This window comes from Erinaceus europaeus, chromosome 17 (assembly GCF_950295315.1).
Source record: "Erinaceus europaeus chromosome 17, mEriEur2.1, whole genome shotgun sequence".
In the NCBI taxonomy this organism is placed as follows: Eukaryota; Metazoa; Chordata; class Mammalia; order Eulipotyphla; family Erinaceidae; genus Erinaceus; species Erinaceus europaeus.
The window spans coordinates 28915613-29126759 of record NC_080178.1 but is presented as its reverse complement, the minus strand read 5'-3'; the positions used below and the strand labels follow the sequence as shown (position 1 = coordinate 29126759).

At 41.2% G+C, this 211147-nt stretch overlaps 3 protein-coding genes and 1 pseudogene across 4 annotated transcripts; all 4 read left to right on the top strand.

The window, feature by feature from the left end:
• Positions 1-3934: 3934 nt before the first annotated feature.
• Positions 3935-76432, top strand: QSER1 (glutamine and serine rich 1). Its single transcript, XM_016191290.2, has 13 exons — positions 3935-4144; positions 24349-24461; positions 26434-26595; positions 30918-34583; positions 51538-51860; positions 53808-53924; positions 57637-57770; positions 58864-59081; positions 61002-61139; positions 63644-63741; positions 68657-68809; positions 71255-71350; positions 72756-76432. The coding sequence occupies exons 1-13, from the start codon at positions 3975-3977 to the stop codon at positions 72894-72896; spliced, it is 5529 nt and encodes a 1842-aa protein (XP_016046776.2). The 5' UTR covers positions 3935-3974; the 3' UTR covers positions 72897-76432.
• Positions 15538-17865, top strand: LOC132534044 (BTB/POZ domain-containing protein 10-like; annotated as a pseudogene).
• Positions 76433-84642: 8210 nt separating the features above from the next.
• On the top strand, positions 84643-124417 carry DEPDC7 (DEP domain containing 7). Its single transcript, XM_007530094.2, has 9 exons — positions 84643-84787; positions 106556-106946; positions 109486-109613; positions 110413-110602; positions 118346-118557; positions 121028-121170; positions 121601-121726; positions 121827-121905; positions 124095-124417. The coding sequence occupies exons 1-9, from the start codon at positions 84709-84711 to the stop codon at positions 124307-124309; spliced, it is 1563 nt and encodes a 520-aa protein (XP_007530156.1). The 5' UTR covers positions 84643-84708; the 3' UTR covers positions 124310-124417.
• Positions 124418-131067: 6650 nt separating this feature from the next.
• Positions 131068-199849, top strand: TCP11L1 (t-complex 11 like 1). Of its 2 annotated transcripts, XM_007530103.3 has the most exons (10): positions 131068-131205; positions 135943-136122; positions 155119-155251; positions 158064-158184; positions 160605-160825; positions 166115-166251; positions 171757-171953; positions 188421-188602; positions 195927-196099; positions 196700-199849. In XM_007530103.3, exons 2-10 carry the CDS (start codon positions 135960-135962, stop codon positions 196900-196902), a joined length of 1530 nt encoding a protein of 509 aa, XP_007530165.3. In that variant the 5' UTR covers positions 131068-131205; positions 135943-135959; the 3' UTR covers positions 196903-199849. The 2 variants fall into 2 exon arrangements, with proteins under 2 accessions (XP_007530165.3, XP_060032614.1); XM_060176631.1 differs by lacking the exon at positions 195927-196099.
• The last annotated feature ends 11298 nt before the right edge of the window (positions 199850-211147 follow it).

The following is a 211147-nucleotide window of genomic DNA, read 5'->3' as shown; positions in this document are numbered from 1 at the left end:
GGATAGAGAGAAATGGAAAGAGGAGAAGACAGAAAGGGGGAGAGAAAGATAAGACACCTGCAGACCTGCTTCACCACCAGTGAAGCTACCCCCCTGCTGGTGGGGAGCCGGGGCTCAAACCGGTATCCTTACACCCTTGCGCCTTCGCACCATGTGCACTTAACCCGCAGCACTAGTGCCCGACCCCCAGTATAACAATAATTGCTGGATGGATTTTTTAAAAAAATATTTATTTATTCCCTTTCATTGCCCTTGTTGGTTTTTTTTTTTTATATATATTTATTTTTTTATTCCCTTTTGTTGCCCTTGTTGTTTTATTGTTGTAGTTACTGTTGTTGTCGTCATTGTTGGATAGGACAGAGAGAAATGGAGAGAGGAGGGGAAGACAGAGAGGAGGAGAGAAAGATAGACACCTGCAGACCTGCTTCACCGCCTGTGAAGCGACTCCCCTGCAGGTAGGGAGCCGGGGTTTGAACCGGGATCCTTATGCCGGTCCTTGTGCTTTGCGCCACCTGCGCTTAACCCACTGCGCTACAGCCCGACTCCCACCCTTGTTGGTTTTTATTGTTGTAGTTATTAATGTTGTCGTTGTTGTTGGATAGGACAGAGAAAAATGGAGCGAGGAGGGGAAAACAGGGGGAGAGACAGATAGACACCTGTAGACCTGCTTCACTACTTGTGAAGTGACTTCCCTACAGGTGGGGAGCCGGGGCTCGAACCGGGATCCTTAAGCCGGTCCTTGTGCTTTGCTTAACCTTGCTTGTCCTCTGCTTAACCTTCTGCGCTACCACCCGACTCCTGGTTGGCTGGATTAAAAAGTTTCTGCCTGGCAGTGGTACTAGATCACACATGTTATCATGCACTAGGACTCTGGTTCAAGCCCCTGTGCCGCCTGCAGGAAGGATGGCTTCACAAGCAATGAACCAGTGATGTAGGTATTCTCTCCATCCCCCTTCCCTCTTAACTTTTCTGTTTCTATCCAAAAAGAAAAAGAGGGAAAGAGAAAGGAAGGAAAGAAGGAAGGAGGGAAAGAAGGGGGAAATGGCTATCAGAAGTGGATTCATTGTGTAGGTACCATGCCGCAGCAATATCCCTGGTGGCAATAAAAATAAAAGAATGAAAGAAACTCATAATCTGTGAGGGAAAAAAGTAGATATGGAGCTAATTGTAATGAAACATGATAGTGTTAAGGGCCCTTGAGATAGCTCCCTTGAATAGTGTGCTGCTTTGTCTTGGGCACAACCCAGGGCAGCCTGGAGCAGTGAAGGCCCAGTGACAACCAATCGACAAAACAAACAAAACACTAAATAAAAATAAAAGACCTTAACATAAAAGGGTGGAAGACATGATAGTGTTAAATATAATAAAGGTAATATGCACTATAGGGCAATTGCAAGGAAGCAGTTAGTTTTGCCTGGGGAAGTAGGAAAATGCCATGGAACATAATGCTTTATCTGTATCTTAAAAGATGGTAAATTCCACAGGGGAAGAATGGAATGAACATTTTTATTTAAAACAAGAGCAAAACTCACTGTGGACTTTTGACAGTGTCTGGATCAGATTTAAAGCATGTTGCTTGAGAGGTATTTGTAAAAAGCTTTCAGTGACGGGAGTCTATTTTCTGAATGGAAGAAAATATTTTCCAGATAATAATTTTACCAAAAAGATTTAGTGACATTATTTGTAGGCATGTTGGAACATTGGAAATATACTTGGATTGAGTTAGGGTAAATGAAGAAGGAAATTCCACTTAATGGGCAAGTGACTATTACATACGGTGACAGAGTAATATTACTTTAAAATACTCACTAAAATTTTCCTGTAATATCTTTTCTCTGAGTTATGTGGCATAAACAAACTACACAATGGTGTCAAGAACTATAAAGGGTTATTGCCATTTGTTTGGTATTGCCTGCATAACTCACTCTGAGTACCAGTGTATCACAAAGTAGGCGCCATAAAACATTTATAGCACATCACTCCACTTCCTACACTTTCCATAACACCAAAAATTAATGCTTACCAAAATAACTTTAAAACTTAATAGCTAGTAGTGAAAACTCTGATTTATTTAGATTAAAAAGTAGTCCAGTCCAGTAAGAAAAATAAAAGCTGTAGTGAAGATTTGCTACTTGCCTGCAGGAACTCAGAATATCTGGCAAATTCCTTCCCCGAGGAAAACCACTTTTCAAAGATATCTACAGTAAATGCATACTGGAATTAACATAAAATTGCCGATGCCACTTGTGTCTACACGTTTGAATTCATTTGTAAATAACAACTACTTACTTCCTTACTTCCCCACCCCGGGACAAGACTCTAAGCTTCACAGGTGCTGAAAGACTTACAAAAAGGAATGAATAGGAACAAAAGGATGTAGGCGCCAGGAGGAAAACAAAATCACCCAGAACAAAATTAATCTCAAGAGAGAAGTTGCAAATTCAAAACTAGATATGATGGTAGTCCAAATTGCTTTTAAAAATGGTGATCAGAATTAGTGTTAGCAACTAAATTAAGTCTTTTACTATACCTACGAGATTTGCTTAAACATTTATTTTAGACTTATCTTGAGGAATAGGGTACTGTGCTAATAAGCGCCAAATAGGTGTTAAACCAGTAGTGATTTCCTAATGGTGGTGGTCAATAAATTTGACTATTATTAACTTTTTGATCGGTCTTAAAGACCAAACAACGACTTCTGTGATGTCCAACTTTCACTACTCATTAGCTATTAAAAGAAATATTAACTGACACGCAATAGAAGAACCATAATTATTTAACGACCTCCTTCTCCAGAAAGCTTGTAGGTCAGATATGAAATGTTAAGAGATAGGATCCTTGATTCTAAGTCTCAAACAAAAAACTTCAACACAAAGTGTGCATGGTAAGTTTACATGTATTCTAATTAAAACCATCCAGATGGTAGTAGTTGGAGTAATCAATGAAGAGGAGGCTGTATTTATCTTGGGACAGAAGATTCTGAAATCCAGAATGTGGGGAGAAAAAAAAAAAATCCCCCTAGTGGGGGAGGGGGGCAGTTAATAAGTGCCCCTGGGAATGGTCTTTTCAATGAGGATTGGAAAATAATACGTTTGCATTTGAATCTCTTTGAATATAAATCTCCCCTAACAGCAGGAAAAGGGTCCTCTAGCCCAGCAAGCTTTGTGCAGGAAGAGAGCAAACGGAACTGAGAAACAGCCGGCTCAGCTGTTTCTGGTTTGGGACTAGGCATAGAGGAAAAGAAAGCTCGATGTGGGCACTGAGTGCTTGAGTCACACAAAATAACCCGGAGAGTCAAATAACGAGCTCCAGGCAAAGTGCTGACTAGCCTCCCGGTGGGCAGCTCTCTGCCCCGGGTTTCCGCTCCATTTTCCCTTCCCCGCGCAGGCGAGCGGCCGGCGCGGCCCCTTCCCACGGGGCGCGGACAGCTGCCCAGGAGCGGCGGAGGGCGTGAAGCCCGCGGTTGACGGGCTTGAGACTGACCAGTCCCCTTTGGGTCTCCGGAGCCGACTGGGCCGGGTGGTTGCTTCCTGCTCCCCGTCTGGCCCCGGAGAAGCGCTTGGCCGCTAGCGGTCGGCCGGCCCGGGAGCCGCGAGCGCGGGGCGCGGAGGGGAGGCGGGGCGAGACCGCGGGGCGGAGGGGGGCGGGAGGTGCATCCTGGGAAATCCACCAACATGGGGCGCAGCGGCCGCAACCGCCGCTGCCGCGGTGACTCCTGGCTGAGGCTGCCGCCGCTCCCCTGACACCCGCCGGGACCTCGCCGCGCCCGGCCGCGGCCCGGCTTTCCCCGGCACAGACAGGCCTGGCGCACACCCTCCGCCTGTCCGCCAGCCGGGGCCATGTGAGGGGGCAGCTCCCTCGGTCGCCGCCTCCTCCTCTTCCTCCCCCGCCCCCTCCCTCTCCCTCCCGCCCCCCTCACACTGGGCCCTAGAGGAGCCCCCACTGCCGCCCGCCCTCCCTGCGCTACCCCCACGATGGACAGGAACTACACGACCTCGGGCTTCGCCGACCCGCCGCCGCCGCCCGCGCCCCCTGTCGCCGCCAGCGCCGCCGCCGCACCAACCCCCGCCCCCGCCTGGGCCTACGAACCCGGAGCGGCGGTGGCCGCCGCTAGCAGCGGCAGCAGCCCCATCCTCAAGGCCAGGTAGGGAGGGTGGGCGGCGGAGTCGTGGTGGGCCGAGAAAGGCCGGGGATGCGTTTGGGGCCTTCGCCCCGCTGCAGCGCCGCGCAGGGTCGGGGCCGAGCGGGGAGCCCGCCACACGTCTGCCTGCCTGCCCGCGCCCGCCGCGCCGCGGAGGAGGCTGAGGATTCCAGGGGGGTGGCCTCGGGGTGGGTGGGGGCGCCCGGTGCGGGCTTCGCTCCTGCGGCTTGGCTGGTGGGGGGCGGCTGCTCAGAGCAGGGCTGAGCGGGAGTTGCGGGTTTCCGTCCCCCCCTGGGTCCTAGGCTTTCACCCAGTGAAGTTTGGGTTCGTGGCTGAACTCGGCGATCGGGGAGACCCGGGAATCGCTCCCGGGGGCCGAGCGGGACGCGCAGAGTTGGGAGCACTGACATTCCATTGTATCGGGACTGTACTGGCTGACGATGTGGTCTTGGGGGGCCCCGGGGCTGTGAGGATGGGGCGAGCGGGAGAGGAAGGGGCGCTGAGCGGCATCTTTTGACACGGGCACCGTGCCACCGGCACGGGCTGCTGCGGGAGAATCCCCGCGCTCGCGGCCCGGGAGGGGGCTTGGCAGGGCGCGAACGCTGCGCCGGGCTGGGTGACATATGTTTGCAGTGGTGGCCAAGACTGAGCTATTTCTCTTCCACGCGTTCAAAGTTACTCTTGGGTTTCCTCCCCTTTTAACAACAGCAGGAAGTAAGGAATCTCTTTGACTCTGTGTCTTGGGGCGACTTAAGAGTTGGAAGAAATTGGAAGGGTGGGGTGGGGGTGAGGTCAGCGAAGGCCATAAAGGTTGAAGAACCAAGCGTGCTTCTCCACCGCGGCTTCTGAAGCCCTGGTTTATGATGTAGCGCGGGGTTCAAGAGTTCATCTTTGCTCCAGCATGACCTAGGGAATCTGAAATGTTGACTCCTACTGATGCTTAAGCTCGCGGGAAATGTGTAGTAGTGCGGCACAGTGAAACGGTTCATTTGAATGATAACTGGAAGGCGTGGCCTGGTTAGGACGATGTGAAAGAGGGGTGTTTTAAAGCCACTTCTGCGGAACAATGCAGAATCTGGTAGGTGCAGCCTCTGATTACTAGGGGACCAGGGAATCCTGGGTTGCTAATGACTTCATCTTCAGCCTCCAACAGGAAGCTTCCTAGCTTTATGATCTCATCAGATTTCTTCCTTATTATCACGATAGAAGTGAACTTAAAAAAACAGAATTCACATATTACAGTGCACTGGGTTGTCTTTGTTTTTATGAAAGTTCAAGAGTAGCTGTCTTTGTCTTAGACAGTACCTGGGATGATTGTGAAAGAACAAGAAGACTTTGATTCAGAAAAAAAAGGAAATAAGCGTTCTTTGAAGGTCCCTTTGTTTAAAAGAGGATAAGTTTAATAGTGTGACATGCAGTTTGGGCTAAATAACTAAATGCTGAAACCTTTTAGACATTGTTCTATAATTAAGACATTTTAAGGAATTTTAAGAAAGACTTGACATTTCTCACATTATTTTTGTTGACAATTTAACATTTTTTTCAACTACATTTTTGTATTGAATATGATAGTTTACAAATTAAAATTGCTTTCTCTTCAGTGAACAGTAAAGATAGGTATTCTCTTTGTGCAGCTTTTTACGTTTAAAATGAAAACTATTAGTTTTTAAGCCAGAGTACTAGTTATTCCTATTATTTCTTTTAGCAGAGTACTTCTGAGGCAAGAAACTAAAATCAACTTGTCATATTTTCCAAATGTTATTTATCAAAGTAACAAAGAATGACTTCCCAAACACATTTGAAAGCAGTAAGTAGATTTATTTAGAACATGAACTAAAAGAGGTTTATTTATTTATTCATTTTTTTCTTATTACTGATTCTTAAATGTTTATCTTTACCTCCCACTCCTTCTCAAAACCATGTATTTTGGGAGTGGGCTCAGCCAAATTATTCCATAGAAAATGCAGGCTTCCCCCTCCCCCACCAACTTGCTTTGTTAACATTTTGTGTTAGGATCAGGCCATCTGTACCAGGCTATACACATTTCTTAATTGTCCCTCATTTTACTCCCCAAATTATGCAGTGTTTTGATTTCAATTACATACAAAATACTGAATCTGAAATAAGACCTGTTTTAGTATCCTACATTTTCAGAAGCTTACTCATGTTTTCATAACAAAAAAAAACAACCTTTTTCATAATATATCAGCTGAATGTTGTTGCTCCCCATGTGGCAAATATTTCCTTAAGGTGCAAATGAATAAGTTTGGTGATGTAAAAATGGATACTTATCCTTAAAGCTTTAGCCTGTCTTTCACCTTGCAACCTATTCAGAAGCTTATAGATGATAATGATCAGTTGTTACTAACATATTATCTAACATCCCACTTGGTATTTGCTTGATCCTGAAATGTAACATTTTCATCAGTTGATGGGAAAGAGCATCTTAAGTATTTATTTATTTATTTAACCAGAGCACTGTTCAACTCTGGTTTATAATGGTATAGGGGATTGAACCTGGGACTTTGGAGCCACAGGCCTGAGAATCTCTTTGCATAACCACAATATTATAAGCCTTCTCCCTCTCACTTCTCATGAAATTTTTTCTAATTTCTTTTGGTTTATTACGAGAGCACTACTCATCTCTAGTCTATGGTGGTGTAGGAGATTGAACCCTCAGAGCCTCAGGCATTATAATCTTTTTTGCATAACTATTATGGTATGTACCTCACTCACATGAAAATTTTGTGCTATCTAACCCCCACTGGGGTTAGAAACAATATTTTTTGATACAACGGCTCTATCAGATATTAAGTATTTGCATTATTTCAATAATTGAAACATGGAAAATGGAAAACTCTAGCATTTCATTCTTATTAGATTTTACAGAGATATTTCTGGGTATAGTATAGGGCTTGCTAAGCTCATGGGAAATTCAGGAATCAAGAATTTCATATTTGTGCTCTTCTGATTATGTACTAAATGAATATTGCTTTTCTTATGACCAAGCAGCTGGAAATACCTCCTGTGGGGCTGTTTTAAATACTGTAAATACCTCTGCATGCTTTTGGAAATAAGGCCATCACCAGGAGGAGCCTCCAGGAGCAGTGGATTTAGAGCCCCAGCAATAACCCTGGAGGCAAAATAAATGAATAAATAAATAAATAAGTAAAATTTTTTAAAAAGGTCGTTCTGCATTTATTGGCCCATTTTGGATTCCTTGGATCATGTACTGTAAAACTTTCATATATGCTGTTACCTCTGCCTGGATATGTCGCATCTTGTTCCAGTTTCTGACTTTAAGTCTATCATGATAGACTCTCACTACCTTTCAACCTTTGCCTTCCAGAATATCTGGTTTTTATGTTTGTTTTGCCACCAGGGTTATTGCTGGGACTTGGTTCCTAGCAGCATTTTTCTTTTTCTTTCTTTTTCCTTTCTTCTTTTTTTCTTTTTATTAAGGGTGAGAAGCAGGGAGAGGGAAAGAGTGGGAGAAAAATTGAGACACACCTATAGCAGTGTTCTTCCTCTTATGAAGCTTCTTCCTGCAGGTGTGCAGGTAGGGTCCCAGAGGCTTGAACCCAGGTCCTTGCACATGGTAATGTGTGGGCTCTACCGGGTGACCCACCACCCAGCCAACCTTCTGTTATCTTGTATATTTCACAATCCTTTCACATAATTCACAGAAATATAATTAGATACTTTTCATATATATATATATATGTATATATATGTGTGTGTATTTATATTCCTCTTCAGAAAAAAATTCTTATAGGGGCCAGGTGGTAGTGCACCTGGTTGACTGCACATGTTACAATGTGTAAGCACCCAGGTTCAAGCCCCCAGTCCCACCTGCAGGGGGAAAGCTTCACAAGTGGTGAGGCAGTGTTGCAGGTGTCTCTGTCTCTCTCCATATCACTCCCTTCTCGATTTCTGACTGTCTCTATCCAATAAATAAATAAAGATAATTAAAAAAAAAGCCTACATGGCAAGAAAAAAAATTTCTCTAAAAAAATAACTTCTTGTGGTCCGGGAGGTGGCGTAATAGATAGAACATTGGACTCTCAAGCATGAGGTCCTGAGTTTGATCCCTGGCAGCACATGTGCCAGAGTGATGTCTGGTTCTTTATCTCTCCTCCTATCTTTCTCACAAATAAATAAAGTCTTTAAAAAGATAATTTCTTCAAGGGATACTTTCTGTTTGCTTACTGCTATATACTTGGCACTTTATCAACTGGTATATAGTTGGTCCTTATTACATAAAAGCAAGAACAGTTTTAGTATGGAAACTGCCTTTTTCCTCCTGTTGTAACCTCTAGTGCTATTCCCACATAATAGGAATCAGAAACTGCTAGACCAGTTAAGGGCTGGTCTCTGAACAGTAAGTATTATAGTCTCTATAATAGTCTATTGGTCAAAGCAGTGTCAGACTCAATGCAGAGTTACATGAGAAAATCTGTTCTGTGAAGGTGTGTTTTACTGGGGATAGAGAACTCACCAGAATAGCACACTTTAGAGTGTTAGTAATCCCTCCTACTCAACCTTACTAGTTCAGTAAAGTATTTATTAAGTAGTCAGTAAATTATTGGAAATGGGAACCTTAACTAAAATAGTACACATTAAAGTAAGTTCTCTAATAATGTCTTCTTGTGAAGGATTGTTTTCTCATCAATATTATAAAGAGCCTGTTGCCCTAGATTGATTTTAAAAATATTTATTTATTTATTTCCTTTTGTTGCCTTTGTTGTTTTATTGTTGTTATTATTGTTGTCGATATTGGATAGGACAGAGAAATGGAGAGAGGAGGGGAAGACAGCGAGGGGGAGAGAAAGATAGACACCTGCAGACCTGCTTCACCGCTTGTGAAGCGACGCCCCTGCAGGTGGGGAGCTGGGCTCGAACCCAGATCCTTACGCAGGTCTTTGGTGCGCTTAACCCACTGAGCTACCTCCAGACTCCCAATAGATTTTTTTTTTTTTTAACCAGAGCACTGCTCAGCTCTGGCTTTTGGTGGTATAGGGGGTCAAACTGGGGACTTTGGAACCTCAGGAATGAGTCTTTTTGCATAGCCATTATGCTATCTATCCCTGCCCCCTAGAATCTTTTCTTTTTAACACTTAAAAAATGTATTTATATATCGGCGGTAGCACAGCGGGTTAAGCACATGTGGCGGAAAGTGCAAGAACTGGTGGAAGGATCCCGGGTTCGAGCCCCCGGCTCTCCACCTGTAGGAAAGTTGCTTCACAGGTGAAATAGGTCTGGAGGTGTCTGTCTTTTTCTCCCCTTCTCCGTCTTCCCCATCTCTCTCCATTTCTCTCTGTCCTATCCAACAACAAGGACATCAGTAACAACAACAATAATAACTACAACAATAAAACAACAAGGGCAACAAAAGGGAATAAATAAATACAAAAAAATTTTTTTTTATGTATTTATTGGGAAGGTTCAGGTCCTGGAACATGATGGCAGAGAAGGACCTAGTAGGGGTTGTATTGTTATGTAGAAATATTATGCATGTACAAACCACTGTGTTTTGCTGTCGATTATCAACTGTTAATTCCCCAATAAAGAAATTTTTAAAAATGTATTTATTTATTTTTTGGTAGAGACAGAGAAATTGAGAGGGGAGGAAGAGGTAGAGAGGGAGAAAGAGACACCTGCAGCCTTGCTTCACCACTTGTGAAGCTTTCCTCTTACAGGTGGGGACCAGGGCCTTGAACCTGGGTCCCTGAGCACTGTAATATGTGCACTTAACCAGGTGCACCACCACCCAGCCCCTGCCCTAGATTCTAAAAACACAACATGGAGGTTAGTTTATAGCTAGAGGGCTTTGCAAGGTCTTTGAGAATAATGATGATGATATGAACAACAACAAAAAAGTTTTTTGATAAGATTAATTTGGCAGTCAACTACGGAACAGATGAGAATTGGCAGAGCTAGAAAAAAAAAAAAAAAAACAGGGTACCAAATGAGAAGCAATTCATCAGACCAGGTAGGAAGAAGGCTGCATTTAGGGTTCACTAGAGAAAGAGAACCAGTAAGGAGGAGATGGATGAATAGGAATATAATAAGATGGTGCAATTGAGGAGACTAATTTCTACGGTCTGCCATATGTTATTTGGAGAGTCAAGGAAACTGGTTGTATAACTCAGTCTGGGCCTAAGGCCTAAAAAAACCAGGGCAATCACAAGATTATAAGTTCAAGTTCCACAGCAGAAGATGGAATGTCCTGTTCCACAGTGAAACAGGAAAAAGAGTGAAATAATGCCTCCACCTTTTTTTTTTTTTTTTTTTTTTAATTTATGAGAAAGAAGAGAGAACCAGACATCACTCCGGTACACGTGCTACTGGGGATTGAACTCGGGACCTCATGGTTGAGAATCCAATTCTTTATCCATTGTGTCACTGCCCGGACCACATCTCTACCTTTAATTCTATACAGACCCTCAGTAGATAAGCTTTTGCCAACCCACAGGTGGGGAGAGCATCTTCATCACTGAGTCTGCTTACTAAAATGCTTATCCTGAACATCCTCACACACACACCCAGAAACCAAGGTGGATTTGGGTAGCCCTTAGCCTCTCAGTTGATACAATGAACCCTAACAAATGCATCCTTGTCAACTTTGTTTTGCATCCATCTCCTTAGACTCTATTTAAGCAAGGGGAGTATTCATGATATTATATTCCTTCTTTCTTTTTTTCTTTCTTTAGTATTTTATTTACTTATTAGAAAGGTAGGGAGAGAGAGAAGGAACCAGACAGTACTCTGGTTACATGTGCTGCTGGGGGTTGAACTCAGGACCTCATGCTTTAGTGTTTTATCCATTGTACCACCTCCTAGGCCACCAGGAGGTGTTTCTATAGCTGGTTTTGTGCCCATAACTGAAGTAACCACCTCTTCAAACTTCCAGAATACTCATTTCATATTTTCAGTTGCTTGTGGCTCTTTGCCTTGTGGTATGACCCCAAGCCTTTATTCCTGAAGGGTCTGAGCCCATGTTAGACCTTCATGGAGTGAGAAATTGTTCTCTGTTGACCTTATTCACAAGGCATGTTAGTTAAGAAATGTCCTAATGGACTTTGCTGCATTCTAGATATATTCTTGATTACTTTTTTTTTTTTTTCCTTCAGGGTTATTGCTGGGCTCGATGCCTATACCATGAATCCACCGCTCCTGGAGGCCATTTTTTCCCCTTTTGTTGCCCTTGTTGTTGTAGCCTCGTTGTGGTTTATTCTTGATGACTTTTATTGTGGACTAACTCAGTTTCTTCTTGGTAGTAAGGATCATTCACCACAGCCAGCACTGTGACTTTCTTCTTTGCCTATTCAGTTATATGGAGTCCACAGTGGCCAGTTTGTAGTCTTTTTTTTTTTTTTTTTTAATTTTGGATAGAGAGAAATTGAGAGGGGAGAGAGAGACCTGCAGCACTGATTCACCATGTGTGAAGCTTCCCCTCCAGCAGGTGGGAACCAGGGCCTTAAACCTGGGTCTTTGCACACTGTAATTAATGTATGTGCTCAACCCAGGTACACCACCACCCGATCCCCTTGGGTTGCTGGGTTTTTTTGTTTTAATATTTATTTACTTTTCCCTTTTATTACTCTTGTTTTTATTGTTGTCATTATTATTGTTGTCGTTATTATTGTTGTAGTTATTGTTGTTGTTGTTGATGTCATTGTTGGATAGGACAGAGAGAAATGGAGAGAGGAGGGGAAAACAGAGAGGGGGAGAGAAAGATAAACACCTGCAGACCTGCTTCATTGCTTGTGAAGCAACTCTCCTACAGGTGGGGAGCCTGTCTTTATCCAATAAATAAAAATTTATTTATTGGATAAAGACAGCCAGAAAGCTAGAGGGAAGGGGTAAGATAGGAAGAGAGACAGAGAAATACCTGCAGCACTGCTTACCACTTGCAAAGCTTCCCCCTCCCTGCAGGTGTGGACTGGGGGCTTGAACCAGGGTCCTTGCGCATTGTAGCCCATATGCTCAGCTAGGTGCGCCAGTGGTGTCTTTTCTCATTCCACTCCTTGATACCTGCAACTGTGAATCTTTACTGTCAGAAACAGCGCTAGGCAGTGGGGCATATAAAGCTTTCTGGAGAACCTTACTCCATCTCCCCACTCTCTTTCCCCTCCCAATAAGGTATTAGCACCTTGAAGGTACTGTTGAGTTTTTTTTTTAATTTCATTATCTTTATTTATTTATTGGATAGAGATAGAGAGGGAAGGGGGGGGGAATAGAGAGGCAGAGAGACACCTGTAGCACTGCTTCACCACTTGCAAAGTAAGTAGGGAACAGGGGCTCAAACCTGGGTCCTTGTGCATTTAACATGTGCACTCAACCAGGTGCACCACCACCAGACTCCTTACTTGAATATTCAAAAGACCATTTTACCATTTTGTCTAGTTAGCTGCTTAAGGATGGTGGCAAACCTGGTAAGAACAGTGAATTCCATGCACATAAGCCCACTGCTACATTTCTTTTGATATACCCTGATCAGAAGCAGTGCTGTGTAAAATAAAATGAAGGTGTGTAAGACATTGGTATTCTGTATGTCAGCAGAGATAGTTTGGGTAGTTGGTGTTAAATCTGTATTCAACATACTCAAAATATTACTACTTCCATGTTGGAATCTTTCCAGTATCATCTGCATGTCACAAGGTAGCTAACTGATATAATGGTACCATACCAGGAGCTCAGTATTGGTCTCTTTTACTGGCATATTGGGCAGGCAGTAGTGGTCATAATCAGATCAGCCTTGGTGAATAGAAGTCCATGTGGCTGAGCCTATCTATAACCCTCATCCCTACCACCAGAGCTATTTATTTAGTTCTTGAACTCTGGTGACTGGGAAGACAAAGATTGACTGGGCTGGGTGAATCTGGTAGCCCCAGCTACTGAAGTGTCTGCCTCCATTGACACATTCTGGATGGATCCATTTGAGGCGGGGAGTGTGGTTGTCTAACTTATTTATTTATTTATTTATTTATTTATTTATTTAAAGACTTTATATTTATTTATGAGAAAGACAGGAGGAGAGAGAGAAAGAACCAGACATCACTCTGGTACATGTGCTGCCAGGAATTGAAATCAGGACCTCATGTGGTCCGGGAGGTGGTGCAGTGAATAAGCCGTTGGACTCTCAAGCATGAGGTCCTGAGTTCAGTCCCTGGCAGCACATGTACCAGAGTGATGCCTGGTTCTTTCTCTCTCTCCTTCTATATTTCTCATTAATTAATAAATAAAATCATTTAAAAATATTTATTTTCCCTTTTGTTGCCCTTGTTGTTTTATTGTAGTTATTATTGTTGTTGTTATTGATGTCGTCTTTGTTAGATAGGACAGAGAGAAATGGAAAGAGGAAGGGAAGACAGAGAGGGTGAGAGAAAGATAGACACCTACAGACCTGTTTCACTGCCTGTGAAGCGATTCCCCTGCAGGTGGGGAGCTGGGGGCTCTAACCGGGATCCTTACGCTGGTCCTTGCACTTTGTGCCACATGCCCTTAACCCGCTGCATACTGCCGGACTCCCAATAAATAAAATCCTTAAAAAAAAAAATCAGGACCTCATACTTGAGAGTCTAATTCTTTATCCACTGTGCCACCTCCCAGACCACCCTATAACTTACTATTTTATTTTATTTTTGCCTCCAGGTTATCACTGAGACTTGCTGCCAATCCACTGTGCCTGGAGGCCATTTTTTGTTGTTGTCATTATTGTTGCTGGATAGGACAGAAAGAAATCAAGAGAGGGAGAGAAAGATAGACATCTGCACACCTGCTTCACCACTTGCAGATCCCTGCAGGTGGAAAGCTGAGGGGCTCGAACCGGATCCTTACACCAGTCCTTGTGTTTCACGCCATGTGTGCTTAACCCAGTGCACCTCCACCCGGCCCCTATTTTAGTTTTTTAATTGCTACCAGGATTATTGTTGGAGCTCTGTGCCAGCACCACAAATCTACTGGTCCTGGGGGCCATTTTTTTTAAGTCAGAGAAACTGGGGGTGGGGGAGGTTGGAGAGAATGAGAGATACTTTCCTGTTCATGAAGCCTTCTCCATGCAGGTGGGAGAGCCAGGGCTTGAACCCTGTTTTTTGCGCATAATAGTGAGTGCTTCAACTGAGTGCACCACTGCCTAGCCCCCCTATCCTTGCCTATATCTTGTGTGTACTTAAGGGGACTGTTGGTTATGGTTGGTTTCTGAGCAGTTGTGTAAGAAAGCTTGAAGGGAATGGCAGGCCAGTCTCATGCTATGACAATAACTCCACTGATCCAAAGAATTAGGCTCAGACAGTGCACATTAGGGCTCGAACCGGTCCTTAGGCTTGCCACCTCCTGTGCTTAACCCACTGTGCTACCGCTCCACCCCCTCCTAATTTTTTTTATTAGTGATTTAATAATGATCAATGAGATTGTGGGCTAAGAGGGGTACAATTCCATACAGTTCCCGCCACCAGAGTTCCATATCCCACCCCCTCCATTGGAAGGTTCCCTATTCTTTATCCCTCTAGGAGTATAAACCAAAGATCTTTATTGGGTGTAGAAGGTGGGAGGTCTGGCTCCTGTAATTGCTTGTTCACTGGACGTGGATCTTGACAGGTCCTGCCAATGCCCATGTCCAGTAGAGAAACAATTACAGAAGCCAGACCTTCACCTTCTGCACCCCACAATGACCCTGGGTCCATACTCTCAAAGGGATAAAGAATAGGAAAGGTTCCAAAGGAGAGGGTGGGATGTGGAATTCCGGAGGTGGGAATTGTATGGAATTGAACCCCTCTTATCCTATGGCCTTGTCAGTCATTATTAAATCAATTAATTGTTTCTCTACTGGACATGGGCATTGGCACATTGATTCATACCCCCAGCCTGTTTCTGTCTTTTCCTAGTGGGGTGGGACTCTGGGAAGGTGGGGTTCCAGAGTACATTGGTGAAGTTGTCTGCCCGGGAAGTCAAGTAGGCGTAGTGGTAGTATCTGCAACTTGGTGGCTGGAAAAGCATTAAGATATAAAGCAGAACAAATTGTTTAATAATCAAGGACCTAAAGGTAACAATATCACAGGTGAGATTTGGAGTCTTCATGTTGGAAGGAGCTAGGTAGTCTATTTAGATATATTCCATGGGGCCCATGACTTTACTAATTCTTGCCTAACCCAACAGCTAACATGCAGGTGGGCCAAAGGTATTGTCTGGGGAGATGGTGTCAGAGTTGGGAATAGGACTAGAAAGCTGCATCAGGGCAGAGAGTAGCTCCTGAATATGGGGAAAGTATATTCTGTAAACCCCATTGATCTGACCTACGGCCCATATGTACTCATATTTACACAGGAGCCTGTGTAACCTCTGTATCCCTGTAGGTCTGAGCTCACATTCTGTGGTCACAGCCAGGAACATTCTTGGCTGCACTCATTTCAGGACCAGTCTTCCTCAAGTGGCAGATAATGTTGACCCTCCATCCCTACCATTGTCCCACATTGAGAGCAAGGCCCACAAGAGGGTTTATGATGTTCCTGATTGAGATGACCAGTGATGGTGGAGAGAGGGATCTGTTAGAGGTCTAGGTCCACCATATCTATGTGGGAGTCCCAGGATTCCCTGACTAGAGTCCCACATGATGGAGTTAGGCCTTATAAATTTTTAAAAATATTTATTTATTTTCCCTTTTGTTGCCCCTGTTGTTTTTTATTGTTGTTACTGATGTCATCGTTGTTAGGTAGGACAGAGAGAAATGGAGAGAGATGGGGAAGACAGAGGGGGAAGAAAGATAGACACCTGCAGACTTAGACCTGCTTTGCCGCCTATGAAGTGACTCCCCTACAGGTGGGGAGCTGGGGGCTCAAACCGGGATCCTTATGCTGGTCCTTGCGCTTAACCCGTTGCACTACTGCCTGACTCCTTTATAAATTCTATGAACATTCACATACTCTCTCATGTGTTGCTAAAGGAATTAATTGTCTACCATACTAAAGTGATTCTGTCTGGTGCTAGTGAGGGGCATGAGAAGTCAAAAGATGGATGATGGTCAAGTGACAGATCACAGGATTAATCTCATGAATGAACAGAATCTCAACTCAGTCCTTGTATTAGAAATGCTACTCCTATAACACAACACTGTTATGTTGAGAAAGAAAAACATCATAGTTACTCTCGTCCAAGTAGTCCATCTCCAAATGTTTCCAGTTAGAATGCTGGGAATAGTAGAAACAGTAGTCAGTCAAATTCAGACTATATTTGTAAGACTTCTGGGGAGACAGATGGTGTTTATTTGTGAAAATTCAAAAGAAGGTGCTCGGAATGAAAGAACAGCAGCACTAATTGTGGGTAGCACTAAATGTTGTCAACCCATCATTTTTACCGCACAGAGAAACAGTATATTGGGTTTGGTGGAAAACATAGTTTTACACGTCCCAATGAAAATGGAGAGCATAAAGCCACAAAAGGAATGGGCTCCATTGTTGTTTGAGCTATTCTGGGTTACTCTAAAGCAGAGATAACTCATTGTCCTGATGGCATCTCTATTCCTGATGCATGTGGCTACCTTCCTATCTCATCTCTTTTGAATGTAGTGCTATTAAATGTGCAGATCTCAAGTGATGGTACCCATAGACAGTCTGACTTTTATCTGGAAGAAATGATCCTGCCACTTAATGTAGCCAGGGGAAACTGACAATCCTTCCTAGCTGACTGAATCCACATGGATCCCAGTCACTTTCAAAGCCAGCAACAAGTAGCTCCTGACAGCTTTCAACCTGACGCTGTTGACTGGCTATAGAAGAAGGGCAAACGCTAGAAGAAGAAGAATGTAGCCAGTGTTCAGAGTGGAGAAAAAGAATGACACATAGTGGTGCTTACAGAAGATGATGTAGTTATTGTGATGAAGAATATCCACCACAAATGGGAGAGAGTATTCACATTATTTATAGCACAAAATTACATAGATTTTTTTTTTTTTTTTTTGTACACTGAAAACAGAGATGTGACCTAATCAGTTTTGAAGAAGTGTTTTTTTTTTTTTTTTTCCTGATGTGTGGGGGATTGAACTTGGGACTTGAGACCCTCAGGCATGAGACTCTAACAAGAGGGATTTTTAAGAGGCAGAGTGCGAAATAGACCACAGCACCAAAGCTTCCTTCAATGTAGTGGAGGCCAGGCTCAAGCCTGCATAGCACACATGGCAAAAAGTGTGTGTTTAGAGGTGAACTATCTCTTGACTATTAAATAAGTCCTCTCTTGGCTCTAGACTACACTGAAAACAATTACCTTCCAGGGCAGAGGGTAGATAGCATAATGATTATGCAAACAGACTCTTATGCCTGAGGTTTCAAAGCCCCAGGTTCGATCCCCACACCACCATAAATAAACCAGAGCTGAACAGTGCTCTGATTTAAAAAAAAATTACCTTCCCAGGGCCAGGTGGTGGCACACCTGGGTGAACACATGTTACAGTGCACGAGGACCCAGGTTCGAGCTCCCAGTCCCCACCTGCACAGGAAAGCTTCTCAGGTGGTGAAGCAGTGTTACAGGTGTCTCTCTGTCTCACCTTCTCTATCACCACTTTCTCGGTTTCTTGCTGTCTCTATACAATAAATAAATAAATATAATTTTAAAAATTACCTCCCCCTTTGCTAAACTTGCTGGGCAAGGAAGGGAGCAAAGATGAAGCCTGTCTATGTTGCTATTATTGCCGCCTTTAATTGTAGCACTATGAAAGATGATTTCCTGTTACTGAGCTGCTAGTCACACAGCTTTTTTTTTTAAATTTTTTAAAAAATATTTTATTTTATTTATTTATTCATTCCCTTTTGTTGCCCTTGTTGTTTATTGTTGTAGTTATTATTGTTGTTGTCGTAGTTGTTGGATAGGACAGAGAGAAATGGAGAGAGGAGGGGAAGACAGAGAGGGGGAGAGAAAGATAGACACCTGCAGACCTGCTTCACTCCCCTGCAGGTGGGGAGCCGGGGTTTGAACCGGAATCCTTATGTCAGTCCTTGTGCTTTGCGCCACCTGCGCTTAACCTGCTGTGCTACAGCCCGACTCCCATCACACAGCTTCTTAATGTTTTTCTTCTCTCTTTTTTTTTTAACCAGAGCAGTGATCAGCTCTGGTTTATGATGATGCCAGGTTGTTGAACCTGGGACTTTGCAGCCTCAGGCATGAGAGTCTTTTTGCTTAATTGCCTCCAGGCTTATCACTGGGGCTTGGTATCTCCACTACTACTGGCAGTTTTTAATTTTTATTTATTTTCCCTTTTGTTGCCCTTGTTGTTTTGTGGTTGTTGTTGTAATTGACGTTATCGTTGATAGATAGGACAGAGAGAAATGGAGAGAGGAGGGGAAGCCGGGGAAAGAAAGACACCTGAGAATCTGCTTCACCACTTGTGAAGTGACTCCCCTGCAGGTGGGGAGCTGGGGGCTTGAACCGGGATCTTTACTCCCGTCCTTGCGCCTTGCACCACATGCGCTTAACCCTCTGCGCTACCACCCGACTCTCTCTCTCTCTCTCTCTTTTTAAGATTTTATTAATGAGAAAGGTAGGAGGAGAGAGAAAGAGCCAGATATCTTAAGTGCAGGTGGCACAAAGCACAAGAACCAGCATAAGGATCCCAGTTTGAGCCCCCAGCTACCCACCAGCAGGTGAATGCTTCACAGGCAGTGAAGCAGGTCTGCAGTTGTCTATCTCTCCCCCGTCTTCCCCATCTCTCTCCATTTCTCTGTCCTATCCAACAGCGATGACATCATCAACAACAACAATAACTACAGCAACAATAAAACAAGGGCAACAAAAGAGAATAAATAAATAAATAAGTAAATAAATAAATAAAAACAAAACCCAGACATCACTCTGGTACATATGCTGCTGATGATTGAACTCAGGACCTCATGCTTGAGAGTCCAGTGCTTTATCCACTACGCCATCTCCTGGACCACTGTGTTGTGGGGTTTTTGTTGTTGTTTGTTTGTTTTTGTTTTGTTTTTTGAGAGAGAGAGAGAGAAATTGAGTGGGAAGGAGGAGATAGAGAAAGGAGAGGAAAGGCTATCTGTAGTTTAACTGCTTGTGAAGTTTCCCTAAGTTTCATCTAAACCAGTCTAGCTAGGTCTCGCAAACCTAGGCTGTTTTGCCATCAGTTCTCCCAAAAGTACTAGCTAAGCCTGACCCTGTTGAGCTTCTGAAATCAGATTAGATCACACATGTTCAGGGTTGGTATATGGTCATAGTCAGTTACCATCACCCCCCCCTTCTGTGGTTAGCAGTTGATAGTCAATCAGCTGTATATGAATATGGGGTAGATAATGTATAATATGAAGAAGTATTGGTAAAGAATTTGCTTAGGGCTAGAGTATATTCTAATTTGATTTATCTATTATCTCAGACTTTAAATTTGACCTCTCTTAGTTTAAGATGCTTTAGGCATCCTGACCCATGTTACTTGTCCTATGTTGTTAGGCCAGTAGATGTTTATGCAGTATAACTAAACATAAAGTAATAAAACTTTTTCATATGACTTAATACCCTCACTCTCATTACTGTGTGATCACTAATCCTATTTAAATAACTTGACCAGATTTGTCTGACTCAGTGAAGCATGACAAACACAAAAATGTGGATAAGCTAAAATAGTTTTGCTTGGATTTGCTTAAATTAGATGGCTTAACTTTTTTTTTTTTTTTTTAACCAGAGCACTGTTCAGCCCTGGCTTATGGTAGTGCAGGGGATTGAACCTGGGACTTTGGAGCCTCAGACATGAGAGTCTGTTTGCATAACCATTATGCTATCTACCCTCCACCTGATGGCTTAAAATTTTAAACAATTTCTTTCTCCCCCCTCCCCCACCTCTCATCCTCAGATAATTTCTTACTGATCGAATTCTGTATCATTTAGATGAAGCAACTGGTGCTGTCCTAACTTAATAGACACTCAGCTAAGTCGGGGGTGGTGAAATGGCTGACGTGGATGGTAGGCTGCTTTTGTGGCCAGGTGATGGTGTATGTACCTAGTTAAGCAGACACATTACAGTGTGCAAGGATCCGGGTTCAAGACCCTGGTCCCACCTTCAGGGGAAAAGCTTCACAAGCAGGGCTGCAGGTATCTCTGTCTTTCCCTGTCTTTTTTTTTTTTTAGCCCCCCCCCCCCACTGCCACCTTCACTCGGTGCTTTGCCCCTCTCTTTACCTCCCTATCTCTTCTTTCCTTTCAGCTTCTCTCTGTCTCTAGCCAGTAAATAAATAAATAAATATTTAAAAAATAAGATAGTGGGCTGCTTTTTCAGGTGCATGACTCAGGCTCAGGCTGAATCTCAGCCCCCACTGCACTGAAGGAAGTTTTGTGCTGTGGTATCTCTCCATTTATCTAAAAAGCAAACAAACAACAACAACAAAAACTTTTAAGTCAAAATTTGATTTGGCTAGAACTACAAAGGGTCTAGTAGAATGATGCCAAAATAGAAAAGTATCAACCACTTGGAAGGATGGGACTTAAGTAGAACTGTGCTTATACAAAAACTAAAAGTTTTTTTTTTTTCTTTAATTAATAAGAAAGATAGGAGGGAAAGAATCAGACACCATTCTGGTACATGTGCTGCTGGAGATTGAACTCAGGACCTCATCCTTGAGAGTCCAGTGTTTTATCTACTGCACTACCTCCTGGACCACAAAAGGTCTTTTAAGTTTTTTTTAAATATTTATTTTCCCTTTTGTTGCCCTTGTTTTTTATTGTTGTTGTTATTGGTGGTTGTTGTTATTATTGGTGGTTGTTGTTAAATAGGACAGAGAGAAATGGAGAGAGAGATGGGAAAGACAGAGGGAAAAAGATAAACACCTGCAGATCTGCTTCACCACCTGTGAAGTGACTCCCCTGTAGGTAGGAGGGCAGCGGGGGCTCGAACCGGATCCTTATGCCAGTCCTTGCACTTGGTGCCATGTGCACTTAACCAGCTTTGCTACCACAGGACTCCCACAAAAGGTCTTTTTTTGCTACTGGTTAGTATTTTTGCGATTGATCGGTAAAGAACATAGTGATAGAGCACAGGAATTGTGTCCACTGAGCCTCCTTAGTTTGGACCTCGACACTACATCCGCCAGAGTGACTCTTTTGGCTCTCTTTCTCACTAAATGAATAGATTTTGGAGTTAGCTCAGCAGTTGAGTATCAGACTTGCCTCAGGGGTGGATGGTGGAGGGTGGATAGATTAACGGTTATGCAAAGAGACTCTCATGCCTAAGGCCCCCAAATCTCAGGTTCAGCAAGCCCCTGCACCACCATAAGCCAGAGCTGAGCAGTGCTCTGGTGTTTAACAAAAAGAAGAAAGAAAAGACTTGCATGCCCAAGTTCCCAGGTTCAACCCCATGTGCCACATAATAGTACCGCTCTAGTCTTTCTTGCTCTCAAAACTAAAACTAAAAATGAGTAACCAAGTCTTTACGTGGGGGCAGTGCAGAGCATAATGGTTATGAGAAAAGATTTTCATTCCTAAAGCTGCCTAGTCCCAGGTTCTATGCCTTGCACCATCAGAGTTGAGCAGTGCTGTGGAAAAAAAGAAAGAGTGAGATTAGACTGGAATCTAATGTTCTTTAATGTGCTGTTGACTAGAGTACTAAATTCTAGTAAGTTATGCTTTTGTATGACATAGAAGATGGTAGTTTAAAATTTGATTTTATTTTTAACTGCCACCAGGGTTGTTGCTGAGGCTTGGTGCCATCATCATGAATACATTGCTCCAGTCAGCCATTCCCCCCACACCTTTTATTTTTCTTTCTATTTTATTTGATAGGACAGAGAAATTGAGAGGGAGAGGGAGAGAGAGAGAGAGAGAGAGTCCTGTAGATCTCTTTCACCATTTGTGAAGCATCCCCCTGCAGATGGGGTTCAGGGACTTGAACCTGGTTCCCCATGCATGATAATGTGTGCATTCAACTGGGTATACCACTGCCTGCTGGCGCCCCCCCCCCCATTTGCTACTAAAAGCTAATCTAGGGGGATCAGGTGGTGACACATTTGGTTGAGCACATGTGTTACAATGTGCAAGGACCTGGGTTCGAGCCCCAGTCCCCACCTGTAGGGAGAAAGATTTGTGAGTGTTGAAGCAGTGTTGCAGGTGGCTCTCCTCTCTATCTCCCCCTTCCCTCTTGATTTCTGGTTATCTCTATCCAATAAATAAAGAATAAAAAATTAAAAATGTATATGCTAATCTAGGACTGGGGAAGTAGTACAACTATAGTGAACTAGAGGCCCCAGAGATAGGCCTGAGACCCTAGAGATCCCAAGTTCCATGTGCCAAAGTAAAAGTAGTATTTTCTTTAATTTATTTATTTTCCCTTTTGTTGTCCATGTTTTTATTGTTGTAGTTATTATTGTTGTTGGATAAGACAGAGAAATGGAGAGAGGAGGGGAAGGGGGGGGGCTCCTGCAGACCTACTTCACCGCCTCCCCTGCAGGTGGGGAGGAGGGGGTGCATCTCCAACAGGAATCCTTATGCTGGTCCTTGAGCTTTGCTCCATGTGCGCTTAACACACTGCACTAACGCCTGACTCCCCCAAAATAGTTTTTTCAAAGATTGAGAATAATTCTTTTATTAATTAGAATTTTTTTCCAGTGACAAATTATTTAATGTAGAAAAGAAAGTGATAACTGCTTAAGGCAAAGTCATCCATCAAGTGCTTAAGTAACTTACTACTATGCAAGTACTGGCTTGTTGGGATTTAACAAATTTCACAGAACTTTTGCTAATTGAATTTTAAACTTGGAATGTGTTTTACCTCTTAAGTATATTGAATATAAGTGTAAGCCACTCAAGGAATAGATTTTTACATATTAGTAGTATCTAGACATAAACCATACAATTTATTTGGCAAAGGTAGAAGCAGAGGAAATTATTCATTTAGCACAGAATTATAAGAAACAAAACAAAACCCAAACAATAGGGCCTCCCCCATATTTACAAATTATTTTAACCATTATTCTGTGAAACATTTGACAGGGTTTACAGGTTTTTGTTTTGTTTTGTTTTCAAGGTCCAACACCCATTTTATTTTTTCCCTTTTTTTTTTATTGATTTAATTATGAATGACAAGTCTGGATAAGAGGGGTACAAATCCACACACTGCCCACCACCAAAGTTCCATATCCTATCCCCTCCACTGGAAGCTTCCATATTCTTTATCCCTTTGGGAGTATGGTCCCAGAATCATTATGGGGTGCAGAAGAAGGGAGGTCTGATTTCTGTAGTTGCTTCTCTGCCTGGACATGGGCGTTAGCAGGTTGATCTATATTCCCAAACTGTTTCTTTTCTTTTCTTTTCTTTTCTCTCTTTCTTTCAAGATTTTTTATTTATTTATTTTTAAATATTTATTTTATTTATTACCTTTTGTTGCCCTTGTTTTTTTTTTTTGTTGTTGTAGTTATTATTGATGTCGTCGATGTTGGATAGGACAGAGAGAAATGGAGACAGGAGGGGAAGACAGAGAGGGGGAGAGAAAGATAGACACCTGCAGACCTGCTTCACCGTCTGTTAAGCGACGCCCCTGCAGGTGGGGAGCCAGGGGTTTGAACCAGGGTCCTTCTGCCGGTCCTTGAGCTTTGCGCCACCTGCGCTTAAATTGCTGCGCTACCGCCCGACTCCTGATTTTTTATTTATTTATGAGAAAGATAGGAGGAGAGAGAGAAGAACCAGACATCACTGTGGTACATGTGCTGCCAGGGATCAAACTCAAGTCCTCAAGCTTGAGAGTCCAATCCTTTATCCACTGCGCCACCTCCCGGACCACCCCAGACTGTTACTGTCTTTCCCTAGTGGGGCAGGGCTTCAGAGAGGTGGGGTTCCAGGATACATTGGTGAGTCTTTTTTTTTTTTTTTAATTCCCTTTTTTTGCCCTTGTTGTTTTATTGTTGTAATTATTATTGTCGTTGGATAGATCAGAGAGAAATGGAGAGACGAGGGGAAGACAGAGATGGGGAGAGAAAGATAGACACCTGTAGACCTGCTTCACAGCTTGTGAAGGGACTCCCCTGCAGGTGGGGAGCCCGGGGCTCGAACCGGGGGTTTGTTTTGTTTTTATGTAGACTGTATTCTTGAATAAATTTTTAGGTTTACAGAAAAACTAAGAGATATTACAGGGTACCCATATAACCCCTAATTTCAAAGGAGGAAAAAAAATAACTATATGGAAATATCTGATCTGTGTGATTTTGGTCACTGATTTTTATTATCCTCTAGCTTAACCTATGAAGAAGGACATTCCTCACATTCTGAATCAGATCTCCTTCAGAGACAGACTTTTGCAGCCCCACATCAGCTTCCAGGATATGCTACCACACCTCAGCCAACAGGTAAAATTTTTTTGGTAAAATATACCACAAATTTGAAAACATTTAGTGACTATAAGAAAACAAATCTTCAGGGATCGGGGAGGTGGTGTAGTGGGTAAAGCATTGGACTCAAAAGCAAGAAAACAAATCTTCATATATTGGCTAGTAAATGTTGAATGCATGACATAGCAATGCTGTGGGAAATGTTAACATGGAGTGAGATAAAAATTTTTGTTTTTTTAGGGGCTGGGCAATGATGCACCTGGTTGAGCATACATATATACTATGCACAAGGTTCCAGGATCAAGTCCTTGGTCTCCTCCTGTAGGGGGGAAAGTTTCACAAGTGGTGAAGCACTACTGCAGATGTCTTCTTTCTCTCTCCCTCTCTATGTCCCTCCCCCCCCCTTAATTTCTCTGCGCTATAAAAATAAATATTTTTAAAACATTTTACTGACAGTGTATATATAATTAATTGGGAAAGTATATATATATATATATATATATATATATATATATATACACACACACACACACACACATATATATATATACATATATATATATATATGTATACATATATATCTTATTTATGCCACCAAGTTGCAGATGCTACCATTATGCCAACCTGACTTCTCTGGGCAGATGACCTCACCAGTGTACCCTGGAATCCCACCTCTCCAAGGCTTTGCCCCACTATGGAAAAATAGAAACAGACTGGAAGTATGGACCCACCTGCCAACACCCATGTTCAGCGGAGAAGCAGTTACAGAAACCAGACCTTCCATCTTCTGCTCCCCATAATGATCCTGGGTCCATGCTCCCAAAGGGATACAAACTAGGAGAGCTTCCAGTGGAGGGGATGGGATACGGAACACTGGTGGTGGAAACTGTGCCCCTCTTGTCCTATGGTCTTGTTGATTATTTACTTTTTAAAAATCTTATTATTATTATTTTGGATAGAGTCAGAGTGGGGGTAGATAGTATAATGATTATGCAAAGAGACTCTCATGCCTGAGACTCTTAAGTACCAGGTTTAATCTCTTCACCACTATAAGCCAGAGCTGAGCAGTGCTCTGTTAAAAAAAAAAAAAAAGAGTTAGATGGCAACTGAGAAGGAAGGGAAGATAGAGATAGAAAAAGAGAGACAGGGAGTCGGGCGGTGGCGCAGCGGGTTAAGCGCACTTGGCACAAATTGCCAGGACCTGCGTAAGGATCCCAGTTCGAGCCCCCGGCTCCCCACCTGCAGGGGAGTCGCTTCACAAGCGGTGAAGCAGGTCTGCAGGTGTCTGTCTTTCTCTCCCCCTCTCTGTCTTCCCCTCCTCTCTCCATTTCTCTCTGTCCTATCCAACAACAACGACATTAATAACCACAATAATGTTAAACAACAAGGGCAACAAAAAGGAAAATAAATAAATAAATCTTTAAAAAATAAAAAAAATAAAATAAAGAAAAAAAAAAGAAAAAGAGAGACACCTACAATACTACTTCACCACTTGTGAAACTTTTCCCCCTGCAGAACTGGGGGCAGAACTCAGTTATGCATTGAGCCTCAACCAAGTGAGCCATCGCCCATCCCTAGGAAGTCTTTCCACTCATGTTTGTAGATTTTAAATTATAAATATGCCTGCTTAAATTAACATTTGCTATTTTGAGATAACAGTTATAGGACATTTGACTTTAGTTTTCGGATAACTTTTTTTTATAAGTAGGATCAGAATATAATTTGAAAATACATGTTTACTAGGGGAGTTGGGTTGCAGCGGGTTAAGTGCGCGTGGTACAAAGCACAAGGACCAGTTAGGATCCCGGTTCAAGTTCCCGGCTCCCCACCTGCAGGAGGGTCGCTTCACAGGTGGTGAAGCAGGTCTGCAGGTGTCTCTCTGTCTCTCTATCTCCCCTTCTCTCTCAATTTCTCTCTGTCTCTATCCAATAACAAAAAAAGAAAAGAAAATACATGTTTACTTTGGGATATGTTTTATTTTCAACAACAGGTCTTTCCGGACTCTTTGATCCTAGTGTGAACAGTGCCAGCACTAACACTAAAGAATCTTCAGTGATGAATTTTCTGTCTGCTGTTGAATCTCGAACTGCACAAGCTGCTTCATCAGGAACTACTCTTTTACCACAATTCAGGGCTCCATCCTGGCAGACAGGTAACGCTTCATCTAAGATCCATAGCAGTACTAATAAAGATACTTTTTATTGTTTTGTCATTGTTATAGTTTGACTGGAAACTGGTAACTCACCTGGTAGAGCGCATACCTTACTGTACATGAGGACCCAGGCTTGAGTGTCTATACCACTTGAGAGTATCATGGATAGTTTGGGGTTTGGGGAGGGTGTGAGAGAGGACACCACAGTGGTAGAGTGGGGTTGTGGTGTCACCTCAAGAAATTGTCACTGGTAGAGATTCAGTTTTTGTAGTCTTGTAAAACTTATCAAGTTAAAATTGAAGAAGGTAAAGATAAACTCTAGATGTATTTTTAATCTGGTAATTTAAATTAGCAATTAGTAAGTTAAAGTAGCACAGCAGGTTAAAGGTTAAAGGCAGGAGCAAAGTGCAAGGACTGGAGTAAAGATCCCGGTTTGAGCCCCTGGCTCCTCACCTGCAGGGGAATCGCTTCACAAGCAGTGAAGCTGGTCTGCAGGTGTCTTTCTCTTCCCCTGACTGTCTTCCATTCCCCTCTCCATTTCTCTCTGTCCTATCCAACAACAATGTTCATCAATAACAACAACAGTAACTACAACAGTAAAACAAGGGCAACAAAAGGGAATAAATAAATATTTAAAAATAAAAATTGGATGTGCCCTAAAGGTGGATGTTTAGATCATTTTTGCTAATTGTACAAAATAATTAATAAATATCTTATACAAATAAATTTTAATGTATATTTCCATGGGGCATATTTTTTTCCATTTTTACTATGTGTGCTTAACTGATACGCCACTACCCCGTGCACCAGGGAGACATTTTTAGAAGTAGAACTTTTGGGTCACAAAGATGCACATTTTTACTTTCGATATATGTGGCTAGAATGCTGTCTCTTACCAGTACTTTATTAATTTCTGATCCTTTTTTTTTTAAAAAATATTTATTATTTATTTATTCCCTTTTGTTGCCCTTGTTTTATTGTTGTAGTTATTGTTGTTATCGTTGTTGGATAGGACAGAGAGAAATGGAGAGAGGAGGGGAAGACAGAGAGGAGGAGAGAAAGATAGACACCTGCAGACCTGCTTCACCGCCTGTGAAGCGACTCCCCTGCAGGTGGGGAGCCGGGGTTTGAACCGGGATCCTTATGCTGGTCCTTGTGCTTTGCGCCACCTGCGCTTAACCCGCTGCGCTACAGCCCGACTCCCTCTGATCCTTTTTTTAATAAACATTTTATTTATTTATTTTCCCTTTTGTCTCCTTTTTTTTTTTTTATTGTTATTGTTATTGATGTCGTTGTCCTTAGATAGGACAGAGAGAAATGGAAAGAGTAAGGGAAGACGGGGAGAGAAAGATAGACACCTACAGACCTGCTTCACCACTTGTGAAGTGACTCCCCTACAGGTGGGGAGCCCGGGGCTCGACCCAGAATCCTTACGCTGTTCCTTCCTTTTTTGCACCATGTGTGTTTAACCCACTGCACTACTGCCCGACTCCAGATCCTTTTTTTTTTTTTTAACTTATTTTTTTTGGCACACTGTGCCTTCATGTTTCTGTAGTTCTACAACTGCTTTTCTTTTGCTTGTTTGTTTTTATTGTATTGAGACAGAGAAACTGAGAGGAAAGGGGGAGATAGAAAAGAGGAGGAAAATCAACAACACTACTTTACCACTCATGAAGCTTCCCTTCTGTACGTGTGGCCAGGGGCCTGAACTCAGGTCCTTGTACATTGTAGAGTGTGTAATCAACCAGGTGTGCAACCACCCGGCCCCCTTTTACTTTTAAATTTTAAGATTCAGAGATAAAACAGAGTACCTGCTATGCATGATGCTTCCATGTGGTGCCAGAGGTAAATTACTAGACTATATATTATATATTCTTTTTTTATTATCTTTATTTATTTATTGAACAGATACAGCCAGAAATTGAGAGAAAAGGGGGTAATAGAGAGGGGGGTAATAGAGAGGATGAGAGACAGAGAGACACCTGCAACACTGCTTCCCCACTTGTGAAGCTTTCCCCCTACATTTGGGGGCTGGGGGTTTGAAACCGGGTCCTTCCTTTTACATTGTAGGTGGGATTTAAAAAAAATATTTATTTATTTATTCCTTTTGTTGTCCTTGTTGTTATTGTTGTTGATGTCATTGTTGGATAGGACAGAGAGAAATGGAGAGAAGAGGGGAAGACAGAGGGGGGAGAGAAAGATAGACACCTGGAGACCTGCTTCACCGCTTGTGAAGCGACTCCCCTACAGGCGTGGGGGGGCTCGAACCGGGATCCTTCTGCCCGTCCTTGTACTTTGCGCCACCTGCGCTTAACCCACTGTGCTACCTCCTGACTCCCTCCTTGTACATTGTGCTCTCAACCAGGTGCGCCACCACCTGGCCCCATTGTATTATATATCCTTCTTGATTATTAATTTTTAAAATATTTTATTTAATAAGAAAGGGGGGGCAGAGACCCCAGAACACTGCTTAGTTCTGGCTTATAGTGGTCTGAGGATTGAACTTTGGACCTCAGAGCCTTGGACTTGAAAAATTTCTATATAATTAATCAGTGTGCTATCCCCCATGATTTTTTAAAAAATATTTTTTATTATTAATTAATGAGAGAGACAGGAGGAGCGAGAAAGAACCCGATATCACTCTTACACATGTGCTGCCGGGGACTGAACTTGGGACCTCATGCTTCAGAGTCCAGCGCCTCCTGGACCACCCATGATTTTAAAATTTTCTTTCTTTTTTTTTTTTATTTGTTATTAACAGTTTGTTATAAGATTGTAAGATTCCATACCACACCCACCACCAAAGTTAGGTATCTCTACTATTTTATTAATTAATTTTTATTTATTTATTGCCTCTGGCATTATTGCAGGGGTTTGGTGCCTGTACTATGAATCCACTGCTCTTGGAAGCACTTTTTCCCTTTTGTTTCCCTTGTTCTTTATCGTTGTTGTTGTTAGTATTGTTGTTATTATTGCTGTCGTTGTTGGACAGGACAGAGAGAAATCAAGAGAGAGGGAAAGAATGACAGACACCTATATGCCTGCTTCACCGCTGGTGAAGCGACCCCCATTCAGGTGGGGAGCCGCAGGCTTGAAACGGGATCCATACACTGGTGCTTGTGCTTTGCACCAAGTGGTCTTAACCCCTGCGCTACCACCCAGCCCCCTTACAATTTTATTTTTATTACTTATTACCAGAGCATTGCTCAGCTCTGGCTTATGGTGGTGTAGGGGATTGAATCTGGGACTTGGAAGCGTCAGGCGTGGGAGTCTCTTGTTTGTTTGTTTATTTATTTATTTTTACTATTCCCTTTTGTTGCCTTTGTTTTTATTATTGTTGTTGATGTCGTTGTTGGATAGGACAGAGAGAAATGGAGAGAGGAGGGGAAGACAGGGAGAGAAAGGCACCTACAGTCCTGCTTCATCACCTGTGAAGCGACTCCCCTTCTGCTTCTAGCGTTTGCCCTTCTTCCGTAGCCAGTCAACAGCATCAGGTTGAGCCTGATGTAAAGTTTCGAGACCTCCTTTGAATCTGGAGAGGTGGCAGTCGTTGACTATGTGGGTCATAGTGACTCCCCTGCAGGTGGGGAACCGGGATCCTTACTCTGGTCCTTGCACTTTGCGTCCCCTGCGCTTAACCCCTTGCGCTACCGAAGTACTCCGGAGTCTTTACATAGCTATTATGCTGTCTACCTCCACCCTCTCTCCTCTTCTTTATGTCCCTCTTCCTTCTCGATTTATCTATCTCTGTTTACTAAACAAACAAACAAACAAATAACAAAGGGAATGCAGACTACTTTGAAATGTTTGAAAATTCGCATACAAAAAATTTTAGTCTTACAGATTTTGAGTTATAATCTTCAACCTATTAAAATCTCTAGAAAGACATGGCGCAAAGCGCAAGGACCTGCATAAGGATCCCAGTTCAAGCCCCTGGCTCCCCACCTGCAGGGGAGTTGCTTCACAAGAAGTGAAGCAGGTTTGCAGGTGTCTTTCTCTCCCCCCTCTGTCTTCCCTTCTTCTCTCCATTTCTCTCTTTCCTATCCAACAACAATGATATCAATAACAACAACAATAATAACTAAGACAATAAAACAGCAAGGGCAGCAAAAGAGAATAAACAAATAATTAAATATTTTTAAAAAATCTCTAGAAGGCCTGATTAACTTTATAGAAGCTTTAAATTATATACCATTTCACCTGTTAATGTTTATAAGTCTGAATATCCTGGAAAATGTATAACAAATGTATTTCTGTGAAAACACAGATACAAGAATCTGTGCTATAATTGCATAGAAATCACTTATATTTTATCTTCACAGGTATGCATTCCTCAACAGCATCAGAGCTATTTGTTACTGGACCTTTGCCAACCACTGGAACGCTTCCACCCTCTGCTCTCTCTGCCCTCTCTGCTTATCAACATCCTACCACCTTCAGCAATAGAAACTTTGCTACCACCTCACCTTTGGTGCTTCAAGATTCAGTTTTTAACACTACATCAAATGGAATTCTAAACCCTCATGACCCTTTACTACAAATCAAGACTTGCCAGGGAACCGTTCCATCTGCTTTGGCCTTTGAACGCCTGGGCAATTCTGCACTAAGTAACAGTGTACCACCTCAGTCTTCAACTTACCGCTCCGCTCAAGAGTCTGCACCCCATCTTTTACAACCTCAGTTTAGTTTGTTGCCTTCAGCACTTGGGGGAACCCAGCAAACTCCTCAAGCCTACAGCTCAACTCTCTTTACTAATTCTACTGCTTCCATTGAAAGAGCTCTTCTCAGAGAATGTAGTGTTATTAAACACCATCAGCGGCCTTCAGGTACTAGTTCACAACTGACTGGTTCACAGCATTCCTTACAGAGTTATCTATCAAATGCAAGTGTAGTTAATTTTCAGGAAACAACCAGGCAGTCATCTTTATCCTGTAGCCCAACTGGAGATTCTACTCAGGTGAGCAATGGAGAATTGCAACAGAAGACTTCCCAGGTTTCAGTGGAACTTGCTCAGTCTTATTCATCTGCAATTCCATCATCAGGTTATCTTCCTTCTACTACAGAAGTAAAAAACTGTTCTACAAAACAACCACTATCATCAACTAAGAACCCCAAACCTCAGAACATAATTCCTCCTGTGCAAACACTAAGCTATTCCAAACCCTTACATAACCAGAGTTCTGTAATATCAGGCCAAGCACAAATTTATTCTACAGCGCAGCTACCAAGCCTTTTATCAGTTAGTCAGTCCCAAAATTATGGTTTAGTACAGCCACATAATGTACCATCTATTGTTCATTCACAGGTTTATAGGTCCAACAAAGTTGAAAAGTTACCATCCTTATATAAAACATTGACTTTTTCTGGACCATCACAGTCTTTAACTTCTGAAAATCAGACACTAAATTATTCATCTAGTCAGCAAGAGGTATTAGCTTCAGTTACAAGTGCAAATTACCCTGCTCAAACAAGAGATCTGTCATCCGTTAGCCAGTCTCAAAATTATTCATCTGGTCATTCTCAGGGTTTGTCTCCAGTTAGTCAGACTACAGTTAGTTATTCATCTCAATCACAAGTATTGTCTGTTGTTAGTCCTTCAGAAAGCTATGCTTCTGGGCAGTCCCTGACATTAGCAGCTCCTTCTCTTTCTTACACCTCTGCCTCTCGGGCTCAGAGTTTGCCAAATTCTAGCCCAAACCAGAATTACATTTCTATGCATTCTTCTCAGAATGTTCAGACTCAAGACTCATCATCTCCCCAGGCTCAAAAGTTTTTGCCTTCTGTCCAGCCATCATCTTTTGCATCCTCTACTCATTGTCAGACATTACAGAATAATATACCTTCTCCTGATCCAAAGACATATGCTGAAAGAAAACTCGATTCAACGGTATATACAACTTCAAAGCAAGAAAATGATTTTCCAGTGCAAGAGATACAGGTACTACAACCACAAGTTTCTCTTGAGTCATCAACCCAGAGGGTATCTGATGGAGAAATGAATGCTCAAGAATCAGCCTATAAGGTGTCAAAGGCAGATGATAGATACTCTCAGAGTGTAATCAGAAATAATTCCCATCTAGATGATCAAGTTATTGGGGCTGCTTTACAGGGGTCAAAAAAAGAAGAAAGTGTGATTGACTCAGTGACACAACGTAACCAACAAATAGGCAAACTCAATAACGCAACAGCCCTTGACATTAAGAAAACAACTAATTTAATGCAAACATCACAAGTAATGTTGAATACTAAAGACCTAAACCAGCAACATTCCCTTATACATAAGGTACATGAAACCAAGGCTCCAGAGCAGCATGATCAAATGATTACTGCTTCATCTCAGATTCAGATTCCAAATCATGCTTTTGGGCATGGCCATCAGGCATCTCTTCCTAACACACAAGTCCTTTTAGATTCTACCTGTGATTTACAAATTCTTCAACAGTCAATATTGCAGGCAGGTTTAGATCAGGCAAAAGTATCTGTACAAGTACAGCGTGTTCAGAGTCCTCAACAAATAGTACATCCATTCCTTCAAATGGATGGTCATATTATTCAGAGTAATGGTGACCAGCAGCAGCAGCAGCAGCTCCATCCTCAAAATTCTGAAATTCTGAAAATGGACCTTTCTGAGTCTTCAAAACCATTACAACACCTAGCAACAAAGGATCATTTTAGTACAAGTCAACATGACTCAAAGAATCAGTTTGTTTCTCTTGGATCAATATGTTTCCCAGAGGCAATGCTTCTTGGTGATGAAAGAAATATTTTATCAAATGTAGATGATATTTTAGCTGCTACAGCAGCAGCTTGTGGGGTTACTTCTGATTTTTCCAAGTCAACTTCAAATGAGACCATTCCAACTGTGGAAACTGGTGATTCAAAATCTCATTTTCAGCGATCACTAGGTGGTGGTCCTGTGACTTCAGATTTTAACACAGTTACAACTACTGTAGGAAAGTCACAGAATATGAATGACATTTCTTTAAATGGAAATCAAGTTACTGTAAACCTCTCACCAGTACTTAGCCTGCAGTCAAAAGTGACACTTGACCAACACATTGAAACACCTGGTCAGAAAAAAGCAACTTCGTTAGTCATTGGACCAAGCCATGAAATTCAGGAACAAAATCCCGGCTCATTCAAAAAGCAGTCTGCTACCAATCATGAATCTGAAGAAGACAATGAGGCTCCTATTGATAGTGCATTAAATAATAGAAACCAAGAATTTGTTTCTAGTAGTAGAAGTATAAGTGGAGAGAGTGCTACATCAGAGAGTGAATTCATCTTAGCGGGTGATGACAGTGTTTCTATGAATGCTACCAGGAGTACATTTTCACTGTTGACGATGGCCCAGCCTGGGGATGCAATCAGTGTCAAAACTGAAGAAGAAAACCAAGATTTAATGCATTTTAATGTCCAGAAGAAAAAAAATAAGGGGAAAGGGCAAACTAAAGATGAAGGCAACAATAATCTGAAACAGCTGAAAAGGCCTGTTCCAGGTAAACGCCAAACACCAAGGGGAACAGATATGTATTTGCCATATACTCCTGAAAGTTGTCAGGAAGGTGATCAGCATCAAGAGAAAATGAGACAGAAGATCAAAGAAGTAGAGGAAAAACAGCCAGAAGTCAAAACAGGATTTATTGCCTCTTTCTTAGATTTTCTGAAATCTGGGCCCAAGCAGCAATTTTCTACTCTTGCTATGCGAATGCCCAACAAAAGTAGACGACCAGGGACCCAGATTGTTCGTACATTTTGTCCCCCTCCATTTCCAAAGACTTCATCTCTAACACCTACATCGCTAGTGTCTGAAACGGGGGAAAACAGTTTATCAGAAAAGGTTGATAATGAACTTAAAAACTTGGAACATTTATCTTCATTTTCCTCTGATGAAGATGATTCTGGAGTATGCAGTCAGGATATTTATAAAGGCACCTCTACTTCCTTACTGACTTGGGATGCTACTTCTGATAAAAAAAAGAAAACAGGTAAAAGCTTTAAAATTTACATACATAAATAGAACTTTCCACTATTTTTCTGGATAATTTTTTTTTTTTAGTAATAGTTTGTATTTGCTTTTGAGGTGACCTTGATTTACAAGCCTATAAAGGCTTTAGAAGTCACAAAATTTTCACCTCCTCAAGTTCCACCAATGCACCAATATCTCTACATCAAAGTCCTTTGGACCCCCTTCTGCAGCAGCTCACCCCCCATTACAGATTGGGATTTAACTTTAGTAGTTTTAAAAAGGTCTACAGATAAAATTTGAGGACAGAATGATGGATATGTATGTAAAACTATCCTAGGTTTTTTCCTCGGCTTCTTGTCACATAAAGTGTAATATAGATAGTATGCTCTACAAACTTATATACTCTGAGACATCTTGAGGTGATTTATGAATATGTGGAATTGTATTGGGAGTGCTGTGATAGTATAAATTGATGTGAATTGATCTGTTTTCTTGGTATGCCAATTTAACCTGAAGATTAACATTTTATTATTAAATATGGTTATAGTGTACAGTATGCAAAATTGATATAATTGAGATAAAACTTAAACGTCTGTGCTGGCTCTAGACTCTAATGCCCAAGTTATGTATGGTTACGGTTCAAGAAACTTAAAAAAAAAGATTTATTAGTGAGAGAGAGAGGGAGAAAGGATCACTCTAGATCAGTGTATCATATTGAGACTTGAACTCAGGACCTCATGCTTGAGAATCCAATTCTTTATACACTGTGGTACCTCCCAAGCCACAGAGAAATACCATTTTAAGAAATATGGAATTAAACAGTTGACAGGTATGTGTAAAATTACTATTTTAAGGAACATGGTAAGAAAGCAAAAAGCTGCCATCTCAGTACTAGAACCTAGTAGCAGTGTTAGGAGATACACGTTATTTCCAGTATACAAGTTATTTAAACTGAAGTAATTGTCTTGAGTCCATACAGTTAGTTAGTTAAGTGACAGCTGGTTAATTCAGTTCTGAAACCTGTATTCCTGCCTAGCTACAAACTGGTTCTTACTAGCATTTCTCTGAACTTGAAACTACTTATAACAATTAAAGTCATATGAAAAAACTGGTATATTATTAGTACAAGTGCTAAAGAAATTTCGTTTTCAGGGGCAGGTAGTGGTGCACCTGGTTGAGCGCACATATTTCAATACACAAGGACCCAGGTTCGAGCCCCTAGTCCCCACCTGCAGGGGGAAAGCTTCACAAGTGGTGAAGGAGGTTGCAGGTGTCTTTCTGTCTCTCTCCTTCTCCACCCTCCTCATCTCAATTTCTGGCTGTCTCTCTCCAATAATAAATGAAGATAGTAAAAAAAAAATGTGAAAAATTTTTAGTGAGATTTTATACTCCCCTTCCTGAACTTAGAGTGTTTTTAAATTACTTTCATGGCCCCTCTGACACTCTTAAAATATATCCTTAGTAGTATCTTTGCTTAAACATGAAACAAAAATTAGTTTCCAAACAAATGTCATTATCTCATTTTTAGTTAAAATCATCACCATCAACTCAGTCCTTACTGTTCGGTCTTTGAATTCTTTTCTTTACCATCCAGTTTGCTTCCCTGTCTGCAGGATATCACTCTTGCAGGGACTATTGCAACATTCTTCTTGAAATCCTTCCCACCAGTTTCTGCACTAGTCTATCTTCCATATGGTCATCAATTTGACTTTATTTGAAAAACAGAAAAATGATTTTTTTACTTCTCTGCTTTGAAATGCTTCTTGGTGCTTCATGGAACACATCTTTAGTGTGTAAAAATTCTCTTTCCATAATTTACTCTTCATTTTCCCTCTTCTGACAACTGAATTTGACATTGTCCTGTGGACCTTTCACAATTATGAGCCTTTGAGCATTCCTTACATGACATGTCCTATTTTATATTATAACCCAGCAGACATGAGACTATAATTTCTGTTCTAAAATGTGCATCTAAAACTTGGTTCATCCAGACAACTGTATTATCTCATTCTTCATTAAAACCATCACCCATCAACCTAATCTTTACTAATAGATTTGTTGTAATCCAGAGGTTACTGGAAACTTTCAAATTCTAATTATTAATGGATAGATTATAAAAATAATACTTTTTAACATTAAAAGATTTTTTTTTTAAAGTTGAGCAGTAGTGCAGCGTTAAGCGCAGGTGGCGCAAAGCACAAGGACCAGAATAAGGATTCCGGTCCAAGCACCCGACTCCCCACCTTCAGGAAGAGTCGCTTCACAGGCAGTGAAGCAGGTCTACAGGTGTCTGTCTTTCTCTTCCCCTCTCTGTTTTCCCCATCTCTCTCCATTTCTCTCTGTCCTATCCAATAATGACAACAACAATAATAACTACAACAATAAAACAATAAGGGCAACAAAAGGAAATAAAATAAATATTTTTAAAAATTTAACTTTTTTTCTTTTATTAGGGGATTAATGTTTTACATTCAACAATGAATACAATAGTTTGTACATGCATAACATTTCTCAGTTTTCCACACAGCAATACAACCCCCACTAGGTCCTCTGTCATCCTTTTCTAGGACCTGTGCCCTCCGGCCCCCACCCCCCACCCCAGAGGCTTTTACTTCGGTGTAGTGCACCAGCTCCAGTCTGCATTCTGCTTAGTGTTTTCTCTTAAAAATAATACTTTTTCTCTTTCTTTTCTTTTTTTGGATGGAGACAAATAGAAATCAACAGGGAAAGGGGAGATAGAAACATTTGCAGTACTGCTTCACCACTTGTGAAACTCTCCCCAGTAAGTGGGGACCAGGGTCTTAAACCTGGGTCTTTGCACCCTGTAATGTGTATGCTTAACTGGGTGCACCACCACCCAAACCCTTGAATAGCCCCCTATATATGTGTGTGTATATATATATATTATTAATTTTCCCACCTGCAGGGGGAAAGCTTCACAGGTGGTGAAGCAGTACTACAAATGTCTCTTCTTCTCTATCCCCCTACCTTCTCAGTTTCTCTTTGTCCTATCAAATTAAATAAAGTTAAAAATATTTTTAAAAATAAAAAAAATGATTTAGTTACAGAAAAGAGAGAAAGGGAGAGAACCAAAAATTATTCTTGCATATATAAGCCTGGGATCAAACTCATGATCTCATAATTGAGGGTCCATCACTTTACCCATTGTGGGTTTTGTTTTTGTTTTTTTTTCTTTTAATTTTTTCTTTTGTATTTTACAAGAGCATGGAAAAAGCCAGAGCATCACTCTGACATAGGTGGTGCTACTTATCAGGCTACTGTGCCACCTCTAGGACCACACACCTGATGAGACACAAATGCCACAATACAAAAAAACTTTTTGGTACCATTCCTAAAGTTGCTGAGATTTCTGTTCAGTCTTTTAAATCTTTTGTCCCCTCTGATCTTCGGATACTTTCTTTATTGGGGAATTAATGTTTTACATTCAACAGTAAATACAATAGTTTGTACATGCATAACATTCCCCAGTTTCCCATTCTTCTTCTAGCGTTTGCCCTTCTTCCGTAGCCAGTCAACAGCGTCAGGTTGAGCCTGATGTAAAGTTTCGAGACCTCCTTTGAATCTGGAGAGGTGGCAGTCGTTGACTATGTGGGTCATAGTCTGTCTGGAGCCGCAGGGGCAGTTCGGGTCGTCTCTGGCTCCCCAACGATGGAACATAGCGGCGCACCGGCCATGGCCTGTTCGATAGCGATTGAGGAGGGCCCAATCATAAAGTGCTAGGTCAAAGCCGGGTTGACGCTTGCAGGGGTCTGTGATGAGGTGTTTGTTCTTTACCTCAGCTGACTGCCAACTCTGTTTCCAAGAGACTGGAACAGAGAAGTTCAGTGTAGGTGTAGGGGACCAGATTGGGTGACGAGACGTCCAGCGTTGGACAGGGTGGGCGAAGATATCCGCGTATATTGGCAGGTCCGGTCGAGCGTAGACATGGGAAATGAACTTAGATGATGCCGCATCCCGACGAATATCTGGCGGGGTGATGTTGCTAAGAACTGGCAGCCATGGAACCGGGGTGGAACGGATGGTTCCAGAAATTATCCCATATAACAATACAACCCCCCCTAGGTCCTCTGTCATCCTTCTTGGACCTGTGTTCTGCCCACCCCCACCCCAGAGTCTTTTACTTTGGTGCGATACGCCAATTCCATTTCAGGGTCTACTTGTGTGTTTGTTTGTTTGTTTGTTTTCTTCTTCTGTTGATCTGAATTTAATTAACTCTCAGCCTTCTCAATTCTACTGTTGAGTCCATGTAGTGAGTTTTAAGCTTTCAGACATTTTTTTCAGTTCTAAGGTTTGCATCCCCCCCATTTCTTCCTTTCTTCCTTCTTCTTCTTTTTTTTCCTTTCCTATTTTATTTTTTTCCTTTTCTGTTTTATTCTATTCTTTTTTATTTTATTTTCTATTTCTATTTTTTTCCTTTTCTATTTTATGTGGGGGGTATCAGTTTATAGTACAGTTGACACATGGGTAGTTTCTTGTCTCCCTGTGTTAGATGTCTGTGGGATACTTTCATGTGACCCCCACCTTAGGTCCTTTTCTAATTTGTATTTCTCTGAGGATAACTTAGATTTCAGTTGTTACCATGTCATGCATAGGTACAATTGTAGCTTTCAAATTCTGTCTGATCCTTTCAACATCAGAATCAGCCTATCTGTTGAATTTATTTATTTATTTGCTTCTTTATATGTTGAGTAATTTTAGATTTTATTCTAGACATTTTGATTCCTGTCCTATAAGATTCTGGGTTCTGTTAAACTCTTCTGGAGAGCGTTGATTTGTTTTAGCAAGAAGTCAGACCACAAATTCTATCTTATTTTTGAGTGGTGATTCTTTTGGTGCAGTTTTCAAAACCTTTGCAGTCTGGATCATTCTTAGTGGTTAGTCTGGAACTTGGGTTGATGATAGACATTGTTGTAATTTAGCTCTTTTTTTTTTTTTTTTTTTTAATTTTTTATTTGTAATTTAGCTCTTAAAGCCTGTGTTTCAGTTTAGTTTTATTCTGCATTTGTGATTTAGTTCTATTCTGCATTTGTGGAGGTTAGGCATGAAATTGTTATTGTTATTAAAATAAATTTTGGCATACTTTGGCTGTGGTTTGATCGAACAGGTTTATTACATGAGGGTTATTTAGGTACAGCGGACTAGGCAAAGGGGCAAGGATTAGCTAGCTAGTCATGATGGCAGGGAAAGCCTCAGAGTCTTTAAGCTAAGTTTACCAGAGTGCTCTGCTACACATGTTCAGGTCCCCTGGGGAGGCGGCATGGCAGGTAGGGGGAGGTGGGAGGAGAGCACACAGGAACCAAGCACAAGAACTGGGAGAGCTCAGGAACCAGGGAACAGAGTAATTACCAACTCTAGGCTACACGTGTTCTGTCTCAGGAGAAGCACTTGGCGGTCCTGGGGAAGAGAGCAGGAACTGGAACAGAGAGTCATCTCTGGCAGACACACTTCAAAAGCTTCTCACACACCCAGAATTGCTTGTGGGGTTGTGTAAGTCCTTAGTATGCTCATAGGCTGACAGCAGCCATATGCTAATTGCGTCCCAAAGTCCATTATTCACTCCGTGAACTGTTCACAACAGATTGTGGTTAGTTACACACAGAGAATTAGAGAATACCATTCTGGGAATTTCCACAAACTACACAACTCCCTGCGTCAGTTTTTCTAACCATTTTGGCTGGGAAGCTGGAATTTTTCTTGGAAATTTAGTTGCTTCTGCTTTGAGACAATTTAAGGAGTTTCTCTTTGAAATTATATTGCCCATTTCCTGTGTACTTCTGCATATGGGCCACCTGTGGTTAATGCCAGATGATTAGAGAAGAAAGAACTGAGGATAAATCACTATTGAGAAAGAGAGAGAGAGAGAGAAGGGAATAAAAGGGTGAACTAAGGAAATATCTCCATATAAAGATTGTTTAGGTTTGTGCTTCTCTCCAGTTTTGATTTCTAAAGCTGAGCTTTTCTTATTTTCTACTATATTGCTGCTTATTTAGTCATGATGAATTAATTTAATCTACGAGATTTAAGTTGCTTGTGTTGAGACTTTACACCTAGATTCATGAATGAGATTGACTTTTTCTTCTTTATTGTGTTCATTGTTTAATCCAAGGCCTGATACACATGTGATACTGTTGAGCTTCCTGACCAATTCTGTGTCTGTCTGTCTGTCTGTCTGTCTGTCTATCTATACATGGGAGATAAACATTGTGGCACTGCTCCACCATCTAACTTTTCTTTTTGTAGACAGAGGTAGAGAGAGACCCCACAGTAGTACCAAAGCTTCTTCAGTACAGTGGTATCAAGGCTCAAAATTGGATTGTGCACTCAGCAAAGCAGAACACTATCTAAGTAAGCTATTTTACCAGGGCCCATCTACTTAATTTCTGCTTTATCAGTTCTTTTTTCCAGACTTATTGAGGTTTAATGTAATACCCTCTTACAGGCTTCTTGAATTTAATACTTGGTTTTTGTATTTGCTTACTTTCTAACAAATATTATTAAAGTTTTCAATTTCACACTCTTTCTATCTACCCCTCTGGTTTCCATTTTTAGTACTTTTACTGTCCTATCTGAATGATTAGTTACTTCACTTTTCATTTCCTTTATACCTGAGGAGTTATCTGGAATGGTGGATTTTTAACTGTTTTCTGATAGGTATGGGGGAGTTTTGTTGTTACTGTTTATATTCCTACTACTAATTTGTGGTTTATTATGGTCAAGGGAATAGGAATTACATAATGTCAGCATTTTGAAATTTGCAGAAGCTTGTTAATGGCTTTTATTTATTTAATTTTTTAATGGCTTTTAAATAAATGCTTCTTTCCAAGTATTCCATGAGTATCAAATACTAAGGAGGCTATATTATAGTATCAAATGCTAGAAGAAAATATGTGTGTGTGTGTTGGAGGTCAATGGTTTATCTAGGCATTGTTTTAATCTATCCCAGTAAATCTGTAAGGAGTGACAGATAGATGGAAGAAGTATACTAAAATATTTAGAGTTGTTATATTACATGAGAATTTGTATTCTCTACTTTCTTATGTTTAAAATTTTTAGTAAGTTTTTTTTTAAATCCTCCCTATCCTTGCTTTTAGATTGCTTGATCTATTGATTCCTGAAAAGGGTTTGTTAAAGTTTTATTGTTTTTCTAATATCATATCCTTAGTATATTTTGAACCCACATAATTGGATACATACAATTTCAGTTAAGTCTTCTTTTGTCATAATATCACTTCTGGGGCTTGGGGGGTAGCACTGTGGTTGAGTGTACACATTACAGTTCGGAAGGACCCTAGACCCCACCTGCAGGGGGAAAGCTTCATGAGTGGAGAAGCGGGATTGCAGGTGTCTGTCTCACTTCCTTTCTGTCTACTCCCTCTTTATTTCTGGCTGTCTCTATCCAATAATAAATAAAGATGATAAAAAACAACTTGCATTTAAAGATAAATATCACTTCCCATTAATTTCCCAATTATGTTTTAATATTGTACTAATTTTAGTACATTTTCTATGTTTTCCTTTTTTTTTTTTTTTTTTGCCTCCAGGGTTATCACTGGGGCTGGCTCAGTGCCAGCACTACGAATCCACTGCTCCTGGAGGCCATTTTTTCCATTTTGTTGCCCTTGTTGTGGTTGTTATTGTTATCTTTTTTTTTTTTTACTTTTAAAAATATTTATTTCCTTTTGTTGCCCTTGTTTTATTGTTGTAGTTATTTTTGTTATTGATGTCGTTGTTGGATAGGACAAAGAGAAATGGAGAGAGGAGAGAAAGACAGACACCAGCAGACCTGCTTCACCTGTGAAGCTACTCCCCTGCAGGATGGGAACTGGGGGCTCAAACTGGGATCCTTATGCTGGTCCTTGCTTTGTACCACCTGTGCTTAACCCACTGCCCTACGGCCCTACTCCCTTTAATTTTTTTATATATTTATTTTCTCTTTTGTTGCCCTTGTTTTCATTTTTAAAATTTTTTTAAAAATATCTTTATTGGGGGGAAGCAATTACAGAAGCCAGACCTTCTACCTTCTGCAACCCTCAATGACCCTGGGTCCATGCTCCCAGAGGGATAGAGAATGGGAAAGCTATCAGGGGAGGGGTGGGATATATGGAGATTGGGTGGTGGGAACTGTGTGGAGTTGTTCTCTCCTACCTTATGGTTTTGTTCATTAATCCTTTCTTAAATAAAAAATTAAAAAATATATCTTTATTGGATAGAGACAGGTAGAAATCGAGAGGGAAGGAGGTGATAGGGAGGGAGAGAGACAGAGAGACACTTGCAACCCTGCTTCACTTGTGAAGCTTTCCCCCTGCAGGTGAGAACCAGGGAATCAAACCTGTCCTTGCTCTTTGTAACATGTGCGCTCAACCAGGTGGCCCCTGTTGTTGTTTTTATTGTTGTTGTTGATGTTGGATAGGACAGAGAGAAATTGAGAGAGGAGAGGAAGACAAGAGAGGGGCAGAGACAGACTGATACCTGCAGACCTGCTTCACCGCTTGCGAAGCGACCCACCCCCCTGTAGGTGGGGAGCTGGGGTCTCAAACCGGGATCCTTGCACCAGTCCTTGCGCTTTGCACCATGTGCACTTAACCCACTGCTCTACTATGCAGCCCGCCTGTTTTCTTTCATTCAGAACATTTTTCCTCTAGACAAGAACCAACACCTGAAAATATAGCACACTTAAAAATTACTATAAACTTGAAAGTATACACATTATTTTAGATGTATTTTTTTTTTAATTTTTTTTTCTTTGCTTGCAGGGTTATTGCTGGGGCCCTGTGCCTGAACAGCAATAACCTTGTCCTTGTTGTTATTATTGTTGTTGTTGTTGTTATTGCTGCTGTTGTTGGATAGGACAGAGAAATTGAGAAAGGAGGGGAAGACAGGGAGAGAATGATAAGACACCTGCAGACCTGCTTCACTGGTTATGAAGTGACCTCCACGCAGGTGGGGAGCAGGGGGCTCAAACTGGGAGCCTAATGCTGGTCCTTGCACTTCTTGCTATGTGCACTTAACCCACTGCACTACCATCCAGCCCCCCTATCTGTTTTCTTTCTTTCAGAACATTTTCCCTCTAGACAAGAACCAACATCTGGAAATAAAACACACATTAAAATTACTGTAAACCTGAAAGTATACACATTATTTTAGATGTATTTCTTTTATATATATATTTTTTTTCTTTGCTTAAAGGGTTATTGCTGGGGCTCTGTGCCTGCACTATGAATCTATTGCTCCTGGAGGCCATTTTTTCTCATTTTGCCCCTGTTGTTATTATTGTTGTTGTTGTTCTTGCTGCTGCTGCTGTTGTTGGATAAGACAAAGAGAAATTGAGAAAGGAGGGGAAAACGGGAAGAGAATAATAAGACAGATGGGGAGCAGGGAGCTTGAACTGGGAGCCTAATGCCAGTCCTTGCACTTCTTGCTATGTGCTCTTAACCCAGTGTGCTACCTACCGCCTATCCCCCTTTTAGACATATTTCATAGTCCATAATATAGAAAGTTCATAAAAGAATAGCAGAAAGAAGAGATTTGGGAGGGAGAGCAATAGTGCAACAGACTTTTGTGCATCAGGTAGTAGATGTCTCAGGTTCAATTTCCAGCATTACAAAAAAGCAGAGCTTACAGAACAAAAAGAATGGGGCCAAGAGGATAGCACAACATAGTAAAACATAGTACTTGTATGCCTGAGGGTCCAGTTTCCATCCCCAGCCAAGCCTGTACCAGACCTGAACAGTGCTCAGATCTCATTTAAATAAATAGTTTTAAATAAAAACAAAATGTTGGAATGACTTCATCTAAATGACTCATGATTTACAAAGGAAGCCAAAACTTTCAGTTTCATGACAAACCGTTCAGAATGGATAAGAAAGCACCATATTTTGAAACCAATGGAATATCCCAAGAGTGTGGGCAAAAGGTTAGGGCTGGGTGTTGGCACACCTGGTTGAGTGTACACATTACCATGTACAGTGACCCAGGTTCAGGTGCTCAGACCTCACCTGCAGGGGGTAGAGCTTCACAGTATTGAAGCAGTCCTGCAGGTGTCTAGATTTCTCGCATTCTCCTCTCTGCTTCTCCCTCCCTTCTCTATTTCTGTCTTATAAGAAATAAATAAAATACAAGTAAGAGAATTCCTGGGGTTGTTGAGTCCTGTTTATAAAAAAGCAAGAAAGTACAAAAATAAGAGTATTCAGCCCAACTTCTTTTTTTTTTTTTTTTAAAAGTTCTACAGAGAATAGATAAGGTCTTTATTTGAATTAGGTGACAGTGGAGTCTTCATTATGTCATTCTATTCACATTGGTGTATGCTTAAAACTTCTTTTTTTTTTTTTTTATTTAAGAAAGGATTAATTAACAAAACCATAGGGTAGGAGGGGTACAACTCCACACAATTCCCACCGCCCAATCTCCATATCCCACCCCCTCCCCTGATAGCTTTCCTATTCTCTATCCCTCTGGGAGCATGGACCCAGGGTCATTGAGGGTTGCAGAAGGTGGAAGGTCTGGCTTCTGTAATTGCTTCCCCGCTGAACATGTCAGCCCAACTTCTAAACTGAGTTGTTAAACATTTCCTTGCTTTTGTAATTCTAATTCCTGTTTTCACATCCTTAAACCCCATTTTTGTTTGACTAGTCTTAAAATTTCATATAAACAGCAAAATAATGTACTGATACAGTTTTCCTCTACTAATCTGACAGTTATACATTCTTCTATAAAATATATTCACTTGCTTTTTTTTTTGCTTTTTTATTGTTATTTATAAAATAAGAAAGCTTTCTTTAGACTTTATTTCTTAAATATAACTTTCTTTTTATTTTTTAAATATTTTATTTATCCCTTTTGTTGCCCTTGTTTTATTGTTTTAGTTATTATTGATGTCGTTGTTGGATAGGACAGAGAGAAATGGAGAGAGGAGGGGAAGACAGAGAGGGAGAGAGAAAGACAGACACCTGCAGACCAGCTTCACCGCTTGTAAAGCAACTCCCCTGCAAGTGGGGAGCCGGGGGCTCAAACCGGGATCCTTACACCGGTCCTTGTGCTTTGTGCCACATGTGCTTAACCCGCTGCACTACCGCCTGACTCCCAATCTTTATTTATTAATTAGACAGAGACAGCCAGAAATCAAGAGGGAAGTGGGGGTAGAGAGGGAACACAGAAAGACACCTGCTTTACCACTTGCAAAACTTTCTTCCTACAGGTGGAGACTGGGGCCTTGAACCTGGGGCCTTGCACGTTGTAACGTGCGCTCAACCAGGTGCGTCACCACCCAGCCCCTAGCTTTTTTTATTATTATTATTATTGCCACCAGGGTTATCACTGGGGCTTAGTATAGGCACTACAAGTCCACTACTCCTAACAGCCATTTTTTCTGTTTTTTTTTCTTTTGTTTTATTGTAGTTATTATTGATGTCGTCGTTGTTGGAAAGGACAGAGAGAAATGGAGAGGGAGGAGAAGACAGAGAGGGGGAGAGAAAGACACCTGCAGACCTGCTTCACCACCTGTGAAGCGACTCCACTGCAGGTGGGGTTGCCGGGGGCTCAAATAGGGATCCTTAAGTTTTGTGCCACATGTGCTTATTTTATTTTATTTATTTATTTTTGCCTCCAGGGTTATCCCTGGGGCTCAGTGCCAGCATTATGAATCACTACTCCAGGAGGCCATTTTATTTCCCATTGTGTTGCTCTTGTTGTTGTATTTATTGTTACTGTTGTCATTGCTGTTGTTGTTAGATAGGACAGAGAGAAATCAGGAGAGGAGGGGAAGACAGAAGGGGAGAGAAAAACACCTGCAAACCTGCTTCACTGCTTGTGAAGCAACCCCCCTGCAGTTGGGGAGCTGGGGGCTCAAACCAGGATCCATACACTGGTCTTTGCGCTTTATTATCATGAGTGTGTTTAAATTTGTGATATTTTTGCCAAGTGGTTTTTCTGCTTCTGTTAAGATGACCCTGTATTTTTTTTTTAAGATGACCCTGTAATCTTGTTCTTTTTATATATTAGTATGTTGATTCAATGATTTTCAGATGTTAAACTAACCATGCATTCCTAGCAGAGAGTACACTTGGTAACCATGTATGATTCTTTTCACATATTGGTGGACTTGCTTGTAGTCTTTTGAAGAAAGATATTTGTGTGTGTGTGTGTGTGTGTGGTCACAAAGGATAGTGGTCTGTAGTTTTTGTTCCTCCAGTTTCCTGTTTTTGATGTTTAACATTGCCCAGGTGTGACAATTTTTCTGCTGTGATTTCTTTGAATATGTTCTGTGCTCTTTTCTCCCTCTCTTCTTCCTCAGAGATTCCAGTATTGCTCACATTCTTTTCTTTTTTTAAAAAATTTTTTTTTTATTATTTATTTATTCCCTTTTGTTGCCCTTGTTTTATTGTTGTAGTCACCATTGATGTCATTGTTGTTGGATAGGACAGAGAGAAATGGAGAGAGGAGGGGAAGACAGAGAGGGGAAGAGAAAGATAGACACACCTGCAGACCTGCTTCACCGCTTGTGATGCGACTCCCCTGCAGGTGGGGAGCTGGGGGCTTGAACCGGGATCCTTACACCGGTCCTTGCGCTTTGCGCCACCTGCACTTAACCTGCTACGCTACAGCCCGACTCCCCACATTCGTCTTTCTGATGGAGTCTATCACGCAGAGAAGTGCTTCATTTTTTCCTAAACCTTTTTCTCTCCAACAATTTTAAATTCATAGTGTGGTGATTATGCCTTCTAGCATGTAATATACACTTCCTTGGCTGCTACGTGAGCCTGAACTGCATTCAACTGTCCTGCACACCCTGCAGCTCTGTTTGGAGGTTTCTTTCTTTCTTTCTTTCTTTCTTTCTTTCTTTCTTTCTTTCTTTCTTCCTTTCTTTTTCTTTTTTTCCTATGTTTTGTAATTCTTTGGTAAAATGATTCCTGAGTTTTTTTAATTTGTGTCTTTTAAGTTTAGTTTCTTGAACTGATTTCATAATGATGTTTCTAAACTTTTCTGTCATTTTTTCCAGACCTGTGTCTTTCTAGTTGTATTATTTGGTATGACAGGTGGCCATTTCTCACCTTCTACATTGCTGTGGCTTCCAGTATTGTGCCAGTAGGAGGCACTGCAGCTATGGTGTTGGATTTCCTTGCTTTTATATTGTGGTGGGAAAAGGGAGAGTCTTATCACTTTCATGAGACCAGTTTAGTGTCTAATGTTAATATAAGTTCTCCCCGCTGAATTTCAAGCCTCTGGGAGGTAACAGCATGGGAGAATTGCTTTTTCCTGAGTACTCAAAGAACAAGCAAAATTTCCTAGCCACGTACCAGGGCCTGAATAGCCCACACAGGTTTTTGGGTCAGGTTTTTGCCTTAAATCATGGCGATCCTTGTAGATAGTTCAATTTCCTGATGCCTCTGAGTTATAGGTTAAAGCCCCATAAACTTCCCCTCTTCCTTCCACTGACCATGTGTTCTGCTGCGTAACTACCAAGTGGCACCAGCTGCCACAAAGCAGCACTTCTTGAATCCTGAGAGTTTATTTGTCACTCTTTCCATCCACTAAACACACATGCCTATACCCACTTGTGTGTAAGTGAGCTACTTTAAAATTCACAGTAACGCAGCGGGTTAAGTGCACAAAGCACAGGGACGGGCGTAAGGGTCCCAGTTTGAGCCCCGGGTTCCCCCTCTGTCTTATCCAACGACAAGGGCAACAAAATGGAAAAAAATGTCCTCCAGGAGCAGTGGATTCATAGTGTAGGCACAGAGGCCCAGGGATAACCTTGGAGGGAAAAAAATAATTCAGAGTTGCAAATCGGTGAGTTTTCTGGTAATTGTTGCTGTTACTTTAACTAGTGGAGGAGCAAGGTGCTACAGCTGCTAATCTCTTACCATGCATATGGAAACTGACCAGGATTTATTTTTGTAGCCAGCTTTGGGAGCCTGAGCCAACCACAGGGCTTTAGATCTCAGCCAGACTTTTTTCCCTTAAACACCGGTGAGTCCCTATGGGAAAGTTCAATATCCTATTGCCCTTGAACTCACAGGCTAAGCACCAGACTTACTTTCCTGCCACCAGCAATGTGCTCTGCTGTGCAACTCCCAAAATAGTACCAGTTGTCACTGAGCACAGCTTCTCAAGTCCAGAGAATCTCTCCTTCAAGTCCTCCCACCCCCTTTTCTATCCACTGACTTCACATGTCTGCTGCAACCTGTGGCTTAGTTTGTTTCTAAAGAATTCAAAGTTGGGGGTCTGGGCTTGGCGCACCAGGTTTTGTACATAGCGTGAAGCACAGGTACCAGCACAAGGATCCCTGTTTGAGCCCTCTGCTCCCCACCTATCTTCTCCTCCTCTCTCAATTTCTCGCGGTGCTAACAACCACAAAATGGAAAAAAATGGTCACCAGGAATAGTGGATTCATAGTGCAGGTACTGAGCCCCAGTGATAACCCTGAAGGCAATTTAAAAAAAATCTCAGTTGTATTTTATTGAATTTTCAGGTGATTTTTCATAGCTTTAGTTGATAGGGAGTGACATGCAGCTGCTACTCCATAGCCATACCTCTGGAAGTCTCTCTCTCTCCTTTTTTCCTGGTTTAGTTATTGAAATAAAACTGGCCTCAGAATGAATTAGGATGTGTTTTCAAAGTTGATAATGGACTGGTATTAATTGTTATTTAACTCATGGTAGAATCTACCCATAAACCTATTTGGACTTGTGTTTATCTTTTTTATGTATTTTTTAATTTAAAATTTTTTACATTATTACTGGATAGAGACAGATAAAAATTGAGAGGGGGGCAGGGAGATAGAGAGCAAGAGAGACAAGACACCTGCAGCCCTACCTTACCACTCGTGAAGCTTTTCCCTTTCAGGTTTTAGGTTTTGACCAGGGGCTCGAACCTGGGTCCTTGCGCACTGCAGTGTGTGTACTTAACCATGTCCTCCAACATCTTGGCCCCGACCTGTGTTTACTTTTGTGGACTAAGTTTTAATTTCTTTTTCGTCTTTGTTCAGATGTCCTGTTTCTTTTAATATTATTTTATTAGTGATTTAATAATGGTTTTTAAGATTACAGCACCCAGCATAAAAGTTCTTGCCTCTCTTATAGCCAACATAGTTCTCACAAAGTCTGAGATACAGCTTGGTTAATATTATCTGTGTTCCACCTATGAGCAAAACCACCTACAGTTGCCTTTCATCACTTATTTCACTGATCTTAACAGTTCTTTTTCTTGAGTTCTTTTCAATAGTTTACACCGAAGTTATTTGTTAGCATATGCTTTCTCCTATTATTGCATTATAATTGTTTTTTCTGAAGCTTCTAGTGACTTCAAAGTATTTTCCTTTCCCATTTTTAAAAAATATTTATTCCCTTTTGTTGCCCTTGTTGTTTTATTGTTGTAGTTATTATTGTTGTTGTTGTTGTTGGATAGGACAGAGAGAAATGGAGAGAGGAGGGGAAGACAGAGAGAGGAGGAGAGAAAGACAGACACCTGCAGACCTGCTTCACCGCTTGTGAAATGACTCACCTGCAGGTGGGGATCTGGGAGCTCAAACCGGGATCCTTACGCTGGTCCTTGCACTTTGTACCACCTGCACTTAACCCACTGTGCTACCGCCCGACTCCCTCCCTTTCCCATTTTTTTTTTAAATTTCCTTATTGGGGAATTAATGTTTTACATTCAGTAGTAAATACAATAGTTTGTACATGCATAACATTTCCCAGTTTTCCATATAACAATACAACCCCCACTAGGTCCTCTGTCATCCTTCTTGGATCTGTATTCTCCCTACCCACCCACCCCAGAATCTTTTATTTTGGTGCAATACGCTAATTCCATTTCAGGTTCTACTTGTGTTTTCTTTTCTGATCTTGTTTTTCAACATCTGCCTGAGAGTGAGATCATCCCATATTTCCCTTTCCCATTTTTAATCAGTTTTTTCCCTAGAAATTCCTCATATTCTTATCTTGCACTACTTTTTTTTGTCTCTTTTTATCATTTTATTGGGGTTTAATGGTTTACAGTACAGTTGACACATGGGTACAATTTCTCATCTCCCCATGATAGGTGTCCACTCTTGTCCTCAAGTTAGGCCCTTTTCCACCATCATGCACCAGGACACCAAACACTACCACCACACTTCCCTGCCCTCATTCCCCAGAGTCCTTTGCTTTGGTACAATACATCAAGCCCAATCCAAGTTTTACTTTGTGTTTTCCCTTTCTATTCTTTTTTCCCCCTTTTGTTGCCCTTGTTGTCTTTGTTGTTGTTGTTGTTGTTATTGTTGTTATTGATGTCATTGTTGTTGGATAGGACAGAGAGAAATGGAGAGAGAAGGGGAAGACAGAGGGGGGAGAGAAAGATAGACACCTGCGGACCTGCTTCCCCTGCAGGTGGGGAGCCAGTGGCTCGAACCTGGATCCTTATGCCAGTCCTTGTGCTTTGTGCCACATGTGCTTAACCCGCTACTCTACTGCCCAACTCCCTTTTTTCTTTATTTTTTTTAACCAGAGCACTGCTCGTTTCTAGATTATGGTGGTGCAGGGGATTAAACCTAAGACTTTGGAGCCTCAGGCATATGACTCTCTTTGCATAACCATTATGCATGCTATCTACCCTCCTCCCCCAAATTCTTGTTTCTTAAATTCCACCTATAAGTGAAATCAGCCAGTATTCGTCCTTCTCTTTTTAGACTTAGTCTAGTCTCTCTCCTTTTTAAAATATTTTTGTACTAGCAGAGTAAACATAGGGGTGAATTTAAGTCACTGGAAGCTGTCAGTTCAATTATCCAGATGTAATTCTCACTACTTTGATTTCATGGAAATTAATAACTATTCTTTAACTTCTTACTGTGGTTTTCATCATTTCAAACCATTTGGTTACAGAAACAGTCCTGTCATCTTTTAAACTACAGATTTTACTCAAAACAAATAAAATAATTATTTATATTATTGATTTGCATTTGCTTGCTCTTGCTTCAGAAGCCTTACAGGTGACAACCACTACCACAACTGCCAGTACTACTGGTAATGTTACTACTTCCTCCACCACTGTGGGAGCAGCTAAACAAGAACCTCTCCACTCTACTTCATCTGTGGCAAATATCCTGGAAAACATAAACTCTGCAGAACCCCCAAAGCCCACTGAACTTGATGGTCTTCCTTCAGAACAGTTTGCAAAAGGACAAGACAATGTTGCCATAGAAGGTTTTACAGATGAGGAGAACATAGAAAGTGGAGGAGAAGGCCAATATAGAGAACGGGATGAATTTGTGGTAAAGATAGAAGACATAGAGACTTTTAAGGTGATGTGAATGTTCTTAGGTGTAAATGTCTTAGTTAGGTGGAGTGTACTCTGTGATAGTCTTCACAGTGTTAGCAATACTATGCACGTAACTTGAATTGCAGTGTAGTAATTTTAAGTTGTCCAAAGTTGTCGTGTATGTTAAACTAGCAAATGTCAGATATGTTGATTTTATTTATTTATTTTACCAAAACACCGCTCAGCTCTAGCTTATTATAATGGTGCTGGTGATTGGACCTGGGACTTCAGAGCCTCGGGCACGACAGTGCTTTTGCATAATCATTATGCTATCTCCCTAGCCCAAAGTCAGATATTTTGACAATTAAAATAATTTTATACTTATCTATTTTATTTATTTATTCTCTTATGTTGCCCTTGTTTTATTGTTGTAGTTATTGTTGTTGTTATTGATGTTCTAGTTGTTAGAACAGAGAGAAATGGAGAGAGGGAGAGAGAAAGATAGACACCTGCAGACCTGCTTCACCGCCTGTGAAGTGACTCCCTTGCAGGTGGGGAGCTGGGGGCTCGAACCAGGATCCTTAGGCCGGTCCATTAACGCTTTGTGCCACGTGCGCTTAACCCGCTGTGCTACCACCCGACTCTCCCTTTATCTAAATTTTATCCATTTTTGACCAACATGTTACATTTAGGTGTAAGTAATAAGTTAACTATAATAAAAAAGTAGAGTTGTTCTTGATTTCATACAAGAAAAAATTAGCTATATTTAAAAATCTATTTCTAGTTTTTTGCTTATTTTCTTTTGATAATTTAATAAGAATGGCGAGTGGTATCTTACAGTACAACGAAGAAAATAATGTTCAGGGAACTGGGCAGTAGCACGGTGGGTTAAGCACACATGACACAAAGCGCAAGGACCAGCGTAAGGATCCCAGTTTGAGCCCCCAGCTCTCTACCTGCAGGGGGGTTGCTTCACAGGTGGTGAAGCAGTCTTTCCCCCTCTCTGTCTTCCCCTCCTCTCTTGATTTCTCTCTGTCTATCCAACAACAACAACTATAACAACAATAACAGCCACAACAAGGGCAACAAAAATGGGAAAAACAGCCACCAGGAGCAGTGGATTCATAGTGCTAAACCCCAGTGATAACCCTGGAGACAAAAGGAAAAAAGAAAGAGAAAGAAAATATCGTTCAAATCACTGATTTTCTTTCCATTCATAATTAACTACTATTAATATTTTTAAAATTTTTCCCCTTTTGTTGCCCTTGTTTATCGTCATTGTTGTTATCATTATTGTTGTTCTTGCTGTTATTGTTGGATAGGACAGAGAGAAATGGAGAGAGATGAGGAAGACATAGAGGGAGAGAGAAAGATAGACACCTGCAGACCTGCTTCACCACTTGTGAAGCGACTTCCCTGCAGGTGGGGAGCCGGGGTTCGAACCGGGATCCTTATGCCAGTCCTTGCACTTTACTCCATGTGCGCTTATCCTGCTGCGCCACTGCCTGGCTCCTACTATTAATGTTTTAACATTTGTTTCTGACTTTTTTTTTTTTTAATGGGAGCATACTTTTATAAAATTACAGAAATTCTAGTAGCTACATACAGACTAATGGGATATTATTTATAGTGGTGTGCTCTATAGTTCTTGAAGAATTTAAATGGAGGGAGCCAGGCAGTGGCACACCTGGTTAAGTGCATACACTACAGTTTGCAAGGTTCAAGCCCCTCCTCCCCACCTGCAGGGGGAAAACGTCACAAGTGGTGAAGTAGAGCTGCAGGTGTCTCTCTCTCTCTACTTCCCTCCCCTCTCAATTTCTCTCTGTCTTTATCCAATAATAAATAAACTTTAAAAAAAAATTTTAATAGAGACTGACTAGCAAGCTTATAAGAATTGCTGTAGTAGTTCAATTAGGTAAGAGATAAAAGGTTGAGCTTGCTCTAAATTCTCTAACATTTGTATAAATGTAATCAATCTTCCTAATTACAGGAAGCCTTGAAAATAGGAAAAGAACCCCCAGCTATTTGGAAAGTACAAAAAGCTTTATTACAAAAGTTTGTTCCTGAAATTCGAGATGGGCAAAGAGAATTTGCTGCTACAAATAGTGTAAGTAAAATGTTTGTTTACATTTGCCTTCCTTTTATTTCTTTTTGGTCATTGTCAAGGCTTCACAATTCAGGCCAACTTATTCACATAGTAACAGAGACTCAAACATGGGTTATGTGCTGGGCAAAACAATTTTTTTTTACAGTAATTCTGGGAAAGTTAAAATGCTTTCAGTTTGATGTATTTTAATATTGCACATTTCTGATACAAAGTAGCATAAATTTTAAATCATAGAATATGCAGTACTCATACTCCTCCGACTTAAGAAAAAAAACTATTGTGTAAATACATACCAATTAATTTATGTCATACTGTCGTTTAACTTAATCGTTTTTATATAATTTTTAAAAATATTCCCTTTTGTTGCCCTTTTTGTTTTATTATTATAGTTATTATTGTTGTTGATGCCGCCGTTGTTGGATAGCACAGAGAGAAATGGAGAGAGGAGGGGGAGACAGAGAGGGGAAGAGAAAGACACCTGCAGGCCTGGCTTGCAAAGTGACTTCCCTACAGGTGGGGAGCTGGAGGCTGGAACCGGGATCCTTATGCCGGTCTTTGTGCTTTGCGCCACCTGTTCTTAACCCATTGTGCTACCTCCCAACTCCCTATCTATCTATCTATCTATCTATTTATTTATTTATTCCCTTTTGTTGCCCTTGTTGTAATTATTGTTGCTGTTATTGATATCGTCGTTATTGGATAGGACAGAGAAATGGAGAGAGATGGAAACAATAGGGGAAGAGAAAGACAGACACCTGCAGACCTGCTTCACCGCTTGTGAAGCGACTCCCCTGCAGCTGGGGCTCATACCAGGATCCTTACACCAGTCCTTGCGCTTAATCCACTGTGCTACTGCCCAACTCCGTATATAGATCTTTTAAATATTTATTTTGGATAGAGAAATTACAAGGGAAAGGGGAGACGGAGAGAAGGGGGGGGGAGAGAGAGAGAGACTGCAAGCACTGTTTCACCACCTATGAAGTTTCCTCCCTGTGAGGACCAGGGGCTTGAACCTGGTTCTTTGAACAGTGATGTATGTCACCCAGTGCACTGTAGCCTAGCCACATGTTCAGTTTATTCTTTTTTTTTTTTTGCCTCCAGGGTTATTGCTGGGACTCAGTGCTTGCGCTACGAATCCACTACTCTTAGGGGCTGTTTTTTCCCTTTTGTTGCTCTGGTTGTTTTATCATTGTTGTTGTTGTTGTTGTTATTGATGTCATTGTTGTTGGATAGCATGGAGAGGAGGGGGATAGAAAGATAGACACCTGGACGTTTTCAGCCGATCTTGGATGGACCTTGAAAAAATCATGTTGAGTGAAATAAGTCAGAAACAGAAGGATGAATATGGGATGATCTCACTCTCAGGCCGAAGTTGAAAAACAAGATTAGAAAAGAAAACACAAGTCGAACCTGAAATGGAATTGGAGTATTACACCAAAGTAAAAGACTCTGGGGTGGGTGGGTGGGTGGGGAGAATACAGGTCCATGAAAGATGATGAATGACATAGTGGGGGTTGTATTGTTAAATGGGAATCTGGGGAATGTTATGCATGTACAAACTATTGTGTTTACTGTTGAATGTAAAACATTAATTCCCCAATAAAGAAATAAATTATAAAAAAGAAAGAAAGAAAGAAAGAAAGAAAGACACCTGGAGACCTGCTTCACTGCCTGTGAAGAGATACCCCCCACCCCCCCACCCCCCCGCAGGTGGGGAGCCAGGGGCTGGAACCGGCATCCTTATTCTGGTCCTTGCACTTAGTGCCATGTGCCCTTAACCTGCTGTGCTACCACCGGGCCCCCAGTTTATTCTTAAAGGAAAAGAATTATTGTTACCTGCAAAGAGTTTAGATGGACTCAAAGTCCTTTAATATTAATCCTTCTTGATTTATCACAAAACTGACAGGACATATATATATGTTTGTATGTATGTATTTGTTTATATTTACCAGAGCACTACTAAGCTCTGGCTTAGGTGGTGTGGAGGGTTGCACCTGGGACATACGAACCTCAGGCATGAGAGACTCTTTGCATAACCATTATGCTGTTTCCTCCATCCATGGAACTTATTTTATACCCAGTAACATTGTTAAGTAGGCATTTGAGAGTTAGCCAAGAAAGGTTTATTTTTATTTTACTATAGCACTGCTCAGCTCTGGCTTATGGTGGTGCAGGGGATTGAACCTGGGACTTTGGAGACTCAGGCATAAGAATCTCTTTGCATAACCATTATGCTACCTCCCTGCCCTCTTTTTTTTTTTTAATTATTTATAAAATGGAAATATTGACAAGACTATGGGATAAGAGAGGTACATTTCCATACACTTTCCACCACCAAAACTCCTTATGCCATATCCCACCCCCCTGCCTCCCACCCTTGAAAGCTTTCCTATTCTTTACCCCTCTGGGAGCATGGTCCCAGCATCATTGTGGGCTACAGAAGGTGGAAGATCTGGCTTCTGTAATTCCTTCTCCACTGAACCTGGGCATTGGCAGGTCAATCCATACTCCCAGCCTGTCTCTCTCTTTCCCTTGTGAGGCAGAGCTCTGGGGAAGGAGGGCTCCAGGACACATTGGTGAGGTACTCTGCCCAGGGAAGTCAGGTGGACGTAGTGGTAGCATCTGCAACTTGGTGGCTGAAAAAGCATAAAGATTTAAAGCAGAACAAATTGTTAAATAATCAGGAACCTAAAGGCAAGGATATAGCCGATGAGATTTGGGGTCTCCATTTTGGAAAATGCTAGTAGGTCTATTTTAGGTATAGTCCAGGGGCTCATGACTTTACTAGTGTTTGCCTGAGCCTGACAGCTAACATAGAGGTGGACCAAAGGTGTTGTCTGGAGATATATTGTCAGAGTTGGAAATGGGACTACAAAGCTGGATCAGGGCAGAGATTAACTCTCAGATATGAGAAAAGTATATAAATATTGTTAAACTGTCAACTCCTTCGATTTGATCTGGGGCCCATATTCATCTCAGGAACCTGTGTAACCTGAATCCCTGTAGGTCTGAGCTCACAGTTCTGTGGTCATGACTAGGAACAGTCCAGGCTGCACTAATTTCAGGACCTGTCTTCCTCGAGTGGTAGAATGTGTTAGCCCAACCTCCGTTCCGAGAATGATGCAGCTCCTACCACATTGTTGATCCACATTGAGGGCAAGGTCCTGTAGGGGCCCACAGAGGAGTCCATTATGTTGTTCCTGATGGACATGACCAATGACAGTGAAGAAAGAGCATATATATATATATATATATATATATATATATATTTTTTTTTTTTTTCCCCAGAGCACTGCTCAGCTCTGGGTTATGGTGGTACTGAGGATTGAACCTGGGACTTTGGAGCCTCAGGTGTGAAAATATTTTTACATAGCCATTATGCTATCTCCACCTAATTTTTATATATATATATATATATATATATATATATATATATATATATATATATATAACTCAACTGGTAGAGCATCAGACAACATGCCTGAATTTCCTGGTTCAATTTCTGGCCCTGCATGTAATAGAGAACTGATGATCTGAGTTTTCTCTCTCTGTCTCTGTCTTTCTCTCTCTCCCACATGAAACTCTCTCATATGTAATAAATAAATCTTTAAACAAAATAAGTCCTCGAAGGATTTTTCAGCTAGTCAGACAAAAAGTAGTATCTCATATGCAGAATATAAAATTACTTAATTCCAAATATTTCTTTCCTCAGTACCTTGGATATTTTGGAGATGCAAAGAATAAATACAAAAGGATATATGTGAAGTTCATTGAAAACTCAAACAAAAAGGAGTATGTTAGAGTATGTTCCAAAAAGCCGAGAAGTAAGCCTTCACAGCCTATCAGGTAATTGTTTTCTTTGTTTGTAATTGTGTAACTGTAATTGTGATTACTAGTATGCTAACCACTGACTGTATCTCACACAAGTAGTGACACCAATTAAAAAGACTTTCTTTTGTTGTTATATACAGTACCTGATGTAATAAATTGTTTCTTTGAAAGTAATGAGATAAGCCCTGTAAAACCGTACTGGGATGGATCTCCTTCTCTTTCCTTAAATCCTTTCGGTGTGACCTTAGTGTAATGTGGGACGGGAAGGGAGTTTCAAGTCAGAGCGTAAATATTACAGTGTTTTGTGTTATAAACTGGGTATTTCTGAAATTCTTTTTCTTTCAGATGCAAATAGTAATGAAATGTCAAATTTATATGAAATAAAACTTGAGGAGAAAATCAGAGCCCTCTACATTTGTAGACAAGGTCACAGTAGAATTATCATAAGTTAACTTGATCTGGGTTATCTAGTGCATAAGTCTTAGAAGATAACTGACCTGGCCATCTGTATAGAAAAGGTAGTTTAATCCAAAATGGTCTTAACTGAGTAGTAAAGAGGTCTGGATTCATTAAGAGTTCAAACTTATTAGAAATAGCAGATTTTACTATTGTGGTAGAATTTTATCCACTCAGATCTCTAGGACTTGCATACTGCAGATCTTCATGAGAGACATTAGAATAAAAGCAATTGGGCTTCTACATTAAAGCCTGGCGCCACCTGTAGCTGTGAGACGTTCTGAACATCGGAGCTAGATATGTCTACTAGGGGTCATTCCTTTCTCAAGTGTAGCCTTATGCTTTGGAAAATAAGTTCATAAAAGAAGGAAAGTAAGCGGGGGAGAGAGCATAATAGTTATGCAAAGAGACTATCATTCCTGAGGCTTCAAAGTCCCAGGTTCAATTCCCCGCACCACCATAAGCAAGAGCAGTGATTTGGTTAAGGGGGGGAGGCATGAAAAGAGAAATAAGCATTGAATTAGTAATCCCTTAATATATAATGGTAATAGTTAAAAAGTGTATTCTAAGAGAATTTGGGGGACCATTGTGTGAGACAGGAATTTTATTTGGTCTGATATATTTTAATTTGACAAGATTTGTAACATTGCAGGCCTGTTTCATCAAAGCCAAGTAGTAGCAATAAAACTTCTGATCCTCCACCACCAAAACCTACAACCACTAAAGCCCCTTCCATAAAACCCAAAGTTAAACAGCCAAAAGTGAAGGCTGAACCGCCACCAAAGAAGCGGAAGAAATGGAAAGAAGAATTTTCATCATCTCAGTCTGACTCATCACCTGAAATCCATTCTAGCAGTAGTGAGGATGAGGGTGAGTTTTCCATGAAATGAATACCTTAATAACATTAGATTATCTGCATAAACGGAGGGCACTTGTGATTCTGACAGTCATTCAGGGAATCAAAATACCTTCTTAAGTCCTTATTAGACTTCTTTAAAGTAAATAAATAAATTGGGGTTGGGCAGTAGCACAGTGGGTTAAGAGCACATGGTACAAAGTGCAAGGATCAGTGTGAGGATTCAGTTCAAGCCCCCAGCTCCCCACCTGCAGGGGGTAGGAGGTCGGGGGTCGCTTCACAAGCAGTGAAGTAGGTCTGCTGGGTATCTATCTTTCTCTTCCCCTCCTCCCTTGATTTCTCTCTGACCTATTCAGCAATAACAACAACAATGGGAAACAAAATGGAAAAAATGGCCTCCAGAAGCAGTGGATTCGTAGTGTAGGCATGGAGCTCCAGTGATAACCCTGGAGCCAAAAAATAAAATAAATAAATAAGGTAAAATTAAAATAATAATAATTAATTAATTTAAGGGGCTGATGAAAAAGCTCACTTAGACAATGCATTTTAGTGTGACCCACATTTGAGCCAAGCCTGCATTGCACTACAGGAAGCTTTGGTGCTGCAGTTTCTTTCACACGCTCTGCTTATCTCTTAAAAAAAAAGAAATCTACTTTATAAATTGAAAAGTCTGAGGCTATGTCATGGCTGAAAGCTTGGAGGAAATAAGACACATTTGGAGACCCTAGTCTTGAAAATTTGAATAATGAGTGGATATTGAAGTACTATTGAGATTGATTTTTTTCTTTGGTTGGTAGCTGATCTTAGAGATTATTTGCATAGAAATCAACTCATCCCAGTCCCCCCACCTGCAGGGCAAAAGCTTCACAAGTGAAGCAGTGCTGCAGGTGTTTCTCGGTCTCTCTATCTCCTCCTACCCTCTCGATTTCTGGCTGTTTCTGTCCAATAAGTAAAGATAATTTTTTTAATATTTATTTTATTTATGTATTCCCTTTTGTTGCCCTTGCTGTTTTATTGTTGTAGTTATTGTTGTTGTTGTCGTTGTTGTTGTATAGGACAGAGAGAAATGGAGAGAGGAGGGGAAGACAGAGAGAAGGAGAGAAAGATAGACACCTGCAGACCTGTTTCACCGCCTGTGAAGCTACTCCCCTGCAGGTGGGGAGCCGGGGTTCGAACCGGGAACTTTATGCCAGTCCTTGTGCTTTGCGCCACCTGCGCTTTAACCTGCTGCGCTACAGCCCGACTCCCAAGTAAAGATAATTTTTAAAAAAAGAAATGAAATCATAAATTTTCAGTGTAGAAGTCTATAAATGTATTCTTTTAAACAGCTACTTTGGAATGGTTATTTAGAAGTATACACACTTGAATTTATAAACTTAATGTTTTCAGCATGTATGGAGGGCATTACCCATACTTTTTGCAGTAGGATCCCTACCTTTTCTTTAGAATGCCTGCTAGAGTTTTGAATTTGCCGTTATACAGCTTCCTCAAGTTACAATCAAAATACATTTTTCTTTCATTGGTAACTTGAGTTACCACTAGGTGTCAGTAATAGTTAATGGCCGTTTTTGTTGCCTTTTAAAAAAGAAAGTAGTCCTGACACTATTATGTAGATGTATATGCTGGTGGTACTCATTGTTTATAGACTTAAGTTTTGTTTATGATCTTTTTTTATTCTGAAATTCTTTAGAAAGTTCTCCAGTGATTGTGACACTCAAAGGATCTTTGAGAATCTCTCAACAGAGTGGGATTGTTGTGTTTCATTTGTTTGTTTGGTGACTGGGATCATACACATGGCTTCATATATGTGAAACTTATACTCTACCACTGGCTGCAAAGGTGTTTTTTTTTTTTTTAAAGCAAAGTGAGAGAAATGTGAATGTCAAGATTTATCTACAACCTGGCACCAGTTAACTCATTTTTCTGCCTTTCAGAATTTGATCCTCCAGCTCCCTTTGTCACTCGTTTTTTGAATACAAGAGCAATGAAAGAGACCTTTAAGAGCTACATGGAATTGCTTGTTAGCATTGCTTTGGATCCTGACACAATGCAAGCCCTGGAGAAGAGCAATGGTACAGTCTCCTAAGTAGTAATTTCTAAATTTTATATATATATATATGATATACCCAGAGTCAGATAGTCGTCAATACTTAGAAAAGAAAGAACTAGTATGTGCCAGTGACTTTGTATAGTTTATGTCACATAAATTCAAAAAATAAAGTATTCTTCACTAAGGATGTAAGTCTTTCATACTTCACTGTACTTGTACAGTATTCCATATATATTCATCTTTAGTTATGAAATGATTCAGATTTTTAAAAAATATTTATTTAATTTATTTATTCCCTTTTGTTGCCCTTGTTGTTTTATTGTTGTTGTCGTTGTTGGATAGGACAGAGAGAAATGAAGAGAGGAGGGGAAGACAGAGAGGAGGAGAGAAAGATACACACCTGCAGACCTGCTTCACCGCCTGTGAAGCGACTCCCCTGCAGGTGGGGAGCCGGGGTTCAAACCGGGATCTTTATGTCGGTCCTTGTGCTTTGCGCCACCTGCGCTTAACCCACTGTGCTACAGCCCAACTCCCATGATTCAGATTATTAAGATTATATGTACATTTGCAGAAAGGTCATTAAAATAATTAGTATTATAAAATATGTTATGCTGGCAAATTAAGAAGTAATCTGGGAAAAAAAGAAAATTAAATAAAATAAAATAAAAAAGAAGTAATCTGGGGCCAGATTGTGGCACAGCTGGTTAAGCGCACACATTACAGACCCAGGTTCAAGCCCCCAGCCCCCACCTGCAGGAGGAAAGCTTCACGAATGGTGAAGCAGAGCTGCAGGTGTGTATCTCCTCCTTATCTCCTCCTTATCTCCTCCTTCCCTCTCAATTTCTCTGTCTCTACCCAATAATAAATAAATAAATAATATTTTTTAAAAATCTAGTAACCTGAAAAAATTTAATACAGCACCAAAAGTAATTAATTCATACTTTGAAAGTACTTCATTTGAAAGAGTTTAACATTTAGAGGGGTCAAAAAGGCAGAAAGTTTTGGGTACAAATCTTTGTCATATCACATGTATGCTGGGGCCAGAGTATGAATTCAGGACCTTGCATGTGTACAAATACCGATTTTTCTATTCTCAGAGAGAGAGAGAGAGAGAAGGAGAGAGAGAGAGAGAGAGAGAGGGAGTCTTAAGTGCACTACTTCACTATGCATGGAACTACCCCAATACTGTTCATGATGTTCCAATGTGGTGCTGGGGCTCAAACTCAGGAACTTGCTCATGGTGAGGTATGTACTCTATTATGTGAGCTATCTCCTGGTCCCTACACTCACCCCTTTGCTAAAATAACTATTTTGATTCCTCCCTTATGTTGTTGGCACTTTTGTTTTTCGTAGAGTTGGAAGCTTGCACATGTGCAGTTTCACCACTCTGGGGTGCTTATTCAGGTACAGAGAAAGAGACACCACCGCAGTTGAGCCTCCTCTGCTTTCGCTTTTTGCAGAGGAAGGGCCTTATTGTTTCACTTCTCCAGGACTGACTTTTTCATTTAGATAGGGAGTAAGAGAGAAAGAGAGAGAGAGAACGAACATGATACCAGAGCTTTTCCCTGTTCCATGATACTCTAGCTGTCAGGGCTGGAACTTGGGTTGCGCAAATGGCAAAGCAGAGACCCTACCCAGTAAGATATCTCTCCAGCAAAACATTAGAATTCTATAGATTTTCTTTACCTGATTTCTCCCCCTTTCTTTTTTTTAAGTGATTTAATATTGATTTGCAAAATTAGAAGATATCAGGGGTATAATTCCACACCTTTCTGTGTCCCCATTCCCTCCATTGGAAACTACGTTAGTTCACCCAACATCACAGAGTTGACTATCATTTCTATAACTATATATATATATGCCCCCCCCCCCCCGATCCTGCCTTCTCTTCCTTTCTAAGTCACCCTACTACTTCTGAGAGTCCTTCCTTCCCCCCTGCCCTTCTCTTCTCTCTCTGGGTCCTGATAGAATTGTAGTTCAGAGCCCTCTGGTCATCTTTCCCTAACATTTATCCCTCTGGGACTATGGACTAAAATTCTTTATGAGGTGCAGAAGGTGGAAGAACTGGCTTCTATAATTGCTTCTCTGCTGGATACAGGTGTTGGCAAATCAGTTCATATTCCCAGCCTGTTTCTGTCTTTCCCCAGTGATATTCACCTGGTTTTTCTTTGTTGCAAAATAGTGAATTAATATCATAATATTTCACCTTTTAACACTATTCATATGATAAATTGAGTGTGGAAATTAGGCATTTTAACTATCGACTTGCAGTCAGTCAATTCCAGTGACAACAACAGGATTTAAAATAATAACTTTTGATCCTATTGTAATATCTAACTGCTTCCTTCCCACTTGTTACAGAAGATCTATGTTTCAAGTTTGTGTAGAAAGTTTCATATCTATTGTATTAAAATTAGAATTTTAAGTCCATTTATTGCCTAACATTAATGTTTTGAGGAAAAGCTGGACTTTAACAAATTTGTGTTGATAGTTTACCCTGTTACATCAAATTTTATCTTGTTTTAGATGAGCTACTTTTGCCTCATATGAAAAAAATAGATAGCATGCTGAATGATAATCGAAAGAGACTTCTTTTGAATCTTCATTTGGATCAGTCATTCAAGGTATTTCCTTCAGCTGGTTTATTAGCAAGACGCACTGGTAATCATAGTCTTAAGTATAAAACTTTTTACCCAACACTAATTTGATTTGTATTCATTTAGAGTCTGGTTAAGATCATCTTTGTTAATTGGCATACATCTTTATTAATTGGTATCATTCTATGTAGTTACCAAATGTTTTCTAAAAGATCTTCTTTTACACTATTCCTATATTGTTTTCAAAATACTCATATTTTAGCTATAATTAGAACGGGTCTGGGGCAGGGTAGATAGCATAATGGTTATGCAAAGAGACTTTCATGCCTGGGGCTCTGAGGTGCCAGGTTCAATCCCCTGTACCACCATTAGCCAGAGCTGAGCAGTGTTCTGGTAAATAAATACATAAAGGAAGAAAGAGAGAAAGAACTGGTCTTTTCTTAGACATTTTATCAAAATTCCCTTTACTGCCTGCTTCACTTACTCTTTGAGGGAAAACTGATACATGTTAGTAGGAGATATAGCTATATCTGTTCATTTATCTTGGCATTAAATTGATCTTGTTATATTTGTATAGCTTTTTAGACGTTATTATTATTAGACCTTTTGTAAGAACAGTTTTAGGAACATAGCATACATAGTTAAAATAGAAAGTATATATCCATTCCGCCCATGTGAACAGCCTCTCCCACTATCAACAGTCTTCAAAAGTATGATATTATTATATTGCCACCGTTTTAGTGAATCTACCTTTATTTACTTACAGCCCAAATGCCATCATTTATAGTTCATTCTTAATGTTGTACCCGCTATGAGTTGGACAAATAGGACATATATTTGTTATCAGAGTATTCTACTGCCCTAAAAAATACTTTGTAATCTACCTTTTCATCTCTCCCATCCTCTTATTAGTCACTGATTTTTTTCTCTACTTTTTCATAGCTTTTTACCTTTTTCCAAATGTCAAAGATAAAATCATACAGTGTATAAAAGGCTTTTTCTGATTTAAAAAAAATTTTTATTATTATTATCTTTATTTATTGCATAGAAGACAGCCAGAAATCAAGAGGAAAGGGGTTGATAGAGAGACAGAGAGACACCTGCAGCCCTGCTTCACCCCTCATGAAGCTTTCCCTCTGCAGGTGGGGACCAGGGGCTTGAACCCGGGTCCTTGCGCATTGTAATACATGTGCTCAACCAGGTGCACCACCACCCGGCCCCTTGCTTTTTTTAAAAATTATTTATTCATTTATTCCCTTTTGTTGCCCTTGTTGTTGTACTTATTGTTGTTGTTGGATAGGACAGAGAGAAATGGAGAGAGATGGGGAGAGAAAGAGAGACACCTGCAGACCTGCTTCACCGCTTGTGAAGCTACTCCCCTGCAGGTGGGGAGCCGGGGCTTGATCCTTACACCGGTCTTTGCACTTTGCGCCAGCTGCGCTTAACCCTCTGCACTACCACCCGACTCCCAGCTTTTTCTGATTTTTGTTGTTGTTAGTAACATATTTTGAAAGTTCAGCTATGACTTTTTTCAAGACTTGCTGCCTTTTTTTTTTTTAATTTCCACCAGGGTTATCATTAGGGCTGTGTATCTGCATTATGAATCTGCTGCCCCAGTGAGTGGCCTTTACTTATTTTTTTAGAGAGCAGAGAGAAATTAAGGGGAGGGGAAGATGGAGAGGAAGAGAAACAGAGAGACACCTGCAGTACTTGCTTCACCACTCGTGAAGCTCCCCCACTCCAGGAGGGAAATGGGGGTTGCTTTCAAACCCTGGTCCTTGCGCATGGTAATATGCACCTAGGAGGATGCCTACTGCATAAGATAACATTGTCAGTTGTACTACAGTTTATTTATCCATTTACCTACTAGGGACCTACTAGATTGCTTCCTAATCCTAGCAGTTATGCTGTAAACATTGTATATAGACTTTTGTTTTATTTTATTTTATTTTTTGCCAGAGCACTACTCAGCTCGTGCAGGGGATTCAACCTGGGATTTTTGGAACTTCAGGCATGAGTCACTCTTTGCATAACATTATGCTATTTTATACCCCTCCCACCCCCACTCCCTCACCCAGTGTGTACAGATTTTTTTGTGTGTAGACATAAAATTTCACTTCCTGAGTAATTTGTGTGGCTTTTAAACATTCTATTGTTATCTGAATCTGACAAGTGAGAATTGATTTCCCTAAGGTTCTGAGATCGAGTTCAAAATTCAGTGAGTGAGTGAACCCTCCCAGTAGTCCTGGCTTGAACCAGGATCCTTACACTGGTCCTTGTGCTTTGCGCCACCTACTCTACCACCCGACTCCCCCAATTCAACTTTTTGATCTTTAATTTTAAGTTGTCATGGGAACCAGAAATTATCTCATTGAATAGAGTATGCCCCCAACCTTTCAAGAAGCTCTAAGTTAGAATCCCAACACTACACTATGCAAGAGTATTATGGCACTAAGGGAGGTGCCACAGTTGGTAGGTCAGAAATGTGATCTCTCCCCCTTTCTCTTTATTATATAAAGTAGAAAGAATGGGGAAAAATTGGGCGGGGGTAGATAGCATAGTGGTTATGCAAAGAGACTCTCATGCCTGAGGCTCCAAAGTCTCAGGTTCAATCCCCTGCACCACCATAAACCAGAGCTGAGCAGTGCTCTGGTAATACGAAAAGAAGAGGGAGAAAAAAAATCCAGCTTCCTACACCCCTGCCCTCAGTGATGGAATTAGAATTGCCCATGCACAAGACCCCAGAACTACCAAAAATATTTTAATGTTGTAAATTCTAATCCAAAAATTTCCAAGCTTGAGCATGTTTTATGTGGAAAGGACCAAGCATATTATAAAAGCACATAATCTAAGAAAGAGAATGAAGCTAGTAACTGATAATTGGTCATTCTGGTAGGAAATGCCAAAAACTTTAGTTTATTAAATGAAACAGTTCCTTCCTATCTTAAACAAAACAAAAAAAAAATTAGGTTATCTGTTGTTGTTGTTCAGTGATTTAATAGTGGTTTACAAGATCCTAAGATTCCAGGAGTGTAGTTCCACACCACCACAGTTCTGTGCCCTCCCCTCTGCCCCCAAGGATAATGACCATATTTTTCAGTCTTAGCGACTATTTGACTGCTTTTTTCTTTTTAAAAAATCTCATTTGTGTCAGTTCTTTATATTGTACATATGAGCCAAACCACCCAGTATTTGTCTTTCAGAGAAACGCAGGTCATTTGCAACATATAAAGGTAAAGCAACAAGAGTCCTGAACACAAACACCACATTAAAGAACTTCAGTGTATTATGTGTGATGAGAAGAATGACAAAAAAAAAAAAAAAAAAGATTTGAGAATGATTAAAAAGTAATAAATGGGGACTCGGGCGGGCGGTATGGGCACGTGGTGCAAAGACCAGCATAAGGATCGTGGTTTGAACCCCAGGCTCCCCACCTGCAGGGGAGTAGCTTCACAGGTGATGAAGCAAGTCTGCAGGTACCTGTCTTTCCCCTTTCCTGTCTTCCCTTCCTCTCTCCGTTTCTCTGTCCTATCCAACAATGACAACATCAATAACAACAATAATAACTACAACAATAAAAAACAGCAAGGGCAACAAAAGGGAAAATAAATATTTTAAAAAGTAATAAATGACACTTTAAAAAACAACTGACACATGTAAATATGTTTTATATATATAAAAGTTATATATATATTGTATATATAAATGCACCTAAGAGAGTCTTTTTAAAAACTGTTCTTGGGAGTCGGGCAGTAGTGCAGAGGGTTAAGCGCACGTGGCACAAAGCGCAAGCACTGTAAGGATCCGGTTCGAGCCCCTGGCTCCCCGCCTACAGGGGAGTCGCTTCACAGGCAGTGAAGCAGGTCTGCGGGTGTCTGTCTTTCTTCTCTTCCTTTCTCTGTCTTTCCCTTCTCTCTCCATTTCTCTCTGTCCTATACAACAATGACGACAACAACAATAACTACAACAACAATAAAAAACAACAAGAGCAACAAAAAGGAAAATAAATGAATATAAGAAAATTTTTTTAAAAAACTGTTCTTGTCTTACCTTCTTTGCTTAAACATCATCTACCTATTCTTCCCTCTCAATTTTAAAGTCATCTCATTTCTGTGGCTTGTGTTTCTGGGTCTGTTTTACTGTATATCACCTTACTGAGAGTTGAATGTTCCTTGTTTCTTTCACTAACTCTCACAAGGTAGATACAGTAATGGCAAACTCCTTTAGTTTTTGTATATCTAGTACTGTTTTGATTGCTCCACATTTGAATGACTGTCTTGCAAGATAAAGTATGCATGGCTGGCAATTGTTGTCTTTTAGATTTTATTTTATTTTAATAAGAGAGAAGATACAGAGAGATACCAGTGTACTCTATAGACCATTTTATATAATAGCAATATAAAGGACCTAAACATAAGAGGTCCTAGGTTCACTCCCCAAAACCACCAATCAAGAGATCTGAGTACTCTTGTTGAAAAGCAAACAGTGATTTAAATAGGTGGTTTAGAATAAATTTACATATATTTCCACTTCCTTGAAACCAGGGAGACAGGATTAGGAAAGAATCCTTATTCAGGAGCCCCTCAGTGTTCTTTGCTATTGCTTAAAGCAAATCAAAAGTTTATCCCAGACCAAACAGATTCCACATCTCAGTGGTGGCCGTGCTGAACATCCTACATAAGTACTTAACCACACCTCATCTGGATCCTCCACATGGATTTCTGTGTATATTTGTCTGTATTTTTTTTTCCCAGAGCACTGATCAGTACTGGTTTATGGTGGGATGGGGGATTGAACCTGGACTTCAGAGCCTCAGGCATGAGAGTCTCTTTGTATAATCACTATGCTATCCACTCCCACCCTTTTTGTCTGTATTTTCTAAATAAATTCTAATAGATGAAATCAATTTAGACTATGTCAATTATTTTTCTTTATTTTAAAGAATGCTTTGGAAAGTTTTCCTGAACTAACAATAATTACTCGAGACTCTAAAGCAAAAAGTGGGGGATCTGCTATTTCTAAAATCAAAATGAATGGCAAAACTTATAATAAGAAAACTCTAAGGACTTCTAAAGCAACCACTAAATCTACACAAGTAAGTATATGTGAATTGGCTGGTTATACATACTGTAGAATTACATGACCATCATGTATATTAAATATTAACATAATTCCTGCTTGAAACAGGGCTAACAAAATAGGTCACCTGGATAGTGTGCCTACTTTACCATGTATACAGCCTAGGTTCAGGTCCAGATCCCATTGCATTGGAGGAAACTTTAGTACTGGGGTATCTCTTCATCATGCTCTCACTCGCTCTCTCTTTTACCTTCTTCCAGGGTTATCACTGGGGCTCAGAGCTAGCACTATGGTACTTAGCTACTGGCGGCCATTTTTTCTTTTCTTTCTTTTTTTTTTTTGGGGGGGGGGATAGGACAGAGAGCAATTGAGAGAAGGGGGGAACAGGGAGTGAGAAAGATACCTGCAGACCTGCTTTACTGCCTGTGAACTATCCCTGCTGCAGGTGGGGAGCCGGGAGCTGGAACCCAGATCCTTGCACTTAGTATGACATGCACTTTACCAGGGGCGCCACCACCAGACCCCCTTGCTCCCTTTCTCTTTACATCTGAAAAAGTCAGCACGATGTGGTAAAGCCTCAGTAACAACAATAGCAAAAAAAAAAAAAAAAAAAAAAAACAAGGGGAGCCTAAAGGTAGCACAGCGTGTTAAGTGCACATGGCGCAAAGACCAGCGTAAGGATCCTGGTTTGAGCCCCCAGCTCCACCTGCAGGGGAGTCACTTCACAGGCGGTGAAGCAGGTCTGCAGGTGTCTATATTCTCTCCTCCTTTCTGTCTTCCCCTCCTCTCTCAATTGCTCTCTGTCCTATCCAACAACAGTAACAGCAATAATAACTACAACAATGGTAAACATAAAGGGCAACAAAAGGGAAAAAATAGCCTCCAGAACAGTGGATTCAAGCCCCAGCGATAGCCCTGGAGGAAAAAAAAAAAGCTGAAACAAGTATTTTCCTATAGTGTCACTAAGTGTGTGAAGAGGTCTTTTTAAGTAATAATGAGCAGCTCTGGATTAAGAAAGTTTTAACAATATATCAATCCCACATCAAAAGTTTTCTAAGAGGGGCCAGGAGGTGGCGCACCTGGTTAAGCACTCACATCACAGTGCGCAAGGACACAGGTTCGAGCCCCTGGTCCCCACTTGCAGGGGGAAAGCTTCAGGAGAGGTGAAGCAGAGCTGCAGGTGTCTTTTCTGTCTCTCGCCCTCTCTATCTCCCCTCCCCTCTCAGTTTCTCTCTGTCTCTAATGATAAATAAATAAAAAATATTCAAAAAAAGTTTTCTAAGAATCAGAAAGATAACTTACCAGGTTGGGTGCATGTCTTACCATACTTGAGAGCCAGGGTCAGACCCTAGCACTGCATGAGAATCCATGGCCTGAGGAAAGCTTCAGTACTATTGTGTCTCTGAATTAAAAAGCAGGCTAAGTATAGTGGGATCATATACAGCCGAGGACCTGACTCTGCAGCAACACAAGTAACACAAGTAACACAGAGAATAAACTAATGGACTTTCAAGCATGAGACCCTGAGTTGGACCACTGGTGTAAAACGTACTAGTTTAAAAAAAAAAAATTTTAACGCAGTACAAAAAAAGCAGTGTGTGTGGTTTGAAAAAGTTATATCATTAATTGTATTTTTCTTACTACTACATAGAGACAGTCAGGGTGACCAGGTGGTGGTGCACCTGGTTGAGTGCACATGTTCAGTGTGCAAGGACCTCTGGTCCCCACCTGCTGGGGGAAAGCTTTGCAAGTGGTGAAGCAGGTCTGCAGGTGTCTCTCTGTCTCCTTTTATCACCTCCTTCCCTCTTGATTTCTGGCTGTCACTATCCAATAAATAAAGATAATTAAAAGAAAAAATTTTAATATATTTTATTTATTTACTAATGAGAGATAGGAGGAGAGAGAGAAAGAACCAGACATCACTCTGGTACATGTGCTGCCGGGGATTGAACTCAGGACCTCATGCTTGAGAGTCCAACACTTTATCCACTGAACCACTTCCCGGACCACAAAATTTTTTTTTTAATATTGAGGGCAGGGGTAGATAGGTTATGCAAGGAGACTGTCATGCCTGAGGCTCCAAAAATCCCAGGTTCAATCCCCTGTACCACCATAAGCCAGAGCTGATCAGTGTTCTGGTTAAAAAAAAGGAAATAGACATCCAGAAGTCAAGAGGAAGGGGGAGATAGAAAGAAACAGACACCTGTAGCACTGCTTCACCACTTGTGAAGTTTTCCCCCTGCAGAGGGGGTGTACATTTTAAAATTTTAATAGTATTTGTTCATATCTAAATTTTAGTGAAAGTTTTTAAATATTCAGAATTTTATTTTGTGCATAAACCTTATCTATGCTAATAATACAAGTCATTTATTTAAAGATTTCTGTTAAGACTTAGGAAAGTATTCTTCATTTTGGAACTTTCAGGGGGAAAATGTATCTATAAACTTTTTTCTTTTAATAGGAGTTTGCTGTTGATCCAGAGAAGATACAGTTATATTGTTTATATCATTCACTCCATCATTATAAGTATCATGTTTATCTTATTTGTAAAAATGAGGTAAAATCTTTTTTTTTCATTTATTTAAAGAGGAAATGCATGCTTTTCCAATCTTTAAGTACTTAGACTGTAGCTATCATTTTATAATTTAAAGACGATTGGCCTATAAATGGTGCCTATATTGTGTAAATAATGAGTAGATTTATTGTTGCATCTCCTGTGTGTTATTTTTATATTAATGAGGCTTCCCACCTCTTGGAGTTAAAAGTGTTACTGTTGTTACCATTAGTGCTTACTTTACATTGCCATAATAAATGGCACCTTGGGGCCAGGTATTGGCGCACCTGGTTAAGTGCACACATTACAGTACACAAGGACCTGGGTTCAAGCCCCTAGTCCCCACCTGCAGGTAGAAAGCTTCAGGTGTCGTGAAGCAGGGCTGCAGGTGTCTCTCTGTCTCTCTCCCTCTCTGTCTCCCTCTACCCTCTTGATTTCTGGCTGTTTCTATCTAATAAATAAAGATAATTTAAAAATTTTAAATAAATAAAATAAATGGCACCTTATTGTATTTTCTTCTTATAATGTTCAGTGATCCTGCTTTAATACTTCTGTCATTGCTTTTGCTACCTCACTTATCACCAGAATAGCTTTATCATACTTAATTGCAGGGAGATGGGTTTGTGTGCTTATTTAACTGGGGAAGAAATTATAATTAAGTGTTAATTGTAACTTTTCATTATAAAGGGTTAAGTTGGCTCTAGGCTGTACATGTTGTATTTGGTAATAATATGGTAATGAAAGATAATTATAGGGGAGTCAGGTGGTAGCACAGCGGGTTAAGCGCATGTGGCTCAAAGCGCAAGGACTGGAGTAAGAATCCCGGTTCGAGCCCCCGGCTCCCCACCTGCAGGGGAATTACTTCACAGGTGGTGAAGCAGGTCTGCAGATGTCTATCTCCCCCTCCCCCCCGTCTTCCTCTCCTCTCTCCATTTCTCTCTGCCCTATCCAACAACAACGACATCAATAACAACAACAGTAATAACTACAACAATAAAACAAGGGCAACAAAAGGGAACAAATAAATAAAAAAAATTTAAAAAGAAAAGATAATTATAAAATCCTACTATTGGGGCCAGGTGGTGGGGCACCTAGCTGAGCACACATTACAATGCACAAGGACCCAGGTTCGAGCCCTGGTCCCCACCTGCAGAAGGAAAGCTTTATGAGTGGTGAAGCAGTGCTGCAGGTGTTTCTCTGTCTTCCTTCCTCATTATCATTACCATTATGCTATCTACCTCACTCTGTCTCTTTTCATCTCTATTTCTCCCTCTCTTCTTGATTTCTGTCTCTATCCAATAAATAAATAAGTGAATATTTAAAATAAAGTGAAAACAGTACACCTTTGTGGAGAGTTTATATATAAAGGGGCAAGTATAAGCTAATGTGACAATTCTCTTTATTCTAGATCTCCTCCGTGCAGAAAAAAAATGAAGATTTAGGACAGGAGGAAATTGTTCAACTTTGTATGAAAAATGTAAAATGGGTGGAAGACCTATTTGAAAAATTTGGAGAACTTCTAAATCATGTACAGCAGAAATGTTCCTAACGTCCACAAGCATCCCATCAATTGTAAAGCACTAATAAAACGGCAGAGAGCAAGTGGTCAAAAGGGCATAAGGCTACACTTAACCTGTGTCAAGCAGCGGTCTCCTGCTGGCACCCCTACTTTGTGGAATTTGTCTCATGACCTCTGCTACAGAATAGTGAGAATAGTGGTGCTGCCAAGGAAGTGTCCAGTCCTTCAGAAATGGACCTGAATTCCACCACATTTGTATCTGAATGATTTTTCTATTTTGTAAATCATTGAGCAATTGAACTTTATTTTCAGAAATGTTTTTTGACAAATGAAGCATGCACTAAATATAATTATTTTTTATTATTATTATTTTATTATTGTTTTTTTTACTGCTAGAGAGATAAGACTTTACTTGATTTTTCTTCCTGACTCTGACTAAACACCAGAATGAGAGAGGGGTGGAAAAAAAGCGTGTTTATATTCATGTCTGGCTGAAGAACTGAAAGTATTGTATATTGTGTAAACAGCTCTGTGCTAAGTGACATTCTGTATGAGATTTTCATCAATTTAAAATATAAAATTCAGAAACTGCATTCTGCTTTATGAACTCTTTTTACTCTTAACATGTTCAGGAAACTGGATGTGGAATTGGTGCAATTATATGACTGCTTTTTGTGTCAAATTATATTATGATGAAACAAAATGGCATACTATTTTCCCTAAGTCAAAGAAAAATATTTTTTCCTTTATACTGTTTTTCTTTGGGAAAATTTCCAGTTGTATGTTTTATTTCACTAATAGTTGTATATTTTACAAGAAAAATATCTTGGTTATAATTACGTTCGTGTATCTGTACTACACTTTCATTATTTTCAGTAAATCTTATTTAGTTACATATTGAATTTGTATTTTGAATTCTATCTTTAGGTACAGACTTCTGCTTATACAGATTTGCTTCAGTGTTACCCAGAATATGCATTCAGTGCTAGAATTAGTTTAGCTTTATAAATGGAGTTTTGTTAGACACTGCAGTGATTTTCTAATTCACGAACATGAGTTTCTCACTAAACTAGTCTTTCATGAACTGATTTATTGGAATGAAAGTCTGACTACCTTATACATTTCTGCAGAATAAATTTCATAATCAGATTACATGCAGTGTTATACACAGTTTAGGTAATTCTTAGAACTGGAAGCAGCAGAGTTCTCTTTTGGTGCCTTTCCAATCCTTACCAGTTACTGTGCTTTCTTTAGTTGGATCTGTAACTATGTTTCAAGTAGATTAGCTGAGACTGAATGTATTAGGTTCAACATGACCTTGTGTTTTATTTGTTTGCCAACAGGATGCCTTATTTGCTGGAGAAAAATATCTACTAGTGTCCTAGATGATCTCCTTTTTTAGGATCCTGAAGAAGTTGTTAATCATCATATGTTTATTTCACCACCACTTAGTGCCTTAAATCATATCAAGAAAGCAGTGTTACTGCTCAATGCCCAGAAAGGATGTGCTTATATGGATTTTGCTGTTGTCTTGGCTCCAAGTTAAAAGTCCAGTTATATTAAAACTTAAGTAAATAGGCAAAAAAGTAACTCATGACTTAATTGGAGAATGAAAGATTGTAGCTTTGAGCAAAACATATGTGAGTTAAACTTACATTTTTATTTCTGGTGGTTATTTTATTAAAAGCAATAATCCTTAATCCAATAATCCTTATACATGCCATCAGACAAGATACTCAATAATAGAATTTTCTCTCAAGGATAAATGACACATTTCAGAAAGTTTTCTTAAAAAAAAAAAAAAAAACCTGTTGAGTCAGTTTGTTGGAAACAAAAGTAACTAGATTCATGTTGCCTAACACAGATGAGAGACTATCAGCAGTGAGAGTATCATAAAATTAATTTTGCCAAGTGAGGAAGAATAAATAGGAATCAGCCATATTTCTTTCTGATACTTACTCTGGACAGAATTGATTTCTTTCCAAATTGAAGAGCAGATAACTACTTTTCCTAATGAAGAAGTGTTAGTACACATCTGTACATTAGTACATATTAGTAGACACCCCCAGTTAATTTTCCTGAATCGTTGATGGGGATATCATCTTGCATTTAGATAACACTTTTAAAGTACATGCTTGTTGAACTCGATACAGTTTCTTCATAATTTCCCTGAAAAACGAACATTACCTTAAAGCTAACCTTATGTTTTCTGTAAAAAAAAAAAAAAAGCCGTGCCCTTTTCAACTATTGTTGCCCTCAACAGTTTAGTAAAACAAGTGTTTTATAATATCAGAAGCCAAGTCTATGGCCTACTTTGGAGGAGACCCAGTTGTTTTACACCATCTTTTCTCATCTGATTGATATAGGCAAAGACATGAAACTTAGGCCTTAGGAAAAAGTGACACCTTTATGACAACCATACCTGCGTCCTTTCATTGTGTGAAGGCGAATACTTAGCTGGCTAGTATTCACATTACTTGTCAGGGCTTTGCAAGTTATAATATAGGAGTAACTTTAAGTTGTAGATAAGAGTTTTAAGAGGTAAAGCACATATTGCTACAATGTAGGAAATGATTTTTAAGATACTGGATTTTCTACCTACAGATATCTGGAACTAATATAAAAAAATCATTTTGTGTTGGAATTTATTTCTTCTCCAGCATAGGATTTTGAGAAGAGGCTCCTGTTCTCATTTCATGATAGCCCAGTCTTCACTTACATGGTCCTCTAGGGAAGTCATAAATTTATAATGATTTATTTATGAGCTGTTATAGAAAAATGGAAATTGCCAGTTTTCTATTGTTCTATCAATTAAAAAGCATTGGGAAATTAAAATTAGAACATTAGAAAATGTTTTAAAAAATCAATTAAAAAGCATTGGGAAGTTAAAATTAACATTAGAAAATGTTCAGAATGTTCTAACTTTCTAAAACTTAAAAAAAGAGAATAGATGTCTCATTATCATTTAAAAGTTTTAGGAAACTTTGAAAACTGCTAATGTGTGAGACATCCAACACATAACACGAAAAGTCTCACATTCCTTTTAATATATTTATTTTCATTAAAGCAGCTGTTTTCCAACTAACGACTTTGGAATTATGCCCATAAATCTATCATAGTGAATTACTCAATCAGTTTGGGGTCACAAAGTTTACTTCATATGTGCAGGTTGTGAATGTTATTGTATTTGTAGGATACAGTTTTTGTTTTAAACTGTAGTTCCATTTGTCTCTCAAAAATGCTTTTCAAATAGTGTGAAATACCCCAGGAAAACTGCTTCTGTGTCAGTTGCTCTTTACACAAAACTGCACAGTGAACAATGTATACTATTGGTTGTGCATTAACTTATATGTACAACGTTTGGCATCTGTATTCACAAATGCATGTTTTTACAAATCACATTTATTTATGGCTGGCAATTGTTGAAATTAAGGACACAAATCTACATTTGTAGTCCAGAGTTTTAAGTTACCATAATACAATGTATGGAAATGTGAAAGACAATTTTGTATATTTGTTTGTTACTAACAGATCATTAAAATGGAAAAAAAAATTAAAGAACAAAATCTGAATGTTTTGGGTTTTTTTTTTTTTAAAAAAAAGGAAAATTGGGGTATTATAAAATAGGTTATACAAAACACACCATGTTATTTAGTCCTGTGTTATTAATAACACATTGTGTAGGCCCACCTATTTTCTCATCAGAAAGTACTTAAGAGTTTCTGTGTTAAGATATAGTCTCTTTAGTCCTTTCCTACTGTAAAGAAACTCTTTTACTCAGCTTTATAATTTTATTTTTAAATGGTGCATAAGTAGCAACCTGGGAGATGGCACAGTGGATAAAGTATTGAGTGCTCAAATGTGAAGTTCTAAGTGATTCCCAGCATCAAATGTGCCAGATTGGTACTCTGGTTCTCTTTCTCCATCTGTCTTGCTCACAAATTAAAAATTAATTAAGTGATGCATAGCTATGTTATTGGTAACAACATATTTTTGTTATCTATATAAACTTTTTGAATATGTAAAAAAATAATTTTATCTTCACCGCTCCTTTAATTTTCAGGTAATGGTTCTGCCTTAACCCTCATATACTCTTGCAATATTACTTGAAGTAAAAAAATATTATGAACATATTTGCTGCTTTAAATAGTTTTTATTGTAAAAGCACTTTTCATTCTGATTTACAGTTTGAAAATAAATATAATGTAACAAACAATGTAGCCAAAAATTGTTTTAAAATTCTGTAACATCCCTGACTTGTTCCTCATTGGTTGCTGAATTTGCTGTGCATTTTAGTACTTCCCACAAAAAACAATCTCAGACAGTGTCACTATTCAAATTATCTGTATTGCAAACCTCGGTGATAAGCACTTAGAATACAATGCTTTGTCAATGTTTCACTGCTAATATCTGTTAGTCTATTTTAATACTTTGTATCTCAGAGAGGCTCTCTAAGCTCCATTTTTTTTAAACTGAACCTCACAGAAGTTATAAATAAGAATATACCATTTTTCTCTTTTTTAAATAATGAGAGAGCAGAGCGCTGCTCAGCTCTGCTTTATGGTGGTGCCAGGGACTGAATGAACCTGGGACTTGAACCTCAGGCATGGTAATCTTTGCATAACCATATTTTTTAATTTGTTTTTTTATTGGGTAGAGAAAGCCAGAAACCGAGGGATGGGCAAGGTAGAGCGAAAGACACCTGCAGTACTGCTGCACCACTTGCAAAGCTTTCCCCGGGCAGGTGGGGGCCAAGGGCTCAAATCCAGGTCCGTGTACATGGTAACATGAGCTCATCCAGGCATGCTACCACCCAGCCCCCGATTACCTGTTTTTCAAGTGAAATATCACTCCAGCAATGACATCCTGGGGATTGAACCCACAGTTTCACACATAAAAGTTCTACATTTTTGTGGTGTGAAGCACAAGGACCGGTGTAAGGATCCCGGTTTGAGCCCCTGCCTCCTCACCTGCAGGGGAGTCGCTTCACAAGCGGTGAAGCAGGTCTGCAGGTGTCTTATATTTCTCCCTCTCTGTCTTCCCCTCCTCTCTTCACTTTTATCTGTCCTATCTAACAATGACAATAACAACAAAAACAGTAAAAAACAAGATGGCAACAAAAGGGAAAATAAATTTTTTTTAATTCTATATTTTACCCGCTGAGCCTATTCTCTAGACACAGAATGTTTTCATTTCCAGAAAAATGCTACTCAGTCTTGGTATTATAAAAAACAGTTAAGGATTGCTTTATGCATTGCCTTATGTGTATGTTAACAGGAAACCCTGAGACAGGGTAAGACTCTTGCCCATAGACTCAAAAGGATTACACAGCAGGGCTGGGACATAAGAACAGGTTTTGTTTCTCCAAACCAAGAAGATACATACTCTCCAGCGGGGTAATGTGGAAGCCGAAGCAGGACTATTAGAGTTCAAATTTTGTTCTTTTTCACCCTGATGTCTGGCTGATGCAACCTCTGTCCCACATTTAAAAGGTCTTGAAAAGCCACCTAAATTGGAAGCCATCAGGGCAAGCACACCCACACCCACATCAAACATGAGTCAGGTGATGTGCTAGTTCCTGCCCAGGAAGATGTGGAAGGAAAGACACTGAATACAGTTATTGAAGTTGGATCAAATGAAAAACTGGAACACCAGCCCAGCATCCAGTGGTTTCACCAGACACAAAAGTGAAACACTCAGGATACTGGAGCTTTCCACTTAGAAGATGGGAAGATAGCTGGCAAGATAGCTCAGCTAGGATGGCACCTGCTTTGTCATGCATGTGACCCATGTATGAGCCCTTGGTACACCACAAGGGAGAACTTTGGCATTCAGTAAGACTTCAGTGTTGTGGCTTCTCTCTCTCTCTCTCTCTGTGTGTGTGTGTGTGTGTGTGTGTGTCTCTGAAGGTGATTTGGAGGAGTGGGTGAAGCCCTGGTGACAACCAAAAAAAGTTTCAAAAAGGTACTCGTTTTCCTGTTTATTAGGTAATTTGAATACCTCTACTCTCAGAACGAAGGGGAAAAAAAAAAAAAAAAAACCTCAAACTGGAACCCAGTAGCAAGGAGAAAGAGAGTCTACACTATGCATTTTTTTTTTCCATTGTTATTGGGTAGGACAGAAATTGACAGGAAGGGGAAGGAAATAAAGACAGACCCCTGCAGACCTGCTTCACCACTTGTGAAGCAACCCTCACCCTCAAATGGGGAGCCCTGGGCTTGAATTGGGATCCTTGCACTGGTCCTTGTGCTTTGCACTATGTGCACTTATTGCAGTGCACTACTGCCCGGCCCTTTTTTTTTTTTTTTTGCCTGCAGGGTTATTGCTGGGGCTCAGTGCCTGCACCATGAATCCACTGCTCCTGGAGGCCTTTTTTTTTTTTGCCCTTCTTGTTGTAGCCTTGTTGTGGTTACTATTGTTGTTGTTGATGTCGTTCGTTGTTGGACAGGACAGAGAAATGGAGAGAGGGGAATACAGAGAGGGAGAGAGAAAGACACCTGCAGACCTGCTTCACCGCCTGTGAAGCGACTTCCCTGCAGGTGGGGATCCTGGGGTTCGAACCGGGATCCTTCCGCTGGTCCTTGCACTTTGCGCCACATGCGCTTAACCCACTGTGCTACCGCCCGACCCCCTTCTTTGTTTTGTTTTGTTTTAATAATTTTATTTACTACTGATAGACAAGTGAAAGCAGCAGAACTTCACTCTTGTTACATGAGGTGCTAGAGACTGATCTTGGGACCTCAAGCTTGCAAACTCAGTACTTTATCCACTACGTACCTCCTAGGCTGTTACATTTCATTACCTTTTCCTTTTTTTAAAAAAATATTTATTCCCTTTTGTTGCCCATGTCATTTTGTTGTTGTAGTTACTGATGTTATCGTTGTTGGATACGACAGAGCGAAATGGAGAGAGGAGGGAAAAAGACAGACACCTGCAGACCTGCTTCACCTCTTGGGAAGCGACTCTCCTGCAGGTGGGGAGCTGGGGGCTCAAACCGGGATCCTTGCGCTTTGCGCCACCTGCGCTTAACCTGCTGCGATACCGTCCGACTCCCACTTTTTCCTCTTTCATACCATTTCATTTTTTTAATTCCTGAGAGCCTTCTATGTTGTAGGCACTTCTATGTTGTTCTAGATAGGGATAGGGAACTTCCAGCCTACAGGTCCTATTTTTACCAGAGCACTGCTCACCTATAGCTTGTGATGGTGCTAGGGATTGAACGTTGGTCCTTTAGCGCCTCTGGCATGAAAAGTCTTTTTGCATAAGCAGTATGCTATCTGCTCTGCCCCTAGAGATTTGTTTTGTTTTGTTTTTGGAATGTTAAGAGGTAATGTTTATTTATTTTGTTTGTTTATTAGACAGAGACTTAAATCGACAGGGAGATAGAGATATCTGTAGCATTGCATTACCGGTTCTGAAGCTTCCCCCCTCAGGTGGTGGGCCAGGGGCTTGAACCAAGGTCCTCATACATTGTAACATGTGTGCTACCACGTGTATCATCACTGACCTTCTAACTGCTTATTAAAAAATATTATCTGGGAGTCGGCTGTAGCACAGAGGGTTAAGCGCACGTGGCGCAAAGCGCAAGGACCGGCATAAGGATCCCGGTTAGAGCCCTCGGCTCCCCACCTGCAGGGGAGTCGCTTCACAAGTGCTGAAGCAGGAGTCGCTTCACAAGTGTCTTTCTCTCCCCCTCTCTGTCTTCCCTTCTTCTCTCCATTTCTCTCTATCCTATCCAACAACAACAATAATAACTACAACAATAAAATAAGGGCAACAAAAGGGAATAAATAAATATTTTTAAAATATATATTATCTATGGGGCTAGGTGGTGGTGCATTTGATTGAGTGCACATGTTACTATGCACAAGGACCTGGGTTTGAGCCCCCAGGCCCCACCTGCAGGGGGGACTTTGCAAGTGATAAAGCAGGTCTGCAGGTTTCTCTCTCCTTATCGATCCCCCCTTCCTTCGCAATTTCGCTGTCTCTATACAATAAGTAAATAAATACAATTAAAAATTTTAAAAAATATGTTATTTACTTTTTTAGGATAAAGAGAAACTGAGAGGGAAGGGGAAATACAGAGGGTTATTGCTGGGGCTTGGTGCCTACACAACAAATTGCTCCTGCTGGACATTTTTACATTTTTGGTGTCATTATTTGATAGGATAGAAGTTGAAGAGACGGAGAAAAACAGAAACCTGCAGCCTTGCTTCACCGATCATGAAGCTTTCCTCCTGCAAGTGGGTGCAGGGGCTTGAACAGGAGTTCTTGCATATTGTAGCAGGTGCACTCAACCACCTGTGCCACCACCCAACCTCCAATATTGCATTTTTTTTTTAATGCAATCAAGATGTGGGTATAGATACAATTAGGATAAAGGGGTGGGAAGGAGTGTGTCAATAGTAATGTGCTAAGCAATTGTTATCAGTGATCAGAAAGAATGTATCAGACATATGGAGAAAAATATTGGCCACTGACAAAGGTGAAATTTGTTAGTCCTCCAGGGTGCACTGAATGTGGACAGGTAGAGAAGAGGAAATATACAACATTTTAGATGAGGTAGAGAAATATAGCACAAGCTAGTAAAAGTTATTTGAACTGTTTGTTATATAAAGTGTCAAAGTGATCAGTGACATTTGCCAGGATTTGTTTACAGAAATGAATTGAGTTGTGGCCAGGGAAATAGCACAGCTGAAAGAGTGTAGGCCTAGCATGCTTGAGGCTCCCTCTTTGATTTCCTAGTACAACATGGTGCACTGGTTCTCTCTCTCATCTCTCTATTTTTAAAAAACATTTATTTATTTATTCCCTTTTGTTGCCCTTGTGGTTTTATTGATATAGTTATTATTGTTGTCGTCATTGTTATATAGGACAGAGAGAAATGGAGAGAGGAGGGGAGGACAGAGAGGAGGAGAGAAAGATAGACACCTGCAGACCTGCTTCACTGCCTGTGAAGTGACTCCCCTGCAGGTGGGGAGCCGGGGGCTCCAACTGGGATGCTTACGCAGGTCCTTGGGCTTTGTGCCATGTGTGCTTAACCTGCTGCACTACCACCTGACTCCCATCTCTATTTTTTTTTTAAAGATTTTATTTATTAATGAGAAAGATAGGAGGAGAGAGAGAAAGAACCAGACATTACTTTGGTATACATGCTGCTGGCAATTGAATTCAGGACCTCATGCTTGAGAGTCCAATGCTTTTTTACACTGTGCCACCTCCCAGACCACTCAGTTTTTGATCCTAGGTGGTAATTGTTCTGGAGTGGTGTTCTGGCTTCTCTGTCTCATATGAAATTAAAAAATACATATGCATGTGCCATACAGCAGACAAAAGTCTAATAAACAAAATGTATAAAGAACTCACCAGAGTGGTCCAGGAGGTGGTGCAGTGGATAAAGCATTGAACTCTCAGGTGTGAGGTCTTGATTTCAATCCCCGGCAGTAAATGTACCAGAGAGATGTATTTGGTTCTTTGTCTCTCTCCTATCTTTCTCGTTAATAAATAGATAAAATCGTTAAAAAAATAAAAATAAAAACCTTGGGGGCCAGGTGGTGGCGCACTTGGTTAAGTGCACACACTACAGTGCGCAAGGACCTGGGTTCAAGTCCCTGGTCCCCACCTGCAGGGGGAAAGCTTCATGAGTGGTGAAGCGGGACTACAGGTGTCTCTCTCCATCTCTGTCTCCCCTTCCCCTCAATTTCTCTCTGTCTCTATCTAATAAAAATAAATAAATAAAATATTTAAAAAAATAAAAACCTCACCAGGCTCAGCAAAAAAGAAAACAAATGACCCTATTAAAAAATGGGGAGAGTTTATGAGCAGAATACTCACCAAAGAAGAGATCCAAAAGGCCAACAAATGAAAAAATGCTCCAAGTCACTGACTGTCAGAGAAATGCAAATAAAAGCAATGAGATATCACTTCACTCCTGTGAGAATGTCATACATCGAAAAGGTAGCAACAACAAATGCTGGAGAGGTTGTGGGAACAAAGGAACCCTTCTGCACTGCTGGTTGGAATATCCAACCCTTGTGGAGAGCAGTCTTAAGAACCCTCAGAAGGCTAGAAGTGGACCTCCCCTATGACCCTGCAATTCCTTTCCTGGGGATATATCCTAAGGAACCAAACAGACCTATCCAAAAAGATCTGTGTTATAGCAGCACAATTTGTAATAGCCAAAACCTGGAAGCAATTGAGGTGTCCAACAGCAGATGAGTGGCTGAGCAAGTTGTGGTATATATACACAACAGAATACTACTTAGCTATTAAGAATAATGAATTCTGGGAGTCCGGAGGTAGCAAAGCGGGTAAAGTGCATGTGGCGCAAAGCGCAAGGACTGGCTCCCCACCTGCAGGGGAGTTGCTTCACAGGCGGTGAAGTAGGTCTGCAGGTGCCTTTCTCTCCCCCACTCTGTCTTCCACTCCTCCATTTCTCTCTGTCCTATCAGTAACAACAATAATAACTACAACAACAATAAAAAAACAAGGGCAATAAAAGGGAAAATAAATTTTTAAAAAATTTAAAAAAGAATAATGAATTCACTTCCTTCACTTTATCTTGGATGGAGCTTGAAGGCATCATGTTAAAAGACGGTGAATATGGGATGATGCCACTCATACACAAAAGCTGAGAAATAAGAGCAGAAGGGAAAACACAACACAGGACGTGGACTGGATTTGGTGTATTGTACCAAAGCAAAGAACTCCGGGGATGGTGTGTATGTGTGTGTAGGGGGGAAGAATGTTCAGGTCCTGGAACATGGTGGAGGAAGAGGACCTACCTAGGTGAGGGGTTAGAGTGTTATGCAGAAAATGGAGAAACGTTACACATGTACCAGCTACTGTATTTTACTGTCTATTGTACAACATTAAAATATATATGTGTGTATATATGTATGTATGTATATTGCTGAGGCGCCAGACGAATCCACTACTCCCAGTGGCCATTCCTCCCACCTTTTTAAAAAAGTATTTTCCTTTATTTGATAGATTAGAGAGAAGTTGAGAGTTAAGCGGGAAATTTTAACTTTTCAGACATCCCACCCCAATACTGGACCTCTTCCTATATTTCCTGGTTTCAACTGCCCATTAGTAGCCCCTCTCTCGAAGTTTCCTCACCTTCATTGCTTTTCTCTATCAAACCCTGTCTCTACCCACCTGGTCCATTTACTTTGGGGATAGCACCAATTTCCTTGGCACCCAGCCTTATGGGTTTTTATTGCTCCAATCCGGTGACCCCTATACACTGCTCTCCAGACCAGGGGGAAGAAAATGTTCCTTTATAGGGAGGAGAGATGCTCGAGAAAGGATGTATTTGTCGCCTCACATTCTTCTTAAAGCACTTATTCCCGAGACCTTACCACTAAGAAGGTGAACGAGAAAGAGTTTACGCAACTTTCATTAAACAAACAAACACACAAGCCAAAAACCTCACCGATACCAATACTAACCCACATTACAGGTGAGGACCCGGGGCCCAAACTAACCTGGGCACCCAGGTGATCTGAGCCTGGAGGGCATTTTTCCAGGTTGCGTTTAGGTGGTGCTGATCGACCGCCGCCGCGAGAGGGCGACTGCGGGCTCGCAGACCCTAGCACTGAACTACCTTATACCTGGTAATCATTCGCTCTGAGAGTGGGAGGCGCACTTTTCTGGTTGCGTGGGAAGGTAGGTTACACTCTTCAGAGGCATGTGACTAGTAAGAGTGCCGCGCGAGATCAATCTGGGGGCGGAGCCTAGAGAAGCCCCGGCCCTCCCCCCGGGCTACTTAAAGGAGGCAGCCGCTAAGCGCCCCACCACTTTGCCAAGCAGCGGCTTGAGGCGGTGGCACCTGGCAGTTATGGCCACGGCCAGCGTGCGGGACAAGGCGGCTGCGCTGAATCTCTCGGCTATGCACAGCCCCGCGCAGAAGCCTCCGGGTAGGTGCTAAGAACCTTGTCGCGGGGTGTGTGCGGCGGAGGGAGGGGGGTGCTCAGAGTTCTTTTTTCGCCGCGGGGCTGGAATCCGGCAGGCGGCAGCCTCCGCGAGCCCCGCGCAGCTGCGGCCACTCGGGCCGGCGCCCCGCGGTGTGTGGGGTCCCCCCGCCCCCGGCTGATGGGCTGCAGCCCGCGGCGACCTCAGCGCTCGTTGCCCAGCTTCGTACTGCAGCCCCGGAGCTTTGCGGGCGCCCGCCGTGTGCCGGCGACTTCAGGTGAGTTTCCACATTAGCACTTGAGGCGAGCTGACCGGAGGGTGAGTGAGTGGCCCTTTGCCCTCTGTCTCAGCCGTACACCTTGACTCCATCAGCCGGGCCAGTGACCCAGCACCTCTTGCCCTGTTTGCTCTCCAGACTCGTCCTGGGAGTGACGAGAGGTTTCTACTGTATTGGATTCTGACGACAGCGACTTGGCATGCAAGGTCCTTACATCTTTTAGAAGGCTGTATTTTAGTGAAGTGTGTGTGTGTGTGAGTGTGTGTGTTGTTGTTGTTGTTGTTGCTGTCGTTTACTTTTCTCTAAATGGTTATATGACATTTAAGAGAGACGCTGGTACCTTCTGCCACCAGACTAGCGTCTCGGTTACTTTAAATGTCCAAACAAGTAAGCAGAGCTGCACGATCAGTTCTGAAATTCTGATGCCAGCATATCTGCTAATTAACTGATAGGTAAAATACACCAAGACAGTAATCCAGCCTTCTCCCACCCCCTCAGATAGGATACAACTGCCATCCCCCCACACACACACCTTTCTGTAGCTGTAGTGCAAGGGTGTTTGTTCCCCGTCTTTCATTTGTAAAATACAAGCCCGTAAAACTGACTTCTTCCTCAAGGTGACAGTCGTCAGTGAATTAACTGAAGTGGACATATCTCGGTGGCTCCGGTCCTGTATGCGACTTAGTAAATACTTATAATGTTCAATTATTCTAATGATAACCACCCTATCTAGTGATAGAGAACCACTTTTCTAAGAACTGTCATGATGTTGACTATATTTCGCTCCAGTTTAGAGGATTGAGATAAACATATAATAGTTGCATTCAGAATTCCTCATTCCTTTTATACTTGTGGAAGTAAAAAATCAAATGATATTGGCAACTAGAAAAGTCTTACACTCACTTTCTGAATGAAGGAAATCCCTTCATTTTTCATGTCACCTTCTGACATGGCTTCTCTGGCAGCTGAAATCCTCATTCTGAGCTTTGAGAATGTGTGAGCAGGTTCTTAGGTGTTATCAGGAAATATGTATTCAAAATTAAGTAAATGAGCCTCAGAGAGAAATGGCGGTCAGCAGCTTTGACACCAAGGAAGACACCACTGTCTTCCTTTGCCAGGTGCAGAGCAGAGAGGAGCCGACTGCTTTCCTCAGTATTTTTCTTTACTCGACTTGGAACCTTCCGTGTTAGCATTTGCTAATCCTTCTTTCTTCCTTTAGTTGCCCTATCATAGTGCTAGTGAGCGAGGTAATGGAAACCTCTAGTTCTTGATTCCTTGCCCTTCTCCTGTGTACTCTGGCAAGCAACTTTATACTTTTCTATTAGTAACTCTCCCATACCCTAAGGGGCATAGCAGAGACCTGATTCATGTAAAAGAAATACGGTCTAGGTGCTAACCTTCAATTTGTACCTGGAAATAGTTTTTTTTGGATAGACAAGAAAGTGGGATGCTACCCTTTATACTGTAACCTAATTCTTTGCATTCGCCCAGTATCACTTTTCCAGGGAGCTCAAAATACTTCCCTATGCTATCTCATTAGTCTGTATGAATTAAAAAGCAGGAGCCTTCCAATGTCTAATTCTGTTCATAGTTCTCTAAATTCATTTTTAAAGACTTAGGATTGAAAGACAGAATTAGTGCTGCTCTGCTTCGGCATATGTAGTGCTGGTATCAAACACAGGGCCCCATGGACATAAAGCCTGCACTCCACCTACTGAGCCACTTGTGCAGGCTGTTTAACGTATTTTTACATTGTCCCTACTGGTAGATATTTATTTTATAAACTTACCTGCCTGTAATCATCTTTTCAGTGGCAATTTCAGTTTTCATCCCTAAAGGCGAATAAGAATCTGAAATATAAACAAACAAAAAAATTGTGTGCAGTAAAAGCATTGTAGTATTGTCATTAGGACATTTTCCCCACTTTAAATGGATTTCTGTTTGCCTAAGTCTTGATTTCTGTTTTTGTTTGTTTTTACCAGAGCACTACTCAGCTCAGGTTTATGGTGGTGCTGAACATTGAACCTAGGACTTAGGAGCAACAGCACAAAAGGCTTTTTTTTTTTTTTTTTTTTAATAGGGTAGAGAGAAATGGAGAGAGGAGGGGAAGACAGAGATGGGAAGAGAAAGACAGACACCTACAGACCTGCTTCACCGCCTGTGAAACGACTCCCATGCAGGTGGGGAGTCAGGGGCTCGAACCGGGATCCTTCTGCCAGTCCTTCCGCCGGTCCTTGCACTTAGCACCACGTGTGCTTAACCCGCTGCGCTACCACCCGACCCCCACTAAAGGCTTTTTGAATAACCATTATGCTATCTCCCAGCCCGAAAACTTCTCAAACATTTATTTTATTATTATTATTATTTATTTTTTAACCAGAGCACTGTTCAGCTCTGACTTATGGTAGTGTGGAGGATTGGATTGAACCTGGGACTTTGGAGCCTCAGGCATGAGAGGCTGTCTGCATAACCATTATGCTATCTACCCTCCACCCTCAAACATTTCTTAAATAGGATTCTCTTAATTCTAACTGATTTAGGATTTTATATACTATTTCCTAATGTGGAGTTATGGGTCATGTGTTATCTTTCTATCTGTTAAGAGTCTTTATTTGATTCAGACTTGACATCATTATTCAGGAGATATGAATAGGTTACTGGTAAACTCTTTGAGGGTGGAGTCTATATATCCTCATAGTTCAGAGGAAGGAAGGGGAAGATACCCTCCCTTTTTGCTTTTAGATAAACTTAAAATGTTAGACTAGATCTAGATTTACTAAAGAGTCAGAGTATTGGGAGTTGGGCGGTAGCACAGCGGATTAAGTATCCCGGTTCGATCCCCGGGCTCCGCGCCTGCAGGGGAGTCGCTTCACAGGTAGTGAAGCAGGTCTGCAGGTATCTATCTTTCTGTCTCCCTCTCTGTCTTCCCCTCCTCTTTCCATTTCTCTCTGTCCTAGCTAACAACAACAACATCAATAACAACATCGATAAAAAGGGCAACAAAAGGGAAAATAAGTAAATATAAAAAAGAGTCAGAATACTGAGTCTCATATATCCTTTAGTTCATTTCCTTTGTTAGTAACATCTTACATTAGTATACTTCATTTATAGCAATTAATCATACTTATTCACATTTTGTTAGTTTTGTTTCTAGTGTCCTTTTTCTATCCTAGGAGCTCATGTGGGCAATTACTCGGAATCTAAGTGTTCCATTAAGATCTTCTAGATTGCAACAGTTTCCCCGTTGTTTCTATTTACACAACTGTTAGTTGCTGGATACTGTGCCTACAATATGTATATGTTTATATGCTCATATATCCACACATGTGTAGTCTCATCTCTTTTAACAGTACCTGTGAGAAGTGAGATTATCTCTGCTGTGTGACCTAAATGTTAGGCAACTTATTTGACTGCATGATTAAATGATGGAGTCAAGAATGGAACCCAGGACTCTAAAACTTGGACTCTTGTTTTAATCTTTTTATCCACAGAGCCTAACTGCATTGACACAGTTCTCCTTTCTAACCGATATTCAGTAAACTCAAGGTTCTGATCGTTAGCACTGTTGACACTTTCTGTGCTGTAGGAGCTGGTTTGTGTACTGTGGGATGTTTAGCAGTGACCCTTGTCCTCTCTTCCATGGGATGTCTGTAGTACATCTTCAGCTTGTAACCATCAAAAATGTCTCCAGACACTGCCAGATACCCAGTGGGGAGCAACATTGTTTACTGAGAACCACTGAAGGTACTAGGAAGATATTGCAAGAGGTAGCACATCAGACTTTTCCTGTTAGAGACCCAGAGAACACAGGGCCAATCGTTGGCACCATCATATGCCAGAGCTGAGCAGTGCATTGCTTGCTACTTCACGCTGTCTCTAATAAAAATAAATATTTTAGGAAGAAACATTGACAAGTAAGATCTACAACTAGCTAGTATTAAATAACTGGTGATATTATGTGAAGCAATTAAATAATTTCAACTTCTGTAAACTAAGGAAATTTGAAAGAAATACCAGGCCAGCTACCATTTTGTCTAGGTTTGTGAACACCTGCCTAACTTGAATTAATTGAACTATTTATTTATTTATTTACTTTCCCTTTTGTTGCCCTTATTTTCTTGTAGTTATTATTGTTGTTATTGATGTCTTGTTGTTGGATAGCACAGAGAGAAATGGAGAGCGGAGGGGAAGACAGACATGGGGAGAGGAAGATCGACACCTGCAGACCTGCTTCACTGCCTGTGAAGCGACTCTTCTGCGGGTGGGGAGCAGGGGGCTCGAACCGGGATTTTTCAGCCGGTCCTTGCACTTTGCGCCTTTTTTTCCCCTTTTGTTGCCCTTGTTGTAACCTTTTTGTGGTTATTGTTGTCGTCGTTCGTTGTTGGATAGGACAGAGAGAAATCGAGAGAGGAGGGGAAGACAGAGAAGGGGAGGGAAAGATACCTACAGAACTGCTTCACAGCTTGTGAAGCGACTTCCCTGCAGGTGGGGAGCAGGGGGCTCGAACCCGGGTCTTTACGCTGGTCCTTGCGCTTTGCGCCATGTGCGCTTAACCCTCTGCGCTACCGCCCGACTCCCGGTCCCTTTGTTTCTTAAGTTTAATTTCTTTTTTCTTTTTCTTCCTTCCTTTTTTTTTTTTTAAGTTTTTATTATTGTTGTTTATTTATTTGTTGGATAGAGACAGCCAGAAATCTGGAGGGAAGGAGGAAAGAGACGGAAACCTGCAGTACTGCTTCACCACTCGCAAAGCTTCCCCCCTGTGGGTGGGGACCAGGGATTCAAACCTGGGTCCTCCTGCACTATAATGTGTGCTTTCAACCAGGTGCACCACCACACACCCCTAAGTTTAATTTCTTGTTATGTCTGCTTATGACTTGAGCTTTGGTTAATTGTTATTGCAATAGCTTTATTATTTCCTTTGCATTCTTAGAACTGAAAGTGACTATTATATTATAAAATATTAAAATACTATTTCATTATTAATAGAAATTTGACTTTTTTTTTGTAGACTCTTTTTTTCTTTTCTTTCTTTTTTTTTTTTTTTAACCAGAGCACTGCTCAGCTCTGGTTTATGGTGGTGCTGGGTACTAAACCTGGGATCTCAGAGCCTCAGGCATAAAAGTCCTTTGCATGACTCTTATGCTGTCTCCTCAGCCTTGGTAGATTTCAAATACATGCAAAAGTGTGTCTTGAAAAATAGCTACTGTTTTCAAGCAAGTAAGGATAAAACATGGAAGGTGTTGGTAAAATACTCTCAAGCATGAGGTTGAGGGTGATTCTTGGCACTACATGTGTCAGACTGATACCCTAGTATGTGCACTTTCTGTCTCCTATTAATTAATGCATCTTCTTTAAAAAGAGGTTAAAAAGGGTTGAAACTGCTTGGAAAAAAATATTAACTAGGGAGTCAAGCGGTAGTGCAGCAGGTTAAGCGCACATGGCACGAAGCGCAAGGAATGGTGTAAGGGTCCAAGTTGGAGCCCCCGGCTCCCCACCTGCAGGGGAGTCGTTTCACAAGCAGTGAAGTAGATCTGCAGGTGTCTATCTTTCTCCCTCTCTGCCTTCCCCTTCTCCACTTCTCTCTGTCCTATCCAACAACAATGACATCAGTAACAACAACAATAATAACTAGAACAATAAAACAAGGGCAACAAAAGGGAATAAATAAGTATTTTTTATAAAGAAAAATAGAATATTAACTAGTCTAGTACATAATGCTTAAGAATACTATAATGTGTTACAGATAGAGTTTAAAACTATTTCTGAACATCTTGATAGGCCAGCCTTCAGACAGCTTTTTAATCTATGTGATAGGGTCAATTTTGTTGCTATTCCTCTAAAAACAAAAACAAATATAGTGTTCAATGCACATATCTGAGAGACTTAATCTCAATTTCTAAAAATCTCTGTTTATACCTGAAATCAACTTTAAGCATAGTGTTAAACTATTTTCCTTTTTTTTTTTTTTTTTTTTTACCAGAGCACTGTTCAAATTTATGGTAGTTCAGGGGATTGAACCTGGGACCTTGAAGCCTCAAACCAAAAAAGTCTTTTTGCATAACCATCATGCTATCTCCCCCACCCTGTGTATAAGATATAAGAATTTATACATGGGTGAGGGGGATAGCATAATGATTATCCTGTCTGTAGAAGTTAAATCTCTTCTCTTTAATATCATAGCTGGTCTAGATATTTTGACTAAGACCAGCTGTGATAGCTGCCTTTAGAACACCCGTTAACAGGGAGTTGGGTGGTAGCACAGCAGGTTAAGCGCATGTGGCATAAAGCTCAAGGACCAGTATAAATATCCCAGTTCGAGCCCCTGGCTCCCCACCTGCAGGGGGAGTCGCTTCACAAGTGGTGAAGCAGGTCTGCAGGTGTCTATCTTTCTCTCCCCCTCTCTGTCTTCCCCTCCTCCATTTCTCTCTGTCCTATCCAACAATGACATCAATAACAACAATAATAACTACAACAATAAAAACAACAAGGGCGCTAGACTTCCGGAGGCGGAGCTACGAGCAGCAGATCGCTTTCTCTCCTCTCCTCTCCTCTCCCGGATCAACTAGGAATACCAAAGGAGACCACCCGGACCGAAACAAGACAGGACTAGAATGACCACAGAAACCCAGTAAATCACCCGTGAGTACAAACACGCGTGGCTGGTGACAGAGAGGAGAGAGGGGCCTAAGGAGAGATTAAGTGACTGCTAACAGTTCAGCAGTTTATCAGTTGAGACACCACCTCCAGTCTGCTCCACCAACAAGGGGACAGCTGAAGGGAGGAAAGGACTCCCCAGAGACTCACCAAGTACAACTCTGAGTCTCCATTGCTACTACCCTCAGAATCTGGAGCAGCAACAGGGAGGGACACCAGGGCACAGAGATCTAACCGGGAAACTCAGGAGAAGACCTATACCTCGGTGGCATAGCTGAAGGGCTGTGAAAGTCTCTTTGCATAACCACTGGATTATCTCTGCCACACCCTGCTTTATCTCTTGGTCAGGAGTCAGTGATTAAGCCAAGAAGCCTATTGATAGTTTAAAAGCCCTCAGGCTACCATAGCCTACAGGGGAAAAAAAAAAGGCTTTTACACCACTGAACTCCAACTCAGGGATTGAAAAACCTCTTAACTTATATAAAATGGTTAAAACAACAAGAAAAAATAATGGAGACTCGAACCAGGACAAGAGTCCAGCTAAAAGTCCTCCAGAGGGCAAAGCACAAAACAACGAGTTCAACATCCAAACATTAGCTAAGGAAATAATAACAGGAGTGAGTAAAGAATTTGAAAAAATTGTAATCAGAACTGCAGGAACAACAAATGAGAATATGGAAGAAAATTCTAATAATCTCATGGTTATTAGAGAGCTGAAAGCTGAAATTGCTGAGCTAAGAAGGCAACTAGCTGAACAAGCTAAAACAGTATCAGAGCAGGGCAACAAAATAGATGAACTCCAGAAAGCAGTAGAGGGCAGAGAGAATAGAATCTATGAGGCTGAAGACAGAATTAGCAAGATTGAGGATGAATTAGAGACAACTAAAGAAGAAGTAAGAGATCTCAAAAAGAGATTAAGAGATGCTGAAAACAACAACAGAGTCCTATGGGATGACTTCAAAAGAAACAATATACGCATTATTGGCTTACCAGAGGAAGAAAGAGAAGGGGAGGAAGAAAGCGTTCTCCAGGCCATAATAGCTGAAAATTTCTCTAGTCTAGACAACACCAAAGACATAAAGATTCAAGAAGCCCAGAGGGTCCCAAACAGAATTAACCCAGACCTAAAGACACCAAGACATGTCATACTTAGATTGGAAAGGAATAAGGATAAAGAAAGGATCCTCAAGGCTGCAAGAGAAAAACAAAGAGTCACCTACAAAGGAAAACCCATAAGATTAGCAGCAGACTTCTCCATACAAACACTACAGGCCAGAAGAGAATGGCAAGATATCTATCGAGTGCTCAATGAGAAAGGCTTTCAGCCAAGAATACTATATCCTGCTAGACTGTCATTCAGACTAGATGGAAGCATCAAAACCTTCTCAGACAAGCAACAGTTGAAGGAAGCAACCATCACCAAGCCTGCCTTGAAAGAAGTTCTGAAAGGTTTCCTATAAACAACCAGACCACCACAAATAGAACATATATCAAAACACTCTAAAACTCTACAAGAATGGCGTTAAAATATCTTCAATCTTTGATATCAATAAATGTGAATGGCCTGAATTCACCTATTAAAAGACACAGAGTAGGAAGATGGATCAGAAAACACAACCCAACAATATGTTGTCTACAGGAAACTCACCTAACGCAACAAGACAAACACAGACTTAAAGTGAAAGGATGGAAAACTATCATTCAAGCCAATGGCCCACAAAAAAGGGCAGGAACAGCTATTCTCATATCTGACATGATAGACTTTAAAATACATAAGATTAAAAAAGATAGGAATGGACACTACTTAATGCTCAGAAGATCAGTCAATCAAGAGGACTTAACAATTATTAATATCTATGCACCCAATGAGAAGCCATCTAAATACATCAAACTTCTACTGAAAGAGCTACAGCAATATATTAACAGTAACACAATCATAGTAGGGGACTTCAACACCCCACTATCTCAACTTGACAGATCATCCAGGAAGAAAATCAGTAAAGACATAAGGGAGCTAAATGAAGAGATAGATAACCTAGAACTATTGGACATTTTCAGAGTCATTCAGAGCAAGTTGTGGTATATATACACAATGGAATACTACTCAGCTGTAAAAAATGGTGACTTCACCGTTTTCAGCCCATCTTGGATGGACCTTGAAAAAATCATGTTGAGTGAAATAAGTCAGAAACAGAAGGATGAATATGGGATGATCTCACTCTCAGGCCGAAGTTGAAAAACAAGATTAGAAAAGAAAACACAAGTCGAACCTGAAATGGAATTGGAGTATTACACCAAAGTAAAAGACTGTGGGGTGGGTGGGTGGGTGGGGAGAATACAGGTCCATGAAAAATGATGAATGAAATAGTGGGGGTTGTATTGCTAAATGGGAATCTGGGGAATGTTATGCATGTAAAAAAAAAAAAAGAAGTAGAAACGCAAAGCAGAAATTGACTGAGTTTGGAGTATGGCACCAAAGTAAGAAAGCAGAAGTATACTAGAGTTTGCAGTGAGTACCTCCCTAATACTTCCTCTCCACTTTTCCAAGCTTTGGGTCCATGATTGCTCAACAATTTGTTTGGCTTTGTATGTTAACTCTCTTTTCAGTCACCAGGTTCCAGGTATCATCAGGATGCCGGCCAGACTTCCCTGGATTGAAGACACCACCAATGTGTCCTGGAGCTCAGCTTCCCCAGAGACCCATCCTACTAGGGAAAGAGAGAGGCAGACTGGGAGTATGGACTGACCAGTCAACGCCCATGTTCAGCGAGGAAGCAATTACAGAAGCCAGACCTTCTACCTTCTGCAACCCTCAATGACACTGGGTCCATGCTCCCAGAGGGATAGAGAATGGGAAAGCTATTGGGGGAGGGGGTGGGATATGGAGATTGGGCGGTGGGAATTGTGTGGAGTTGTACCCCTCCTACCCTATAGTTTTGTTAATTAATCCTTTCTTAAATAAAAAAAAAAAAAAAAAAAAAACAAGGGCAACAAAAGGGAATAAATAAATATTAAAAAGAAAAGAACACCGTTAACCAAATATAAAGAAGGATGCACCAAAATGTAGAAAATGATGACTTTTAAAGAATTCTCCAGCTCATATATGAGTGAGGCTTAAGGACAAGTTAAAGTTTAATTTCTGAATGTTAGGCTTACAAAGTATTATTGTCTACAACTGCTCTTTTGAATCCTCTCTATAAATCACAATAATTTGACTTACTGGACCATGGTTTGCTAAACCAATGTTTGTTTCAGCTCATAGATGATGATAAACACGTTTCAAACTAACATGTGAGGCATCTGTACTGAATTAGTGAGGTCAGCATTTAAAAAACAGGTTATCCGGGTGTGGGCTCTGGCAAATTTACTTGTCAGGTCTAGGGTATGCTACATATTAAAGTATCTGTATGGACATGAGTTAGTTTGGGTCTGTGGGTGGTGATGCTTGAGGGAAAATATCCCAGTATGCCATGGTTGGGAATTAATGGCCAGTGAGAACAGAGGGGACCTGAAAAGGCTAAATTGTATCATGCCTGGGGGATTCTGAAAATATTGTGTGGCTCACAGGTGTGTACTATCCTGCTCTAACCTGTTTTTTAATCTTTTATACCATGTTATCCAACCTGCAAGACTTCCGGATTTCCCATATTTAAGTAGCAAGTTAATATGGGAAATTTTGTCTGTATTTCTTAACTCCCATGTAAAGATTAGCCTTCTCTGGTCATTGAGGCTGTAAATCTCCCTCTTACCCTCTTATTAAGTGACTCAGCCTTATCTTTTAGGATTAACCATTTGTAGCTTAATTGTCATGAGTAAAGTGTTTCATCTTTAATATTGTCACTAGCCCAGAAATCCGTCTTATTTGCACATAAAGGCAATCTGATCTCAGTGTGAGGATTACTTGTTTTCCTTTCCTGTTTTTAAACATTCTTTGAGTTTATTATTTTTGTTTTGTTCCTTTATTTTGATAGGACAGAGAAATTGAGAGGGGGGAGAGAGATGGAGAGGGAAAGAGAGAGACAACTGCAGTGTTGCTTCGCTGTTTGTGAATTCTCCCCACCCCTTGAAGGTGGGGACCAGGGGCTTGAACCCAGGTCTTTTCTTGCTCATAGTAACATGCACACTTAACCAGATGCATCACCACCCATGCCCCTTTCCTGTCTTAAGCTTGTATGCTAGGGGTAGTATATGTTTTAGAATTTAGATGTATTGTCTTATTTTAAAAGTACTGACTACAACAACAGCAATAACAACAATAATAACAACGATAAACAAGGGCAACAAAAGGGGAGACAAAGCCTCCAGGAGGAGTGGATTTGTAGTGCAGGCACTGAGTCCCAGTGATAACCTTAGAGGAGAAAAAAAAAAGAGTAATGACTACAGAGTTGTAAATATTCATATTATTTCTGTGCAGCCCTGTCCTCATACATGCACAATTTTTTTATTTGCTATTGGATAGAGACAGAAAGAAATTGAGAGAGAAGGGGGACATAGAGAGGAAGAGAGACAGAGAGCCGCCAGCAGATCTGCTTCACTACCTATGAGGTGACTCCCTTGCAGGTAGGGAGCCAGGGGCTCGAACTGAGATCCTAATTGGTCCTTGTGCTTTGTGCCATGTACACTTAACCCGCTGCACTACTTCCTGACTCCCATACATGCACAATTTCATCACTCTGAGTCACTTTTTTTATTTAGAAACAGCGAGAAAGCAATCACAGCTTCCTCTAGTACCATAGTACCTCCCATCTGGTGATAAAACTTGACTCCATGCATGACAAAGCAAGCTCCTCACCCAGTGAGCTCTCTTTCTGGCCTGATGGGTTACAAATCAAAGCTGTTCTTCTTTTTTTTTTTTTTTTTTTAAGTATTTTTTTTTTGAGAGAGAGAGCTGCAGAGAGAGAAAGACACAGAGAAAAACACCAGAGCGTTGCACAGCTCTGGCTTATTGTGATGTGGGGGATTGAACCTGGGACTTTGGTGCCCCAGGCATAAGAGTCTCTTTGCATGACCATTATGCTATCTACCCCCGCCCCCAAATTGTTTTTCTTTTGCTTCTTTTAATCATACTTCATTTCGTTCAGTAAACAAGCTCTTTTTCTTAATTCAATAAAAGATTAACACTAATGTGCAAACTATTGTATTTACTGTTGAATGTAAAACATTAATTCCTCAATAAAGAAATAAATTTTAAAAAAAGATTAACACTAAAACTGTATGCTAGCTGACTTTTAATGTATTTACATTTCAATACTAGAGAAATCCAATATATATGTCCTACCTGTGTAACTGACACCAAGTTTGTTTAGTTTACTGTCTCGATTTTCTCAGATAGGATTATTGATAATTATCTCAGAGGCTTATAGGATTAAATGAGAGAAGGTAAAATGTGTCATATAGTAAATACTTAGAAAGTTATTTATTAATAATAATATGAAGACTTGGAGAAAAAAACTAAGGAAGGAAGCATTACTTCTATGTAAATTTCATCCATAATTTCTTGTATATCAGGAAGAGAATTTTTAATTATATTTATTTATTTTCCCTTTTGTTGCCCTTGTTTTTATTGTTGTTGTTGATGTCATGTCATTGTTGGATAGGACAGAGAGAAATGGAGAGAGGAGGGGAAGACAGAGGGGGAGAGAAAGACAGACACCTGCAGACCTGCTTCACCGCCTGTGAAGCGACTCCCCTGGAGGTGGGGAAGGAAGAAAATTAAAAAAAAATATTTATTTATTCCCTTTTGTTGCCCTTGTTTTATTGTTCTAGTTATTATTGTTGTTACTGATATCGCCGTTGTTGGACAGGACAGAGAGAAATGGAGGGAGGAGGGGAAGACAGGGGGAGAGAAAGATAGACACCTGCAGATCTGCCTCACTGCTTGTGAAACGACTCCCCTGCAGGTGGGGAGCCGGGGGCTCCAACTTGGACCCTTACACCATTCCTTGCGCTTCGTGCCATGTGCGCTTAACCTGCTGCACTATCGCTTGACTCCCTAGTTAATATTTTTTTCCAAGCAGTTTCAACCCTTTTTAACCTCTTTTTAAAGAAGATGCATTAATTAATAGGAGACAGAAAGTGCACATACTAGGGTATCAGTCTGACACATGTAGTGCCAAGAATCACCCTCAACCTCATGCTTGAGAGTATTTTACCAACACCTTCCATGTTTTATCCTTACTTGCTTGAAAACAGTAGCTATTTTTCAAGACACACTTTTGCATGTATTTGAAATCTACCAAGGCTGAGGAGACAGCATAAGAGTCATGCAAAGGACTTTTATGCCTGAGGCTCTGAGATCCCAGGTTTAGTACCCAGCACCACCATAAACCAGAGCTGAGCAGTGCTCTGGTTAAAAAAAAGAAAGAAAGAAAAGAAAAAAAGAGTCTACAAAAAAAAGTCAAACTTCTATTGATAATGAAATAGTATTTTAATATTTTATAATATAATAGTCACTTTCAGTTCTCCCAGAAGAGAATATTTTTGTCTTTTTTATTTTTCAAATCTTAATGGTTTATAGTACAGTTTTAAACACACAGGCATAATCTCTCATCTCCCCTTGATTAGTGTCTAGAGACACACCAGGATGCCAGTGTCCCTTCATCTTGTCCCTTTCCCTCTTTTCCTGGAGCCCTTTGCTTTGGTGAAATAGACTACACCGAGTCTAAGTTCCACCTTAGGTCCTTCCTTAGCATCCTTTATCTGTAAGTTCCAGCTCTTAAGTGAGGTCATTTGGTACTGGTTTTTCTTTTTCTGGCTTGTCTTACTCAGTATGATGCCATTAAATTCTGATCAGGATGTTGCAAAGGAGATGACTTAATCATTTTAACAGCTTCATAGTACTCCATTATATATGTGTGTGTGTGTCTGTGTGTGTGTGTGTGTGTCTGTGTGTGTACCGCAACTTTCTTAGCCATTCATCTGTCTCATCTGTCCTTTGGTATCTGGATTGCTTCCAAGTTTGAGCTGTTAAAAACTATGCTGCTGTTATGCAAAGAGATTGTCATGCCAGAAGCTCCAAAAACCCTAAGTTTAGTCCCCCGCACCACCATAAGCCAGAGTTGAACAATGCTCTGGTAAAATCATAATAATTAAAAATTAATTAATTTAAAAAACTATGCTGCTATGAACACTGGTGTGCATAGCTCTATTTGGATAGGTGTTTTGTTTTACCTGGGTAAATCCCTAGGAGAGGGATGCTGGGTCATAAGAAAAGCCCATTTCTCTCTCTCAACTATTTTTCTTTTTCATTTTATTTATTTGATAGGACAGAGAGAATTTGAGAGGGGAGGAGAGGAGATATAGACAGGAAGAGAGAGAGAGAGAGAGAGAGACACTTGCAGCACTGCTTCATAGCTAGTGAAGCTTCTTCTAGCAGCAGGGGAATGGAGGCTTGAACCCTGGTCCTTGCATGTTGTAATATGTGCATTCAGTCAGGTGTGTCACTGGCCAGCTCCTAAGCTAAGTTATTTTTTAGAGTTCTCATGAACCTCCAGACTATTTTCCATAGGGGTTGGGCCAATTTACATTCTCACCAATAACATAAGAGTGTCCCTTTCCCCCTATAGCTTCTCCAACAGTTGGTGATTCTATCTTTTCTAATGCATAATATTCTCACAGGTGTCAAGTGGTATCTCCTCGTCATTTTTATTGCATTCCCCTGGTATCAGTGATGTTAAGCATTTTTTCATATGTCTGTTGGTGCTTTGGATTTCTTCCTTGCAGAAGGAAGAATATTAACTGAGGGAGTCGGGCGGTAGCACAGCGGGTCAGGCACAGGTGGCGTAAACCACAAAGACTGGTTCGAGCCCCTGGCTCCTCACCTGCAGGGAGTCGCTTCACAGGTCTGCAGGTGTCTATCTTTCTCTTCCCCTCTTTGTCTTTCCCTCCCCTCTCTATTTCTCTCTGTCCTACCCAACAATGATATCAATAATAACTATAACAATAAAACAACAAAGGCAACAAGGGGAATAAATAAATAAATATTTAAAAAAACAATATTAACTGCTCCTCTGGTGGGATTTGTGTGGAATCATACCCCTCTTAGCCAATGGAATTGTCATTTATAAATAAACAAGTAGAAGAATATTAACTACTCACCGTCACTGTTGTTGTTGGAAACAGTATAACTGCTTTTGAAGTCTGGATACCAGGGATAACATGGATGTATAATGAGATTCCGTTAAGTGCCTGATTTCCAGACAACCAGCTGATTCTGGTTCTATCCAGTAGAAAGTAAATATGGTATAATTAATAAATCTTGTCCCAACTTGATTTATTTAGTTGATTCTCAATAATTGAATTCCTACAGTTGCTCACATGACATTTCGAAAACTGGCATTAATTTTTTGGCACATGAAGTAGCTTTAATTTTAAATTATGATTTCTTTTTATTTTCACCGGCACTTCACTACTTAAGGTCAACTTTCTTTTTCTTTTCTTTCTTTTTTTTTTTTTTATTAAAAAGACAGATATCTACCTGCAGGGGAAAAGCTTCATGAGTGGTGAAGCAGGACTGCAGGTGTCTAGGTGTCTGTCTGTCTTTCTCCCTCTCTGCCTCCCTCTCCCCTCTCAATTTCTCGCTGTCTCTATCCAATAATAAATAAATAAAGTATTAAAAAAAATAAAAAGACAGAGAGGAGACCAAAGCACCGAAGCTTCATTTCCTGTAGTGGGGGCTCAGCTCACACCTGGGCTATATGAATAAAAAGGAAGTCCACTATCCAAATTAGTTATCTTGCTGACCCAAAATGTTTTTTTTTCTCTTTTAAGATTAAAAAAAATTTTTTTTATAGATTTTATTTATTTATGAGAAAGATAGGAAGAGAGAGAAAGGACCAGACATCACTCTGGCACATGTGCTGCCGGGGATCAAACTCAGGACCTCATGCTTGAGAGTCCAAAGCTTTTTCACTGTGCCACCTCCCGGACCACTTCTTGTATGATAGTTTTCCATCCTTTCACTTTAAGTCTGTGTTTGTCTTGTTGAGTTAGGTGAGTTTCCTGTAGACAACATATTGTTGGGTTGTGTTTTCTGATCCATCTTCCTACTCTGTGTCTTTTAATAGGTGAATTCAGGCCATTCACATTTATTGATATCAAAGATTGAAGATATTTTAACGCCATTCTTGTAGAGTTTTAGAGTGTTTTGATATATGTCCTATTTGTGGTGGTCTGGTTGTTTATAGAAGACCTTTCAGAACTTCTTTCAGGGCAGGCTTGGTGATGGTTGCTTCCTTCAACTGTTGCTTGTCTGAGAAGGTTTTGATGCTTCCATCTAGTCTGAATGACAGTCTAGCAGGATATAGTATTCTTGGCTGAAAGCCTTTCTCATTGAGCACTCGATAGATATCTTGCCATTCTCTTCTGGCCTGTAGTGTTTGTATGGAGAAGTCTGCTGCTAATCTTATGGGTTTTCCTTTGTAGGTGACTCTTTGTTTTTCTCTTGCAGCCTTGAGGATCCTTTCTTTATCCTAATTCCTTTCCATTCTAAGTATGACATGTCTTGGTGTCTTTAGGTCTGTGTTAATTCTGTTTGGGACCCTCTGGGCTTCTTGAATCTTTATGTCTTTGGTGTTGTCTAGACTAGAGAAATTTTCAGCTATTATGGCCTGGAGAATGCTTTCTTCCTCTCCTTCTCTTTCTTCCTCTGGTAAGCCAATAATGCCTATATTGTTTCTTTTGAAGTCATCCCATAGGACTCTGTTGTTATTTTCAGCATCTCTTAATCTCTTTTTGAGATCTCTTACTTCTTTTTTAGTTGTCTCTAATTCATCCTCAGTCTTGCTAATTCTGTCTTCAGCCTCATAGATTCTATTCTCTCTGCCCTCTACTGTTTTCTGGAGTTCATCTATTTTGTTGCCCTGCTCTGATACTGTTTTAGCTTGTTCAGCTAGTTGCCTTCTTAGCTCAGCGATTTCAGCTTTCAGCTCTCTAATAACCATGAGATAATTAGAATTTTCTTCCATATTCTCATTTGTTGTTCCTGCATTTCTGATTACAATTTTTTCAAATTCTTTACTCACTCCTGTTATTATTTCCTTAGCTAATGTTTGGATGTTGAACTCGTTGTTTTGTGCTTTGCCCTCTGGAGGACTTTTAGCTGGACTCTTGTCCTGGTTCGAGTCTCCAATATTTTTTCTTGTTGTTTTAACCATTTTATATATTATGTTATGAGTTCCCTTTATCAGTACTTTTCAAATTATTGATCACTATTGCCTGGATTGACTTGTGTCTAAGTAATTTAATTATAGGGTTTACCGTGGTGGAAGTTAACAGTTTTTTCAATCCCTGAGTTGGAGCTCAGTGATGTAAAAGCCTCTTTTTTTTTTTTCTTCCCTGTAGGCTATGGGAGCCTGAGGGCTTTTAAACTATCAATAGGCTTCTTAGCTTCATCACTGACTCCTGACCAAGAGATAAAGCAGGGTGTGGCAGAGATAATTCAGTGGTTATGCAAAGAGACATTCACAGCCCCTCAGCTATGCCACGGAGGTATAGGTCTTCTCCTGAGTTTCCCGGTTAGATCTCTGTCCCCTGGTGTCCCTCCCTGCCACTGCTCAGATTCTGAGGGTAGTAGCAATGGAGACTCAGAGTTGCACTTGGTGAGTCTCTGGGGAGTCCTCTCCTCCCTTAAGCTTTCCCCTTGTTGGTGGAGCAGACTGGAGATGGTGTCTCAACTGATAAACTGCTGAACTGTTAGCAGTCACTTAATCTCTCCTTAGGCCCCTCTCTCCTCTCTGTCACCAGCCACGCGTGTTTGTACTCATGTGTGATTTACTGGGTTCCTGTGGTCATTCTAGTCCTGTCTTGTTTCGGTCTGGGTGGTCTCCTTTGGTGTTCCTAGTTGATCCGGGAGAGGAGAGGAGAGGAGAGGAGAGGAGAGGAGAGGAGAGGAGAGGAGAGGAGAGGGGAGAAGAGGAGAGAAAGCGATCTGCTGCTCGTAGCTCCGCCTCCGGAAGTCGAATCCCCTGGACCATCTCTTTTAAGATTTTTTTATTATTATTTATTAATGAGAAAGTAGGAGGAGAGAGAGAAAGAACCAGACATCACTCTGGCACATGTGCTGCCAGGAATTGAACTGAGGACCTCATGCTTGAGAATCCAGTGGTTTATCTACTGTGCCACCTCCTGAACCACCTGAAATGTATTTTTAAAAAAGAGTTATGTATTCATGATAAAGAGAAGAGAGAACTGGCGGTCTGGGAGGTGATGCAGTGGATAAAGCACTGGACTCTCAAGCATGAGGTCCTCAGTTCAATCCCACCGGCAGCGCATGTACATAAAGGAGAGAGAAAGAGGAGAGAACTGGAACATCATGCTGGCATAGTGATGCTGGGGATTACCTTGAGAGCCCATTCTTGTAATTCTTTTTTTTTAAATATTTATTTTATTTATTTATTCCCTTTTGTTGCCCTTGCTGTTTTATTGTTGTAGTTATTATTGTTGTTGTCGTTGTTGGATAGGACAGAGAGAAATGGAGAGAGGAGGGGAAGACAGAGAGAAGGAGAGAAAGATAGACACCTGCAGACCTGCTTCACCGCCTGTGAAGTGACTCCCCTGCAGGTGGGGAGCCGGGGTTCGAACCGGGATCCTTACGCCGGTCCTTGTGCTTTGCGCCACCTGCGCTTAACCCGCTGCGCTACAACCCGACTCCCCCATTCTTGTAATTCTAACACTCTAATCACTGTGTCACCTCTCAGGACACTAGAATATAATTTTATTTATTCATTTACCATAGCAGTGCTCAATTTTGGCTTATGGCGATGTGAAAAATTGAACCTTTGGTGCCTCAAGCATGAAAATCTTCTTTTATAACCATTATGCTCTCTCCTCTGCCCTAAAATATAATTTTTGTAATTAAAAAAATCTTGCTGATGATTTTAAACTAGCATCCTAATCATGGGTAGATAGTAAATTACCCATCTACTTTTGGTATTTGGGATATATAAGTAAACAGTAAAGGATGAGTATATGAGAAAGATGTTAAACTTCTTAGCAGCTACAAAATTGTACTATAAGTGAGCAGTGTTCAATTTTCTCCTTTAAAAGTGTTTTATTCGGGAGTTGGGCGGTATAGCAAGTTAAGCGCACATGGCGCAAAGCGCAAGGACCGGTGTAAGGGTCCTGGTTCAAACCCCTGGCTCCCCACTTGCAGGGGAGTTGCTTCACAGGTGGTGAAGTAGGTCTGCAGGTGTCTTTCTTTCCCTCTCTCTGTCTTCCCCTCTTCTCTCCATTTCAGTCCTATATAACAACAATGACATCAATAACAACAACGATAATAACTACAACAACAATAAAAAGACAACAAGGGCAACAAAATGGAAAATAAATAAAATTTTAAAACATATTTTATTCATTTTGGTTAGACAGAAATGGAAAAAGGGATATGGAGGAGTGTGGCAAGAGGGGAGAGAGACAGAGACAGGTGCATACATGCATATGTATACACACAACTACACACCTACCTGCAGGGGCTTGAACCTGGGTCCTTGTGCACTATAACTATAATGTATGCACCCTACTAGATGTGCCACTGTTTAGCCCCTCAATATACTCCTTATATTTATTGCATCACTAAAGATGAATTCCAAATGACCCACTTAAAATTATGATTCTAGTGGATTAAGTGAAATTTTATTGTCCTTTAGGAACAATCTTTAAGGATTATCTTTACTTTCCTCTTAAATTTCCCATTATTTGAAACAAGCAGGACCATAGCAAATAGCTGCTTTCTCTATAAAGAAACTTTTTCCTTACTACTCAATTTTATACTATTATGTGTTGTTTTCCTTTTTTTAGACTACCTGAAGGCAAGTAAAAATGTTTTCAACTTTTCTGCCAAGATATATATATATGTATATATATATATATATATATATATATATATATATATATATATATAAAATAATAATAGGGCAGGGATAGATAGCATAATGATTATGCAAAGAGACTCTTGTGCCTGAGACTCTGAAGTCCCAGGTTCAATCCCCTGCACTACCATAAACCAGAGCTTAGCAGTGCTCTGGCAAAAAATAAAAAATAAAAAGAAAGTTATAGACAGCAAAATAATAATAATAAAGTTATAGACAGCAAAATAATAATAATAAAGTTATAGACAGAAAAATAATAATAATAAAGTTATAGACAGCAAAAAAAAAGGGGGGGGGGCTTAAAAATGAGAACCCACCAAAGCAAAAAAGATTGTGGGAAAGGAAGGAACAGAAATAAAGGCAGTGGAGTAGGCATTAGGGTCCTGGTGCTTGATGGTGGAAAAGGACCTAAGTTGAGCATGGAAGTGCTTTTGAATTTTAACACCTATCACAGGGAGATGAGAAACTCTGTCCATATGTCAACGATTGTTCTGTGAGCTATTAAAAGAAATAAAGAATCATTGGGACCAGATAGCTGAGCTGGTAGGTTGCTTGCCTTGACATGCACATCATATGGGAATACTAGCATGTGGCAGAAGCTCTGGTGCTGTGGTGTTTCTCTGTCTCTCTTTCTGCACCTGAAAAAGTCAGCCCAGTGCAGTGAAATCACGTGTGTGAGTGAGACTGGGTGATGGGGTGGTGTTGGTGTTGGTGGTGGCAGGCCACTGCATATTAAGAAGGTCACTGAAAAATGTAGAACCATTAAATATTCAGAGAGCCATTGAAAAGTAGAGCCCATGACAGGACATAATCAGTATTTATGTAAAAAGAGCTAGTCAGCTGCCAAGCTGAATAGTTAGATTCAGTTCCATCAGCTTACTAAAACCAGATTCATTTTCTTTTTCCTCTTGGTTGTTTCTCCTTTTCTACTTGTAGTCTTATCAAGTACCATTTTGTTACAATGAGGGAAAATATGATAAGCTACCTTTGAAAGGATGTTTTCTGGCTTTGACAAGGCCTTGATTTCTTTCTAAAGTGCTTTTCCTGTCTTTGCAATGGGTCTTAAGCTACTTTTGGTCAGGAGCTAAACTGTTTGCTTACAAAGTTATTTAAACCACAAGCCTCCACAATAGGAAGCTTTAAGAACTTTGATTTATTTCCAGCAACCATTGCGTGTGTTTCCCTATGTAGGTGGGCTTTCTTTCTAGGGAAATTATATAGACCATGAACCAGATCCCAGGACCACCTCTTAAAATGTAATGTTTGGAAGTTACACTTTTGTGTATGTGTATTCCACCTCAGATAGAGATATTGACCTTATAGGAGTTGGCTGTGAAGAATAAATGATCTATGGCAGGTGAGATTAGATAATTTCTCTAAGATACTTAGTACAGTTCTTGCACATAAGTAAGTGCCTCTAGACCCTACTTGATTTTCACTCCCCCCTCCCAGCCCCCCATGTCTTCTCCTTTCTGATCTCACTTCTCTCTACATCTCTCTCCCTTTGTCACCCACTATACCTGTGCTGATCTCCTTTCTGTCCTAGCAGAGCACACTTCCCTCTCTCTGTCCTGGCTCTAAATATCTGTCTGTACAGCTTGCTTCCTGATTTTACTCAGGTTTCTGTTCAGATAATCATCTTGTCAGAAATTCTGACACCATGTCTAAAATAGAATTTTCTTCCCTTCTGCAGTTTTTCTTAGCATTGATCTGACATATATTTATCTATTCTGTATTTTCTCATAAAAATATAAACTCAAGAGAATAGGGTCTTAATCTTGCTCACTGTTATCCTAGCACATAGCATATGATAGGCATTACATTTTTAATGACTTGCTATTAATAATTTAATATTTTGATAACAATCTTTCCTTATAACTGTTCTAAGTAACTTTGGAAACTGCCACTTTTGCTTAAGAGTTACTTAGGCCTTATTGCAAGCGAACAAGATCACTTTACTTTTTTTTCCACTCTAGGTTTCAGTGTGGCCCAGAAGCCATTTGGAGCTACATACATATGGAGCAGCATTGTCAACACTCTTCAAACCCAAGTTGAAGTGAAAAGACGAAGGCACCATTTAAAGAGACACAATGATTGCTTTGTTGGTTCAGAAGCTGTGGATGTCATTTTTTCTCACCTAGTTCAGAATAAATATTTTGGTGACGTAGATATTCCTCGGGCCAAAGTGGTGAGAGTGTGTCAAGCCCTTATGGACCACAAAGTATTTGAAGCAGTTCCAACCAAAGTCTTTGGAAAGGACAAAAAGCCTACATTTGAAGATAGTAGTTGCAGTCTTTATAGATTCACAACGATACCCAACCAAGATAGTCAGTTAGGCAAAGAAAACAAATTACATTCACCTTCCAGGTTAGTAGCTATTGTTAGATTGTCGTGGTGCTTTTGGTAGGGTGTTGTATACATCTTACTGAAATTCTGTTGCTGGTTTTGTGTTACTTCTGTGGGTAAATTTGGTATAGTTTACTTTAGAAGTTTACTTGGAATTTTACTTATTCACATTTTATATTCAAAAGAAACAACCTACAAACTTCGATTTTTTTTTTTTCTGTTTCAAGTTGCAATTGTAGTGCAAAAAAAGTTTATATTCAGAGTGGTAACAAAATCAGAGATGAAGGCAGGCAGGTAGTATATCACTAGAATCCAGAAAGCAGTAGATGTATGGGAAGCATGTGGGAGTGAGAATGCAGAGGGCTTTCTGACATTTTAAGGAGTTTAGATTTGATTGTGTAAGTGTTGGAATAGGCCATGGGAAGAGTTCATGATATGATTGTCTTTTAGAAGTGCCTTCCTGACAGCTGGGTGTAGACACCTTGTGAAGAGAGCTAGTTAGGAATGTATTGCAGTGGTGTAGGCTACACATGAAGGCTGCCATAGTGGTGGTGGTGAAGAGGGAATCAGTTAGAAGGGCCCTGGGGCACAGAATTATTGCTCCTAGTGATGAACTCAGTTACCTTGACATAAACCAACTTTTCCATTATATTCCACTCAGCTCAACTGTGTAGCAGTGATGCCCTTACAGTTCAAATATGACCCAAGAACTTTTTTGTTTTGTTCTGTTGCCACTAGGGCTTCACTGGGGTTTTGTATTTGCTGGACTACTGCTCCTAGTGGACTTCGCTTAGTCCCCTTTTACCAGAATATCTTGAGAGACAAAAAGAGAGATAACCACAGTACCATTTCACTACTTGTGAAGCTTCCCCTTTTGTATGGTGTTCTCATGTGGTGGCCAGGGGCTTGAACTTGGGTTCTTTGGCATGATAAAGTATACACTTTACTACATGAACTATCTCCCAGTCCCCCCCAGGATCAGTTTTAGTGTATTTCCTTTCAAATATATTTTACCTGCATTTAAAACATAATAGAACACTGTATGTAGGGAGTCGGGGCAGTAGCGCAGTGGGTTAAGTGCAGGTGGTGGCAAAGCATGAGGACTGGCATAAGGATCTAGGTTCCAGCCCCACCTGCAGGGGGAGTCGCTTCACAGGCGGTGAAGCAGGTCTGCAGGTATCTATCTTTCTCTCCCCCTCTCTGTCTTCCCCTCCTCTCTCCATTTCTCTCTGTCCTATCCAACGTCAACAGTAATAACTACAACAATAAAAAACAAAACAAAACAAAACACTGTATGTAGGAAGGAAATAAGATAGAACACAGTACTTCCAGATGCAGTTGCCACGTGCTTTCTCTGAAACTCTTGGGGCCAGGTGTAACTAGAATCTGGGGACTTTGAAGATTTTAGAAAGGTAATAAGGTGTTTCTTTTACTTATTTATTATTGGATAGAGACAGGGAAATTGAGAGGGGGAAGGGAAAGGGGGAGAGACAGAGAGCCACCTGCAGCCCTGCTTCACTACTCATGAAGTTTTCCCCTGCACGTGGGAACCAGGGACTTGACCCTGGGTCCTTGCACACAATAATGTGAGCGCTTAACCAGGTGCACCACTGCCTGGCCCCAATAGGTACTTTTTAGATAACACCATTTCTGGGTATAGAAGTTTTTTTTGTTTTTTTTAATCAGAAACTAAAAAACTCTTGCCATTGATTTACTTAACTATAATTGTTCAAAGGAGAATTTACTTGGTATGCTTCAGAAGTACGTAAAATGGTTATGTATTTTACTCTTTAATTTCTACTTGTTCCCCCCCCCTCCGGGGTTATTGCTGGGGCTCAGTGCCTGCACCATGAATCCACTGCTCCTGGAGGCCATTCCGCCTCCCTTTTTTTTTGTCCTTGTTGTTGCCTTGTTGTTGTCCCTATTGTTATTTTTGCCATTGATGTTGTTGTTGGATAGGACAAAGAGAAGTCGAGAGAGGAGGGGAAACAGAGAGGGAGAGAGAAAAAGAGACACCTGCAGACCTGCTTCACCGCTTGCAAAGTGACCCCCCCCCCGCAGGTAGGGAGCCAGGTGCTCAAACTGGGACCCCTATGCCGGTCCCTGCGCTTTGAGCCATGTGCGCTTAACCCGCTGCGCTACCGCCTGACCCCCCATACTTGTTTTTTTATTATTATTATCTTTATTTATTGGATAGAGACAGCCAGAAATCAAGAGGGATGGGGTGATAGGGAGAGAGACAGAGAGACACCTGCAGCCCTGCTTCACCATTCGTAAAGCTTTCCCCCTGCAGGTGGGGACCGGGGGCTCAAACCCAGCCCATACTTGTTTTTTTAACTCTAAAATATATATTTTTAGAAGCTCTTTAAAATACAAAAATATTTTGGTGAGCTTGCTAATAAACATTAATTTATTATTATTAATAATTAATTATTTTTATTGGAGCATTGCTCAGCTCTGGCTTATGGTGTTACTGGGGACTGACCTTGGGTGCCTCAGACATGAGAATGACTTTGCATAACTATTAGAAGCATTAATTTATTAAATAACTTTACTTTAGGTGTGCAGATACTTTATGTAAGTCACCTGATATCAAGTCAACAAGCTTAGAGGATCTTTGGGAAAACCTGAGTTTAAAACCCACTAACTCCCCTCGAGTAAATATCTCCACAACCCTGTCTCCACAAGGTAAGCTAAAGATACAAATAAGAAATGGAAGGCTTAACTTTATAAAAAGCTTGAAAAGACTTTCAATCTGAATCTTTATTAGAATTAAAATATTGGAACACAAAGAGCACACTGTGCATTAAGGCTGTTTATATTAAGTTTTAACAGAGGTCTATTATCTTCAACAAATAGATCAGTGTTGCAATACTTGAACACTGACTTTTGTCTTATCAGCTGGCAGAGGTTCAAATCTGAAGTCTTTTGCCATGTATATTTTTTATTTATGTAACGTGCTTTCTGATGTTTCTTATCCTAAGATTTTATTGGGGCTAAGTAAAAAATTGAAAAACATACTAAAACATTAACAGAACTCTCATGTTCTTCCTTGTCTGTGGCAGTGGAATGTAGTTTAATGACTGATTTCCACAGTCCCTCCCCCATTCCATTTGTGGAAGCCCTGAGTGGAATAATCTGCAGCCAGTAATTTCAAACCAGTTTTCAGATTGAATGGATCATTCTTTCTTCCAAAGTCCTTATTAACATGTTATATGACTTGATCTCTTATCTCTGACATACTGCTTTTTATAGTACAAAGAATGAAAAGAATTCCTGTTGTCCAAAGTCTATTCTCCTACACATTAAAACAAATCTGGAATTGTTTAACTTTGTTCTAAGAAACCACTTTATAAGATTCTCTCTCTCCCTCTCTCTCTCTTTCTCCTCACAGATTTATGAGCTTAGACCTGCCTAGACAAATATAGTGATGAGCATCAAGTAACTATTAATTGTTACTTTTCACCTTGTCATTTTCCCTATATAGTTATTAATGAAGTATGGCAAGAAGAAACAATTGGGCGTCTACTACAATTGATAGATCTTCCACTTCTTGACTCCTTACTCAAACAGCAAGAAGCTGTGCATAAAGTTCCTCAACCTCAGAGGCAGCCTGACCTGATCAACAGCAGTAACTATCTGGATCGAGGGATTCTGAAGGCTTATAGTGACTCTCAGTATGTAAAATAAAATATATGTAACTTCTGTTTGTGTAAAGATAATAGATAATGGTTTTAAGATAATCTTTTAGTGCTTCATGTCCACAGGATGAGATAGTACATTGTTAGCTGATATTGTCAGCATTTGGGAAAGTAAACTACGTTACTGAAGTTAAAATTAGAAAAGGATTTTAGTTTCATTATTTTTCAAGTTCCTTGCAACATTTCCTTGCACATCAAATATTTATGCAAAAACTCATGAAGAAAATGGTTATGTGAAGAAACATACAAAGTGGAAAAAATTATTATTATGCTCTGTCCTTTATTAAAATGTACAGCTGCTTCAGTCCCTTCAGGTTGTCTGACCATAAGAGGGACCTGGAACCAAATAAACACATTTGGCAAATTCTTTTTTTTTTTAATTTTTAATCTTTATTTATTGGATAGGGACAGCCAGAAATTGAGAGGGCAAGGGGAAAGATAGAGGGAGAGAGACGGACAGATACCTGCAGCATTGCTTCACCCCTCAAAAAGCCTTCCCCCTGTAGGTGGAGACCAGGAGATTGAACCTGTGTCCTTGCCCACTGCCACCCCCAGGCCCAGGAAATTCTTTCAATTCTTTGAATACACATGCTTTTATATGCCCCTTGAATGCCTTTTTAAAAAAAATATTTATTTATTCCTTTTTTTTTTTTTGGTTGTAGTTATTAGTATTGATGTCGTTGTTGTTGGATAGGACAGAGAAAAATGGAGGAGGGGAAGACAGAGAGGGGGAAGAGAAAGATAGACACCTGCAGACATGCTTCACCGCCTGTGAAGTGACTCCCCTGCAGGTGGAGAGCCAGAGGCTTGAACCAGGATCCTTATACCTGTCCTTGTTCTTTGCACACCATGTGCGCTTAAACCGCTGCGCTTCCACCCGACTCCCGAATGCCTTTTGATTACATGTATTATTATAATCTTTTATTATTCCTCTTAACTATGTTATGTTGTAGCTAACTAGTTTCATTAAAAAAATATAACAAAAGTAGTCTTATTCTCACACTGGCTACATTCCTGAATATAAATGTTCAGCTCTAGTTTATGGTGGTGTGGGGGCATTGAACCTGGGACTTTTTTGGAGCCTCGGGTATGAGAGGCTGTTTGCATAACCATTATGCTATCTAACCCCTGAAAGCTTTTATTTTCAAGTGCTAAAGGAATTCTTATTGAAACTCCTCCCTGTCTCTATCATAAATAAATCTTTAAGAGAAAAAAAAATCCTAGGAAGTATTGCAGAGGAAAACTGAAACTCAACTAAGTACTTTTTTTTTTAAATTAACCAGAGCACTGCTCAGCTCTGGCTTATGGTGGTGTGGGGGTGATGGTGGTGGGGGATTGAACCTGGGACTTCTGGAGCCTCAGGCATGACAGTTTGTTTGCATAACCATTATGCCATCTACCCCCGCAGTACTTTTTTTTAGATAGTAAAATTGACCACAGCACCAAAGATCCCTTCAGTTCAGTGGGGTAGGGCTATAAATTCTTATATTTCCGATATTAGTAACATTTTACTATATCGCCTTAGCAGAAATAATATTTCAGTCTAGTTAGGTGTTAGGTGTTAGAAGTATTTGAAAGAGGCTGGGAGGTTGTACAGTGGATGGAACTCTGGTTGCTCAATCATGAGGTCCCAAGTGTGAGCGCCAGCCAACATTGAATGTAGCAGAGTGATTCTTTGGCTCTCTATTTGCTCCCATAAATAAATATATCATGGGAGTTGGGTGGTCGTGCACGTGGCATGAAGCATAAGGACCAGCTTAAGGATCCTGGTTCGAGCCCCCAGCTCCCCACCTGCAGGGGAGTTGCTTCACAGGTGGTGAAGCAGGTCTGCAAATGTCTATCTTTCTCTCCCCCTCTCTGTCTTCCCCTCCTCTCTCCATTTCTCTCTGTCCTATCTAACAACAGTGACATCAATAACAACAATAATAACTACTACAACAACAAAAAATGAATATATCATTTTCTTTTAAAAAGATTTGTGATGGGCGGTGGGGGGCAAGAGAACCATAGCATCTCTCTGGCATGTGTAATTCTGGGTATTGAACTTGAGACCTCATGCTTGAGGATCTAATGCTTGTTTCAGAATGTCATGTCCCAGTTCCAGTGGTTTCTTAAATCTATTTAAGAAAGATATACAACAGGGGTCAGGTGGAAGCGCAGCGGTTTAAGCGTACATGGTGCAAAGAGCAAGGACAGGTGTAAGGATCCTAGTTCAAACCCCTGGCTCCTCACCTGCAGGGGGTTCACTTCACAGGTGGTGAAGCAGGTCTGCAGGTGTCTGTATTTCTCTCCCCCCCCCTCTCAATTTCTCTGTCCTATCCAACAACAACAACAGCAATAACAACGATAATAGCGGCAACAAAATGGGAAAAATAGCCTCCAGGAGCAGTGGGTTTGTAGTGCAGGCACTGAGCCCCAGCAATAACCCTGGAGGCAAAAAAAAAAAAAAAAAAAGAAGAAGATATCCAACTTACATTTTCAGCACATTGCCAATTCCCTTATCCCAGTGAACTAAAACAGTTCAGGGACTGGCAAGATAGCTCATCTGGCAGGTACCCACTTTCCCATGTGTGTGACCCAGGTTCAAGCCCAGTTCTGACTTGGGATAGGCTTCAGTGTTGTGGTGTTTTTCCATCTCTTCCTCTGTCTCTCTAAATCTCTTTTAAATATTAAATTATCTTTGGGGGTCGGGCAGTGGCGCAGTGGGTTAAGCACACGTGGCGCAAAGCCCAGGGACCGGCTTAAGGATCCTGGTTCGGGCCCCCGGCTCCCCACCTGCAGGGGAGTCGCTTCATGGGCGGTGAAGCAGGTCTGCAGGTGTGTATCTTTCTCTCCCCCTCTCTCTGTCTTCCCCTCCTCTCTCCATTTCTCTCTGTCCTATCCAACAACAAAAGCAACGTCAACAATGGTAATAATAACCGCAACGAGGCTGCAACAACTAGGGCAACAAAAAGGGGGGGAAAATGGCCTCCAGGAGTGGTGGATTCATGGTGCAGGCACCGAGCCCAGCAATAACCCTGGAGGAAAAAAATATTATCTTTATGTATTTATTGGATAGAGATAGCCAGGGGGACGGGCTGTTGAGTGCACAGAGTGCAAAGCCCAAGGACCCACGCAGGGATCTCTGGGTCCAAGCCCCCAGTTCTCCACCTGCAAGGTGGCTGCCTCACAAGCAGTGAATTGGATCTGCAGGTGTCTGTCTTTCTCATTCCCTCTCTATCTTCCCCTTTCCTCTCAATTTCTCTGTTCTATTCAATAAAATGGAAAAACGGTCTTCAGGAGCAGTGGATTTGTAGTGCAGGCACTGAGCCCCAGCTATAACCCTGGAGGCAAAAAAAAAAAAGACAATTTGAGAGGGAAGAGGGGAAGGAGAGAGAGAGAGAGAGAGAGAGAAACCTGCAGTACTGCTCGCAAAGATTTTCCCGTGCAGATAAAGATGGGGGCTTGAACTTAGGTCCTTGCGTATTATAACGTGCTCAACCAGGTGTGCCACCACCTGACTCAATAACAAACGTTTTTTACTTTCTTCTTCTTCTTTTTTTTTCCCAGAGCACTGGTCAGCTCAGGCTTATGGTGGTGCTGGAAAGGATCTCAGAGCCTCAGGCATTAGAGTCTGTTTGGGGAGCTATTATGCTATCTCCCCCATTCCCTCTGTCTCTCTATCTGAAAAAGTTGGCCCAGTAATGACCAAAAAAAAAAAGAAAAAAAAAAGTTGGATATTAAAAAAGATAACTTAAGCAAAAGGACTGGCGTAAGGATCCCGGTTCAAGTCCCTGCCTCCCCACCTGCAGGGGAGCCGCTTCACAGTCGGTGAAGCAGGTCTGCAGGTGTCTGTCTTTCTCTCCCCATCTCTGTCTTCCCCTCCTGTCTCCATTTCTCTCTGTCCTATCCAATAACGACGACATCAGTAAACAACAGCAATAATAACTACAACAATAAAAAAGGGGAACAAAAGGGAAAATAAATAAAATTAATTAAAAAAAATTTTTTTTATATTTATTTACTCTCTTTTGTTGCCCTTGTTGTTTTATTGTTGTAGATATTATTGTTGTTAGTGAGGTCGTCATTGTTGGATAGGACAGAGAGAAATGCAGAGAGGAGGGGAAGACAGAGAGGGAGAGAGAAAGACAGACACCTGCAGACCTGCTTCACCACCTATGAAGCGACTCCCCTGCAGGTGGGGAGCCAGGGGCTCGAAGCTTGAACCGGGATCCTTAAGCTGGTCCTTGTGCTTTGTGCCAACTGCGCTTTAAGCCGCTGCGCTACCACCTGACTCCGTAATAAAAATATATTAAAACAAACAAAAAGATGTATGAAAAAGTTAATTCCAACATATTAGTTATTGAATGTTACATATGTACTAGAAAACTTATTCTACAAAAATGACAGTTATATTTATGTGAAGTAAGATAAAAATATGTTATAATTCTTAAATTTCAAATACAGCAATTATACTGAAAGTTACCTGAAACATATCTTCTTAAAAATGTGATAACAAGGGAGTCAGGCGGTAGCGCAGTGGGTTAAGCGCAGGTGGCGCAAAGCACAAGGACCGATGTGTAAGGATCCAGGTTCAAGCACCTACCTGTCTGTCCACCTGCAGGGGAGTTGCTTCACAAGCGGTGAAGCAGATCTGCAGGTGTCTTTCTCTCCCCCTCTCTGTCTTCCCCACCTCTCTCCATTTCTCTCTGTCCTATATAACAACAACAACAATAGCTACAACAATAAAACAACAAGGGCAACAAAAGGGAATAAATAAATAAATAAATGTGATAAGGGAGTCAGACGGTAGTGTGGAATAAACAAACAAACAAACAAATAAATGTGATAAGCGAGTCAGACGGTAGTGCAGCAAGTTAAGCATAGGTGGCACAAAGTGCAAGAACTGGTGTAAGGATCCCAGTTCAAGCCCCTGGCTCCCCACCTGCAGGGGGAGTCGCTTCACAGGCGGTGAAGCAGGTCTGCAGGTGTCTATCTTTCTCTCCCCCTCTCTGTCTTCCCCTCCTCTCTCCATTTCTCTCTGTCCTATCCAACAACGACAACATCAATAACAACAATAACTACAACAATAAAACAAGGGCAACAAAAAGGAATAAACAAACAAACAAATAAATAAATTTTTTTAATGTGATAATATCAATACCCCGAGAAGTAAAGTGACCTGCCCAAGATAATGCTTCTGGGTGTGGTAGACTTAGTTGTCCTGAATTTATAGGATTTTATTTTATTTTGCTGGATACAGACAGAAATTGAGAGGGAGAGAGAAATAGGAAGAGAGACATCAGAAGCACTACTTTGCCACTCATGTAGTTTCCCCTCCCTTCCGGTGGGGACCAGAGCTTGAACCTGGGTCCTTGAGCATTGTAATTTGTGCCTTCAGCCAGGTGCACCACCACTTGGCTTTCCAGTACTGAAGGGTTTTTTTTTTCTTTTTTTTTCCTGAAGGGTTTATTTTTATTATTATAATTTTTTTCCTGAAGGGTTTTTAATTAAGTTTTTTTTTTTTTCCCAGGCTGGGGAGACAGCATAATGGTTCTGCAAAAGACTTTTTTTTTTTTTTTTTTTAGAATTTATTTATTCATGAGAAAGGTAGGAGGAGAGAAAGAACCAGCCATCACTCTGGTACATGTGCTGCTGGGGATCAAACCCAGGACCTCATGCTTGAGAGTCTAGTGCTTTAGCCACTGCGCCACCTCCTGGACCACAAGAATTAAAAAAAAAAATTATTTATTCATGAGAGAGATAGGAGAGAAAGAACCGGACATCACTCTGTTAAATGTGCTGCTGGGGATAGAACTTGGGACCTCATAGTTAAGAATCCAATGCTTTATCCACTGTGCCACCTCCCAGACCACTGCAAAAGACTTTCATGCCAGGAGTCAGGCGGTAGCGCAGCGGGTTAAGCACACATAGCACAAAGCACAAGGACCAGCATGAGGATCCCAGTTCGAGCCCCCGGCTCCCCATCTGCAGTGGAGTCGTTTCACAGGCAGTGAAGTAGGTCTGCAGGTGTCTATCTTTCTCTTCCCCTCTCTGTCTTCCCCTCCTCTCTCCATTTCTCTCTGTCCTAACAACGACAACATCAATAACTGCAGCAACAATAAAAAAAGAACAAGGGAAACAAAAGGGAAAATAAATGAAAAAAATTAAAAAGACTTTCATGTCTGAGGCTCTGAGGTCCCAGGTTCAGTCTCCAGCACCACCATAAGCCATAGCTCAGCATTGTTCTGGTCCCTCTCTGTATCTTGGTCATTAACATAAATAAAATATCAAACTAAATTTTTTCTATATGTATGAGCAAATTGAATATTAAAAGCTAGCCATTTTATTTCTTGAAATGTAGCTTTTAAAAAATATTTCTTTTTGTTGTCCTTGTTTTATTGTTGTAGTTATTATTGTTGTTATTTTATGTCGTTGTTGTTAGGACAGAGAGAAATGGAGAGAGGAGGGGAGGATGGGGGGAGAGAAAGACACCTGCAGACCTGCTTCACAGCCTGTGACCTCTCTTGTAGGTGAGGAGCCAGGGTGGGGGGGCTCGAACCAGGATCCTTATGCTGGTCCTTGCACTTCGTGCCACCTATGCTTAACCCCGTTGTGCTACCACACGACTCCCTGAAATGTAGCTTTTTTCTGATGTTACACAACTGGTATTTCACAAAAAATGGCAATAGTTATATTTAACTATTTTAAAAAGATTTTATTTATTTATTTATGAGAAAGATAGGAGAGAGAGAAAGAACCAGACATCACTCTGGTATATGTGCTGCTAGGGATTGAACTCAGGACCTCATGCTTGAGAATCTAGTGCCTTAGCCACTGCGCCACCTCCTGGACCACTGTACTTAACTATTTTGAAATTTTATCCTATTCTAGCCACTGTAAGAAATATATTGTACACAGAACTCTGAAAAAAGTAACATTTTATTAGGAAAATGCTGGTCTAGAAATTATATTAGGGATCCAGATTATTCTAGAATCATGAATAAGTACTTTAGAGTTTCTGGGCATCCATTTAAAAATTTTAAGTGTAGGGAGTCGGGTGGTAGCACAATAGGTTAAGAGCAAGTGACGTGAAGCGCAAGGACAGACATAAGGATCCCGGTTTGAGCCCCTGGCTCCCCACCTGCAGGGGAGTCACCTCACAGGTGGTGAAGCATGTCTGCAGGTGTCTATCTTTCTCTCCCCCTCTCTGTCTTCCCCTCCTCTCTCCATTTCTCTCTGTCTTATCCAACAATGATGACAGCAATAACAACAATAATAACCACAACAATAAAACAGCAGAGGGAACAAAAGGGAAAATAAATATTTAAAAATATTTAAGTGTAAAGCTTGAATTTTGATTTATCTTTCAGGTCTGTATTAATATAGCATCTGTTTTTGCAAAAAAAAAAAAAGGCAAGCCAGTAAAATAGCTTACTTGGATCATGCACTGTGTTGCTATGTTCACAAACAAGTTCCAAACCAGCCCCCTAACACATTGAAAGAAACTTTGGTGCTATGATGTCTTTTATTCCCTATCCTTCTCTCTCTGCCTTTCTGCCTATCTGTCTCTATAGATAAATAAATAATAGTGTTAGACCAGACTTTCTACTACAGACTAACGACAAATCTTACGAAGTGTTTAGAAATGTATCCTAGTAATAAATTTGAAATGCCTAATATGTTAGACACTGTGTATATATTTGCTATCTTTTAAGTAAAATTTTTTCCCTCCCACAGGGAAGATGAGTGGCTTTCTGCAGCAATTGACTGCTTGGAATATCTTCCAGATCAGATGGTCGTGGACATAAGCAGAAACTTTCCTGAGCAACCAGACAGAACAGACTTACTGAAAGAACTCCTGTTTGATGCCATTGGCAAATATTACAGTAGTAGGGAACCTCTGTTAAATCACTTATCTGATGTTCATAATGGAATTGCAGAGCTCTTAGGTAAATCACTTCTTACACTAGAATTTTTCTTAGTTGTCCTCAAGATGAAACAAAATGGAGTGTGGCATCCTGGGAGGTGGCACAGTAGTGAAGCTGGGGACTGTCGAGATGAGGACCTGTGTTTCTGGGGACTGTCGAGATGAGGACCTGTGTTTGATCCCTGATGTGTGTGCTCCTATATTCTGTCTGCCTGCCTATTTACCTTCTTGTGAAATAAATACAAGCAAATCTTAAAAAACAGGACTGGAGAGACAGCATAATATTTATGCAAAAAGACTTATGCTTGAAGGTCCTAGGCCTCAGGTTCAGTCTCTAGCACCACATAAAGAAGAGCAGAGGGAGTCGGGCTGTAGCGCAGCGGGTTAAGCGCAGGTGGTGCTAAGCTCAAGGACTGGCATCAGGATCCCGGTTCGAGCCCCCGGCTCCCCACCTGCAGGCAGGTCCCTTCACAGGCGGTGAAGCAGGTCTGCAGGTGTCTGTCTTTCTCTCCCCCTGGCTGTCTCCCCCTCCTCTCTCCATTTCTCTCTGTCCTATCCAACAACAACGACATCAATAATAACTACAACAATAAAACAACAAGGGCAACAAAAGGGAATAAATAAATAAAATAAAAGAGCAGAGCTCTTGTCTTCCTCTGTGTGTCTCTCTCTGTATCTCTCTCACATTAAAATAAATAAAGGAGTCGCTTCACTGGAAGTGAAGCAGGTGTCTGTCTTTCTCTCCCCCCTCTTTTCTTCCCTCCTCTCTCCATTTCTCTCTGTCCTTTCTAACAACATCAGTAACAACAACAATAATAACTACAACTACAATAAAAAACAACAAGGGCAACAAAAGGGAAAATAAATTTAAAAAAATTTTTTAAATAATAATGAATAAATAAAATAGGGCAGGGGTAGATAGCATAATGGTTATGGAAAGAGACTCTTATGCCTGAGGCTCCAAAGTCCCAGGTTCAATCCCCTGCACCAACATAAGTCAGAGCTAACCAGTGCTCTGGTATAAAATAAATAAATAAATAAATAATACTTTTTAATGGCACTGTTTGGAGGTTATCAGGTGGATCACCTGGTAGAGCATATGCTTTACCATGTACAAGGACTCAGGTTCAAGCCCTGGGCTGCTACATGGGAGTGCCTCCATGTAAGTAATTGGAGTAGGAGTGGAGGTGGATGGGGGAGGTGAGCTCCACAAATGTTAGAGCAGTGCTGTGGCATTTCTTCTTTTGTCTCTTGTCTCTCTGACTTCTGTCTACAGGAAAGAAAAAAAAAATGTCTTCCAAGAGTTGGGCAAGCACCTGGTCCCAGTGATAACCCTGGTGGCCAAAATAAAGATAGAAAGAAAAGACTTGAGTGGTCCGGGAAGTGGCGAAGTGGATGAAGGGTTGGACTCTCAAGCATGGGGTCCTGAGTTCAATCCCTGGAAGTCATTTGTCATAATTCCTATACTAACTTTGACTCTGGAAATACATCTTTTTTATTATTATTATTATTATTTTGGCCTTCAGGGTTATTGCTGGGGCTCAATGCCTGTACTACAAATCCACTACTCCTGAAGGCCATTTTTGTTGCTCTTGTTGCTATTATTGTTGGATAGTACAGAGAGAAATCAAGAGAGGAGGGTAAGATGGAAAGGGGGAGAGAAAGATAGACACCTGCAGACCTGTTTCACTGCTTGTAAAGCGACCCCCCTGCAGGTGGGGAGTTGGGGGCTTGAACCAGGCAGGATCCTTAAACCAGTCTTTGCACTGGAAATAATTTTTTATAAGCTTAATGTTTATCTTAAACTTTCATTTTTGTTCCATTTATTTATTTATTTTCATTTATTGATGAGCAAGACAGGTGAACCAGACGTCACTCTGGCACGCATATTGCTGGGGATTGAACTCAAGACTTTATGACAGTCTAATGCTTTATCCACTGTGTCACCTCCTGGACCACCCTTTTATTTATTTATTTTTGATAACTTTTTAAAAAATATTCCCTTTTGGTGCCCTTGTTTTATTGTTGTAGTTATTATTAATGTCGTCGTTTTTGGACAGGACAGAGTGAAATGGAGAGAAGTGGGGAAGATAGAGGGGGGAGAGAAAGACAGACACCTGTAGACCTGCTTCACTGCCTGTGAAACGACTCCCTTGCAGGTGGGGAGCCGGGGGCTCGAACTGGGATCCTTATACCAGTCCTTGCGCTTTGCACCACGTGTGCTTAACCCACCGCGCTACTGCCCGACTCCCGACCCTTTTATTTTTAAAAAAAAAAAAACTTTCACAAGAGATAGGTAGACAGGAGAGAGAGAGAGGGGCAAGAGCAGTGGTCTGGCATAAGCAGTGCTGGAGACTAAACTTGGGACATCTTGCTTGCAGGTCCAGAGCTCTACTGCTGTGCAACCTTCCAAGTCACTGAATTTTGTTCTGTTTACATTTAGATTTACCCCAAATTAAGAGCTTTTTTTTTTTTTTTCCTTTTGGGTAAAGTGAATGGGAAGACTGAAATTGCACTAGAAGCGACTCAGCTCTTTCTAAAGCTTTTAGATTCCCCAAAGAGAGAAGAATTTAGAAGACTACTGTATTTCATGGCTGTTGCAGCACATCCTTCTGAATTTAAGTTGCAGAAAGAAGTAAGTCTTTTGTCTGTTTAATTGTAGTTCATATCCTTAGTACTTAAATGACTCTTATCAGATCATTTCCTCTTCAGAATCAAGTGTGTGGAATAATCTATATTATATTCAACATTGCCCTTTATGCTAAAATTCAGTTGTTTTGGATAGAGACAGAGAAATTGCAAGGGAATGAGAATATAGAGAGGAAAGAGAGAAGACATACCTGCAGCACAGTTTCCTCACTCATGAAGCTTCCCCCCTGCAGATAGGGACCAGAGGCTTGAACCCAGGTTCTTGTGCACTGTACTATGTGTACTCAACTAGGTGTGCCACCACCCAACCTCACTAAATTTATTTATTTTTAAAAATATTTATTTATTTATTATTTATTCCCTTTTGTTGCCCTTGTTGACTAGATTTATTTTTAAAATGTGTTTGATTTTTGTAGAGTGACAATCGAATGGTTGTGAAAAGGATATTCTCAAAAGCTATTGTTGACAATAAAAACTTATCCAAAGGCAAAACTGATCTTCTGGTACTTTTTTTAGTGGATCACCAAAAAGATGTCTTTAAGGTAATATTCTGTAAATTGCTAAGTTGTATCAGTGTACTGGATCATTAGACTAAACTGCACTTGAATAATGTTACTCCCATGTTACTCCTTTTTTCTTAAGATTCCTGGAACTCTGCATAAAATTGTCAGTGTTAAGCTCATGGCTATTCAGAAGGGAAGAGACCCAAATCAAGATGCAGGTAACCTGAGAAATATTTTCTTTTAATGGCTTGTTTATTGCATATAAGAGTGTTTTACATAAGGCAGACGGAGGAGAGACATACACGGATAGGGACGCACACGCACACATGCTGCACATGCTACACACCACCCCCTAGAGCCCCATTTAGGTACACGTGGTGCTGGGGATGGAACAAAGAACCTCAGACATGAAAATCTAATGCTTTATGCCCAGTCACAGAATATTTTAGTGATTTTCCAAAGAGAATATGTTTTTTAACTTGGTGCTTACATTATGAATCCACTGTTCTTGGCGACCATTTTTTCCATTTTTATTGGATTAGACAGAGAGAAATTGAGAGGAAAGGGGAAGAGAGAGAGAGGGAAAGAGACAGACACCTGCAGATCGGCTTCACCACTTGTGAAGTAAATCCCCCCCCCCCACACACACACACACTGCAGGAGGGGAGCCAGGGACTTGAACCTGGATCCTTGTATGGGCTTCGTACTGTGTGTGCTTAACCCAGTGTGCCACCACCTGGTCCCCTCAAAGAGAAACTCTTATGGTTTACTTGGAGGTGTTTTGCTATAAATAGTTATACTTCCATTTCAGCTGATCTTTTTTTTTAATTATTTTTTAAAATATTTATTCCCTTTTGTTGCCCTCATTTCAGCTGATCTCTAAGAAATCTATTTAGTTAATCCCAATTTAGCAGATTCTTGATGTCAAAATGCAACTTGACCATGGTTAGAAAGTCAGTGACTGGTCAGTGGCACACCCGACTGAGCACATGTCATACTCAAGGACCTGGGGTCAAGCCCCCAGTCCCTACCTATAGGGGGATAACTTCACAAGTGATGAAGCAGGGCTGCAGGAGTCTCTCTCTCTCTCTCTCTCTCTCTCTCTCTTTAGCTCTCTATTGCTCCCTTCCCACTCAATTTCTCTGTCTTGCCAAATGAGAAACCAAACAAACAAAAAGAAAGCAAACTATTGGGGGCTGTGCGGTAGCCCAGTGGGTTAAGTGCAGGTGGCGCAAAGCGCAAGGACCAGCAGAAGGATCCCTGCTCCAGCTGCCAGCTCTCCACCTGCAGGGGTCGCTTCACAAGCGTGAATATGTCTACAGGTGTCTTATCTTCCTCTCCCCCTCTGTTTTCCCCTCTTCTCTCAATTTCTCTCTGTCCTATCCAACAACAGCTATAACAACCACAACAAAAGGGCAACGAAATGGGGAAAATAGCCTCCAGGAGCAGTGGATTCAAGCCCCAGCGATAACCCTGGAGGCAAAAAAAAAAAAGGAGACAAACTATTTCTAGGACTTGTGAGAACTATAGTGGTTTATCTTTGGGAGGTGGGAGAATGGGGACACAGAACTTTGGTGGGTGTGGTGTGGAACTATACACTTTAATCTTACAATCTTGCAACCAACTATCAATCACAAATGAAAAAAAAATGGCTGACGGGAGCAGTGGATCCATTGTGCAGGCACAGAGCCCCAGTGATAACCCTGGTGGCAATCAGAAATGGAAAGTAAAGAAAGAAAAAAAATAATAATAATGGTACCAAGCACCACTATAGGTCAGAATTGAGCACTGCTTTAACAATAAAAAAATTTAAAGTAAGCAAAGCTTAGAATCATTATTGTGGGAGTTGGGCAGTAGTGCAGCAGATTAAGCGCAGGTAGGGCAAAGTGCAAGGACCAGCCTAAGGATACTGGTTCAAGCCCCTGGCTCCCCACCTGCAGGGGAGTTGCTTTACAAGCAGTGAAGCTAATCTGCAGGAGTCTTTCTCTCCCCCCCCCCTCTCCATTTCTCTCTGTCCTATCCAACAACAATGACGTCAACAACAATAATAATAACTACAAAAATAAAACAAGGGCAACAAAAGGGAATAAATAAATAATTTAAACTATTTATTCCTTTTTGTTGTCCTTGTTGTTTTATTGTTGTAGTTATTATTGATGTCATCATTGTTGGATAGAACAGAGAGAAATGGAGAGAGGAGGGGGAGACAGCCAGGGGGAGAGAAAGACAGACACCTGAAGATCTGCTTCACTGACTCCCAATAAATAAATATTTTTTAAAAAAGAATCATTATTGTATTTTATAAAATTAGGAAAAGCAACACAAATATTTAAAATATTGCTTGATTTTTCTACTTTAATCTGAAGAATTTATTTATTAACTGAGATTTTTATTTTTAAACTTGAAGGCTATATCTATTGCCAGAGAATTACTCCCAGTGACTATTCTGAAAATAAAGAGAAGGCAACCAAGGATGAGCTGTTGAATTTACTAAAAACTATTGATGAGAATTCAAAACTGTCTGCCAAAGAGAAGAAGAAATTGCTAAGTCAGTTCTATAAGTCTCACCCAAATACCTTTATTGAATATTTTGGAGATTGTATTACTAATGTTTGTATATAACTTGTGTATTTTAAAAAACTAATTATGTATTTTAAAGACAATCACATCTGTAAGGCTGAAAATTCTTCCAAATATGAAACTATACTTAATAAAATTTATTTTGTGTAATCTGTATGTCTAAAACAATAACAGTCAGGTGGTGTGTTGCTGTTAAGTGTTGACCTCTCCTGGGTGATTTTGATTTGTAATAAATACAGTACTTCACAGAAAATCATAGGACTTAAAATAATAATAACATTTCAGTGTTTACATAAGAAAGTATTAAACATTAAGGCAGTCTGTAACTACATGTTAATAGGAGTGTGATTTGTACCCTGAAAGGTACTCATTAATACTAGAGAGGCTTAGGTTTTGATATCATAGATTTGCTAATTACATAAACTTTAGACAAGTCAGAAATTGAACTGTCTTAATGCTTTTGAAAATTTCAACATCCTTTTTTTTTGTGTGTGTGGAAAATTCCAAACATTTAAAAATGGGTTGAATGATAATAATAATAATAATAATAATTAATTGATACTTCCCATCATCAATTTCAACAATTATTTTTTATTCTTTTTTTAAATTTTTTTTATTTTTTATTTTATTTATTTATTCCCTTTTTGTTGCCCTTGTTGTTTTATTGTTGTAGTTATTATTATTGTTGTTCTCGTCATTGTTGGATAGGACAGAGAGAAACGGAGAGAGGAGGGGAAGACAGAGATGGGGAGAGAAAGACAGACACCTGCAGACCTGCTTCACCGCCTGTGAAGCGACTCCCCTGCAGGTGGGGAGCCGGGGTTCGAACCGGGATCCCCATTGCCGGTCCTTGTGCTTTGCGCCACCTGCGCTTAACCCGCTGCGCTACAGCCCGACTCCCAGTTTCAACAATTATTAACTCATGGCCAATCTTGCTTCATCTGTACACACACATTCTTTTTTTCCAGACCTGCAAATTTCAGACATCTCAATTCTTTTGTAACATTTTAGTATGTATGGCTATAAAATAAGGACATTAAAAAGACAGTCAAAAGGGGGAGGTGTGCCTGGTAGCACAGCGGGTTAAGTGCACATGGGGGGAAGCGCAAGGACCAGCATAAGGATCCTGGCTGGAGCCCCCCGGCTCCCCACCCACAGGGGAGTCGCTTCACAAGTGGTGAAGCAGGTCTGCAAATGTCTGTCTTTCCCCATCCTCTGTCTTCCCTACCTCTCTCAATCTCTCTGTCCTATCCAACAGCAAAGACAGCAATAACAATAATAAAAACAATAATGATAAATAAAAGGGGGCAATTCATTCAAATAAGATTCACAAACTAAAATTGATTACTATGCTTAAGTTTCTTTTTAATTCTATAGGTTCTTCTTTCACTGTTTAAAGAAGTATTTATTAATTGTGGGGAGAGAACTATAGCATTATTCTAGCATATGTGCTGCTGGGAATCAAATGTAGGATCAAATGTAGGATCCATTACACCACCTCTCAGTCCACTATAGGCGCTTCTCTTTTTTACTCTGTTCTTTATTTCTCTCTTTTTTTCAATATTTTATTTATTAATGAGAAAGACAGGAGAGGAAGAACCAGACCACTCTGGTACATGTGCTGGGTGGGTATTGAACCCGGAACCTCATGCTTGAGAGTCAAATGACCCATCTACTGCGCCACCTCCCGGACTACTATCTTATTTTTTTACTTCCAGGGTTATTGCTGGGGCTTGGTGCCTATACTACAAACCCACTGCTCCTAGAGGCCAGTTTTTTCTCCTATTTTTGTTGCCTTTGTTGTTGTTGTTGTTGCTGCCGTTGTTGGATAGGACAGAAAGAAATTGAGAGAGGAGAGGGAGAGAAAGACAGTTGTAGACCTGCTTCACCACTTATGAAGTGACGCCCCTGAAGGAGGCGAGCTGGGGGTTCAAACCAGGATCCTTACACCAGTCCTTGTGTTTCGTGCCATGTGCACTTACGTCAGTTGAGCTACTGCTCGACCCGGACCACTGTCCTTTTCTATTGAATAAAGCACATCATTTCTTACACGTCAAATAGTTTGAGTTTTGCTGATACTAAGACTGTGCTCTTGAGGCTAGGCAGTGGCACACCTGGTTGAGTGCACACACATTACAGTGCTCAAGGACCCAGGTTCAAGCCCCTGTCCCCATTTGCAGGGGAAAGCTTCATGAATGGTGGAGTAAGGCTGCAGGTGTCTCTGTCTTTTTCCCTCTCTATATCTCCTTCCCTCTCAATTTCTCTGTCTCTATCCAATAATAAATAATTTTTTTAAAAACCTGTGCTATCTACCCAAACAGTGCTCTAGTTAAAACAAAACTGTAGAACCATTTTTGGGGGGGCTGCTGTAGGCCCTGTATTGCTTGTAAATTGCCCATTGAACTAAATAATTTTGCTTCTTTTCCCTAAGCTAATGATTATTTTAGACATGCTTAACTGTCAAGCTCTACTTAGTTTTTTTTTTTTTCTCATGCCTATTAATGAGAGAGAGAGGAGAAAAGAATTAGAGCTTCGGGGGTCAGGCGGTGGCACAGTGGGTAAAGCGCATGTGGCGCAAAGCGCAGGGACCAGCGTAAGGACCCGGTTCGAGCCCCCAGCTCCCTACCTGCAGGGGAGTCGCTTCACAGGCGGTGAAGCAGGTCTGCAGGTGTCTATCTTTCTCTCCCCCTCTCTGTCTTGCCCTCCTCTCTCCATTTCTCTCTGTCCTATCCAACAACGAATAACGTCAACGATGGCAATAATAATAATCACAACAAGGCTACAACAACAAGGGCAACAAAAGGGGGAAAAATGGCCTCCAGGAGCAGTAGATTCATGGTGCAGGCACCAAGCCCAGCAATAACCCTGGAGGAAAAAAAAAAAAAAAAAAGAATTAGAGCTTCACTCTGATGCATATGATATCAAGGATTGAATTCAGGACCTCATGCTTTAGAGTCCAACACTTTATTCACTGCACCACTTCCAGGGCCACTATCTTTTTTTTTTCTCAAATTGTTAAAAGGGTACTTAATGTATGCTATGTATTTTAAATCGTGGTGCCGTCAATATTTATTAGCTTCAGGTTATGCAAAACAAACAAAAAAAACCCCCTCATACTTGAGGTTCCAAGTTCCCAGGTTCAATCCCTTGCATCATCATTAGCCAGAGCAGAGCAGTACCCTAGGAAGGAATGAAGGAAGGAAGAGGATGAAAGACAACAGAGCTGCTATACCACTCTAGAAGCTTCTCTGTGAAGGTGCTCCCAAGTGGTGACTAGTGGTCTAAACCCAGGTCCTTGGGCATGGTGTGATTTGCTAGCCAGTCCTTTGTAAGAGATCGCTAAGCAGATACCACCAGCTTCCTCTTTGCAAAAGCTATGCAGTTTTGCAGGGAACTCCCTTTATTTTGGTGTGATTTTACATTTCCATATAACCAAAAATGAAACAAATATGACAATCTTTTTTTAAGTTTCTTTCTTAATATTTATTCCCTTTAGTTGTCGTTTTGTTGTTGTTATTGATGTCGTTGTTGGATAGAACAGAGAGGAATGGATATAGGAGGGGACGAAAGAGAGGGGGAAAGAGACAGACACCTGCAGACCTGCTTCACTGCCTGTGAAGCCATCCCCCTATAGGTGGGGTGCCGGGGGCTCCAACCGGGATCCTAACGCCAGTCCTTGTGCTTTGTGCCAAGTGCGCTTAACCCAATGCGCTATAGCCCGACTCCTGACAATCTTTTGAATACTTAAAAGGAAACAAACATATTGCAAAAGATTATATACGAAGTCAAATTACTGATTTTAGTATTGTCATAGGGCCCTTTTACAAGTTTAAACTCTCTGGGCTGGCAAGATTGTCCACATGGATAGTGTACTTAATTTGTCATGTAGTCACCTACATTCTAGCCGGGCTCTTACCGGGATCCTTACGCCGGCCCTTGCGCTTTGCGCCACGTGCGCTTAACCCACTGCGCTACCGTCCGACTCCCCCAGTTTACTATTTCCCTCCTAAAGCAAATTCTTAATTAAAGACTTCTCTGTATCTAAGGAAAAATATTTCCCCCTATTTTTAGTGACTTAACTGTCTCACAGAATTCTTCATCAGATTTCAGGGGTATAATTTCACATACACAAATGGTATGTATGAAAACACACCCTACTGGGAGTCGGGCGGTAGCGTAAGCGGGTTAAGCTCGGGTGGCACAAAGCTCAAGGACTGGCAGAAGGATCCCAGTTCGAGCCCCGGCTCCCCACCTACCGGGGAGTCGCTTCACAGGCGGTGAAACAGATCTGAAGGTGTCTATCTTTCTCTCCCCCTCTCTGTCTTCCCCTCTGCTCTCCATTTCTCTTTGTCCTAATAACGACGACATCAATAACAACAACAATAATAACTACGACAACAATAAAAAAGAAACAAGGGCAATAAAAGGGAAAATAAATAAATATAAAAAATTTAAAAAAGACTAAGGGCAACAAAAAGGGAAATAAATAAATATAAAAAAAAACCCTCCACCAAAATCTGCAAGCCCCCCCCCAAATTAAAAATCAGTTCTCACAGAGCCCAAGAGATCATTTGGTTACTTTTTTTTCTGGCAAATATTTTAATAATTTGTATGCACATAGGAGGGAAACCATCTATCTGCTAGTGTCCTTTACCTCTTATTTCACTTAGCATATTCACCTCTGTTTAAGGAAAAAAATATTTTAGTGTGCTACTTAGTGAATAGTTTGAAGGTATTCTGCATTCAGCCTTCAATATTTCAGGAATAAGTCTATTTACATGTGATCTAGCTAGAATATTTCTTTTTTTTTTAAATATTTTATTTATTTATTCCCTTTTGTTGCCCTTGTTGTTTTATTGTTGTAGTTATTATTGTTGTTGTTGTTGGATAGGACAGAGAGAAATGGAGAGAGAAGGGGAAGACAGAGAGGAGGAGAGAAAGATAGACACCTGCAGACCTGCTTCACCGTCTGTGAAGGGACTCCCCTGCAGGTGGGGAGCCGGGGTTCGAACCGGGATCCTTATGCCGGTCCTTGTGCTTTGCGCCACCTGCGCTTAACCCACTGCGCTACAGCCCGACTCCCCAGAATATTTCTTTTTAAAAATATTCCCTTTTGTTGATCTTGTTTTATTGTTGTAGTTATTGATGTCGTTGTTGTTGGATAGGACAGAGAAATAGAGAGAGGAGGGGAAGACAGAGAGGAGAGAAAGACACCTGCAGACCTGCTTCACCGCTTGTGAAGCGACTCCCCTACAGTTGGGGAGCTGGGGGCTCTTACACGGGTCCTTGTGCTTTGAGCCACCTGCGCTTAGCCCGCTGCGCTACCGCCCGACTCCCAGAATATTTCTTGAAAGCCCTAATTCCACTCTCTTGTTCTGGTAGTTAAATGGGCTTTATAGGTTACAGGTAGAAGACTTGATTATTACCTTAATTTGTCTAAAGCAGTAGTGATTTATTTATTTTAAAGGTATGTTTTAGAAATGCTTAGTGTAGGGGGGCGGCCGGTGGCACAGCAGGTTAAGCGCACATGGTGCGAAGCGCAAGGACCGGCTTGTAAGTACCCGGGTTGGAGCCCCGGGTTCGGCTCCCCAACCGCAGAGGGGTTCGCTTCACAAGCCGTGAAGCAGGTCTGCAGGTGTCTATCCTTCTCTCCCCCCTCTGCATTTCTCTCTGTCCTATCCAACAACAACAGCAATGACAACAATAGCAATAACTATAGCAACAACAACAAGGACAACAAAATAGGAAAAATAGCCTCCAGGAGCAGTGGATTGTAGTGCAGGCACTGAGCCCTGGAGGCAAAAAAAAAAAAAAAAAAAAGAAGAAAGAAATGCGCAGTGTTTAAGAATCATGAACCACTTTTTTTTTTTTTTTTAAAGATTAGACACAAAACAGTGTCCGTGTAGTTTGCTAACTTAACTGCTACAGATGAGAAAAAAAAATATGGTTTTCCTGGAGCAGTAAATAGTTGGGCGAGTTAGAAGCAGCCCACACTACCGGTGGCAGAATGGAATAGGTTCCTAAACAGGCTTAACATGATGTTTTCCCTTCTAGGACACCAAAGGAACGTCAGACTCCGAATGACGCTGGCTTTATGAAGTACTTATTACAAGTTGAACACTTATAAGAATCATTTGTCCCCTTGCCTTTTCAGGGCTTAAGCCCCGTTCTTTCTATTGACCCTAAAATTAAACCGAAGTCTGAATCATTATGAAGTGAGCGGCTTTGTAGGTGGTGGGCATGGCTTTTTTTTTTTTTTTTTTTTTAACGGCCACAATAAAAGTAAGGAATAAATGACGTGCAGCTACAAAACACGATGCAATATTTAAATTTTAAAATTCGGGCGGGGCAGCTTAATGCAGCCTTTCCTTTTCCTTTCCTTGACAAACTGGGCGCGGACTGTCAGAGGGGATGGCACCCTTTTCCCGCGCCGCGCGCAGTACCGGGCACCCGCGTCGCCTCCCGCGCTGCCGTACGGGAACATGGCGCCGCCCAGAGTGGGACGAGCGCTGGCGCCATGAGAACCACAGACCACTGAGTCCCCACCTCGGCAGCCCCAGAGTCTCCTTTCGCGCTTCTCCCTAAGAAACCGCGCCTCTCCGCTCCGAGTCTCTCTGCCGGCCGCAGCACCACTTCCGTGGGCACTCGGCCCCGCTTACGCCATTCCGTACAAAGACATGGCGGCGCCCTGAGTGGGGCGGGCGTCTCCCGGCTGAGCGATGCCTCCCCTTTCCCGACAGTGAGGAGCGGCCGCGCTGGCCGCTGCCCATCCGAGCTGGGCCGGGAGGACTATCCGGAGCGCGACGGGGGATGCAGCCTCAGAGGAGCCGAGGCTGAAGTGTCTGCGTCCGCCGCGCGCCGCTCCCGCCGCCGCCGCGGTGCCAGCCCGCGCGAATCCGCGTGGGAGCAGCAGGAGGGAGACGCCAAGTCCGCGGCAGGTGAGGCGAAGCGACGCGGAGACCTGCTGCCTGGCGGCGCTCAGGCGGGAAGCAGGAGGCCGAGACCCCAGGCTTTTCTTAGGCTCTTCCCTTCGGATTGTGGGCCGGGTGCTGTGGGGTGGAGGCGAGGCAGGTTGGGGGGCGCCACCTGCCCTTGTCGCCCCCGCCCCATCCAGGCGCCCGCCGCTGCAGCGCTGGATCCCAGCTGGGCCACTCCCTCGCCGGCCCAGAGAGTTGTTTACAACAGGACCTGGACCCTGGCGGGCCGCGGCGCAGGGTGCCAGGGAAGGTGTCCCCCGGCGTCGCTGGACAGAGCCCTTTCCTCTTACTGACAGACCTTTTCTGCTGGGGAGTCTCATGTGTCCAGTCTGGGCCGGGCCGGGCGCGCAGCTCGGGTAGCCGGTGTCTCTGGCCCCGCGGAGCATCCTCCCACCCGGTTCCCTTTTAGGCACATTGAATGAATGAGCACTCTGAGCAGTTCCGTGTCTCTTCGCTGACTCGTATGGTCCCTGTAAGTATGGTTACCATAGTGGGAAGTCCTGGTGTGCCAGCTGCTGATATGCTTTCTGTTATTTAATCTTCTAAAACCAAGAAGTAACTGGGTTGCTGCATTTTACAGGTGAAGACAGTGAAGTTTACACAGCTAGTAAAGAGGCAGAATTGAATTCCAGGTTCCTCTGAGACCAACGCCCGTCCCTCGCACATGTAATGAATGACATCAGAGAGATGACACAGCTATCAAGAGATACTTAGTGGGTGTGGCGGGGGGGGGGAGGGAGTGCATTTGTATGTATGGAGCATTCATGGGGACTATGGTACGTCTTGGCCCTTAAGTCAAAAATCTAGGTGACTAGTTTTATTTATTTATTTCATGGGAGAGAGACGAGAGAAATGTTCTCTGACATCTGTGGTGTGGGGGGATACTACCAGGCCCCCCCCCAGGCATGCGCTCTACCTGCTGAGCCATTTTCTTGTTAAAGAGGCAAAACAGGGCGGGGTAGATAGTGTACCGGTTATGCAAAGCGACTCTCATGCCTCTGGCTCCAAAGTGCCAGGTTCAATCCCCCGCACCACCATAGGCCAGAGCTAAGCAGTGCTCTGGTGTTTCTCTCTGTGTCTCTCTGCATCTCTCTCAAAATAAATAAACACTAAAAAAAAGGCAAAACAAAAAACTAGTTATCTTACAAAATAGTCACAACCCATCTTATCATCTTTATCACCTGCCATTTCTGAGTGCTCTGTCACAGGCATATTCTGTGTGACTTGCCCCTGTCCCCTTCTCACCTCCTCTAAGCAATATTATTTTAATTGAGTAAACATTATTATTATTTTTATTGATTTTATTTGTTTTCCCTTTTGTTGCCTTTGTTTTTTATTGTTGTTGTAGGTATTATTGTTGTTTTTGTTGTCATTGTTGTTGGATAGGACAGAGAGAAATAGAAAGAGGAGGGGAAGACGTGGCGGGGGAGAAAGACAGACACCTGCAGACCTGCTTCACCGCCTGTGAAGGGACTCCCCTGCAGGTGGGGAGCCGGGGCTCGAACTGGGATGATTAAGGCAGTCCTTGGCTGCGCGCCATGTGCACTTAACCTGCTGCGCTACCGCTAGACTCCCGGGTAAACCTTATTTTATAACAAATCTATTTAAATCTATTGAAATACCGCCTTCTGGGAAGAATATTCTGTTTGTTTATTTGTTATTGGCTAGAGACAGAGAAATTGAGAGAGAAGGGGGAGACAGAGAGGAAGAGAGACAGATGCCTGCAGAGCTGTTTCACAGCTTGTGAGGCAACTCCACTGCAGGTGGGGAGCCGGGGTCTCGAACCGGGATTCTAACCAGTCCCTTGCGCTTTGCGCCACGTGTGCTTAAGCCTCTGTGCTACCGCTGACTCCCTCTTGGGAAGAATATTCATTCTAACCTCTTTCCAGACAGAATTAATTTATTCTATTATACTCTCTTAGTAATTTCATAATGTGAGTAAGGCTTAAGTTTTACTGTGGTTCCTTTAAGTGTGTCATTCTCCTCTAGATAATGTCTTTCATCTTCCTATTCTTATTTAAATAAGCGTGTTTTGAATTGAAGTTAAGACGGTGATTAGTGTTCTATGTCTAGTAACCAACCCACAGCAGTTCAGAGAAAGGTGCAACACTGTTGAGGTTATGGAAATGTTAATGGGAGGAGGTAGCAGTTGAGTGGAATCTTTAAAGGTTGGGCTTAGTTTTTTTAACTGAGTACTATATTAAAGACCTGGAAATTATTCCTCTTCACTGTGGAGAATGAGTTACTTCCTTTTTTAAATCTTCTTCTGAGCATGTAAACAGGATACAATTACAAGTGTTATTATTGGAAGTCGGGCGGTAGCGCAGCAGGTTAAGTGCAAGGATCCGGGTTCCAGCCCCTGGTTCCCTACCTGCAGGGACGTCGCTTCACAGGCAGCAAAGCAGATCAGCAGGTGTCTATCTTTCTCTCCCCCTCTCTGTCTTCTCCTTCTGTCTCCATTTCTCTCTGTCCTAACAACGATGACATCAGTAACAACAACAATAACAATAACAACAACAATGAAAAACAAGGGCAACAAAAGGGAAAATAAGTAAATAAATATGAAAAAAATTAAAAAAAGAAATGTTATTATTTATTCTTTTTCATAGAATATACTGGTAGTGCTATCTTTTAGATCTTGGGACATTTCCAGCACATAATAAGATTTAGGACATTGAGGGGAGGGGTTTCTGGGGTGGGGGTGTTGGAAAGTAAATTGGGACTAGAGCAGGAAACTACATTAAAACAACCTTCACAATAATAATACAGATCTGAAAAATGTCAGTTCCAATAACTTCATTCTCTTTAATGGAAGTCTCTGAAATTTCAGATAATTATATCAAGTGATTCTTCTCTCTAACATGCAGAAGAGAGTCTGCCAAGCCTCCTGAAAGCAATTCATTGTTTCCTTTGATCTCTTGAGTACCTTCCAGGTGTGTAGTAAAGTCTAATTAGTATTTACAAAAAGTTTTTGTGTTATTCAGATGCTAATAATACCAATGCTAATTGTTTTCAGTATTGTAAATGCAGAGACATTGCATCTTCTCCCTTAAGTAAAATATTTTAGGAGTAGAAGATTCAAGGGAAGAAAAATTGGGGGAGGGGAAACGTTGACAGTTCCAGGCCTTTAACACTGGCTAAAACCTAAATTTACCCATATTCTAATCAGCAACTAAAAAAAAAAAATAGAGCCACACCCAGTTTGCAACTTCATGCTTTACTCATCATTTTTTCCTGCTGACAAGTACTTCATAAAAATACTTGCCCTACACATTCTTTTTAAATGCTTCATAAGCCTCTATTTTAATCTGTCACCCCCAGGTATCTTTTCTTTCCCACATAATATGAGTAGGAAACCAACTTCTTAGTTCCTTGTGTTTTCTTGGAAAACTGAGTAAAAGAATTATTTTCTACTTCTCATAAATGAAAAACATTGGTAGTTAAAACACACATTCATTAAAATAGAAGCTGAGAGACCAGGCGGTGGCACACCTGGTTAAACACACACATTACAATGCTCAAGGACCCAGGTTCAAGCCCCTGGTCCCTACCTGCAGGGAGAAGCTTCACAGGTGGTGAAGCAGGGCTGCAGGTTTCTCTTTGTATCTCTCCCTCTCTATATCTTCCCCCTCCCGTCTCAATTTCTCTTTGTCTCTATCCAATAAAAAATAAATAAAAATGGATGTTAGAAGATTAAAAAAAGAAGAAGAAGCTGTTTGGAGCTGGATGGTGGCACACCTGGTTAAGCACACATGTTACAATGTGCAAGGACATGGGTTCAAGCCCCCAATCCCCATCTACAGGAGGGGGAAAGCTTCATGAGTGGTGAAGCAGGGCTGCAGGTGTCTCTCTCTCTCTCACGCTTGATTTCTGGCTGTTTCTATCTAACAAATAAACATTTAAAAGGAAGAAAGAAAGAAAGAAAGAAAGAAAGAAAGAGAAAAAGAAAGGAAGAAAGGGAGAGAATCTGGGTGGAGGGTAGATAGCATAATGGTTATGCAAAGAGACTCTCCTGCCTGAGGCTCCAAAGTCCCAGGTTCAATTCCCGCCCCCCCCACCACCACCCCATAAGCCAGAGCTGAGCAGTGCTCTGGTTAAAAAAAAAAAAAGAGAGAGAGAGAGAGACAATCTGTCTGTTATTCATGGTGCTATCTTTAACAATTTAAGGCCCTGTGTTTTTCTAACATGATACTTAGGTGGGATGAAATTATTCAACTTTGTGACTCTTGGGGACAAGTTTACAAATTTGATAGATCGCAAGTATCATTTTCAGGTGTCTGTCAGTTACTAAAATAGAATATTACAGGGGGCTGGGCAGTGGTGCACCAGGTTGAGGGAGCGTACATGTTACCATGCATAAAGATTGGGGCTTGAGCCCCCACTCTCCACTGGCACGAGGGAAGCATCACAAGCAGTGAAGCCGGCCTGCAGATGGCTCTCTCCCTCTCTGTCTCCCCTGCCCCTCTCAATATCTCCCTGTCCTCTCAAATGAAATAGAAAGAAGAAAAAAATGGCTACTAGGAGCAATGGAGTCATCATTTCCAAAAGAAAATGGAATGTTACAGATGGATAAGGTCTTAGGAAGCTCTTTTATGCTATGGACAATAAAATTGAAACTCAAGGAAATAAATGATTTGCCCAGAATAGCACTGCTAGTTAGTGACAACTGAAATGTATATATATTTTTCTCTTTCTCAGGAAAGTGAATCATTTGAATGAAAATGTCTGAGAACAAGTCCAGTATAAATGAAGCAGGAAAATCAAAGCCAAAGGATTCCAAGCAAGACCTTGAAGATGCTGTGGAAGGTTCTGATGCAGCTTTACAGAAGAAGATAAAACCAGGTTCTCCCAGCACTCAGAGAGGGCAAAGACCTCATTGTAAGCAAATTTGACTATGATTCACAGCAGATCTGTGTTTTCAGGAGATTTTTTTTAATGTTTTTTATTTTATTTATTTATTTTCCCTTTTGTTGCCCTTGTCTTTTTGTTGTTGTTGTTGTTGTAATTATTGTTGTTGTTATTGATGTCATTATTGTTAGATAGGACAGAGAGAAATGGAGAGAGGAGGGGAAGACAGAGAGGGGGAGAGAAAGACACCTGCAGACCTGCTTCACCACCTGTGAAACGACTCCCCTGTAGGTGGGGAGCTGGGGGCTCGAACCAGGATCCTTACACAGGTCCTTGTGCTTTGTGCCACTTGCGCTTGACCCACTACGCTACCGCCTGAACATTATGGACTTTAAATTTCAACTTCTTTTTCTTCTTTTTAAAAATATTTATTTGGGGAGTCAGGCTGTAGCGCAGAGGGTTAAGCGCAGGTGGCGCAAAGCACAAGGAACATCAATAACAACAATAACCACAGTAATAAAACAACAAGGGCAGCATAAGGATCCCGGTACGAGCCCCGACTCCCCACCTTCAGGGGAGTCACTTCACAAGCGGTGAAGCAGGTCTGCAGGTGTCTATCTTTCTCTCCCCCTCTTTGTCTTCCCCTCCTCTCTCCATTTCTCTGTCCTATCCAACAACAACGACAGCAGTGATAACTACAACAATAAAACAACAAGGGCAACAAAAGGGAAAAAATAAATAAAATAAAACACTGGGGAGGTGACTGTACTTTAAAAAAAATTTTTAAAAATTTATTTGTGGGAGTCAGGCAATAGCACAGTGGGTTAAGCGCAGGTGGCGCAAAGTACAAGGGACATCAATAACAACAATAACCACAATAATAAAACAACAAGGGCAACATGCGGTGTAAAGCACAAGGACTGCGTAAGGATCCCGGTTCGAGCCCCCTGCTCCCCACCTGTAGGGGGGTCGATTCACAGGTGGTGAAGCAGGTCTGCAGGTGTCTATCTTTCTCTCCCCCTCCATTTCTCTCTGTCCTATCCAACAACAATAATAACTACAACAATAAAACAAGGGCAACAAAAAGGAATGAATAAATAAGTAAATAAATAAATTTATTTATTTATTTGTGTGGTCTGATAAATCATTGGACTCTCAAGTCTGAGCTCCAGAGTTCGATCCCTGGCTGTAAATGCATCAGAGTGATGTCTGGTTCTTTCTCTCTCTTCTCCTATCCTTCTCATTGATAAATAAATAAAATATTTCCTTCAGGAGATATTTTTATTAAGCTTCCTCATACACATGACCTAGAGAAAGGTTCTTTTTTTAAAAATTTTAAATATTTATTTATTTATTTTCCCTTCTGTTGCCCTTGTTTTTTTTTTTTTTTAAATTTATTTCTTTATTGGGGAATGGGGAATTAACGTTTTACATTCAACAGTAAATACAATAGTTTGTTCATGCATAACATTCCCCAGTTTCCCATTTAACAATACAACCCCCACTATGTCATTTATCATCCTTCATGGACCTGTATTCTCCCCACCCACCCACCCCAGAGTCTTTTACTTTGGTGCGATATGCCAGTTACATTTCAGGTTCTACTTGTGTTTTCGTTTCTGATCTTGTTTTTCAACTACTGCCTGAGAATGAGATCATCCATATTCATCCTTCTGTTTCTGACTTATTTCACATAACATGAATTTTTCAAGGTCCATCCAAGATCGGCTGAAAACGGTGAAGTCACCATTTTTTACAGCTGAGTAGTATTCCATTGTGTATATATACCACAACTTGCTCAGCCACTCATCTGTTGTTGGACACCTGGGTTGCTTCCAGGTTGAGAAAGGTTCTAATAACAATAACTTAATAGCTTTTAAGAATAAGAGTTTCAGTTGGTGTCCTACTTACTTGTGTATTTTCAGTTACAGGATAAATTAAAATCAAGAGGGGCCAGGGACATACAAACTATTGTATTTACTGTTGAATGTAAAACATTAATTCCCCAATAAATTTAAAAAAGGAGGGGCCAGGGAATGCACACATTACAGTGAGCAAGGATTCCAGTTCAAGTCCTTGGTACCCTCTTGTAAGGGGAAGCTCTGTAAGAGTTGATAAAGTGCTACAGGTCTCTCTCTCTTTTTCTCTCTTTGTCTCTCTCCCTCCCTCTTTCTCTTTATCCCCCTCTACTTTGTCTTCCCTCTCTATATCCAAACTAAATCGATAAACAAATATATATTTTTAAATATTTTATTTATCAATGAGAAGCTGGGGACTCGAACCGGGATCCTTATGCCAGTCCTTGTGCCCTTGTTGTTTTATTATTGTAGTTATTGTTGTCATTGATGTTCCTTGTGCTTTGTGCCACCTGCGCTTAACCCACTGTGCTATTGCCTGACTCCCACAAATAATTTTTTTTTTAAAGATTTTATTTATTTGTTAATGAGAAACATAGGTGGAGAGAGAAAGAACCAGGCATCATCCTGGTACATGTGCTGCCGGGGATTGAACTCAGGACCACATGCTTGAGAGTCTGATGCTTTATCCATTGCGCCACCTCCCGGACCACCCACAAATAAATATTTTTAAAAAGAAGAAAAAGAAGTTGAAATTTGAAGTCCATAATGTTCATGTTTTCCTCCAGCCACAGCAATAGTTCAATTTCTCTGAAGTGTTATGAGAAATGGGAGGGCGGAGTACATATTGTAGCTTTAATTAACAAAGGGGTAAAATCTGAGACAGGTTCTAGCCCAGACTGTACTTGTGCAGGTTTGAAATTAAAAAAAAAAACAAAAAAATGTTTGAATGTGAGTGAGTTCACCACACCCTAATTTCATTGCCTGGAGGTTTAGTTCCCAGGAGGCTGAGTGGACTCAGTTTGCTGAATGTGTGTGGTGAAATCATTTCAGAGTCTTGGCAGAGAGCAGACCTAGATGAAAGCCTGGCAATTTCTATACAACAGTAGGTCCAACTCTTGTCTTTTATTAAGGAGACTTAACTTTTTGAAGTGATTCCAAAAATGAAAGTTTTAAGAGGAAGAGTCATAGTCTAAGAATGTCAAGTGTTGATGTTATCATCTTAAAAATGATTGTGATCACAGGCCCGGAGATAGCTCACTTTACCTTGTGTGAGAATCTGGGTTTGAGCTCCTAACCACACACTGGTCATCATGCATACATGTGGTGCTGTGGTGTCTCTTCTTGTCTGTCTGTCTGTCTGTCTCTCATCTTCCACTGGAAAAACAGTCAACTGGGAGCAAAGCCCCAGTGGCAAAAAGTGAAATAAAATAAAGTGTGTGATCAGTAATTTTAATATTTTGAGTGGGTCTGGTTGGTAGTGCACTGGGTTAAGTGCAAGGACCTGCATAAGGATCCCAGTTTGAGTCCCCAGCTTCCCACCTGCAGGCAGGGTCACTTTACAAGCAAGCAGTGAAGCAGGTTTGTAAATGTCTGTCTTTCTCTCCCCCTCCCTGTCTTCCCCTCCTCTCTCAGTTTCTCTCTGTCTTATCCAATAAAAATGGAAAAAATGGCCTCCAGGAGCAGTGGATTTGTGGTGCAGGCACCAAGCCCCATTGATAACCCTGGAGGCAATATATATATATACATATATATATATATATATATATATATATATATATATATATATATATATATATATGTATTTTTTTTTAATTTTATTTTATTTTATTTTATTTTTTTTCCTTTTTTTTTATTTAAGAAAGGATTAATTAACAAAACCATAGGGTAGGAGGGGTACAACTCCACACAATTCCCACCGCCCAATCTCCATATCCCACCCCCTCCCCCAATAGCTTTACCATTCTCTATCCCTCTGGGAGCATGGACCCAGTGTCATTGAGGGTTGCAGAAGGTAGAAGGTCTGGCTTCTGTAATTGCTTCCTCGCTGAACATGGGCGTTGACTGGTCAGTCCATACTCCCAGTCTGCCTCTCTCTTTCCCTAGTAGGATGGGTCTCTGGGGAAGCTGAGCTCCAGGACACATTGGTGGTGTCTTCAATCCAGGGAAGTCTGGCCGGCATCCTGATGATACCTGGATCCTGGTGACTGAAAAGAGAGTTAACATACAAAGCCAAACAAATTGTTGAGCAATCATGGACCCAAAGCTTGGAAAAGTGGAGAGGAAGTATTAGGGAGGTACTCACTGCAAACTCTAGTATACTTCTGCTTTCTCACTTTGGTGCCATACTCCAAACTCAGTCAATTTCTGCTTTGCGTTTCTACTTCTTTTTTTTTTTTTACATGCATAACATTCCCCAGATTCCCATTTAGCAATAAAACCCCCACTATTTCATTCATCATTTTTCATGGACCTGTATTCTCCCCACCCACCCACCCACCCCAGAGTCTTTTACTTTGGTGTAATACTCCAATTCCATTTCAGGTTCGACTTGTGTTTTCTTTTCTAATCTTGTTTCTCAACTTCGGCCTGAGAGTGAGATCATCCCATATTCATCCTTCTGTTTCTGACTTATTTCACTCAACATGATTTTTTCAAGGTCCATCCAAGATGGGCTGAAAACGGTGAAGTCACCATTTTTTACAGCTGAGTAGTATTCCATTGTGTATATATACCACAACTTGCTCTGAATGACTCTGAAAATGTCCAATAGTTCTAGGTTATCTATCTCTTCATTTAGCTCCCTTATGTCTTTACTGATTTTCTTCCTGGATGATCTGTCAAGTTGAGATAGTGGGGTGTTGAAGTCCCCTACTATGATTGTGTTACTGTTAATATATTGCTGTAGCTCTTTCAGTAGAAGTTTGATGTATTTAGATGGCTTCTCATTGGGTGCATAGATATTAATAATTGTTAAGTCCTCTTGATTGACTGATCTTCTGAGCATTAAGTAGTGTCCATTCCTATCTTTTTTAATCTTATGTATTTTAAAGTCTATCATGTCAGATATGAGAATAGCTGTTCCTGCCCTTTTTTGTGGGCCATTGGCTTGAATGATAGTTTTCCATCCTTTCACTTTAAGTCTGTGTTTGTCTTGTTGCGTTAGGTGAGTTTCCTGTAGACAACATATTGTTGGGTTGTGTTTTCTGATCCATCTTCCTACTCTGTGTCTTTTAATAGGTGAATTCAGGCCATTCACATTTATTGATATCAAAGATTGAAGATATTTTAACGCCATTCTTGTAGAGTTTTAGAGTGTTTTGATATATGTTCTATTTGTGGTGGTCTGGTTGTTTATAGGAAACCTTTCAGAACTTCTTTCAAGGCAGGCTTGGTGATGGTTGCTTCCTTCAACTGTTGCTTGTCTGAGAAGGTTTTGATGCTTCCATCTAGTCTGAATGACAATCTAGCAGGATATAGTATTCTTGGCTGAAAGCCTTTCTCTTTGAGCACTCGATAGATATCTTGCCATTCTCTTCTGGCTTGTAGTGTTTGTATGGAGAAGTCTGCTGCTAATCTTATGGGTTTTCCTTTGTAGGTGACTCTTTGTTTTTCTCTTGCAGCCTTGAGGATCCTTTCTTTATCCTTATTCCTTTCCAATCTAAGTATGACATGTCTTAGTGTCTTTAGGTCTGGGTTAATTCTGTTTGGGACCCTCTGGGCTTCTTGAATCTTTATGTCTTTGGTGTTGTCTAGACTAGAGAAATTTTCAGCTATTATGGCCTGGAGAACGCTTTCTTCCTCCCCTTCTCTTTCTTCCTCTGGTAAGCCAATAATGCGTATATTGTTTCTTTTGAAGTCATCCCATACGACTCTGTTGTTGTTTTCAGCATCTCTTAATCTCTTTTTGAGATCTCTTACTTCTTCTTTAGTTGTCTCTAATTCATCCTCAATCTTGCTAATTCTGTCTTCAGCCTCATTGATTCTATTCTCTCTGCCCTCTACTGCTTTCTGGAGTTCATCTATTTTGTTGCCCTGCTCTGATACTGTTTTAGCTTGTTCAGCTAGTTGCCTTCTTAGCTCAGCAATTTCAGCTTTCAGCTCTCTAATAACCATGAGATTATTAGAATTTTCTTCCATATTCTCATTTGTTGTTCCTGCAGTTCTGATTACAATTTTTTCAAATTCTTTACTCACTCCTGTTATTATTTCCTTAGCTAATGTTTGGATGTTGAACTCGTTGTTTTGTGCTTCACCCTCTGGAGGACTTTTAGCTGGACTCTTGTCCTGGTTCGAGTCTCCATTATTTTTTCTTGTTGTTTTAACCATTTTATATAAGTTAAGAGGTTTTTCAATCCCTGAGTTGGAGTTCAGTGGTGTAAAAGCCTTTTTTTTTTCCCCTGTAGGCTATGGTAGCCTGAGGGCTTTTAAACTATCAATAGGCTTCTTGGCTTAATCAATGACTCCTGACCAAGAGATAAAGCAGGGTGTGGCAGAGATAATCCAGTGGTTATGCAAAGAGACTTTCACAGCCCTTCAGCTATGCCACCGAGGTATAGGTCTTCTCCTGAGTTTCCCGGTTAGATCTCTGTGCCCTGGTGTCCCTCCCTGTTGCTGCTCCAGATTCTGAGGGTAGTAGCAATGGAGACTCAGAGTTGTACTTGGTGAGTCTCTGGGGAGTCCTTTCCTCCCTTCAGCTGTCCCCTTGTTGGTGGAGCAGACTGGAGGTGGTGTCTCCACTGACAAACTGTCGAACTCTTAGCAGTCACTTAATCTCTCCTTAGGCCCCTCTCTCCTCTCTGTCACCAGCCACGCGTGTTTGTACTCACGGGTGATTTACTGGGTTTCTGTGGTCATTCTAGTCCTGTCTTGTTTCGGTCCGGGTGGTCTCCTTTGGTATTCCTAGTTGATCCGGGAGAGGAGAGGAGAGGAGAGAAAGCGATCTGCTGCTCGTAGCTCCGCCTCCGGAAGTCTATATATATATATATATATAATCTCACACACACATATATATTACAAACGTTTTTGGCTTTGAGATGTATATAAATTTAAATATATATAAATATAAATTTGAGATGTATATATTAATATAAAGTTCTTGGAATAGTGCCAAATACATAATAGACACTCAGTGAACATTTGTTGTTATATTGCTTTTTTTTAATACTTCATTTTATTTTAATGAGAGAGAGAGAGAGAAAGAGGCACAGAGAGAAAAACCAGAGCATTGCTCAGCTCTGGCTTATGGTGTTACTGGAAATTGAACTTGGGAGTTCAGAGCCTCAGCCATGAAAGACCATTATGCTGTCTCCCCAGCCCATTAATACTACTTATAACTGCATGTAATTTTTTTTTTTTTTGCCTCCAGTCACTGGGACTTGGTGCTGGCACCACAAATCCACCACTCCTGGCAACCATTTTTTCTTTTTCTTTTCCCCTCCATTTTATTTGATGGGACAGAGAGAAACTGAGAGGGGAGAGGGAGACAGAGAGGGAGGAAGGGAGATAGACACTTGTAGACCTGCTTCACTGCTTATGAAGCATCATCCCCTGCAGGTGGGGAGCCGGGGCTCAAACCCAGGTCCTTGTGTGGGGCCCTGTCCATAGTATTATGTGTGCTTAACTTGGTATGCCACTGCCCAGCTCCCTGCATGTCATTTGTTGCATAAGTGATAGTTTTATCACTTACAGTTTCTGATAAAGGAGGATTTTTGACTTAAGAGATTTAGTAATGCTTTGGTTAATGACTTTGCTTTTGGCATATTGTTAATCTGATTAATGACTCCAAATGAATGAGAACATTAGCACATTATCTAAAATTGTATATAGTTTTTTTTTCTTTTTTGCCTCCAGTGTTATCACTGGGGCTCGGTGCCTACACTATGAATCCACTGCTCCTGTAGGCCATGTTTTTCATTTTGTTGCCCTGATTGTTATTGTTGTGTTGTTGCTGTTGTTGTTTGCCAGGCTAGCGTGGGGGTGCCTCTTCCCCGGGCGTGTACTCTCTGGGTTGGAGAGAACGGGACTGGGACTAGCCTGGGCTGCTACTCACTCAGCGACGCTAGGGAGATGACTCAGGAACCAAGCTCATAGCATGAGGCAATTCAATATCTTTATTGATCAGAGAGCCAAGACTTTTAAAGGGCAGACCTGGAAGTGGCAAGTCGGAAATGGAAATGGCTAGGAAAGGGGCAGAGAAAGGCAACAGGTGGCTGGGAAGGTAGAAACTTCCTTAGCAACTATTGCGAGGGTTTTAACTGGTAGGATTAATAATACTCTACAAGCAGGGAGGGTCTTGAGGGTAGAAAGAAGATAGATCAAAGGAATGGAATGGGTGGGGATCTTTCAGGCCAAACAATGATTATGTAGATAGGCCATAGTATCAGGAATGCAGAGTACTTTGTGAGCCCTGCAGAGCTCAACCACATCCTCACAATTTCCTGACATCTCCCCCTTTCTTTTTATCTAATGGCCATAGTATCAGGAATTCAGGGTGCTTTGTGAGGGATGGAGTCTGATAAGATGGGGCACACCTTTGGGGTTACTCCTGTTCCTCCTTGCTCAACCTCTTGGTAGAGAGAGAGACTGACAGGATAGATGCACTCCTCAGGTAAAGCCCTGCACCAAGTTCAACCACATTCTTACAATTTCCCTACAGTTGTTATTGGATAGAACAGAGAGAAATGGAGAGAGGAGGGAAAGATGGAGAGGGAGAGAGAAAGATAAACAACTGCAGACCTGCTTCACCGCTTGTGAAGCGACCCCCCCTGCAGGTGGGGAGCCGGGGTCTACAACCGGGATCCTTATGCAGTTCCTTGCACTTTGCGCCATGAGTGCTTAATTTGCTGTGCTACTGCCCAGCCCCCTGTATATAGTAATTTTTTAAGAAAAAATAATTTTCAGGAATTTTAAATTTAATTCAGGAAAAATGAGAGCACACATACCAGACTACACATAGGCAGTAAGAGAGTGAGAAAACAGCTTATATCTTGATAGGCAGAGAGCAAGAAAAAAAGAATTATTGGGGAGTCAGGCAGTAGCGCAGCGGGTTAAGCACAGGTGGCGCGAAGTGCAGGGACTGGCGTGAGGATCCCAGTTTGAACCCTGGGCTCCCCACCTGCAGGGGAGTCGCTTCACAGGCAGTGAAGCAGGTCTGCAGGTGTCTGTCTTTCTCTCCCCCTCTCTGTCTTCCCCTCCTCTCTCCATTTCTCTCTGTCCTATCCAACAACGACGATGACGTCAATAACAACAGCAATAACTACAACAATAAGAAATAACAAGGGCAACAAAAGGGGAAAATAAATAAATAAATATTTTTTAAAAAAGAAAGAAAAACAAGTAACAACATTAATAACTAACAACATTAATAACAACAACAATAATAACTACAACAATAAAACAAGGGCAACAAAAGGGAATAAATACTTGAATATTTTTAAAGATCTTTAAAAAAGAAATGTTTTTAAAAAATTATTTATTAGATAGAGATAGAAACTGAGAGGGAAGAGGAAGATAGAAAGGGAGAGAAAAAGAAACTAGCAGCACTGCTTCATCGATAGTGAAGCTTCCCCCCTGCTGGTGGGGATCCAGGACTTGAACTCTGGTCCTTACACACTGAATGTGTGCACTAACTAGGTGCATTACCACCTGATCCCCAAATTGTATGTAGTTAGTGACTTTAAGGCAAGAATATTTATCCTGGAATCTGTGTTCAGCTTTTAGGGGATCCAGAAAAAACCAAAGCAATGTATCAGCCTTTATCTGTATATGCGTTTTTCTAGGAGGAAGATTGTGAAAGCTTTCATTAAGTTCTCACAGAGATCCATGACAAAGTGAAGTTAAAAACATTGTCATGAAAGTAGTAGCCAAAACCTGGAAGTGAACTAGGTATCCAACAATAGATGAGTGGCTGAGAAAGTTGTGGTATATACACAATGGAATACTACTCAGCTATTAAAAATGATGAATTCACCTTTTCACCTCATCTTGGATGGAACTTGAAGGAATCATGTTAAGTGAGATAAGCCAGAAAGAGAAGGATGAATATGGGATGAATGCACTCATAAGTAGAAGTTGAGAAATAAAAACAGAAAGGGGAGACAGAAGTAGAACTTGGACTGGGCTTGGTGTATTGCATCAAAATAAAGGACCTGGAGGTGTGGGGGTGAGGTGGGAGAATTTCAGGTCCTGGTGCGTGATGGTGAAGGAAGACCTCGGCTGGGGGAGAGAGTGTTTTGTATAAAAGTGAAAAATTTTATAAATGTACCAACTGTATTTACTGTAAACCATTAACACCCATCCCCCACAAAATAATAATGATAAACAAACACAGAGTAAGGAGAAATAAACTAACTTGCCAAATGTTTTTTCTCCAAGATCCTTTTCTTCCATATATTCTTTTTTCTTAAGTTTTTTTTTTAATAAATTAAGTTTTTATTTATTTATTTATTTTCCTTTTTGTTGCCCTTGTTGTTTAACATTGTTGTGGTTATTAATGTCGTTGTTGTTGGATAGGACAGAGAGAAATGGAGAGAAGAGGGGAAGACAGAGAGGAGGAGAGAAAGACATCTGCAGACCTGCTTCACCGCTTGTGAAGCGACTCCGCTGCAGGTGGGGAGCCGAGGGCTCGAACTGGGATCCTTACGCAGGTCCTGGCGCCACATGCGCTTAACCTGCTGCGCCACCGCCCGACTCCCCTTAAGTTTTTTAAAAAAATATTTATTTATTCCCTTTAGTTGCTCTTTTTGTTGTTGTTGTTGTTGTTTTAGTTATTATTGTTGTCGTCATTGTTGTATAGGACAGAGAGAAATGGAGAGGAGGGGAAGACAGAGAGGGAGAGAGAAAATATAGACACCTGCAGACCTGCTTCACTGCCTGTGAATCGACTCCCCTGCAGGTGGGGTGCCAGGGGCTCGAACTGGGATCCTTACGCCAGTCCTTGTACTTTGTGCCACCTGCGCTTAACCCACTGTGCTACTGCCTGACTCCCAGTTTTTTTTAAATTAATTATCTCCTTTTTTGTTGCCCTTTGTTTTTATTGTTGTTGTTGTTGTTACTGATGTTGTCTTTGTTGGACAGGATAGAGAGAAATAGAGAGAGGAGGGGAAGAGAGAGAGGAGGAGACAAAGACACCTGCAGACCTGCTTCACTGCCTGTGAAGTGACTCCCCTTCAGGTGGGGATGCGAGAGGCTCGAACTGGGATCCTCACGCAGGGTTTTGAATCATGGTCTCTGTGTTCAATCAAATGATACTTCAGTGCTTATTGTGTACCAGGGGTCCAGAGTGAATCAGGGTATCAGCAAATATGGTCTCTGTCATGGAACTTGTAGTTTATAAGTAACAAGCAATTTCCACACAGTGTAACATGGACAAACTTTACTCTTTTTTTTTTTTAAAGAATTTATTTATTCATGAGAAAGATAGGAGAGAGAGAAAGAACCAGACATCACTCTGGTACATGTGCAGGGGGATTGAACCCAGGACCTCATGGTTGAGAATCCAATGCCTTATCCAGTGTGCCACCTCCTGGAACACAAATTTACTCTCTTCATTGTGCTCATTCAGATGGCTGTCTGAGTGACATTTGTCATCTGCCTTCCATAAATGTATATCCATTTATGTGATTAGAAGTATCTCTTGGGGGGCTGGCAGTAGTGCAGTGGGTTAAGCGTACATGGTGCAAAACGCAAGGACCGGTGTAAGGATCCCGGTTCAAGCCCCCAGCTCCCCACCTGCAGGGGGGTCACTTCACAAGCGGTGAAGCAGATCTGTAGGTGTCTATTTTTCTCTCCCCATCTCTGTCTTCACCTCCTCTCTCAATTTCTGTCTGTCCTATCCACAACAGCAGCAATAACAACAATGACAATAACAACAAAAAAAAAAAAGGGAAAAACAGCCTCCAGGAGTGATAAGCCTGAGACAAAAAAAAAAAAAAAAAGTATAAAGTATCTCTTTAGAGTGTCTAGACTTTGTAGATCTCAGCATAAGTATTCTAAATTAGACTTTTATTTTATTTTGGGTTCTGTTCACCAGCCCCCTAAAAAGATCAGGCTTAACTTAGTGTGGTTTTTCATTTCTCTTATATGGCATCAGTGCATAAAAGCACTGGAACAGAATTCAGCAGCATCTCTAGCTTTATATCACATAGCAAAATGAATGGCAGGATAAGCTAAATCTGACTTGACCCTTTTCATGCCTCTTATTCCTCAGGTATAATTTTCTTTACAAGTTGAGGTGAACCAGTGTTACCCACTTAATTGCATCCTTTTAATTTCTGAATTTCTTTTTGAGAGATATAAACTGTGGGACCTGGAAATAACACACACAGTAGAGCTCACACTTACCATGTGTGAGAACCTGGGTTTGAGATCCTAACCATAATGGGAGCATCTGCATAGGAGAAACTTCCCAAGTTGTGGAGTAGTACTGTGGTGTCTCTACCTCCTCTTTTTCCATCTGTGTCTCTCACCCTTTACCTGAGATAAGTAGGCGTTCACCAGAAGTGGGAGATAGTGTAGGTGCGCAGCCCCAGTGATAACACTATTACAGTGAACAAACTGAAAAATAAGATGATAAGCAGATAGTAAGAAGAAGTAAGAGATACTGTATTTTGTTTATCAGTTTATATATTCACTCATGCTATAATAATAGAAGTTCAGTTTTATAAGTGGTAACAGAAAATACTAGCTTGAGGAATATATATGTAAATATATGTAAAAATTAAACATTTTTTAAACTTTTTTTTTTTTTTTTTTTTTTACCAGAGCACCAGCTCTGGCTTATGGTGGTGCAGGGGATTGAACCTGGGACTTTGGAGCCTCAGGCATGAGAGTCTCTTTGCATAACCATATGCTTTCTACCCCTGCCCAGCATAAGAGTTTCTTTGCAAAACCATTATGCTATCTACCCTCATCCAAAAAATTTTTTTTATTATCTTTATTTGTAGAATAAAAACAGCCAGAAATTGAGAGGGTAGAGGGAGATAGAGAGGAAGAGAGACAGAGAGACACCTGCAGTGCTGCTTGTGAAGCTTTCCCTGCAGGTGCAGACTCAGGGCTCAAACCTGGGTCCTTGTGCAAAGTAACATGTGCGCTCAACCAGGTGCACCATCATATGGCCCCTTTTTTTTTTTAACCAGGATATTGCTCAGTTCTTGCTTTTGGTGTTGTGAGGGATTGAACACAAACACACAAACACACACACACACACACACACACACACACACACTAAGCTTTCTGATAGAGGAAAAGCTTTAAATGTTATAAGATTAAATTTTTATAAACATTTTCTTAAGTCTTCAAGATTTTTGTGTCCTAAGAAATTTTACTTTTTCCATTTCACAAAAATTTTTCTTTTGGAATTTTTTTTTTTCTTTCCCCACCACGGTAATGGCTGGGGCTCAGTGCCTGCACCAGAAATCTACAATTTCTAGCAGCCTTTATTTATTTATTTATTTATTTAAATTTAAAAAATTAAAAATTAATTTATTTATTCCCTTTTGTTATCCTTGTTGTTTTATTGTTGTAGTTATTATTGATATCGTTGTTGTTGGATAGGACAGAGGGAAATGGAGAGAGGAGGGGAAGACAGAGAGGGGGAGAAAAAGACACCTGCAGACCTGCTTCACTGCCTGTGAAACGACTCCCTTGCAGGTGGGGAGCCGGGGGCTTGAACCGGGATCCTTATGCCGGTCCTTGGGCTTTGCGCCACGTGCTCTTAACCCGCTGCACTACCGCCCGACTCCCTATTTATCTTATTTAAACATTTTATTTATTTTATTTTATTTTAATATGAGGGGGAGGGAGGGAGCGAGACACACACAGAGAGAGAGAGAGAGAGAGAGAGAGATCGATCTCAGCTCTGGCTTGTGGTAATTGGGGATTAAACCTCAGGCATGAAAGTCATCTTGCATAACCGTTATGCTATTTCTCCAGCCCCCTTCCTTCCTTCCTTCCTTCCTTCCTTCCTCTCTCTCCATCTTCTTTCTTCCTTCCTCCTGCCTTTCTGTCTTTCTCTCTCTTTCTTTCTTTCTTTCTTTCTTTCTTTCTTTCTTTCTTTCTTTCTTCCTTTCTTTTCCCCTTTTATGAGAGAGAAATAGACTGAGGGGGAGAAAGAGTGAGATCTGCAGCCAGCTTCACCACTAATGAAGCTTCCCCTCTGCAGGTGGGGACCCAGATTTGAGCCCTGGGTCCTTACAGTTTACCTAGTATGCTTTATGAGTTGTGCCAGCATCCGGCCCCTTAATTTTTATATTTAGATCAGCAGTTCATTTAGAATTAGATTTTGTTTAGCATAAGAATTAAGATTCGGGGAGTCGGGCTGTAGCGCAGCGGGTTAAGCGCAGGTGGCGCTAAAGCACAAGGACCGGCATAAGGATCCCAGTTCGAACCCCGGCTCCCCACCTGCAGGGGAGTCGCTTCACAGGCGGTGAAGCAGGTCTGCAGGTGTCTGTCTTTCTCTCCTCCTCTCTGTCTTCCCCTTCTCTCTCCATTTCTCTCTGTCCTATCCAACAACAACAACAACAATAATAACTACAACAATAAAACAAGGGCAACAAAAAGGGAATAAATAAATAAAATAAATTAAAAAAAAAAAAAGAATTAAGATTCGGGGGGGCTGGGTGGTGGCGCACTTGGTTGAGCGCATGTATTACAGTGTGCAAGGACCAGGGTTCAAGTTCCCGGTCCCTACCTGCAGAAGGAAAGCTTTGCGAGTTGTGAAGCAGTGCTGCAGGTGTCTCTCTGTCTCTCTCCCTCTCTATCACCCCCTTCCCTCTTGATTTCTGGCTGTCTCTATCCAATAAATAAAGATTAAAAAAATTAAAAGAAGAATTAAGATTCAAGAATCATTCTTTTTAAAAAATATTTTATTTATTCCCTTTTGTTGCCCTTGTTGTTTTATTGTTGTAGTTATTATTGTTGTTGTTGTTGTTGGATAGGACAGAGAGAAATGGAGAGAGGAGGGGAAGACAGAGAGGAGGAGAGAAAGATAGACACCTGCAGACCTGCTTCACCGCCTGTGAAGCGACTCCCCTGCAGGTGGGGAGCCGGGGTTCGAACCGGGATCCTTATGCCGGTCCTTGTGCTTTGCGCCACCTGCGCTTAACCCGCTGCGCTACAGCCCGACTCCCTCAAGGGTCATTCTTTTACATCCAGATGGGGAACCTATATTCTGCCAATGACTGTATATTTACAACATTATTCATAGACCATAGAAAAGTATCAACTTAAAGATTAGCACTTAGTGGTCCAGGAAGTGGTGCAGTAGATAAAACATTAGACTCTCAAGTCCCTGGTAGCACATGTATCAAAGTGATGTCTGGTTCTTTCTCTTTCCTCCTATCTTTCTCATTAACAAATAAATAATTTTTTTAAAAAGTTAGCATTTAATAAAAAAAGCCTCTCAATTTGTTGAATTTGAATTCTGCCTGCCTTTCACTTTGGCAGGGTCAGACAGAATGATTTTATGGGCTAGACAATTTCCCAGCACAACCTGATATAAAAACAATCTTACCTTATTGGTTACATGTGGTATAATCAGCCTTTTCTGAATTCTTAAACTGGTTCTTCATTTGATCTCTATATCTTTCTAGACAAAAATATGCCATCTTAGCTATTATAGCTTTTTAAAATTTTTTTAATTTTTTTATATTTATTTATCCCCTTTTGTTGCCCTTGTTTTATTGTTGTTGTTATTATTGTTGTCGTCATTGTTGCATAGGACAGAGAGAAATGGAGAAGGAGAAAGGAGGGAAAGACAGAGAGGGGGAGGAAAAGACACCTGCAGACCTGCTTCACTGCATGTGAAGCGACTCTCCTGCAGGTGGGGAGCCAGGGCCTCTAACTGGGATCCTTACGCTGGTCCTTGCGCTTTGCGCCACCTGCGCTTAACATGCTACGCTACAACCCGACTCCCTAGCTATTATAGCTTTATAATGACTTTTGGAGGCAGTTACTCATAAGTCCCTCACTGTTTTTCTTCTTTTCAAAACTACCAGTAGTTTTGACTTTCTTGGGTCCTTTTTATTGCCATAAATTTTAAAATCAGCTTGGAAGTTTCAACAGTAGGTTTGATGGGATTTTGGCTGAGATTGTGTTTTATCAGTAAATCAATTCTGGGGGCCCAGTGGTAGCACACTAAGTTAAGTGCATATAATATAAAATGCAAGGGCCTGAGCAAAGATCCTGGAGTTAGAGACCCTCCCCACCTCACAAGTGGTGAAGCAGCTCTGCAGGTGTCTATCTTTCTCTCTCCCTCTCTGCCTTGTCCCCTCCTCAATTTCTCTCCATCCTGTCCAACAACAACAACAGAAATGGAAAAAGTTGGCCACCAGGAGCAGTGGGTTCATGGTGCAGGCACTGAGCCCTAGCTGTAACCCTGTAGGCAAAAAAAAAAAAAAAAAAAAAAAAAATCAATTCTGTGAAAATTGACATCTTAGTAGTACTGAGAATTGGAAAGGTATATCTAGACTTTGACTTTTATTGTTATATTTTACCTATACTCATGAAGTAATTTTATTTAGTTTATGAATATTCTCCAGAAATGCTGAGAAGAATTTTGTGAATTTTCCCAACTTCCTCCTTATGTCCTTATTTCCCCACATAGACAGGATATGACCAGCTCGGCCAGCTCATAGCTTTGGTTCTTTTTTTTTTTTCAAGCAAAAAAAAAGGAAAAGAAATTTTCACTAGCTTAAGAAAAATTTTATTAAATTCTGTATAAACGGTTGACCTGGTTCATCTCATTTTAAGTTTGAATGTTATCACCATCAAATACAATTGACATAGTCTATCTCCTTAGTGCTTTCCAGTATCTGATTTCTGGGACCATCTGTATCAGCTGTAGACTTGTGAGAAATGGGGATTCTCTGCCTCCATCTCAGACCTTCAAAACTAGAAACTCTGACAGAAGGCCTAGCGATTTGTTTTCAAGAGCCTGTCCACCCTCTGATATTTTTCAGTATTTATTTATTTATTTGTATAGAAACAGAGAAATTGAGAGAGAAGGGAAAGATAGAGAAGGATAGGGAAAGATAGACACCTGCAGTACTGCTTCACCTCTCATGAAGCTTTTCTCTTGCAGGTGGGAACCATGGGTTTGAACCTGAGTCCTTACAAATGCATAATATATAATGTTATAATGTAACATGTGCATTTGACCAGGTGTGCCACTGCTGGGCCCTTCCCTCTGGTACTTTTGAAAGAAATTTATTTATGGGCTGGAGAGATAACATATGTTTTCATTGATCTTAAATAGAGACAGAGAAATTGAGAGGGGAGGAGGGACAAAGAGAGAGAGAGAGAGAATGAGAAATACCTCAGTGCTTCTTCACAGCTCATGAAGCTTTTTTTTGTAGGTGGAGTCTGAGGGCTTGGACCTGGGTCCTTGCACATGGTTGGCTACATGTGCACTCGACCAGGTGCACCACTACCCAGCCTCCTTAATGCTATTTTAATATGGGGAGATTCATTTGGGCTTATGCATGCCACAGTGTCAGTGGTGATACAAAATATTAACTGCTCGGAGTCGGGCAGGTTAAGTGCACATGGTACAAAGCATAAGGACCGGCGGTTCCAGCCCCTGGCTCCCCACCTGCAGGGGAATCGATTCACAAGTGGTGAAGCAGGTCTGCAGGTGTCTATCCTCTCCCCTTCTCTGTCTTCCCCTCCTCTCTCCATTTCTCTCTGTCCTATCCAGCAACAGCGACATCAATAACAACAACAATAGTAACTACAACAATAAAACAACAAGGGCAACAAAAGGGAATAAATAAATATTAAAAAATTAAAAATATATTAACTGCTTTTGAAAACAAAGGGGGAAATATTAAATCTGACATTTCCTTTGCTTCATATAGAATTATAGGAGGCATGGGCATTAGAAAAGAAACTCTTAATTTATTGGAGAAATGGTAAAATCTTAGTTTAACAGTCAAGTTTCTCTCTCTCTCTCTCTCTCTCTCTTGCCTCCAGGGTTATCCTGGGGCTCTATGCTTGCACTGGAATCCACTGCTCCTGGAGGCCATCCTTTCTCCATTGTTGCTGTTATTGCTGCTATTGTTCCATAGGACGGAGAGAAATTAAGAGAAGAGGGGAAAACAGAAGTGAGGAGAGAAAGATAGACATCTGCAGACCTGCTTCACCTCTTGCAAAGCCACCCTGTCCTCTTTACTCCCCTCCCCAGGGTTATCTCTGGGCCTCCTGCTGGCAGTACGAATCCACCACTCCTGGAGGCCATTTTCTCCTTTTTTTTTTTTTTTCTTTCTCCCATTTGATAGGACAGAGAGAAATTGGGAAGGGAAGGGAAAGGAAGATAGAGATGGAGAGAGGAAGATAGAAACCTGCAGACCTGCTTCACTTGTGAGCCATCCTGCTGCAGGTGGAGAGGAGGTACTCAAGCCGGGTCTTTGCTTGGATCCCTCTGCATAGTACTGTGTGCACTTAACCAGGTGCGCTACCACCTGTCAAGGTTTTTTTTAATTAATTAATTTTCCCTTTTGTTGTACTTTTTTTTTATTGTTGTAGTTATTGTTGTTGTTATTGATGTCATTGTTGTTGGATAGGACAGAGAGAAATGGAGAGAGGAGGGGAAGACAGAGAAGGGGAGAGAAAGACACCTACAGACCTGCTTCATTGCCTGTGAAGTGACTCCCCTGCAGGTGGGGAGCTGGGGGCTCAAACTGGGATCCTTACTCCAGTCCTTTGCACTTCGCGCCATGTGCACTTAACCGGCTGCACTACCGCCCAACTTCCTCAAGATTTTCTATTTACCCGTCTTATTTTTAAAAAGCATGTATTTGGGCCAACAAAATAGTTCACCTGAATAGTGTGCTGCTTTGCCATGTGTGCCACTGAGGTTCAAGCCTAGCCCCCATCACCCTGAAGGAAGCTTCAATACTGTGGTCTGTTTTACTCTTTCTGCTTCTCTGTTTTTGTCATGGGGGATGGGAGATATTTTGAGTAAAAGACCGGTGCATTTTAGAATTCTAGGCTAAAAGAAAAGATGGATAGGAAATAGGCAAAATTTTATTGTCTGAAAATAGCAGAATATATTCATTAAACAAAGACACAACTAAAATAATCAGCTGGTACCGAGCCACTGCCTTGTCCTTATTGTAATAGATATTTTGCTGTAGAGAAGCAAAAGTCTTACTCTGGGTTTGTATTGCAGCTAGTCCTCCTCAGCTTGTGAATGTAGAAGAACTTCTGGAGACAGTGAAAGGAGTTACTAACATGGCTCTAGCCCACGAAATTATAGTAAACGAAGACTTTCAGATTAAACCAGCTGAGTTACCAGAAGACAGGTAAGGTGGTTACTGAGTTATTTTATTTGGTAGGCCAATGCCAGTTCTAGAAATGTTTTGTTTAATATCATATTAGACTCTACTTAATAGAGTCTATTTAATACTTTTAAAAGATCTGTTTATTGACTGAGGAGAGAATACATGGCTACATAAAGGTGTTCACGCTTGAGGCACCAGAGATCCCAGGTTCAATCCCTTCACACCAACATAAGCCAGAGCTGAGCAGTGTTCTGATTAAAAATTTTTAAAAAAATATTTTTAACTTCTTTTAATTTTTTTTCAGATTTATTATTATTATTTTACCAGTGCACTGATCAGGTCTGGCTTATGGTGATGAGGGGTTGAACTTGGGACTTAAGAGCCTCAGGCATGAGAATCTCTCTCTCCTTTTTTTCTTTCTTTTTTTTTTTTTTTGTTAAAAAGTGGCATTTAGGGTGGGTTATGGGGATTGGGTGGTGGGAATTGTGTGGAGTTGTACCCCTCCTACCTTATGTTTTTGTTCATTAATCCTTTCTTAAATAAAAAATTTAAAAAAAAAAGTGGCATTTAAAAATTTTTAAAAATTTATTTATTTCCCTTTTGTTGCCCTTGTTGTTTAACATTGTTGTGGTTATTGTTGTTGTTATTGATGTCGTTGTTGTTGGATAGGACAGAGAGAAAGGGAGAGAGGAGGGGAAGACAGACACCTGCAGACCTGCTTCACCGCTTGTGAAGCGACTCCCCTGCAGGTGAGGAGCCGGGGCTTAAACCTGGATCCTTACTCCAGTCCTTGTGCTTTGTGCCACTTGTGCTTAACCCGCTGTGCTACTGCCCGATTCCCCCTTCCCCCCTTTAAAATTTTTTTTAACCTTATTTATTGGATAGAGACAGCCAGAAGTAGAGAGGGAAGGGGACAATAGAGAAGGCGAGAGACAGACACCTGCAGCCCTGCTTCATTGCCTGTGAAGCGACTCCCCTGCAGATGGGGACAGGGGCTCGAACTTGGGTCCTTGAGCATTGTAACAAGAGTGCTCAACCATGTGCACCACCACCTGGCCCCAAATTTAATTTTAATGAGATGTTTGTTACATATGAGTTATAGTGCCACTAAAATTAACTTTTGTCTGTGTTTTCAGAAAATAGTATAGTATTAGGAAAACACAGTCCTTCAATCTCTATACATACTGGATTATTTAAATTGCTTAACCATAGCTTAGAAAATTTATTGGTAAGGGACTGGGTAGTTGCCCACTTGGTTGAGCACAGGTGTTACAATGTGTGAGGACTCGAGTTCAAGCCTCTGGTCCCACCTGCAGGGAGAAAGCTTCAAGAGTGGTGAAGCAGTGCTGCAGGTCTCTCTCTCTCCCTCTCTCTTTCCCTCTCTCTCTCTCTCCCTCTCTCTCTCCATATATATATATATATACATATATATATGTCAGTTTCTTGCTGTCTCCATCCAATAATTAAATAAAGATAATAAAAAAAGAAAATTTACTGGTAACAGGGAACTAGAAAGTAATGATCTGAAACCTCTCAATATTCTTTTTTCATATGATACTATATGTACTATAGTATATGGACTATTGTCATCTGTTAAATTTGTTGAAAATTAAGGGGCTGGGGAGTCGGGCTGTAGCGCAGCGGGTTAAGCGCAGGTGGCGCAAAGCGCAAGGACCGGCATAAGGATCCCGGTTCGAACCCCGGCTCCCCACCTGCAGGGGAGTCGCTTCACAGGCGGTGAAGCAGGTCTGCAGGTGTCTATCTTTCTCTCCCCCTCTCTGTCTTCCCCTCCTCTCTCCATTTCTCTCTGTCCTATCCAACAACGACAACAACAATAATAACTACAACAATAAAACAACAAGGGCAACAAAAGGGAATAAATAAATAAAATAAAATAATTATTTTAAAAAAAGAGAAAGAAAGAAAGAAAGGAAGGAAGAAAGAAAGAAGGAAGGAAGGAAGCTTGGGTTACATACACTGACAAAGTAGTGTATTATCCCAGTCAACTATTTTTGCCAGAAAGTTATTCATTCCAAAGAGATGCTTATTGTGCTGTTTCTCTAACTAATAAGGCTTGTAATTGGTCTGGAACATTTTTCTTTCATCCAACTTTGAAATTTTTCTTTATCCATATAATTTTTTACATTTGAACAGCCCAGGAGATGGTGCAGCAGGTAGAGTGCCATGCTTGTGTATGTAAGCTCCTGGGTTCAGTGCCTGGCATATCATATGCCAGAGTTATGCTTTGGTTCTCTCTGTCTCTTATGTAAATAAACATTTTTTTAAAAAGAGATTTGAGGGGAGTCAGGCGGTAGCACAGCGGGTTAAGCGCAGGTGGTGCAAAGTGCAAGGACCGTCATAGGGATCCCAGTTCAAGCCCCCGGTTCCCCACCTGCAGGGGAGTCTCTTCACAGGTGGTGAAGCAGGTTTGCAGGTGTCTGTCTTTCTCTCCTCCTCTCTGTCTTCCCCTCCTCTCTCCTTTCTCTCTGTCCTATCCAACAACAATGACATCAGTAACAACAACAATAATAACTACAACAGTGAAAAAAAAACCAGGGGCAACAAAAGGAAAATAAATAAATATAAAAAAATTTTAAAAAGAGAGATTTGAACTGTATTACAAAGAAGTTACTCTGGGAAAGGGGGGTTTTAGGTCCTGGTGTACAATGTTGAAGGAGGACCTGGGCTGGGGTGAGGATGTTTTACAGAAAACTGAGAAATTTTGCGTATGTACCAACAACTGTATTTACTGTAAACAATTAATTTTTTTTAAAAAAGTGATTTGAACTTCAAAAAAAATTTTTTTTTTTAAATTTTCTTCCATTTGCCTCAGCTTGAACAAGAGAGTGAAGGATATTATACATAAAGCTTTTTGGGATTGCTTGAGTGTCCAACTGAGCGAAGACCCCCCAACATATGACCAAGCCATCATTCTTGTTGGAGAGATCAAAGAGGTGAGGCAAAGAGAAAACTATTGCCGGCTGGGGAGATAGCATACTGACGGTAATGCAAGAGACCTTCATGCCTGAAGCTCTCCAAGGTCCCAGGTTCAAGTCCAGACAACTATTGCTTTTTCTGATATGGTAGGAGATTTTATTCAACTCTCTTTGCTACAGACTAGAAAATTTTAAAGAGATTGAAAAAATCAAGGGCTGGGGAAACAGCTTAATGGTTATGTAAGAGACTTCCATGCCCACCCAAGGTTCTGAGGTCTCAGGTTCAATCTCTAGTACCACCATAAGTCAGATCTGTGCGGTGCTCTTGCCTCTGTGTATGTAACTTCCTCTGTCTCTCTCATTAACATAAATAAATAAAATATTTTTAAAAAGCCATTGAAGGTGGTCCGGGAGTTGGCGCAGTGGTAAAGCTTTGGACTCTCAAGTATGAGGTCCTGAGTTCGATCCCCGGCAGCACATGTGCCAGAGTGATGTCTGGTTCTTTCTCCTCCTATCTTTCTCATAAATAAATAAAATCTTTTTTAAAAAAGCCATTGAAGGATCAAGAAATTAAATCACTTTTTGAAATGTGGATTTATAGTAATTTTTAATTTTCTCCTTTTTTTTTTTTTGCCTTCAGGGTTATTGCTGGGGCTCCATGCCTGCACTACAAATCCACTGCTCCTGGAGGCTATTTTTTCCCCTTTTGTTGCCTTTGTTGTTTTATCATTGTTGTGGTTATTATTATTATTGACGTCATTGTTGTTGAATAGGACAGAAAAATCGAGAGAGGAGGGGAAGACAGAGAGGAGGAGAGAGAGATAGACACCTCCAGACCTGCTTTATCACTTGTGAAGTGATCCCCCTGCAGGTGGGGAGCTGGGGCATTGAACTGGGATCCTTAAGCTGGTCCTTGCATTTTGTGCCATGTGTGCTTAACCCACTGTGCTAATGCCTGACTCCCTATTTAAAAAAAATTTCAGATGAGTTATGAAACCTGAAAGTTATTGTAAATGAAGAAACTGTTTGTTGTATGCTTTACATTGGGTTCTAGTTCTCCCCCACCGAGAGAATTAGATCAGTCCAGTTAGTTTCGCGGGCCTGCTTGGCCCCGCCCGAAGGAACCCCGCGAGAGTGTCAGAGTTCCAGAGTTGAAGGGTTTCAGAGTTCGAGAGTTGAAGAGTGACAGAGTTGAGAGGGTTCCTGAGTTCCAGAGGAGAGAGAGTGCTTGCGCCGCTGCAAAGAGACAGCAGAGTTCTGTTTGGTGATTAGTTTGTCTTAGTTTATGAATCATTGTTCCTGAATAAAGAAATACAGCTTCCCTGCCCAGCCGTATGTCTCTGGTCGTCTCTGTTACCCGCCCGTGAAGCTAGCCCGGCCAGCTGGAGCCGTCCGAAATTTTAACAACAACTGTTCATATATATATATATGTTTTTAATATTTATTTATTCCCTTTTGTTGCCCTTGTTGTTTTATTGTTATAGTTATTATTGTTGTTGTTGTTGTTGGATAGGACAGAAAGAAATAGAGGGAGGAGGGGGAAGACAGAGAGAGGGAGAGAAAGATAGACACCTGCAGACCTGCTTCACCACCTGTGAAGCGACTCCCCTGCAGGTGGGGAGCCGGGGCTTGACCCGGGATCCTTATGCCGGTCCTTGTGCTTTGCGCCACCTGCGCTTAACCCGCTGCGCTACAGCCCGACTCCCAACTGTTCATATTTTTTAAAAAAACAATTACTGGGGTGTGTGGTGGTGCACCTGGTTGATCAAACATGTTACAGTGCACAAGGACCAGGGTTCGAGCCTCCAGTCCCCACCTGTAGAGGGAAAACTTCACGAGTGGTGAAGCAGAACTGCAGGTGTCTCTCTGTATCTCTCCCTCTCTTTCTCCCCATTCATTTCAATTTCTGGCAGTCTCCAATAAAAATAAAGATAATAAAAAACATCAAAAAACAATTACTTAAATATAACATGTTATTTTTATAAAATATAGGTGGATTAAGATTTTGATAGATACAGACACATTTAATTTGGTCAAAAAATGATTTGGTTTATAGAACAGAGAAGGTATTAAGTGGGAGATAAGACTTTCCATAGTATCTTTAACCATAGTACCAAAGAAATAATACATCGGTGGAAATTGTTATCTGTGGTTGACTCACAGGTTCACATTAATTAATGTATTTTCCTTTTTTCACTTTTAATAGTTTTTCCCCTTGTGTTCACTTTATTGCCATTCAAAGCTTAATTAGAAGTTTGAGTAACCAGTCTAAATTACGTGTAGACGTGTTTTCCTGTCCATTTGTTGAATAAAAGGCTAAAATTTGTGAACAGAGTAACACTAGTAAGTCTTTACTTGGATAGTTGTAAATATCTTTAAAAAAAAAAAAGCCGTCTGACTAAGAAACTTTGGTTACATTTGGCATTGCTCTCTTGTAGACACTCTTATCTTTTTTGCTGCCTGGTCACACGAGACTGAGAAACCAGATAACAGAAGTCTTGGACCTGGATCTGATCAAGCAGGAGGCTGAGAATGGGGCCCTAGACATTTCCAAGCTGGCAGAATTTATTATTGGCATGATGGGGACACTGTGTGCACCTGTCCGAGATGAGGAAGTTAAGAAACTAAAGGACATTAAGGAAGTAGTGCCCCTTTTCAGGTAAGGGAATTATGCTAATTACTTTCAGTGCATCTAAATTCTGGAGCTTATTTTCCAGATGTAGACTTCCTCAAGTGTAAATGTATTAAAAAAACAAACAAACAACGAACTCATGCATTTTAAAAAGCAGACATTTTCTAAAATAAGAGTACACCAGAAAGAAGGAAAAAAAATAAACATCCATAATTTTACCACCTGAAAGATGATCACTGGTATAATGTATGTGTATATATATATATACACACACACATATATGTATATATAACTTATATGTACATATTTAGCTTTATGTTTTTTAAAAGATTTTCTTTTAAAAATATTTTATTTATTCATTCCCTTTTGTTGCCCTTGTTGTTTTATTGTTGTAGTTATTATTGTTGTTATTGATGTTGTTTTTGTTGGATAAGACAGAGAGAAATTGGGAGTCGGGTGGTAGCACAGTGGGTTAAGCGCACATGGCACAAAGCACAAGGACCGTAGTAAGGATCCTAGTTTGAGCCCCCGGCTCCCCACCTGCAGGGAAGTTGCTTCACAGGCGGTGAAGCAGGTCTGCAATGTCTGTCTTTCTCTCCCCTCTCTGTCTTCCCCTCCTCTCTCCATTTCTCTCTGTCCTATCCAACAACAATGACATCAATAACAACAACAATAATAACTACAACAATGAAAAACAAGGGCAACAAAAGGGAAAATAAATATAAAAAAAAAGGCAGAGGGAAATGGAGAGAGGTGGGGAAGACAGGGAGGAGGAGAGAAAGATAGACACCTGCAGACCTGCTTCACCGCCTGTGAAGCGACTCCCCTGTAAGTGGGAAGCCGGGGCTGGAACCGGGATCCTTCCACCAGTCCTTGCAGTTTGCACCAAGTGTGCTTAACCCGCTGCGCTACCGCCCGACTCCCAGCTTTATACCCTTAACATTTTATTTAAAAATTTTCCAAACCGACGGAGAGTTTGTAAAAACAGTACAGTGAATTCTCATTTACCTCTAACTCTCATTTACCAACCAGTTAAAAAAAAATTCATCAGAGCTTTGTACCTAGTTTAGTTCACACATTACCATGTACAACATACAGATATATGTTTTTCCTTCTGAAAGGTAATTGTCAACATTGTGATGCTTTATCCTTAAATATTTCATTAAGTGCCTCCTAAGAATGTGGACATAGTCCTGAACATAATAAAAATATAAGCAAGCCTTCAAGAAAGCTAACATTATTCAGTTAACTGACATATAGTCCATATTAACTTCATTTAGTCTTTTGAATTCTTTGAACTTTATTTAGATGGACAGCTTTCATAATTGGGCATGTCTCTGATGGAGACCCTGGAAACCTTGTCATAAAAATTGTTGCGGGAGTCGGGCGGTAGCGCGGCGGGTTAAGCGCAGGTGGCCCGAAGCTCAAGGACGCGCGTAAGGATCCCGATTCAAGCCTCCGGCTCCCCACCTGCAGGGGTGTCGCTTCACAGGTGAAGCAGGTCTGCAGGTGTCTATCTTTCTCTCCTCCTCTCTGTCTTCCCTTTCTTTCTCCATTTCTCTCTGACCTATCCAACAACGACGACATCTATAACAACAACAACAATAATAACTACAATAATAATAAAAAAAACAAGGTCAACGAAAGGGGAAATAAATATAAAAAAGAAAAAAAATTGTTGCGGGAGTTGGGCGGTAGCGCAGCAGGTTAAGTGCAGGTGGCGCAAAAGCCCAAGGACCAGCTTAAGCATTCGGATTTGAGCTCCTGGCTCCCCACTTGCAGGGCAGTGGCTTCAAAAGCAGTGAAACAGGTCTGTAGGTGTCTATCTTTCTCTCCCCCTGTCTTCCCCTCCTCTCTCCATTTCTGCCTGTCCTATCCAACAATGACGACATCAATAACAATAAGAATAATAACTACAACAATAAAACAACAAGGGCAAAAAAAAAGGGAATAAATAAATAAATAAAATTGTTGCAAAATATATTGGAACAGGTAGCTTATTGAACCAGGTGGCTCCCTCTCTGAGCCAATATGTCTGAGCTGTCTGCTCATATCTGATAGTGTGACTCTTGCTGAGGAGGAATGAATGTTTGGTGCTGATCTGTGCAAGCTGTACCTATAGATAATGTCAAACCTATGACTTAGATAATCAAATGAGTGCAGATGTTCTGCTGAACCTACCCCCTGGTCAGCATTGCAGACCTGACATTTCTGTGGACATTGTACCTTAATCATTTCATTTAATTCAATTGAAAATGCTCTTAAGGTAATTATATATCCTTGTGGAATTTTAGTAAATAATATACTACACCTTATAAGTTTCCCCCAGTGATAGTATTTTACAAAATGTTGTCACATACATCACATACTGATTAGTACGCTTCAGGGATCTCATTTTGACTTCCTGTTTTACTTGTATACTTTTATGTGTATGTATGCATATTATTATTTTTTCTATTATTATTGTGGGGTCAGGGATTTTTTAATCTCTTTTTCTTTATTTATTCATGAGAAAGATAGGAGGAGGGAGATAAAGAACCAGATATCACTCTGATATATGTGCTGCTGGGGATTGAACTCAGGATCTCGTGCTTGAGAGTCCATTGCCTTATCCACTGCACCACCTCCCAGAGCACTAAGCCAGGGCTTAGTTTCATTGCTCAGGGCTTATTCATTATTTATTATTTATTATTATTTATTATTATTCATTATGCCTTATTTCATTGCTCAGGGCTATTTTTCAGTCAACTAGAGAGACAGAGAAGAAGAGACACCACTTATGGCACCTCCCATGTAGCCCTGGGCTGTATGCATGGCAAAGCATGTACCTTACCCACTGAACTGTCTCTCCAAATTTATATGTTAATTTTTGCCACCAGGGCCTTGCTGGGACTTCTTTCCTTCAAGATCCCACCATTCCCAGAAGAGTCTTTTTTTTTTTTTTTGCCAGGCAGAGGGTGAGAAACATAAAGGGAGAAAGAGACCAAGAAGAGAGATGCCAGAGTTCTGCACCATCGCTCATGAATTTTTCCTTTCGCATGGCACTCCCATGTCATGGTTGAGGGCTTGAACCTAGATCCTGTGTATGATAAAGTGTGCACTCTATTGAATATACTTTCTTCTGGCACCTTTATATATTAACTTAAAAATATTTATTTACTATGAAAGAGAGATGAAGTGTGAGAGAAGAGTAGGAAAGAGACCAGAGAACTGCTAAATTGTGGTATAATCTGACTTCCTGGGATTGGACTCCTGCCTTTGGTGTCTCAGGCATGTAAGCTGGCAGCCTGCTGGTTTGTTTCTGTGGCTATATGTTAATGTCTATACGATTTTATCATCTGTGTAAATTTGTGTGCCTACCAGCAGATCCATGATATGAACAATTTCAGCACCACAAGGACCATTCATGTATATGTACCTTTTATACCCAACTTATGTGTGTCCTTGTGTTTTTCCTTTTTGTTTGGGGAGAGTAATGTTGGTTTATAACACTGTATATATTTTTGTAGTACAGTTTCTTTTTCTTTTTTTGCCTCCAGGGTTAACTCTGGGACTCGGTGCCTGCACTATGAATCCACTGCTCCTGGAGGTCATTTTTCCCGTTTTGTTGCCCTTGTTGTAGTTGTTATTGTTGTCATATGGGACAGAGAGAAATGAAGGGGGGGGAATACAGAGAGGGAGAGAGAGAAAGATAGACACCTGCAGACCTGCTTCACCACCTGTGAAGCGACTCCCCTGCAGGTAGGGAGCCGGGGGCTTGAACCGGGATCCTTACACTGGTCCTTGCTCTTTGTGTCACGTGTGCTTAACCTGCAACCCGCTGCGCTACCACCCAACTTCCAGGTCTAAGCATTTTCATGGCACAGAATTTAAGTGAAACAAAAAAATTATACCTATGCCTTTGTTGAATAATGCTGAGAAATAAACTATATTGGTATATTTATTCAAAGGTTCATCATTTCAGTCTTAGCCCTAATTATGTTACCTTGAGCAAGCTGTTAGCTTTTCTTAGCTTTAGTTTACTCATCTATAATAGTTATAATAGCTACCTCAAAAGCTCTTGTGAAATTTAAGCTCCATAATGCAGGTAAAACATTTAACATAGTCTCGGGACATTGCATGCATTTTATAACTAGAAGCTATTTAAAAGTGGCTTGGTTTAAAAAGAAATTATACAGTGGTAACATGATGGTAGGGAGTCTCCTATAATTCTATAGAGATAAATCAAGAGAGGAGGGGAAGACAGAGAGGAGGAGAGAAAGATAGACACCTACAGACCTGCTTTACCGCCTGTGAAGCGACCCCCTGTAGGTGGGGAGCTGGGGCCTCGAACTGGGATCCTTAAGCTGGCCCTTGTGCTTTGTGCCATGTGTATTTAACCCACTGCGCTACTGCCCAGTCCTCTGGAGTACATTTTCTTACCTCTTCAATTTTATGTTACCACACCACACTCACTACCAAAGTACCAACATGCCTCCACCACAGTATATTGGATCCCCTCCACTGATTCCCATCCACACTGCCTCTCTGGTAACCTCATAGCAGCAAAACATACATTTGCCTAGACATAATTGCTTCTTCATTAAGATGGACCAGCCTGGAAGGTAGCCCAGTAGATGAAGCATTGGACTCTTTAAGTGTGAGCTCCTAAGTTTGATCCCTGGCATCATATGGGTTAGAGTTATGCTTGGGTTCTCTCTCTCCTTTCCCCTCTCATAAATAAATATAAAAATTTTCAGTGGTGGATAATTAGAGACCCAGACAGATAGCTCACCATGTACCATGGTGTTGAGGATCAAACCTGGGGCTTCAGGAGTCTGGTGGCAGCACAGCGGGTTTAAGTCCTGGTGCAAAGCTAAAGGACCAGTGTAAGGATCCTGGTTGGAGTCCCTGGCTCCCCACCTGCAGGGGAGTCACTTCACAGGTGGTGAAGCAGGTCTACAGGTGTCTGTCTTTCTCTCCCCTTCTCAGTCCTCCCCTCCTCTCTCCATTTCGCTGTGTTCTATCCAACAACAATGACATCAATAACAACAATAATAACTACAACAATAAAACAGCAAGGGCAACAAAAAGGAATAATAAATAAACAAATAAATAAATAATATACAAAATATACAACCCTGGGGCCTCATGCCTGATAAGGTGCTTGCTCGACCAGGTGAGCTATTTATCTCTCAGCCCCTTATGATTTTCCTAACCTTTCTTGCTACCATTTTTGAATTGAAAAAACTGATCTCAAATCAGCCCACCTCTTTCCTTTAAAAACACTGTGTACAAAATGCCTAGTGCTAAGTCCTTTTATCTCTTTCCTTTCAGAGCAATCTTTTCTGTGTTGGACCTAATGAAAGTGGACATGGCAAACTTTGCTGTCAGTAGCATTAGACCACAACTCATGCAGCAGTCAGTTGAGTATGAGAGGATGAAGTTTCAAGATTTTTTGGAAAAGCAGCCAAGTATGTCTAATGCTTTGTTGTGCTCTTTCATTGCTTGTGTTTACATTTTAGCAGCTTGTTGCATAATGATAGTCTTTTGAGAATAAAACAAAAATTAAGTGGGAGAGAGGTAGGGGAGCTGGTCAGCCTTCCTCTTGAGGTTTGAGGTCCTATGTTGGGTCCCTAGCACCGTATGAGTGTAGTAACGACAGACTAGTCGGAATTCCATGGGTGGTGAGGCGGTACTCTGCACTCTTGTTTCTCTCTGTGCTGCCCTTACTCTCATAATAAAATTTAAAAAACTGTCCACAGAGGGAGTCCATGTGTGAGAACCTGAACTTGATCTCTGGTACTGTATTAATAAATGAAAAACATAAGAGCTAGGAAATAGCTCACCTGGTAGGACATAGGCTTTATTTTTTGTTTTCCTCCAGGGTTATCACTGGGGGCTCTGTGCCTGCACTACAGAACCACTGCTCTTGGGGCCATTTCTTCTTCTTTCCTTCCTTCCTTTCTTCTTTCTCCTTCCTTCCTTCCTTTCTTTCCTCCTCTTTCTTCCTTCTTTCTTTTCTTTTTCTTTTTTTATTCTTTTATTTTTCTTTCATTTTTTTTTATTGGATGGGACAGAGAAATTGAGAGGGGAGGGAGAGAAAGACACCTGTAAACCTGTTTCACTGCTTGTTAAGCAATCCCCCCCTTGCAGGAGGGGAGCCGGGGCTTGAACTGGGATTTTTGCACGGGTCCTTGCACTTCGTACTATGTGTGCTTAACCCGGTGTGCTATTGCCTGCATCCCGAACGCATACTTTACTATGCTCTAGACCAAGGATTTGAGCCCTGGCACCACATAGGAGCACCGTGGATGACACTGGGGGAACTTCATACATGGGAGAACAGAGGTGAGGTACCTTTCTCCCTTCTCCTCTGTATTCCCCCTTCTCTCTCTCCCTCACTATTTATTTATTTATTTATTTGCCACCAGGGTTATTGCTGGGGCTCGGTGCTGGCATTATGAATCCAATCCACTCACTGCTCATGGTGGCCATTTTTTTCCTTTTTTTTTTTTTTCCCTTTTTTTTTATTTGCCAGGACAAAGAAAAATTGAGAGATATGGGAGACAGAGGGAGAAAGATACACATGCAGACCTGCTTCACCGCTCCTTTAAGCATCCCCTCTGCAGGTGGGAGCAGGGGCTCAGGCGCGGGTCACTGCACTTTGTAATGTGTGTGCTTTACTGGGTGCACACTGCCTAGGCCCTTTCTCTTCTTTTCTTTTTTTTTTATATATGTTTATTTATTTCCCCTTTATTTTTGCCCTTTTTGTTTTATTGTTGTAGTTATTATTGTTGTTGTTATTGATGTCGTTGTTGGATAGGACAGAGAGAAATGGAGAGAGGAAGGGAAGACAGAGGGGGAGAGAAAGACAGACACCTGAAGACCTGCTTCACTGCCTGTGAAGCGACAAGTAGGGAGCCAGGGGCTCGAACTGGGATCCTTTATACTGGTCCTCGTGCTTCCTGCCACGTGCACTTAACCCGCTGCGCTACCGCCTGACTCCCCCTTTCTCTCCTTTTCTATAGAAATAGAAGCATGAGGGGGCCAGGTGGAGGCCCACCTGGTAGAACACACATATTACCAGGCATGTGGACCTGGGCTCAAGCCCTGGATCACCATATGGGAGCACCTACTGAGCAGCAAGGGGGAGCCTTACTGAGCAGCAAGTTGAGCTACAGTTTCTCTCCTGTTTCTGTCTCTTATCTCTGTCTCTCACCCTCTATCTAAGAGAAAAATATGGATGCCAGGAGTGATGGAGTCACTGAGCCACACTGATAACACTGGTGGCAAACGAGCAACTAAATAAAAATGAGAAAGAAAACTTGCCTGGGGCAGCCAGCTGGGCAGTAGTATAATGCATGTGTTAGACCCTTATGACACATAAAAAATCATAAGTAGTTAAGCGCAGGTGGTGCGAAGTACAAGGACGGGCATAAGAATCCCGGTTTGAGCCCCCAGCTCCCCACCTGCAGGGGAGTCGCTTCACAGGCGGTGAAGCAGGTCTGCAGGTGTCTATCTTTCTCTCCCCCTCTCTGTCTTCCCCTCCTCTCTCCATTTCTCTCTGTCCTATCCAACAACGACTATGACATCAATAACAACAATAATAACTACAACAGTAAAAAAGAACAAGGGCAACAAAAGGGAATAAGGAAATAAATTTTTTAAAAAATATTTTTGTTTTTTTGTTTATTTATTTATTTATGTTCCTTTTTTGGTGCCCTTGTTTTTCGTTGTTGTAGTTATTATTGTTGTTGCTGTCGTCGTTGTTAGATAGGACAGAGAGAAATGGAGAGAGGAGGGGAGACAGAGGGGGAGAGAAAGACAGACACCTGCTGACCTGCTTCACCACTTGTGAAGCGACTCCCCTGCAGGTGGGGAGCTGGGGGCTTGAACTGGGATCCTTATGCCGGTCCTTGCGCTTTGCGCCACATGCGCTTAACCTACTGCGCTACCGCCTGACTCCCAATAAATAAATATTTAAAAAATCATAAATAAATAAATAAATAGCTCAGTAAGAGAATAGTCTGATTTCACTGTAAAAAAAGCACTGGGGGCGGGTGGTGGCATACCAGGTTAAATGCACATGATATGAAGCACAAGGATCAGTGTAAGCATCCTGGTTCGAGCCCCTCACAACCCACCTGCAGAGAGGTCACTTCACAGGTGGTGAAGCAGGTCTGCAGGTGTTTGTCTTTCTCCCCCTCTTTCTGCCTTCCCCACCTGTCTCATTTACTCTTTGTCCTATCCAACAACAGTAGTAACAACAACAACAACAGCAAAATGGCTTCCAGGAGCAGTGGATTGTAATGTAGGCACTGAGGCCCACAGATAATAACCCTGGAGGGAAAAAAAAAAAAAAAGCACTAGATAGAACTGGGAAGATAGTGGAGTGGTAGTGAGTGCATGAGACTTGTGAACTAGAGGTCCCATGTTTGACCACCATTGAGGGATGCTCTGGTCAAACGAACAGATAAAAACAAACAGAAAAGCAGCACAAGAAAAAAGAAAACTTAATTGGCAAGCAAGAGAAATATAGTAAGATATGAGAAAAAAAATGAAGGAAGATATAAAAATAGACATTCCTTCCTCTCTCTCTCTTTCCCTCCCTTCCTTCCTTCCTTCCTTCCTTCCTTCCTTCCTTCCTTCTTTCCTTTCTTACTCTTACTTGATAGGACAGAGAGAATTTGAGAGGAGAGGGAGAATAGAGAGGGAGAGAGACACCCATTGCACTGCTTCACTGCTTGTGAAGCTTCCCCCCTGCAAGTAGGGACTGGGGACTTGAACCCATGTCGTTGCACATGGCAACACATGCATTCAACCAGATGTGCCACCTCCCTGCCCTGAAAAATTTCATTTTTATGAAAGTCTCAGATGAATGTAGATGGCTATAGGATTCAAAATGAAGTCATATCTCTAGGGTGCTTTCATTGGCTTCTGCATTGGCAACTGATGTGTTGTGTAAAAAAACCAGTCTTCAGAGCTAATTTATTATTAGTTCAGTTTTGCGTTTAACTTTGCCAATCACACAATGAACTTGATGGCCTCTGAGCTGTGTTTGACCTGAATACTTACTTCGGAGTCCCTAACAGACCTTCATCAGGCTCCAGGCAGAGATTTTGAGAAAGTAATGGAACTGGGAGAAGTCAGGGAAGAGCAAATTATAAGATTTGTTAATGGTGATTAAGTTCTAGGCTGTGCCAAGGACCAAAGTGCACTATTATTATTATTTATTATTATTATTATTATTATTATTATTTTGCCTTCAGCGTTATCACTAGGGCTCAGTGCCAGCACTACTATGAATCCATTGCTCCTGGTGCCTTTTTTCCCCCTTTTTTCCCCACTGGATAAGACAGAGAAAAACTGACAAAAGAGGGGAAGATAGAGAGGGGAAGAGAAAGATAGACACCTGCAGACCCGCTTCACTGCTTGTGAAGCAACCCCTCTGCAGGTGGGGAGCCAAGGGCTTGAACTAGGATTTTTGCGCAGGGGCCTTGTGCTCTGTACTATGTGCACTTAACCCAGTGCACCACTGCTGGGGCCTCTCCAAAGTACTTTATATCTAACCTTCACACAGTGAACCTGGAAACTAGACACTGTCTTTCAACCCTGTTTACAGCATCTGAGAGGTTTTAGACCAGTGCTGACCACACAGCTTATACTCAGTTTGTATTATAATGCTCGGCAGGAGACATTCAGGATTGCAGTTTTATACAAACCTTAGTGTGAGGGCCAGGTGCCAGCAGCTAGGCCTGGGGAAGGGCACATAGCTGGAGCGAAGGTGTTGTTATGGTTCCCAGACCAGCCAGAGTCTATTAATTACACCTCACAGCATGAAAGCAAAGGCTACTCTGAGCTGGTGTGCCACAGAGAAGTCTGCTAAAGACAAAGAGAGAGAGAAGCTCAGCGCTGAGAGTAGAGCTCAGAACCCAGTGCTCAGTGCAGTGAGTGTGCTGACTGAGTCAGAGGCAGGTCCTCTTACAACACTGAAGGGTGGACTCTGGCCATGACCTTGGCTGCCTACTTGGTAGTAAGGTGACCTCCACCAACAGGGATGCTGTATCTCCCGGAACCACTACGGAGGCGATTTTTGTTCGGAGAGTGTGGACAAGAACTTCATTGTCCTTATGAAATCCTGAGTCTTTGGGGCATTATTCAGATTTAGGGAAGTAGGGGGAGACTGGTGGTGGATGACAGACAACCGAGAGTTCCCCTAAACAACGTTCCAAATATAGCACGACGTGCCAGACCTGCGACCAAGCTCACCTTTCGCAGGGCTAAAAGTAAACCAGATTGATATGAGACCTGGACGAGGAAATAGCTTCCTCTTTAGTGTAGAAGATAACTTTATACTGGGAAACTCATCCCAGCTGTCTCTGGGCACGAATTTTAGCCATTTCCCAGAGCTGGGCTCAGCAAAGCTCCCAGCTGTGCCTCACGCAGTGGTGAGAGAGAAGAGAAAGAAGGCTCGCCACATATCGGCAGGTGGCAAACCTGGCTATGGGCTTTGTATCCATTTTCTTTTAATTTTTTTTATTCGCTTTCTTTATTGGATAGAGACAGCCAGAATTGAGAGGGAGGGGGTGATAGAGAGGGAGAGAGACACCTGCAGCACAGGTTCACCACTTGCAAAGCGTTCCCTCTGCAGGTGGGGACCGGGGGCTCGAACCCGGGTCCTTGCACATTGTAACGTGTGCTCAACCAGGTATGCCACCACCCACCCGCTGTTCATTTTCTTATTTCACGTCACAACAGCCTATGCCATCCATGGTAATGAACTTGTCTTTATAAACTAAGTGTCTGGTACTCCGATCATGATTTTCTTAAGATTATTCAGCTAGTAGTTGGCAGTGCTGTGATTTGAACTGACTTTTCTTTAATTTCAAAGTCTGGGATAATCTTTCTCAAAGTAACTCCCAGAAGGATCCCCCACCCCCGATTGTCATACTAATGTGTATAGCCTTATTTTTCAGATTCCCTGGACTTTGTTACTCAGTGGCTGGAAGAAGCTGCAAATGACCTTATGAATCCAAAGTTTAAAAATTCCCTGCCATCTGGGGAAGGAGCTGCTGACTCTGGGGATGCTTCTGTACCCAGTCCTGTCACTGTCCAGAACTATGCATACTTGAAGCTTCTGAAATGGGACCACCTCCAGAGACCTTTTCCTGAAGTAGGTGTTCTAGAGCAGTTTGACTGTTCATTTCTTTTTATTTATTTTAATATTTATTTATTCCCTTTTGTTGCCTTTGTTTTATCGTTGTAGTTATTATTGTTGTTATTGATGTCGTCGTTGGATAAAGCAGAGAGAAATGGAGAGAGGAGGGGAAGACAGAGAGGGGGAGAGAAAGACAGACACCTGCAGACCTGCTTTACTGCCTGTGAAGTGACTCCCCTGCAGGGGGGGAGCTAGGGCCCAAATCGGGATTCTTATGCCGGTCCTGGTGCTTTGTGCCACCTGCGCTTAATCCACTGCACTACCGCCTGACTCCCTGTTCATTTCTTTTTGTGCTGTTGAACTTTTAAAATAATAGCCAGTAAACTTTCCCTTTCAAGATGTGCAGTTTAGTGGTTTCTAGCAATGAAATATTCAGACTTATGTAGCCATTACCATAAGTTAATACAGAACATTTTCGTTTCCCCAAAAAGAAATTGTACCCAGTTAAGAGTCACCAGTGTCACTTTTTCTCCACTTCCTCCCCCAAAACACACACCCCCCTCCTGGAGATTAATGACATTTCATATAAATGGAGTCATACAAAATTTGTTGTTTTTTCTTCCCTCCATGGTTATTTCAGGGGCTCCATGCCGGCACTACAAATCCACTGCTCCTGGCAGCCATTTTTTCCACTTTATTTTATAGAACAGAGAGAAATTGAGACAGGAAGGGAGATAGAGAGGGACAGAGACAGAGAGACACTTGCAGACCTGCTTTACCACCTGTGAAGTTTTCCCCCTGCAGGTAGGGAGCAGGGGCTTGAACCCGAATCCTTGTGTGGGTTCTTATACTTTGCATTATATGTTTAACCAGGTGTGCTACCACCCATCCCCCTAAGATTGGCTTTTTGTGTCCTGATTTTTTTTTTTTACCACTAAGCATGGTATTTGTCCATATTGTAGCATGCACTAGTTACTACTTCTTCTTTTTTTAAATTTTTTATTATCTTTATTTATTGGTTAGAGATAGCCAGAAATCAAGAGAGTGACAGAGAGGGAGAGAGACAGAGAGATACCTACAGCACTGCTTCACCACTCGCAAAGATTTCCCCCTGCAGGTGGGGACCAGGGGCTCAAACCTGGGTCCTTGTGCATTGTAATATGTGCACTCAACCAGGCGCCATCACCCGGCCCCCTTCTTCTTCTTCTTCTTTTTTTTAAAAGATTTTATTTATCTATTTGTTTGTTTATTTATTTATTTATTTATTCATGAGAAAGATAGGAGGAGACAGAGAAAGAACCAGACATCACTCTGGTACATTTGCTGCCGGGGTTTGAACTAGGGACCTCACGCTTTGAGAGTCCAGTGTTTTATCTACTGTGCCACCTCCCGGACCACTACTTCTTTTTTTTTCAGTAGTAGTTTTTTTTTTGTGGTAATATATATAATATATATATAATATATATATAATATATAATATATAATAATATATAATAATATATATATATCAGCAGAACCAGCAAGATAATTCACATGTATATGATCTAGGTTCAAACCCGTGGCCCACACGCAGTAGGGAAAGCTTCAGTGCTCTGGTGTTTCTCTCTTGCTTTTTCTTTCTTTTATTAAAATTATTAAATTCTTTTAAAATATTTATTTATTTATTCCCTTTTGTTGGCCTTAATTATTAAATTACTTTCTCTTTTTAGATTTATGTATTTTGGATCGAGACAGAGAAATTGAGAGGGAGAGGAGAGATGGAGAGGGAGAGAGACACTTGCAGCGCTGTTTCACTGCTTGTGAAGCTTACCCTCTGCAGATGGGGACCAGGGGCTTGAACTAGAGGGCCGAGCAGTGATTCACAGGTTGCCATGCACAAGGACCTGGGTTAAGACCCTGCTTCTCACTTGCTGGGGCGGGGGGAGGTGTTTCATGAGTGGCAATGCACGTCTGCAGGTGCCTTTCTCTCTCCTTCTCTATCTCCCCCTTTCTTCTCAATTTCTCCCGGTCTTATCAAATAATAAAATAGAAAGAAGAAAAAAAAAAAGAAAAATTATCACAGGGAGTTGTGGATTTGTAGTACTACCACTGGGCTCCAGTTAAAAGCCTGGTGGCAATAAAAAAAAATTCCTGGGAGTCGGGGGCTGTAGCGCAGCGGGTTAAGCGCAGGTGGCGCAAAGCACAAGGACCGACATAAGAATCCCGGTTCGAACCCTGGCTCCCCACCTGCAGGGGAGTCGCTTCACAGGCGGTGAGGCAGGTCTGCAGGTGTCTATCTCTCCTCCTCTCTGTCTTCCCCTCCTCTCTCCATTTCTCTCTGTCCTATCCAACAACGACAACAATAATAACTACAATAATAAAACAACAAGATCAACAAAAGGGAATAAATAAATAAATAAAATAATTATTTATAAAAAAAAAAAAATTCCTGGGGGCTGGGTGGTGGCACACCAGGTTAAACCACACATAGTGCAAAGCACAAGGGCCTGTGTTAGGATCCTGGGTCGAGCCCCTACCTCCCCACCTGCCGGGCAGAGGGAGGAGGTGTCACTTCACAAGCAGTGGAACAGGTCTTCAGGTGTCTATCTTTCTCTCTCCCTCCCTATTTTCCCTTCCCCTCTCAATTTCTTTCTGTCCTGTCAAAAAAGAATAATAAAATAAAAATAAGTGGCCGTAGGAACAATGGATTCTTAGTATGGGCACGGAACCCCAGAAATAACCTTGGAGGCAAAAAAAAAAATCCATCATATGACTGTATCACATTTTGCTTATTCCCTACTTGACAAACTTTTGGATTGTTCCCACTTTTTTTTTCTCTATTTATTGCAAGTTGTGAATAATTTTGAACAAGTTTTTGTGTGGCTATAAGTTTTTAGTTCTCTTGAGTATGTACCTAGGATTAGAACTACTGGGTCATATGGTGAACCTTGTGACTGTTTTACATTTTGGGGAACTACTAAACTGTTTTCCTAAGTAGCTTCATATTTTTAGAATTACATTAGTATTGTATGGGATGTCTTATTTGTGCTACTGAACTGCTATTATTCATTTTGATTAAACCATAGCAGCAGTGTTGCTCTTCAGTTAAAGAATTTTTTTTAAGTGTATACTAGTTTTGTTTTTGAGATAAGCTTGGTTCACAGGACTATAAATATTTTAGGAGCTTAATTTTTGGGCTGGGGAGATAGCATAATGGTTAAGCAAGTAGACTTTCATGCCTGAGGCTCTGATGTCCCAGGTTTAATCCCTAGCAACACTATAAGCCAGAGCTGAGCAGTGTAATGGTAGAAGAATATATATATATATATATATATATATATTCATTGCTTCAAAATGTACTACCATATTTACCCTTCCACCAAATCAACAACATTCTTCCACCAAACTCCTGGACCCATAACTACCTCAGCTCTACAGTCTAGTAACAAAAGCTTGTCTTCTTTTGACTTTATTTGTTCCTTTGCTTTGTTTCTTTATTTCCTTCATATGAGAGATAGCACATTCAATATTTTCCTTTTATATAAGTTTTTTTATTATTATTTGTAGGGCTGGTTTGTTGTTGAGTTCTTTTAATGGTGACTTGTCTGAAAACTCTTCTTTGCCCCAATAAAAATGACCGTAACCATAGAGATATAGAGTGTCACTGCATGGAGGTCTTCTCCATTAAAACTTTAAATATATCCTACCAATGCTTTCCACCCTGTAGAGTTTCAGCTGAGATTTCAAGTGATAGTTTTTTAAAGATTTCCCTGAGGGTGACACTGGGCTTTTCTCTAGCTAATTTGAATAGCCCATCTTTGTCTTCGATTTTTGCCATTTTAATTCAGTTATGTGGCTTAGGTTTGGGTTTATTCTCTTGGAGCTCTTAGCTTCCTGGATCTGAGGGCCTATCTTCTTGAATTTGGAGGAAATTCTCAGCTAATATTTTTTTTAATTTATTTTTTATTTAAGAAAGGATAAATTAACAAAACCATAGGGTAGGAGGGGTACAACTCCACACAATTCCCACCACCCAATTTCCATATCCCATCCTCTCCCCTGACAGCCTTCCCATTCTCTATCCCTCTGGGACCATGGACCCAGGGTCGTTGTGGGTTGCAGAAGGTGGAAGGTCTGCTCTGTAATTGCTTCCCTCAGCTAATATTTCTTCAAATAAGAGTTTTGTGGGTACCAGGTGGTGGTGTACCTGGCTGAGTGCACATGTTACAATGTGCAAGGACTCTGGTCCCCACCTGCAGGGGGAAAGCTTTGTGAGTGGTGAAGCTGTGTTGCAGGTGTCTCTGTCTCTCTCCTTCTTTGTCACCCCCTTGCCTCTTGATTTCTGGCTGTTTTATCCAATAAACAAAGATAATAAAAATTTTCAAAAGGAATTTTGCCATTCTCCTTCTCCTGATCTTCTCTTGCTCTCTAGTTGGGTACTGGGGCTTGAACCTGGGTCCTTGCATTGATAACGTGTGTTCTTTACTGGATGTGCCAGCACTCTTTGATTTCTATTATATTTTCTTTCATGCTTTCTTTGATGTTTTCTCTGACTTTGTTGAATTTTTCTTCCATAGAACTTTTAATTTTGGCATCCTTAGGACCATAGTTTTGAGTTTTCTTATTTTGAGGGTTTTTTTTTATTGTATTGTATTTATTATTTATTAGACAGTGACAGAAAGAAATTGAGAAGAAAAAGGGGAGAGAGAGAGAAAGAGAGGGCATGGGTAGATAGCATAATGGTTATGCAAAGAGACTCTCATGCCTGATGCTCCAAAGTCTCAAGTTCAAACCACCTCCCACCCCCAACCCCGCACCACCATAAGCCAGAGCTGAGCAGTGCTCTGGTAAGAAAGAAAGGGAGAGAGAGAGAGAGAGAGAGAGAGAGAGAGAGCGCTGCTGAAACACTGCCTTGCCACTTGCAAAGCTTTCCCCTGCAGGGGAGGACTGGGGGTTTGAACCTGGATCCTTGCACACTGTAACATGTGCGCTTAACCAAGTGTGCCACCACCCGGCACCTGAAGTTTTCTTTAGGTAGTTTATATACCATTGTTGAATTTAGGGGTTTTCTTCAAGTTATTGTCTTGGCCCAGCAATGTGTGTAATTTTCTTTGGGTTCTTATTATGTTTAACTCTATGGGAAGACCAGAGTGAAGGGTCGGCTCCTCCTCCTCCTCCTTTTCCAGATAGTGGGCAAGAGACAGAGACAGAGAGAAGGAAGTAGACACCATAGCACTGCTCTGTCACTCGTGAAACTACTTCCTCTTTACATGGTGCTCCTGTGTGGTGGTGGCGATGGGGTTTGGGCCCCAGTCATCAGGCATGCTGGAGCTTGTGCTCTATTGAGTCAGCTGTCTCCTGGCTCCCACAATAACTTCTAACTGCTACAATTCTCTAAGGAGATGACTAATAAGGGATTTCCCCATGTTATCTGTACATAGCTGCTTTGAGTGTAGATAGACTTCCCCTCTTTTTTGAGGGCACCCGGACTTCTATCTCCAGCCTCTGATCCTGCTGCTTCTCTAAATACCTTTTTATTTAAGTTCCTTATTTTATTCCTTTGAACACATTGTAGACTTAAGATTCAGATTCTTGTTTCTGAGTTTCCTCTTTTGTGCCAGAGGAGACTTTCCAGAGGAAGTGTGTGTGTGTGTGTGTGTGTGTGTGTGTGTGTGTGTGTGTGTGTGGTGTGGTGTGGGGCAGCTTATGAATAGTGGTGTCTTTCTTAGAGGACAATTCTTTTATTTATTTATTTATTTATTTATTTACAAAATGGAAGTATTTACAAGACCATAGGATAAGAGGGGTACAAATCCATATAATTCCCACCACCAGAACTCTGTATCTAATCCCTTCTCTTGAAAGCTTTCCAATTCTTTGTCCCTCTAGAAGCCTGGATCCAGGGTCATTATGGGGTACAGAAGGTTGAGGTCTGGCTTCTGTAATTACTTCCCCACTGAACATGGGAATTGACAGGTTGATCCATACTTCCAGCCGGTCTCTCTCTGGGGTAGGGTTCTGGGGAGGTGGGGCTCCAGGAAACCTTAGTGGGGTCGTCTGCTCAGGGAAGTCAGGCTGGCATTATGGTAGCATCTGGAACCTGGTGACTAAAAAAGAGTTAAGATATAAGGCAGAAAAAAAAATGTTGACAAATCATCAACCTAAAGATGAATATTACAGATAAAATTTGGGGTCTCCATTTTGGAAAAAGCTAGTAGGTCGATTTTAGGTATATTCCAAGGGGCCCATGATCTTACTAGTTTTTACCTGAGCTTGACATCTAACCTAAGTTATTGTCTGGGGAGATGGTGCCATGGTTGGAAAAAGAACTAGAAAGCTGGATCAGGGCAGAGAGTAACTCCCAAATATGGGAAAAGTATATAAATATTGTTAACTGTAAACCCCATAGATTTGATCTGAGGCCCATAGTCAGCACAGGAGCCTATGTAACCTCTGCATCCCTGTAGGTCTAAGTTTTCATTCTGTGGTCCCGGCAAGGAACATTCCAGGCTGTACTAATTTCAGGCCCCATCATCCTCAGGTGATAGGTAGAGTATGTTATCCAACCTCCCTTTGGACATTCCCTACCATGGTTGATCCACATTGAGGGCACAGTCCTATAGGGGCCCACAAAGTGGTTCATTATGTTGTTCCTGATGACACCAGTGACCGTGGCAAGAGGGATCTGTTAGAGGTCTAGGCCCACCATGTCTATGTGGGAATCCCAGGACTCCCTGACCAGGGCCCCAGGTAATGGGGTGGCCTGGTAGTGACTAAAGAGTCATTATTAAAGTATTCCAGTCTTTTGCCTTTATTCAGTGTTTGTAGTCCCTATTTTGTATGACAGTGTTAGCTTTGAAGTTATTGAGGGATGTGGAGTAGGAGGTGAGGAGGATAATCTAGGTCAATTCTAATTCTTTTTTTTTTATTTTTTACTTATTTATCTTTCCTTTTGTTACCCTTTTTATTGTTGTTGTTATTGATGTCATTGTTGGATAGGGCAGAGAGAAATGGAGAGAAGAGGGGAAGACAGAGAGGGGGAGAGAAAGATAGATGCCTAGTTCACTGCTTGTCAAGCGACCTCCTGCAGGTGGGGAGTCCAGGGCTTGAACCAGTATCCTTACACTGGTCCTTGCACTTCGCTCCACATGCACTTAAACCACTGCACTACTGCCCGACTCCCTGTCAATTCTAATTCTTTTTTTTTTTTTTAAATTTCTTTATTGGGGAATTAATGTTTTACATTCAACAGTAAATACAATAGTTTGTACATGCATAACATTTCCCAGTTTTCCATATAACAATACAACCCCCACTAGGTTCTCTGTCATCCTTCTTGGATCTGTATTTTCCCCACCCACCCACCCCAGAGTCTTACTCTGGTTCAATACTCCAATTCCAGTTCAGGTTCTACTTGTGTTTTCTTTTCTGATCTTGTTTTTCAACTTCTGCCTGAGAGTGAGATCATCCCATATTCATTCATCCTTTTGTTTCTGACTTATTTCACTTAACATGAATTTTTCAAGGTCCATCCAAGATCGGCTGAAAAAGGTGAAGTCACCTTTTTTTTTTTTTTTTAATAGCTGAGCAGTATTCCATTGTGTGTATATATATATATATATCTCAACAACTTTCTCAGCCACTCATCTGTTGTTGGACACCTCAATTGCTTCCAGGTTTTGGTTATTACAAATTGTGCTGCCAAGAACGTATGTGTACACAGATCTTTTTGGATGGAACCCCAACAGGGTTCCTTAGGATCTATCCCCAGGAGAGGAATTGCAGGATCATAAGGTAGGTCCATTTCTAGCCTTGTGAGAGTTCTCCAGACTGTTCTCCACAGAGGTTGGACCAATTTACATTCCCACCAGCAGTGTAGGAAGGTTCCTTTGACCCCACACCCTCTCCAGCATTTGCTGCTGTTACCTTTTCTGATGTATGACATTCTCAAAGGAGTGAAATGGTATTTCATTGTTTTCTTTATTTGCATTTCTCTGACAATCAGAGACTTGGAGCATTTTTTCATGTATTTCTCAGCCTTTTGGATCTCTTCTGTGGTGAATATTCTGTCTCTGTCCTCCCCCCATTTTTGGATGGGGCTATTTGTTGTCTTGTTGTTGAGATTTACAAGTTATTTATCTATTTTGGTTATTAAACTCTTGTTTGGTGTATGGCATGTAAAGATCTTCTCCCTTTCTGTGAGGCGTCTCTTGGTTTGTGTAGTAGTTTCTTTAGCTGTGCAGAAGCTTTTTAATTTGATTTAGTCCCATAGGTTTATACTTGTCTTAGTCTTCTTTGTAATTGGATTCGTTTCATTGAAGATGTCTTTAAAATGTATGCGAAAAAGAGTTTTGACAATATTTTCCTCAAAGTACCTGATAGTTTCTGGTCTAACATCCAAGTCCTTGATCCACTTGGAATTTACTTTTGTATTTGGTGAAATATAGTGGTTCACTTTCATTCTTCTGCATGTTTCAACCCATTCTTTCCAACACCATTTGTTGAAGAGACTCTGCTTTCCCCATTTAATAGTCTGGGCCCCTTTGTCAAAGATTAGATGTCCATAGGTGTGGGGGCTCACTTCTGGGCTCTCAATTCTATTCCACTAGTCAGTGTGTCTATTCATGTTCCAATACCAAGCAATTTTGATGACAGTGGCCCTATAATACAATTTGAGATCTGGGAATGGATGCCTCCGGTTCTGTTCTTTTTTCTCAAGTTTGTTGTGGCAATTCTAGGTCATTTCTGGTTCTAGATAAACATTTGTAGCATTTGTTCTATTCTCCTAAAAAATGTGCTTGGGATCTTGATGGGAATAGCATTAAATGTGTATATGGCTCTGGGTAGTATATTCATTTTGATGAAGTTAATTCTTCCAACCTATCAACATGGAATATCTTTCCACTTCTTTGTGTCTTTTTCTTTAAAAAAATTTTTTTATTATCTTTATTTGTTGGATAGAGACAGTCAGAAATCAAGAAGGTAGGGGGAGATAGAGAGAGAGAAAGAGAGACACCTGTAGCCCTGCTTTACCACTTGTAAAGCTTTCCCCTTGCAGGTGGGGACCAGGGGCTCAAACCTGGGTCCTTGTGCACTGTAACATGTGCGCTCAACCAGGTACACTACTACCTGGGCCCTCTTTGTGTCTTTTTCAATTTCCTTGAGTAGTTACTCATAATTAATTAATTAATTAATTAATTTATTTATTTTCCCTTTTTTGTTGCCCTTGTTGTTTAACATTGTTGTGGTTATTGTTGTTGTTGTTGTATAGGACAGAGAGAAATGGAGAGAGGAGGGGAAGACAGAGGGGGGAGAGAAAGCAGACACCTGCAGACCTGCTTCACCGCCTGTGAAGCCACTCCCCTGCAGGTGGGGAGTTGGGGGTGCGAACCGGGATCCTTACACAGTCCTCTGGCTTTGCGCCACCTTCGCTTAACTCGCTGTGCTACCACCCTACTCCCATGACTCATAATTTTCAGTGTGCAAGTCTTTCACTTCTTTTTTTTTTAATATTTATTTTATTTATTTATTCCCTTTTGTTGCCCTTGTTGTTTTATTGTTGTAGTTATTATTGTTGTTGTCGTTGTTGGATAGGACAGAGAGAAATGGAGAGAGGAGGGGAAGACAGAGAGGGGGAGAGAAAGATAGAAGTCTTTCACTTCTTTGGTTAGGTTTACTCCTAGATATTTTATTGTTTTTGTTGCTATAGTAAAAGGGATTGATTTCTGGATTTCAGTTTCTTCTAACTTAGTGTTTGCATGGAGGAATGCCACTGACTTTTGAATGTTAATTTTGTAGCCTGACACCTTACTGTATTGCCTGATGATTTCCAAAAGCTTCTTGCTGAATTCCTTAGGTTTTTCTGTGTATACTATCATGTCATCTGCAAATAGGGAGAGTTTGACTTCTTCTCTTCCAATCTGTATGCCTTTAATTCCTTGCTCCTGCCTGATTGCTATGGCAAGACCTTCCAACACTATGTTGAATAGTAATGGTGATAGTGGGCAGCCCTGTCTAGTACCTGATCTGAGTGGAAATGCTTCCAGTTTTTCACCATTGAGTATGATGTTGGCTGTAGGTTTGCTATATATAGACTCCACTATCTTCAGGAATTTTCCATCTATTCCCATTTTTTGTAGTGTTTTGATCATAAAGGGATGTTGTATTTTTTCAAAGGCTTTCTCTGCATCTACTGATATGACCATGTGGCTTTTGGTCTTGTTTTTGTTGATGTGGTGGATCACACTGATTGATTTACATATATTAAAGCAACCTTGCATGCCTGGGATAAACCCCACTTGGTCATGATGAACAATCTTTTTTAATAGACTGCTGTATCCGGTTGGCTAGAATTTTGTTCAATATTTTCGCATCTATGTTCATCAGAGATATTGGTCTGTAGTTTTCTTTTTTGGTTGTGTCCCTGTCTGCTTTTGGTACCAGAGTGATGTTGGCTTCATAGAAACTGGCAGGGAGTACTCCAGTGTCTTCAATCTTCTGGAGGACTTTTAAAAGTAGAGGTATTAGTTCTTCTTTGAAGGTTTTGTAGAATTCATTTGTAAAACCATCTGGTCCAGGAATTTTATTTTTGGGAAGATTTTTGATGACTGTTTTAATTTAATTAGCTGTGATGGGCCTGTTCATATTATCTACTTCCTCTTTACTTAGTTTTGGAAGTTGGTAGGTATCTAGGAAATCATCCATTTTTTCCAGGTTCTCTAGCTTGATGGCATATAGTTGTTCATATTTTATGTTTTTTTTTTAACATTTATTTATTTCCTTCTTGTTGCCCTTGTTTTTTTTTTTTATTGTTGTAGCTATTATTGTTGTTGATGTTGTCGTCGTTGTTGGATAGAACAGAGATAAATGGAGAGAGAATAGGAAGACGGGGAGAGAAAGATAGAAACCTGTAGACTGCTTCACCACTTGTGAAGCGACTCCCCTACAGGTGGGGAGCTGGGGGCTCGAACCGTGATCCTCATGCTGGTCCTTGCTCTTTGCGCCACGTGCGCATAACCCACTGCGCTACCGCCCGACTCCCTCAATTCTAATTCTTATCCTGACCTGTCTCTTAAAGCTCAGCTGTGAATAAGGTGATGTTTTCATACTCTCATTACTCTCAAACTTAGTCCTTGGTAATCCTAAACTCAAGTACTGCATGGTACGTCAAACAAAGAGGGTGCTGAGTAACAAACTGAAGTTAACAGCCAGAAAATAAGGGCCTAAGCTGTGTGTGTGTGGGAGAGAGTGTTCTGCAGACACCTGTCATGTTTGTACCCATGTGCCAACAAGTGTGCTGTGAACATTTAACCTCTCAATGAAAAGACAAGGGGGGGAGGTAAATCTGCTGAAGAATCCCTGTTTAACAACAGAAGAACCTTAGTTTCCAAAGAGACTTTTCACTTCCCTTTTTTAAAGGTTTATTTTATTTATTACGTTTGAGACAGAGAGGAAGAAAGACGAGCCAGAGTGCTACTCTGGTACATGCAGCACTAGGGGTTGAACCAGGAACCTCAGGCAGGCAAGTTTGATGCCCTGCCAGTCGACGTACTTCCCTACCAGTTTTTACTTCTTGACTATTCTGAACTAAGACCCCAGATTGTTTTCTGGGTTTTAAAAAAATATTTATTTATTTATTCCCTTTTGTTGCCCTTGTTTTATTATTGTAGTTATTATTTTTTAATATTTATGTTTATTTATTTTCCCTTTTGTTGCCCTTGTTTTTTTATCGTTGTTGTAGTTGTTATTGTTGCTGTTACTGATGTCGTTGTTAGATAGGACAGAGAGGAATGGAGAGAGGAAGGGAAGACAGAGAGAGGGAGAGAAAGATAGACACCTGCAGACCTGCTTCACCACCTGTGAAGCGACTCCCCTGCAAGTGGGGAGCCGGGGCTCGAACTGGGATGCTTACGCCCGTCCTTGAGTTTCACGCCATATGTGATTAACCCGCTGCACTATAGACTGACCCCCTTCTGTTTGTATTTTTAATGCATGGTTGGGGCATCAGCTCAGAGGCATACTACTTCCTGGACCCAGCTTTTGCACTTTTTGCTTAGGAAGATGTAGGTGTGTGTGTGTGTGTGTGTGTGTGTGTGTGTGTGTGTGTGTGTGTGTGTGTGTGTGTGTGTGGCGGGGGTGTGTGTGGTGGGGGTTTGTGGGGAAAAGCTAGTACACAGATTCCACAGCACCACCTTCATGGTCCATGGAGCAACCCTGGCGCTGTTCAGGGGAGTCCCATGTGTTTCTGGGGCTCAAACCCAGAGGCTGTGAACATGGTAAGATGCGTGCTGTGCTGAATGAGCTATATCTCACCCGCGTAGTTTAGTAGGTCTCAGCTTTTACCAGCAAAAGTGGCAGGACTCAGGGATGTGGTCATGGAAATTCACTCATCATCTGCTTTCCAGATTTTTTAATTAATTAATTAATTAATTTATTGCCAGAGTGGCAGAGAGAAGAGAGACAGAATAAAAGAGACCATGTGGGAGTCGGCGGTAGCAGTGGGTTAAGCGCAGGTGCTGCAAAGTGCAAGGACCGGCTCCCGGTTGGAGCCCCCGGCTCCCCATCTCCAGGGGAGTCGCTTCACAAGTGGTGAAGCAGGTCTGCAGGTGTCTATCTTTCTCTTCCCCTCTGTCTTCCCCTCCTTTCTTCATTTCTCTCTGTCCTAACAACGACGACATCAACAATAATAACTACAACAACAATAGTAAACAAGGGCAACAAAAAGGGAAAATAAATGTAATTTTTTTTTTAAAGAGACCATGTACTGAAGCTTCTTCCTTCAATGCAGTAGGGGCCAGGCTTGAACCACCTATTCTTTCTATTTAATACCTCTCTCCTTATTTCCTCCTTGTGCTGCTAGTGACTGAATCCAGATCTCAGTACTTGCAAAGCCTGTACATACCCAGCCTGATTTTTCTCTTTCTTACCTACTAGTTCCTGAGAGCCTCTTTACCAAGGTGAACCAGTAGAGTCTCTACCTGAAAGGAATTCCTGCCCTCCTCTCCCAGTGGTCTGAACAAGGTGTCTGTCTGTCTGTCCTGGTTTGCCTAGGACTGTGAGGTGGGGAGATAGTTCTCAGAATTTGGCAGTTTCACTTTTAAAACTGGGATGTGGGAGTCGGATGGTAGTGCAGCGGGTTAAGTGCAGGTGGCACAAAGTGCAAAGACGGGTGTAAGGATCCTGGTTCGAGACCCCGGCTCCCCACCTGCAGGGGAGTCACTTCACAAGCAGTGAAGCAGGTCTGCAGGTGTCTATCTTTCTCTCCACCTCTCTGTCTTCCCCATCTCTCTCCATTTCTCTCTGTCCTATCCACCAACAACGACATCAGTAACAACAATAACTACAACAATAAAACAACAAGGGCAACAAAAGGAAATAAAAAAATAAATATTAAGAAAAAAAACTGGGACATTCCCGGATAAACTGGAACAAGCCTGTCACTTGGCTCTGATGACTTTTCCCTTTCTTCCTACCTTCCTCTCTCCCTTTCTTCCTCTCTTCTTCCTTTCTTTTTTCTTTCTGAGCACTGCTTAGCACTGGTTTATCATAGTGCTGAGTATTGAACCTGGGGCATCAGTGCCTGTGGCATGAAAGTCTTTTTTGGTGGGCAACTATTATGCTGTCTCACCCGCCTTCATTATTCTTTTAATGTTGTAGCTCTTACTTATTGAGTGTTGGTTTTGCCTGTGACTCTGTACACATGGTCTCTTCATTATTAAAACAACGTGTGTGTGGGTGGATGTTAAAACAACTTAGTGAAGTAGGAACCACTATTTTGCTTAAGACTCAGGACGAATTAAGTTGAATAAGGGCATGCTAAATTAAATCATGTGGCCTAGTCCATCTCATGTTTCTGGTGAATGCTCCTGCTGTGTTGCTTCAGAGGGAGAAACAACTGGAGATAGAAGGATAATTCACTCTTTATTTACTTATTTATTTTTATTTTTTATTATAAAAAGGTAACATTGACTAAACCATAGGATAAGAGGGGTACAACAACCACCAGAACTCTGTATCCCATTCCCTCTCCTAATAGTTTTCCTATTCTTTAACCCTCTGGGAGTATGGACCAAAGGTCATTGTGGGATGCAGAAGGTGTGGCTTCTGTAATTGCTTCCCCGCTGAACATGGGTGTTGACAGGTCGATACATACTCCCAGCCTGTCTCTCTCTTTCCCTAGTGGGGAAGGGCTCTGGGGAAGCAGAGCTCCAGGACACATTGGTGGGGTTGTCTGTCCAGGGAAGTCTGGTCGGCATCATGCTAGCATCTGGAACCTGGTGGTTAAAAAGAGAGTTAACATGCAAAGCCAAACAAATTGTTGACTAATCATGAACCTAAAGGCTGGAATAGAGCAGATGAAGAGTTGGGGGCCTCTCCATTTTGTAGATAGCTAGTAGGCATATTTTAGTTATATTCCAAAGGGCCTGTAGCTATACTAGTTTTTCTTTTCTTTTTTCCCCTGAGCCTGAAATCTGATATGCCAGTGGATCCAAGTTATTGTCTGGGGAGATGATGTCATGGTTGGAAAAAAGGACCAGAAAGCTGGATCAGAGAAGAGAGTAGCTCCATAATATGGGAAAGGAGTATATTGTTGACTGTAAACCCCATCGATTTGATGTGATCTGGGGCCCATAATCAGCTTAGGAGCCTATGTGACCTCTGCATCCCTGTAGATCTGAGCTCACATTCTGTGGTCATAAGTAGGAACGTTCCAAGCTGCCCCAATATCAGGACTCATCTTCGTCAGGTGTAGCATAGAGTATGTTGTCCAGCCTCCCGAGGAATGAACATTGTCTAACATTGTTGATCCAAGTTTAGGGCAAGGTCCTATGGGGGCCCACAAAGGGGTCTATTGTGTTGTTCCTGTTAGAGATGATCAGTAACAGTGGAGAGAGGGATTTATTCGAGATCCAGGCCCATCATGTCTGTTTGGGAATCTCAGGACTCCCCAATTAGGGCCCCAGCTGATGGGGTGGCCTGATAGTGACTAAGGAGTCATCGTTAAAGTATGCCAGTCTCTTGCCCTTATTCAGCTTTTGCAGTCCTTGCTTTGATAAGGTTAGCTTCGGGGTGAGTGAGAGAACTGTAATAGGAAGAAGGTGAGGAGGGTATCTAAGTCTAAATAGACACTATTTCATTATGAACTTGATACTGACTCACTACAGACTATTGTGTATTTTTGCTTTCAGGTATATATTTTGCCCTAATTTATGGACACATGTGAACATATGCTCTGTCTTACAGGACCTGGTCTGTATCTAGGTTTTGGGACTTTGTTAGGAAGTGAACCTACTGGAATGGAATTAGAGAATACTATGAAAGGAAAGGTCTCAAGTAATGAAGCTGAAGGGTTGACATTCCACACCTGAAGTCTCTGGACATAGTCTGAAGTGAAGCATGTTGAGGTGATACTCGTTGCATTGATTAGGTTGGGATTAGCGGATGCAATATCATTTGGTATGAATTGAGTGAAGCTTCCAGGAAAGTGAGTCCCACCCTAGAGGTTCCAGGACTAGGGGAAATATAGGCTCTATAGAGGAAGCGGGAGGTTCCTACTGTCTTAGAATTTAAGAAGACAATAGATAGTTATTACTATAATCACATTATTTGGTAATTTGGTTAACTTAAAAAAAAACCTTTTGTTAGGATTTGCTGTATCATACACAACATCACCATAATTTATGTCCTTTGACATTAGTTGTATAGAGCTGTGCCACCAGTTCCTTCTGTTTTCCCTGGTCTAAGCATTTAAGAGAGTCAACAGATCAAAGACTCAGCCTATGTATTAAAAAGACTCAGCCTGTGAATTAAAAAGTTTGAGATATTCAATCAATTTTCCCCTCTCATATTAATTAAACAGTGATTTATTTGACTACAAATTAATAGGAGTGTACATAAACACCATTCCCACTACCAAAAGGCTGTGACCCATCCCATCCCCCCCACCCCCCACCCCCTCCACCCCCGTGAAGCTGAACATCCACCCTCACCCTCACCCTCACCCTCAAGCCAGGGTTTTTACTTTGGTGCCCTACTCCAAATTCACTCTTTTTTTTTTTTTTTTTTCCAAATTTTATTTATTTATTTTCCCCTTTTTTGCCCTTGTCTTTTTTTTAATTGTTGTTGTAGTTGTTATTGTTGTTGTTATTGATGTCGTCGTTGTTAGATAGGACAGAGAGAAATGGAGAGAGGAGGGGAAGACAGAGAGGGGGAGAGAAAGACACCTGCAGACCTGCTTCACCGCCTGTGAAGCGACTCCCCTGCAGGTGGGGAGCTGGAGGCTTGAATCGGGATCCTTACTCCAGTCCTTGCACTTTGCGCCACATGCGCTTAACCCGCTGCACTACCACCCAACTCCCGAAATTCACTCTCTATAGCCCTGAAATAACTAGAAAATTCTGACAGGGACTTTGGAGACATGATACGAAGGATGTAACTCCACCACCCTCTGCTGGCCAGTCCGAATCTCTAGCTCAGGAATGATTTCTGTTGTATTCACTGCAGACAGTTTTAATGGACCAGTCTCGCTTCCAAGAGCTCCAGCTTCAGTTGGAACACTTGACCATCTTAGGGGCTGTGCTGCTTGTCACGTTCAGCATGACAGGCCCAGGAATTTCCAGCCAGGCCACCTTTGCTGAGAAGCTCAAAACGATTGTGAAGATTCTATTAACAGATATGCATTCGCCGTAAGTAACCAAGACCAGTAGAGTGGTTGGGTGGGAGGCAGTGGGTGGTATAGAACTGACTGAAATGAGAGTCTCCCAGAATCTGGGGATGCTCTCTAGGACTTAAGAAGAGACCTTGCGGGAGTCGGGCTGTAGCGCAGCGGATTAAGCGCAGGTGGCGCTAAGCACAAGGACCCGCATAAGGATCCTGCTTCAAGCCCTGGCCCCCCACCTGCAGGGGAGTCGCTTCACAGGCGGTGAAGCAGGTCTGCAGGTGTCTTTCTCTCCCTCTGTCTGTCTTCCCCTCCTCTCTCCATTTCTCTCTGTCCTGTCCAACAACAATGACAACAATAATAACTACAACAATAAAACAACAAGGGCAACAAAAGGGAATAAATACATAAAAATAAATATTAAAAAAAAAAGGAAGAAGAGACCTTGCTCACTTTCTTTATCTCAGCAGAATTTCTCCAGGGTGATGTAGTCAAAAACAGAATCATGTCTAGGGTCCTCACTATTCCAGGATAGTGGCTTTTAAATACAGGTAAACAGTACGCATAGTAAGAAATTGATTATCCCGTGACCTAGTACATACTGTCACACATATGTAACTGAAATGAAAACATCACAAAGTGAAGCTTAACCATGTGTAGTATGTCCTGATGCTTTCAATTCAGTTCTTTGTTCTTTCTTCTTTTTTTTGTTTTTTATTTATTTCCCTTTTTGTTGTCCTTGTTGTTTTTCATTGTTGTAGTTATTATTATTGATGCCTTTGTTGTTAGATAGGACAGAGAGAAATGGAGAGAAGAGGGGAAGACAGAAAGGGGGAGAGAAAGATAGACACCTGCAGACCTGCTTCACCGCCTGGAGGTGGGGAGCTGGGGGCTCAAACCGGGGTCCTTGCTCTTTGCGCCATGTGTGCTTAACCCAGTGTGCTACCGCCCAACTCCCTCTTCTTATTTTTTTAAATATTTATTTATTCCTTTTTGTTGCCCTTGTTTTATTGTTGTAGTTACTATTGTTGTTGTTCTTGATGTCATTGTTGTTGGATAGGACAGAGAGAAATGGAGAGAGGATGGGAGACAGAGAGGGGGAGAGAAAGACAGACACCTGCACACCTGCTTCACTGCTTGTGAAGCGACTCCCCTGCAGGTGGGGAGCCGGGGGCTCGAACTGGGATCCTTACCCTGGTCCTTGCGCTTTATGCCACCTGTCTTCTTATTTTTTATTGCCACCAGGGTTGTTGCTGGGGCCTGATGCCAGCAGTACAGATTCACTGCTCCTGGCAGCCATTTTTTCCTCCTATTTTTTCTTTCTTCTTTTAAAAATATTTTTATTCCTTTTTATTTATTTATTTGTTCACTTTTGTTGCCCTTGTTGTTTTATTATTCTTGTTATTCTTTTTATTTTTTATTTGATAGGATGGAGGGAAATTGAAAGAGGAGTGGGAGATAGAGAGACACCAGGGAGTCGTGTGGTGGCGTAGCAGGTTAAACGCACCTGGCACAAAGCGCAAGGACCGGTGGAAGGATCCCGGTTCAAGCCTGTGGCTCCCCACCTGCCGGGGAGTCGCTTCACAGGCGGTGAAGCAGGTCTGCAGGTGTCTTTTTTTTTTTTTATAAATTTTTTTTTTTTTTTTTATTTAAGAAAGGATTAGTGAACAAAAGCATAAGGTAGGAGGGGTACAACTCCACACAATTCCCAACACCCAATCCCCATAACCCACCCCCTCCCCTGATAGCTTTCCCATTCTCTATCCCTCTGGGAGCATGGACCCAGGGTCGTTGAGGGATGCAGAAGGTAGAAGGTCTGGCTTCTGTAATTGCTTCCCCGCTGAACATGGGCGTTGACTGGTCGGTCCATACCCCCAGTCTGCCTCTCTCTTTCCCTAGTAGGGTGTGACTCTGGGGAAGCTGAGCTCCAGGACACATTGGTGGGGTCTTCAATCCAGGGAAGCCTAGCCAGCATCCTGGTGGCATCTGGAACCTGGTGATTGAAAACAGAGTTAACATATGAAGCCAAACAATTTGTTGAGCAATCATGGATCCCAAGCTTGGAATAGTGGAGAGGAAGTGTTAGGGAGGTACTCACTGCAAACTCTAGTGTAGTCCTGCTTTCAGGTATATATTTTGCAGTAGTTTATGGATACGTGTGCACATAAGCTCTCTCTCACAGAAACTGGTGTATATCTAGGTTATGGGACTTTGTTAGAAAGTGAACTACCTGAGATGAAATTAGAGTGTACTATTAAAGGAAAGGTCTCACCCGAGTAATGAAGCTGAAGGGTTGTCATTCCACACGTGAAGTCTCTGGATACATTCTGAGGTGAAGCATGTTGAGGTAGCAATCGTTGCTTTGGTTAGGTTGTGATCGGCAGATGCAATGTTATTTGGTTTGGATTGGGAGATGCATACGGGAAAGTGGGCCCTATCCAAGGGTTCCAGGACTGGGGGAAGTAGGGGCTCTATAGTGAAGATGTGAGGTTCCTGCTGTCTTAGGGTTCAAAAAGACACTCAATAGTTAATATTATCATCACATTATTTGTTAATTGGGTTAACGTTGAAAAGTCCCTTTGTTATGGTTTGCTGGACAGTACCCAGTATCTTGTATATAGCTGTGCTATTGGAAGCTTCTAATCTACTTGGTCTAGGCTTTTGAGAGAGTCCGCATATCAAATACATAGCCTATATATTAAAAAGATTCAGTTTGTCTTTTGAGAAACTTTGAGACATACAATTGATTTCCCCCTCTCATATTAATTAGCTACTGATTTATATATCTACATTTTGCTAGGAGTGTACATAAACACCATTCCCACCACCAAAGGACTGTGACCCATCCCTCCCGCCCACTCCCACCCCCCACTGGCCCAGGAAGCTACATGCCTACCCCTCACCACTGGGTTTTTACTTTGGTGCCCTACTTACAATTTGATCAGGTCCTGCTTTTAGTTTCCCTTTCAGATCTTCTTAGTCAGCTTCTGTTGATGAGTGGGATCATCCCATACTCATCTTTATCTTTCTGACTTAGTTCACTTAACATAATTCCTTCTAGCTCTGTCCAAGATGGGTCAGAGAAGGTGGGTTCATTGTTCTTGATAGCTGCATAGTATTCCATTGTGTATATATACCACAGCTTTCTCAGCCACTCATCTGTTGTTGGGCACCTGGGTTGCTTCCAGGTTTTAGCTATTATGAATTGTGCTGCTATGAACATAGGAGTACACACCTCTTTTTGGTTGGGTGTTATGGAGTCCTTGGGGTATAACCTTTTTTTTTTTTTATAAATTTTTTTTAAATTTTATTTATTCCCTTTTGTTGCCCTTGTTTTATTGTTGAAGTTATTGTTGTCATTATTGATGTCACTGTTGTTGGATAGGACAGAGAGAAATGGAGAGAGGAGGGGAAGACAGAGAGGGGGAGAGAAAGATAGACACCTGCAGACCTGCTTCACCGCCTGTGAAGCGACTCCCCTGCAGGTGGGGAGCCGGGGTTCGAACCAGGATCCTTATGCCGGTCCTTGTGCTTTGCGCCACCTGCGCTTAACCCGCTGCGCTACAGCCCGACTCCCGTCTGCGGGTGTCTGTCTTTCTCTCCCCCTCTCTGTCTTTCCCTCCTCCATTTCTCTCTGTCCTATCCAACAACGACGACATCAATAACTACAACAATAAAAGAACAAAAAGGGCAACAAAAAAGGGAAGAAAGAAAGAAAGAAAGAGAAAGAAAGGAAGAAAGAAAGGAAGAGAGAGAGAGAAAGAAAGAAAGAAAGAAAGAAAGAGAAAGAAAGAAAGGAAGAGAGAGAGAGAGACACCTGGGGGTCTGGTGGTAGCACAATGGGTTAAGCGCACGTGGCGCAAAGCGCAAGGACTGGCATAAGGATCCCAGTTTGAGCTCCCCCACTCCCCACATGCGGGAGAGTCGCTTCACAAACAGTGAAGCAGGTCTCCAGGTGTCTGCCTTTCTCTCCCCCTCTCTGTCTTCCCCTCCTCTCTCCATTTCTTTCTATCCTATCCAACAACAACGGCGTGAATAACAACAGCAGTAATAACCACAATGATAAAACAACAAGGGCAACAAAACGGAAAAAATAGCCTCCAGGAGCAGTGGATTCATAGTTCAGGCACCTAGTCCCAGCAACAACCCTAGGGGCAAAAAAAAGAGAGGCTCCTGTAGTTTCCCCCCACTGGTGGGGGGTGGGGGCTCAAACCCAGATCCTTTGGCATGGTGACGTGTGTGCTCTATTGGGTGTGCTGCCAACCAACCCCTCAATCTATTCTTACTCATTACCATAAAATACTGATGTCTATGAGGTGACTCTACGGGTAGAAAATATGTCTCAGTGGTGTAAGGACCTCACTCACATCAACAGCAACAACAAAACTGGTTACTGCTCAAAGTTGCCTTCACAACCAGCAGTTTAGAAAGCACAGCCCCAGGGAAGGTCACTAAAGAAATGCTGAGTTGTGTGGATATGATCTTAGCTTCCTGCTCTTTGCATATCCACTTATTTATTTATTTATTTTCATTACTGGGTAGAGACAGAGAGAAATTGAGAGGGGAGGGGGAGATAGAGAGAAGGAGAGAGACAGATACCTGCAGCTCTACTTTGCCATTTGTGAAGCTTTCCTCCTGCAGGTGGGGACCAGGGACTTGAACCCAGGCCCCTTGCACACTGTAGTGTGTGCCCTTAACCAGGTGCGCCACTGCCTACCTACCGCCCCCCCAGCCAGCCAGGTGCTGTCTGCTGAACTGAGGCCTAGACTGAGGTTCCTTCCCAGAAGTAGATATGAGCTGTTATCTGTGATCCCTCTTGTAGAACTGTTCTGTCAAAACTCGGTTTGAAAGGTGCCATTCTGGTGGTCCAGGAGGTGGCACAGTGGATAAAGCATTAGACTATCAGGCATGAGGTCCCAAGTTCAATCCCTGGCGTCACATGTACCAGAGTGATGTCTGGTTCTTTATTTTCTCCTGTCTTTCTCATTAATAAATAAATAAAATCTAGGAAAAATAAGTTTTAATAAAAAAAAGACACACCAAAGTAAAAGACTCTGGGGTGGGTGTGTGGGTGGGGAGAATACAGGTCCATGAAGGATGACAGAGGACCTAGTGGGGGTTGTATTGTTATATGGGAAACTGGGGGATGTTATGCATGTACAAACTATTGTATTTACTGTTGAATGTAAAACATTAATTCTCCAATAAAGAAATAAAAATAAATAAATAAAAAGAGAGAGAGGGGGCGCCATTCTGCCCTGCCACCTCTGTTGGTCCTGACTGGCCAGGAGCTGGCACAGAGTTGGTACTAGCAGCTTCACCTGATTCTATTATACAAAAGACCTTGCCCCCAGACACAGACAGTTGCCTTCTCATAGAATAATTCACCAGTAGGAGGGCTTCCCACATTCACTTTGACAGTGTGTAGAAGGATATTGTGCTCATTTTCACTGGGCACTCAATTTAATTTAGTCTTTTTAAAAAATTTTTTTATTATCTTTATTTACTTATTGGACAGAAACAGCCAGAAATCAAAATGGAAGAGAGAGATAGAGATGGAAAGAGACAGACACCTGCAGCCCTGCTTCACCACTTGCAAAGCTTTCCCGCTAAAGGTGGGGAGCGGGGACTTAAACCCGGGTCCTCGTGTACTGTGATATGTGTGCTTAATTAGGTGTGCCACCACCCAGCCCTCTTATTTAGTCTTTTTTCTGTGAGAAAGATGATTTATTTGTTTGCTTGCTTGTTTGTTTATATTTTAGAGAGAGACAGAGAGAAAGAGTGAAAGAGACCACAGCATAGAAGTTTCCTTCAGGAAGTCGGGCAGTAGCGCAGTGGGCTAAGCACACGTGGTGCAAAATGCAAGGATGACTGTAAAGATCCCAGTTTGAGCCCCCGGCTCCCCACCTGCAGGGGAGTTGCTTCACAAGCGGTGAAGCAGGTCTGCAGGTGTCTATCTTTCTCTTCCCCTCTCTGTCTTCTCTCTCCATTTCTCTCTGGCCTATCCAGCAATGACGACATCAATAATAAATACAACAATAAAACAACAAGCGCAACAAAGGGGAATAAATAAATAAACATTAAAAAAGTTTCCTTCAGTGCAGTAGGAGTTAGGTGTGATGTTATTATTATTATTATTATTATTATATGCCTCCAGGGTTATTGCTGGGGCTTAGTGCCTGCACTAGAAGTCCACTGATCTTGTGGCCATTTTTTGGTTTTTGGAATTTTTTTTTTGATAGGACAGAAAATTTGAGAGGGGAGGGGAAGATAGGGAGAGAGAGATAGAGACACCTGCAAACCTGCTTCACTGCCTGTGAGGTTACCCCTCCTCTTACCCCCGCAGGTAAGGAGCCAGGGGCTTGAACCAGGATCCTTGCACAGGTCCTTTGCTTCATACTGCGTGTGCTTAACCCAGTACACCACTGCCCAGCCCCCCAATTTTATTATTTTTAATATTTACTGTGTTTAGTGCCAGGAATCAAACCAAAAGCCTCACACATGTGACACATCTGCTCTGCCATAGAGTTACACCTCTGACCCTTTTCTTTCCTCCACATAATCTTATTTTATTATTCCTTTTTAAAAAATATTTTATTTATTTTATTTTTGAGAGAGATGCAGAGAAAGAGACAAAGAGAAACACTAGAGCACTTCTCAGCTCTGGCTTATGGTGGTGCGGGGGGCGGGGGGGGGGATTGAACCTGGGACTTAGGAGCCTCAGGCATGAGAGTCTGTTTGCATAACCATTATGCTATCTCCCCTGCCCTTTATTATTCCTTTTAATGTGTGAATTTTGTTTAGCGTTTTAAAGTCAATAATACATTCATATGTTTCAAAATTTCAATGTAAAGCTTCTTTCGCACTCTTATCCCATAACTTCCAAATATCTGGATGTTTGTTTTTCTTTTCTTCTTTAATTTTTTCCCCCCTCAACACTGAAATATCCTTCATTACAGTGAGGGCTAGTGCATGTGGCAAAGTAGCATACTAGCCACCTGAGCTCTTTTGCCATTTCTCCAGATATTCGCGAGTGAATTTTAGGCTGTTTCGCCACACAGATGCTAGCAAGGACCTGGGATTAGAGTTGTTCTTCCTGACAGTACTTAAGCCTTTTTCTTCCAAATCTCATTTCTGGCAGAGAGAGAGGTCGGGGTAGAGAGAGAGAGAGAGAGAGAGAAGGAGGAGGAGGAGGAGGAGGAGGAGGAGGAGGAGGAGGAGGAGGAGGAGCAGTCCATGAATCAGTCATTATAACTTCCTAGGTAGGGGCTGTTTCTATCACTTGTACGCATGTGCACTTTGTTTATAGGCCCCTTCTCTCCCTGATTTCTCCTTTCCCTTCTCTGTTTAAGCTCTTTCCAGCTGAAGGACATCCTAACCACAGTTGGGGAGAAAGTCTGCCTGGAGGTGAATAGCTGCCTTTCCCTGTGTGGGCTCACTGCCTTCCCCCCGGACAAGGAGGTCATACTCAAGGGCCAGATCCAGGCTATGGCCAGTTCCGATGACCCTATCCGCAGGATCATGGGTATGTTTGAGGGGAAGGCAGGTTGGGGTGTGCCTTCAGGTGTGCTGGTAAACAGACCCCTCTAAGGAAACCTATAAGGCTTTGTGATTAGAGCAACCCAAGAGGGGGGAAGTGATAACTAGCTAGCAGCCTTATTCTGAGGAAACTGGCTTTGGAATCACAGGCCTTAGTTCAAGCTCTGTTCCAACACTGAGTTAATATAATATGTAAGTATTGGTCCCCTGGTTCCTGGTATCGAATTCCTAAAATCTATATGATTTCCTAAGTGATAAGAGCAGTAGGAGCAGGGAGTCACAGGCAGTAGCGTAGCAGGCTAAGCACACGTGGTGTGAAGCACAAGGTTGGCTGTAAGGATCCTGGTTCGAGCTCCCAGCTCCGCACCTGCAGGGGTGTCACTTCACAACGGTGAAGCAGGTCTGCAGGTGTCTGTCTTTCTCTCCCCCTCTCTGTCTTCCCCTCCTCTCTCCATTTCTCTCTGGCCTATCCAACAATGATGACATCAATAAAACAACAAGGGTGGCAACAAAAGGGAATAAATAAAATAAAAAGTTAAAAAAAAAAGGCCAAAATTTTTTTTTGTTTGTTTTGTTTTAATCACAGATTCCCGAATCCTGACCTTCTTAGAAACCTACCTTGCCTCAGGTCACCAGAAGCCATTGCCCACAGTTCCTGGAGGACTGGGTCCAATTCACAAAGAGCTGGAGGAAGTTGCTGTTAAATTTGTTCGCCTGGTCAACTATAACAAAATGGTCTTCAGTCCATACTATGATCAAATCCTCAGTAAGATCCTCGTCACATCCTAACATCTCCCTGTCATAGCTGCATTATTCACTCAACTCTGAATATTTGCTCTCAACTATAATGTTGCTTTGGAAAATGGCTGCGTAGTGCATTTCTCTTTAACAGTTAACAGCCCTGATCCCAAAGTAAGACTCATTGTTGCAAAGACTCATTGAATAATGCACTGAATTCTCTCTTGAGGGTATGTATTTATGAGGGCATGTTTACAAGTCAAAGAAACTTGCTGTTATCTTCAGTTTCATGGGTAGCACTCAGCTTTTAAATGATTGTCATTGTCTCCACTCTTTCATGACTGTAGCTACCTTGTCCCTCCCAGCAGGCTGGGCCCTCTCTTCTGCCTTCTCGGTGGTTAGCTGTTATTCAGATACTCAGAGGTATCTGGCAGTCACCCCAGAGTGAAAGCAACCAAGCCATCACCCCCTTTGGCCTCTTCCTTAGTAGTCCTCCACTCCTCCCTCCAGGCATTTTGTGTTCAAAGGGCTGTATATATATATAGTCTGACCTCTTCCTCAGCCCCTCAGTTATTGTTTTATTCTTGCCTGGCCTAGCCAGAATCCTTTTGCTCTAGAGGAGAATGATTTGATTTTAAAGAAGTTTTCTTTAAAAAAAAAAAAACACCCAATTTTAATTCTTTCATCCAAAGTTATTCTTACAAGAATAGCTGTATGACATTACGGCATCTAGAGAAGAAATTCATGGACTTTTCATCATGGAAGCTGAGGGGGAGTTTTCTCTTTTTGAAAAATACATGTCAGTATTTTTTTAAAAGAATACAAGTGTCTGGATTTTTATGAAATGATTCTCTTTGATACAATACACAGATGTGTTGGTTGCATTAGAATTCCAGGATTAGACTTCAGAGTTTTCAGAGACAGTAATACAAGCTCACCTATTTCTTGTGTACGGAAGTCTTTAAAAAAAAAAAAATCTCTGGATTTTGAGCAGTATTTTTGAAGAAACTTCAGTGACCAGAATTCCTGATATTCTGTGACTGGGGAATAGATTGGATTGCACAGATGATAGTGGTGTGTGTGTGTGTGTGTGTGTGTGTGTGCGCGTCGCACAGGAACATTGTATTAGAAACAGAGCCATGGAGTTCTTTGTTGTTTGTTTAGATAGAGAGTGTCAGAAAGAGTAAAAGAGACCACAGCACTAAGGCTTGGTTCAGTGGCCAGACTTGAACCTGGTTCGCAAAGCTTCACGCTACCTAAGTGAGCTATTTGGCCAGCCTTCCATGGAGTTGTTGAATATCTCCAAGTACCAGAACAGCAAAGGGTGAAATAATTAATACAAAGGAGTCTCTTCAACCAGACGCATGAGGCATAGAGTGCAGACCAGGTTGGAGGCCGCTAGAGGAATCTTCATCCTGCAAGCCTGTCATGCCAGGCGTCATGGGACTGAAGGGCTCTACTTAGGAAAATAGGATTTTTTTTCCTAAGCATATTCTGTAAACTATGCTTTATCGGTGTTTTTCACTTCATGTCAGAAAGGTATGCTGTGTTCTGTGATTATAAGTCTCATTAAAGCTTAGACTCAAGGACACATCTTCCCCCATTTCACTGGAAGGGCATAAAAGTTGAATAAGAACTTTGAAAGAACAGGATCACCTTTCATGGTGCGTCTAGTGAGGCTGTCCTGGACTGTTTCTGAGGGAAGGCTCCGTGGCAGTCTGTGCTCTTAGGTGGGTGGCTCTGGCTCTTGACTGAGAAGTGTGAGCACCAGGGGCAGCACTCTCACCCACCTCATACTCGGAATGTTTGTTTTTTTTTTGTTTTGTTTTGTTTTCTGTCTCTAAGATGAGGGAGAAGCTTTACTTCCTATAGCCATTCTTCTAAATCTCAATTTCTTTTTTTTTACTTTAAGTTTTCCTTTGTGTCAGCTCTTAGATTTTTTTTTTTTTTTTTTTACCTCCCCTCATGGATTCTTCAGTTGACAAAATCTGATCTGGATAGTTTGGAATCTTGAATCTTGATAACAGGGAGCTTAATAGACTCTGTTATTGCTGTGTCTCATGAGTGCTACAAGCTGCAAAAGCCAAGAATGAAGGGGGCAAAGATTAGAGTCACTGCACTCCTATTTGTTTTGTTGTTGCCTTGTGAAGATAACAGCTATTTTTTCTTCCTGGAATCTAAAAAAAACCAAAACTATCTCTAAGGTCTAGGAAAATTAATTTAGTTCACAGCCCACCAGGAAATATGAATTGATCATTTTGTAACTCTTCTCAATAGCCACCAAGAAAAGATGATTTGTTCTGACGTTACCCTTTAGAGTTGAATGGGTTCCATATAATACTTACCAACTGGACTGGACAAAATTTCTGGGCTTGACAGGTTTGTGAAAATAAGTGTCTTTTATGGAAATGCTAAGTTTATTTGGGAGTAGTGCTTTACGACATGGGACTGACTAGACCAGGAGGCACCTCAGAAATGAAGTTAGTATCATGTATCCTATATATTAAGTGGTCAAGAAAGTGATAGCACATTTTTTGCGTAGAAAGAGAAAACTATGTCATGACTTTTTCTGACAGCCTGAGTGAATGAATTCAAGAGCAATAACTGAAAGTCTGTCCGTTCTTAGTTTAGTGGCTGTATTCTCAGTTGCAGTGTCAGGTTTTGTTGTTTGCCTGCTACCAGTGTTGTCACCGGGGCTCACTCAGTGCCTGTACCATGCAACCACTCCCAGCAGCCATTTTCCTTCTCCTTCCTCTCCATTATCTTCTTCTTCTGTTTCTCCTCCTTCTTTGATAGAAGGTAAGAGGCAGAGATAGGAAATGAAAGAGAAAGAAGGGAGACGCCTGCAGCACTGCTTTAGCGCTCGGGATCTCCCCCATGGCAAGTGGGGACCTGTGTCTTGAACCTGGGTCTTTGCACATGATAATGTGTGTGCTTTGTCAGGTCTGCCACTGACCATTCCCTGATGGCTCCCTTTTTTTTAAAAAAAAGATTTTATTTATTTATTTGTTTATTTATTTATTTATTTATGAGAAATATAGGAGGAGAGAGAAAGAACCAGGCATCACCCTGGTACATGTGCTGCCAGGGATTGAACTCAGGACCTCAGACTTGAGAGTCCGATGCTTTATCCACTGCACCACCTCCCGGACCACCTTTCTTTCTTTTTAATCTCTTTTAAGGCAAACTATAAAATGTGATTGTTTATATAACCATACAACTCAATTCTAGACACACTTCTGGTGACAACCACTTATAGTCGTATCATCACACGTATAGAGGAGAAGATATCTTTTCATCCTTTTTGGTTGTCACCAAGGCTTCAATGCTCCTGGATGACTTCTTCAGATAGACAAAAACAAAGATAGATAGATGATAGGATAGATTAGATGGAGAGATAGAGTAAAATATGACCAGTTTCTCCAGTGCAGTGGAGGGGCTAGGCTCAAGCCTGGGTCACACACATGGCAAAGCAGAGCTCTATCCAGTGAGCTATTTTGCTAGCCCTATAAGAACTTTTCCTTCTGTGAAGAAAAGTCATTAGTAAGTTTAGCATAATAAGCTTATAATGTGCACATACTGAATAGTTTATTCAGCAGTTCTATTTTTCTGAAGTGGTTCGTTTTCATTCCTTTCAAAGTCTTAGGAGTCCTAGGAATTGAGAGGCTTGGTGCTGCCATTTTCTTGGTGAATCTCAAAGGGTACAAAGTTTACTGTTTGGTTTCTTGTGGCCTTTTCACATGGCCTGTTTTATATGTATATTGAGTTTTGTGGTAATGTGGTGAAGACTGGAAATTGTCAAGAAGCTGTAATGATCCCATTTCTGCTAACGTGCTAGCTGAGGCAAATCGGGTCTCACATTCAAGATTAAAAAAATGAGAGTTGAACTCCTTTCCACTTACGACATTCTGTAATAAACCTGACCTGAATCTTTTGTGTGGGCTGCAGCAGGATTTTTGCTTTTAATTTTCTCAAAGTTTGGTAAAGTGGCAATTCTCTTGAGTGTTTAAGACTTTACTTTGAAACATGGTACCTGAGTTTTGTTACTTGCTATGAATCTTCTTTCAAGACTTGTTCGAAAACTTTAATGAAGTTTGCTTCTGTAATTAAAATGTAGAAGCCCAGATTTTAAGGATATTGTAATTAAAGTACTATTAGAAAAGTGAATTCTTATCTATCTGCTGTGGAACAAGTAATTAATAAATTGTTGACAAGCTCAGTATACTGACAAGTTTATTTTTCTACTGGTGCAGATTGTTTTGCAGCTACTAGGTATCTATCTGTAACCTTTTACTAGCTACGACAACATAATCTTTCCTTTGAAATTTAGTACTAAAGCTTAGAGATTTATATATGAGAATAAAACAGTGGCTATTTAAAGGAATTGCTACAGTTATATTTATTAGTGATTTTTATTTAGGAAGGACTTACCGTCTTTAAGCTTTTTCCAGTTCTAGAATCATGGGAAGATGCTGTCATTTCTTCTATAAAAAGGAAAAATATGGGGCCAGGTGGTGGCACACCTGTTTAAGTGCACACATTGCAGTGCACTAGGGTGCAGGTTCAAGCCCCTGGTCCTACCTATAGGGGGAAGCTTCATGAGAGGTGAAGCGGTGCTGCAGTTGTCTCTGTTTCTCTCCCTCTTTATCTCCCCCGCCCTTCCCATTTTCTCTCTGTCTCTATCCAATAGTAAATGAATAAAAATATTTTAAGAAAGAAAAATATGTATATCTTCTGATAATTTCTCTGGGTCCAGTAATACAGAAGGACTGGTTATGCCATGAGAATCTGCATATTAGATTTCCACAAATAAATTCAGATTTCTTTTTAAAAAACATTTATTGGATAGAGACAGCCAGAAATCAAGAGGGAAGGGGGTGATAGAGAAGGCAAGAGACAGAGACACCTGCAGCCCTGTTTTCACCACTCGCAAAGCTTTCCCCATGCAGGTGGGGACCAAGGGCTTGAACCCAGTCCTTGCGCATTGCAACATGTGTGCTCAGCCAGGTGTGCCACCACCCAGCCCCTAAATTCAAATTTCTAATATGCTACTTGTTAAACTGCTTAGCAATAGGAATTCCAAATACTGGGATAGAATCATACAAACTATTAAAACATGATTCCTCCTAATAGGAAATGAATTTTGTGTTAAAGGTTAGATCATTCAGGGGATACAGTCTTTGTAAGAAATATAGTGGGATGGCCCGAGAGGTGGCACAGTGGATAAGGCATTGGACTCTCAAGCATGAGGTCCTAAGTTCAGTCTCTGGCAGCACATGTGCCAGAGTGATATCTGGCTCTTTCTTATCATTTCTCATGAATAAATAAAATCTTAAAAATATATATATATAGTGGGAAAAGTTACAATATACAGAGCAGTGTTTAGTAGTACTTTTCACCAGTATATGTGCATTGCTTTTCAATTTATCATGTTAATAAAAGTTTATTCATATATGTTCAGGTAGTTTTGTTTTGTTATTAATGGGGACATATATACTATACATTACTACTATTGAAACCATTTTTTCTTTTTTCTTTTTGCCTCCAGGGTTATCACTGGGGCTTGGTGCCTGCACCACGAACCCACTACTCTTGGAGGCTATACTTTTCCCTTTTGTTGCCCTTGTTGTTTTATTGTTGTTGTGGTTAATATTATTGTTATTGATGTTGTTGTTGAATAGGACAGAGAGAAATGGAGAGAGGAGGGGAAGACAAGAGAGGAGGAGAGAAAGATAGACACCTAAAGACCTGATTCACCGCTTGTGAAGCGACCCCCCTACAGGTGGGGAGTCGGGGGCTCCAACCGGGATCCTTATGTCCGTCCTTGTGCTTTGCGCCACCGCTTAACCCACTGTACTACCGCCCGACTTTGAGTAACAAAAGGGAAAATAAATAAATAAAAATTAAAAAAAAAGAAAAAAAAAGAAACTATGGGGCGGTGTGGACTTAAAAAAAAAACAAAATCTGGGAGTCGGGCTGTAGCGCAGCGGGTTAAGCACAGGTGGCGCAAAGCACAAGGACCGGCATAAGGATCCCGGTTCGAACCCCGGCTCCCCACCTGCAGGGGAGTCGCTTCACAGGCGGTGAAGCAGGTCTGCAGGTGTCTTTCTCTCCTCCTCTCTGTCTTCCCCTCCTCTCTCCATTTCTCTCTGTCCTATCCAACAATGACAAGAACAATAATAACTACAACAATAAAAAACAACAAGGGCAACAAAAGGGAATAAATAAATAAAATAAATATTAAAAAAAAAGAAAAAAAAACCCAAAATCTTTTTACCATTATAAGAGCTTTAGAGGTGAGGGAGATGGCTCAGCTGTATAGTGTAAGTCTTGCAGATGTGAGTTCCTAAGTCAGCACCGAGCACTGCAAAGCAACTCTAGCCCCCAAAGAAGGAGCTTAAAACTAATATTTCACATTTGAATTCAGATTCTGACTTCTATACCCAATGTGCAAGATAATTTCTTTGTAACCTAGCCTCTCCCTTGCAGTGTTTGTTCTCAGTCACAGTTCTGAAGTTGTTGGACTAGCTTTTTGTCTAGTAGCTTCTCTAGAAATGAGTGGACACTAGGTAACATTGCTAGTAGAGATCAAAAGCTAATTCACTGGATTTCATGTGCATGACTACTTAGTATTTTTGTTTTTAGTTTTTTTCTTTTGCAGAAATAAGCCTCTGGAATGCTCTGGTTACTTCTTCATTTAGAGAGAGGAAACACATCATAGTACCTGGGCTTCCTCTGTTGTCATAGCATCTTCCATGTGGTGCTGGGGCTCAAACCTGGACAGTACACATGGTAAGGCACAAACAACAGAACCAACAAAGTTTACTATTAGAATTTGGTTAATTGGCTGTAATTTTCTTTTTCTTTTCTTTTTTTTATAATTATTTATTTATTCCTTTTTGTTGCCCTTTTTTGTTTACTATATATATTTTTTATTTCTTTATTGGGGAATTAATGTTTTACGTTCAACAGTAAATACAATAGTTTGTACATGCATAACATTCCCCAGTTTCCCATTTAACAATACAACCCCCACTAGGTCCTCTGTCATCCTTCTTGGATCTGTATTCTCCCCACCCACCCACCCCCACCCCAGAGTCTTTTACTTTGGTGCGATACGCCAATTCCATTTCAGGGTCTACTTGTGTTTTTTTTTTTTTTTCCTTCTGATCTTTTTTTTTTTTTTTTTTTTTTTATAGAAAAAGGAACTGATTTCTGGATTTCAATTTCTTCTAACTTAGTGTTTGCATAGAGAAATGCCACTGACTTTTGAATGTTAATTTTATAGCCTGACACATTACTGTATTGCCTGATGATTTCCAAAAGCTTCTTGCTGAATTCCTTAGGTTTTTCCATGTATACTATCATGTCATCTGCAAATAAGGAGAGTTTGACTTCTTCTCTTCCAATCTGTATTCCTTTAATTCCTTGCTCCTGCCTGATTGCTATGGCAAGAACTTCCAACACTATGTTGAATAGTAATGGTGATAGTGGGCAGCCCTGTCTAGTACCTGATCTGAGGGGAAATGCTTCCAGTTTTTCACCATTGAGTATGATGTTGGCTGTAGGTTTGCTATATATAGACTCCACTATCTTCAGGAATTTTCCATCTATACCCAATTTTTTGTGGTATTTTAATCATAAAGGGATGTTGTATTTTGTCAAAGGCTTTCTCTGCATCTATTGATATGACCATGTGGTTTTTGGTCTTGCTTTTGTTGATGTGGTGGATCACATTGATTGATTTACGTATATTAAACCAACCTTGCATGCCTGGGATAAACCCCACTTGGTCATGATGAACAATTTTTTTGATATACTGCTGTATCCGGTTGGCTAGAATTTTGTTCAATATTTTCGCATCTATGTTCATCAGAGATATTGGTCTGTAGTTTTCTTTTTTGGTTGTGTCCCTGTCTGCTTTTGGTATCAGGGTGATGTTGGCTTCATAGAAGCTGGCAGGGAGTATTCCAGTGTCTTCAGTCTTCTGGAAGACTTTTAAAAAGTAGAGGTATTAGTTCTTCTTTGAAAGTTTTGTAGAATTCATTTGTAAAACCATCTGGTCCAGGACTTTTATTTTTGGGAAGATTTTTGATAACTGTTTCAATTTCATTAGCTGTGATGGGCCTGTTCATGTTATCCACTTCCTCTTGACTTAGTTTTGGAAGTTGGTAGGTATCTAGGAAATCATTCATTTCTTCCAGGTTCTCTAGCTTGGTGGCATATAGTTGTTCATAGAAGCCTCGCATGATATGTTGAATTTCTGCGGTGTCTGTTGTGATATCTCCTCTTTCATTTACTATCCGATTTATTTGGGTCTTCTCCCTTTTTTGTTTTGTGAGTCTGGCTAAAGGTTTGTCGATTTTGTTTACTCTTTCGAAGAACCAACATTTACTTTCATTGATCTTTTGTATGGTTTTCCTATTCTCAATGTTATTTATTTCTGCCCTAACTTTAGTAATTTCTGTCCTTCTGGTTGCTTTAGGGTTCCTTTGTTGTTCTTCTTCTAGGTCTTTAAGATGTGCAATCAGGCTGTTTATTTGTGCCTTTTCTTGTTTCCTAATGTGTGCTTGTATAGCTATGAACTTCCCTCTTAGGACTGCTTTAGCTGTGTCCCAAATATTTTGATAGCTTGTGTCTTCATTTTCATTGAACTCTCGAAACATTTTGATTTCTTCCTTGATTTCCTCTTTGACCCAGAAGTTAAGAAGTGTACTGTTGAGCTTCCACATTTTGGTACTGTTACTAATCTTTTGTTGATTGTTAAGTGTTAGTTTAATTCCACTGTGGTCTGAGAAGATGCTTGGGATGATTTCAGTGCTCTTGAATAGGCTGATGCTGTCTTTGTGGCCTAACATATGGTCTATCCTTGAGAATGATCCATGTGGATTTGAGTAAAATGTGTATTCCAGTTTCTTGGGATGAATGACTCTGAAAATGTCCAATAGTTCTAGTTTATCTATCTCTTCATTTAGCTCCCTTATGTCTTTACTGATTTTCTTCCTGGATGATCTGTCAAGTTGAGAGAGTGGGGTGTTGAAGTCCCCTACTATGATTGTGTTACTGTTAATATATTGCTGTAGCTCTTTCAGTAGAAGTTTGATGTATTTAGATGGCTTCTCATTGGGTGCATAGATATTAATAATTGTTAAGTCCTCTTGATTGACTGATCCTCTGAGCATTAAGTAGTGTCCATTCCTATCTTTTTTAATCTTATGTATTTTAAAGTCTATCATGTCAGATATGAGAATAGCTGTTCCTGCCCTTTTTTGTGGGCCATTGGCTTGAATGATAGTTTTCCATCCTTTCACTTTAAGTCTGTGTTTGTCTTGTTGCGTTAGGTGAGTTTCCTGTAGACAACATATTGTTGGGTTGTGTTTTCTGATCCATCTTCCTACTCTGTGTCTTTTAATAGGTGAATTCAGGCCATTCACATTTATTGATATCAAAGATTGAAGATATTTTAACGCCATTCTTGTAGAGTTTTAGAGTGTTTTGATATATGTTCTATTTGTGGTGGTCTGGTTGTTTATAGGAAACCTTTCAGAACTTCTTTCAAGGCAGGCTTGGTGATGGTTGCTTCCTTCAACTGTTGCTTGTCTGAGAAGGTTTTGATGCTTCCATCTAGTCTGAATGACAATCTAGCAGGATATAGTATTCTTGGCTGAAAGCCTTTCTCATTGAGCACTCGATAGATATCTTGCCATTCTCTTCTGGCCTGTAGTGTTTGTATGGAGAAGTCTGCTGCTAATCTTATGGGTTTTCCTTTGTAGGTGACTCTTTGTTTTTCTCTTGCAGCCTTGAGGATCCTTTGTTTATCCTTATTCCTTTCCAATCTAAGTATGACATGTCTTGGTGTCTTTAGGTCTGTGTTAATTCTGTTTGGGACCCTCTGGGCTTCTTGAATCTTTATGTCTTTGGTGTTGTCTAGACTAGAGAAATTTTCAGCTATTATGGCCTGGAGAACGCTTTCTTCCTCCCCTTCTCTTTCTTCCTCTGGTAAGCCAATAATGCGTATATTGTTTCTTTTGAAGTCATCCCATAGGACTCTGTTATTGTTTTCAGCATCTCTTAATCTCTTTTTGAGATCTCTTACTTCTTTTTTAGTTGTCTCTAATTCATCCTCAATCTTGCTAATTCTGTCTTCAGCCTCATTGATTCTATTCTCTCTGCCCTCTACTGCTTTCTGGAGTTCATCTATTTTGTTGCCCTGCTCTGATACTGTTTTAGCTTGTTCAGCTAGTTGCCTTCTTAGCTCAGCAATTTCAGCTTTCAGCTCTCTAATAACCATGAGATTATTAGAATTTTCTTCCATATTCTCATTTGTTGTTCCTGCAGTTCTGATTACAATTTTTTCAAATTCTTTACTCACTCCTGTTATTATTTCCTTAGCTAATGTTTGGATGTTGAACTCGTTGTTTTGTGCTTCGCCCTCTGGAGGACTTTTAGCTGGACTCTTGTCCTGGTTCGAGTCTCCATTATTTTTTCTTGTTGTTTTAACCATTTTATATAAGTTAACAGTTTTTTCAATCCCTGAGTTGGAGTTCAGTGGTGTAAAAGCCTTTTTTTTTTTTTCCCCTGTAGGCTATGGTAGCCTGAGGGCTTTTAAACTATCAATAGGCTTCTTGGCTTAATCAATGACTCCTGACCAAGAGATAAAGCAGGGTGTGGCAGAGATAATCCAGTGGTTATGCAAAGAGACTTTCACAGCCCCTCAGCTATGCCACTGAGGTATAGGTCTTCTCCTGAGTTTCTGGGTTAGATCTCTGTGCCCTGGTGTCCCTCCCTGTTGCTGCTCCAGATTCTGAGGGTAGTAGCAATGGAGACTCAGAGTTGTACTTGGTGAGTCTCTGGGGAGTCCTTTCCTCCCTTCAGCTGTCCCCTTGTTGGTGGAGCAGACTGGAGGTGGTGTCTCCACTGACAAACTGTCAAACTGTTAGCAGTCACTTAATCTCTCCTTTGGCCCCTCTCTCCTCTCTGTCACCAGCCACGCGTGTTTGTACTCACGGGTGATTTACTGGGTTTCTGTGGTCATTCTAGTCCTGTCTTGTTTCGGTCCGGGTGGTCTCCTTTGGTATTCCTAGTTGATCCAGGAGAGGAGAGGAGAGGAGAGAAAGCGATCTGCTGCTCGTAGCTCCGCCTCCGGAAGTCGAATCTTTCCTTCTGATCTTGTTTTTCAACTTCTGCCTGAGAGTGAGATCATCCTGTATTCATCCTTCTGTTTCTGACTTATTTCACTCAACATGATTTTTTTCAAGGTCCATCCAAGATCGGCTGAAAACGGTGAAGTCACTTTTTTTTACAGCTGAGTAGTATTCCATTGTGTATATATACCACAACTTGCTCAGCCACTCATCTGTTGTTGGACACCTGGGTTGCTTCCAGGTTTTGGCTATTACAAATTGTGCTGCCAAGAACATATGTGTACACAGATCTTTTTGGATGGATGTGTTGGGTTCCTTAGGATATATCCCCAGGAGGGGAATTGCAGGGTCATAGGGTAGGTCCATTTCTAGCCTTCTGAGAGTTCTCCAGACTGTTCTCCACAGAGGTTGGACCAATTGACATTCCCACCAGCAGTGCAGGAGGGTTCCTTTGACCCCACACCCTCTCCAGCATTTGCTGCTGTTACCTTTTCAGATGTGTGACATTCTCACAGGAGTGAAGTGGTATCTCATTGTTGTCTTGATTTGCATTTCTCTGACAATCAGAGACTTGGAGCATTTTTTCATGTGTTTCTCAGCCTTTTGGATCTCTTCTGTGGTGAATATTCTGTCCAAGTCCTCCCCCCATTTTTGGATGGGGTTATTTATTGTCTTGTTGTTGAGTCTGGCAAGCTCTTTATATATGTTGGTTATTAAACTCTTATCTGATGTATGGCATGTAAAGATCTTCTCCCATTCTGTGAGGGTTCTCTTGATTTGGGTAGTGGTTTCTTTTGCTGTGAAGAAGCTTTTTAATTTGATGTAGTCCTATAGGTTTATACTTGCCTTAGTCTTCCTTGTAATTGGATTCGTTTCATTGAAAATGTCTTTAAAATTTATGCGGAAAAAAGTTCTTCCAATATTTTCCTCTAAGTATCTGATCGTTTCTGGTCTAACATCCAAGTCCTTGATCCACTTGGAATTTACTTTTGTATTTGGTGAAATACAGTGATTCAGCTTCATTCTTCTGCATGTTTCAACCCATTGTTTCCAACACCATTTGTTGAAGAGACTCTGCTTTCCCCATTTAATAGTCTGGGCCCCTTTGTCAAAGATTAGATGTCCATAGGTGTGGGACCTCATTTCTGGGCTCTCAATTCTATTCCACTGGTCAGTGTGTCTGTTCATGTTCCAGTAGCAAGCAGTTTTAATGGCAATGGCCCTATAATACAGTTTGAGATCTGGCAGTGTGATGCCTCCGGTTCTGTTCTTTTTTCTCAAGATTGTTTTGGCAATTCTAGGTCTTTTCTGGTTCCAGATAAACATTTGTAACATTTGTTCGATTCTCCTAAAAAATGTGCTTGGGATCTTGATGGGGATAGCATTAAATTTGTAGATGGCTCTGGGTAATATATTCATTTTGATGATGTTAATTCTTCCAACCCATGAACATGGAATATCTTTCCACTTCTTTGTGTCTTTTTCAATTTCTTTGAGTAGTGACTCATAATTTTCAGTATACAAGTCTTTCACTTCTTTGGTTAGGTTTACTCCTAGATATTTTATTGTTTTTGTTGGAGTTCCTTTTTCTATAGCAATGCTCCAAGTCTCTGATTGTCAGAGAAATGCAAATCAAGACAACAGTGAGATGATTTCCAAAAGCTTCTTGCTGAATTCCTTAGGTTTTTCTGTGTATACTATCATGTCATCTGCAAATAGGGAGAGTTTGACTTCTCTTCCAATCTGTATGCCTTTAATTCCTTGCTCCTGCCTGATTGCTATGGCAAGACCTTCCAACACTATGTTGAATAGTAATGGTGATAGTGGGCAGCCCTGTCTAGTACCTGATCTGAGTGGAACTGCTTCCAGTTTTTCACCATTGAGTGTGATGTTGGCTGTAGGTTTGCTATATATAGACTCCACTATCTTCAGGAATTTTCCATCTATTCCCAATTTTTTGTGGTATTTTAATCATAAAGCGATGTTGGATTTTGTCAAAGGCTTTCTCTGCATCTATTGATATGACCATGTGGCTTTTGGTCTTGTTTTTGTTGATGTGGTGGATCACACTGATTGATTTACGTATATTAAAGCAACCTTGCATGCCTATGATAAACCCCACTTGGTCATGATGAACAATCTTTTTAATAGACTGCTATATCCGGTTGGCTAGAATTTTGTTCAATATTTTCGCATCTATGTTCATCAGAGATATTGGTCTGTAGTTTTCTTTTTTGGTTGTGTCCCTGTCTGCTTTTGGTGTCAGAGTGATGTTGGCTTCATAGAAGCTGGCAGGGAGTACTCCAGTGTCTTCTATCTTCTGGAAGACCTCTAAAAGTAGAGGTATTAGTTCTTCTTTGAAGGTTTTGTAGAATTCATTTGTAAAACCATCTGGTCCAGGACTTTTATTTTTGGGAAGATTTTTGATGACTGTTTAAATTTCATTAGTTGTGATGGGCCTGTTCATGTTATCTACTTCCTCTTTACTTAGTTTTGGAAGTTGGTAGGTATCTAGGAAATCATCCATTTCTTCCAGGTTCTTTAGCTTGGTGGCATATAGTTGTTCATTGTAATTTTATTTAAGTCTTTTATTGATTTAGGTCATGAATATATTTTTTTGAGCACTAAGCCCTTATGAGATCTGTTTATGTGAGAACTAAACAATGAGTATTTCGAGGAATCCCTACACTTAAGCTGCTTTTAGGAGAGTAAGAGGATTAAATGTCCTCCATCTGCCTTAAATAAATTGGTGGAAGTATTAATATATAGTTGAGGATTTCTGAAATGTTTAATTTGGGGCCAGGTGGCGGTGCACCTGGTTAAGGGCACACATTACAGTGTGCAGCGACAAGAGTTCAAGCCCCTGGTCCCTACCTGCACGGGGACAGCTTCATGAGTGGTGAAGTAGGGATGTAGGTCTCTCTCTCCCTCTTTCTTCTCAGTTTCTCTCTGTCTCTTTCTAATAGATAAAGATTAAAAAATAAAATAAAATCTTTGACTTAAAAACGACTCCCTCATTTTCATTCAGTCCCCCAAATAGGAAATGACGTCTAGCTCATTGTACAGGAAGTACAAGACAACTCTGTGTTAGTGATACTTATTTTAGAAATATTATATTTTTGTTTTTTTTATTTGTTTTTCAATGAGAGGGA

Excerpts from the sequence above, each read along its gene's own strand:
- QSER1 (XM_016191290.2), top strand. The coding sequence starts at position 3,975 with ATGGACAGGAACTACACGACCTCGGGCTTCGCCGACCCGCCGCCGCCG. Across the intron at positions 51,861-53,807 it reads AAGACATAGAGACTTTTAAG|GAAGCCTTGAAAATAGGAAA; the intron begins GTGATGTGAATG and ends TCCTAATTACAG. Across the intron at positions 71,351-72,755 it reads ATCTTATTTGTAAAAATGAG|ATCTCCTCCGTGCAGAAAAA; the intron begins GTAAAATCTTTT and ends TCTTTATTCTAG.
- DEPDC7 (XM_007530094.2), top strand. The coding sequence starts at position 84,709 with ATGGCCACGGCCAGCGTGCGGGACAAGGCGGCTGCGCTGAATCTCTCG. Across the intron at positions 109,614-110,412 it reads CACAACCCTGTCTCCACAAG|TTATTAATGAAGTATGGCAA; the intron begins GTAAGCTAAAGA and ends TTCCCTATATAG. Across the intron at positions 110,603-118,345 it reads AAGGCTTATAGTGACTCTCA|GGAAGATGAGTGGCTTTCTG; the intron begins GTATGTAAAATA and ends TCCCTCCCACAG.
- TCP11L1 (XM_007530103.3), top strand. The coding sequence starts at position 135,960 with ATGAAAATGTCTGAGAACAAGTCCAGTATAAATGAAGCAGGAAAATCA. Across the intron at positions 155,252-158,063 it reads GCTGAGTTACCAGAAGACAG|CTTGAACAAGAGAGTGAAGG; the intron begins GTAAGGTGGTTA and ends CATTTGCCTCAG. Across the intron at positions 158,185-160,604 it reads TTGTTGGAGAGATCAAAGAG|ACACTCTTATCTTTTTTGCT; the intron begins GTGAGGCAAAGA and ends GCTCTCTTGTAG.